Source organism: Dermacentor variabilis, chromosome 4 (assembly GCF_050947875.1).
Source record: "Dermacentor variabilis isolate Ectoservices chromosome 4, ASM5094787v1, whole genome shotgun sequence".
Classification (NCBI taxonomy): Eukaryota; Metazoa; Arthropoda; class Arachnida; order Ixodida; family Ixodidae; genus Dermacentor; species Dermacentor variabilis.
Genome location: NC_134571.1, coordinates 167,512,979 through 167,800,089, shown reverse-complemented (window position 1 = coordinate 167,800,089; position 287,111 = coordinate 167,512,979). Strand labels below are relative to the sequence as shown.

Sequence of the window (287,111 nt, the reverse complement as noted above, 5' to 3'; positions counted from 1 at the left end):
CACTGAGCCTAGTCCTGGAAGCTCGACCGGAAGCTCTTCAGGAACGTTTACCATCATGCACACCACTGCTTCCCTTTGTCTATAAGGTTTGAGCAGATTACAGTGGTAAACTTGCTGTGCTTTCCGCTTTCCTGGCAGACTTACCACGTAGTTAACGTCCGACAGTTTCTGAACAATTCGTGCTGGGCCCTCCCACTGCACGTCTAGTTTGTTGTTTAGCGATGTGCGCAATATCATGACCTCATCGCCAACCTCAAAACGACGGGCCCTGGCTGTCCGATCATAATAAACCTTGGCCCTCTGCTGGGCCTTTGCCATTGCTTCACCTGACAACTCCTGTGCCCTTCTTAAGCGTTCGAGGAGCTTAGGCACGTACTCCACCACGACTGGGTCGTCGCCCCTACCTTCCCACGATTCTCGAAGCATGCGAAGCGGAGATCGAAGCGAGCGACCGTACACCAGTTCAGCTGGCGAAAACCCCGTAGCTGCATGCGGCGCGGTTCTTAAAGCAAACATCACCCCAGGCAGACACAGCTCCCAGTCAGTTCGATGTTCAAAACACAACGCTCTCAACACGCGCTTCATGACGGAGTGGAGCTTCTCAACGGAATTCGACTGTGGGTGGTACACTGAGCTGTGTAACAGCTTTACCCCACACCTTTCGAGAAAAGTTGTCGTCAAAGCGCTAGTAAACACTGTGCCCTGATCTGATTGGATTTCCGCAGGAAAACCAACTCGCGCAAATATGGACAGTAGTGCATTAACTATCTCAACTGAGCTGAGTTCTTTAAGCGGCACTGCTTCAGGGAACTTTGTCGCTGGGCAGATCACAGTCAAAATGTGTCTGTACCCCGTGGCTGTTACCGGCAGAGGTCCCACAGTATCAATAACGAGCCGTCTAAAAGGCTCCGTAATGATAGGTACCAATTTCAACGGCGCCCTCGATTTGTCCCCTGGTTTGCCCACCCGCTGACAAGTGTCACATGTCCTCACGAAATGGTCTGCGTCCCGAAAACACCCTGGCCAATAGTACTCTTGCAAGAGACGGTCCTTAGTTTTCTTAACTCCTAGGTGTCCGGACCACGAACCCCCATGCGACAAGCGCAACAGATCCTGACGATAGCATTGAGGAACGATCAGCTGATCGAACTCCACTCCTCTGCGGTCTAGATACTTCCGGTACAGGACTCCACCTCTTTCCACAAAACGCGCAGTTTTCCTGGCGATACCTTCTTTGACATTGCAGCGCACGTTTTCCAGGCTGCCATCCTTTTTTTGCTCGGCTATCAAAGCCGACCGGCTGACTTTTAGCAACCTATCAAGTCCGTCTGACGTAGGCGCGATGAGCAAATCAGTAGATAGCTCTTCTAACTTTCCCGTGTCGGGCGTTTCCTCTCCAGTATCTGGCGCCTTTAACGTTACAGACTCAAGTTTATTCAGTTCGGGCGTGCTCGGAATATCAGCTTGCTGCGCCTCTGACCCTTTTTCGTTGTTTGATAACGTCGGCCCCGCAACTACCGCCTTTGCAGCGAGCTCCCGAACCTTCGATCTGGTTAAGGCCTGAACACTAGCTTCACCAAACAAAAGCCCCTTCTCGCGCAGGAGGTGATCGGACCTGTTTGAAAATAGGTACGGGTACTGGGGTGGCAGCATAGATGACACTGCCGCCTCTGTCTCAAGCGCTCCGAAAGGTCCTTCAATAAGCACCTTTGCTACTGGCAGACACACGCTATGAGCTTCCACGGCTTGCTTGATCCACGCGCACTCGCCCGTGAACATATGGGGTTCTACGTAAGATGGGTGAACTACATCCATCGTAGCTGCGGAATCGCGAAGCACTCGGCACTCTTTCCCGTTCACGAGGAGGTCTCGCATGTAAGGCTCGAGAAGCTTCATGTTCTCGTCAGTGCTGCCTATTGAAAAAAACACAACTTTTGGTGTTGTTTCCGGACACTGCGCCGAAAAGTGACCCGGCTTCTGGCACGTATAACAAACGCCCGCTCGCCTCATCTCGAACCGCTTTCTGCGTTTGGCTGCCGCCGTCTCTTTACGTGTGGTCGGACTGCTTTCACTCGCATCCTCACTACGCGTGTCCCCCTTTAATCTCATGGGCGTGAACCTCGGCCTCTCAAACTTCGAGCCAAATTCACCCTTTTGACCGTCCTTAGCTCCGCGAGCTCGACGCGTCACAAACTCCTCGGCTAGCTCAGCGGCTCTAGCCACCGTACAAACGTCTGGCCTATCCAAGACCCAGTATCGCACGTTCTCCGGTAACCGACTATAAAACTGTTCTAGCCCGAAACACTGCAGAACTTTATCGTGGTCACCAAACGCTTTCTCTTCTTTGAGCCACTCCTGCATGTTCGACATAAGCCTATACGCAAACTCTGTATATGACTCACTTCTGCCTTTCTCATTTTCCCGAAACTTCCGACGGAACGCCTCCGCAGACAGCCGGTACTTTTTTAGCAGACTCGATTTTACTTTGTCGAAATCCTCTGCTTCCTCTCTATCCAAGCGAGCGACTACGTCGGCCGCCTCGCCGGGTAACAAAGTGAGCAAGCGCTGTGGCCACGTTTCCCGAGAGAACCCCTGCTTCTCGCACGTTCGCTCAAAGTTAACCAGGAACAAACCAATGTCCTCTCCAAGCTTAAACGGCCGCATCAGGTCAGTCATTTTGAACAATACGCGTTCTCCTGCACCGTGTGCCTGACTTCCATTACGAGCGCGTTCCATCTCTACCTCAAGACGCTTCATTTCCAAAGCGTGTTGACGGTCACGCTCTTGTTGCTCTCGCTCTTTCTGTTCTTTACGTTCACGCTCTTCTTTTTCTTTCTGTTCTTTAAGTTCGCGCTCCTGTTTCTCTTTTTGCTCTTTAAGTTCGCGCTCCTGTTTCTCTTTTTGCTCTTTAAGTTCGCGCTCCTGTCTTTTTGACCTCTCCTCAATAGTCTCAAGGCATTCCGACAGCTCGTCATCCTCAGCCTCTAACTCAAGAATAGTCCTTAGCAGTTCAGGTTTTCTGAGTTTGTCTGAGACATCCAGACCCAACTCTCTTGCAAGCTCCAACAATTTCGGTTTGCGCAACGACTTCAAATCCATGGCTGCTCTGAATGCTGCTTTCTCTACTGCTTACTATTGTCTTGCCGCAAACTAACCCGGCAGCAACGACAACCACAATTACCAGCTCTGTTTCTGACACTAACAAAAGCCTGGCAAAGCTCAGAAGAAGAAAGTCCCGCACTCACCAAACCTCGCAGGCAGGAATTCCGCGCAGTCGTTCCGCTGCAGGCAACCAGTCGTCACACAGGGCTCGTTGCACTGCTCCCGGATCGTCGATGAGCTGCTCAGCATACAGTCAACTGCATCTCTTCGCTGCTGGCCTCCGTTGTCGCGATCTCACCGCTGGCAGACAGTTGTTTGAAGTCGGAGGCGATCTCACCGCTGCCAACCAGATGTTTGGGATCGCACCGCTGGTACGATCAGTTGGGAACTCGGCGCTGACGCCCGTGGTTGTACCTGGGTCGCAAGCCCCAAGGGTAGCGTTGGCCTGGCGGCCTGGGGTACAACTGGAAGCATCCGAAGGTCCCGGCAAAGCATGAGTCGACTGGTAACAACGAAACAACTTGTTTATTTTAACATCGCAAAGAGTTGGCGGTCAGGTTGACCGAAGTAGAGAGACGGGAGAGCACTTTACTCAACAGAAGAAATCGGAGCCCTCCTTTTGGCGTCCGGGGGCAGCTGTTTTTATACTCTCGCAGTTGAGGGCAAGAAGGAACCCCTCAAAAGACGAGCACGTGAATGTACAATGGGCTAATGGTGACGCACACTGTCGTAGCGATGCCGTAGCACCATGTCGAGCACGATCTCGTAGCACCCTGTTGTAGCGCTGCCGTAGCACCATGTCGAGCACGATCTCGTAGCACCCTATTGTAGCGCTGCCGGTCGGGCACAAAGACTGTAATGAGAGGATGATCCCTGCTTTGGCATCGCCTGTTTCGGGCACAATGACTGGAATGAGAGGATGATCCCTGCTTTGGCATCGCCTGTTTCGGGCACAATGACTGGAATGAGAGGATGATCCCTGCTTTGGCATCGCCTGTTTCGGGCACAATGACTGGAATGAGAGGGTGATCCTTTGCGGTCGCATCGCCGCAGTCGCGCCTGGAAACACCTGCCGATGAGTGTTGCGGCGACGACGATCGGGCCAAAATGTCTGCCGCCCCGCCGCAGTCGCGCCGGCAAAACCACGTGTCGCAGGCGAAACGCAACAGTGGTGTGCTTACAGCGACAATTTTTGCTATTCAGTGAAGATAAATGGCGACGCTGTCCTTCACACGCAGGAAGTGAAGTCAGTCGTAAACGTGAGGTCTGACGATGGTGAGAGCCCCAAATTCTAAAAGAGGAATCGCGGCTCTTGCTGCAGTACGACCATCACGTGCGCCCAGTCGTCAAATAGCGATTAGAAGAGGTTATTTTTGAACCACTTCGAGAAAACCAACACACGCCGGAAAAGAGGCCACGGGATCCCACATATTGCCTGCTTTGAAAGTTAAATTGTAAGCGCGCGAAACACAATTATCAAGACATCTATTCGCGTGCTTGATATATTTCGCAGCACACGTTAACAAGTCTCGTCATGCCTTTTCTACGGTCATGAATGACGTCGAGCGCATCTTGAGGGGCCTACCGACACGTTGTGTTTGCGTGAAGATGCGCAGAAGCTCGTCAGGGAGTACAGAAACAGCCCTGTAAACGGAGCTGTTGCGAAACTGAAGCTGAATGCGCAGCAATAGCACGCCTAAAGTAATGCTTGGCAAATATTCGAAATATACGTTTCGTACTTGATTTACTACTTGAAGTCGTCGGATATCCGTCTATGTACGGATATATGGGATAGCAACACTTATTGGAGCCTCGCGGGAGGGGAACCCACCAAAGTGAGGGCAGAATTCCGGATTATTCTACAGCAACCTACAAGCGGTTGTTGCACTCAAATACCAGTGCCTGAGCAAACGCACGGGGACGATGCCTTGTCCGAGTCAATGAGTTCGAGTCATTGAAAAAGAGTTCCTTGTTTTTAGGCAGCCTCTATACAAATTCGTTGTCTCAATTTAGGCAGTACAACTTCTAGTTGTGGTCAGTCGCCGCACCTTTTCTTAAAACACTTTACAATTGTGCGCGACGCTGCAGTGTCACAATGTTCTCATCCAAAGAACACATCACTATACTTACATCTGTTTGCAGGCTGTTTTCTTCTTTCTTTGCTATCATTGTCATATGGTGGCGCAGATAAGCGAGCGAAAACAGTTGGCTCTTATTTAGCTCCGCACGGTAGTACATACAATAACTATAATCTTAATAACTCTGCACCTCTTTACGCAATTGGTTCTGCGCAAACTTCATAATTCAGTCGGTAAGAATTGAGGAAGTAATCACTATCCTATTCAATATTGCGAAGTCGTTTTCTCGAATGCTGGCATTCGATTTGGTTCGAAAATTTCGCTATTTCACCACCTCTCATTCAAAGCAACAACTGCAAGCGATGCGGTCCCTTGTGCCTTGCGATTACTCGATGCCCTGAATATGTGTCTTCCCACTTTTATTCACAACGCGGAACTTTGCGTGTGCGTTGAGCTTGCGGAGCTTTAACTTGATCGCATTTATTCGTGGTCGCTTGCACGCTTTGCTTTCTGGTAAGTATTTTCATACTTCGAAGACAAAAATACTCACCAAAAAAAGCTGACCAGGCAAGGAAACGCAATCTGTCTAATGCTATTCACTGCGTGCCTTGAAGGAAAATTCAAATTGTTAGTCTGGGTAGTACTAGAGCTGATGATCTACAAGGAGCACCTCAACAAGTTACGGCTTGCAGATGGCATTGTACGGTTCAGCAATGATTGAGGTGACTTGCAAGAAATTGTTGATGACTTTAGCCGACAAACTGTAAGAGTAGTTCTGAAAATTAACATGCGGGAGACTAAGGCATAAAGTTCGACAGCATGGCGAGAGAACAAGAATTGGTGACTGGTAGTCAGCCCCTAGAATCGGTGCCACAATATGTTTGCCTAGACAAATTACTCACAGGAGGCCCTCACCATGAGAAGGACGTTTACAGAAGAAAAAAAGAATGGATTGGAGTACATATGGTAGGCACGTCCAAGCCATGACCGGCAGCTTAGTGCTATTCTTAAAAAGAAGAATGTACAATTATTACTTTCTACCGGCACTGACACATAACGTGGAGGTTAACAAAGAAGCTCGACAGCCCATGTAATGCGTAAGGTGGTCTATTAAAGCTACAGAAGGAGTGCCTAGACAAGGGAGCGGTAGTCAGGGACGGCAGAGAACTAACTTGAGCATTGGAATTAGGAAATTAAGGAAATATAGAGTAAGCTGGCACAAGGCAGTCGTAATTGGAGATTGCTGGGAGAGGCCTTTGTCTGCATTGGACATAAGTTTATGATAATGATGACGAAATACGTTCGTGGGTTCGCACCTGCGAGAGTTGCACGTTTCGCAGCTGAGCGTTGGTAAAACGAGCCTGTTTTCGCATATGCTTTTATCATTTCAATTTCGCTGCGATTGTCGTCAGCATTCATCTGGTGGCGCCCAGCAAGTAGGCGTCTTTTTCTCTGCGGTTAGTGTTTCGCATTACTGCTTCGCGTAGGCAACCACAGACATTGAACTTACGCGTGAGGCAGCCGCAAGCTGCTCTTTAAGGGAACGGTTGAGCTAAGGTATTCAGTGGTTCATTTCACCTTCCCGTGGTGGGTGATCTCCGCATTGTTCTGAAAATGCTTTGTGACAGAAAAACAGAAGATAGACGTCGCAGGATATGGCACTAAAATATGTTTCAAAATAGAAGCTACATCCCTTCTCTGTTGACTCATTTTGTTTGTTGTAGACGCAGAGGTGATTCAAGTCCTATAGTTGTGCCTTTTACCGTGCCATGCACGCTGCTGATGGACGCCCACGAAGTGGAGAAATTAAATAAAGCGTGCGTTCCGTAGCACCAGCTTCGTTCGCGTGCGTCCAGGAAGAAAAATGCCGCTCGCACGTTGTCTCGCGCCCCTCCGTAACGGAAGTTTCGTGACACCAGAGAAAGGTGAGAGAGAGAGAGAGAGAGATAGCGAAGCGTCTCTTCCCTCCTTCAGCGGCTTCGTCCTTTCGCTTACTGACCTAGTGACTGCGGCTGCTCTTGCCTCCCTCTCCTCTCCAACTGAGCGCTGTCAGTACCCTGCCGACTACCGTGTTGGTAGCCTTCTCGCCGCTGGAAGAGACCTGGCACTTACTAAAGGTCAAGGTCCTTTTCGGATGCTGCTTTGTTCCCGGCACTCAAAGGATATGGCAGAGTTGTCAATTATCGTGCAAGCCTCTCAACGTTTACCTATGTTCTCGGGATGGAAGTTTTATTCATATTATCATATTTGTATGTCCCGTAGCTTTCTTCAATCTTTTGCGGTTAATTAGCCATGCATTGTTCTGTATATTCTGCAAAGTTGTCTTGTTGCATCCAGTCATTTGTGTCTTTGCTTTTTAATAGCAAGTGACTGCCCGGCCTATGGTTGCAAGAGAGAGAGAGAGCAAGGGCAGGAAAGGCAGGGAGGTCAACCAGACGACCACCCGGTTTGCTACCCTACACTGGGGGGTGGGAAAGGGAAATAGAAAGAGGGAGAAAGGGAGAGAGTAACCACTGAGTCAGTGTGGGAAGATGCACAGGGACACTATATACGCTCTCTTAAGCCGGTGCACTTCAAGTATTGTACTAGCGCATGAATCGCTTTTCGTGCGTGTCCAGTCGGTTTAAAGTTGCCCGCAGAGAGAGGCGTTGTGCATCGATTATATATATATATATATATATATATATATATATATATATATGTATATATATATATATATATATATATATATATATATATATATATATATATATATATATATATATATATATATATATATATATATATATATATATATATATATAGAAAAGACGGGTGGCCTTTTTTGTATGTTCTCAATCTTCGTTATATTATTCAACGTGAATGAATGTCAAATGGTGACTCCGTAACCAAGTATTGGTAGTACTCTGGATCTGTACGCCAACAAGAGAACACTAAGAGTGGAGCGCTTGAAAGCCCTCCTGAGAAAGTCTAGTGCTAACACAGGCTGCAATATCGATGTGTTTATTCCAGGAGAGATTGTTAGTAATCCAGACCCCCAGATAGTTGTAGTGCTGCCCCTCACTGATAAATCTATGGTTTGAATGATATTGCAAATAAGGGGCTCCTTCTCATTTGAAATGCGCACAAATACGGTTTTCTCATAGTTGATAAGCATCTGCCGAGTGTCACACCAAGCGATTACTTTTTGAAATGCGGCGTTTAACGTTATTTGATCATTACAGCCTTTTACCTCAGAATAAATAACGCAGTCACCTGCATAGAGTTTTATGTTAACAGAGACGTCACTGAAGATGTCATTTATAAACAAAAAGAAAATAAGCGGCCAAAGCACCCATACCCGGGGGACACCAGATTCTACGGAAAGATTTTAAGAGCATTTAACCTTAAATATAGCAAATTGCTGCAACTAATTCAGGTAAGCTGATATCCAATTATTTAAATGCGAGTATTTAAGGATGTTCTCTAGTTTGGAAATAAATTTTTTGTGTTACACTTTATCGAGCGCGTTAGAAAAACCCATTAACATTGCATCGGTCTCGACACTATCGTTAACTGCTAATTCGAAATCTTGAACAATCCATACTAATTGTGTACAAGTCAAAGAGCCTTTTCTGAATCCGTGATCATACTCGATAGTGTAACATTGGCAAATAAAAATTCAGGAATATGACCAGGAATTACATGCTCGAGTAAGTTACAAACCACTGAAATTAGAGATATTGGACAATTATTATTGATTGCATCTTTCTTATTTTTCCCTCCGGTCAGTCGGCACTTGTCCTGCAGTCAACGATCTTCTGGAAAACAAAATTTGCAAGTAGTATTTAGAAACCCATCCTGCATATCTTTTGAGAATGGTATTGGGTGTTTCATCAGCCCCACCGGACTTTTTTACATCGTTTCAAGAGCAAATTGAAGATTCCCTTCTTGCTTACGGCAATGTGAGATATCGGTGGTAATCTTGACACAAAATTGGGCTACTTACCATTGTCGTTAGTAAAAAAAGGTCAGAAATTGTCTACTAAATGCATTGACGATCCTTGTGCCATTGGAAACCTGAACACCATATATTATAAAAGCGTCTACATCGGTTGAAGATGGCGAAATTGTTGGCCAAGATTTCTGTGGTGAAATTGTAATGAAACTAGGCCATGAAATTCCAAAATATTTATACCTGTCGCGGGCTAGTTGAGTTCTAAGTTGAATAACAAATCAGAAATTTTTTGCTCTATGTCCATGAGGTCGGCCACCAAACGTCGATTTTTTATAAATCTTTTTAACTTTTTCTGCATTTGTATAGTAGGTAGGCTTACCAAAACATTTACACGATTCTTTTTCTTACGTATCAGTGGCACATATCGATCAATGCATTCATGTACAAGTTTCCTGAATGAAGCTCAAAGGTCGCGAACATTAGGTGTACTGCACGAGAAATCGTGCAGATGTATGCATATATGTATGCATATCAATAAAGCATTCGTCATCGGCATGTGAAAAGTTAAGAAAATGTGGTTTGCTTAATTTTGGTAACATTAACATTATGTAGGCTGAAGAAAACGGCTTAATGATCAGAAATTCCTGGAATAATCTGGCACCTAACACTGTTAGTAACAGTTCCGCCTACGAAAAAAAAAAAAAAAGAAACCGAGAAGGGATTTACTGTTTTCTTGAATTCTCGTGCAACCTTCGACGACGTGAGGAGAAGTAAAATGTGGCTGCAATATCCACAATTGCCACTCCTACCTTATTATTCTGATTGTTTAAGGACATTGGTAACCAGTCTAGAGAAGGCAAATTAAAATCTTCAGATGAGATTATCCGATCATTAAGTTTGCCTTGTTCATTTAAATACTTGTTCAATGCATTCATAGTACTGGCAGTAGAGTTACGGTCCTATACATGCCCCCTATGATATACCGAACATTACAAACACAAGCTTTACAGAACATAAACTCAATGTCGGTACGTCATGAATCAGGAATACATTAAGAGGAATCTTTAGTTCCTGCCAAACACCAATGCGGCCTACTCAAATACATGTAAAAAGCAAAAACGCTTTTCTAAGATAGTGACTGTTGGAATAATAATAATAGTGACTGTTGGAAGAGGAATTTTGATTCAGTGCCTGAGTTCTTAAAAAAAGAATTTAAGGAATTCGCAAGTTATAAAAAAATAGATGCACGAAGTTTATAGATTAATAGCTCTGGATCAAGAACATATATCGCAGTTTTCTAAGCGGCATCCAATAGATAACTCAAATTTCGCAGTTCCTTCGGGCACCTGCATAAAGGGCATGTAAATGTTAATGCTACATTCGTGTAACATACGTGCAGTGCCAAAAGTAACGATAAAAACCATATTACAGGCGCGTTTATTAAGATTTATTACTGGCCTTATTTAAAAGGTGGCTCCTATATTTTACGCAGTACAACCGCAGTACTAAAGTGTTCCCACGAGGGCACAGATGGCTAAGACTCTAAGGAAATGAGACTCAACCATATTACAGGCGCGTTTATTAAGATTTATTACTGGCCTTATTTAAAAGGTGGCTCCTATATTTTACGCAGTACAACCGTAGTACTAAAATGTTCCCACGAGGGCACAGATGCCTAAGACTCTAAGGCAATGAGACTCAAAAGCGATTTACAAATATATACTGATTCTAACGCATTCATGCAATATACAGTGCAAATAATCCAATATACAACAAGGTTACCAAAAATAAGTAGTGACTGTCTATGAAAGGTATAATACATGGCAAGATGAGAACAGAACGATTTAAGCAACATGACCCTCTGAATTAAGACGCAAATAATAGATAACCATCCATTTTTTTACAAGGAGCACACACAAGCGAACGCTTGCCTGTGAAAGTGACCGTTTGCCAGCGCATTGAAATAATAAAAAAAAATGTATGTAAAGCCTGGCCAAGCCTGCTGCTCGCGATATTAGACCAATTGGCATTTATATAACGCAGAAAGCGGAGTGCAGATTAAGAGAACATGTTGCTGGGCTAGTTGGTTCCTAGTTTCAGGTTTAACAAACGCGCACCTTATACGGATGAAAATAAAGTAGACACAATGATAGCAGTTATCTTGTGTCTGTATGCCTTTCTCATGTTAAGGTGTGCGCTGGTTAAATCATCAAGATGGATTTTTTGGGAGGATGAGGGTTGTTTCTCGCATTACGTGTTTGGGCTGTGCGATACTTCGGGCAAACACGTCGGTGGCCCTGAAGCCCGCCGGGGATGTGTCATGTTATTTTGGTTTATGTGTGTGTCTGATTTGTTTTTAAAATTGATATATGCCTTTTTTTACTTTTGCAATTTAAATATTTGGGTGTACTCTGCGTTTACGAAATTTTGTTCTTTTCTTTTCGTTCCCTTTGTGATGACCACAAACGTGAGGAGCCTGATGTATTGCATGCCTCGAGATCTCGCAGCTTTTCGCATGGTAAAAGTTCTTTGCTGATGGCTTCGAGGCAAACATTTATCGCTTATAATGACTGCAACCTACTGAAAATCTGTATAACATATACATAGCAAGGAAAAGACGGTGAAGGCGGGAGAAGGAAATTCAAGACGATTAGCAAAGCGAGAACAAGGTAAAGGCGGGAGCCAATGCTTCTACAAATGGACTTGTCTTTTTCAAGGCTACATACGCTTTCCTCGGCAGAGTATATATACATATATATGTAGGGTTCTTCTCAAGGAGAGAGGGGGTAAGGCGGGTAGGTGAGGATTCCATTTTAGTAATTTTTTTATCACGAGCACCATTTTCTGCCGCTTCTTTTATTATCTCTTTCAGACAGACAATAGCCCACTGACCTCAAGCGAAACAGATAATAAAGGGGTGCTATGCACACGGCCATTGACACGCCTGCTGACACGCAGCCGTGTCACCAGGCGTGTGTATAGCACCCCTTTATTTTCATTTCCAGTTCTACACCCTCGTCACCAACACACCTTCTGTCGTTGCCTCAACCACACGCCTTACCCCCTCTCCCCTTTAGAAGAACCCTACCTATATATTCTGTGCCGAGTAAAGCATATGTCGCCTTGACAAGGACAAGCCCATTTGTCGAAACATTGGCTGCCGCTCTTACATTGTTCTCATTTTGCTTATCATATATAGCATATTGTTAGGATCGGCCTGCAGGGATACTGCTCTGCAAAGCTATTTCAGCCCGTTGCACGTGTTTCGATTGACCCGCGGTGGGGGCGCCCTTCAGAGAACCAGCGAGGACAGCGCTAACCAACCATGAACTTACTTCAGAGAACTGCGGACTAGGGCAGCAAGAAGAGTCCCCCCCCCCCCCAAAAAAAAAACAAAAGAAAGAGTGATTTGCGTTGCGGGGGCCCCAGGATTCGTCACAATCTGCTGACACACGTGGCGACTACAGGAGAAAGGCAGCTCTCGAATTTAGAGGCGCCGGCTGGGGTCGGGCGTGACCCCCTGGCTACGGGGACGCAGGACAATGGACACCACAACGGCCGCGTTGCGAAGATCAGATCCGAGTGCTGCGAAGGTCGTCTGCCCTCGGAGGGGGGAGTGAAAGTGCGTACGTGTGTGTGTGAGCCCTCCTCCGCCAAAAAAAAACGGGTAGTCTACGATGACGTCGAACGATGCCGTTGGACGGTGTGCTTATAAGCAGCTGTTTGTCGCTGCTACAGTGTGCTCGTCGTCGTGCTCTGTGCACGTCAGTGTACTCGTGAGCTGTGTGCGCGTATGCTGTATGCTTCGTTTTGCTGGCTCCATTTGGGAGCCGCGCTTAGACTGTCGAGTGTGTCTCTTGTTCAAATGTAAATAACTGTAAATAAACCCTGTACGCCTAAGTGCCGACGAAGATTCAAGGTCCTCCCTACAGCTACGACCGCCAAATCTGACAATATAGCATATAACAAGTGATCGCTCATAGACAACGAAATTTCTGTATAACCCATACACATTTGAATTGTCTGATATAACAGCAACTCCATCGTTTAGTTAGGCCTTTTATGACTTTGTCACAATGAGATTTTTGCTAGGGTGGGTGCTTGGGCTAGTTGGTAATTAATGATAAAAAATGACGTACAGCGCGAAGGACAAGGACTGCGAGAGACGACATACACTGCGCTGACTTCCAACAATATTTATTGCGTTGCCACATCATGTGTATATATACAAGATTTTTGCCCCTTTATACAGCACACTTCAACATCCTTATCATTTTTGTCCGGCTATTGTATATATATTATGAATTATCGAATGTGTCCGCAGACTTGGCGGGATTTGGCCAAAGCTGCTCTTGCGCCATTAAAACCCATCAATCATGGCCTTTGTGATGATCTGCAACTTTCTTGGTGTTTCCGGATGGATGGATGGATGCTATGAGCGTCCCCCTTGAAACGCGACGGTGGGTTTCACCACCAAGCTCTTGTTCTTATTTTGATGCGAAAGCATCAGGCTGCCAATTGAGCGAAAAAGCCGGCATCTGTCGTCTGCAGCAGCGAAACAGCAGGTAAATTCCCATTGGCTGCGACGGCTGGTAACCAGCGCGCCTCGGCGGAGCAAAGCGGGCGAAAGGGGACGCCTGCTGCCGCGATAGCGCGCCAGCTTTTGCCTGAGGGGCGAGGGCATCGCCGCGGCGCCACGTCACTCTCGCTTTCGGAAGCCTGCGTTTTCCGCGCGTTCTTTCTCTGCGAAAGCCCTCGCCTGCGTTCTAACTGTGCCTCGGTACGGTCAAATCGAAAACGCGCCGAGCGTCTCAGCGCGCTCGCTTGCCTCTGAGTTCATAACTCGAAAGACCGCGCAGCGCGGTTCACGTGGGCATTAATGCTTTCGTATTCACAACCCGTAAGAAGTGCTTAGGTGTCTTCGGATTTTACCTAATGTCCTGCGTGTATGTATATATATATATATATATATATACATATATACCACAACGAATTCCCAGCATCAAACATTCTGCACCACTATAGGGAACTTGGTTTTTGCATCCCTCCGTTGTTTCTGGTCTGCTTACTTTTCTTACACCGTCTCTTTGTTGGTACGCCACACCTTTCGAAGCTAGAGAAATGGCTTTTTTATAACAAAAAAATTGAACCTATAAAGCGTACCATGGCTTTTACATGCACAGGTAGAATCAGATTTTTACGCAATAATGGCGATAATAAACAATAAACCCCATTAAAGAAGCAAATATAGCCTTAAGGCACGGTGTGGCCTCAGTTACGAGGTGCGACCCCGAGGCAAGCCGACGGCAACGCAGGAACGGGCGCCTAAGAGTTGCGCTTTAGGAACGCAAGGATAAACCACACACCATTAAGCAACGGAACAAAAGAAACACATAGACCTTTTCATCTGGCGAGGAGGAACCTGTGCGCGGCGAGCCTTTCCTCCTCTCTTGCTTGTGCGAGCCAGTGTGGCGCTGCTTGAATTTGTTGCTGTTGACTACTGCGGAAGGATATGGAGATGTCTTATCTTGTTATTCACGAAATTTATGTGATGTCAGTTCTCACAAGGTCATCGGGGAACCACTGTGTAGTCTTTCAGTGCATCAGGGACTATGATATGCGAAACTACCTCTTGGGTACGCAAACAAGCGGCGGGGTTCATCTTCCGCGGTGTGCGTACATGTTGTGAACTACTCTAGCTGTATCGGTTTTCCTTCGACGAAGAGAACCGGCGCCTGGGAATTTCGAGTGTGAATTGGAAAATATTCTCACTATCTGAGCGCTTGGCGCGGGAACTGAAACATAAAAGTGGACGCTGGTTATGGCAAACCTAAGGCAAGCCCGAATCAAAGCGCCAATCGTTTTAAAATATTTGTATCAACCACGGGCAGCGTTATCAGGCATTTTAAGTCTAGTGGACTTGAAATCATTATGCTATGTCTATGCTAGCCGCATGTGTGAGGCCGGTGGCGTTACTTAACACAGCGATCACTGCGGTTGGTTAACTAGTATGATACATATGAGCTTTCTCTTCCGGCAATTCGTTTTTACCCTCCATAGCAGTAATATCCCAAACAAATCGCATAAAATGCACCCGGCAGCTATTCGTGGGGACAAAATTTGCGTAAGACGGGTGAGTGCGTCGTAGAGGATGGGACAAACGAGTAAAAAGAAAAAAAAAGGCGAAGTCGTATCGTGTCGCGAGTAAAAAAAAAATGAAAACGTGCTAACGCTACAGCAAGACCTCACGTAGTCATGCCGCATGATTGGAAAATGCGCTATATAGAACAAACAGATCTATAACCCAGCATCTACCACTGCTTCGGACGCTCGTGAAGTCTGCAGACGGTCACTCCACCACTCGGCAAGTGCAATTGACACTGTACGGTATGCTGTTATTACTAATCAAAACTATTTTATTTCCTGCGCGCGAACCTCATCCCACAAACGAGATAGTCGCGCCATATCAAAAGATAACGATTTAAACGCCTGTCAAAGCAAACAGCTTTACTTGTTCCGTAGCAGAACCGTAGCCACGCTTTTGGGGTCGTCATATGTTTCGAAAATACTCCTTGCTGCTAAACCATAGCTTAACTACAGTGTGAAGGATGCAATAAGGTGAAACTAGTGAAGCGAATTTCCAGAAATACGAAACTGATCTCCGAGGCTCATTGTAGGCTCAAGCACGCGCGCACACATCGCGTTTGTACTCCGTTCACCTCAACGCCAGCGGAAGCTGCAACCACGCCGACTTAAATCATTTCAGCATGTCTCACAAAACCGTCTATCATGTAGAAGAGGACAGAGGCCACATCATACTTAATTGACCACGCGACGCAAAAACAACCACCAGAAACTGTCGCTCAGCATACACCTGGCATACAACACGGAGTGCTCGCCCAAGCCAGCATTCCGACTGTCCATAGATGGCGCCACTGCGTACGCAAGAAACCAGCGCCAATGGATAAAATGGCCTATACATTCGTGAATAAAAACTAGAATAAAGGCGGAACAAAACCAATAAATATCTGAACGAAAACAAGAACGATGTGGAGCGATGCATTTAGAACATAGGTCCATACAAAAGGCTCAAATATTCGCGCAGATAAATCTGTAAGGATTTGCTGCAGCCTTAAGAAAAAGGCCAACAGCTAATGAACTAGTAGCACCAATTTAACTAAAAAACTTTTATTTGTACAACGAAATCAAGTGAATTTAGGGGTGCTAGCACGTGAGCTATAAGTTATGATGTTAGGGTCGCGGTGACTGTATGTGGAAGTCAAAGCGGCGAACATTATCATTTCTCTAAATACGACATGAAAACAGTGTGTGACAAAACGCAGAAATCTCATTGAATCGACATCGGTGCACGCTGAAAGATACTGCAGATTTAATGAAGGCAAGGCTAATGAAAGTGAAAAGTCGAGTTTAAAGCATAGGTAAACAAAACGACTGATCTCCTTTTGTACCGCTTCCATGATGTAACCAGGCTTGGATTGCACACAACTGCGCCGTTATCTAAAACGTTAGGTATTACCTATTTATGCATCAGCCGTCCAACGTCCTAATTTAGCGGTTTACCCACTGCGTATTTAGACACTATATTTGCGGGCAAGAAAGGTCATGCGCGAAAAGTCATTTTGAGATAGAATGATCATGATGATAATCAGCCTATTTTATGTCCACTGCAGGATGAAGGCTTCCTGCGATCTCCAATTACTTCTGTCCTGCGCCAACCTATTTAAACTAGCACCCGCAAATTTCCTAACTTCGTTGCACCACCTAGTCTTCTGCCGTCCTCGACTGCGCTTCCATTATCTTGGTACTCATTCTGTCACCCTAATGGTCCAATGGTTATCTAATGTGCACATTACATGAGCTGCCCAGCGCCTTTTTTATGCGATAGACTAACCGTTGTATTAACAGAGGGGCCTCCTCTGCTGCAGGGCTCGGAAAAGATACTTTTCAATTCTATCATGATACGATACAAGATACTAGGGCAAAAAGTAATACAGAAACAAGATACCACGACAATTATTGTGTTCGATTCGATACTTTCCACTTTTTGCCTTAAGATACTTCAGTACATTCGCAATTTTTGATTATGGATATCTATGTAATGTAGCAGCAAACGCGTATGCAGAAAAATGTTTGCTTCGAAGTCTCTTAACTCCGACCAACCTTGTTTCGTTTGAATGAAATGTCTATCAGTCTCTCAACAATTTTGTGTTTCTTGCTAAGGTATAATAGTTTCATTCTAAAACCACGTGAGAAAGCCACTGGACGCAAGGCAAGCACATTCTTGCATTCTTCAGACATTGTAATAAAGCACCACACGGGAGAAACTTCGATAACACTATAGCGGCATCAGAACTTGAGCGAAAGATGCCGCAAGCATTGGCATACACAGCACAGTATGGTGGTTACGAGCAAGTGTCCTGACACCGAGGCCACTAAAAACAGGAAATCAAGAAAACATCGGCTGCACGAAGACGTTTGCGCGCTTGTTCTCGTCAAGACGGTGCCACCGCCTCCACGTGACTCTGCTCCGCCAATAGGGAGGCGCAGACCTAATGACCTGCCCTCACTGGAGGGCTCTGGCGGAAACATAACAGGATGTCGGCGCCTTAAGTTTTATTGAGGTGGCTTAATGACAGCAGTAGCAGCTTGAGAAGCGGGGTTCAACCAGCCTTTATAGTTTCCCGCAGTTATGTTGCGATAGCAGTATCTTGTATTTCAAAATGCCCGGTACAATCTTTCTTTATTGGAAGTACAGATACTGGTACACGTCTTGCCAGTCGTATCATGATACAGATACAAGATACGCCAACTGTATCTAAGATAGTATCTAAGATACATGCATCTTCGATACTGCCCAGCACAACTCTGTTGGCTTCTCATTTGACTTCGCCCTGAGGAATGTAACATCTCTCCTTAAGTGGCACTGCATTTTAACAGCGCTACTCGCTGACTCTCAGGAAGAAGAGCTTATTAAGGAAGACATGCCCCCTTTAGTACCTTTGAATACTCTGCAAGAGCATTAATGTGCGCTGGTTGGTTGCTTGAACTAGCGTTCATATTCGCGGGTACTAAATTCGAGAAGGCTCGCAGGGAGAGAAGGAAAGGAAGCAGACGGGGGCGAGTGCTGGTCCCGTCCCATGCCGTCAATACAGTTACAGTCTGATTTTCCGTGGTAAATTTTGTGCTGCGAATACTAACACAAGCTTTGAAGAGGCGCTGAGAGTATCTTGTTTAGAAATTCTAGCTCAATAGTCATAGAGACCCGCTTATACGGCAGTGCAATTACCTCTGCACCCAAATTATGGTATTGACCTACAATGCCTGCAGTCAGGGAGGAGTTTCGACTCCAGAAACACTTTAGAAAACGGAGGATAATTTATTTTCAATAAAGACCAAAGTGCCCCTTGGGCCATGGTCGCACTTGCAAAGAAAACACGTGCCGCCCCGTGGCATTTCTTCTCTAATGAGCTTAATAAGCACGCAAGTGGTGGTACCTGCTGTAGCGCCGATATGAAATTTCCCCCATTCCATCGGGCCGATTATCGTGGTCATGCATATATATATATATATATATATATATATATATATATATATATATATATATATATATATATATATATATATATATATTAGTCATGGCCCGTGACAACGTAAGCGCAGACGACGCATGGCTGATCCCTGCGCGAGCTTCGATCTGGGTCACCTAATGAGGCCTGTACCTCCAGCCGCGATGACCTCCTAATTCGGGGATGGGTCGCAGTGGGCGCCGCGCACAATTACTCTACCCGCCACCCTCTCGTATATCATCACGAGCGCGCCTGTTTCGATGACGGACAGCTCCTCGAGGATGGCTCTCCATGACGCTCGGGCAGGGGAGTGCTCGCCGGTTCAAGGAAAATGCTGCCCCTCTGTCGCTGATTACACGCTACAGGACCGATACCATCGTGTGGAGACACCCCCGTCTGCGCCTCTTTTTCAAAAATAATAAATAAAAATAACATACTTTTTGCTTTAAAATGAGACATAAAGAAACCTTCCGAAGCTTCATCAGAGCTTTTGTAAGGAACGGGTACTTAATGTCAAGAAAGCTAACTTTTTCTCTGATGCGTAGAGTGCGGCAACTTCCTGCCGAGTGCCTTTATATGATACCATACCTTCAAAAACCAAGAATATTCGTGTACTGTCTTTCTGAGTTTTGCAGTTTGGTGGAGTTGCGCACCAAAGCTATAGGCCCCGTAGAGTCGGGTTTGGCACAACCATTCAGCGTACAAAGGATATTCAAAATTCTTGTGCCGTTTCCTTTGCATGGAGCAAAACCTTCGAGAAAGGGTCTGGCATCTTAGGGTACGAAGTTTTCTTGAATGCAGAATCACATGCTCTGAACGGGGCTGGGATGATAAGGACGAAGGTACGGCTTCGTTAGCAGAGGACATGCACGAAAAGTCTCATGAACTAGAAGCAATATCGACGAAACTTGCAATCTGAGCTCATTCGCATGGCACTGTAAGGTATTCGTTAAGTGCCTTTTCGGGACCTTTGATTGTAGCACTAGCCTATCTTGTCGTCACCATACATAAACATGCCATCAAGAAATCTGGTGATTGTATTTCAAGTGATAATCCGAAGGTAAGTCCAACAAGGGTTACTTTGGAAGTACCAATATAAATAATAATCAGATTGCTTGACGTTAGGTTTTCTGTTCAGAGCTTATAAATTAAAGTGTCGGCTTTCTTGCTTATAAAGTTGCAGCTCCAGCACCTCTGGGCATAATTCAACATAAATCTGGCATCAAGAAATCAGGTTATTTTTAAAACTGGTAATTTGAAAGACCACCATAAGTCACTTTCGAAGTAGCAATTGAAATGATAATCAGACTTTTTAATGTCAAACTTATTTTCTGTAATGCCAAGACGTGCTGGTGCTCCAACCATATAGGCAAGAAACCTGCTACATTTATTAAATTCATATCATAATAATAATAATAATATTGATCATCATTATAATTTATTATACCCTAAAGACCCTTACGGGTATTACATAAGGGGTGGGGATGCGGACTACGTTCGAAAAAATGTTGGCGTACATCAGTCATGTGAGCTGTCACAGAAATTACACATAAATAAAAAATCCCTGACCTAGTAAATCATTCAAATAACAATAAAGAAAATAAAGAGAATACATATAAGAAGCTCTGACATGTTGGATAGCCATAATGGGTCGACAATGTTTGCTAAATGTTGGCGTACATAATACATGTTGAGTGTTACAAAAAATTCATTTAAAAGCGGTAAAAAGAGAAGCCGCAAGCAATGTACTTCACTATTTGGCTGAAAAAATTTGCCGGTTCTCCCGCAATCTAGAGTAGATGTAAGCATGAAATGACAACCGGCAAAGCAGATTGGTTGGATACGACACTAGCCATAATCCTAAAATGTGTGCAATGCACCTTCGCAACGGCACACCCCACCGCACCACACCGCACCACGCCAGACTGTTCCCCATATGGACACCCATAGCTGGGCAGCTCCAATATGGATGCTGTCCAGCTAAAAGTAGAAAAATTGGCTGCAACTTAGCTCAGATAACCCTGGATATGAAAAGCGAAAGCTTGGTTTAGCCTGGTTAAGAGGAAGCTTTAGCTCGGGTGCTCTTATATAAATCTATGTAAATGGAGAATTCGTTTTTCTCGGCAACTACTGCACCAAATTTGACGAAGTTTTCTGCATTTAAAAGAAAAAAAACTTAATGTCTAGTTACTGTTAGTTGCGAATTGTTGATTTAGGTTGTCAATTTGTTATTAAAAATTAACAAAAATCGAAAATATTCAAAAAACTATACTATCAGGTTTACAACTCTGTAAGTCAGCAATAAAAAACGATATCACAATTTTGTGAATTACATCCAATAGTACATGTAAAGCGGACGAAATTGATATGTTACAGAGGAACCGAAAAAAATTTAGTAATATGAAAATGCAGCTTTTGCAGAACGCCTTTACACAGCGTAACAAATTCACGTGAGATATAAACTGACACATCGAATTTGTCCGCATTCAATGATCTAATGGGTGCCATTTACAGAACCGCGATACCTGATCTGGATGCAGACCTATTAATTTGCAAACTTCGCGCTTCTATATATTTCAAACTTCCGAATTTTTGAAAATCTGTTTAACAAAATTTTTAACAACCTTCATTAGAATTTTAACGTTCCACCTCAAATGCAACAAACTTCATTAAATCGGTCCAGGGGTTATCCCAGAAAAGCGTTTTTGCGTTTTACATGTATTTGCATAGGCCGCGTCGGAGTTGGGCCCGAGCTAAAGCTTCCTCTTGTCTTGATTTCACTTGATTAACCTTTGATTTAGCTGTAATTGTTATACTCAGGTATACAATCACCGTGAAGCCAGGTATGACGGCTGTGCCTAGGTCGGTGGCTAGACATGAGTGTGATTAGGCTTGGGTAAACAGGCATCGTTCTACGGTGAGACGCCTGTTGTGCCACAGTGAAAGCGCAAGTGCTAGACATGCAAAGAGACACCGCGAACATGCTCAGCGTCGAAGCACAAACGGACAGGGTGCGAACGCGGTCGCTACATTGATCTAGACGGTGCGACGCCTGTTGAATTCCGGACCCTCTCCAGTGAAGCAGCTCGCCGTGCGATATCCGCGGGGAGCTGAGACGCCGCTTGGCGACGACGGCTGAAAGCCTCCCGCTCGCGCGCAGCACCCAGAGAAGAGCCCGGCCTCGCTCTTATCCATGGCCAAGCTCCAACTGACTAGGTGAGCGTGGCGCTCCTGTTAGCCAGGCGTGCGGCGAGTCACGTGGTCAGGCGGCGAACCAGCGGAGGAAAGCGCATGCTCCAAGCCGGCGACGATGGTCGAGGAGCTCGGCACGTCGAGTCGCGTGATGCTTGCCAAAGCTGTGGCACAGCTGCGGTCAAATGAAGGTCAAATTTGCGGCGACTGTGAAACTCATTGTAAAGCGTGATCTGAAGTGGAGGCGCGACAAAAACGGTGGATGAAGAGGGAACACACACGCACACGGCGCCCTGTGTGTGTGTGTTCCCTGTTCGTCCATCGTCGTTCTCGCGCCTTCACTTCAGATCACGCTTAACCAACACGCCCAATTATCCACCCTAACTTCGTATATTTCTTGTACATCGGGCTCTTCACTGTGTGTCTCTTCTGAGGCGCCCTGTGTGTGTGTTGCCTCTTCGTCCACCGTCGTTGTCGCGCCTTCACTTTAGATCATGCTTAACTAACACACCCAACTATCGATCCTATGTAGTAAAGCTTTCGCTTTAGAACCAGCTGAAGGTTGCACGACAGGCAGTGAAAGACGCCATGGAGACAGAGCGCACTGCCTAGCTAGAAGAAGAATCAATTGAATTCGGTGGTTTTAGGTGCCAAAACCATGATTCGATTATGAGGCACGCAGTAGTGGGGTACTCAGGATTAAGTTTGACTACCAGTGTATCTTTAACGTGCTCTCAATGCACGGGCCCACAGGCGTTTTTGCATTTCGCCTCTATCGAAATGCGGCCGCCGCGGTCGGGATTTGATCCCGCGACCTCGTGTTTAGCAACGCAACACCCTAACCGCTAAGTTACAACACCCTAACCGCTAAGCGCCCGAAGGAGGCGCCACGCCGCCGATGCGACGAAAAACCCAGGCCGGGGAACGCACGGACCGCTGGCGTTCAGCGCTTCTCGCCAAAAGATGAAATGAAGTGCATGGTGCCGTGTGTCTGCATAACGTCGCACCCCCCCCCCCCCCTTTGCAAGTAAGAGACAAAACTTCAGCGTACTAGAAATTACAGCTTGAGAGACATTGTGAACCAACAGCAGCAAGAACTCAGAATCAATATTTTTGGTCACTTGTATGGGCAGTAAATAGCCTATATAATGCGGTCCTGTACAAATGGTCGAGGGACAGAGACCACATTTTTAGTTTGGCTGGTTCCACGGATGATCTCGTTTTGTTCTCGCAACTTGCCAGGATGTTTTCATTTGAGTGCCCAGATGGCCTCGTTTGAGCGCCCGGATAACGGCTCTGGCTTTTGGCTAAAGGTCACTTGAAGTCGCTGAAAACGGGAGCTAAAAGCATTCCATGCTTAAAATGGCGCCAGCGATACTTTGTCAGCGGGTTCAGACTACAGGTCATGCGCCTGGTGAGGCACAGTTCTCTGGTTAATTTTGAATGTCATTTGCAGAAAGGCTGATCAGGTAACTGAAACAAACAGGGAGCAGGAACTCTACCCATGGATACGTCCTTCATGACAAAACAACCGATCGCTCACATTCCTCATTCATCATTTGTCGCACAACATTAAAAACATTGCTGCCCATAGCTAGGCATACCTAGTGAGCTAGGCACCATGTACGGAAAGACAGGACCGGAAAGGAAAGACGATGTTCTGGCCTACTAAATAGAGCAAAGAAGTAGGTTTCATGGTCGCAGAACTTGGGCGGTCTACCGCATTTCTAGAACATGTAGCATAGGTTACATCAGTCAGACATGCGTGTGCATTATTGATACGTCATAATTATTACTATTATCAGTATTCGTGTAGACATATACAAACAGCTCAAAGGGAGATAAAAGCAGCCTAGCAATTGCCTCTTTTTTATTTATTTTATTTACAGATACTGTCGGTCCACAACAGGGCCAAGACAGAAGTGGTAACAATATATCAACATACAGCAACCAGTGAACGGAACAATATAATACTGTGATACAGCAATATATGCGCTATTGTTGAAAATATTCGGACAAAAGTTCGGAAAACTGCTCGCGGGTCCCTGCGTTTACAATGTTTGCAGGGAGACAATTCCAGTCACGTGCTGTCGAAAGGAAGAATGAGTATTTGTAGCAATGCTTGTGAAATCGATTTTCCTTAACGTGTCTGCTATGTTTATTTCGCACTATGCGGGTCTTAGATTCGTTTATGTAGCGAGACTTATCAATGAGCAGCAGCTCATTAATGATCAAATAGAAAAGGCTAAGTCATTTTTCCTTCCTCCTGACAGTAAGAAGGGGCAGATTTGCTCTCGCGTAAAGTGGTGTTACGGCGTCTTGCCGGCGGTATCGGGAATAAATAAACCGCAATGCACGTCTTTGAACTTGCTCCAATTTTGCCAGTGAATCTTTCAAATACGGATCCCACACCTCACATGCATATTCTAATATTGGGCGCACGAGCACTTTATAAGCAGTCAGTTTCGTGGCTGGAGATGCTAGCTTAAGGACACGTCGAATATAACCTAATCTCTGGTTGGCTTTCCCTACTAATTTTTTATGTGTGGTGTCCAACTAAGGTCAGAAGTTATTAAAATTACGAGATATTTGTACTCGGTTACGCGATGAAGTGGTTCACCTTGTAGAGTGTATGTGAAGGACAGAGGGTCATGTTTGTGTGTGATGGTCAAACATACAGTCTTTGCTGGGTTAAGAGACATCTGCCACGTGTCGCACCATTGGTGCACTTTTCCTAAGAAATTCTTTAAACGTATCTGGTCACTAATAGATTTCACTTCCGTATATATGACACAGTCATCTGCGAATAACCTCGCTGTAACTGTGGCCGATTCTTCGATAAGGTCGTTTATATATACCAGAAACAGCACAGGCCCAAGAACTGAACCTTGAGGCACGCCTGATTTGACCTCACAGACTTCGGACCTATTTTCATCAATACTGACGAACTGTCGGTGATCAGTAAGAAAGTCTTCCACCCATCTGACTACACCTGTATCTCCTAAAATAGCCTTTAGTTTAATTAAAACTTTTCTATGATTAACCTTATCAAATGCCTTTTTGAAATCGAGAAAGATCAGATCTCTTTGTCCCTTGCCATCGATAACTTTGCTGAAATCGTGAACACGTTCTAGTAACTGTGTTACGGTTGACAAGTCCTCGCGGAACCCATGTTGATAGTTACTAAGAATTTTGTTCTGTGACAAAAACAGCCGAATGCCCTTAGAAACAATATGTTCTAACACTTTAGAACAGCCAGACGTTAGTGCAATGGGCCTGTAATTGGCAGTAGACGTGGTGTCACCGTCTTTACGGGTATAACTTTACTAATTTTCCATTCTGCCGGAAGTGTGCCTGACCGTAGTGACTTCGTGAAGATAATGAAGAGGTACTTTGCACTCCACTCAGCATACCTCTTTAAAAACAGATTTGGTATCTCATCAGGACCTGCCGATTTCTTTGTATTTAGGTTAAGCAGCAAGTTCAATATTCCTTCATACGTTACCTGCAGTTCCTCTGCAACAGGTAGCTGTTGGTGTACCTCAAATTTTGACTGTTTTCCGTCATCCCTGGTGAACACACTAGCAAAAAAAGTTATTGAAGGCGTCCGCTATATGACCTTTATTCTCAATAAGTCCCTCTTCTGTGCTTATTTTAGTGACTACCTTCTTAGTTGACGCCAGGTGCCTCCAAAACTTTTGGGGTGATTCACGTAGAAAAGTATCCATAGTGACACCACAGTACTTGTCCCTGGATTCCTTCATCATTAACTTTAGCTGTTTACTTAAGTTTGACATATCATCACGAACAGCGGAATCATGTGTACGCTTATAAGGGGCCCTACGCCTTGCCACTTTTCTTTTCAGTTATATGATCTCTCTCGTAATCCATGGGCTGTGCACTCGTTTTGTTTTACATTTGGGAGGTACATAGCGGCATATACATTTGTGAACCATTCGCTTAAAGTTTAACCACAACTCATCGATATGCGCAGATTCATTTTGACTTAATTTTTCAAACTTCTCAAAAGAGAAGGCTAGTTCATCTATTATTGCAGTATCATCAGCTTCATCAAACTGTCTGTAATATGAAACAAGCCTACGGACCATTGAAAAGGAATTTATATTTAAGGACAATCTTACAATCGAGTGATCCGAGATCCCGGGCAGAATGTAAATTCTATAGTATCTCGATAGAATGCTATGACTTAAAAAAAAAGAGGTCAAGAACAGATTTGCTATTACCGCAGACCCTAGTAAAGTCACGTACTACTTGTGTAAGTCCATGTGAGAAGCACATATCTATAATTGCCGAGCCTGCGTCGCGGTCTTGCGTACCCGTTTCCATTTCGTCCCATTCAACGTCTGGAACATTGAAATCCCCCGCTACGATAAAGTTTTTGTTCTGAACGCGTAAGTCATGCAGTTTCTTATTCAGTGCATTAGTACTAGCGGCAGTACTTCCCGGAGCGCGATATAAGCATCCCACAATCGAGTGAGGGCGTCCAAGAATTTCGCAACATATTGCTTCAATGTCGGACAGTTTGTAAAGGACCGTGTATCTAAGGCTGCATTCCAGAAAGATGGCAACGCCCCCACCCCTGCTACTGCGGTCATTTCTGATAACGTTATATCCCGTAGGGCATATTTCACAATCTCGGACACCCTCATGTAGCCACGTTTCTGTTGCAAATACTATATCTGGGTGATGCTCAAGCAAAACGTGCTCCAGGTTTACAGCCTTATTAACAAGGCTACGGGCATTGACGTTCAGTAGCGGAAGCTTGCTCGGATGCGTATGTCAGTCATTTAAGGAAGCAGTGGTTCTTGCACCAGTATTAGACGGGCTGTCAGTCGCCCGATAGCGTTGGTTTAAGGCTTCATCCCATACGTACATCACTCCGTTTATCTTCATTTTATCATACACAAGTGCGACTTTCTCTTTTCTTTTTTCTAATGCGCTGTTCCAAAGGCATTTTCTTTTGCTTCTTACATCATACGAGAAGTCCTCATTGATGAAAATATTTGTGCCCCTGAGCTTATTGCGATTGCGTAGTACGTAATTTTTTTCTGTGAGGCTTCCCAGGCGCATAGTGATGGGTCTTGGTCCGTTTGAAGAAGGTTTTCCAAATCGATGTATACGTTCGACACTTGTAACTGACAGATTCAGTTTCCCCTGCATAATTCCCACTACAACCTCCTGCTTCAAAGTTTGTTCCGTCTCATTCTGCGCATGTGGAATGCCTCTGATCACAATGTTATTACTTCTGCTGTGATTCTCCATTTGGTCAACCTTTTTTATCAGTTTCGCCACAGTTCACCGCAGAATTAACAGTTCTGTTTCAGTCACTTCTACCCTTTTTACCAGTGTAGGAATCTGGGCCAAAGCCATTTCGGCACTAACAATTTTTTGTTTCATTTCCGTTATTTCTGCTTTGATTTCCCTTTGCCCTTCTATCAGCTGCAAGAGCAGTTCCTGCGTTTGAGGGCCAGGGTTTGTTTCCACGTCTCCACTACACGCTAGTAGCAATACAATGACCTCCCAACAGTCGGCAACAAGTACACTGACTGCCTGTGGGCTCTGCAGCACTACAAGACAACGACAATCATCTCGAATAGAGTCAGAGTAACGTTTGGGACCAACCTGTGCAAACAGCAAGACAGGGTTTAACATTCTTGTCTTTCCGGTGCTGCCAAGCCCACTGACGGCACAGATAGCTTCCCGGCTCGAAGAAACCGCCCCCAGGGTTGGTGTCGATGATCCTAGTGCCTTCGCTGTCCATGCAGCTTCAGCGACAAATGCCCGTTTCGTAGTTCCAAAGATATCGTGAAGCTTGCGCACGTCTAAGCACGAAGCAACTTGTTCCGACGGAGTAAAATCGTTATCGGCCTGTCCTGTAGCCGAACGAAGCAGCAGCAGCACCTGTGCAAACAGCAAGACAGGGTTTAACATTCTTGTCTCTCCGGTGCTGCCAAGCCCAAAAAAGGACGCCACGCCCACCGCCTTGAAGAGGAAAGAAAGAAAAGAGAAAGAGAAGAAGGAGGAGATAAAGGAAGGAAAAAGGGAGAGGAAAGCACATCACAGATCATACACTCATACGCTGAGTACGAGCATCACAGATGACAGTCTAGTCCACTGACTGACAAACCTATTTCTATGGTTGGCACATCTGTGTCAGCCTCATATCGAGTTGAGGCACGAATATTCAGAAAGAAAATATCATAAGGCTATGTTCGAGCAAGAATAATTTGTTGGGATTTGCTCAACCGTACGCAGCGACAACTTTGGAATGTTGGACATTCTAACAGCAAATCATCAAGCGCTTCTCAGTGTCCGCCAGCAACGAACGAATGGCTTGCTTGTGGACATTGCGAAACGTGAACTTGATCAGTGAAGACCTGCTGCGGTGATTAGGCCAGAAATTGCTGAAGGGAAAGGTCCCTCGGGCGACATGTTGATCCAGATGTGAGGGCTATAGGTGGTGAAGCATAATCATTCTGGCGTCGTCGAATTTGCGTAAAGTATCATCAGTAAAGCATAGGTAGTTCGCTTTCGCTGCGACAGCATCAGCTGCCCCGTTTCCAGAGATGCCACTGTGTGATAGAAAAACATCCTTGAGATGTGATTTTGATGCCACACCCCCACCCCCATCTTAAGCACATCACGTAAAAAAAAAAAAAGGTGAGTCAGTGTTGCTGCTGTACAATGGGCTTAGAGCTCCATGGCAGTCGCCTAAAATAACAGCCTTTCACAACTTCTAATTTTGGATAAAGATAGGTCCCGAAAGGGAGCAACAAAGCAAATAAAGATATAGTAATTTCTTCCCCCATAATTCAGTGCGACCAATACAAACGAACCCTCCTGTTCAATGTTACTGTCAATGCGGGGGAAAATGCAGCATAAAATATACCAGTAAATCAACACAGTTTGAATAATTGAGGCTGAGCAGATTGCCCGCTTTCATGTAGCATAAATAAGCAAAGCTTCAGTAGCTGAGCCAGAGAAGCAGTGCTGATCTAATTTCTTAATAGCAATTGTTTTTAATGGCTTTTCTCGTGTGTCGTATCTTTGTGAACGCGGTTGGCACGTGGTTAAGCGATGGTACAAGCGCAGCTGGTTTTCAGAAAGACGCCGCTGTTGAAATTTTCTGCTACTAGAACACCTGGCGGTGCGCGAAGAACGAACGTGGCGGCAAAAATATAGAAAGCTTCGCTGTATTTCTCGACATTGAGATAGGATTTGACAGCGTCAGCCAATTTCATATATGGATTTGTCTGTCAGAAATCGGCGTGCACGGAAGGTCAGTCCGATGAACTGCGAAGTTTCTAAGAGGTATGAAACCATTCACGCTGTCTATGAAGCGGGGTTCTGGAGAGCATGAGGTAGCACAGGGAGCTTGACCAGATATTTCCTAAGGTCATTTCTAATGCGTGTGCCACATACCTCCATACACATGCATAATGAATGGAATATAACCAGTGACCTCAGTTGGACATAACCTGTGGCCCCAGGGGCACATACACCCACAGGGGCTTACACGCAGTTGGCCAATGACTGATGATGATAATTTATTGGAATTCCCTTTGAAAAGGCGCGGTGACAAACACTCACCTAGCCTGCCTGAGTCGCTGAGGTTCGCTACACATGATTTTCATTTCTAGCATTTTTGTATACACCTTACTCATGTTCTTTTTCTCTTCCTCAAAACTTCGCTATCTACTTTGTACCGCTACCTATGCCTGCAACAGATCTGGTCATATCAATCTCTTTCCTGCTTTTTTTCTACCAATGCTCTAAACGTCTCTAGCTTATCTCGGCAGCTGACCGGTTGATGCTTCCGTCCACTATACATCCACGCTCTTCTGGGACGTGTACGTTACCTACGGGTCTCACTGAGTGAATTACTTTGCATTAGGTAAGGATGTGCTGAGTGGTCTCGGAATTTTTGCTGCAGCATACATATGCCGCATCTTGGAGAAGAAGAAGAAGCTCGAGGCATGCAGACATGCTTTGCATCGGTTCCTTGATTTCAAATTTTCCAGGCGCCCAAAATTTCCTGGTACCACTTGGATCAGCGGAATATCTTTGTAAACATCAAGGAGACTCAGCGGAACCAAACATCGGTGAGCCGCAGTTTTTAAGACCAACAAGAGCCCTATTCGTTCGGCCCCGCCGACGGTAGGGTTAGCGCTTACGCCGAACGCTGGCGCGCGGGAGCTCGGAGGCCGGAAAGCAGCCACCCTATCGACGGTGAGCTGTTAGGGCGACCCAGAGTGGAACGCTACGATCGCGGGAAACCCAGGTGCCATTGCCCATCAATCCACCGACACCAAAACCATGGAAGTTGTACCTGAGAGTCACCCGAAACCCCTGCCTGACGAGGCCTTGTCTGTGCCGTCTCCCGTCCTCTCGGAGCAGCTCCACAATCAAGAATCTCAGTGGCAAACTGTCGTTTCCCTTCATTGGAAACGCAGGCTGCAAAAACAACAATCCACTGGTGAGCAAGACCGAGTCGGGCAAACTCCGGCATTGAACACCAAGCCGTTAGCTAGTTCTAACCCAGGCGCCAGCCGCCGCCGCCGCGAAAGCTATGTCGCGACCTACCTGCGAGGAGCGCGGAGCCGGAACACCTATTTCTCAAGACGTGGCTGCAAGGAGCAGGCTTCGCCGACGCGCGCCTCCGCTCCCACGCACTGACATGAAAATGACCATCAGCCTCACCCCGGGCCTCATCGCTCAAAAATTACAGACCCACCAAGGGGCCAAAGCGATCGTCCAAGCCACAGGAGGGGCGCCGACCTGAAAGGACGATGACTTCATCGTCCGCTTGCGACACGACTCGAACATCATCATCGCGAGCACCCCTCACGAGAACACGGCGGCCACCCTCATGAAAATTATGAGCCTCACCTTCCACGGACGATCACACCCTGTAAAGGTGTATCTATCAACACCCGAGGACCTGCTTAAAGGTATCGTACACGGCATCGACGCAGGCACGGGCGAAGAAGTGCTTATGGCGAATCTTCGGGTCCGCACACGCGCAGTCCGCATCGTGCGGGCCCGTATGCTCGGACAATCCACACAGCCCTACTCCACTTCAAGGGCCCCAGGTGCCTAGATTTCTGTACTTCTAGGGAGGGAAGATGCCTTGCCGAGACTACGAGCCGACAAGGCAGTTCTTCTCCATCTGCAGAAACACCGGGCCCCGACCAGAAGTCTGCCCAACACAACGGTTCGTGCGTGCAACGTTTGCAACTACCTTCACCCAGATGCCAGACACACTTGTGTTCCGAAGTGCGCCCTGTGCGTAGAGGCCATGTAACGGCCTCAACAGAGTGCAACAACAAGCTCAAGCGCATTACCCCCAGATGGAAGCCTGCCTACACCACCACACCCAAAAGCCAACGACAGCCCCGCCAGTCACTCAGTCGACCAAGGTGGCCGACCTTCGCCTGCGGTGGTTCAGCTCCGAGGGGGAAGGCTCCGACTTCGACTACTCGGAGACTTCGACCATCTAGGATCCCGGTCCCATTCCAACGCGAGGTCCAGATCTCGCTTCTGTTCTCGTCCACGGCCTCCGTTTCGGTCGCCCAGACCGCGATCTCGGTCGCCGCCCAAGCAAGAACAGCAGGCAGCACCAACCACCGCGGCACTCAAAGACAAGGGGCTCCAGCAGCACCAACGAAAGACCAAGGAAGCCTCACTCAAGAGGACTACCGCCAAAGAACACGAGGTAAGCTGGCTAGCAGTAGCCTCCCCCTCGTATAAAACACCACAGACGCCACCATCTATGAAATTGGAACAGGAACTCGCGACCATGCTCGCACAGATACAAACACTCACACAAGAAAACAGACAACTCAAACAACAAGTGAGACAGCTCACACAAATACCAGAAGAAATGGCTCCACACAAGGCCATCATTGACCTACAAACCCATGTCGATGCCATCCGCACCCAGATGCAAGCCTTCATGGACGCTACACGCGTCCGATTGGAACAAATAACACAGACTGCAATACAACGCACAGAGGCAGCAATGAAACACATGGAGGCCACTGTAGACAACAAGCTTAAGAACTACAAAAGACACTACGACAGAACCTTTACAAGGCCACGTCTATGGCAGCACCGAACCAGATCATAACATCACCGACCACAATATCCAACAATGCCTAGGCCATACAGGCAAGTCATAGAAAACTTAGAAATTTGGCAATGGAACTGCCATGGATACCGAAGGAAGAAAGGGCTGCTGACACAATTGATCGCTCATTCCTCAAAGCCACCGGGGGTCATAGCCCTACAAGAGCCCGGTACCCGACCAACACTACATAGCTACGAAGAATACCACACAAGTCAAGACGACAAGTGGAAGGTAGCCACACTAGTAGACAGAAACATCACAACCATACAACACAAGCCCATAGACGACGTGGACGTGCTACATCTACTTCTCGAAATAGTATGCAAAGGCAACCAGAAACAGACCGCCTTCGTCCTCAACATTTACCGCACCCCCCCTCTCAGCCAAAGGCGGGAAAACATAGGCAAACTCTTTACGGACACCCTCCACCTCGCTAGAGACCGCCCCTGGCAATCATAGGCCATTTCAACGCTCAGAACACGCTGTGGGGATAACAGAGGCAGGACTGGAAGGGTCTCCAGCTAGAAACACTAATTGAACAGTGTCATCTCACACTCATCACTGACCCGAACATACCAACGAAGGAAGGGAACAGCCGTAACCCGCAACACCACTCCTGGGACTTCAGCTTCATCCTTCAAGCCACGCGAGCCGAATTTCTCAACACACTGGAAAAGTTAGGCAGCGATCACTACGTATTAAATATAACACTACAGACTGGACGCCTACGCAGGCAGATCGACACAGCTAAGCTCACTGAATGGCGAAAAATCAGGGAAGCCCAAGGACAGGACGGCGACACTATCACTAACCTGGAAGACTGGTGTGACAACCATCCGTGTACATAAACAACACCACACAAAGGAAATAACCAGAACGGAAGAGATCCCTGAGGTCAATCCCCACTTACTGCACCTCTGGGATACAAGCGGGGCCTCACCCGCCGCTGGAAAAAACAGGAAAAACAACAGGAAACTGAATACCGGACTAGCAAAAATAACAGCGGAAGCAGGAGAATATGCCATGCAACTCACCTTGACGAACTGGTATAGACTGTGCGACTCCTTCGATGGCACCTTGGATACAGCCAAGACGTCGCACATCCTCAAAGCCATCCTGGACGCCATCAAAACCAAAGGAAAAAGACAGAAAGCTCTGGGGCGGTTACTACACACCTGCCCAGGTAGCCAACGAGACCTCATCGACGCCATCAAGACCAAGGGCTATAAAGATCCCGCTCCCACACAACCATGTACAACACCCTACCAAGGACAACCCCACCACCTAATGGATAAACCTATCACAGGAAACCAAATGGGAGCGGTCATTGCAGCCACCACATGTAACACAGTGGCGGGCACGGACCACGTCACGAACTCCATGATCAGAAACCTGAGCGATAAGTCCATGTCCGCGCTCCCGACTTTTCTCAACCAATATTGGGAACAAAGCACGGCGCCGGCGATGTGGAAATATGCACAAATAATCATGATCCCCAAACCGGGCAAGAAATTAGGGATTGAAAACCTCAGACCCATCTCGCTCACGTCCTGCCTCGGCAAGGTTTACGAGAAAATTATAAACACGAGACTACAGAGACACTTAGAAGATAACAAACGCCTGCTGGACACCATGTTCAGTTTTCGCACAGGCCTGTCTCCAAAAGTTGTGCTACTTTAACTCAAGAAATAAGTCCTCAGCAACGTTTCTCGCAGCGGCAAACACTTCCTCCAAGCAATCGACATCAAAGGGGCTTTCGACAACGTCAGCCACCAAGGAATCCTAGAAGGGCTGACCAACACCAACTGCTGCGAGCGGACCTACAAGTGTGCTCAGAGCTTCCTGAGTCACCACAAGGCGGAGCTGAAGATGGGCGAGATCCAGATGCCAGTGTACCGCCCTCCCAACAAGGGCCCACCACAAGGCGCTGTCATCTCATCCACGCTGTTCAACGTCGCCATGATTGGTCTCGCAAGCAAACTGCAGGACGTAGCAGGTCTTCGGCACGCAATCTACGCAGACGATATAACACTCTGGACCATAACAGGGTCCCTCGTTGAAAAAGAAGAACGGCTGCAAACTGCAGCAAATCTCATCCAAGATTACGTCAGCCAACGGAGACTACAATGCTCCCCCGAGAAATCTGAGCTCCTACGAATCTGGCGAGGCCGGAGTAGCCACAGAGTCCCGATAGACCCAACAAGAAAACTCGAGGTACGCCTCGATGGGGGCCTCATACCAGAGAAGCCATTGCTCAGGGTACTGGGCATGTGACTGTAGTCCAACCACCGGGCCACAGGCACCCTTACACTTCTTAGAACCAGTGTCAAGGCGATATAACGCATGATCTCGCGCGTAACATCGAAGAACAGAGGCATGAAGGAAAGGGAAACCTTTCGACTGGTCAGAAGCCTGGTGGTGAGCAGATTAACATACAGCCTGCCCTAATACCATCTCACACGGTCCGAGACGAAGCAGACCGACACACTTTTGAGGATGGCTTTCAACATCGCTCTCCGCCTACCGATGAGTACATCGACTGAAACATTCTTGGCGCTGGGGTTGCACAACACCCTCAACGAACTGAAGAAGCCCTTTACGACTCGCAACAACAGAGACTTGCGCGGACTCGCACGGGCCGGCAGGTCCTACTAGCCCTGGGGTTCCAAGGTATAACAACACGAACACAAGAAACCTGCTCGATACCTCGTCACGTCCAGGACAGGTATCAAGTTTCCTCGACACCACGCAACATGGACCCTAACCTACCCTCCGGCAGGAGGAGAGCAAGGGCCCAGTACATGGAGAAAGCATTCAGGTTCAATACAGCGGCCCGTTTTACCGACGCCGCTATGTATGGAACGAACGACATGGGCGCAGTGGCAGTGGTATGCGACCACTGAGGCCACGCTCCCTTCGCTGCATCAACACGCCCCTGCACGATCACGGAAGCCGAAGAGCTGGCCATCGCGTTAGCCATCCGCGAAGGCCAATACGCAAACAAACCACTGACGATCCTCACGGATCAGGCCTGCCGCAACTTGCTACAGGGAAGAATTGGAAGACCTGCTGCCCAAGTCCTAGCACAAATACCCAAGAAGGACCCTGAGGTCATCACCACAAAAACCATCATCTGGATACTGGGCCCCACTGGCATCACGTGCAACCTGCAGGCCGACAGAGCAGCTCAAGAATTCGTGCATAACCAAGCACTCATCATGACGGCTGCAGAAGGCCCGGACACTGTCGACCTCGAAAATTCAGCCATCGTGAAGTACCACAGAGGGAGTCGCTTGCGATTTACACCACCCCATCGAAATCTAAAGACAAAGAATGCCGCTGCCTGGCGTAGGCTCCAGACAGGCACTTACACGAACCTATACATATTACATCGCATACACCCCACTACCTACAGCGAAAATGCCCGTTGTGCGGGGCAACACCAATCATATACCACAATACGTGGGAGCGCACACTACACAACATAGAACACCCCGACACGAACACCAAGAGGGAGCAACGGGAGCACTGCTGTCCAGCTCGGCCCTGGACGACCAGCTCAAGCTTATACAGAGCTGAGATGATGGCAAGAACCAGCGGAGCCCTGGACTAGGGGTCCCGACCATTAGCGATTCTTCTGATTATTCTTTTAATAAAGTTTATCTATCTATCTATGCCTCATCTTGTTGCTAAAATTTGCTCAAGGACGTTTTTGTCATTGGGCAGCCCAGCTCGAACTACAAATATCAATTCCTTGGAGTTATCGTACAGAATTTCCCTTCTAATTTCTGCCTTCTCATTCTAGTAAACCTCCATGGTTCATTTTGCTTCCATTCTTAGCATTTAATTTACTGTCTCTGTTTCTCTAACTTTCTTTCTGATGACGCCAGGTTGTCATTTTACACTTTCAATTATCCTATACTTGGTTGCCGACTAGCTCGACCTTTTCCTCCATTCTGTGTACACGCTTTCTAGATACAGATACTTGTGCACTTTAGACACCCATTTATTTTGATCCATGTTCCTGAGTCTTTCCCCAAACAAATTTTGCTATGCGCTTCACTGACTTCCAATGAGGCCCTACCCATGCCATTCTGCACTGCCTCGTTTGTGGTTTCGCCGTGGGCTCCCAAAGCCAACCGGCCTACCAATCTTTGGGTAACTTCCAACCCCGACAAGATATCCCATTTTAAGCATAAAATGCATACCGCCGGCAGCATTACTCCTTTCCAGATTCCACGCACCACCTCATATTTATTGTCGCCCCAAAGTGCTCCATGTTTCACTATTGTTGCATGCCGATTCCCCTTTACTGTCAGATTACCTTGGAGGATGCTTGAGTAAGTTTTTCCTTACTCATCCAGAGACCCTGGCGCTACATATTTTTAGACTGCCCTTTCTTCGGGATCGGCCCACAAGAACGGACAAATACATGATAGAAACGGAGTTGACTCGGACAGAAATACTTTGCATTAGAAAACAGAATTACAGGTGTCTTACGACGCACACTGCACAGTTCAAAGCAAGTATGCAATGCAGTCAGCGTTTTGTAAAACAAGTACTTCCATCATAACGCTCTTTTTTTCTAACACGGACTGGAGAATTACAGTCGTTACGTACATGAGCTTTAAGAGCTAATTTTTGAAAGGCGTATTGGTGAAAGATTTTTTTGCATTTATTTCAGCAGTACGAGTTTATAAGGTGTGCGGATACACTTTGCTTGTCTTAGGCTTATAGTACGTAAACACCCGTTGCTTTTAAATAATTTTAAGACTGACTCTTTGAACGTTACTCCTTCGAATATGGCTCGTACAATGAAGGTTGGTACGAAAGTATGATGCATATACCAACAAGTGACAGCAAGTGTCAAGCAGTATGAATACGCGGGTCATGAACAATGCGCAGAACCCCTCATAAAAGCAACCTCTGTTACGCGATAATGTGACATTATAAAGCAGTACGTTGTGCTTAGCTGGGCTCAGCGGCAGCCAAACAAACCTGTTCTTTCCATCGCGAGCGCGCGCGCGCGTGCGTACTTGCATCAATATTTTAGTTGCCAACAAACGGTGAAGGCCTCTTGCAAAACTGCTCTTGTATTGAACCCAATTCCTCGTAATTGGCAATGAAGCAATTGCTGGGGATCCAAACTCTACGCACACAACGTTTACTCTGGGGACAGGCTACAAATGTTTTCACATTTAACATTTCTCACTCGCGCCGAAACCTGCTTTGAACGGTTATGCAGGCAATGCAAGGCCAGCGCATGCATGAAAGTACGTAGAGGGCACAAAGAATCAGAAACTATGGCACTTGTATTAGAACACTGAAAATATTCCACTGAACTTTAATTCCTTGAACACCCGTGTGGACAACAGTGTGTGAGTGTGAAATGGTGACCTTCGTGCAACCTGGGAGAGCGCTACACCTGTGCGGCATTTCTCAGCGATCCTGAACTCTTCAGTTCGAAATGTCAACTATGGGGTGCCTGACATTGGGAACCGGGTTCAACCTGGTTCCCTCGCGTAAGGCGGTGCCTTCAGGACACGATTAATGCAATACTGTGCGGCTTCAGCGCATTCACCAACCCTGCAACCAGGCTTGTCTATCGGACGCAGTGAAAGAATGCCATGCCACAACTCCGCTTCTAGCGTTGCTCGGGCTGGCGCTCATGCATCAACCGCTCGTGCGTGGCGATGAGCGCATACGCGCGTCCTTCTGCACTGCCCCGTGCACCGTGACGTGTGCGCTGCGTCCCGTACATCTATGTTGTTACTCGTGTACAACAACTGGAGATGTTGAGTCAAGCACGGGTGTGAGCTGTTTTGCGGCTCTTCTTTCAGGCTCCTTTGACGTGCTGTGCTTCAGGTGGAAAAGGACCCGACAAAAGAAAAAAAAAATAACGTGCCCCAAAAGGAGTTCTCCATTCCCCTTTTCCTTTATCACCCCTTTTCTTCTGTTACATTCGGTAGCGCTTTTGTGTTTTCGGTTTTGCCACACACCTCCATACACACTTCGTCGCGTGACTCGACGTTAAAAAGACGTGGGAGAAGCATATATGAAAAACAAAAATGCACTTCGAAAACTCACAAAAGAACAGCACGAAGACAGTAAAAGAGGCGGGCAGTGGCACAGCCGAGAACCGCGAGGCTAGCAAGCGCGCTCGTCCTGCCGAAACGACAACAGGCGGAGCTAACGAAGCGCGCGCGTGCGCGCGTGCTTCGGCCAATGCCGGTGTGTGGATCCGGAGCAGCGCGCCCGCGAGCAAATTCCCATGGCTGCGCGCGAGCGAGTGAGCTCCGCGCTGCTTCACGGCCGTTGGAGCAAGGGAGAGAGTGCGGCCCGCTCAGTCTTTCAAGCACCCAGCTTGACCGAGAACTTTCTTCGACCGAGCAGTACCCCTAGCATTGCTACGGGGTATCATTACAGGAATGTGAATGTGGGCGTGCAATGGAATTCTCATTGAGACCTCACATTTTGGACCGTTTAATTGACTAGGTAAACATTATCGCCTGAGCAATATCTTTTTTGTGCGAATAGCATTGTTTGCCTGCTTCAGCCGTTTTGAGCGTATCTATCTATCTATCTATCTATCTATCTATCTATCTATCTATCTATCTATCTATCTATCTATCTATCTATCTATCTATCTATCTATCTATCTATCTATCTATCTATCTATCTATCTATCTTAACGCAAACGACCGACGATGTATAGTGAAAACCCGTTAAATAGCAGTCGGGCAATGTAGTGGCAGACGCCATTCGCGAAGCACCTGCTTGTTCGACATGTGCAGTGCTATTTCTGATACTTTCGTTCCTTTGGCCTTATGCCACATACTCCTATATTGTACCACTATGCTATGACACTCGGTTGCAAAGGTTGTCCATGAACATGGAAGCATGACGATGATTTTACCACGGTAACGCAATAACGATGAAATGACGAAGAAGGAATGATATTGCCACGTAGTAGTGACGGTGAAGGAGGCCGCCAAACTGTGATTACAGAAACTGGCGTTTTATTGGGCGAACTTGTGCCCTCAAAAGCAGGCTACACTCAAAGAACAACGATAGCGGTGAACACACGGCGTCGTCAAAAATCTCCTCTGCGGGTCAAGCGCGTCGGCTTTTATACATCAGTCGTGAAATGTTCCAGAGTAATGGCTGGGACTCGCGTGCCTTCCACAAAGTTCTACACCATTCGCGTCGCGCATACATGCAATCAGATTACGCAAGGTTCGGCGACAACAGACAGCGGACTGAACCATCGATAACGTTCCAGAAACTTACGAAACATGCAGGCGCGTCCTGCGCTGTGCGATAACATTTGTTAGGCGGTGAAACTTGTCGCCCGGTGAAGACAAATACACGTGTCACTATCAATTAAGCGACAAAGGCGTATAATGACGACGGAACGACGGTAATCAGGTGTCGAGTCTTAAAATATGGTGGTGGTTTAACGATGACAACGCGACGACCACGGCGTGAAGACAATGATACTACAACGACGGTGTGATGACGATAGTATGACGACAACCGGATGAAGAAGCGGGAATGACGGGGATGGCATCGCCAAGATGGCATGACGGCGACGGTATAACAACGGATGCATCATAGCGTCTGTGTGACGACGAGTCGATGATGATGACGAAATGACAAGGGCGGAATAATCACAATTTAATGGCGTACAAGGATTACGTCGATTAATTGAAGAAGATGGTATGACGACGATGAAATCACGAGAGTCGAATGTCAATTATATAAAGATTACTATTACACACAACGCGCACAAAAACAAGGACGAAAAAGAGGTATGAAACACGATGCGCGGTGTACATGGTGCATAAGTGTACGCATGTGTGAGTTTTCCTATTTATATGGCCGTTTAAATGCAATAAACCTTTAGTTGTGAGTTAGTGCTCGTGTTTCCCCTCTCATCGTCGTCCTTGTTTTTAGTGCGCGCTGTAAGTAATAATAATGCAGGTGTACCGACTCGCCCGGCTAGCTACTGTGCTAAAGATCATACAAAGATGACAATGGAACGACCGTGCCATTGATAGACTGATGTTGATCGAACGACGAAAGTGGTATGGCAAAGATGGCAGGGCGACAATGAGGTGACGTTACTGAAGGGATGACAATGATACGATAGATAAACCCGCAGCGTGACGACGACGAAATGACGATGACCTCGACAATTGGAGGACACAGGTGGAGTGAGGACGACGAAACGACATCGTTATCATCACGACCCCGAACGCAAATCTAGTGGCCCAAGCCATTAGGAAACTTGGACCCCTGGTCGGAGTAGAAGAGGTGACAACGGCACCAAGGCGAGAGTCAGATCTCGAAGCTGGGATGACGACGAGTGAACGACCCCGACGACATCATTCTGGCGGTGTGACGACGAAAGCATGGCGACTGTATGACGATGATGGCCTGACGACGACGGCATGACGTGTGTCGGATAGCAAATCTAAAATGACGGCGATACAACAGCCATGACGGCATCCCTTTCCGGAACCCATGCCCAGTGGCCTAAGCTATTAGACAACTTCGACCACTGGGTGGAATAGAAGGCATGACGACGACTGCACGACGAGAGTAAGATAACGAAGCTGGAATGACGACAGTGGAAAGACTACGATGGTATCAAGACCAGGAGCACATACCTAGTGAGCCAAGCAGGGAGTCTGCTTTGTTCCCACGCCTGGACCCTACTGCGAACACTGTACTGGCAGCATCAGACTCAGACTACCTTGTCACACGGATCACCTAACTGGAAAGAGAAAGTTGCAGCCTGACTCACAAACGGAAGTATCGTTTGCTTTTACAAAAAAAAAAAACACTGACCAAGTAACTTTACAGTTTTTTATCCTCATTCTATCAGTGAACAATATGCGTATTTACCTTCTAAAAGGACACCAGGCGTTAATGATTATAAATAGCGGGGCGCTATGGAATACTGCTAAAGGAGTCGCAGCGTGGAGTTCGAAAAGCCCTTGAAGGTCGAAAACAGTAAAGTAGCTTGCCTGTAGCAATGGAGCGACACCGCGCGCAAGTGCTTGCACTTTCCGGAGGGTCCTGCTACGCTCAAACACTTGCCTTCTTCAACCTACAGCTCACTTGAAAGCTTCTTCATGATAAAAGAAATGACATGGCTCACCGAGCAAGCAGGACACATACCGTCCAACCATCTGTACAGTTTCGTTGCCCAAATTCGTGAGGTCAATCAAAAGGATGTGATCGGCAGCGAGGACCTTTTCGACTTCGACAAAACGCCTTGGTTAGATGAGACAACTGAAAAACTCGAGCACAGAACCAAGCGAAGGAGCCAACGTGACCCTGGATATCGTAGCTATCTTTGTGTATCTGCACAGTCTTGACATCACAAGTGACGTATTCTGGAGTTGCCTTGGTACTTTTATGTCTGCAACCGTTCTTGTGGCCTCGAGCGTTCGCGGAGTGATGTCAAAATAAATGAATCCTTTGAATATCATAGCATATGAACTCACGGCAAGAGGTAATAATTCGTTTCCCTGTAAGAACCCTTACGATCACAAAGCTTTGTGAATTGGACCCCTGCGCCTATATTTACAAAAAAGCTCCTAAGTTAGGATTCTTCGTGAGAACAAATGCTATCCAACCCTGATGCTGTATATATTATTAGCTATAATTGTTTGCCAATTGCAACAACCACTCATTAAGAGAAAGAAATCGGGTAGGCTGCGTCAGGGCGGTAGCCACAGCGGGCTACGTGAAACGCCTTGTGCGTGCCGGTGAGAGCGTGCGGTCAGTATGGTGCAGAAATGGCATAAAGAAACACACAATCTTGCAATCGCGCTTAATCCCTATTCCTAGTGGGCCCGCCGTGGAGAAAGGCGGCGGTAGCGGACTGGCATCCCTCTCTCTCTCTGGCCGTTTCTCTTCACGCTATTTCTGGATACCCACGTGTCGAACACGGGGTCGCCACAGTCAAATAACCGTCAACTTTTTGCAACAAATTGCCCCCTTGTACGTTTTATAACTCCAGATGAGCGCAGGCTTGATTTCGACTGATTATATATGTACCTACTATGATTGAATTGAGCTTTCGCAACCAATCCCACTTGGATCGACAAAGTGCTGCCGAGCAATGCCTCTGTGACCGCCAAGCGAAAAGCTAACTTTAGCCTCGTTATCGACATGCCTGTTGTGACAACAGCGCCACCTATGCATTATTGAGCAAAGATTTCTTTTTTCTTCACAACGATACCAAAGTAAGGCATGTGGTATAATACGGTTGGAAAGATATAAGCGATAATAGTTTTACATGTTTTCGTTATGTGCAGCAAGCTACGCCCTATGCTGATGGAACCGACAGACCTTTCACGTCGAATGATTTGTTAATTCGGCCTCTAATTTTTCTCCGTTTCCGTCTCGTTATTTTTTTTTCACTGTTCGAAAGGAGTACGTTTCACACCTCTCACATATTCTTTCATTATGCATCTCCTGCACATTTATCACACATCTGGCGCACTGTCTGACACAATTTTCACTGAGTGTTTTTGTTTCCTATTACGCAACTCAGGCCAAATTCGCAAAGCATTTCATTTGTAAGTGCTGTTTTCATTAGTCGACCACCTTTGCTAATGATGTGACCGATGTGTATTTCTCAGTACGCTTAAGAGCGGTTTTCGCGTGAGAAACCTTTCTGGAAAACAAACTCTATGCCACATTTCATAACAGATTTGAAGCGCTTTCGAACACAATTATTCTGTAAAAATTTAGAACGAAAATTCCTATAGCAAAGTAAGCGCCAACCAACGCTCTTTCAGGAAAGTTCAAAGACTCGCGGTAACGTGTATTTTTTGCCTACAACTAAAACAATAACAGCCTCATCTCCTGAGCGTTGGCAAACTGGCACACTGCCCTGGTGCGGCGATAGCCTCCCTGGCGTGTTGTACCGTCTATCACGGACTTGCCGAGCTGTCGAAGTGACTTTCCCGGTGACATTTGTCTTGTCCAAGGCGTCGGAGCGCCCACGCCACGAGCCATGTATCTTCTAGTCTCCGCGAAGCCTATGTTTGCAGCCTGTAGCAATGACAATTTTTTTTCTTTTTCCCTTCTCGAGGCAGGAGCCCAACATACCCAAATGTCTCTAGGTTCTACGAAATTGGCTTTTTTGTGCATAAAAGAATATATACCATGTTGCTAGGCTAGTTAGGCCAGTTGATTCATGATTCAAGCTTAATAGTAGCGCAAAATAGGGACTGGGACAGGAAAGGCGTCATTACAAAACCCCTCCTGTTTCGATTTAGGAGCCTGTTAAACAAAACCGTGTGGAGGTATTTAACCAGAACTGCACACTACGAGCTCGACCATTGCCTGTGGGTAATTAAGCCCTTTAAGTTGGCTTAATTGGACAACAAAAAAATTACCGACGATTACGTTACTTCCTAATGCGAAATTTGAGCGCAGCAAATAAGCTGTTTCACCTTTTCGATAGATTGAGGTAAAGAAATCGAGCAACACATGTATGCGCTATCACAGAATTTTTTTTTATTTTTCACACGTATTCCTTTAACAAAGACTCCACTAATAGTTCTTGACAGTCATGAAGGAAGCTTTGTGGGCGGAGAAATAGACTGATATATGTTCGACTTGGTACACCAATTCTTGATTCTCAAAGACGAGATCTATACAAGTGCCTCGCGAGGTTGTCACAGCCGTGGGACGCGTTACGAGCGAGAGGAACGGGATGTTCTCCCGCATAAGTGTTAGGAAATTGCTGTTTGTCTTTATGTCAAGCCGCCACCGATCTGGCTCTCTGATTGCCACCGCACAGGGCGAACGGCAGCGGCAATTTCGGCTCGGGCGGTGCACATATACAGATCCGCCGCCACCGATCTGGCTCTCTGATTGCCACCGCACAGGGGTTGCATTGGAGGAGGAGCGAAGAAAGGAATTAAGTTCGAGCCGGCGCTTTGACAACCGGAGACTCGCAGGAAGAGGGGGGAGGGGGGCGGCGTGTACACCCAGCGGCAAACGATGGGGGCAGAAGCGCGCGCAGCAAGCGGACAACACGATAAAGGGAGGAGGGAAGAGATAGCAGCGACTGACTGATGCCGCTGACGCCGATAGTGAGTCAACCCCAGCTGCGGAGTTGGTTTCAGGGACAACGAATAACCGGCGCGTCGGCAACTGAAGAGCACCCTATCCGCCACACAAGAACAGGGGGGGGGGGCCCTTTCCTCCTCTTTCTGCATGGCGGCGACGGTGTTCTATGCAGTCAAGTTATCTTGACTCTCTAGCGGCGTCAGCGGCATCCAGCGGTATCAGTCGGTCGCTGCTAGCGCTGGGGGGATGAAAGGGGGGCGGAGCTGGTTACGAGGCCGACGACAACGCCGACGACGACGCGAAACCCAGGAACGGACGCCAAAGAGCTGCGCTCTAAAAAAAAAGAAAGAACGAAGGACGGAAGGAGAATTAGAGACGCATCGCATCGCTGCCATAGGAGCTTGCGTGTCTGTTTTTAACGCGATAGCGTTAAGGAGCTCGTGTCGCAGAAAAGCCGGTGTCGTCGGCGTCGGTGTCGGCGTCGGCGTCCGCGGCGTTGGCCGTGAGCGATAAATCACGGCAGGCACTTCATAAATAAAAACGAACTTCCAAGATGGGCTGGGTGGGAATCGAACCAGGGTCTCCGGAGTGTGAGACGGAGACGTTACCACTGAGCCACGAGTTCGACGCTTCAAAGCGGTACAAAAGCGCCTCTAGTGAACGCGGTGTTGCCTTAGATACGAGCTGTTTCTAAGGCTCAGGCGTCCGTCGCTTGCTCAGGCCCACATTTCGTTGTCGCGCCGAACGCTGCGTTGCTCGACGCTCACCGCGTCCGATGCGGGGCGCGTAGTCGGGGCGCCGTAGCCCATTGTCTTACACCCCTTGGCGGGTCGACGGGAACGCTGTCGCGTTCCACTCTTGAAGGCGAAGCTTAAGCGTCCTCCAATTTTTGTGTGGCAGTGATGAGCGACGTCTGCCACCCTGGTGTACGCACAGCGTAAGCTCACGCACAGCGTGAGTTTTCTAGACGTATCAACTTGAAATGAATATCCAGGATGACACCAGTTTTTCCAGTCGTAATATTAAGCACAGCCTGAAAAGTGCCGCGGCTTCTGCCGGCTATATCTTTGTTCATTTCGGCGTTTAGAAGGTCTAATATTGTGCACATTAAGCATATTTCGCTCTAACCTCTGCAGCTTGACGGCATTACTGCCGTCAAGCTGCAGTAATGGAGCTTTTTTCCGCCACCCCCGTCTTTCTTTGTTGAGAAATGAAATAAAACTTCGATTTGATTTCATTTGATTTGATCTTTACCCTATATACCTACTAGAGCCTTTTATAAACGCCTCTTTCATTGGAATAGTTAGCCCTCCGCCTCATTAGCTCCGATTTCCGCTTCGTCCGCTAGTTAGCCCAGGATTACGCCTAGCGTATCTGATGACGGGAACGTACGCGTGTATGGCAAGCAGCTCTGTACTTATTTTAACTAGTTGCTCTGAATACAGCGCGAAGCTTCGCGGAATGCATTTGTGGAAGAGGTTTCTGCGTATGGAATCAGCCGTAGCTCTAGGGGGACAAATTGGATTGTTCGCACGTGCATCAGACGTTGCTAGGCAGACTTCGTTTAAACTAACTTGTAACTTTTTTAAATCTTGAAACGCCGAGATTCATGCTTCTACTTGGTTAGACGATATCAGAGTAGTTACGCGTCAAAGGCAGTTGTCTTCGCCTTCTCCCCAGTTTAGGCACTTGTCGGTGGCAGCCCCAACCTGCCAGCTGGCTCGCATGCCAAAAAAGCGCAGCCTACAAGGCTGGTCGCGCTTGATATTCAACGCCACTTGCGTCGTGATTTTGCATAAAAGGCACTATAGAAATTGCATGATTAAATAATTTCGATGACGTATGTCCGCATTGTATATCAGCTTGGTAAATTGAAATTGAAGGTCAAGTAACGTTGTCATTCCGTTGACCACACTCAGCATAACACGCTGCGGCGTTGGCTACCTAACCGCACATTCGTTTTACTTTTCTTACGACACTTTCGTAATTACCACTTCTGACCACCGTAAGTTCGTTATCACCGAACGGAGCGTGAGATAAGACCATCAGTGACCGCAGTACGCCACGGCAGAAGCTCGGCACAAATTGGAACAGGTTCAAAAACCAAATTTCCGGCTACGCTACTTCCTCAATCACTGGTGCGGGTAGCGAATTCGTTTGCATCGCTGAGTGACATAGAGAATACGTGCTTATTAGTTAAAATGTCCGCTTCTGCTGCGACAAGCACGGAATCCGCGGTAGGCATCGCGGTTCCTCGTTTCACGTCAGTAATTAGCGGTGGCGAAAGAGCCTGCGTACGCTTCCCGAGCAGTAAGCTAATCGTTAGGGGAAGGCGGCCTTGTCCTTGACAGGTGACGTGGCGCCTACCTGATACGTGAGTCCCGGCTGCTGGTGCTATGTCGCTAGCAGAGCCCGAGTACAGCTATGGGGAGCATTCGTTGGCACTCCACAGCGTAGTGACCAAGTGGCGAAGGCCTGCCAACATTTCGGCGCGGGTACTGTGGTGGACGCCTTAGCATGATTAGGCGGCCGTTTAGCTGATCGCGTGAGCGGCCAGCAACCCAGGAAGGCCTCCTGCAGCGGCGTCATATAGTGTAGGATATGCTATCATGATGAAGCCAGTGGAGAGCGATGATGGTGAAATAAAATTTACTCGAGCGCAGCGACGACGGCAGTGAAAAACGTTCTGGTGAGACTTAAAATGAAGTTGAGGACCAAATCCTGGCCTTCCAGCGCGCCCGCGATCGGGCCGGCAGGCTAGATCTGTCTGTCCCGTCGTGGGATTAGCCGAGTGCGCGTTTTATCGCGTTTTGCGGGACCCAATAAAAGCTCACTCACTCACTCACTCACTCACTCACTCACTCACTCACTCACACACTCACTCACTCACTCACTCACTCACTCACTCACTCACTCACTCACTCACTCACTCACTCACTCACTCACTCACTCACTCACTCACTCACTCACTTGAGTCACGAGGTCACGTATAGCGTAGTTGAAACAACTATAAAATCTGTCAGCGGAAGGTATATGTACTCAAGGGAGGCGCTCCACAAGTAAATATCTGATCTAGGAAATCCCCACGTAAAGAACGCCAGATAGCTATACTGAAGTTCACTGAGAGAGGCCTTCTAGCTTGGGGCTTTCATGTAGAGAGTGCTATATTGATGATGGCGGTTACAAATATCGCACCGGAATGTAAACAGGATTTAAAGCTAGCCTTGCAACCTGAGCAGCAGCCGATATCGATGTCTACTGAGAGATTGAGAAACAAGAACGTAGTTTCTACAGCCGACTCTTGCCATATATAGGGTTATTAGTGCGGCTATTTCGTACGCTTAGTCGGAGCTAGCCCTGATGCGTCTGAGCATTTTTTTCTTTTTGCTTTAGTTTGAATATATTAAAAAAACTTTGATCGAAATGTATTGTTCTATTTTCTTCCTTGTAATCTTGCCCACTGCACAATTGTTTCTCGCAACCTGTAATGAGAATCGCCAAAAAAAAAAAATTGCAAGAACACTCACATGGCAAGCGCCACATAAATGATCCAATTTGTTTTTGTTTAATTATCTCTGTGCAAAAAATCTTAGTGCTCGTTAGATGGCGCCGGAAACTCCTTTTCTCTTAATTCGCAGACGTGCTCTGAACGATTTAAAAGTTTCCATAAATTAACGGTTACCTTTTTTCTCAACACTAGGACTGAGAAGCAATTTTCGAAAAAGAAGTCAATGTTACATATGACGTATTTACTGCTGCTTGGCCCTGAAATGACGCACCTTCCCCGAGCTCACATTCTAAAGAACCGTGTACAAGTCGGTGAATACATGCTGCTTTGACGCAACTCTCGTTGAAGACAGCACGAAATGCAACAAAGATATCGAGCGCTTCTGCGACGGGCAGCAAAACAGGGTGCGCGGCCGTCCTCGTGATACTCCGCCGGTCACACGTCCACGTGCTTGCCGTTCGCTTCCGCCTGCCGGAAGTCGCATGCTGCCGTTTTCCGTCGCGATCGTTCCCGGGCTCTATCCATTCGTCCAGCGCACAAAGAAGGTCCTTGTCGACGACCGAGAAAGTGTGGGCACGGGGTACAATGTGAACGCGAAGCAAAAACTTTTTTGAAAACTAGCGTGAAACATTCTTTTCGAAGCGACGTTTGTCCTGACGGATCCAGTGTGCGAGTATTCATTGTTTGTTTTGCGTTCTGTTTCTATGGCAACGTGACCATCGTGGTCGTAATCGAACCTATGACATCAGGCTTAGCAGACGAGCGCCGTTTATCTACACATCCACCGCGGCTGGTCAAAGGCAAAACTATCGCTCGTTTAGAGCATCAGATTCAGTAACTTGATTTCCGTGTTCGTTTGTTTTTTTCTCAGTTCTCTCTTAGAATGCTGCCTTTATTAACAAATTTATGAAGACGCCAAAGTTCACGCACTTACATATGCTTACGGGCTGAAGTGGGCATGGCGTTTTGCGGGATAGCAGAATGTCGTGGTTAAGATTCTAAGTCATGGCGGGTGTGTTCCGATGTTGCAAAGTTGAAAAAAAAACGTCTACTAAGCATTATATGGTCCATTATATGGTCTGTTTTATGGACCTCAGGTGGTCGAAGTTATTCCAGGACCCTCCAATAACGCGACCTTCAATGTGTGTGTCTTCGTTTGGGACCACAGCTTGGCAACATAAAATATTTCTCAGTAGGAGATTCATATTGCGATTTCTTTGTTTCCCTGTGGTGCTGTTATCGGCTCGAATTATTCTTAATGTTGTCGCAGTTGTTGCTCTATGGAATATTTGCCAGGTACTCAAAAACGTTTCGGCCAGGTGATCATATTTTTTCCCTTCGGTAACTTTCATTACCGATTCACACGAAGGTATTTCATGTTCTGTCGTCAGTAGCAGTAGTCTTTAGCGCAGCTTCGCTAGTGTCATCTTAAACCACCACTCTTTTCTGCTTCTTCCCCGGGGTTTGCCAACCGTCGTCGTTTCGTCGCCAGATGCATTTGTGGACATACGTATATTGACAATTTAAGTAACTGGGCTGGCTGCTGTCTGAGCACGTGACATTAACACTCAATATGTCACATTAGGTATGTGCCACTGTGTCACGACCGGGTATGTACCAGAGTATGTGCTAATGTGGATATGTACATTCTTGGCCAATCCTCCCGAATGACACTGTGACACAAGAGGAATAAGGCCATAGACGTACATGAATATATGTCGCCCTTCTTTGTGCGTAAACATCTCGTCAACCTTCTGCCCTCGACAAGCATCGTACATAAGTTCGTACTCGTGACTCAAAAAGCTACAGACGACGCAGCTGTCACTGTCGTCGCTGCTACCTGCATAACTAAAACATCCATAGCACGATTTGTATTGAAAGAGTGCGCTGGATATCCTTTCCTTTTTTGCTTGGCTTGGGCGTAGCTGAGGGCGCAAAGGTGGCATGACGAAGACGATTCGATGACATCGTAATACAAAAGACGGGCAGATGCTGCAAACGTTGTGTCCGGCTATTTGGCTGCTCTCGCGTTAAAACTGCGGCTCCGGAACTTCTCCGTTCGCCTCGACTTATACAAGGCTCTGTTAGACTAGATCTGAAAGCGAAGGCAGCGACAAGCTAGTATTACACCATTCTCTATTCGTTATCGGCCTCACGACAGCTTTGCGGCCTCAGCGGGCTCCTTGCCTATGAAACTGACGGAGTTGCGCGTACCTTTACTTTGCTCGGATATCCTCGACGTTGCATGAACAACAAACACCCTTTGCCTCCCTCCTTGGGAGCTAGGTTTATCTTAAGATACTCCTAGTACTGATGTAAGCGCCACCATGTGGCAAACGCTGGTCTTCAGAAATGCTCTTCGGCGCTTTCGCCACTCAAGAGCCGTCTTAAATACAAGCCTGCGTTTGAATGCATTAGGATATAGACTTAGCGTGGAAGCTTGGGCTTGTTGGTGATTCATAGGTGTTCGTCTCCTTTTTGCGGTGCGCCCGTTTTTCCGAAGATGTAGACGCTGAGAACCTCTGATACAAAATTTTCTTTGAGGAATTTTTAGCAAGAGTTAATCAAGCCCAGTGAGCAGCTGTATTGAAGACGCACATTCGCCCCCGTTTCTGTAGTTGAGCTTTATTTGAGCTTAACGAACGTAAAGGCGCTGACGTAGTCCGTCATTTTCAGTCTGCCAAGCAGTGACCGGCGAAATCGGATACGTCACGCTTGTGATGCCATGGTTGCCGAAAATTTACCCCCTGTAAAATTCGGCGCGTTGAACGTGGCCCATAGCAACGCGGCGATCAGCTTTTACCGCTACGTGTCTGTACAAGTATCCGGCGAGTAAGCATTTTTTCTTTTGGCGAAGGCACACGACAGAGGCACACGACACTGTGCCCGTATGCTTCTTTTCTGTGTCCCCGTTATTCGCGCTGTTTGCTTAAGAATGTGCTCGTACAAACAAGCCCGGCTAGCCACTATTCTGAAGCGCATACTCAGCAGGCTCCCTTGACCCGAATTAGTAGGCCACTTTAATTGAACTGTACGCCTGCAGTACAGCATTGCCAGCATGCTGCCGGTTAGCCAAGATGGCGTGCAGTGCACTCTGGTCTAGTGGCGCCGGCGTGAAATAGCGCAGGTTCTGTTTCGGTGGCAAAGCACGCTGATCACCGTTGGTCACATTGGCTGCGCCATGGCGCTATACCGCATCCATTTTTCGCCGGCGTAGCGTAACTGCGTCACGCGTGACGCGCGTGCACATTATGCTGGGGGCGGAATCTTGTAACGGCTCTGAAATCGAACGGTTCACTTCACCTCATGGGATTGTTCGGAATTTCGCTTGCGTCACCAGCCGTCCGAGACAGCGGGGCGGCACCGCAAATTATGAACACGCCAAGCACGTGTAAATCATTTTCAAAGCGAACCGTCCTCTACTACAAGATGAACCGACGAAGAGGCAGTTCGCTTTGGGTTTGGGTTGGCTGTTGGCTTGCGACCCTGGCCGCGCATGCCGGCCGCGCTGCCCTGGAGACCCGCGGGCATCGCGTGCGCGTCCGTAAGTTTAAGCCGCCTTACGTTGGTGGCATCGGAGGCTATTACTTGCGCTTGTCTACATGGCGTTGTTCTTTTGCCAACGACGGAAGGGGGTCCGATGCGCGTTTGATGAGATGAAAGAAAATTGGTTTCAGCGTCCCTGTCGGCCTTCTAAGCAGACCTTCAGCTGGCTACGCTACAAACTGGAGGAGACTCGGGTACATTTACGCGTCTTACTGATAATTACACTGAGAGGAACAAATGACATCCTGCGGCTCTTCGCCACCGGCCTGCAGAGTCAGGATGTCTGTCGGGAAGCGGAGCATTAATCGAAATGGCCTAGATCTCTGTTGCCGACACGGTCCACGATGTAGCTCTCGCAAAACTGTCGTTGGGCGGTAGAAGTGCAGGGTAATTCTTCTTGTGTATCCGGCTGCGCATGCAGCCGGGTTCACAAAACGCGAATTTTGAGCGCAGCTGTTTATGTGTATTGAATTCGCAATATATTGTGGCAAAGAACTTGACTCTGAATGACAGCGTCCTCTCGGCGGCAATGCTGAGGCTCTGCTTGGGCAACTCGTTTAGCAACGGCGGTAGGCGAAGCATTTCCACCGATTGCGCTGCTCATTATTCATAGAGAAAGCGTGAACACTGGAACGCGTGGCTCGCGCGGAGCGTATCCTGTACCGGCGACGGCGTAGGTGAAGTAGCGCATGCGCAGTGGGTGTGAAGCCCACGACAGTGCTTTGTTTCCATATATCGTATCAGTTGACGAGCTTTCCGCATACCTGCTCGTCACCGTAAAACACGTCTCGTGCGGCATGCCGCTTACCTCCTCACCCGTTCGACATACTCTCCTCCTCCGCTTTCCTCATGTTTCCGCTGCACACTCCTGAACTTTACCCCTCACGCTCTCTTCTCCCTCGTCGTTTTTCATGTGCCGTTGCGGTGCGCGTTCGCTCACTTATACTTCACTGAGCTCATAGTAAAATATTTTTGCGCGCACAATTGACAAGGACACAGTGAACGGGGGACACACGAGCGCTTACTCACCACTATTTTATTTTCGGAAAGATATAGAACATCTATACCCCAGCTATCAGCGCTGAGCATGTGCTGAGCGTTTCAGTAAAACAGAAACAGATTAAAAAACAAATTAGGAAGGCTCAACCAGTATTTAAAAAAGCGAATTCATTTTCAGTGATTACAACCGATGGTTGGCTTATGCATCTTTCAGCACACTTTTTTATATGAAATGCTTCTGTGATTTCACGTGTTAGTTTATTTTTATCTGAAAACAAAATGTCAGTGTTAAAAAATATCGGATCACAGTGGCATAGATCGCAATGGTTTGACAAGTGCGAATGATTTTCTTTACCAAGAGAACGTTCATGTTCTTTTAGACGGGTGTTTATGCACCGACCGGTTTGCCCTATGTACATGTTGCCACAGGTCAATGGAAGCCGGTGCACTATGAATTCGTACCAACTCGCCCAACTATCAGTTCTGCTGCAGTTCACTGAGCTCGTTGGCTCAGTTACGCCGAGGGACGACGACGACGACGTTCATACATTTTGAAAACTCCCGAGTGAGCACACTGTGGATCGGCGTGGAAAGCTGCGTAAATCTCGGAACACAGACTGCGAGGTACTACTAACAACCACTGGCGCCCGTCGGGGTCATAATTAAGTCGATGAAGCAGGTTGTCGCGAATCGCGAAATGGTGAGCTTGACAATGAAACGTGCGAGTGGTTGGTTGTGCTGGTGAATCAGAAAGCGAGTCTATAAGGGAGGCGATCCAATGGTCATTGCGCTGCTCAGATATGATGGTGGTAAGGTCGAGCGAAGAAACGTAAACTTGGATAGTGAGCAACAAGCATTGTCGTCAGGTAAGGGAGAGCGCGAGAGGGCGTCGGCATCAGAATGCTCGCGTCCGCTACGGTACAGCACGCGGATATTGTAGTCCTCCAGGCGAAGAGCAAATCGAGCATGGCGGCCTGAGGGATCCTTTAAGGATGACTGCCATCATAGTGCATGGTGGTCCGTGACTATATCAAATGGACGGCCATACAAATAAGGCCGGAACTTAAGAAGAGTCGAGATGATGGCCAGGCATTCTTTTCCTGTCACAGTGTAATTGGTTTCAGCTTTCGTAAGCGTACGACTTGCATTAGCCATGGCATATTCAGGAAACTCCTGTTTGCGCTGGGAAGGAACAGTGCCGAGGCCAACACCGCTGGCATCCATGTGCACCTCGGTAGGAACTATCAGGTCTTAATGTCGCAAAATTGCTGGAGACATTAGCAAATGACAGACCTTTGTGAAGGCCTCGTCGCACTAGGACGACCACGAAGTGAGGGGCCCGTTGCTTCTAAGTAGCTTGTCAGGGGCGATAAGATGGTGGGGAAGTTGCGAATGAAGCGTCTGAACTAGGAACACAGACTGTTGAAACTGCGCAATTCTTTAACGTACGTTGGCTTAGGGAATTCGGCGATGGCACGAAGTTTCGCTGGATCAGGAAGAATTGCAGAATTGGATACGACGTAACCTAAATATGTCAGCTGCCGAGCTGCGACCCGGCACTTCTTTAGGTTTAGTTATTGGTCAGCCTTTGTTAAGCACGTCAAAACACACCGGAGCCGTTTAAAGTGCGTGGTGAAGTCAGGAGAAAAAACTACAACGTCGTCAAGATAGCACGAGCACGTGGGCCACTTCAATCCACGTAGACCTGTGTCCATCATGCCCTCGAAAGTAGCCGGTGCATTACAAAGTCCCAAATGTATTCGTCAAATTTGTTTAAGCTGTCTGGTGTGACAAAAGCTGTCTTCGGCCGATTGGCGTCTGCCATTGGTACTTGCCAGTACCCTGAGCGCAAATCTGGAGATGAAAAGAATTCTGCGCTTTGTAGATGGTCAATCGCGTCGTCTATGCGCGGGAAAAGGTAGACGTCCTTGCGGGTGATCTTCTTGGGGCGCCGGTAGTCCACACAGAACAGCCCAGAACCATCTTCCTTCGTTACAAGGACGACAGGGGATGCCCACGGACTTTTGGAAGGTCGTATCACCTGGTGGCGAAGCATGTCGTCGTGTTGTTCGTTGATTACACGACGTTCTGCAGGAGATACATGATAGGGACGTTGACGCAATGGCTGTTGCTAGCCAGTGTCAATCCGATATGCAATATTTGACGTCCGACCCAGGGAACGTTGTCCTACATTGTAAAAAGAAGGAAATTGCTCTAAGAGGCACAAAAGCTGAGATCGCTGGTCCGGTATAATGTCATCGGCTATAGAAGAACAGAATAGATCACTGGGCAATAGGTCACGCGTAGAAACAGCACTGAGCGCACTGGAACTAGTACAGTAACGGTTATCGGGCCGTCCATAACTTGCACATCCCCGATCGCCTCTACATTGCCAAGACATTGCCCTCGGAGCAGCATCACAGGGCATGGGAACGGGTTGCAAACGAAAATGGTGCTGTAGTCCTGTGTGATGTCCACTGTCGCAATAGGTAGGAACAGACCTCCCCGAGTGAGAAAGCGGTCAGATGGAGACAGCAGTGGAACAGCGTCTCAGATTCCACTGCACGACCGTTGGCGTGTTCGGAGGAAAGTGGGAGCCGGCTTGGACAAGTAGTTTCCCCGAAAGCAAAGCGATGTTGGTGAGTGGAAAATCTAACAGCGGCGAGAGTTCTAATTCGGCCCGTGCGCAATGGATAACGGCATTGCGGCGCGAAAGAAAATCCCAGCCGAGGATAACGTCATGAGAGCACGAGGAAGGGATTATGAATTCTATGGAGTACAGAACGTCGGCAATGACAACACGAGCAGTGCAAGCAGCTAGAGGTGAATATTCTGAGCACTGGCTGTGCGGAGGGACAGCCCAGAAAGGGCGTCGCGACTTTCCGAAATGTACGGCAAAGCTTAGCGTCCATAACACTCACGGCGGCTCCTGTGTCCACGAGCGCAGATGTGCGAACACCTTCAACAAAGACGTCGATAATGTTCGAGGGAGTGGGTTGAGGTCTTTCACATTTCAAAGGTGTCACAGCCCTTGCCTCTTAGACTGCGACGATTAGTTTTCCTCGTCGCGAGTGACGAGGCGAGGTCGAATCGACGACAGAGAGCGACGGCAAGGAGACGGCGAACCGCGGGTATTTGGCGTCGGGCGCAAAGTAAGCGACGTAGTGGACGAATTGTCGTTATATCGGTGGTTGGGCTGACTGATCACTGGTGGTGCAGCGTTGCACACGATTACAAAAACGTTCGACGTGACCGGCGTAGCCGCACGCAGAGCATATTGGACGGTTGTCAGGAGTACGCCACCAGTTCGCTAGAGCAGGTCCCATGAATGTCACAGGACGCGTAGTAAGGGCCGGCTGCTGATGTGACTGCATGGCGGGCTGCAGTTGGGGGTTGGCGACGACGTCGGCATAACGGAGAGACATACTTGGAGAGAGTGGTTGTGTGCACGCGACGACTTCAGCGTAGCTTAGTGGGGCAGCCGTAGGAAAATGTTGGCGCTGGTCTAGTAAGACCTCGGCGATCCCCGGCGCGATCGCGCGAAGGAGCGGTGGCATCAAATTCCAGGCAGGCTGTCCTATACGCGGGAGCTGAGCAAAGGTCATAAAGGAGAGCTGGCGTGCAACTTCCTCTCGGATGAACGCTTTCATTTCTGAAATCAAAACTGACTGGTCCGCGATGAAGGACAAACCAGCAATGTGTTCGTCGAGCGATGAAGGGTGACGTTTCAACGAGCGCTGCTTGCGTAGCTCATCGTAGCTTTGGCATAGAGTGTCAATGTCGGTCACGGACTGGTTCTTTGCAAGTAGCATGTCTAAAGCATCGTCCTCTATCCTTTCATGACATTCCGAATTCGTCGGACTCCAACATCGTCGCGTTGACTCTCTTACACAAGTCCAGAACGTCCTCAATGTAACTGGTAAATGGTTCACCTGGTTGTTGTGCACATTCTCGGAAACGTGATTCCGCACACAAATTGCGCACAGCTGCGCGATCAAGCACAGCCACTAAAGAGGTTTTGAACCAGGACCACGTCAGAAAGTCGGACTCATTGTTGTACCATAGACTGGCCGCACCCGCGAGATAGAAGAGCACGTTGCTCAGTTTTGTGGGATTGTCCCATTTGTTGTGGGCGCTGACCCTCTCATATGTCATCAGCCAGTTCTCCACGTCGGGGTCGTCCGCGCCGTGGAAAATGACAGGGTCCCTGTGGCGAAGTACAACAGAGCACATGATGGACGGAGGAAACACTTGCTGGGATGGAGTAGGAGGGAATTGTTTGGATGTGTCGTCAGGCATGGTTGAACGTACCGTACGGGATCGAAGTTTAAGGGTGGACGGTGTAGGCCGAAACACCCTCCACCACTTGTAAAGACGTTTATTAATCACTGGCGTTTGGGACCGACCATTAGAGCAGGGCACAGACTCCCGGCACGAGCAGCGTTTCCTCGAGCAACAACGCTGAATAGAACTACTCACTAGGAATCCCTGGAGAGGGCAACCCACTATACCGTTCCAATCCTCCTCTACAATATTCCCTTTGAGTTATCATAAATTGTTTCTTTCCTGATATTGTTTTATGATCTTGCGTAGTTCCTCATAGCAGGTTCCTTTCCATTGCCGCCACCCATGAGATTATCTCAGCCTCTTTGAATTTCCGCTTGACGTTCTTTGTTGCTGTGTTGCTCACTCTACAGGCGGCATACTTGCTGGTAAGCTTCGTAGTTCTTTTCTTCCACTGTGATTAAAAGTTTTTTCCTGTACAAATACCTCAACACTCTCCCAGCCCATTTAAATTCTTCCATAATCCTCAGTCGTTCTCCATAATCAATGTTACCGTGAGCTTCCCTTACTTCAAAACTTGTCCAGCCCGTATCACCCTGCACAGCTTCATTTGTAGTCTTCCCATGAGCGCTCAATGGGAGGCTTCCCACTGACCTTTGGTTGCCATCGAGTCCTAATTGTACCCCTGATTTCAAGCAAACAACCGCATTTCCAAATGTAAGTCCTGGAACCATTGCACCTTTGCCCACATCCCAGTGCAGCTTGTACGTACTGTAACACCATAGCGCTCTGTGCTTCATTAGGGCCGCATTTCTCTTCCCCATCACTGTTATTGTTTTTCCCGGTGTTTCCACATATATATTGCCTTCGTTTATCCATATACCAAATAATTTATATTCTTTTACGCGAAGTATTTCCTGGCCCTGTATTGTCACTGTCTGTTCGCTGTTTTAATTCGCAGCATGATGCACTGGTATAGTCGTACACCCTAGCTAAAGCAACACCGTAAAGAAGCAACAAACTGTAGAAGCCCACATTTTTAACTGTGGGGAAAACTGAACCCAAACTCTAGTAGGCCGGGATCAACCTGAACACTTAGCCCTGTAAGCATAATCGAATAAAACAAGCACCTAGATGACAAAAGAAAGCTTGAGAACAAGACATGTCGCGCCGAACGGCGGTGATCCATGGCTGCCATTGCTTCCAACCAAAAGGCCTCCCCGGAAATGATTAGAACCAAGTCGCCAGGAAGTTTGTGCCGGTATTTAAACACCCTACTGCGCAAAAATTGTTTTCCGGCGTGCCTTGAAGTTCCGGCATACACACACATGCGACAGGTGTTACTTACTTCGCCCACAAAAGGGGAATCGAACAGGGAAGCACCAGCAACGGCTTCAATCTGCGTCAGACGGCTGCCTCCTTTCCCGTGTGCACTTAGCAAGCCTGCCACGAGTCGCGCGTCCGTCGGGGCGAACTACGCGTATAAGCGCACTTTAGGGAAGTTAGGAAACGTCAAGTTAATAAAGGTGGGCAGCTCGCTGCCCTATGAGATCAATACGGCTCTGTATAGACGGCAAGTAGCAATTGTTTATGAGGCACTTTATTGCTCATGTCTTTATACAGTTAAGAACAGCAAAAGTTACACACATTTTAAGCGTTGCTCACGAGCAAAACAAGTCATCGCAACAACCAAAATAAGGCCATTGGTCTTGTAATACGTTATGGTAACAAAAGATTACTTCATAAACAAAGATGTTCGTGCAAGACTGGTGATCACAGCCACACTAAAGCGTAAGATCACAGAGCAGTATTGTAGATGTCATTATAGAGTAAGAACTCATCGGTGAAGACTTGTCATTTGGCATATAATACACTGAAGAAAAGTCGCACTTTCGCCCGAAAGGCGAAGCACCGATAGTAAGAATAGTAGTATTATTGGCCGTATAAACTTGTAAACATTCACGTACTAACTAAAGTGTCAATGATAGAATGTGGAAACGCGACTGAACGAGGGCGTAGAAAGAAACAGACACCCAAAGACAGGGCTGTCTCCGTGTGTCTGCTTCTTTGTGCGTCCTCGTTCAGACGCGCTTGCACATTCTATTATGGATTCAAGCAAACTTGCTCGCCAACGTGTTTTAACCAAATTAACAAACACGATGTCACGCGCGCACAGGTAAACATGAATATATCAAACTCGCTGTCGAAATGCTGGAGTGAGAAATCGCGGCAGCCGCTGCCAGCGCACTGACCTTCATGCATCTCTCGCTTCAACGCGAACGAGACGTCGAAGCACAGTGCATACGACGCTACCCGCACTATGTGCACTCTGCAAACATCGTAGATCGCTTTCAAGATACGGCGCCCGCACGGCCGCGCCGTAAGCAGCCGCCGCCGGGAAATAACGCCGCCCCCCCCCTCCCTCCCTCCCTCGCTTCACCCCCGTGCCTCGTGGGCGACAGGAGAGGACGCGCTTCTGCCCGCCTTCTTCGCTCGCGCACGCGAGATTGAGCCGCGTTCGCCGGCTCACCCTCACCGCTTTCACTCCCACATGCAGCATACGCTGCGAGGCGACGGTTTTATCGCCTTTGGACTTTATATGGAACATCACGGCGACGGCGACAGTAGAAATGTCCCTGTAGTGTCCACATAATTGCTATCGCAATAATGCAAATGCTCAATCTTTTCCCCATGCTATTAACTTCAGGGCACGTATACACAGAAAAACACTTAGGCTACAACTCTCCGTAAGGATAGATACCAGCCATTCGCGATGTTGGACATTTAATCGGAGCAAGCGCCGGCAAATTGAAAACAACCCCTACGAACGAAGAGCTGTATGGCTTCGGCCCCAGAATTTCACTAGTGGTTTTGGTTTGGCGACGAGCTGCCCAGATACCCATAATTCAAGCGCACGACCTGGAGTTTTATCACCAAAAAAACCTGTTTTGTAATTTCGTGTTGGTGAAGGCGCAAAAACTCTCTCTCTCTCTTATAGGGCATGCGTCTCCCTGTCTAGAAATATCCTGGCCGCGTCACTCGTTTCGTAAAAGCGCATGGTCGGGTTACCCGACGTCATTGTCTAGCTAAATTGCTGTCCTTCAAGAAGTCATCTGGGATCGTTTTCTGATGTTCTTGGCGCAGAAAAGAAAAAAGAAATGTGAAGGCAGAAAACAGTTTGAAACCTCGGAATTCCAGACAGAATGGGAAACCCCATTCTCATTTGGCTGTGTGGCGCGTTTTACGTGAAACCACGCGATGTCGTCCGACCAACCTTGACATCGCCTTCATAAGCAGCATCGTTAGGGCCCCTGCGTTTTTCTAGTTCATTTATCATTCGCATTGTGCGCTTCTGTGGTATATTATCAAAATGAAATTATTGTGAACAACACGCGTGTTCTAAAAACTACACTTACGCTTCTTGAAAGTATATAACAACATTGCTTATACTGGGAATGCTCCGAGGCGCATTTGAATCGCTTGGTTTAGTTCACATTGGTAATCTGTGCGGCATCTCTTGTAACAGTTTAATTCATGTAGTACGCTTCTGTAATAATACGCTATAGCGCAGACAGCAAAAGAACTTAAGAAAATGAATTAGTACAATTGGTGAATATAGTAACAGTTAACGCAATGCTTACGAGTCATTAACAAATATTTACGCAAGCACGATTATTGAAATAAGCCTGTGACTAGAGAAAGTTGGCTATATTTAATTTCATACACAAATGAACGAACGGAAAAAAAATGTGAAACGCTTAAGCTTCGTCTTTAAAAGCGGAGTGCGATAGCATCCAAAAATCCCTGACTGCATCTCACGCTTCCGGGCAACTGCAGCTTACGTAACCATAATGGTTACCGGGAAACGCTATAGCGGCGAAATCTATGCACGAAGGCATGGTGTACGAAATTTCTTGTACAAATGTGGCCTCCTGCGTGGGCCGATTGCCTCTTATTGTTTCGCACTTTTGATATTTCAGTCTGAGAAGGGGGGGGGGGGGGGGATTTCACAAAAGGCGTACGCTGTCGGTTTGACATTTGTTTGTGGGCTGCCATTACCGAAATTCCGAGAGATAACTTTGTAGAGAACGCAAGGTAAGGTACGACCAACTTTAGTGGTAGAAGAACAACTTTAGAGCCAGATAGAATATGCGTAGTCCGGAATGACTTTTCGCGATGCTGGACGCAGGACGCCGACGCTGGATTTTCCGGGACACGGGGCCCTTAATACTATCTCGTTAAAAAAGGATGAAAGGCTACGACACACAACAAGGCCTCAACTCGTACGTAAAGAATTTACAAATGATCAACGAATGTTAACATATGTATTTTTTACCTTATCGTTTCAGCTATTGTATATTTTTTTACGTTTTATTTGGCATAGCATAGTTCTACTGTTTGAGCAGGATTACATTAAGACGTAGACAACATATGCGCGAGAAAAACTAATGAAAAAAGTAGTGAATGATAGAAAAATCAGCAACTTTCGCTAAATATGATTTCTAGACTAATTGCTTCACGGTACGTGTTTACTTACTAATTGTAGCCGGTGAGTACAACAAAATACATGGCAACAAAATAAATACGCCTAATTGGAGAAAAGGGTGTTCTTACAAAGTAAGCGAACAACTAGTGACTTTTTACCGCAGCTTGGACGGCGTTTATCTGAAAACTATTTCAAAATTTATTCCAAGTAGATGCCCGTCGAAAATTAATTCACTTCAACTCGTAAATTGTAGAAGTGAGCTAAAGCTCACTTCTACAGAAGTGAGCTAAAGTATTTACCTCAGTTGGCGCTGACTAAAGTACAAACTTTAGAGTGGCGCTGACTAATACTTACAGGACTTATTGCGCGCACATGCACAAATACCCAAGAGACCGCATACGGTGGGCGCCGCGGTGACGTCACGGGGAAGCACCGTGCACCTAATGCAGAAGGTGTGAGTTTGGCTTCCATCTACGAGAAGTTATTCGTGCACTTTGATTTCGCTTTTACAAATATTTCGGCACTTCAATTAAACATTACAATTAACTTCCTTTATGCTTTCACTGGCTTCACTGTCTGTTTTGTTCATATGATTGTAAATCACAAAAACATTGTGCTCATCGGCTCGCATTATGCTGCTCGCCCGAACTCTAGATTTGAGGGGATTTTTACGTAGAGTGCAGACAAATATATAAAGTGGATGCATTGGTTACTGCGACGGGTGTTCCATTTTTCAGAAAAATTACTTATTGACACTATTGTAAGCTCTGTTTTCATACTAATGATCAGATATGATTATCGGTTTATAGTGGGGCTTGATTTTTGCTCCTCTATTCATGAGCTTCATCCCTCACTGTGACACTCGGACCCCCTGCAAACCACCTCATACGGACGCACCATTTTATGTGCGCACCTCGTCATCGGGGAAGCAAGCATGCTGCGAGGACGTAGTCTGGTGACGTGGGTTCTCCGCCTACCTGAAAAATAAGTTGTTGCGCAGGTGCGTACAAAGGTAACTGGGACATGGGAGCCGAACTGCATCCCAGTGACCTCTAGCAGCCCTGTGGGGAAGCTAAGCATCGGCTCACGCATGCACATTGGCCGGAGCTCGTAGCCAGTTACGCTCTATATACGCTTCGGTGGCTGAAAGACGGCAGAACATTCGCGAGCGTGATGCCACTGATGGCACAGCTACACTCGCCTGTGTCGCGGGAGCGTTTCGCGCGTGTGCGAACTACGTAAACAGTTACGCTATCGGCGTCATCATGCTTTAGCGAGTGTTCGATCGAAGGATGTTATGATGCACTCGATAGAGGGACAGGTGTGAACTAGCTATGAGCACCAGCCTGTGCGCATGCGCGATCCGATTATTTGCTTCTCCACGAGGCTGCTAGGAGTCACCGGGGGGCCGTATAGCCACAGCTCCCGCGTTCCATTAACTTGTGTACGCACGTGCACAGACATGTCGAACGACGATGGTATTTATGTTTTTCTCTTTTTATTTAAATTTAGCGTAACAATTATTTCAAAAATATTTCTAAGGAATTATACCTGTTCTACTTCCAGTAAGAACAACAGTTATAGACTGATTTATCACAATCAATAATACCGCTAGTCTCATATTGAATACGACAATGAAGCTTAAAACCAGCAGAAATTAGCAGATCTCCCACCGTAAACAAAGAGTTAGAAGCCCAATATTTTGGTAAGGCTCAGTAACGGCATACTAGGGAAAGTGAAACGTTTATATAACCGTCTATGCTTATCCAGTTTACTGCTATAGATCACAAAAGACAACACCCCTATTTTTTGTTCAACAGTGGTACCACATTCTGGAGCGACTCGTGCAAGTCTCATCTGCTGAAAGGGAACATACACTTTCTTTCGAGATCGAGATGAAAAAGAAGCTATAATAATCACCCTCAAATAATAATATGCCCAATAGCCCGTTTCGAAACGATAACTAAGTGTACTATAGAAAACGATCTAATGGCATAATTTTCTCAAATACATAGGATATTGGAAATAACGATTTATGAACAAACGAAGGCTCGAACTTCTATGTCCAGGCTTTTTAATAATGGTCGTGGCAGTGAGGCCGGTCATCTCACCTCCTTAGCCTCGCTTGCTTTGATAATAAAGCACATCCCCAGAGGTCCAAAAAACCTGTATCTGGGAGGAAAACAAGCAGCAAGCATATTCCTCATTACACTTATTCATCACGCACGAAGAAAACCTTAACGGAAGACAAAGAACGCCGTGGTTTCCCCGCCGGCTTTGTTTCCACCTTGTACGTGATTTAATTAACACGACGTAACGCAAATATTCTCGTTGCATCCTGCTCCCGAAGGCTCTTTGAGCATTACTTCAATAGTGCCGACATCCTCGCGTTGGTATGCACACCTGACGAGCCGGTGAGGACTACTGCGGCTGCCAGACGCTACCGATAATGCATGCGTTACTTCCGCACTTGCTGGGAGGGATGTGGTCATCCGGGAAATGCAACGCGTGGACGTACTGTGTCCAGCCGAATGACCCGATAAAGTTCAGGGCTCATCACGCTTCCGGAAGCGCGTGACGCTAATGGCTGCTAATACGTCACGACTTGGGGAATTACCGTGGGAACTCGGAATGTCAGTATGTAAACGAGCGACGGAAGAGCGGTAGTTGTTCAGTGTCCCAGCGTGGGCCTTCACCCTTCACCCGTTGTATTCTTTTGCGAGTGCGTGGCTTTGCAGTCACTACAATGTTACATCTCCCTTCAGTGCAATGCTACACCCCGTCCCAGAGATCGAGAGATGGTCATTGGAATAGTACAAGGCACGCTTTTGCCCCTGCGATACTCGCTTCGCAGGCCTTGCGATGTTTGTAGTGTGGCTTCATCCACGTATTCTGCCATTTATGTTGAAAGGGGAATGATATTCTTGGGCCTGTTTTGCGAGAGAGAATAGGCCATGTTCGGTTCTTGAATTGCGCGTTACTCTACGGTTGAAAGCCGCTCCTAAAAAACTTCCGGCTTGAAGCAGCGATGAAGGCGCTGTCTGCAACGGACGTTAAAATGCGGTACACGAGGGACGCTAGCATAATAACCTTGGCAAGAAAGAAAGCGTACCCGAGGCTCAAGCAGTTCCAGCAACAGAGAAACCTGAGTTAAAAGGTATACGTAGAAAACTTTAAACTGAAAATCAGCGCGAGAAAATGTCCCTGATAACATGGCAGCAAGAGCCGCTTAAATCCCAATACAGTTAATTAAACAGCTGGGTTCAAAGAGCAATGCCAAGCTGACTAGTGCCATAGAGCAATTGATTAAATCAAAAACGATTCCGATTGAACGGCGAGAAACCGTATCTACGTCGATGAGCCTTATCTATAAAGGCAAAGGTGATAAGAATGTGGTTCCCGTCATTCCGGTGTTTTGTGGCGCTTTAAGCTACAGGACTAAGACTGGCGTGCACTGTTAGGTAGAGTATTCATCAATGAGCGTCTCTCTACCACACACTATAGCGGATATTCACTCACTGTCTTCACGTATCCAGTGTCAGCTGATGGCTCCCTATTATTTTTCAGCATTGATCACATCTCACTGCGAAGCACGAACGACAACACGAGGATATGATCGAACCACTTCGTTAACGCAGAGCAGAGCAGGATCTAGTTTCCTCCGGGCTATATGTTTGCTTTCAATATTTTCATCCGTGTACAAGAAGCGGTCGACGGCTCCTGCGTTTTCAGTGGCACATCGTTGTCATGGTCCAGGTTTGCCGATTTCCCCACGGCGGCGCGCTTCTTGTAGACGACACAGCCTCGTGTCGGTTGATTTAATTCGTGAGAGCTGCGGAATGTTTACATTCACGGCGGACACCCTAGCTACATGTGTCTCGCCCATTCGGGATTTTTTTGAAGTGTGATTGCAAGTTGTGAATGAAAACCAAGAATGAATCGAAAGAGATGAAATGAGTAGAAAGAGCCGACTTACTTAATTCCCTAGCGAACTTCCGGCGCAGAAGAAAGCTTGGGAAGTGCCTGCCGTTTATCGGCCCGGATGACGGGCATGGGGACGATCTTCTTTTTTATATGTTCTCGTTTATCGAGGGCTACGCATATGAAGTAAAGATGTGCCAACTCGCCTTAACCGCCACACTGGCGAGCTGCAAGTCTCACTCCGAGTAATCAAGCTACAGACGAAACTTGAAAAGCATTCAGGAACGCACTCGTACGTTAAATGGATAGAATTGTTTCTTAACTCCCTTGGAGTTCGACGTCGTAAACATGCTGGTTTTGTTCTGGCAAGCAGTTCGATGTGATCACCCTGCTCATTTTTCTTTAACACCGGCAATACACATGGTTGTTATCGCACACCGCAGCTTGGGCCTCGATGTATAAGGAGCCTGTCTTGCGGCTACCTTTGAGTTGGACACTCGATCGGTTGGAAGTAGCCAGTGTAGCCTCGTATGCTCGTAGACTGGCCTCGCGTTTCCTGCAGCAGGACCTGTGGGCAGCCCGTCTGTGGAAAAAAAAAAGTTCAGCTCCATCTTGCACGTCCCGAGTCCGCGACAGGTCCGTTACAAAACTGCCGGGGACTCGGGGGGGGCAGGGAAGCCGGGCCGTCAAACGATGAGAATCTTCGTTGCTTTGTGGTAGCCATGGTGGCGATAACAGGCTTACGGACGAACGACAGCACCCAAGAGAGATGTCGTCATGCGTTGTTGCTAGCCGATCAGAGCTGCGATTACCGCTTCAGTAACCATCTTAACCAGGAATTCCTTGGTAAAATTCTGTAGGCCCTGTTATGGCTGCTGCTCTTTTAATTTTTGTGCAAGCGGCGTGTTGCACTTCTGCCCCTGCCGTTGGTTCGAGACCGAGTGGTTGGGCTCTCGCTGCAGGTGTTGTTTAGGCGCGCCATGCTGTTGCGCGTGCTTCTGTTAAAATTTACCTTCGTCTGGAGTGGTTGTTTGCCTTTCACTGCCAACCTGAAATCGCTTCGTTTCCACATCGTACGCATTTTTCGCTATAGCTAGCTGTGATGCTAAGTCTTTCATGACTGCTTCAATCCTGCTAATTTATGCTTGCAATCTTGCTAGCTGTGACGATTCCGCGTCTACAGCGTGGGCGACAGGGCCGCGAACGCACTTTTCAAAACGTCAGCTGGGAGCGACGCCACTCGCTCAGCGGAGCGCACTGTGAGCATCGCCCTTGCTGAAGCCTGCCTCTCTTGATGAGCTGCGGTCTTGGATGCGCGAGAACGGCGTCCTTTATATGGCACGACAAACCACGGAGCATTCTTGTCTGCTGCATCTGGTGTCTGGTCCCGTAGTGATAATTTCGCCTGGTAGTTCAAAATCACCTGCTGAATGAGTCGCGAAGTCGTCCTTCGTTCACGGACATTTCCTTTCGCGTGACTCTGCTTGAACAAGAGCTGTGAGCTGATCAGCGGTCACGTTCTTCACAGTGGGTTCTTTTGTTGCTCTTCTTGATGTGGGCAACTGGTTCTCCACTAAAGCGTCCACTTCCGTTCTGACAGTCTCGGAGGTTATTCAGTTTTCAGAATTGGCGCTCATGGCGTCGGCTAGGCTTAACCTCGCCGGCAGCGGCGATCAGCGTGGCTGCCGAGTGGCCCAAGGCAGGGCAAAGTTCAAGAAAATTTTGGCACACTGACGGGATGGTTAGATGTCTTGTGAGATAGAAACACTGTAGACGTCCAGTAGCTGGAGCCAGAGAAAGGTCTACCCGAGTGCGGAGCGCATTGTGCATGCAGCATTCGTCGACATGGCGTGGCTTAAGCGAACATCAAAGGGCGATAAAGTGGGCACATGTGTGTCACTTGTAGCGTTCACCTGACCATCTGGAGAAGCCAGTGGCACGCGTCTTTCTTTCGCATTCGGCCGCTGCGTTTGTGTTCAGTGAGTTTTCTGGGATTCATACTGAAAACGTATACTGAAAACGTGAATAAAGCAGGCCAAGAGAATACGCAGTCGTTGTGATGCTTAATAAATTAGTTAAATAAAAAAAAATTCGCAGTTCCGCCGGAAAGGCGAAGCACCGATTGCGATAGCAAATTAGTAGATAGCCGTACGAAGTAAGGATAGCAGTTTTATCGGCCGTATAAACGTGTAAACATTCGCTCACTAACTAAGTTAACAATGATAGAATATGTAAGCGTGACTCAACGAGGACGTAGAAAGACACAGACACACGGAGACAGCACTGTCTTCGTGTATTCCTTCTTTCTATGTCCTTCTTCAGTCGCACTTACACATTCTATCATGGATTCAAACCAATTAGCCCGTTAACATGTTTCATCTAAATTGTCGTGAAGTATAGCGCCAACGGGACGGCACAACAGAAAAGAACACGAACACACGAATGTGCCTGCGTTCGTATTCCTTTCTGTTGTGTCGTTCCGTTGCGATGTTTGAAGATAGTTCTCATGTTAAAATACCAACTAGCCCAACATTCAACTCTTTTGAAATAAGATAACTATATTAACCAGCACGGTGTCACGCGCGCACAGCTAAACATGAACACACATCGCTCGATGACTGCGGAAACTGTCTGTGAAAGCTCTGGAGTTAGAAATTGCGGCAGAGCCGCGATCCAATTGACCTTCGTGCATATATCGCTTCAACGCGTACGAAACGTCCAAAGCACAGCGCATACGAAGCTACCGGCACTACGCGTGCTCTGCAAACATCGCAGAAAGCTTTGAAGATGAGGCCGGCGCGGGCGCGCACTTTAGCAGACGGCTTTCAAGACACGCGAGCATCGACAACGCTTCCCCTGCGGCGTCCACCAAAGGCGTCTATTTCGGCGTCCGCGATTCGCGTGGCCAACGCGTTAGTAGACGCCGCGGTTGTCTCCACTCTGTATGGAGCGGGGAGCGAGGATAACAACGAGACACCGTAGCAGCCGCCGGAGAAGAACGTCGCTCCTCCCTCGTCTCACTTCCCTGCGTCACCCAACGTTACTAGACTAGGTTCAGTTGTCAAACTCCCGTGACTGCGTGGACCCGCCACCGATCCTCGCATCTCGTGGCGCTGCTGTCGCACTTGGCTCGGTCAGCATGGCACGGATGGGGCGACGAAGCACTGTCCGTTGTTTATCTGTTTTGGCGCGTTGTATACATGCATGTTTTGCTGCAGTCTCCGTGCATTTTTGCGTCACTCTTGTGCGTTTTAAATGCCGTGTGCGTTTTGAAGAGTTTACGGGCCGTATCATCCAATTTTATTTGGTGACCCGAATGCATATTTATGCTCCGTTCCTGCAGCGAGAACCTACTTTGAATGTGCAAGTCTGCTCGCAAGGGAGCAAAGCTCACGTAGGTTTCATCATTGCACTTGTGAATGCGGTGCTCTGATGAAAGAAATAGTGCTAGCTTCATTTTTTTTTATGCCGAAGTGAAGAGCTGAGAGTGTGTTTATACCGTGTGTCCCAGCTAACTTCAGCCAGCTTTAACATATGCGAATGCCGCGTAGCTGGTCACAACCAAGGCGATGTTGTTTGTCGTAGCTTGGAGATAATGACATTATTTTAAATCCGCCTATTTAGGTAATGCGTAGGTAATTCATTAATAAATAATTAATAATTAATTATTTGTCGAAATGAATACTTAATCATTAATTATTTATTTATTGTTAGTATATTACTTAACCCCCTAATTACTCAATTAATTAAGTAATTTTCTTATCCCCATCTCATTCACCACCAATGAATAATTAATCACCAACGATCGTGGGTTCGAGCGTCTTAATTAATTATATATTAATTACCATCACCTTAATTATCACGAAAGTAAGTGGGTTCGACTCCTACCAATGCTCGTGGGTTCGATTGTCGTAATGAACTCAATCGTAATTAAACCTGCGCTTTAATTAGCTCTACCTTGGTTAACTTCATCTTACTGAACACCAAAGGTCGTGTGTTGGACTCCCACTAAAGGTCGTGGGTTAGAGCACCTTAACTATATCTTACAAACGGGGCCTTAATTAACATCGTCCTAATTGACACAAGCGGTCGCGGCTTCGAAAGGTTTCCCCAATGGTCGTTGGTTCGAGTGCGCTTTAAATTCGCCTAATTCACCCTGCCTTAATCCACGCTGCCTTAACTGGCGTCGTGAACTGCCTCGATTGGTTCGCTTGGGCTCCCGTGACTTATTTGGACCATCGTGTGGTCGCGCTAACATCGCCTCATGAGTGATACCATGCGTTCGCATTATTAATTAATTAGTATTAAGCAGCAACAGCTGATTACAACTACTAATCAGCTACTTGCAGCTACTCATCAGCAACAGCTGATTAATAGAGCACAGTGGACGGCCCGGGGCTGCGGCGGCCCTGGGCGAAGGACTCCACAGCGCACTCTGGGGCAGCGCACCAGTATTTTCACAGCTACGTAAAGTTTTTTAGTCAATCTCCTAAACGCGAGACTATACAAACATTTAAAGACGCATCGGTGAAAACACTTGCTGAGTACGTACGTAGCGAAGTCGAAGCACCCGAACCCCTTCGCGAACGCAGAGCTGCGCCCGCGTAGAGCTAGCTGCGGTGCTTCCGCCCTCTGGCGGGAAACCAAGCCACGGGGGCACCCGCGATGTACGGCGTCTACGAAGAGTTTGACAACTGAACCTAGTCTAGTAACGTTGACCTCACCCGCCACAGGGAAGGGCAAGCATCTGGGCCGCGTTCATCGCTCGCGCACTCGAGATTGAACCGGGTACGCCTAAAGCATCTTAAGCTTCGTAAAGTTGCGCCACGCTTTGAAGAATGCGGCCCTCTCTTCGCGCGCTCTGATCGAGGCCGACGCCGCGTCGCCATTGGCCTAATGGCATCACGTGGGCCCTCGCCCCGGCTTCGTTTGTTTACATTCGCGCTTCAGCGCCATTTTTGCTTTAAAAGCGTCTACGGAGTGGCAAGGAGCGCATGTTGGCGCCGTTACTCTTCTGTGTTGTTTTAGTTTGCGAACGCCTTGAACTTTTTTGGCATGTGCGACGTCGCTTCACGGCATTTTCTATCACCATAACCTGCTGCGCCTTCGTATGCCAAAATAGTTTCAGCAAAGACAAGTAGCTCTTCTCGATACCGTCCGGTAAGTGCTACGGGTTAGGAAGAGAGACATGGTTTCATCGAATAGGGAGGGAGAACTTCAGGCCAACATTCTCCACTCGACTATACGAGGTAGTTGCGAGTCTCTCATAGTATAGTCCTACGCGACGTGTACTTTGTTTATATAAGTAGTACGGTCGTATTTGCGGCGCTTAGTCATAGTGTAAGCCAACAGGCTTGAATTCGCGGGCACGCGAGGCTGCGTGCGAAAACGTGATTACAAAACCTGTAGGATTCAGCGCATTCTTTCTGACAAAATTTGAGGGCTTCAGTGTGAAAACTCATCTTAGGAAAGCAACTCTCTGCATTTTGTGGTTAGTAACTAGCCTTCTTTAGAGCGAATAGCTTCGTTTGCCTGTTTTGTTCGTGTTCGTCATTGGCGGTCGCCCGGTAGGTTTGCGATACAAAGGAAAAGTATGCGTGTTCTCCCGAAACCGCGGTCGTAGCCGAACGACAGCGTCATAAGACTTTGAGATGTATGTGTTAATTCGTGCCAGCTTTAAAGTGTCTGTAGGTTAAGATGCGGCGGTGGAGCACTCGCAAAGAAAATGTGAGGTCGCCCGCTCATTCACTGGCTGGTTTAGACGTCGTGCTCTCGTTCGTTTAGTCGTTCGTTTACCATTCGTTAACTGTTAGCTCGTTCGACCACTATGTCTTTGAGACACACGTAATGAGACAACAAATGGTGCCTCAATTGAACGACTGCATCATTTCACTTACCACAATTTCGGCCGCGTCATAGCACGGCGATTCTCTGCGCGGTCATCCCTTCACTTAAGTTATATCTAGCAAATGTTATTTCGGAGTGAGCGCAACCGCAGCGCGTAGTGCCGGTAGCTTCGCATGCGCTCTGCTTTCGACGTTTCGTACGCTATCAAGCGACATATGCACGGAGGTCAATTGACTGGCGGCTGCTGCCGTGATTCCTAACTCTAGCGTTTTCACAGACCATATCCGCTGTCATCGAGCGATGTGTGTTCATGTTTACCTGTGCGCATGTGACACCGTGTTGGTTAATTTAGTTAAAACACGTTTACAGTTTAGTAGGTCTCAATCCATGATATAATGCGCAAGCGTGACTGAACAAGGATGTAGAAAGAAGCAGACACACAAAGACAGCGTTGTCTCCGTGTGTCTATCTCTTTCTACGTCCTCGTTGTCACGTCACGCATTCTATCATTGTTGATTTAGTTAGTACGCGAATGTTTACTAGTTTATACGGCTGATAAAACTACTATCCTTACTTCGTACAGCTATCTACAAATTTACTATTGCAATCGGTGCTTCGCCTTTCTGGCGGAACTACGACTATTTTTTTTCCACTCGACGTTGTTAGGATCTCTGTTTCTCACCTCTAGGGTGACGAACAGAATAAAATCCCGGTTAAGCTATGTTTATCACGTCTTCACAGTTCTGATCGGTTCTTTCGCCTTCATTTTCGCAGTACCGCCGTGATTATTTACGTGCTTATGCTTTCCACAAGAATATAAGGGACGCCATCTCTGATGCAAAAGCAAATACTGGAGGGATAAATACACTCTAAAAACTAGGAAGGGTATCGCAGGAGTGAAGCTGCCGGTTCACTCTTCAAAGCGTCGTTTTACTCTCGCAAAATGTCGAGGAGAGTGAAATGCATTGTTCACTCTGTCACCAAGGAGAGAGTGAAATGTGCTTTTCACTCTCCCCGTCAGAGCTAGAGAGTGAAAAGACTCTTGCGACAATAGAAAAGAGAGACTCTTGCGGCAATAGAAAACAAAACGTAGCGTAATCTTCAGCTTCAACTGTAGGTGGCTGGCCCCGAACATGGCAATGTATCATTCATGCACGCTGAGCAAAGAACACATCGTTTTGCTTCTAAGAGAACAGGCCGCCGCAGTTCAAAGGAACGCGTAGCGAGCGCTCTACTTTTTCACTCGGAGTGGCTCCACCCCGCGAGCGCGCGCTCAAGATCGCGGAACAACACAGCACCGGAGAAAGGTGACCCGTCCAGCGAGCAAAGGCCAGCCGAGGGAGATCGTGTGTTAGCCATCTCGCGTCGCCACGAAAACACGACAGTCGTTCGTCATGCCTTGGATATAACAACAAATCCTCCACGGTAAGTGAATTCTAACTTAGGTGCACATTCTCCGTATATGTCATGCTATCGCCAGGAAGTCGTCGCTGCGCTTAGCCGACGCGATTGACAAAGGACTAGGCGTACGCGCTGTCTCTCGATGTCAATCTAAAAAGCCAGTCGTCGCGATAACTGCATGTGATTTTATCACTTTGCCGTTGTCCGTAAGAGCTTTAAAAATCGCAAACGCTGCCAGAACTATGGGATGTTCAATAAGACGCCAGGCGAGAGGACGCTTAAAATGGTTGGTTCACCAGCCCGTGATTCCGAGCCTATGCGGAGCGTGATTAGCGTGCGTTTTGTGTGTTTGAATTTATTCAGTTTGGCAGTCTACTGTGTACGGAACGCTGTTGAACTAAAGAATCACATAACAGAAGGCGTCATTTTGCTGGCAGCATGCTTTTTTTTTTTATAAATAAACCGCGCGCTTGACGGTGTCTCGCGCAGGGGGAATCTGCGACCACTGAAGTTATGTGCAGCACCAGTGCTAGTTAGAAACTTTGCCGCAGGCATTCAGCTGCATGCTGCAAGAGGTCAGTTGGGCGCGTTATCTTGAACTTACTGAAAACGCATGAGCAATCCATGTTTTATGCTGAAAAAAGTATAAACCCCATATAAGCGATCTTGCGCGCGGCAGCTACAAGCGACGCGACGGAGATGGCTGTCGCGTTCGCTCGTCGCCTACAAGTCGTACTCCGTGCGAGCGACGATTTTGAGCGACGCCTCCCCGGTGTTGCCGGCATGAGGGCTGCAGTCACGCGTGACGCGTGCTTTAGTAATTTACGTTGATGTATTTTACTATAAAAAGTAGCATAAAATATTTGCGGAGGTCTTGCAGTACGTTCTTATCCTTGCACGTATAAAAATTGAATCATTTGCTCGTTCCGCGCGACAATCGGTAGTATTTGAGCGATGTATGTACATCCAGTTCCGGCTTCGCGCTATTGGCTAGTCGCTCATAGCACTTCTGGGCGACGAGCGACGATTTCTAGATTTCCAGAACCGAGCCATCTGTTCAAGCGACGGCCCGTTTTGTCGCTTGAAGCCGTCGCTCGTCGCCGTCGCGCACTAAATCGCTCTCACAGTGTTTATCCCTAAGACTGAACTGTTTTTGCTCATGTTGAAATGGTGTGATTATAGGTCTGGTTTTGTCTCCTGTTGCGGTTTTCGTGCACGGTGCGAAACTGAAAGGATGCTTATGTCTACGAACTCGGTGAATTGTCAAGCAGCTAGTTACGCATCGGCATCGAATATAACGGCTGCTGTGTGGAATTACAATTGCAGGGGCGCTTTGCATACGCTTATTGTTTCGGACATGCCTGTGCATTTGCTAATATGAGTTGGCGTGTCAGAGTTATGTCATATGAACAGCTAAATCAGCCTTCCTCTGGGGGTTACAAGCGTAATGTGTGCATTTTGCTATAGCATGGCAGATCAAGATGTGTTTATCGCTTGAATATTTTTAGTAGAGAAATAAAATATCAAAATAAAATGTTGCTTTAATTCCGTGTTACCAGTCTGTCGTACACAGAACAATAGGTTGGTGTAATAAACTAATAACTGCGGTTTAACTGCAACGTTTACATGCCTACAAGAATCTAAAATGCTAGATTTCAAACTGCAGCAGTAGTCGGGTCTGTCAAAAATGAACTCCACTGCGCACCTCATGCATGAAAATAAGTTCACGCCTTTTAGTAAGCTTAGATGCAGGCCGCAATGAACTTGTTAGTATTGAAATGTGGGTAAGCTTGCCATAACAAGCCTTGTTGCCCTTTTTTATAGGCACATCCATATATCCATTGAGCTGAAGGACAATATTTTCATCCCTACTGAGCATCATGTTTGCAGCTATGATCCTCAAATTATGGCTTCAGCAGTGGCACAACCAGGGATGGTGCGGGGGAGGGGGGGCACACTGGGCACTTGCTTAGGATGTGTCACAAGTGGTGTTTGCGATACACCAGACTCATGACAGACCTATGACGTCTGAAAATGACCAATATTCTATTCATTAGCAGGAGTATTCTAACATTCATGAAAAACAAGGATGAACTGTGGTTTATTTGTTTTTTTGCTTAAATCTAAAAATTGAAGTTAGTTTAGCAGTTGACTGTTGCAGTCATTTGGATGTTTTGCATGCATTTCACTAGGAAGACTAAGAGCTAAGACTTTTTATTGCCATGGCCTTGACTGTCTTGATGTTGTTTTGCACCATGCCCTTGTGTTGACTTTTGCATACGATATTTTTCAGGCACCCGCTTTATATAACGCAAGAAGGCAGCTGCAAGGACACGAGGATGTAAAAGAGCCAGTGCAGCGCGACTTCACGTAGTGCAGAGGAGCCAATGCCAAAAAATCAAAATACATTGGCATGTTATTTGGACAAGAAAACTAGTATGTGGGTATATCGGGTGTACCATTTGACCAAATGTCAACAAAATGAAGATACAGTATGTTACACGAAGATGAAAATTCTCACGTGCTCCAGGCAGTCATCTTAACATGGTATATTTATGTAATGTCTCTGATTGGAAAGTCAAATCAAGTATGCTCTCTGGAGACAAACACATAGCAGCAAGTGTCATTGAAAAGTTAAAAATGTGTTTTAAGAAAGCTGATTAGTTCTGAGAAGTGACTGCTTTTTCTCTTGCCTCTCAACAAATATATCCATGTGATAAAAAAATAGTGATACAATGAAATTGCATATTTGCTTAGCGACATGATACATACTCGCAATGAGCACAATGCCTGTGTTTACTATAAAAAGCAACAGCCCATGCTTGGTTAGGTTAGGCCCACTACAACATGCAGGCATGGGTGATTGGTGCTTTTTTTTATTTCTGTGTCGTGAGGTTTATTGACGTGCGTATAGGTGCAGTGGCACGCAGTATGGCTAGTACAAAAAGGGGGGGGGCAGATATATGTAGCTCACTGTACACGACACAGGGCAAAGGAAATCCGTGTTCAGCAACTATGTTAAATGCCATGTACGTAAATTTTACAACGCTACTCGTTCGAAGCGCGCACAGGTGCATATTGAAGAAAAGTTTCCAGGGTAGATAATTTAGTTCGTAATTTACACTAATTTTGCTCTAACCACGAGACATAATAATTTGAATATACTGCACGGAAAAACCTAGAGCGAATTAAATTGTGTCAGCTTCGTGTGTATACATATAGTCTTTCCTATGCATTAGGTTTTTTGCGTAATGCATTAACACTTGACAGCCTATTTTATGATGTGTACTCTGTTTACATTACAGTTCTTTATTAGTTTACTCGTTTGTTTTGCGACTGATGAAATGTCGGCATATATATATTTTCAACATTTGACATAACCCTGTATGTTTTGCAGGGACAACCCAGGATGTGCATTTCTCAGCACCCAGTCAACTGCCAAAAGTGACTCAAACACAGGCCACCAGTAAGTCGACATCAGTTGCAATTTCACATTATGTAGTTGGCGGCTGCCTTGTACGGAGGCTTCTTTTTTTTAATGAGATGGTGATGTCGTTCTAATGTACATTTTGACCACAAAGGTGCGATCATGTCTCACAGAGGCATATATGGTTGCTATTCTCTGCGAGGGACGTGTTCTCGTGTTTGTGAAGCATTTGTGTTTGGCAGTATTGTCGCCCAATGAGTCGGATATAAACACTAACTCGCCACTGTCGGCAAGTAGTTGTGAGAAACGCATTATGACGCTGTAAAGTTATTTCATTAATTCGAAGGAAAGTTTTGCAGCAGGAAAAAAGGTTGCTATTCCAGGTAAACATGTCTTTTTCTCACAGGTTATTTAGCCAAACTGTGGATGCATGAAATTCGTGACTTATGAATAGATTTTAATTTATTCTTTAGTAATGCTTCTAAAAGAGACTAGAAATAGCATGTGACTACCTCTGCAATCAGCAGACCATACATTTACAGTCATAAGTGGCAGTTCCATGCAGTCTCGCATTTTATATAAGCTTTCCTTTCAGCAACATTGGAACTGGTGGCTGCGTTTTCAGAAGAAGTGTACTTGACACTGTATGTGTATGTGTGAATTCGGTTTTCTTTGTATGTGTCGGCTCACTGACAAACGGTGCAAAAATCTGTTGTACCATGAGCCTGACGACACCTTCTGCTGGTAGAAATGCGGCACTTCGTATTTTATAGTACTGCATGACATTTAAATCAAAGCTACCACATAAAATGATCAAGAAAACTAACCGCTGTTATAGCTGTTTTCCTCAAAGAACGCTTGTCCTTTATGGGCTGTGTTGATCTGAGCTCTCCACCGATGTTTCAGTAGTATTATCCCTTAGTGAGTGAGAGATTGGGGGCAATTAATCGTGTTAGTGTTTAAGTGGTGTCCTAATTATGTGCATTTGTTCCAACAAAGTTGTCTAGATTACTTTATTGTGTAGTGTAAAGCTTATGAAACCATCAGCAACTACTGAGTTGCTAACACGCATATGGATTTGTCACTATACAGGTGGAACTCGGCTGTACCACTGCAGTGCTGCGGAAATTGCCTTCACCAGCGGCTTTGCAACAGCTGTTTCGCAGCATGTCGGTATGTGTTAATTTATAATTATGTTGGATTGGCTAGTATTATGGACCACTGCTACTCTGTATTGTGACAGATCCATATGATAAGGGATGTAATGGGCACAGCGAAAGCCTTTGAATTTTTTACTATGGTACATAAACAGGCTCTCCTTTTCGTCACTGGAGCAGGAGAGAAGGGCATGCAGGCACTCCTGAATGTACATATATTTCAAAACATGAGAGAGACATATATACACACACACACACAATTAAACTAAAGGCAGGGACGTTCCATCTTTCATCTTGAATTGAATTGTGCAGCGCAAAAATACAACACAGACCACAGAGAAGCACACATGTTAACAGGTTTGATACACACGTTAGTTCAACAGATTTGATACTTCAAGTGTGCTATTTTACACAAGGGGGAAGGGAAAGGGGAGATAATCTGAAAAAAAAAGTGGAGTGGAAAAAAAGGAATCGTGCCAAAAAGCATGAGAAGCATCGCGCAGCCAGGATCACCAGCAGGACATCTAAAAAGCACTCTGATAAAATTACATACAGGACAACCTTACGTATAGTTTGTTTCAATCAACTCAGATCACATGCAGCCATTACTGCAATCATGTTGTTTCCTTATGTCATATGGGGGAATGATGTGGGCCCAAAAAACTGTTTAGAGCTGAAGGATTATGTTCCATTCTACCCTCATTGCCTGCTTTTTTATCATATTGTTATCAGCTGCTTATGTTAGGGACAAAAAGTAAGAGTACGAACTGTTTCCCGATTCGCCATTCCACACAACATGTCTTTGTGACTATATGTACATGCAGATGATCCATAGTTGAAAAATATTCAGTACAGAAGAATCTCATTACAAGATGCACTTGGTTGTAAGAGACATCTGAAAATGGTTTGGTTGGTTTTCCGATGTTTGCCACGTTAACAATACTGTATACAAGAGACACCTTTGTTACTAAGGATGACTTTTTAAGTATTCACTACTTCGAAGGGACACAACCCAGACACATTCACTTTGTGCACCTTGTGTGCTCCGAAGGGCGTAAAGATCACGCAATCCTTACACAAGTCAATCGCGCATGTCTCTTTTAGCATGAACCAGAAAAGGAGGGCAACGAGGACAGTGCAGGGCAGAAAGTGTCGGCAGTTGAAGCTGACGAGCGTCTAAGAGCACCTCAAAGGTACTGCGAGCAACAAGGCTTGCAAAGTGAAGCGTTTAAAATCCAGAAGTTGGGAAGGAAGCTAACACAATCTACAGTCACTAAAAAGCTGTGAATGTCTTCTTTAAAGGGCCCCTAAACCACCGAGGTTGAAATTTAGTTCCAGTGTTGCAGTTCTACACAATAAGGCAATGAACAGGTAGCCACGAGAATTTTTCGAAACGGTGCAGTAATAGTGGAGCTACGTGTGTTTGATTATCGAAATGTAGTCCCCACTCATTTTACTCTTTCATCTGGTACACGCCATATGGACAGTATCGTCTTTTCCTTGCCTAGTACACCTCCAAATGTTACGGGACAGGCCAACACCAACGAGCTCTGTTGCTGCCGCGCTGGCCCGTTGTCCTGCGAGGGGTGGCGCTAATACAACGGAACTGTATGGTGACTCGTGTTGAAGAGCCTCATAGGGAGAGCCTTCTGTTGGCATTTCTGTTCTTTGCCCCCATTGGCTGCCCACAATAGCATCGTGCGCAACGCGACGAGGAAGAAGGAGTGTGTGTATTTGCTTGCAGGCCTTGCCGGCAGTCGTACACTTTCGTTCGACCAATCGACAGCACCGGAAACTGGTGACATCATCAGAGACAGCCTGGTGACGTCAGGACAAACTGGGGGGTGCAGGATAGGTCCAGAGAGGCGCACAGGGTCATTTTCTTCATATTGTGGTGCTCCGGCAGTGCTACGCACTCTGGCATTTGGCTTCGTCGATCGTGACGGCATTCTGATTTCGATACGCGTGTTTACTTGAAATGTTCAAAAAATGTCGAGAAGTGGTTTAGGGGCCCTTTAAGCCACCCTGAGCATTTATTCCTTCAGATATATCAAAACATACTTTAGTGATGATGCATAATAAAGTGATCTAGTCTGGCTCCTCAGTGTCTCAAAATTTTTGGTTTCGAGAGACATGTTTCCCGTGCCTCTTGAATATCTTCTGATGAGGCTTGACTGTAATATACACAAACAATTGTGTAACTCCTCCTGCAAGTATTATTCATTAAGCCCGGTCACTTATGTGCAAAGCTTGTGGTTAAGTCTTGATGTCCGTACTTTTTAGAGCTATGTTTATTCATGCTGTTCTTATTGGTTCTTCAATGCAGGAGACAATGCCTAGGAAATTATTGGCCCTGATCATGAGAGCCCTCAAGGGGCAAACATCATCTCTGTTGCAGAAGTGAGCCCGATACCACTTGGAAGTTACCATGACAGATGACACGGCAGCAATAGATACCGAGACTGCCATGTCTACTGCAGCTGCAACAGTGTACGAGGCAAGCAGCAGCGCGTCAGCATCAGCAGCAGTGTCAGAAGGAACCACACCAGGCCTGGTAGAGCAACATGTGTGCTATCACTGACTTTTTTTGTAGTGGATACAACTCATTTGCTCAACATACAAAAGCTTTTCACCACGACTGTGAGCCAGTGTTATTGTGGAGCAAGTACAAGACTATGTTAGGTGTTATAACACAGTACAAGCATCACTTTAATATATGCAAATGCAAACATATTACAGTTGTTGCCTCCCCAGCCAGCCCACATAGTGACAACAATGTGGAACACATGGTGGGACACACCTCTCCCCCATTACAAGATAGTAGAGACTGTCAGTGTTGTTGCTAGATTGACTGGTCTTTGTAGGCAACTAGAAGGACAACACAGGTGTCATAAGATTGTTGTTGATGTTGTTGTTGAAGAGGTAAAAAAGAAGTTTGATGGGAGCTGAAGTGCCAACTGATATTGAGCAAATCAAAAGCAACCACCTGAGAAAGCAACACTATCGAAATTTGGGTATCTATGTGCCGCCAACTCTGGTAAGAATGGCATAGGACTGAAGTGTGATGAAAATCACACAGACACTGCTGTTGCATCACTGGCCACAGTGAGCAGCGACTTGTAGGGCAAGAGAGTCAACTGAAACTAACATTATGATATAGTGTCATGATCCCATGTGACCACTTTTCAAGTTATTTTGCAAGATACAGCTCAACCTCCAGAAACGAGACTGCAACTTGTCTGTAAAAAAGCTTTCACAAAAAATTATTCATAACACTATTAACATAGCAGTATCTTTTTTTTTTGTGTCGGTTCGAGGTTCCCGGCTGTCCATTAATGCAAAAATTGAGGAAAAAAAGAACATGTCGTACTTGCACCTTTTTAACAAATACGAGGGGGACAGAACTTTTCTAGTCATGCTTCTTCATCATACTATCAAGTTTTTAAATGCCTTTTATAATTATTATTACCAGTTATATCTGAGTGCATTGTATGCATGTAGCAGGTGTAAAATCAGGTCAGTTGGATCAGATGCCTTATCTGCAAGCGAGCCCTATATTCAAGAAATTTGAATTAAGATAGTTACGTTAGAGACGCAGTCTTTCAGCACTTTATTGCCTGTGGTTTAAGCATTGCTCAATACTTTTGTGGGTGGCAATTTCAACCGGCACAGCACTGCGCTTTGCCACAGTCACATTTGTCTTCAAAGCGGTTTTTACCATTTGTGTTGATCTGTTTGTGTATGCATAGAGCAAGTTTTTAATTTATATTTTTCTGCATTCTTGTGCTTGCACTAAGCTTGTATAAGGCAGTTACAAAATGTGCGTCACTATAACGAACTGTTCTGTTGAGCTTACACTTGCAAATAATCGTGTTCAGATGGCCGCACTTCTATGCGGGTGCACCGCTAGCTTTGTGTATGTTCTCATGTTTGTATAAAGCTTATATAAGCTAGTTAGAAAATGTATGTCACTAAGCATTGTGATATTCTTTAAAGAACTGCTTGGTTGGTTTTACACTTGTGAATTAGTATTGAGGCGGTGGTATTCCCATGTATGCCCACTGCTAGCTTTCTGTGTCCTCACGTGTTTGTATTAAGTTTCTACAAGGGAGTTACAGCATGTACGTCACTAAGCGCTGTGATATTTTTTAAAGAACTGCTTTGTTGGTTTTACACCTGTGAGTAATAGTACTCGGGTGGCACTAGTCATGTGTAGGTACACAGGGACCATTTGTATACATTATGCTCATGTAAAGCAGTTACAAAGTGTATGTCACTAATTACTGTGATATTTGTTGAATTGCTGTGATGGTTTTACACATGTGAATAATAGTGGTCAGGACACAGTACTTGCGGTGTATAGTTGAATTTCTACACTGCCAAGACATGGGCTGTATACGTACCAAAAGAAATGTATGTCATTATATTGTTGTGATTATTACTGTTTGGATTTTATTAAACTGTAATAAAATTGTTTCTTGTATCTATTGAGGTATGGCAATTTGTCATGCAACCAAACTGAGGACCTGAACTTGTGCATACAAATAAACAGCTAATTTAAGAGTATACTGCTCATATTCTGCTAAACCAGTTTAACAAATCTTGTACTACAATGCTGGAAAAATGACAGAGCTGACTCGGATGTACAGAAAAAGTTCTGCACTGGCTGAAGGACTGCCCCACACTGGAGTTCGTAATGTTGCGTTTATTGGAGTAGAACAGAAAGTGCACTTCTAATAAAAATGCGACAGTCGGTGCAGAAACATAAGGCAGACGAGCGGATGTGGCACATCTTTTTCAGGGCCCTCCATGCCTACTACTGCATTTCTAGTCTTCCTGTGCTCTGCATATAAGCCCCTGTTCAGCCAAGGTTTTTACTCCATGACAGTTGTTCTACTGGGTTCGTAGCAATATTGAAGAAAAAAATTCAATGGTTTTCAAGGACTTTCGAGGCCCCGACACAGTAACTTCAAGGACCTCGTGCAATGTGTGTAGTAGTTTGGACAGGCAATAACTTGTTCAAGAACACCGTTAACTTTAATGCAAACAAAAGAAAACAAAACAAATCGCACTTCAGTGATTTCAAACATTTGAAAGACTGCTAATTTGCCTTTCACCGCCCACCACTAAACGCACACAAGGAAGCATTTCAAGAAAGCGCTCAAAGTTTTTTGCAATAGCACAATTAACTACTTGGACCTGCAACATTTGCAGTTTTTGAATACTGTTTGGTTTGACAGTGTATGTGATGTCATCTGTTGCCTCAGCTTTTTTCACCATCAAATAAGCAATAGTCATTTCTAATTTCTTTTTATTGTGTCTGTCGCTCTCAATTTACTCTTCACGGCTTCTCTTCGAATGCCTCAACTGTTGAGCTTCCTGCTTCTGCTCCTCCAAGCACATTTGTCGACGGTTCCATGTGCTTAAAACTGGTATCTGCAGCTCCTTTGTAATTTCAACTTTAAGGATGTCGCTTTCCTTCTATTACCTCCAGAGACAATTTTCTGTGACATGCGAAAGAGTGTCACAGAAGGGAAAAAAAGCGCTTGGCAATGTCTGCTAAGTCTAGCCAAGTGTAGAAGTTTAAGGACTTTCCAATACTTCTAAAAATTCAAGGGTTTTCAATGCCTTGAAAAATGGCATTTTAGAAATAAAGGATTTTCAAGGATCGCTACAAACCCTGGATTCTAGCACCTAAATAATTTTACAAGCTTATTTTGGCATGGAGTTAGGAAATTCATGCTTTCTAGCTAACGCTGCACTATCTCTGTACAGTGAAGCCACGAGAGCGCAACTATATTGGAGTAAAGAAAAATACTGAAAGCTTTTAATACCACTCTTCTTTTTTTCTATGGAGCTTCGTAATGCCTAGTTAAGTTTACGAATGTGCCTGGTTTTGGCGGGCGTTTCTTCGACATTTTCTGGAAGAAGCAGATGTCTAGCCCCCGTATTCAGAAATGTATCTTAATACAAAGCTCATGCTTGACTTGATATAAACGACGCCTGGTGCGAACGTCCCCGAAGACGCTCACTGCCTTTCTTTTGGTGCGTTCACGACTTGCGTCGTTTAGATCAAGTCAAGCATGGGCTTCAAGTTATGATGCATTTCTGCATATGGGGGTAAGCGTGCACAATTCCGGGCAACGCACTGTGACATTGACACTGAGAGAAAACGGGGAAAACAGAGTTAACCGCTTATGCTCCTAAACTTTACCTGTGGTGTGCGTGTATCGTGGAAGAAGAAACAGCGCAAACACAAGGACGAAAAAAAGCATCAACCACACCAGCGCTTCGTGGTGTGGCATGTTTTTGCGTCGTCCTTGTGTTGCGCTGTTTCTTCTAAAATGCTCAACCAACTAGCCGGCAAGTCCATCCTGTGCATATATAAATTGAACACACGCATGAGTGTAGATGGTCTTCGAAGCTTTTAGAACGAGCACTGCCACAGGATACGAGCAGTGCACGCGTAACAAGTGGACACATTAGTCATTTAAACATGCGTGCCAATGCATTTGACGCGGCTATCGGCATAAGCAGTCTCCAAATGCTGGAATGCATGCGCTTCAAAACGCTAACGATCCGCTGCTAATGCAGGACAACAGCTCACAGCGGACTGAACCAAACTCCAAACTAATGCACTTGAAAAGAACGCCTACACGGCAGCGTGAGGCACGTCGAAATGCCTGGTACTGGCGTCGCAGTTGCTCACCAGTATACGCGCGAATTAAATTCACATACGTGGATGGTTGGCGCAATACTTTGTATCCGCGTATTTTGGAGAACATGGACTGGAGAAGCACTCGATCATGAGCTGAACGGCACATTTGTTATTTTCCTGCGGGGACGACAAGCCGTGAATAGTTCTCACGTTGTCGTCTACGTTGTCGTCTACGTTGTCTTCCTTCGTTAGTCGTAGCAAGGAATGGAAATGATGCAAACGCACACGTATTCCAGTACACAACAGCACAGCACACTGCAGAGAAACCCCACCCACCGCAGCCGATTCATCAAATACGTTTGGTATATATATAACCTCTAAAGGAACACGACTGGGTGTAGCGGCGCTGTGGTGTAATGGTTATGACGTGTGCTTTGAATTGTACAAATGCGAGTGTACGCGGGTTCGAATTCACATGATCTATAGAGCATTGTGATTCTTGATAAGTATGTGATTCCCTTGACAATTGTATTCTAATTAGATTGTGTGACTCCTGATTGTGAAATTTGCGAAGATATTTGCAGATTAAGTGTTAATTCGCTTTTTTTTCTCCTCAGTGGCGTTCGTGACGCATACGCATAGGCCGCTTCAGAGCAGTCACGCCTTACGGTAGGCAGCAAATAGCCAGGAAAAAATGACTTTAAAATCCTGCATAACTTTGCTCACGCCTATTCTGAAGGCCGCTTGGAATCGGGCCAGTGTCTCTGAGGAGCCGCCTACGGAACAGTATATCAGCGGCCCTAATTTGATCTGATTTCCTGCCTGCATGCGTGACCAGGGCTTGGCCAAGAGGGTATTGGGAAGAGTACTAGCACTCTGTTCTGAAGGAGTACAAGCACTCTGTTTGGGGGAGTAGAAGTACTCGGTCTGGCGGTGTACTATCAAACCTGCGGGGAGAGTATTAGCACTCTGCGGAAGAGTACTAGCACTCCCTGTGGGAAGAGTATTGTCACTCTGCGGAAGAGTACTAGCAATCCCTTGCGGTGGAGTAACAAAACTCTGTCAGGAGGAGTTGACCTACTCTCTCTCAAAGAGGGTCGATCTACTCTCGAAAAGAGAGTGAAATATGGGACAAGCAGCTACTCCCTCAAAGAGAGTGCCCGGCACTCCCTTACTTTTTAGAGTGTATACGTAAAAAATGAATGAAAGATACAGAAGAGACTCGCCTTTAAAACATATCGAGGCCACGGGATAAAAATTTATTTTAGCATGGTAAATTACGTCTGATCATGTCCTGGCTGCGTACCTGATACTCCCTTTACTGCAGGCACTTGCGAAAAGATGTGTCTTCCTGACAAAAGGAAGACACATAGAAGACAGCACGGGCGGCACTTCCAACTGATTTAGTTTGGGCGGTGATTCATGAGTATATACACACATACACGAATGCGCAGGCTGTTCACCAACCTATGTAATCTAGCGGTCAAACAATCTCGTTTCCGATTTGCAGAGCAATCACGAAGGCGGAAATCCCGGTGTACGGCGATGCGCAAGTGCGAACTGGTTGCGGACAAACATACATGATGGAAACAGAATGGTAGTTTTAATTATCAAATGCTTTTAGCTTCCTTTGTCGGTGACCTTCAAGTGACCGTGAGCCAAGAGCCGGAACCGGGAACTCAAACAAGAACATCCGGGCATATCTAATTAGTAAATCTACGAACACTCAGTCGCTGTGCAATAATCTGCGCAATATTGAAGGGAGCTTCCTTGCAGAGCATTGCAGAGACTGCACTAATTGCCGCCCTCAGTTCAACAAAACTAAATTTTTGAAGTTTGGAAAAGACAGGTTCGAGCGGGAGATTGTGGAAGTCTATTTCATCAAGAAAGAGGGAAACAAACGCGTCAGCAGGCCGTTCATTGTGCTTAGCGACAAGGAGACTACTTTTTAGAAGGTTTCATTTAGGCCTCATGTTAGACTGATTTCATTTAGGTTTTTTCCGTCTTTCTTCCTTTTATTTATCTAGTTTTTATTTTGTTGACGATTTTCTATGGCTCTAAGCTTTTGTTGCGTTTTTTTTCGTTCTGACGCAGACACTGTTCTTTAGGCCCTTTATCGTTCAACTGTTCTGTCCATTTCATTGTTTGTCACATGGTTCATTTTTCGCGCAGTCACACGTTTTATCAATTTCTTAGGTGAGTGACTATTAGAGATGTTAGTCTTTACGCAGAAGCTGTACTTAGACGCCTTTATTCACACTTTTTCCGTGTTATTCGTTGGTCAATATTCCCATAGTCGTGCGGGTTTTATCCCTGACTGGGCCTTAGGCGTTTGAAGTGTGTCATGTTGTGGATAGTTTGATAATGAAGCGTAGACGGTACTTCTTATGCCTCGTTTTTTTCTCCCCGTTGGCTTGGAAAAGACTATGCTCGATTAATTGCTTGCCATGCTGCTCCACGTGTGGTTCTTGTTTGCTCATGTGATATTTTGCGCAAGATATGATTCCTGAGTGGTCGACAGATTGCTGTACTTTGCTTCTAAAGTTTCGTGTGTAATTCAGCTCGATTAACCTATATAAGGCAGGCTTGTTGCGGAAATAAACTTAGTTCTGAGTGGTGTCGGTCCTGTCGTTTGTGTTCTTCTTGAGTACTGGTCTTCTGCACCTTGCCTTTACTGATTCTTCATAATTAAATTTGCTTTGAACATACTTCACTTCAACAATAGTCCCGCCCACATCACCTTGCACAGCTTCATTTGTAGTTTTGCCGTGAGCGCGCAATGCGAAGCGTCCCACTGATTTTTGGTTGCCATCGAGTACTAATTGTACCCTTGACTTCATTCAAGAAGACAACAGCATTTTCAAATGTAAGTGCTGGGACTATTACACCTTTCGACATACCTCGGAGCCCCTTGTACCTATTGTATCCCCATAGCGCTCTCTGTTTCGCTGTGGCCACATTTCTCTTCCCCTTTGCTTTTGATTGCGTTTCCATATATCTATTGTCTTCGTTTATCCTTATACCAAGGCATTTCTGATCTTTTACCCGAGGCATTTCCTGGTCCTGTATTGATACTGTTGACTGTTTTGATTGAATACCACACCTGATTTTCGGGCGCTAAATTCTAGAGAATCTTTCTCGACTTCTTGTTCACGGCAGGAGAAAATACAGTGCCTCGGTGTCATCCTCGCCCGCTGCGGGTGAGGAGGACATCGAGGCACCCTAGGAGGAAACATGGCACAGCGCCCCCATCTATCGACTACAGCAACTAAACCTGTAGACCAAGCGGGGCTTCCGAGATCTCAACGGCACTCGTGCGATAGCAGAAGCTATTATCGACCAAGTTTAAGATGCTACAAAGCTACTGCGCGTGAGCACGTGCGTCTCATTGATCGCATGAGTCAACATGGATGTGCGAGGTTACATGCCGTTAACGAAGAAAGTCTGAGGGCGGAAAAGGATGAAGGTGTCAAGGAACATTATCAGCGTTAAAACAGCATCAAGAGTGAAATAAGTTAACATAGTTTATCAAAGCAACGGCACTCTTGACAACGTGTATTTGTGGCAGTCATGATGTTTAGGTACCGCTGTAGTTTTTTTGTGTAATTTCGTAGCGAACAGAATCGGTGACAGGCGTATCGCTAGTTACATAGTACAGGTTGCTGCGTATGCGCCGACTCGTTATATTTGCAGTAACGTCTGGTGTCGGGCTGGTTGGTACATGGCTTTTAATTTTGGGCAACAGAACAACAGGCACGGACAGGCGCCCACTCGCTACTGATTTTTATTTTTCCCGATGCTGCACTTATATACCCTCAGGCGTGCGAACAGGAACATACACAGGTGAGTTCACATGGGATAAAAAACAAACCTAATCATATCCCATCAGGCAGGAAACTAAACTCGTTCTCGTGAAGAGACAGCAACGGAACGCTGTTACACTAGTCACCAGAAACTAAACTCATTCTCGTGAAGAGACAGCAACGGAACGCTGATACACTAGTCACCAAACTTTCTGATATACAGCGCATCCGCTACTTCCCGTGCCACCGTATCCTTACTTGTCCATGGTATGTATGTGTTTTCCCGCAAAGTTTCACACGTGCACACTTTGCAGTGACGCAACAAACGCGAGTCTGTCCCGTTCTTGATTGATAGAGGGTGCTCTCACAGGCGATAATTTGTGTACAACGCCCAGTTTGGCCGATGCACAGCTTGCCGTAGTTTAAAGGAATCTTATACACAACGCCAACGGAACATTTTCCCAAAAAACACTTTACGTTGTTCTTTATGCACTCGGCGCTCTTTTACGGAAGACAGGGGCGCACAAATGCGAGAACGCTCCTGAGGAGCCGAAAACACTACCGGTGCATCGCAACTAAAAACAACCTTCTTCAACGAATGAGCAAATCGACGTATATACGGAATGAAAACAGGAAGTGTTTTCGGTTTCTTTTCGCATTCTTCCGAAGCATTGTTAGGCTCACGCCGAAGTTTCTTCAACAAAGCTTCACTCACTGAAATTAACAAAACGAAAAAGTATATTCACAAAGCTAAAACGGTTGCGAAGATCAGCAAGCTTGTGATGCCAGCCGCGGTATAGGCGAGCGCTGTAGTAAAAAAAAAAGAAGTGTATGTAATAGTAGCCCAAGTGTGAACTTCTGCACTTGCCAATAGTGAGCGTAAGTCAATTCACAATACTTCAACAGCAGTTGCAACTGCTGACATAAGAAGCAATTTCTACGATAGGAGTAGCAGTCTTACGAACATAATTATGTCTATTTGAGCCGGTCCAGCTCATGTGGGTCAGCATTGGAGCGCGCTGTTCCGGCCGATTGGCCCGAGACCAAAATGATAGCAGAGGATGGCGGGTGCTTGTGTATTTGTAATGCACTCTCTGATTTGTCATCCAAAGGGCATTGAGCAATTTGAATGCACAGTTGTAATTAAAATGCGCTGCTATGAAAGGCAGTAACATTAAAACTGTGCTACGAACTTCTGCTTATTGTCTGTTAGGCTGTGTTGCATTTATGAGCGCAAAGCTTGACTTTTCGCACTCGTCATGGAACTCTTTTCGGTGGTAGCAAATAGTGTGGCGTCCGTCGCTGACAACTGTCATGTTTGTCAGTGATGTGCTTTGAGCACTTCTCTAGCCTCTTTTCTAGTTTTCGAATAATAAAATTCCCCACAAAATACCCCAATGACCAGATTTATGCATATTCATACGTAAATGTAGCCATATGACTCCATAGAGTATGCACGGAGAAGCCTATATAGTAGGGGTGGGTCAACTGAAATTTGTGGGTGAACCAACTTAAAATTTAGGGTTAGCTCAATTGAAATTTGAGGAGGGTCAACTTGAAGTTTAGGACTGGGCAAATTGAAATTTGGGAGCAACTTAATTATGGGGTGGGCCAACTATAATTTTAGGGTAGGTCAATTTAAAAATTGGGCTTGGGTCAAGTTGAAATTGGAGTGTGAGCCAACTTAAATTTAGGGGTGGGCAAACTTGAAATTTGGGCATGAGCCATCTGAACTTATTTTTTAAAATTATGGGGTTTTACGTGCCAAAACCACTTTCTGATTATGAGGCCTGCCGTAGTGGGGGACTCCGGAAATTTCGACCACCTAGGGTTCTTTAACGTGCACCTAAATCTAAGTACACGGGTGTTTTCGCATTTCGCCTGAACTTTTGAGATGGCCCAACAAGAAATTTGGTGTTTGGCCAACTGGAAGTCTGGGGTGGAGAAACTGAAATATGATAGTGGGGCAACTTGAAATTTGGACGTGGGCCTACTTAAATTTGGGGTACAATTGAAATTTGGGCATTGTCCAAGCTGAAGTATGGGGGTGGGCAAACTTGAAATTTGGGCATGGGCCATCTGAAATTTGGGGATGGGCGAACTTGAAATTTGGTGTTTGGCCAACTTGAAGTTTGGGGTGGGTAGACCGAATTATGGTGGTAGGGCAACAGAAATTCGCAATTTGGGCAGCTTGAAATTTGGGACAGGGCCAACTTAAATATAGGCATGGGCCAACTGAAATTTGGAGGTGGGCTAACTTAAAATTTAGGAGTGAGTGAACTGAAATTTGTTCATAGGCCAAATTGAAATTTGTGGGTAGACAAACTTGAAATTTGGGCATGGGCCAACTTGAAGTTTGGGGTGGGCCAATAGAAATTTATGGGCAAACAAACTTGAAATTTCGACATAGGCTAACTTAAATTTAGGGGTGGGCCAACTTGAAATTCGGGGGAAGGCCAACTGAAGTTTTGGGCTGGGCCAACTGGATATTAATGATAGACCAACAGAAATTTGGGTTGGGGGTTCGGCGGCATAAGTTTAGCATTCGGCCAAATAGAAATTTAAAGCTAGGTGAAATGAAATTCGGGGCTGGACCAACTGGAAGTTTGGGAGTGTGCCAAATTAAATTTCGGATGGGCCAATTAAAAATTTAGGGATCGCCCAACTGAAACTTTGGGACGTAAATTTAGGGGTGGGTCAATTAAAATTTGGCGTGGCCAACTTGAAACTAAAGGGTGAGCCAACAGAAACTTGGGGGCGGACCAACTTGAAATTTGAGCTTGGCCTAACTTGACTTTAGGCGTGGGGAACTTGAAATTTGGGGAGGCCAACTTAAATTTAGGGTTGGGCCAACTTTAAATTTAGGGGTAGCAACAGAAATTTGGTGGTTAGCTACTTAAATTTAGCAATAGGCCAACTTGAAATTTGCGTGTGGGATAACTTAAATTTAGGGGTGGGCCAAGTTAAATATGGGGTAGACCCTTTTAAAGTTTAGGGGTAGCCCAACTGAAATTTGCAGGTGGGCCAACTTGAACTTTTGGCATGCACTAACCTGAAATGTACAGGTGGGCCAAATGAATTTGGGGGGGGGGGCATGCTTATGCATACAGTGGAGTTTCTGCATATTTTTTTCTCTGCTGCAAACTTCACTGCTCTTCAGACTTCATAGCCCCATATGTTACTGCTCGCGACCTGTGCCAATGCTAGAAGCCCTATTCCGTGCTTCCAGCAGGGCTTATACAACCCACCGACGTTACCACCGAACCTTTCTTTCGTGTGGGTCTCAACCTACTTGGACCATCCCCGATGTCAACTTTCGGCAGCAATATGAAGCGGTATATTAATACGATGATATATAAACAATAAGAAACCGCGAATAAAATCACGGACCACCTTTGATACGACTGCTCGAACAAGCGCGACGCTCTGAAATAGGATACCTCATGGACGAACTAAACTCGCATGAGTACCCTCACACACACGCGCGCACATTTTTTCATACATAACCACACAGACACGTACCAGTGGAGACACTTCGTTTTTGGTAAAACAGCTTATGCACATGCTATACCTCGGACTAACATCAGTCTTGGGCGAAACGACGCCACTCAAGCCTTACAGTCGCTTCGTGCGATGTTCTTTCTTTCTTTCCCTCCTCTCACTTAAACCCTTCATAGGCGTTTTTGAATTGAGCGGAAGAATTTTTTTTCCGCCCACGGAGGTCTTATGGCACTCCGCGCTTGCTGCGCAGTAGTCAGTTAAACATGATATCATGAAAAACCTGTCCACAGTGGCGTAGTATCGGGAAGTAAACAATGTGAAGCGTGCACGGCTATGCGCGGTCACTAACAAGCGTCATATCAGCAAGTTGAGCATTTATGTCACTCTAATTATGCTGTCTTTTGCACTTCACCGGTGGCGTACAGTGCTATCATTTCATTCAGTGCGTTTGGACGAAGCTAAGAGATATGTGTTTATTGAGTTGCGTAAGTGCAAATCGCAATGATTCTGCTGAATAGCTGAAAATATTTGACATCAAGGCCGTGGTGCTTGCAGAATTTAGCTGACAACTAAAAAATTATTACCTTGATCTGTAACTGCCATCTTTCGTTCAGCCACAGCTCACGTATCCGCAGTTCCCCCGACTCGCTTTAATTCTGCCTCAGTGATAGTTCTGGCTTCATATGTTTTGACCATCCACAAGAAAAGTGTTATATTTATCGAAACAAGGTCAGGAAGGAGACAAAATCTTTCCAATAATGTTCACTGCATGCTTACAAATATTCAAGCTGTTAGATTGGGAAGGATTAGGAGCGACCAATCAACGGCGAATATCTCAACAACTTTCAGCTTTCCGATGATGTTTTGTTCAGCAACTGTGGCGCCGCATTGCAGCAATTGATGGAGGGCCGAGAATGTGTGACAGTAGGTTAAAGGTTGAAAGTTTGCAATTTAGCCCACACTAAAGAGAATGAAAGTAAAAGCCTGCCCATTTATGAAGGGCGCGTTACACTACTTGACATTTTCATTGTAATGCCTTGTTGCTTTCTATTACTTGTTCTCTCCTACCAAAGGTCGCAGGTTCGAGTGCCTTAATTAACTTTATCCTAATTAACTCCGCCTTAATTAACGTCGTATTCACCAAATGTAGAGCGTTTTACTGCAACCTGAGGTCGTGGGTTCCATTGCATAATTAACTTTATCTCAGTTAAGTGCCTTAATTACCTTCACTTTTACACCAAAGATCAAGGGTTCGACTCCAACCAAATGTTATTGGTTATAGTGGCTTATTAAACGCCAAACGCCGCGATTTCGACTCTCACAAATGGCTGTGGGTTTCACTCTCATAAAAGGCGGTGGCTTTGAGTCCCACCAGTGGTCATGAGTGGCACCATCAGATTTAGTGTCATTGTATTTCGGTCCCTCGACCTTTGACCAAAGGTCTAGGGTTCGACCCCCACCGAAGGTAGTGGGTTCGAGTGCCCTAATTAACTCTATCTTAAAGAGCTGTGTCTTATTTCACTTTGCCGTAACTAACACCAAAAGTCGTGGATTCGGCCCCCCACCGAAGGTAGTGGGTTCGAGTTCCCTAATTAACTCTATCTTAGAGAGCTGTATCTTATTTCACTTTGCCGTAACTAACACCGAAAGTCGTGGATTCGGCCCCCAATATATTGTGCCACAACACCGGACGGCCAAATTTTCATCCCAGGAGCCGTCTAAGGCTTTCGCCTTAATATGCACTACTCAAAGGTAATGAAAGCATGTCAACAAAAGTACAATTCATGATCGGTGGTCAGCTTCCAGAGTGTGCGCAGGTGTAAGTTGATATCAGTTACCGGCAGGGAACACTGATCATCAGAGGGAGATTTACAGAAGAACGAAAATAGGTCGGAGCGCATACGGCCGCCATTGCCAAATCATGAGCGGGATCATGCCGCTTTCGTTTAAAAGAAAACTGTACTATCAATGCATTCTTCGAAAGTTCTCATATGGAGCAGAAACTTAGGATAACAATGAAGCTTGAGAACAAGTTAAGGATTGCTTTAATAAGCGATAGAACGAGAAATGCTACGGATAAACAGGGAAGAGCGGTGTGGATCAGAGAGGGAAATGGGCTTAGTGGTAGTTGAAGTTAAGAGGAAAAATCGCAGCTGTACAGACCTCGTAATTCGTAAGACAGATAATCGTAGGACAGATAAGAATCGTTTTGCCGCTACATGCGTGCACAAAGTGAGGATACAAAGTGCTTTGGTAGTGCATCACGTAGGCGCACTTACATGACCGTACATAGAAAGCCGTCACTTTGATCACGCAAGAAAAAATATCGCGAAACAACTTGCTTAACAGACAAGTGCGAAAGGCCAAGGCCACCTTTCTTGACAGAATGAAACATACTTATTCTGCCAGTCCTCTCCCAAGTGGACCTCCAGATAAAGATAGCAAAAATTCTATAGAACTTTTGCACACACGTTCGCGGCATGCATAGCACCTGTAGCATATAACGCATATAAAAAACTTTCGCCACGAGAAACATATTGCAAACTGTTGCGTGCGTAAATAACGACAGGTTGCATCCGCCCCACTTTGTTGTCTGTGTCCTAACGTGTTCCACATGATGAGTCCACTGTTCGGTATTTTCCTGATAACACTCTAAAGGTACGCCAAGATACTTGGACGGAGAAGTGGTAAAATTTATCCCCTCAAGCTGTTCTGGCCAAGAATCCCACTCCACATATCGAAACCCTAGACACTTTTTCCAACTTATGGCACTTCGAGTGACTCCACAGAAGGCTCTTGCGTCACTGACTGCCTCCTGTATGCTCTCTTTATTTAAAAAAAATCGTGATGCCATCTGCATAGACCAAAACTTTTATTTCATGTGATAGAAACTGGTAACCCGTCATTTTTTCATTGCTCAACACTCTTTAAAAAAGGGCTCTAAGTAAATTGCAAACAAGACTTAGGCGGGGCATCCTTGATGGACACTAGAACGCACGGCTATATCTTCGCTGAGTTTCCTGGTAATTACGAGTTTAGCCTGGCAATTATTGTATGCCATTTTTACACCTTCTCTGGTTTCCTCTCCTACACTGACGTAATCCTGCAACGCAAAAAGTACGTTATTGCACACCCTGTCAAATGCTTTTTCCAAATCTAACTGAATCATGGCTATAGAGCCACATGACGCACCAAGGCACTCTGAAATTGTTCTTGCATTATGAATATTGTTAAAGATACTTCTCCCTCTTATTCCACACGTTTGGTGTGCACCAACAATATCGGTAATTACTGTTTGAAGTCGTTTTGCAATAACCTTCACATAACCTTTGTAATCTAGATTTGTGAGACTTATCGGCCTATAACTTTCTACCGACTGCAATTTTTCAGGGTCTTCAGTTTTCGGTATAAGTATAATACAGCTTTTCCTAAAAGTCCTGGGCATTTGTTTAACGTCATATGCCTCCATTATATTACGGTTAAGCATTTCTGAAATTTCTGTTTTGAAGAACTCATAAAAGGCCGCCCCGATGCCATCTGGTCCAGGTGTCTTGCCGTTGCTAAGGTCATCAATCGCTTTCTGAACTTCTTCTATTGCTATTGGCCTTTCAAGACAGACTTTAACGTCCTCATCAAGTTTGGACATAAGTGACAGAAAATCTTGTACAAAAGGATCTTGCACTTCTGCTTGGCTGTCCAACAAGCTCCTATACCGTCCAAGGAGTGCTATTTCGATAACCTTCTGGTCCGACGAAACCATGCCTCGATACCGTATTTCTTTTATCTCCTTTTTGGTAGCATACCTCTTTTCTTCAGCTAGCGCGCATTTGGTGGGTGTTTCTCTCACCAAGAGCCGTTCTGCACGTGCCCTTACCACGGCGCATTTATATCTTTCCTCAGCAATGCATTCCATCTGTCTTTCCACTACTTTAATTTCTTTTCTGAACAATCCGGGTATCGTGCTATCGGCATTTAAAAGATAGTCAAACGTGACTAGTAGCTCGTTTTCTTTTTGTGTTTCTTTGTATCGTAGAATGTTTAACCTCTCAATTGCGCACATTTTTACGTCAGTTTTAAAATCTTCCCATACCGCGGTAAAGCTTGTGGTATCATTAATGAGAGCTTCTTAGCACTTTTGGCTCACCAGTTTAACAAACGCTTCGTCTTTCAAAAGGTTATCATTTAATTTCCACAGGTCCTAATTGAATGCACTTCTTTTTCTTTTATTACCTATTTGTAACATTACAAGACTATGGTCGCTGAAGCTAACGTGTTTCACTATGTAGTTGCTACAAAAAGCCAAGATACTTTGGGAAATGTACACGCGATCTAATCTAGCGTGGCTTTGAAGCTGATAATGTGTGAACTGCGCATAATTTCCGCGAAGACCATCACCAACGTCCACAAGGTCAAAGTCCTCTGTTAAAGCTCGAAGCTGCAGCGCACTTTTGCCACGAGCTGGATTATTACTAACCGTGTCTTCAGGCATGCAAACACAATTGAAGTCACCAAGTAACGCGACAATTCTGTCACACTTTAAAAAATTAGCTACGTAATCAAAAAACATTTTCTGTCAGAACATGTATTAGGCGCATATACACAAATAATTCGCCATTTTTTTCATGAAAAGAAAAATCACAAAGTGCTAATCTGCCATCTTGAGAAGTTGTGACACTTTCTTCAATAATACCAATATACCGTTTTAAAAAGATGACACATCCTCCCGACTTTCCAATGGCATGGCATACACAGACATCAAAATTTGCTTTATAATTATCAACCATGCGGTCAGCCTGCTCCTCGCTCTCAATTTTTGATTCTTGTAACGCTAAGATGTCGATATCATTTTCACTTAACAGACGCTTTAACTGTACTTGTCGCATTCTTGCCGTTAACCCTCTTACATTCAGAGTACCTATCCGAAGCACTGACGGTAATTTAAAAAGACATTGAATGTGAGGGGTCAAGCCGACCGCAGTGCGATAGATTCATGATTCTGGGACTCAGGCTCACAGTGTCACGCCGCTCTGTAAGAAGTGGCCTCGCTGTGTGAAACGAGGCCGAAGCGTGTTCCTTGGCGGCACACATTGCCGACACACAGCGCTGCTCGTCTGACCCCAGTTCAACAGCAAAGGGGTATTCCGGTTAGCAATCTCGCTAACGCGGGGTCAATGTCGGTGTGGTCCTTTTGTCTGGCGGCACATTGGGTTTTACTTTAAGCGAACTTCTTATGATGACTGGCGTCTTTAGGACTGGCTCACCAGTGCAGTCTTCGCCTCGCTTTCCGACGTCTTCATTCCGTTCACGCGGCCTCTTTGAGGCAGCTGAAGTGCCGCTTTTGCCTCCGTCTTTCTCGGCGTCTTCCTTGTTAGGTTCGAACTCATGGGTTTCCATGGCGGTCGCAGGAACGCTTGTGTTATCCGAGACTTTATCATCTTCTGCTGTTTCTTGTAGCTCGTTGGCTTTGCTGACCTGGCTGTCGTACTTTCCTTCAGCGTTTTTAAAGGAGGGTTGCGTTAATGGCTTGCCGCCAGAGCTTGATGCATCCGCACCCCCGCTGGTGGTTTCCTCCGCATCGACCTGGTCCATGAGGTGCTCGTTCACGGTGTCATTTCTGCCGGACCCTGTTACGTTGGCCTAGCTACCCACACACTGGGTCTCGTCGTGGCCATAACGAAGACAGAGCCCGCAGGATGGAACACGGCACTCGCACTGTATGTGACCCGTGCCGTGGCACCGGAGGCAGAGCGGCGGTCTTCCTGGTACATGCACTAGCGCTTGGTCTTCACCGACGCGGCGCTGGTGTGGCACGTCTTCCACGGTGTAGCCAGCCTTCAGGCGCAGCGACACTAGACGCGTGGGAGAACCACTGTCATTACAGTGTGCCACACGCCACTTCTCCCTCGATATATCGTTAATAGTGCCGTAGTGCGCCAGGGAAGTTCTCACGTCTTCGTCGGGTGTGGTGTGCAGAAGCCAATACAGCTTCATCCTGATGTCTTGGTTGCAGGGGTCTATCACAACAGACCACTGCTCCTTAACACTGAAGGCTGGGGCTGTCAAAATCTTCTGTTTGGGTTTTCCGTCTCTGAATGTTATCGCCCAGACGTGATTCATTTGACACGCCCCTAGGGCCACAACTTCCGGCGTGAGCTGCAGACGGTCTAATACCCGTGTCACACGGGCAACTCGGATCTCCTTCAAACTCCCTTCCCTTAAAGGACCACAAGGGAGTTTCACCTCAAAGAAGTTAGCTCCATGTCACACGGCCTATAAGCGAGCTTTTGAAAGCTGCCGCTGGGGGCCCATTAGGCGCTGCTCACCTCGTACGCAGTCATGAAAGGAACACGTTTTGTATTGCTAAAAAGTCTTGGAAAAGACGTGAGTCACTCATTCCGCATGCGCGAGACGTCCGATCGCGTGGACCAAAACAACAAAAAATGCCGAAGTCAGGGCAAACGCAGCAGCCATCCCGAGAACGCCCGGTTCGAGAGTCGAATGTAGCTGCTCGACTCAAATATCTTTGTCAGTGCTGAAATACTATATTATATGCAATAAAAATAGTTATAATTGCTGGTAAAAGTGAAATAAATAAAAAGGAGAGGGATTTCTTGACTCGAAATTCAAGCACGCTGGGAACAAGAGTACTCCCTTCAGTCTGCAAGGGAGATCTTCTATCTCCTTTCGCTAGGAACTTCCTTAAACTTCCTTTGCTAAAGGACTGCCATGTGACACGGCGCGCATCTCCCTCGAGATAAAGACGTCCTTGGTTGGAGGGAGTTAAAAGGACTTTAGCCGCGTCCGTGTGACAGGGGTATAAAGCATCTCGGAAATTTTCGACACGGTATGGCCTTGTCTTTACATCAGCGTGCAAAAAAAAACAGTCGTCGTAACGGTCGTACCTGAAGGCAACTGAGGTAAAATGATCTGTTATTCCTGCGATGTCGTATCGTTGAACCTGATGTCGCGACCCAGCTGGGCCGCTGAAAGCGCCTCCGAGGAGCATGACATTCTGCGTCCACACCGTGCGGTAGCCGGAAGTAGAATGTGAACCACCGAAGCCCTGTGGCAGGTTCCTATACAGTGTTTGGATCATTCCGTTTTATCTCACACCTTCTTTCAAAAAAAAAAAAAAGGAAGCTGCGTCGGCCGGGAATCGAACCCGGGCCACCCGCGTGGCAGGCGACTATTCTACCACTGAAACACCGACGCTTTTTTTTTTCATTCAAGAAATGACATACATACATAAAACACGTTGGCCTACTTGGACCAACGTGAGAAGCTAAAATTTCTTGAAATTCACCAATTCATCAAGAATACCCAACCAGTCCGGCGGATCTGCCTGTACCCGATATATCTCACGTATAAAAATAATGCTCTCAACAAAATTTTCTCGTGCTGAGTGCACATTCACATCAGCGTATGTTACCGCCATCCGTGTCTTCCGAAAACTATGGAGGCCCAGGAGCATTATCATGTCGTACGGTAAGCCCTGATCGCTGTCTACCGGCAGGAAACGTATACCCGGTGCTGTTATCGGCAGTTCCTTTTTAAGAGTTCGTTGCAAAACGTCCCAATAAAAAAATTGCATCCCAGCCCTCAGTGAAGGCGTGCTCAATGGTCTCAGGCTTGTTACATAGCGCACACTTTGTCGTCCATGGTACAAATATTGCTTTGCCGGCTATCCATGTTTTGACCGGAAGGGTAGATGTATGCAATTTAAAGAAGAACGACTTTACGCTTGCTCTCACTGGCATCCTTTTAACTCTTTTTAAAACATCTTGTCCTGGGCCTCCATAGTATTTCATTCGGTACAATGGCACTGGCATCATAACTTCAACTAAATCCTTGTAAAGTTTCTTTCTTGTTACTGTGCCCAGGTACTGAAGGGAAAACCTAGCTTTTAGTACTCAATGGGAGTCGACTACCTCCCGCAAGTAGCCTTTAGGCCAATAGTTTACAGGCTGTGCACTAGACACAATAAATTCAGGAAAAACGCTTTTCAAACGGGCCTAGATCATTGTACGCAAGAATGAATCACTTTGATCTCGTAAGAAGACAAAACGAGAAACAACCTGTCGTAAGAATAAATGCGACAATCCAAGACCACCATCTCCAACAGGACGAAACAAGTTGGTTCGGCTGACCCTTTCCTATGCGGAACCCCAGATAAAGACAGCAAATACTCTGTGCATTTTCTGTACATTCACACGGGTCATCGACAAAAATTGGAGGGCATACCATAGTTTGGCAATTAAATATAAATTACAAACAGTTGCCTTTGCAAACATTGATAACTCGCGACCTTTCCATCCTCCGGTTTTCTCTCTTACACGCGACATCTCATCCTCCAAGTATTGCACGCTACTCTCGTAGTGCTCAAGCGGCACCGCCAAATATTTCGAAGGAGGCACGGTCCATGGTAATTTGCAAAGACAGAAGGCGTGATGTCCGAGCTTCCATGCCAAAAGCCGATGTTCTTGTCCCAATTGATCTCGCAACCGGTTTGGCTGCAATATATTTTAGCATCGCTCTTTGGCGCTCATTTCGGCCATTAGAGAAATACACAAATTTCGATTCGGAAATACAGAGCCTCCGTGCAATCCGCCGGCGAGCGGAGCGACGGTACAAACGGACGAAATCGCTCTACCACCTTAGAGAGGCCAGATGCATTCAAAAGAAAATTCAGCGTCGCCTTGCTGTACTGCAAAATCAACGTTGGAAATCGTTTTGTGAGTCTCTCGACTCGCGTATACCTCTGTCGGTTGTCTGGAGTACAATCCGTGGAGTTCGAACAGATCCTCAACAGCGTCGTCCATTTAAGTCTGTAGCCCTACATCAAGGACGCCGAGAATTTGAGGCAGCCGAAGATTACTGCGCAAGGATCGCGGGTCCGGCGCTCACGCATTCACCTTTCGCACCTATTCCCATTGTGCCCCCTTGTTCCCGAGATCCTAGTATCGACGCTGCTTCCTCCATCGAAGAACTGGAGGCCGCACTTGCTGGGTGCAGGCAATCTTCGTCACCAGGACACGATGGCATCACATACTCTGCGCTTGCAAACCTTGGTCAAGAGGCCAGAGATGCCCTTCTTGGCCTACACAACGCATCATGGCGTGACGGCCTGGTCCCTACAACGAGGAAATCCAGTCGGCTTGTTCCAGTCCGCAAGGCTGGCAACTCCCCGTTGGAATTGTCATCTTACCGTCCAATAGCACTGGCCAGCTGTGTCGTCAAGGTAATGTAGAGAATGATCCTTACATGGTTAGAATGGGACTTGGAATTTTACAACGTTTATCCAGAGGTGATGGCTGGTTTTCGACGCGGCCGCTCGTCAATAGACAGCATTATAGACCTGGTAACATACGTACAACACCAGAAACATCTGAAACGAATCACTGCGGCCCTATTCCTTGATGTTAAAGGAGCGTGCGACAATGTAGATCGTCATGCAATTCTGGACGCCTTAGAAGTCGTAGGTATTGGTGGACGCACCTTTCGCTCGATAAGCAACTATTTGAATGGAATATCTTTATTTTGACTGAAGACGGACCAATGCCATCTAGCTATACCAGTCGTGGTGTACCGCAAGGCGGACTACTCAGCCCTACCCTTTTCAACCAGGTGCTCATTGGTCTCGCTGATTCGTTACCGCAAACCGTTCAGCTCTCCGTATATGCAGACGACATTTGCATATGGGCTTCAGGCGTGACACGTGTACAAGGCCGCGCACGACTTCAGAAAGCGGCGACGGCTGTGTCAACATACCTAAGGAGACAAGGCGTGGAGCTTTCCGCTGAGGAATGTGCACACGTTGCTTTTACTCGCAAAGCGATGGCCCCGTATGCTTTGCGGATTAATGACCAAATTATACGATCTAGACGAACGCACCGATTTCTTGGCGTCATCATTGAAAGAGACTTGTCCTGGAGCCCTCACATCTCGTACATGACAAAGCGTTTGGCCGCCATTGTGGACCTTCTCGCGTTTCTCGGCGGGAAGTCCTGGGGCGCAACAGTACCGTCAATGTTGCAACTATATAAAGCACTGTTTTTGGGCTTCCTGCGGCACAGCTTAACTGTACTAGGAAATACTTGCACTACGAATATTCGCAAACTCCAGAGCGTGCAAGTCCAAGCACTCAGGACTTGTCTCGGTCTTCCCAAAACTACATCATTGATTGCGACAGCGGTCATAGCCAGATACGCTGCTTTGACAGGCTAAATTGATACAGATGTCCTGAGAGCACACATCCGACACCTTACTCGGATTCGCTCACGCCATCTTGCTTGCTTGCCAGCAAAAAGGCCACTTTCAACTTTTGCTAAAACTATTGTAAGACATCATTCCTACTTGCCATCAGAATTTACGCCCGCTACACAATTGTCAGATCCATTGTCGTGTCTGCACCGGCCACAAGTGCAACTGACAATTCCAGGAATCAGAAAGAAAGCGGGAGCGCCACTGCAAGCTTTGAAACAAGCAACTTTGGGGCACATTCACAACGTGCACAGATTCCGGCAACATGTATACACACGTGGTTCAGTAAAACTCAACAGCTCTGCTGCTGCAGTCATCATCACGGCAAAATCTGAGGAAATCAATTTAAGAACTTCATGTGTGACCACATCCACAGGTGCAGAACTCGCGGCGCTCTGTGCTGCACTTGATTTCATTAAGCAGAAGCCACCGTAACAATGGACAGTCTTTAGTGACTCCAAGGCAGCCCTACTGTGAATACGAAGCCCAATGCGCCACGGACCCAATGAACAACTGACCTCAGAGATTCGGCACATATATCATCAAAGCCATGACAAGGGACGCAACATAATCTTTCAGTGGCTTCCAGGACATTGTAACATCCGCGGGAATGACCACGCCGACGAAGCCGCTCGATCTGCACATGAAAGTGTTCAACGAGTCTTCATTTCGCTTTCGCGAACAGACGCTGCGGCTGAGCTGCGATTGATGTCCCGTGAGTGTACTTTGCCCCTGTGGGACTCAAATGTTTTCACCATGTGTCGGTTGCATTCGTTGTCTCAGGACATACGGATGCACCTCCCACCTGGATTACCACGACGTGAACAGACCATGCTCTACCGTCTGTGGCTAGGCGTTGCCTTTACGAACTCATGCTTTCCTCATTGGAATGGCCAACAGCCCCACGTGCGACACATGTAGCATCGACGAGACGCTCGCACATATTATCTGTGTCTGCCCGCGATACAGTGCTCAGAGACAAGTAATGTGCAGAGTACTGGACCAGTTGGACAATCGTCCACTTTCAGAATCAAAAGCTTTATGCCAATGCTCCGAAAGAACATCTGCGTTGAAGTCCTATTAAGGTTCTTGCGGTCTACGAGGCTTCACGACAGCCTCTAAGAATGCCGCCCCCTACCGCTCTGTAGTCTACGCGCTTTGTTCGTGCTTGTCTCCCTTTCTTTCTATCTCCCCCTTCCACTCTGTTTCTCTTTTTATCCCCCTTAACCCTTCCCCCTGCGCAGGGTAGCCAACCGGAACTACCTCTGGTTAACCTCCCTGCCTTTCTCTGCATTATTTTCTCTCTCTCTCTCTCGTGGCGATCTGTACAAAAGATTGCGACGTCATCAGCATATGCAAGCACTTTAACATGCGAAGATTGAAGCTTATAACCATTGAGTTTTCCATTGCTTATTAGAGATAAACACAAAGGCTCTAAATAAATTGCAAGGAGCAGCGGTGACAATGGACAACCTTGCTTCACTGATGATCTGAGTTTAATGTTCTCAATTAGTGTCTTATTCAGCACGATGTTTACCATGCAGTCGTTGTATATCATTTTTAGGCCATAGCGTATAACTGTGCCTATGTTAACATGTTCAAGGATACAAAAAAGAGTTTCATGCGACACACGATCAAATGCCTTTGCTAAGTCCAGCTGCAACATAGCGACCTGCCCGCCAAAAATGTCACAGCACTCAAGAATACTACGGGCTACATGCACATTTGTAGAGGTAGAGCGACCTGTTATGCCGCATGTTTGTTGTGGTCCGACAAGAAATTTGATGGCGCTCTGCAGTCGTTTTGCCAACACATTCGTATAAACTTTGTAGTTGGTGTTCCTGAGCGTTATCGGACGGTACGCACCCACATATAGCAGCGTAGCATGGTCGTCAGTTTTAGGAATCAGCACTACGTGAGCAGCACGGAAAGAGAGCGGCATTTCTTTCGTTTCGTACGCCTCCGTGATGACTGCATGCAAAATGGGCGCCAGTTCATCGGCATAAGCTTTGTAGAATGCGGTACCTAGGCCGTATGTCCCAGGTGTCTTCCCCAGCGTTAGTTCAGTTATCGCCTGTTTTATTTCGTCTACGCTAATGGGTTTCTCCAAAAGTGCTCGAGTATCGCCATCTAACCTTGGCATAAAATCAAGGGTATCCTGTGCCAGCGGAATGCTCCCACTTCTTTTTGTACCTATTAAGTTCTCATAGTGCTCGACAAATCCACGTTCAATTTCTATAATGTAGCTGGTAATAGTGTTCTGATACGTAATTTCTCTGATTTCATTTTGTGTTGCGCATCTCCTTTCGTCACACAATGCGCGCTTATTAGGAGTTTCCCCCATCCAGATCTTCTCGGCTTGCGCCCTTATTACTACTGATCGATTCTCTTCGACGTCCATAGCCTCGAGCTCACGCTTAACTTCACGGATGTCTTTACCGTATATCCCGGGATTTGAGGCTTCCATGGTGATCATAAAATCAAGCTGGCATTGAAATTCCTTGGTTTTTTCCATTCTTTATGACTGAGCAGTGTTCCCCTTTCGATAGCTATCAGTTTGACATCGTTCTTGAATTGGTCCCATTCAGCCACACGTGACTTTTCTGCAGTGCCGGCCATGCTTTCTATCTTTTTTTTTCTTTACTTTTTCGTTAAATATATCGTCACCCAGTAGCTTAGCATTAAACTTCCATAACTGCCAGCTCAATTGAGTTTTATTTTTCTTGCCACCAAATGCCACCATTACAAGACTGTGATCAGTAAATGAGACATGCTTTACTTCATACTTAGTGTACATGCTCACAAAGTCAACCGTGGCGTACACTCTATCGAGCCGCGCACTGCTTCCACGCTGGAAGTGCGTGAACACGGGCCGATTTCCATTCGAAAGCAGCCAGCCCAGGTCCTCCAAATCATTCTCGTGGATTAGTGCATCCAGTACCTTTGCACTTTTGTCGCGGCTAGGTACAACTTTAGCTCTGTTCTCTGCCATCAGCACACAATTGAAATCACCAAGCATAACAATACGTTTGGAACACTGCAAATAACACTCGATTCTTTCGAAGAAGGCTACGCGCTCAGTCTCGCTATTCGGTGCATAAACACAGATCACTCTCCAAGGCCGACCAGAAAATAGAAAGTCTATTATAAGCAAGCGTCCTGCTTCCGAGACAACAATGCTAACATCCGAGATGCCTATTTTATTACGAATGAATATCGCGCAACCACCAGATGTGCTCACAGCATGACAAATACAAACATTGTAGCGTGTTCGAAAGGTTTCCACCATACGAGCCGTCTGATTTTCACTTATGATTTTAGTTTCTTGCACTGTGACAAAATCTAAGTCATTTTCCAAAAACAGGCGGCTCACTTGGTACTGCCTTCTCCGGGCCGCTAAGCCCTTGACATTCAGTGTGGCTACTCGCATTGGCTTTTCAGTTTTACCGTGCATAGTATGTGAGGAGCAAAGGGGCGCTCACCTCTGTACATGACCGCACAGCATTCGTTTCACTGCAGTCGGCCATTCCTTGCAGTGTTCCGTCTGGCACATGTGCACCTTCTTCGACGGACGATTGCCGACGCGGCAATCCATTGCCGTCCATGCGCTAGAAAGTCTTGCGCGACAAGTTGTACAGGCACCCGTGAAGTGCAGACCCCAGTGCCTACTTCGGCGCCATGTCCGCATCGCGTTTATCTAGGGGAACAATGGGCTTCGGCCTGAATGGCGCACGTCGTACCGGTGCCGATTTCGCAGGCCGCTCCTCGGCATTCAGGCCACCACTCCGCTCGTCGACTTTCACCGTCTCGATGTGCGCCCGCTTATTCGACGATGTAGTCACGTCGGTCTCCATTGCGCTCGGCGCGTTGGGGTCCGTCGTTGTTGCTGAGCCTTCCTTGGCTTCTTTCGATCGGTGCAGTGCGTCCTTTGACAGGTCAGGGTGCCTTTCTTGCCGTGGCAACGAAGTAACGGTCCGCTGCAAGGGGGCGGCGACCGTGGCCGGGGGCATTGGTGGTGGTTTCAACTAGGCGCTTTTTACAGCCGCCGCTTCCTCAGCTGCTGCCTCGTCGAAGACGAGCTCAGAAGAGTCAGTACTCTTTATGGGCCCTGTGACGTTCGCGTATGTAGGCGCACACTGACTTTCGTCATGACCGAAACGTTTGCAGCGCGAGCATCGTGGCAACCGGCACTCTCTGCGAACGTGGCCTTTTCCCTGGCAGCGCAAACAAAGCGGTGGCCTTCCAGGCACCACTAATAAAGCAGGCTCTCCGGCGACACGTAGCTGGTGCGGGATATCATCACTTTTAACACCAGGCTTCAACTTGAGGTTCACCAGACGCGTAGTGGAGCCCTTGTCTGTCACGCCCTGTGCGCGCCAGCGCTCTCGTGAAACTTCCGTAACTTCGCCGTACGCGCTAAGGCCTCGCGTACATTTTCATCGCTGACGTTATGGAGGACTCAGTCCATTTTAAGGCGTAGGTCTTCGTTGTTGGGATCAACCACCAAGCATCGCTGACCATTGACAGTAATTGTTGCAGCTGTTAGCAGTTTGTTGACGGCTTCCGAGCTCTTCAATGTTACGGCCCCCACGTGGTTCACTTGGAAGGCAGCCAAGGCTACAACCTCGGAGAGCACTTTCAAGCTCGCCAGGGCGTCACGGTAGTCCTTAACTCTGTACGGCCGAGCACGGATATCGCTATGCAAAAAAACAGTATTAAAAACAATCCGAACTTTCGGCAGTTGGGGCAGCATCACTAGATAATCGTGGTGGTCTTCATCAACATTCCTGTTTCCCCGGCCAAGATGGACCGCTGATACCGCTCATTCGGAGCACACGATAGCACGTCCGTTCGCCTCCGCTCCCGGAAGTGTAATCACCACTGAACCACCGACGCCCTGTGGCAGGTTCCTGTACAGTGTTTGGATCATTCCGTTTTATCTCACAGCTTCTTTCAAAAAAAAAAAGAGAAGCTGCGTCGGCCGGGAATGGAACCCGAGCCACCCGCGTGCCAGGCGAGTATTCTACCACTGATCCACCGACATTTTTTTTTTCTTTATTGCCTGGCTGTGGTACATAGTTTCACAAGAGGCAACGCTCACCAAAACGAATACAAAAGTAGAATATACATTTTCTGTATGTGCACATATTCAACCAGCATTGTGCTGGCACAGTCTAATCAAAATTCGCGCAATGCAACCAACGGTTCTACTCTTGGGAGCCAGTCGGGTGGTTCCCCTGCCGCTTTATGGATAGCGACAAACCAGTGCATGTTTTCCCTGAAATATATACGTGCACGCTGCGCATCTTTATCGACATGGTATCCTGCCATTCTCGCGCGCCAAATACAATGGAGGCCCAAGAGCATAATTAAATCAAAAGGCACCCCACCTCATTATCTATGCTTAAGTAACGGATGCCATACGAGTCCAGTGGAAATTCTTTCTTTAGTGTCCTCTGCAATACATCCCAGAAGAACACACCTTCCCAACAGTTTAAAAAAACATGATCTATTGTCTCTGGCTGCTTGCAAATTAAACAGTGCGTTCCCCACGGTAAATATACTCCTTTTCTCTCCAAAAACTTCTTAACTGGTAACGTTTCTGTCTGTAATTTGAAAAAGAAGCTTTTGGTTCCTGGCGGGACCTGCATTTTCTTTACTCTCTTTAAAACATCACTGCTTGGGCCTCCACCGTACAAGGACCTGTACAATGGCACTGGAAAAAGAACATCGCACAAAGCACTTTACAGTTTCTTTTTGTTCACACCGGACAGGTAATCATTCGAGAAGCGCACTGAAAGAAATCGGACACTCGATACAACTTCACTGTAAAACCCTCGAATCCCTCCCGAAAACTCTTCGGTTGAAACCACATACTCTGGCAGCCGTCTACTCAGCCTCATTTGACATACCGTGCGCAAGAAAGGCTTGGTTGCCTCCCTAAAGAACAAGAACCGGTTTACCAACTACCGTACAAAGAGATGGCCCAATCCCAGCCTCCCGTCTTTTACCCGCCGGAACAAGTTGGTCCGGCTACAGCGCTCCCATTCCGACGCCCAGACAAAGACGGCGAAAATCCTGTGTAGCTTCTGAACATTTGACCGTGAACAGTGCAATACTTGCATTACGTACCAAATCTTGCTGATAAAGAAAAGGTTACAGATGGTGGCTCTGGCAAAAATAGAAAGGTTAGTGCCTTTCCACTTCTCAGCTCTCTCCCGTGTGTCTTTGACCCGCCCTTTCCAGTACTGTTCGCTATCACGATAGGCATCGAGCGGGACGCCCAAGTACTTGCCCGGGGTCGTCACCCAATGCACGTTGGCAAAATGATCTGGCTTCGTTGGCCACAATCCATGCCAGAGGCCGAGGCACTTCGACCAGTTAACTCCACTACCAGTGACATGGCTAAATTTACGGACACATTTGCATAGACGCTCTTCAATGTGGTGAAAAAACTGAGCCCTTTCATCCACCTTATTGAGCGCGTGCAAGCACAGAATTCGCCACTCGTTGTTGTTGAACGAAAAATCGACGACAACACACCGGCCCGACACACACGAATAAATTGCATGCACCTCTAGCTGTGGCAGGCTCCTATACAGTGTTTGGATCATCCCGTTTTATTTCACAGCTTCTTTAAAAAAAAAAAAAGCAGAAGCTGCGTCAGCCGGGAATCGAACCCGGGCCACCCGCGTGGCAGGCGAGTATTCTACCACTGAACCACCGACACTTTCTTTTTCTTTATTACCTTGATTTAAACACCACTCAAACGCCTACAAAGTAGGCGACTTGGTGCAGAAAAATAATATTACATCACTTCGAGAGACTGTACGTATTTAAAAGGCACTCAAAGAGGATATCACCGACAGCAAAGTGTCAAGCCCCTGAAACCACTCTGGCGGTTCACTCATGTGCTTGAGGGCATCACGCGTGTACCTAAGACTTTCACTTAGGTGTTCCCTCGCAGACCTTTCATCTACGCGGGCATTCCTGACATCCATACGCGTTTTCCACACGCTGCTCATACACAAAAGCATTATCAAGTCAGCCGGCACTCCCCCTGTGTCTGCACACGGTAAGAACCTAATACCGAAAGGACTTAACGGCAGTTCTTTCTTCAGAGTTCGTTTGAGAACATCCCACAAGAAAACTGAGTCATGGCAATCCAAGAAGATACGCTCAATAGTTTCAGGTTTCTTACATATGATGCAGTTAACAGACCATGGAACAAAGAAGCCCTTGCTTTGCAGCCATGGCTTCACAAGGAGAGTGCCGAATGCAATTGAGGAAAGAAGGTTTTCGCTGAAGATCTAACCGGCATTTTTCTAACGCGTTTCAGCACATTGCGTTCAGGTCCTAAGTTATACATCATACGGTAAACAGGATGCGGCAAGAAAACATCAACCAGACCACTATAAAGTTTCTTACGCGTGAATGAAGTCAAAAATTCATTCGAAAAAGGCGCTTTCAGTAAAGAAAATGACATAACAACTTCCCTCAGAAAGCCAATTGGTGTTCGGGTATGTTCATTTCTTGATGAAACAACCAACTCAGGCAAGGAACAACTCAATCTCACTTGAATAACAGTACGCAGAAATATATCACTTTGGTTCCTTAAGAAAAAGAACCTACTAACAATCTGTTTCAAAAACAAATGTGTTAATCTTAGTCCTCCATTCTTCACCGAATGAAACAAGTTACACCGGCCAGTTCTCTCCCAAGTGGATCCCCGTATATATACCGCAAACACTATGTGAAGTTTCCGCACCGAAATCCTTGCCATGCATAACACTTGTAGTACATAATACGCCTTTGTAACTAAATACAAATTGCAAACACTAGCTCTTGAAAACATCGAAAAATTATGCCCGCCCCACTTTTCTGTCTAATCTTTAACTCTTCTTACTGCTTCGAATCAATACGCGGCACTGTCGCGATAATGTTGTAAAGGCACCCCAAGATATTTTCCAGAGGTAATGCTCCAGTTCATATTGCAAAAATACTCGGGTACCTGTGGCCAGCTGCCGTGCCATAAACCTAGGCACTTAGTCCAGCTGACAACACTTCCAATTGCGACGCAAGAAGAAACAACCTCTTTCATAGTGTTATTCACGCTTTCTGTATCACGGCAAAAAATTGCCACGTGATCTGCATAAGCCAGAACTCTAGTCTCAATTCCTGCGTAGGTAAACCCACGAATAGCTTGGCTTTTAATTATTTTTCAACAGAAAGGCTCTAAACACAAGGCAAATAAAAGAGGCGACAAACAGCATCCTTGTTTTACTCATGATTCCACTTTTATACTGGTGCCTAATTTCCTATTAATTACTAACTTTGTAGTGCAATCTTTGTACACCATTCCTACTCCATCTGTTATCACTGCACCGGCTTTAGCATGTTCTAAGAGCAAAAATATGACATCGTGGACGACTCTGTCAAAAGCCTTTTCAAGGTCAATTTGTATCATAGCGACTCTGTCCTCTCTTTCATCGCAGCATTCCAGTATGGTCCTTGCAGTATGTATATTCAAAAATATCGGTGTGCCTTTGATACCGCATGTCTGATGGGTGCCCACAAGTTCTTTTATAATGGTCTGCAATCGTCGCACCAGTACGTTAGTGTAAACTTCATAGTCCGTATTTTTCAAGCTTATTGGTCTGTAGGCTTCAACCACCAAAAGTCGCGCGCCCTGTGGCAGGTTCCTATGCAGTGTTTGGATCATTCCGTTTTATCTCACAGCTCCTATTAAAGAAAAGGAAGCTGTGTCGGCCGGGAACCGAACCGGGGCCAACCGCGTGGCAAGCGAGTATGCTACCACTGAACCACCGACGCTTTTTTTTTCTTTATTGCCGGCTTTGACATACAGAAACAATACAGAAAAAGGAAAAACATGTCAAGGATTTTGCTGGCACGGCATATCAAAATTTTTTTAATGCTGCTAGTTAATCTAGCATGTCAATCCATGTTGGTTGTTCAGGGAGTGCCCGATGGACATCCCTGAACAGTACTACAGATTCAATGAAGTGATCACGTGTAGGTCGCGAATTGACATCAGCATTGTTGAACTGCGTTCTAGCTTTCCACAAACTGTGGAGGCACAGGAGCATTATAGCGTCATACGGAAAAGCCTCCGTTTCTACCGGTAAGAATCCTATTCCATGTGGATCTAAAGGTAACTTTCTTTAAAGTCCTTTGTAGCACATCCCAGAAAAAGATGGGATCCCAGCCATCTAGAAACGCATGCTCTATCGTTTCAGCTTTCCTGCATAAGAAGCAGTTAATGGACCACGGGACACAAATACCCCTGTTATGCATCCATGTTTTAACTGATAATGTGTTAGTGTGTAGTTTAAAGAAAAAAGTTTTTACCGAAGGGGGTACTGGCATTCTTTTAACCCTTTTGAGGACATCTCCTCGGCCTCCACGGTTTGACATACGGTAAATCGGTACAGGGAGCATAGTGTCAATTAGGTCCTTATACAGTTTTTTCCTAGTAATATTGGCGAGATACTGCACAGAGAACCGTACATGCAACATACTGTACGCAAGCACGACTTCTCGCAGGTAACCTTTAACGGAATCTTGCATTTCTTCACACGAGCATACAACAAATCCTGGAAGGTGACGACATAAAAGCACTTGCATGACTGTGCGAAGGAACACATCATTCTGATCGCGAAGGTACATAATGCGCGACACAACTTGTCGCACAAATAAATGTGCCAACCCAAGGCCCCCTTTCTTTACTGGCAAGAACAAGTTTGTGCGGCTGGTCCTTTCCCAAGTCGATGCCCATATGAAAACGGCAAAGATACGGTGGATTTTTTGGATGTTGATCCGCGAAGCCCACAGCACATTCATGACATACCATATCTTGGACGTAAGAAATAGGTTACAGACCGTGGTGCGCGAGAACATTTACAGCTGTCGCCCTTGTCACGCGTTAGTCTTTTCCTTTGCTCTCACCACTTGTTCATTCCAGTACGGCTCAGGGTCGCGATAAGAGTCGAGAGGCACGCCTAGGTAAGTTGTTGCAGTGGTTGACCACCGAAGTCGAGCGAAGCAGTCTGGCGTTTCTTCCCATTCACCATGCCAAAACCCATAACTCTTCTCCGAGTTTATTTGCGCCCCGGTGAACTTGCAGAAGGATTCAACTACCGCCACGGCCTCACAAATACTATTTCTATTTGAACAGAATATGGCGATGTCATCGGCATACGCCAATATTTTCACCTGTGTGGACTGTAACCTGAAGCCAGTTATCGGACGCTCTTTTTTTTAATTGCCGGTCTTTGGCCAGTATAAAAAATACACATTCACAAATAATCACAAGGCACACTCACAATATGTTAAAAACGACCTTAGAACTTGCGCGGCTGTGCATGTGCTAAAATTATCTTATGGCCAATAATAATTCCACACGTGGCAACCACTCTTGGATGCACTGCAGCAATTTTTTTTCGTCTACAAAGTTCCGTATGCTTTCTTTAAAATACTGGCGAGCCGCTCTTGCATCGAGATCGGTGTGCCTTTCTGCCATTCTGCATTTCGAAATGCTATGCAGGGCCGTAAGCATGATCATATCGAATGGGGTACCAGCATCACTTTCTATTGCCAAGTAGCGAATCCCATACGCATCTAGGGTAAATATTTTTTGATTGTGCGCTGGAGCACATCCCAGAGGAAAACAGCATCCCAACAATGCAGAAAAACATGTTTAATTGTCTCCCCCCGCTTGCAAATTGTGCAATGAGTGCCCCAGGGAACAAAGAAACATCTTTCAGCCAGCCACGGTTTGATTGTCAGCGTTCCAGTGTGCAATTTAAAGAAGAACGTCTTAGCACCTGAGGGTACCAGCTTTGCCTTAACGCACTATAGAAAATTCTGCCCATGGCCAGCTCTGTAGAGAGAGCGATATGAAGGCACGGGAAGAAACACGTCACACAGGTCCTTGTACAGTTTTTTCCGGCTGACTTCACTCATATATTCAAGCGAAAAACGCGCTGACAAAAACCTGCATGAAACCACAACTTCACGTCGAAAACCATAAACACCACCTGGCAAACTGCCCGCTGAGACAACCATATCGGGTAAGTGTTTGCCCAGGCGAAGTTGGCAGACAGTGTATAAGAACGGGTTTTTTGCGTCCCTGAAGAAAAAACAGCCCTTGACTACATGTCTCAAAAACAAATGTGACAATCCAAGTCCTTCATTTCGAACTCGAAGAAACAAATTGGTTCGACTTGATCTCTCCCAAGACGATGCCCACACGAACACTGCGAACACTCGGTGAATTTTTTGGATGTTTACCCTTGAGCAATGCAAAACTTGGAGGATATACCAAAGTTTGCTCACTAAAATTATGTTGCAAATTGTGACTCTGGAAAACATGGACCAATTCCAGCCATTCCATTTGTTTTCACTGTCCCACAGCTTATCCACTTCACTCCTCCAGTACGACTCGCTGTCTCTATAGCACTGAAAAGGAACACCCAAGTATTTCACCGGAGTCGTAACGAAACTCATGTTGGCAAAAGTGTCTGGGGTCCCCCGCCAATCCCCGTGCCACAATCCCAGGTACTTACCCCAGTTTACCGCGCTGCCGCGCACAGCACAAAAACATTTAACACATTTGACAGCCTGTGTTATGCTGTCCGAATCAGTGCAAAACACAGCAATATCGTCCGGATAAGCCAACAGGTGGACTTCAACCTCGTGTAATTTAAACCCTCAGACACAATAATTTTCTACGACACTCAAGCAAAACGATTCTATATTTAAGCAAAACAACAGCGGCGAGAGAGGGCAACCCTGACGCACCGAACGCTTCACTTGGATTCGCGCTCCCAGCACTTTGTTGACAATTAGCCGCGTTGAGCAGTCCCGGTACGCCATGGCAACCCCCTCTCTAATAATTCTACCCAAATTCACATGGTCTAGAATGCACAAAAGAATGTCATGAGGCACCCGGTCGAACGCTTTCTCGAGATCAATTTGGAGCATTGCCACTCGTGCACCAATTGCATCGCAACATTCGAGGATACTGTGTGCTACGTGTATATTAAAGATAGTTCGGCCTTTAATGCCACACGTTTGATGCGGCCCCACAAGCTTCGCATTGACAGTCTGCAACCTCTTTGCTAAGATTTTCATCATGATCTTAAAGTCTCCATTAGACAAATTGGGCGGTAAAAAGTTACTCTTCGCAGTGCAACGGGTTCTTCTGACTTGTGTATAAGAACAGTGTGGGAAGATGAGAAGGAGGGGGTAATACTCTGAGCTCGAATGCTTCGTTGTATGCATCTGCTAAGGCTGGTGAGATCGCCCCTTTGAAACATTTATAAAAGGCCGACGTTAGACCATCAGGGCCAGGGGACTTCCCCGGATGCATACTTTCAATGAATGAATGAATGAATGAATGTGTGGTTTTTACTGGCGCAAGGGTCAGGTATGGCCAAAGAGCGCCAAGACAGTGTTAGTGATTTCGTGGTGGAATGATGAGTTCTGTGAAGATGTCACATGGCTCTAAAGGGGCCTAAAATCTTCGCTTAAAGTGCGTGAAATCTACGTGCTATAAAATTATGGCGATGTCTAATGACGAGTACTATGAGCCTGACACTGCAATGCGGGAGAATGATACGATATAAGGAACATGTCATATGCAAAAATTAACTACAGCACAACTGCCTCACCAGAGCCCTTGAAACACAAGGGCCTGGAAGCATGTGCTATTCAGTACTACTATCCCAGCGGCATCCTCTAAAGAGAGGAAGCGCTACGAATGTATGGGACTAATAACATATAAGACCACATCTCTGAGGAAACCTAGGACTGTGTCTATTAAAAAGCGGTTCTGGACCGAGGAACGTTGCAGGATGAAGAGGAATGTGCTGCTGGTATGCTAAAGTAAAATGCCTCTTTCTCTCAGATTCGGCTTCCCGACACTCCAGGAGGACGTGGAGTACGGTCAGCCTCTCCCCGCATCTACCACAGGTTGGTGGCTCTCTTCCAGTAAGCAGAAAATTATGTGTGCCAAATGTGTGTCCTATTCTGAGACGACAGAATAGGACATCTGTTCGGCGCGATCTTGTAGTAGAGGGCCAGAGTCCTAACTGTGGCTTTATTAGGTGGAGCTTATTATTCGTTTCCGCGTCCCACATGCGTTGCCAGTGGTCCCGCAGCCTCCTTCGCAAGAAAGACCTCAGATCTGTGAAAGGCACCTCAGCGGTAGGGTTAACGGCTTGCGATGCGATAGACGTGGCCATCTCATCCGCCAGAACGTTGCCCTCAATGCTCCTATGGCCAGGCGCCCAGCATATAATGATATGCTGGTTAGATATGTACGCGTTACACAAGACGGTGTAGAGTTCACTAAGTACTGGATTTTTGTGTCTATAGCGTGACATCAAGGCCTTCACGACGCTTAGGGAGTCTGTATATATCGCTAATTTTTGAAGTTTTGATTTTCTTATATGATTTACAGAATACAGTACTGCGTAGGCCTCGGCCGTGAAGTTCCTTGTTTCCGGATGCAGTACACCAGATTCTGAGAAGGATGGGCCGAAGGCAGCATAGGACACCCCGACATTGGCTTCGAAGCGTCTGTGTAGAACTGTGCGCACGAGTGCTTGTGCTGGAGTTCTAGAAACTGCATTCGGATTTCTATCTCTGGTGCGTGTTTTGTTACTTCTAAAAAGGATATGTCACATTCTATCAGCTGCCACTCCCAAGGTGGTAACGGCTTGGTTGGATGCATTAGGCGATCGAAGCTCGAGGAGTGGGACACGCATTTCATCACTAAGCTCCCTCACACGAAGCGAGAAAGGCTGTCTTACAGAGGGACGGTTATGGAAAAGTGTAGTACATGTCATATCGTTAACAGTGTTAAAACATGGGTGTTGATGATTGGAATGTATTTTCAGGAAATATGTTTGGCTCATGTATGTTCTCTGGAGATGGAGTGACCACTCATTTGATTCTACATACAAACTTTCAATGGGACTTGTTCTGAAGGCGCCAGTCGCCAGTCGGATTCCTAAATGGTGAACCGGATCTAGCATCTTTAGTGCGCTCGGGGCTGCAGAATGATAAATGACGGCACCGTAGTCCAATCGTGATCGAACGAGGCTTTTGTGAAGATTCATCAAACATTTTCTGTCGCTGCCCCATGTTGTATGGGATAAAATTTTCAGTAAGTTCATTGTTTTTAGGCATTTCACCTTGAGATACTTTATGTGTGGAACAAATGTTAGTTTAGAGTCAAGTATGATACCTAAGAACTTGTGCTCTTTGTTCACGGGGATTTGCTGGCCATACATTTCGATATTGGGATCTGCAACGAGCCCGCTCTTTCTTGTGAAAAACACACAAGAACTTTTGTTCGGGTTAACTTTAAATACGTTTTCGTCTGCCCATTTAGATACTTTGTTCAAGCCCTGTTGTACTTGCCTCTCACACACTGCAAGGTTGCAGAATTTGAAACCTATTTGTATGTCATCTACGTAAACAGAATAGAAAATGGCTGGCGGTAATGAAGCGCGGAGCGTGTTCATCTTAATGATAAAGAGAGTGCAATTGAGTACGCCTCCCTGGGGTACACCAGTTTCCTGTGTGAATGTACGCGACAGTGCATTACCTATTTTCACCCGAAATGTATGGTTTTGTAGGTAGCTTTCGATAATGTTTAACATATTGCCGCGGATGCCCAGCGCCGACAGCTCGCGCAATATTCCGTACCGCCAAGTTGTATCGTACGCCTTATCCATGTCAAAAAATACGTATAGCAAGGATTGTTTATGTACAAAAGCATCGCGAATGTTTGATTCGATGCGCATGAGATGGTCGGTTGTAGATCGCCCTTCCCTGAAGCCACATTGAAGTGGGTCAAGCATATTGCTGGACTCTAGAAAATGTACGAGAATGCGATTGATCATTTTTTCAGAAAGCTTGCAAGGACAGCTCGTAAGCGCTATAGGACGGTAGCTGGTCAGCAGTGACGTATCTTTACCGTTCTTCAAAACAGGGATAACAATAGCTTCTTTCCATTTAGATGGGAGGTACCCGGCAGCCCATAGAGCATTGAAAAGAGCGAGTAGCGTTATTTGAGTATCGTTGTGGAGATGTTTAAGCATATCGTACATGATCCTGTCAGGTCCAGGTGCAGAGCTCTGACATGCAGCCAAAGCAGCTGTCAATTCGGCAATGTTAAAAGGCTGGTTATATAATTCGTTCTGTCTGCATTTGCGGTTGATGGCCTCACGTTCTGCTATTTGTTTGTGCTTTAGGAATGCTTTTAATAATGATTTGAGCTGGAAATCCGCTAAAAATGTTCCCCGAGTGTGTCAGCTTGATCTTCTAAGCTATTGCCTTCATGGTTTACTAGGGGCAACGGAGGAATTTCTTGTCCCTTTAGCCTTCTAAGCCCGTCCCACACTTTAGCCTCTTGAGTATATGAATTTATAACTGAAAGGAACCTCTGCCAGCTTGCCCTCTTTGCCTGCCATCGCATTCGTCTTCCCTGGGATTTAATCTGTTTAAATTCTACTAAATTTTGGGTGGTAGGGCATTCACGTAGTTTGCCCCAATCTTTATTTTGTTTCCTCCGTGCCTCTCTGCAATCGTTATTCCACCAGGTGACCCGTCTTTTCAATGAAGTGCCGTTTGCCTGAGGGATGAATTTCTCTGCTGCATCAATGATAAGAGCGGTAAAATATGATACGGCATCATCTATGCTAAAATCAGTTATAAAATCTGGTAATCTGTAGGTGGATTCTTTAAAGCATTCCCAATTAGCCTCGGCTCGTTTCCAGTGAGGAACAGGCGGAGGGGAGTCATGTTGTGTTACTAGGTTTAGAGTTAATGGGAAGTGATCACTTCCAAATGGATTTTTAATTACAGACCACTCTAAATCAGGGAAGATAGAACCAGAACCGATATATAGGTCTATTGAGGAGTATGAATTATGCTGTGGATTATAGTAGGTCGGTTCTTTCTTATTAAAGAGGCACGCACTGGAGTTTAAAAGGAAATTTTCAATGAGTCGACCACTCGCGTCGCATCGTGAGTCTCCCCACATCGGGTTATGGGCGTTAAAATCTCCCACGAGTATGTAAGGCTCGGGGAGCTGGTCAATGAGGTTATAAAAGTCTGTTTTTTCGAGCCGCTGCTTTGGCGGTATATAAATGGAACACACTGTTACTAATTTGTAAAAACGCATGGCCCGAACTGACACTGCCTCGAGGGGCGTGTTAAGGGCGACGGGTCGGCAAGCGACAAATCTGTGGGCTACTATTGCTACACCGCCAGAGGCGGTAGCCTCGTCGCGGTCATTCCGAAAGATAGAGTAATTACGAAGGAAATTAGTGTTTGTAGGTTTCAGATGTGTCTCTTGAACACACAGCAACCTTGGATTATGTTTGTGTAACAGTTCGTTAATGTCGTCGAGGTTACGCAAAAGTCCTCGTACATTCCACGGTAGTATTTGTGTTTCCATTTTGAGAAATGTCTTGGGTGCTGTGTATTTAAGAGAGAAGGATTAGCTCACGGGCCTTTTTCAGGTGCCGTGGCGGGAGTTTTGTCTCTTTTGGAGCGATCGACAGTGCCTCGCCGCTCCTTAGGCGCTGGTGGCGCCGTCTTGCTGGTGGTTGTGTCCATCGCCTCTTGCGAGGCGCTGGACGGGCGCTCTTCCGAGCGCTTTGCTTGGCGTGAAGGCCTCAGCACGTTGGACGAGGCCTTTGAGGTCACCTGCTCGGAGGAGGATGGCCCCTACTGCTGGGTTGGCGTCGCAGCGCTAGCTGCTGCCGCCGGGGGGGGGGGGGCGGATGGCATTTCTGCCGCCTCACTGAGTGTGAGACGGACAGCCGCCAGAGACCGTTGTGGCGCTGCCCCCTGACGCGCCACTTCGGCAAATGTGTTTTAGGGCAGGTAGGATACCCGCCTGCGTGCCTCCTTGAAACTAATATTTTCTTTTACTTTTATCCTCACAATTTCTTTTTCTTTTTTCCAGGATGGGCACGACCGCGAGTATGCGGCGTGCTCCCCTTCACAGTTTACACAATGGAGAGTGTTCTTGCAAGCTTCAGAAGTATGTCCATGGGCACTGCACTTGGCACAGGTTTGACGGCCTCGGCAGCTCTGCGAACTGTGGCCGTATCGTTGGCATTTGAAACATCTGAGCGGATTTGGCACATATGGCCTAACACGGTGCTTGATGTACCCTGCCTCGATTGACTCGGGCAAGACACTTGATCTGAAGGTGATTATCACGTGCTTGGTTCGGATTTCTTTGCCATCTCGCCTCATCTTAATTCTTTTGACATTGATTACATTCTGTTCACTGAAGCCCTCCAAGAGTTCAGCCTCAGTGAGCTCCAGCAAGTCATCGTCCGACACAACGCCGCGGGTGGTGTTCATAGTACGGTGCGGGGTTACTGTTAGTTGGTTATCCCCAAATGACACTAGCTTAGGCAGTTTCTCGTATTGCTTCTTATCGCGGAGCTCCAGGAGGAGATCACCGCTTGTCATCCTGGTCGCCTTAGAACCGGCTCCAAAAACATCAGTCAAAGTCTTCGATACAAGGAAAGGTGAAATGGTGCGCACTGGTTTGCCTGGTTTTTCCGAGTGAACTACATGGAAACGTGGGAAGTTGTGGACTTGGCGTGCGAAAAACTGAAAAACTTCATTGTTGTGCCCTCTTTTCTGAGGGCGATCAGGTAGTTGAGGAAAGCAGCTATCCATAAATATATGTTATATTTCGGCAGTAACACCAGCCACCCACCATGGAGTCCTACAAGGGGACGCTGCAGGACCTGTGAAACACGGCCTGCAAACGCCAGCTGTACATTACCACTATAACCAAATATGAAATAACCTAGGTTGACTATTCACACAAGGTTAACCCTTCCTGCCTGGAAAAATTGGAATAAAAGGAAGCCAGAAGAAGACAGGAAAGGTGGAAAGTAAGGAAAAGACGAAGGTTGTAGGGAGAGAGAGACAGGAAAAGGCAACTACGGATTTCCCCCGGGTGGGTCAGTCCGGGGGTGCAGTCTATGTGAAGCAGAGGCCAAAGAGGTGCTTTGCCTCCGCCGGGGGGCCTTAAAGGTCCAAACATCCAGCATCGGCTCAACCTCCAGGATCCCCCTTTCCCCAGACACGGCTAAGCCGCGCACGGCTACACGAGGGAGGGTCCAACCATCGTGTGCTCAGGTACGTGGTGTCGGAACACACCAAACGCCTGCTGACGCAGACGCCCCTGCGGGGCGCATATTTTCAATAGCACTTTTCACTTCCTCTTCCGAAATTGGTTCTTCCAATATTTCTTTCGTACTTTCATCTAGCCTTGGCATCAACGACAAAAAGTCCTTTTTAAAACGATCAATGTCGACTGCGAAGTCGGTGACTAAACCACTGTAGTGCTCAAAAAAAGCACGCTCGATATCTTCTTCTGCGTCGCTGACTTCTCCACAATGTTCGATTTCCGCTATCTTCTTGCGGCGCGCATACCACTTTTCTGAGCCTAACGCTCTTTTTGACGGTGCTTCTCCCATTATCAGCCTTTCAGCCCTTGCCCGCACCAAAGCACCGCGGTATCTTTCGATATCAAACTTCTATTTTATGCTTCAGTACGGGAATATCGTCCATGAACATGCCGGGCATCCTACCTTCCTCACTGATCAGTTTTTCTAGATTCCTGCGAATCTGTTTTTTTTTCTGCTCACTTTTCTCTACATATAGCACTCGCGTGCTCTAAAGCCTAGATTTTATCTGCCTGCTTGAAAGTCTCCCATTTTCCCTCACATCTCGTGTTACCAACAGCATTCATTTCTTCAACTTGCTCCATTATGTCCGCTATAAACATTTCATCGCTTAGTAATTTCGAATTCAATTTACATAGTTCCCACTCGGAGCCCTTCTTCTTTTCTTTCGTGCTTGCTACTAAAAGGCTGACCAAACGGTGATCACTGAATGAAAGTGCGCTCACATGGTACCCCTTCCGAAGGGTTATCAAATGAAGGCTCACATACACTCTGTCAAGACGGGCGTGGCTGGCTGCCTGAAAGTGGGTGTACTGTGTAGTCCTCCCACCACCGAGACATTCAGCCACGTCTTCCAAACCATCGTCCCTTATATCACTTAGGGCAATGGTGCTTGCATCCTTATACGGTCGAGTGCTAGTTTTATCAGGGGCTGAAAGAACACAGTTAAAATCAACGGCAATAATGAGGAGCCTATTTCACTGGGTATAATGTTTTGGCTGATCGAAAAATCTGTGTCTTTCCTCAGCGACAGTCGGCGCGTACAAACAAATAACACGCTATTCCAATGACGATAATAAAAAAATCACTGACAATAGGCTGACCTGACTTGCATGACGTCACGGCTTCTATTTTTGCTCCAAGACTATGTCGGATGAACAAAGCGCACCCGGAAGAAGTTCCCACAGCATGGATCACTATAGCACAGTATCGAGCTAAGAATTGACGCACCATGCCCCCGGTTTCGTCGTCGCCCTTGACTTTTGTCTCCTGCACTGCTAGAATGTCCAGGTCATATTCGCTTACTAGTCGGTACAGCTGACTTTGCTTCCTCCTTGAGGCAAGCCCACGTACGTTTAAAGTGGCCACACGAATTGACCTATCCATTGACATCATTGCTAGGCGGTGAAAACCCGGGGCCGTTACGCTCACCTCACTACTGCGCCTTTTTCCTGGGTGCCTTGTCACGGTGCAGTTCTCAGGGCGCAAAGGCGGCGTTTCCGCCGTCTTGCGCTCCGTCGAAGTGCTCGGCCGTAGCTGAAGGGGAAGACGCCGCACGGGAGTCGTTTTCGCAGGCGGCTCGTCCGTTGCGACGGCGCTGGGCCCCTTCTCCTTTTCACCTGCTTCGTGGGGTCGCTTTCCGGTCGCACTGGCACTGTCGCTATTGATGCCTGTCATCGGCACTTCCTCGGTGGGAGTCTCTACAGCTCCGCCAGAAAAAGTGTTGCCGGTTCTACTTGGAGCAGCCTTTTTGCTCCGGTCTTCCACGACTTCATGCAGAAGCCCGGCTTCGGGATTACCTGGTGCTTCAAGGAGGGTGTCCTGTGGAGTGTTCGGCGTACCATCTTGGGTAGTCGGGATTTGGCCCACTCCTGCTGTTTCCTCTGAGTCTACCTCATCCATGAGGTGGTCCAATCCGTCGTTTGCCTGGACTGGTCCGGTCACGCTGGCGTACGTCTTCGGGCAATCCGCGTCCTCATGGCCGAAGCGGTGACAACGATCGCAGCGCGGCACTTTGCAGTCCCGACGTATGTGCCCGGCGCTCTTACAGCGCACACACAGCGGAGCGCGGCCTGGAAGAACAACGAGAGTCAGTTCTCTGGCTATCTTGAGCAGGTGTGGAATGTCGTCTACTTTGACGTCGGCATGCAATTGCAGTCCCACTGAGCGAGTCGTCGAGGCGTTCTCAGTGACGCCTTGCACCCGCCACTTCTCCCGCGTCACCTCCAACACTTTCCCGTAGGGTGTCAGGGCCACACGAATGTCTTCGTCGATCACGCCGTGCAGCAACCAGTGTAGATTTAAGCGAACCTCCCGGTTATTTGGATCGATGAGCAAACATGGCCGATCCTTTACCTTCACGTTGACGGCGGAGGGCAATTTCTGAGCAGCGTCAGCACTCGTCATTGTTACAGCCCACACGTGGTTCACCTGATACGCCCCCAACGCCAAAACGTTGGGCAGCGCACCTAGATGGGCGAAAGTGTCCCGATAGTCTTCGACACGGTTGGGCCGGGCTCTTGGGTCGCCGTGCATGAAAACGGTGTTCGCTACGATGCGTCCGAATGGCAGATTGGGCAGAATAACCTGATAATCTTCGGCAGTAGAGGCAAGAAGACTGTTACCGCGGCCCGCACGGGCCGCCGAAACCGCTCCGTGGGCGCAAGCCATACCGCGACCGCTTCGCTTTAAAGCCGGAAGTGGTACGACTGAACCACCGAAGTCCTGTGGTAGGCTCCTATGGAGTGTTTGGATCATTCCGTTTTATCTCACAGCTCCTTTTTAAAAGAAGGAAGCTGCGTCGGCCGGGAATCGAACCCGGGACACCAGCGTCGTAGGCGAGTATTCTACCACTGAACCAACGACGCTTTTCTTTATTGCCTCTTAGCGATACAATACAAAAAATCATGGAATGGCTCAATTCACAATTTTGAATTCAGTAGAAAACCACACTCACAATAAAAAAAAAGGTGATAAAAACACCGGCTGTATTATATAATATACAGCTTGGTTAAAGGTATTTTGTTGTCGTGAGGTAGTCAAAGATCCATAGCCATTCTGGGGGCTCGCATAAAGACCTATATGCGTCACGTACATGTACAATATTTTCAACAAACTACTCTTTTGCTGGTCGTGCAACTTGGTCTGCATTTCTGGCCACCATTCGCGTCCTCCAAAGACTTTGCATGCACAACATTATTAGGCCATACGGCACCATCTCTGTTTGCTCAACAGGCAGAAACCTTATCCCCAAAGGCGTTAATGGGAAATCTTTTTTGAGAGTTCTCTGGAGGATTTTTGAGAGTTCTCTGAAGAAAATGGAATCCCAGCAATTTAGGAAAATGTAGCGGAATTCACGAAAATTCATAGAGCTTGCCCTCTCTGGTTTTTGTGGGTCGTTTTTCTGCGCGCTATGCTTCCAGTGTAACCAGAAAAATGTTCTCTATTGTCTCTGGCTTCTTACAAATGATGCAGTTGACGCTCCAAACACAAAGATACCTTTTCCTGGAGCCAAGGTTTGACAGGGAGTGTGCCGCAATGTAACATAAAGAAGAAAGTTTTGGTAGAAGCCTTCACAGGGAAACCTTTTACACGTTTCAGCACATTCTGCTCTTGACCTAAATGATACGCTGAACGATAAATCGGTGTAGGGCACATGACATAAATAAGGTCCTTGTAAAGCTTCTTTCTGGAAACATCTCAAAGATAATCTACTGAAAAATGCGCTCTGAGAAAACGGACACTATCCACAACTTCACGCATAAATCCTTTCACAGCTACATTACGAGGCGTGTGTGACGTAACAATAAAATCAGGCCATGCATCACACAATCGCACTTGAATAACAATGCGCAAAAACGCGTCACTTTGGTCGCGGAAAAACACAAATCTCGACACGACCTGTTTCAAGAACAAATGAGATAAACCTACACCTCCATTCCCCACCGCATGAAACAAGTTTACACTACTCATCCTTTCCCTACCAGATGCCCACAAAAAAACAGCAAATATTCTGTGCAATTTCTACACACAGATCCTTGACATACACAACACTTGTAACACATAAAACACTTTCGCTACCAAAAACAATTTACAAACCGTCGCACGGGTGAAAGTAGACATACTTCGTTCGCCCCACTTTGATGTCAGTGCTTCCATTTTTTCAGTTGGCTCTGCCCACTGGCTCGTTGCATGTTTATAATATTGAAGCGGAACACCAAGCTAGCTGGATGACACAGTTGTGAACTTTATGCTTTCATAGCATTCTGGCTTATCTTCCCATTCTCCGTGCCAGAAACCTAAACACTTCTGCCAGTTTATGGCACTGCCAGTAAAGCTACAAAATTATTTCGTATCTTTAACGGCTTCTTTAATGCTTGTTTTGTCTCCACAAAAAATTGCAATGTCATCTGCGTATGACAAAGTTTTAATTTCATGTGTGAAGAAACGGAAACCTCGTATATTCTGGTTGTTTTGCACTTTAAGACAAAAACGTTCCAAGAACATTGCAAATAATAATGCTCAAAGCGGATCTCCCTGTTTCACACCAGTTACAACTGATATTCAATCACTTAATGTCTTATTAATTATTGGATTGGTAGTACAATCAGCGTAAGCCATTTTTACCCCATCTAGGACCACCTTGCCAACGTTAGTATATTCCAGTAATTTAAGACCGCCTCGTGTGCTACCCTATCAAAGGCTTTCTCAAGGTCCCGCTGTACCATCGCCACGTGCCCGCATACCATATCACAGCACTCCAGTACACTTCGAGCTGTATGAACATTCGTAAAAATTGTCCTCCCCTTTATGCCACATGTTTGGTCTTTACCAACTACCAATGTTATTACATTCTGCAGTCTTTTAGCTAACACTTTCACGAATATCCTGTAATCAACATATGCAAGACTTATCGGTCGATATGCTACCACTGAAAGTAATTTAGAGGGGTCATCTGTTTTAGGTATTAGTACAATATAGCTTGTTTTAAAAAATGGAGGCATTCCATGGCTGTCATACGCTTCATTAATAACATGGTAGAGTATCTCAGCCAATTCCTGTTTAAAAGCTTCGTAGAATGACGCGCCAAGGCCATCAGGCCCAGGCGACTTTCATACACTTAACTCCTTTATTGCTGTTTCGATTTCATTAACACTAATGGGAGCTTCCAGTCTCTTTTTCACATCGTTGTCCAACCTCGGCATTAGTGGCATAAATTCTGTAAAGAAGCCTTCGTGTACAGGTGCCTTACACCCCAGCAAACGCGTGTATCTTTCAACAAATGCTTTCTGGATCACATTTTGATCAGTAGTGACTTCATCACGATAGCAAATTCTTTTGATTTCGTTCTTTGCGCCGTAGCATCTTTCGCCTCCCAGTGCACGTTTGGTTGGGATTTCCCCCAGCCAGAGCCGTTTAGCTCGCGCTCTTATCACCGCCCCTCTCTATTTTTCAGCTTCCATGGCTTCCATCTTTCTTTTAACTTCTTTAATCTCTTTTGAGAACAGTCCAGGTATTATGGTTTCAGCATTTAAATGATAGTCCAGAGTATTTCGCAGTTCTTTTTCTTCTTGTTTAGATTTGTGCCGCAGTGCGCATGTTCTATCAATTGCGGTAATCTTAACGTCGATTTTAAATTGTTCCCACAACGCACCAGAACTGTCAGACTTATCAGAGTTAACAGCTTCAATTTTTTCGGTCACTGCCGGCATAAAAGTTTCATCCTGTAGCAACTTTTCGTTAAGCTTCCAAAGATTCCAATTAAACTGTTAAATTTTTCGTTTTGTGCCTATTTCAAACATCACCAGGCTATTTACATGCTTTACAATGTATTTGAAGCTTAATGGCATAAGGCTTGCTGAAATGTATGCGCGATCTAACCGGGCATGACTCGCACCTTGGAAATGCGTATACTGCACACAATTACCACGGAGTACATCCCACACATCAAAAATATATTTTTCTTGTGTAATTGTGTTCAATAGATCAGCGCTCGCATCACGAATAGGCACATTTTTCACTGTGTCTTCAAGCAAGCAAATACAATTAAAATCACCAAGAAGCGCAACTTTCCTTTCACAAGACAAAAACGGTTCAACATACTCGAAGAAAACCTTGCGCTCCCTCTCTCTATTCGGGTCGTAGATGCACAAAAGGCCCCACTCAGCTTCATTAAAAGAAAAATCACACAGGACTAGCCAACCATTTTCACTGGTGAGGACTGCTTCCTCTAATATTTCTATACTTTTGCGCAAAAAAAGGGCACATCCTCCAGACTTGCCAGCAGCATGACACACACAAACGTTATATCTTGCTTTAAAAGTCTCGACCATCCGGTCTGTTGCATCCTGGCTCTCGATTTTCGTCTCCTGAATGGCCAAAATATCTATGTCATTATCGAGCATTCGGCGACTAACTTGCACTTGCCATCGTCTTGCTGTCAATCTCCGTACATTCAACGTTGCAATACGAAGTGCAGAAAAATTTGGGTCCATTGTCTTAATTTTTTTTCACAATACCTAATATGCTACGCAAATACAGATAGAGCACTTACATCACTGGTCAGTGTGCACAGCAGGCGGATTCGTCCACACTGATAATTAGCCCGGTTTCTACCTTGAAGGCACTCAGCTCAACCAAAGTCTCTACATGATTGTCCCCGTACATACAGTTGAACACGAAGACAAGAAAGTGCCTCCGCGCTAGCGGGGGCGTGAGCGTAGCGGGGGACATGAGCATAAGGTGCTCATGCCACGTTCTCTGAGTGATTCTGCGAAGTCGATGCACCACCTCGCGGCCATTGCAACCGGTCTGGTGGGACCGTCGGCTTGGGCTTGAAGCTGCTCCTACGAGTGGCCGTCGACTTCAGCGGCGGCGGTCCCACAGCGCTAGTTGGGTGGGAGCAATCCTCATCGCTAGCCATCTTCTCATGAGGTCTCTTAGTAACAGCCGTTGTAAGTTGACTTTCTTTTTCACTTTTCGGGAGTGCCTTGTCTCTGAACCATTCTGCGAAGTCGATGCGCCACCTCCAAGATTTATTTCCATCTCGGGAGTACTTTCGTGTGTGCTTGGGTGGGCCGGTTGTTCTCTTTCGTCCTCAGTTCTTAATTCAGTGTCCTTTACAGAAGACGCTACAGGCGGGTTCTCTTGCCTGCTCGCCTGATGCCCACTTCCCACAGAAGCTTCTTCGGCGTCGGCCTGGTCCATAAGGTGCTCTTGCACAATGTCGCTTCCGACTGTTGCGGTTACATTGGCCTAGCTGCGTACACACTGGCTCTCCTCGTGGCCATAGCGGCGGCAGGCACCGCAGCGCCGTACCCGGCACTCGCGCCGTATGTGACCGGTGCCGTGGCACCGGAGGCAGAGCGGTGCTCTGCCATATAAGAACACAAGTGCGATGTCTTCGCCTATGCGCAAATCTTGCGGCAGGTCTTCGACCGTCAAACCGGACTTCAGGCGCAAAGGACACCAAACATCTGTGAGAGCCCTTCTCGTAACAGCCTGAGACACGCCACTTCTCTTTGGAAATTTCAGTAACTTTGCCAAAAAAGTGCCAAAGCTCTCCGAACTTCGTCGTCGGGCGTGGTGTGCAGGAACCAGTGAAGCTTCATCCGCAAATGCTGCTTGCACGGGTCAATAACTACACACCGGTGCTCCTTGACGCTGAACGCCTCGAGTGAAAGTATCTTTTTCCAATCAACGACGCCCTGTGGTAGGTTCCTATACAGTGTTTGAATCATTCCGTTTTATCTCACAGCTCCTTTCAAAAAAGGAAGCTGCGTCGACCGGGAATCGAACCCGGGCCAACCACATGGCATCCGAGTATTTTACTACTGAACCACCGACGCCCTGCGGCAGGTTGCTACACAGTGTTTGGATCATTCTGCTTTATCTCACAGCTCCTTTAGAAAAAGTAAGCTGCGTCGGCCGGGAATCGAACCCGGGCCACCCGCGTGGCAGGCGAGTATTCTACCACTGAACCACCGACGCCCTGTGGCAGGTTCCTATGCAGTGTTCGGATCATTCTGCTTTATCGCACAGCTCCTTTAAAACAAAGGAAGCTGCGCCGGCCGGGAATCGAACCCGGGCCACCCGCGTGGCAGGCCACTATTTTACTACTGAACCACCGACGACCTGTGGCAGGTTGCTCTACAGTGTTTGGATCATTCTGCTTTATCTCACAGCTCCTTTAGAAAAAATAAGCTGCGTCGGCCGGGAATCGAACCCGGGCCACCCGCGTGGCAGGCGAGTATTCTACCACTGAACCACCGACGCCCTGTGGCAGGTTCCGATGCAGTGTTCGGATCATTCTGCTTTATCGCACAGCTCCTTTAAAACAAAGGAAGCTGCGCCGGCCCGGAATCGAACCCGGGCCACCCGCGTGGCAGGCGAGTATTCTACCACTGAACCACCGACGCCCTGTGGCAGGTTCCTATGCAGTGTTCGGATCATTCTGCTTTATCGCACAGCTCCTTTAAAACAAAGGAAGCTGCGCCGGCCGGGAATCGAACCCGGGCCACCCGCGTGGCAGGCCACTATTTTACTACTGAACCACCGACGACCTGTGGCAGGTTGCTCTACAGCGTTTGGATCATTCTGCTTTATCTCACAGCTCCTTTAGAAAAAATAACCTGCGTCGGCCGGGAATCGAACCCGGGCCACCCGCGTGGCAGGCGAGTATTCTACCACTGAAACACCGACGCCCTGTGGCAGGTTCCTATGCAGTGTTCGGATCATTCTGCTTTATCGCACAGCTCCTTTAAAACAAAGGAAGCTGCGCCTGCCGGGAATCGAACCCGGGCCACCCGCGTGGCAGGCCAGTATTTTACTACTGAACCACCGACGACCTGTGGCAGGTTGCTCTACAGTGTTTGGATCATTCTGCTTTATCTCACAGCTCCTTTAGAAAAAATAAGCTGCGTCGGCCGGGAATCGAACCCGGGCCACCCGCGTGGCAGGCGAGTATTCTACCACTGAACCACCGACGCCCTGTGGCAGGTTCCGATGCAGTGTTCGGATCATTCTGCTTTATCGCACAGCTCCTTTAAAACAAAGGAAGCTGCGCCGGCCCGGAATCGAACCCGGGCCACCCGCGTGGCAGGCGAGTATTCTACCACTGAACCACCGACGCCCTGTGGCAGGTTCCTATGCAGTGTTCGGATCATTCTGCTTTATCGCACAGCTCCTTTAAAACAAAGGAAGCTGCGCCGGCCGGGAATCGAACCCGGGCCACCCGCGTGGCAGGCCAGTATTTTACTACTGAACAACTGACGCCCTGTGGCAGGTTGCTCTACAGTGTTTGGATCATTCTGATTTATCTCACAGCTCCTTTAGAAAAAATAAGCTGCGTCGGCCCGGAATCGAACCCGGGCCACCCGCGTGGCAGGCGAGTATTCTACCACTGAACCACCGACGCTTTTTTTTTTCTTTATTGCCTGCTTAGACATTAACACACAAAAAAAACAAATCCATATACACAGTGCACCCACATCACATCAGGTGGGATGGTCGCTAAAATTTCTTGAGGCACACCAGCTCATCAAGGATGCTAACCCAGTCTGGGGTTTCGCTTTGTGCACGATACACTTCTCGTAATAGTGACATACTTTCAATGAAGTTCTCTCGCGCAGAGCACACATTCACATCAGCATGACGTACAGCCATTCTTGTTTTCCACAAACTGAGGAGACCCAGCAACATGAACATGTCGAACGGTGGCCCGTCATCGCTTTCAACTGGAAGGAACCGAATTCCATAGGGGTTTATGGGGAGTTCTTTTTTAAAAGTGCGCTCCAAGATGTCCCAGTGAAAGACAGCGTCCCAACACTCAATGAAGGCGTGTTCAATTGTTTCAGGCTTTTTACACAGCCGGCAATCGGTAGTCCAGGGTACGAATATTCCTTTCTGTTCTAGCCATACTTTAACGGGGAGGGTGTTCGTGTGTAGGTGGAAAAAGAAAGTTTTCGCAGCAGGTCTTACAGGCATCCTTTTGACTCGTTTCAGCACATCTTTTCCTGGGCCTCCACAGTAAACACTCCTATACAGTGGGATAGGTAACATACTGTCAACTAAATCTGCGTACAGTTTCTTTCTTCTCACTGAGCACAAGTACTCCAGCGAAAAACGTGCGCAGAGTATTCTAAAAGATGCAACGACTTCACGATAGTACCCAGTCGCTCTAGTGATAGCACTAGATGTGGACACAACAAATTCAGGCAGTTCTGTTGCCATTTTCGCCTGAATGACCGTACGGAGGAAAACATTTCTTTCATCTCGCAGGAAGATGAACCGCGATACGATTTGTCTAATGAACAAGTGTGAGAGCCCAAGGCCCCCATTTCGAACTGTGCGAAAAAGATTTGTTCGACTGGATCGCTCCCAAGTGGAGTTCCAGATGAAGGTAGCAAACACTCGATGCATTTTTTGAACGTTTACACGGGACATGAACATTACTTGCAGTATGTACCAAACTTTGGCAATTAAAAATATATTGCAAGCTGAAGCACGTGCAAACACTGACAATCCCCGGCCCTGCCATCCTTTTATCTTTTCTTTCATTGATTCTATTTGGCCGGTCCACAACTGTGTCGAGTCCCGATAGTGCTCAAGGGGCACTCCTAGATACAGTGGAGGCACTGTAGTCCACTGCATACCGGCGAATTTTGTGGGTGTCGCGTCCCAGCTTCCATGCCATATCCCAACACTTTTTTCGAAGTTTATCTGGGCACCAGTGTACCTACAAAAGGATCTTGCAAGGCGGACAGCCTCGACCACGCTTTCCCTGTCTTCACAAAAGACGGCGACGTCATCTGCATAAGCTAGCATTTTAACTTCTGCGGCGTGCAGCCTAAAACCACGAATGTTTTCATTCCGTATGACTGCCATACAAAAGGGTTCGAGGTACAGGGCAAAAAGCAAGGGAGACAAGGGACAGCCTTGCCGTACAGACGAGCGGAGTGGCACCCGCGAACTAAGACACTTATTAACTATAAGCTGCATGTAACAGTCTTCATAAGCCATTTTAACGCCATCTACAATGACGCTCCCAACATTACAGTACTGCAGTATAGCGAAAAGCACCTCATGTGACACCCGGTCGAACGCCTTCGCAAGGTCTAGCTGCAACATGGCCACCCGACCCCCAATGGCATCGCAACATTCAAGCACATTCCTTGCAATGTGGGTGTTCGTGAAAATGGTGCGGCCTTTAATGCCACACGTCTGGTGTGGCCCTACAAGCTGCTGAATCACGCTTTGAAATCGTCGAGCCAGTACTTTCATAAATATTTTGTAATCTGTGTTGGTCAGACTTATCGGTCTGTATGAACTTACTGAAAGGAGCTTTTCCCGTTCATCGGTTTTCGGAATTAATACTATGTGCGAAGTCTGGAATGAGGGTGGTACTTTTTTAAATTCATACGCCTCTGAGAGTAGTCGGTGCAATATACACGCAAACTCCTGACTGAATGCCTTGTAAAAAGCGGCGCCTAGGCCGTCCGGCCCTGGCGATTTGCCTGATGGCAGTTCTTCTATCGCCCTTTCAATCTCGGACACAGCTATCGGTCTCTCAAGACTTTCTCTAACGTCGTCATCCAACCTTGGCATCTCGCTCATGAATTCACTCTCGAAGGCCAGTCCAGAAGGAGTCACATTGCCGAACAATTCGCGATAGTGTTCCACAAAAGCTTTCTCAATCGACGAAGCGTCTGACGTCACCTCGTTTTGAAGACGTATCTGTTGGATCTCATTTCTTGACGCGTGACGCTTTTCATCGCTCATTGCCCGTTTGTTTGGTATCTCACCCATCCATAGGCGTTCGCTTCTAGCGCGTATAACTGCTGCTTTGTATCGCTCGGCGTCGATAACTTCAAGCTCGTGTCTTACTTTCTTTACGTTTTCAGCTAATAGATCGTGACCCGCATTTTGTGCGCTTGACAGATATTCTAGCTGTCTTTGCAGCTCTCTTTGTTTCTGTAATTTATCGTGCTGAAGGCTGCTTCCTCTTTCTATTGCAATGAACTTAACTTGAATCTTAAATTCCTCCCATGTGGCAGTAAAATATTCACCCTCATTTGTCATCAACTCTGTTATCTTTTCCTTAACTCTGCGCACAAATGGTTCATCATCAAGCAGCTTTTCGTTGAATTTCCACATGTTCCAGTTGAATCGTGTTCTTTTAACTTTTTCCCCAATCGAGAAGCTTACCAGGCTATGGTCCGTGAACGATTGCGGTGCGACGTTATAACTATTACAAAGGGTGATCAAGTCGTCAGAAACATACACTCTGTCCAGCCTTGCTCGGCTATTTCGCTGAATGTGCGTGTACAGCGGAATCATACCATCAGTGAGGACTAGGCCCACATCTTCTAAGTTGTGGTCTTCAATTAGTCTGCTCAAAAGGAGAGCACTTTTATCGCGAACCCTTTCCCTTTTTAGTCGGTCTTCCGGAGAACACACACAGTTAAAATCACCAAGTAATATGACAAAGCGATCACATTTTAGATATTGCTCGATACATTCAAAAAACAAAAATCGATCATTCACATTGTTTGGCGCATAAACGCATACGAGCCGCCACAAATCGTGGGAAAAAGAAAAATCTACAATAAGCAAGCGGCCAGTTTCAGAAACAGTTACACTTTCTTCAATAATACCAGCACTCTTCCGTATTAACAACGCACATCCGCCTGATGTGCCATTCGCATGGCACACGCACACATTGTAATGCGCCGTGAAAGGCGTCACCATGCGATCGGTCTGCTCTTGGGTTTCGACCTTAGTTTCTTGTAAGGCAACTACATCGAGTTCCTTCTCCATACACAAGCGGCTAAGTTGATACTGCCTCCTTCGCGCTCCAAGGCCACGGACATTTAACGTGGCAACTCTCAGTGCTCTCTCTAGTTTCACCGCCATTTATCTGCAAAAGCAAGCCGATCGCACGGTGTCGCTGAAGAACAAGCGATCCAGACACACTGTAGAAAAATTTGCATGCATAACTTTTGCACTGAAAACCGCTCGATCCACACGCGTACCTTTAGAGCGTACGCGAAGCCCGATTCCAAAAAGGACGCCATCTCTTCACGACGTTAGTCCGGGCGTCCCAGTAGGCGCCGAGTCCTACTTAGGCGGTTTTGCCGCCGGCCGTCTGTCCGGCGGGATGTTTGGCTTCGGGCGCACGGGCACACGACGACCCGCCTGCGCTTTTGGCGGCGGCTCGTCTTTGGCCCCGTTGTCAAGGTTGCCGTCCAGGCTGCCGTCCATGTTGCCGGTCGAGTCCCTCGCTCTTTTCATAGCCACATTGCTTGCACTCGATTCTTCGACGTCCATCAAGGGAGTTGCCGGTCCGTGCTCCGTGGCGGCCTCCTCGGCAGTGGCGGATTTTGCGGCCGATTCTTCTTTGGCTCCTTCGTCGCATGGCCTTTGCACTGCATCTTTCGGGCTCGTAGGCAGCACATTTACCACCTTCGTGGCTTTAGCAGCCGGCACATAAGGTGTTGCAACTATGTCCGCCGGTGGTACTAGCACGCGGGAAGCCTCATCAACGTCAGCCTCATCCATTAACAGGTCAGCCACGTCCTCTCGAAGCGCAGGTCCTGCGACGGATGCGTAAGTCTTAACACATTCCGTATCCTGGTGGCCGTAGCGACGGCATACTGCACATTTCGGGACGCGGCAGTCACGTCGGACATGTCCGGTGTTTCGGCACTTCAGGCAAAGGGGTGCTCTGCCCGGTACCACAACTAGGGTCTGCTCACCAGCTACACGAAGTTGATGGGGCAGGTTTTATACGGTCATACCCGTCTTCAGAACCAGGGACACCGCCCGTGTCGACGATGCTTTATCTTGAACTCCTTGAACACGCCACTTTTCATGGAAAACGTCCGTGACCTTTCCGAACGGTAACAGGGCTGTCCGTATATCCTCGTCCGACACGTTATGAAGCATCCAATGCAACTTCAGCCGCACGGCCTGATTGGCAGGATCAACGACAATGCACCGATGTTCATTCACCTTGAGGTTCTTGGCGCTTGAAAGCTTTTTCACGCCTTCGTCGCTCTTGAAAGTAACCGCCCAAACGTGGCTCATCTGATACGCCCCTAGGGCGATGACATCGGCAAGTAGGCCTAAGCTAGCCAACGCATCTGGGAAATGTTCCACACGATACGGCCTGGCACGCACATCCGCATGCAGAAAAACTGTATTTAAAACTATCCGACCTGTCGGCAATTGAGGCAGCAAAACTTGGTATTCCGGGTCTTCTGAGGCAAAACTCCTGGTACCGCGGCCCTGCTGGGCCGCTGAAGCCGCTCCTACGGAGCTCATGATCGGCACGTCCGCTCGCTAGCGCGGCAGAAAGCCGAATCCCCACTGAACCACCGACGCCCTGTGGCAGGTTCCTATGCAGTGTTCGGATCATTCTGCTTTATCGCACAGCTCCTTTAAAACAAAGGAAGCTGCGCCGGCCGGGAATCGAACCCGGGGCACCCGCGTGGCAGGCCAGTATTTTACTACTGAACCACCGACGACCTGTGGCAGGTTGCTCTACAGTGTTTGGATCATTCTGCTTTATCTCACAGCTCCTTTAGAAAAAATAAGCTGCGTCGGCCGGGAATCGAACCCGGGCCACCCGCGTGGCAGGCGAGTATTCTACCACTGAACCACCGACTTTTTTCTTTTTCTTTATTGCCAGTACTCGACATAACACAACACAAATTCCTAAATGATATAAACAAAGACCAAAGAAGCAAAAAGGGATGAATACACAAACGGAACAAGGAACAGTAATATTTACATTCGCTGCCGTCCGCTACTGTGGCACGACGTTGTCGGATTAAAATTCCTTTAGTGCTGTAAGGGGTTCAACCCTCGACAGCCACTCAGGAACAGGCTGTTGCATCTTCATCACTTCCACATACCGTTGCATGGATTCACAAAAGTACAGACGCGCCGGTGGGGCATCCGGGTCACAATGGTAACCCGCCATTCTTGCGCGCCATAAACAGTGGAGGCCCGTAAGCATGATCAGGTCGTACGGGAAACCTTCGTCGTCATATACTGGCAGAAACCTGATTCCGTGGGGATCTATAGGTAGCTCCTTTTTTAGAGTCCTTTGTAACACGTCCCAGAAAAAGACCCCTTCCCAACTGTGGATGAAGACATGATCTATGCTTTCTGTTTTTTTACATATAAGGCAGTGGGTTCCCCATGGCATGTAGAACCCACGTTGTTCAAGGAAGAATTTAACAGGTACAGTACCACTGTGTAATTTAAAAAAGAACGATTTAGTGGCTGGTTGAACTGGCATCTTCTTCACCCTTTTCAATACATCTAGGCCTGGGCCTCCACTGTACGGGGCTCTGTACATAGGTACCAGCAAAACACTGTCACATAAATCACGATATAACTTTTTCCGTTTTACACTCCACAAATACGCACTTGAAAAACGAACACGCAAAAAGGAAACACTCTGAACTATTTCCCGAAAGAAACTACGGACTGGTCCTGGCATTATTTCCGTACCTACAACGAATTCGGGAAGTGATCTTGACAGCCTCATTTGGATCACCGTGCGCAGAAATGGGTCGTTTGTATCTCGAAAGAAGGAGAATCTATTCACCAGTTGACGCAAGAAGAGGTGCGCCAACCCCAGACCACCATCCTTCACGCGCCGGAAGAGATTATCTCGGCTACATCGCTCCCAGCTTGATGCCCACACGAATACAGCGAACACGCGGTGCAGTTTCTGCACATTAATACGAGAGCACTGTAGTACCTGCATTACGTACCAGATCTTTGTCACGAGAAACATGTTGCACGCTGTAGCTCTCGCGAATATTGACAAGTAACAGGCGTTCCATCGGTCGGCTTTTTCTTTTAGTTGTTTTGTCCGCTCCTTCCAGTACTCGCTACTGTCCTTGTAGGCATCAAGGGGTGCTCCAAGGTACTTCACTGGCGTCGTGACCCAGTTTACGTTCGAAAAGTGGTCTGGTGTAGACGCCCATCTTCCATGCCAAAACCCCCAACATTTCTGCCAGTTAACGTAGCTGTTAGTGACGTTACCAAACTTTTTGACGATATTCACAGTATTCAATACACTTTGTTTGTCCTTACAGCACACAGCCACATCGTCAGCGTATGCCAGTAGCTTCACTTCTGCTGATTGAAGACTAAACCCCTTAATACATTCATTTTCAATGATGGCCAGACATAGCGTTTCTATGTAGACACAAAACAGGAGTGGACTAAGTGGACAACCCTGGCGAACGGAGCGCTTCACGTTAATGGGGGCCCCCAACATCTGATTAACTATAAGTCTGGTATAGCAGCTCCGGTACGCCATGGTCACCCCTTCAGTGATTATGTGGCCAAAATTAACGTGTTCAAGGATGGTAAGCAATATGTCGTGAGAAACACAGTCAAACGCCTTCTCCAAGTCTAGCTGGAGGATGGCTACTGCATCGCACATGGCGTCACAACACTCCAGCACACACTTCATTTTATGGATGTTAGTGAAAATGGTTCTTCCACGAATACCACACGTCTGGTGTGGGCCGACTACTTCCTGAATAACTGACTGGACCCGTCGTGCCAACACCTTCATCAATATTTTGTAGTCGCAGTTAGTAAGCGCTATGGGTCTGTAGGAGGAAAGTTGCTTGAGCTTTTCGGTCTCTTCTGTTTTCGGTATTAGTACTGTATGGGACTGGCCAAAGGATGGTGGAAGTATTTTCAGTTCATATGCTTCCTTGAAACCTGCTGTTAAGATAGGAGCTAGGTGGCTTTTGAACGATTTGTACCATGCGGCACAAAGACCGTCTGGACCTGGCGACTTCCCAGGATTCAGGTCTTCGATGGCTTTCATCACTTCATGTTCTGTTAATGGTCGTTCTAAGGTTTCTTTAACCTCACTCGACAGCTGTGGGATTCGTTGCAAAAATAATTTCTTGAAATCGTGCATGTTGACAGGCCTGAATGTAAAAAGTTCTTTGTAATGCTCAAAGAAAGCACGCCCTATATTATTGTTATCCGTTAATACCACCCCTTCATATTCGATAGCCTCAATCTGCTTACGTCTGGAGTGCTTTTTTTCTAACCCCAGTGCTCTTTTCGTTGGCGTTTCCCCGCATGATAGCCTTTCTGCTCTGGCGCGCACTAGCGCACCTCGGAAGCGATCTTCGTCGAATACCTCGAGCTTCTTCTTAACGGCGCGCATATCTTGTTGATAGGCGCCAGGTTGCATGCATTCAAGCTTCGCAAATTTTTCTAGCAATGTTGTTAAATCCTTCTCTCTGGCCTTTTGTTCATATCGCAGTACGCTACTTCTTTCGATTGCCTTCAATTTAATGCTTTGCTTCAGCAACTCCCATTCCTCACCAAATTTCGTAGAACTGTCTGTTCCAAAAGAATTCAGAGTAGCCACTACATTTTCGTTAAAAGTTTCATCCCGTAACAGCTCTGCATTCAATTTCCACAGTTCCCAGACGAACTTGTTTCGTTCTTTCTTCCTGCCCACCGTGCATTTTACCAGGCAGTGGTCAGAATATGATATGGCCGTAACTGTGTAGCACTGGCATTTTTCAACTAAATCATATGAAAGATAGATACGGTCTAAGCGTGCGTGACTTGTGCCCTGAAAGTGAGTGTAGCTTACGTCTCCGTGACCGCGAAAACATTCTGCGATATCTTCTAATTCGAATTCGTGTGTGATCTGCGCCAGGATATCACTACTTTTGTCACAAACCACGCGACGCGTAGACCTATCCTCAGCTTTCAATACGCAGTTGAAGTCGCCTACACAGGCTATCATTTTTTGCACATGTAAATGATGCTTTAAACTCAAAAAGAAATTTGCCCTCTCTTGCACAGTATTAGGCGCATAAATGCAAAACACGCGCCATTGGACATTACAATAGCTGAAGTCACAAAAGACAAGTCGACCAGAAGTACAGGAGAAGTAACCATCTATAACAAGACCAGGGAGCTTCCTCACGAACAGCACACACCCTGCCGAAGTCCCTAAGGCGTGGCTCACTACCGTATAGTAGTTATACGTGAACCTTTGCACCATGCTCCCGGTCTCCTCCTCGCCGTCTACCTTGGTTTCTTGCACGGCTAAAACGTCGAGGTCGTGGTCCACTAGTAGTCTGTAAACCTGACTCTGTTTCTTTTTGGCGGCCAGACCTCGAACGTTTAGCGTGCCGAGGCTAAGCGACGGGTTGGTAGCCATTATTGGTGAAAACCGGAGGGGAGAAGGCCCGGAGCATGGTGCTCACCTTAACGTCTAGCTGACCGCTAGACGCCTCCGTGGCCATCCGGCGGCCGTCGCCCGGGTTCCTCTTTGGTCGGCTTCGGGGTAAGCCTACGGTCAGTCTCCAAGTTCGGCTTAGGCTTGAGGGTGGAGCGCCTTCCAGGTAGCGTCTTAGCGGGTGGTGCCTCGGAGTCACCGCCAGCCTTTCCGTCGACTTTCTCCTCGTGCTGCAGGGATCTCTTGACCGGTGCCGAGACGGATTCGACGCGGGCGCTAGCAGGGGTCGCGTTGTCGTCCGCCTCTGCCTGCGTTGCATCCGTAGCTGGCTGGTGGCTCTCATTTTCTTGCGGGGCCGTCTTCACGCTCTCGACTGTAGCTGCTGGTTCTTTGGGGGGAGGGATATTCCTTCCTCCTTCGGCTTGCTTGGTCGTCGTGCCGGTTTCTGCCGCCACTTTGCCGTTTCCAGCTCCCGTGGCCGCTTCCTCCGCCTCGGTCACGTCCATTACATGGTCTAACGTCGACGGCTCGCTCTCCGCCGAACCCGCGGCTACTGCGTATGAACGCACACAGTCCGCGTCGTTGTGTCCAAAAAGCCTGCACCGCGAGCAACGGGGAACCTTGCATTCACGACGAACGTGGCCAGAGCCCCGGCAGCGCAGGCACTGCATGGGACGTCCTGGGGCTACCACCAGCGCAAGCTCGCCGGCGACGCGGATCTGGTGGGGCAGGTCGTCGACTTTCATTCCTGCCTTCAGCTGCAGCAGCACTGCTCGGGTCGTCGAGCCCTTGTCGGAAACGCCATCCACTCGCCAGCGCTCCCGGGTCACTTCCGTCACCTTGCCGAAGGAGGCCAGCGCGGTCTTGACGTCTTCGTCGTCCACCCCATGCAGAAGCCAGTGGATACGAAGCTTCACCTGTTGTTCCTTGGGGTCGATGACCAGGCAGCGACGCCCCTTCACCTGCAGCTCCTTCAGGGCCGCCAGCTTTTCGGCAGCCTCGGCTGTCTTCATCGTCACCGCCCATACATGGTTGATTTGGTATGCTCCAAGGGCGACGACGCCAGAGAGCATAATAATAATAATAATATTTGGGGTTTTACGTGCCAAAACCACTTTCTGATTATGAGGCACGCCGTAGTGGAGGACTCCGGAAATTTTGACCACCTGGGGTTCTTTAACGTGCACCTAAATCTAAGCACACGGGTGTTTTCGCATTTTCGCCCCCATCGAAATGCGGCCGCCGTGGCCGGGAGCCAGAGAGCATACCAACAGCTTGAAGCGCGTCTCGAAAATCTTCTACACGAAACGGGCGAACACGAGCGTCGCCGTGCAAAAAAAAAACTGTGTTCAAAACAATACGTCCTGTAGGTAGGCGAGGCAAAATTATCTGGTAATCTTTATCTTCTTCTATCGAAAGCCTGTTGCCGCGGCTAACAGCCGCATATGCCGCTCCATTGGAGCCCATGATCCCGCGATCCGTTCAGCTCGGGAGCCGGAAGCAGAATCTCTGAACCACCGACTTTCTTTTTTTTTTATTTACTGCCGGTTTTCGACATAACACTGAATATACAAATACTACACACATGTCAGGAATACAAGCTTGCGGGGAAGAAAAAAAAAGAAAAAAAAAAAAAAATTACAATAATGCCGACTGTCCGTATGGGACCGGCATCGTCAAATTAAAATTCCTTCATGGCTGTCAGAGCTTCTAGCCTCGACAGCCAATCCGGTGCACATTCTTGCAATTTCTGTACATCAACGAACCGCGACATACATTCTCTAAAATATATGTGAACCGGGCGGGCGTCGGCATCGCAATGGTACCCTGCCATGCGAGCCTGCCATATACAGTGGAGTGCATTCAACATAATAAAGTCGTATGGAACTCCCTCTTCATCCTTAATTGGCAGATACCGGATCCCTTGGGGGTCTACAGGTAATTCTTTCTTCAGTGTTCGCTTCAAGACGTCCCAGAAGAACACAGCCGCCCAGCAGTGCAAGAACACGTGATCGATGGTTTCGGGCTTCTTGCAGATCAAGCAGAGTGAACCCCACGGCACAAGACAGCCTCGCTCTTCCATAAATGTCTTCACGGAAAGTGTTCCAGTGTGGAGCTTAAAAAAGAAGGTTTTAACCCCTGGTGGCACCTGCATGCGTTTCACCCGTTTAAGGACGTCTTGTCCTCGCCCTCCACTGTATATGGCTCTGTATAAGGGCACTGGGAACACAATGTCGCACACATCATTATACAGTGTTTTCCTTTTCACTTGACATAGATAATCTTTTGAAAAACGAACTGAAAGGAAGCGCACACTGTCGACCACTTCCTTAAGATAACCCCGAAGTTTTCCGGTCATGCTTGCCGTACTAACAACATACGCCGGCAATGCGTCGCTCAACCTGAGTTGACATACGGTGCGCAGAAAAGGATCGCGCACATCTCGAAAAAACAAAAAGCGGTTGACAAGTTGTCGAACAAAAAGATGTGCCAAGCCAACACCCCCGTCCTTCACTCTTCTAAACAAATTGGTTCGGCTAGCTCTCTCCCATGCTGATCCCCAGATGAAGACCGCGAACACTCTGTGCAGCCTTTGCACATTTGCCCTGGAACAATGCAACACTTGCATAACATAATATAACTTCGCTATAAAAAACATATTACAAATTGTCGCCCTTGAAAAAATAGACTGGTTAGTGCTTGTCCATCTGTCCACTTTTTCTTTCGTTTCATTAGTTCGGTTCCTCCAGTACTCATCGCTGCTCTTGAACCTGTCGAGGGGAACACCCAGATACTTCGTCGGAGTTTTCACCCAGTTGACATTGGCGAAGTATTCCGGTGCCGAAGACCACTCCCCGTGCCACAGCCCGAGGGATTTGCCCCAATTGACTTTGCTGCCCGTGACGTCACAGAAAAGTTTTACTACAGCAATTGTTTCAGTCACACTTGGTTCGTCTGTGCAACACACTGCAACGTCATCAGCATACGCTAGCAGCTTCACTTCGGATTCTGCCAATCTAAAACCACGTATATTGTTATTTGCGGTAATGGCCACACACATTGCTTCTATGTATATAGCAAATAACAGAGGACTGAGGGGACAGCCTTGGCGCACTGAACGCATGATGTTAATGGGGGCCCCCAGCGACTTATTAACAATTAACCTTGTAGTGCAGTTCTGGTACGCCAAGGCCACACCCTCAGTGATGATGGTACCGACATTAACATGATCCAATATGGAGAACAAAATAACGTGAGCGACGCAATCGAACGCTTTCTCAAGATCAAGCTGAAGAACTGCAACGCCGCCACCGGTGACGTCACAGCACTCGAGCACACACCGCATCTTATGGATGTTAGAAAAAATGGTTCGCCCTTTGATTCCACAAGTTTGATGGTCTGTGACGATTTCCTTTATGACACTTTGAAGTCTGGTCGCTAAAATCTTCATAAATATCTTGTAATCCACATTTGTTAGTGATATGGGCCTATAGGATGATACGAATCTCAGTTTATCTAATTTATCGTTCTTCGGAATTAGAATGGTGTGCGCTTTCCCAAAAGAAGGTGGCAATGATTTCTGCTCGTACGCTTCATTAAATACTTCTACTAATAAAGGGGCCAGTTCTCTTTTCAATGCCTTATACAAGGCGGCGCTGAGTCCATCTGGTCCCGGTGACTTGCCCAAGTTTAAATCGTCGATTGCCTTTTCGACTTCCCTCTCCGTTATTTTCCCTTCTAATCGCTCCTTAGCTTCATCACTCAAACGCGGCATGCGGTGCAGAAAGTCCGCTTTGAAACCCTCTAAATTCGCTTCCTGAAACGCAAAGAGCGACTGATAGTATTGGAAGAAGGCGTGTGCTATGCTCTCGTTGTCGTCAACAACAGCTCCATTCATTAAAAGTTGATCGACATGGTTTCGTCTTCCGTGTGCCTTCTCTAAACCGAGCGCCCTTTTAGTGGGCGTCTCCCCTGCCGCCAGTGCATCTGCTCTTGCTCGCACGATGGCACCTTGATAACGTTCTTTGTCGAACTGTTCAAGCTTTTCCTTGACGCTCCGCACATCGTCTTTGTACAGACCAGGCTCTCTGCACTCAAGCGTTATCAGCTGCTGAAGTAGTGTTCGCAAACCCTTTTCTTTATATTCCCTCTCAAATTTGAGGCAGCTTGACCTTTCTAAGGCTTTCATTTTAACTTTTTGTTTAACACATTCCCACTTTTCTGCTATTGTATCAGCCGCATCTTCGCGTATTTCATTAACCGCATCCCGCACTGCCTTTACAAAAGATGCGTTATTTAATAACAAGTCATTGAGTTTCCATAGATGCCAATTAAACGCATGTTCCCTTTTCCTTATACCTATGTTACATTTTACCAGGCAGAGATCCGGAAATGACACGGGTACAACGCAATAACCGTGGCATCTTGGAATCGTGTCCAACGAAATGTACATGCGATCCAGTCGCGCATGACTACTGCCTTGAAAACGCGTAAATGTCACTTGACGCTCCCCTTCCAGACATTGAAAAACATCATCAAGTTCATTTTCATTAATTAATTTTGACAAAACGTCACTACTTCTATCACGCACGCCGGCATTGTTGGCTCGGTCTCTAGCACTCAACACACAATTGAAGTCCCCTAATAACACAACGCGCTTATTACAGCAAACATATTGTGAGAGGTTCGAAAAAAAGAGGGCACGCTCGTCTACAGAATTCGGCGCATAAACGCATATGACGCGAAACTCAAAGTCAGAGATCGTAAAGTCACATAAAACAATCCTTCCATCCAGACAGGACCACACACTTTGAATATGTAAACCCGGCAGCTTCTTCACAAAAAGAATGCACCCCCCGGAGGTGCCTACCGCATGACTCACCACCACAAAGTACCTAGTCGTGAATCGTCGCACCATGCTCCCGGTCTCCTCCTCTCCGTCAACCTTGGTTTCCTGGACGGCTAGTACGTCTATGTCATGGTCCGTTACCAACCGTAGGACCTGACATTGCCTACGACTAGCCGCCAACCCTCGCACATTTAGTGTGGCAATACTAAGTGACGGTATTTCATCCATCTTCATCTAGCGAGAAAAGTAGGCCCGGAGCATGGTGCTTACCCTTCACGACCAGCCCTTGGCTAGCCGCCTCCGGGGCCATCCGGCTTCCCGGCATTGTTTGTCGTCGACACTTTGATCACAGGCTTTCTTTCAGGCGGCACATTCGGCTTTGGTTTGAAGCCCACCCGCCTCCCCTGGGGCGTCTTTGTCGGTGGTCCCTCGGTGGTGCTGGTCGCACCCTCGCCTTGGTCCTTGGTCTGGTCGTGGGGGCGTTTGACGGGGCCGCCAAGAGTCTCAGTCCGGTCGCCGTCTTTCACAGCCTCGTCCTGCTGCATTGCCGTCATACCGTTGTCGGGCGGGTCTTCACTAATGGTTCCCGTCGCGGGGCCCACAGCAGTCGCGCCCTGCGCCTTCCCACTCCGCTTCTCAGTACCTTGAGCAACCGTGCCTTCTGCGCCGACGGTCGACGTCTCGCCGACTGCCGCTGTCGGTACCAGGTCTCCGATGCCTGTAGCGGCGTCCTCCGTCTCGACCACGTCCATGACGTGCTCTGCGGCCACGTCGTTCACTGCTGGGCTTGTCACGGCGGAGTAGGATTTGACGCAGTCGGCGTCAACATGACCGAACCGTCTGCAGCGAGAACAGCGCGGAACTTTACACTCCCGGCGGACGTGCCCCGTGCCTTGGCAGCGCAGGCACTGCATGGGTCGACCAGGGACGACCACCAATGCCAGCTCTCCGCCGACGCGGACCTGATGAGGAAGGTCTTCCATTTTCACGCCGCTTTTCAGCTTTAGAAGCACAGTCCTGGTTGTCGACGTCTTGTCGCCCAGGCCATGGACGCGCCACCTTTCCCGGCTTACCTCCTCCACCTTGCCGAAAGCCATGAACGCCGTCCGTATGTCCTCGTCTGCAACGCCATAGAGCAGCCAGTGAAGCCTAAGCTTCACCTGCTGGTCTTGCGGGTCCACGATGACACACCGTCTTCCCTTCACTTGCAGTTCCTTAAGGGCCATGAGGCGCTTCGTCGCAGTGGCGTCAGACAGGGTCACCGCCCAGACGTGGTTTATCTGGTACGCCCCTATGCATACCACGTCCGGCAGCAGTCCCGTCGGCAGAAGGGCGTCTCTAAAATCTTCGACCTTGTAAGGTCTGGCGCGTACATCACCGTGTAAAAACACGGTGTTAAAGGCAACTCGTCCTTTCGGCAGCTGAGGCAAAATAAACGGATAATCCTTATCGTCGTCGGTGATCCTGTTTCCGCGACCAAAAGTGGTCGCTGTCGCTGCCCCGGAAGAGGCCATGACCCTACGATCCGAACAGCTCGGCTGGCGGATGCAGAATGAATGAACAACTGACGCCCTGTGGCAGGCTGCTCTACAGCGTTTGGATCATTCTGCTTTATCTCACAGCTCCTTTAGAAAAAATAAGCTGCGTCGGCCGGGAATCGAACCCGGGCCACCCGCGTGGCAGGCGAGTATTCTACCACTGAACCACCGACGCCTTGTGGCAGGTTCCTATGCAGTTTTCGGATCATTCTGCTTTATCGCACAGCTCCTTTAAAACAAAGGAAGCTGCGCCGGCCGGGAATCGAACCCGGGCCACCCGCGTGGCAGGCCAGTATTTTACTACTGAACAACTGACGCCCTGTGGCAGGCTGCTCTACAGCGTTTGGATCATTCGCTTTATCTCACAGCTCCTTTAGAAAAAATAAGCTGCGTCGGCCGGGAATCGAACCCGGGCCACCCGCGTGGCAGGCGAGTATTCTACCACTGAACCACCGACGCCCTGTGGCAGGTTCCTATGCAGTGTTCGGATCATTCTGCTTTATCGCACAGCTCCTTTAAAACAAAGGAAGCTGGGCCGGCCGGGAATCGAACCCGGGCCACCCGCGTGGCAGGCCAGTATTTTACTACTGAACCACCAACGCTTTTTTTTCTTTATTTCCTCGTTACAGAAATGCCATGCGAATACATTGTGAAAAGAGAATCAGCTTAGCTTATGCTGACTCTCTAAAATTAAAATCGCTTGAATTTAGCCAACTCATCGAACAGCGGCAACCAATCGGGCGGTTCTTTCTGGGCTTTGTACACTTCACGCATGTAGACGACACTTTCAATAAAGTTTTCTCGCGCACAATGGGCATTCACATCAGCATGACATACCGACATTCTTGTGGACCATATACTATGGAGGCTCAGCAGCATAATAAGGTCATATGGAATATCGTTATTGCCTGTGTCTAAGTATCTGATACCACGTGGGGTTATTGGTAATGCTTTCTTTATTGTTTGTTGTAAGATGTCCCAATGAAAAAAGGGATCCCAACAATCAATGAAGACGTGATCGACAGTCTCTGGTTTTTTACACAATATACAATCGGTGGTCCCCGGCACATATATTCCCTTGTCTGCCAGCCAAGTCTTTACAGGCAAGGTATTTGTGTGGAGTTTGAAGAAGAATGATTTTACCGATGGTTTCACAGGCATTCTTTTGACCCTTTTGAGGACATCATCGCCTGAACCTCCATAGTATGCTAACCTATATATTGGAACTGGCATTAATGAGTCTATCATATCATGGTACAATTTCTTTCTTTTGACGGAACTTAAATATTCTAGCGAGAATCGAACACTAAGCATACGGAAAGATAACACTACTTCCTGAAGGAAACCTTTCACTGGAGGGGATTCAACATTCGAACACGAAACAATGAAGTCAGGTAACAGATTACCTAATCGCACTTGTGTCATGGTGCGCAAAAATGGATCACTGTGGTTCCGCAAGAACATAAACCGCGATACAATCTGGCGCACAAATAGGTGTGACAGTCCAAGACTACCGCTGCGAACTGATCTGAACAGATTAGAGCGGCTGCAGCGTTCCCAAGTTGAGTTCCAAATGAACACAGCAAACACTCGATGCAGTTTCTGTACATTCACTCGCGAAATGAATAGCGCTTGTAGTATGTACCATATTTTTGCAACCAGAAAAATGTTGCACACAGTGGAGCGCGCGAACATTGAGAGATTGCGCCCTTGCCATGCCAGCGCTTTTTCCTTCGCCGTCTGTGTTTCCTGTTCCCAGAACTGCTTACTGTCTCTGTAATGCTCAAGCGGCACGCCAAGATATTTCACAGGCATGGTCACCCACTGTATGTTTGCGAAACTGCGTGGTTTGCTTTGCCACGCGCCATGCCAAAACCCGATGCACTTATCCCAGTTTATGGCAGTACCTGTTTTTTCACAATAAGTTTTCGCCAGAGTTACCACTTCGCTGACACTGTCATAGTCATCGCAAAACACTGCTAGATCGTCTGCGTAGGAAAGCACTTTCACCTCACTTTGCTGTAATTTGAAACCTCTTATTTTCTCGTTCTCTTTAATGGCTAAGCAAAAAGGCTCCAGGTATATTGCGAAAGGCAAAGACGAAATTGGGCACCCCTGTTTCAGAGATGAGCAGACATTGACACTTCTCGTGAGACTCTTGTTAATAATCAGCCGTGTGCTGCAGTCTGTGTACACCATTTTTAAGCCATCTATAATCACTGATCCTATGTTCGTGTATTCTAAAATCTCGAAGAGAATATCATGAGCCACACGGTCAAATGCCTTCTCCAGGTCTAGCTGCAACATTGCAACTTTACCCTCGAAAGCATCGACGCATTCTAGAATGCTCCTGGCGACGTGTACATTGGTAGTTATTGTGCGCCCTTTAATCCCACACGTTTGGTGGGTGCCAACTAAAAGTTTTATTACGCTCTGTAACCTTTTCGCCAGTATTTTCATAAAAATATTATAGTCAGTGTTCGCAAGGCTAATGGGACGGTACGATGCAACAGACAAGCGCTTTACAGGATCGTCAGATTTTGGGATCAGGACCATCTGAGCTGTTCGGAATGACGCGGGTATTCGGTTGTTTTTGTAGGACTGCACTAAAAATTTCTTCATAATTAGTGCTATTTCTGCTTTAAATGTTTTGTAGAAAGCTGCGCTTAATCCGTCCGGCCCAGGTGCCTTTCCTGAGCCTAGTTCTTCTATAGCAGCTTCAACTTCACGCACAGTTATAGTCGCTTCGATCACAGTGTTCCGCGTTTTACTCATTTTCAAGGACTAAGCCATGCTCGGCTAGATAGAGCTTATGTGTCATTGGAACTGGTGCCGTTATGCAAAACGTACGAGAACAGGCAAGTCTCTTTTAGTGACCACAGTTTGGTTGCCTTCAAAATAGGAACAAAAGAACGAAAAAGAAACTTCTCATGGGATTTGTGGAAATTTAACGATAAGCTACTCAACGATGACTGTTTCGTAAATGACATTAAAGAAAAACTTGGACGATTGATTGTAGCTGAAGAGAAATATGTAGTCACCATGTGGGAAGATGTTAAAAATGAATTGAAGATGTGTGCAACAGAAAGGGCAACTAAACTGAAACAAGAAGAAAAACGGAAAGAAAAAGCCCTGAGGAATAAACTCGACTTTCTACTTAATGTAGAAAGCACAGAACCTGGCCAAGTCATGAAGGAAATCAAGGAAGTTAAAAACCAGTTAGAAATCATCGACACAGAGAAGTACCGTGGTGCCATGATAAGATCCCGTGCAGAAAGATTGTGGCAAGGGGAAACACCGAATAAACGTGCGCTAGGTGACGAGAAAGCTTACGCTCGTCGCAGTGATATAAAACAGATAAGCTACAATGACGAAGTAACGAGTGACCGCAGGACCATTGTACGCGCCTTTGTTGAACACTGAACCACCGACGCCCTGTGGCAGGTTCCTATGCAGTGTTCGGATCATTCTGCTTTATCGCACAGCTCCTTCAGAAAAAATAAGCTGCGTCGGCAGGGAATCGAACCCGGGCCACCCGCGTGGCAGGCGAGTATTCTACCACTGAACCACCGACGCCCTGTGGCAGGTTCCTATGCAGTGTTCGGATCATTCTGCTTTATCGCACAGCTCCTTTAAAACAAAGGAAGCTGCGCCGTCCGGGAATCGAACCGGGGCCACCCGCGTGGCAGGCCAGTATTTTCCTACTGAACAACCGACGCCCTGTGGCAGGTTACTCTACAGTGTTTGGATCATTCTGATTTATCTCACAGCTCCTTTAGAAAAAATAAGCTGCGTCGGCCGGGAATCGAACCCGGGCCACCCGCGTGGCAGGCGAGTATTCTACCACTGAACCACCGACGCCCTGTGGCAGGTTCCTATGCAGTGTTCGGATCATTCTGCTTTATCGCACAGCTCCTTTAAAACAAAGGAAGGTGCGCCGGCCGGGAATCGAACCCGGGCCACCCGCGTGGCAGGCCAGTATTTTACTACTGAACAACTGACGCCCTGTGGCAGGCTGCTCTACAGCGTTTGGATCATTCGCTTTATCTCACAGCTCCTTTAGAAAAAATAAGCTGCGTCGGCCGGGAATCGAACCCTGGCCACCCGCGTGGCAGGCGAGTATTCTACCACTGAACCACCGACGCCCTGTGGCAGGTTCCTATGCAGTGTTCGGATCATTCTGCTTTATCGCACAGCTCCTTTAAAACAAAGGAAGCTGGGCCGGCCGGGAATCGAACCCGGGCCACCCGCGTGGCAGGCCAGTATTTTACTACTGAACCACCGACGACCTGTGGCAGGTTGCTCTACAGTGTTTGGATCATTCTGCTTTATCTCACAGCTCCTTTAGAAAAAATAAGCTGCGTCGGCCGGGAATCGAACCCGGGCCACCCGCGTGGCAGGCGAGTATTCTACCACTGAACCACCGACGCCTTGTGGCAGGTTCCTATGCAGTTTTCGGATCATTCTGCTTTATCGCACAGCTCCTTTAAAACAAAGGAAGCTGCGCCGGCCGGGAATCGAACCCGGGCCACCCGCGTGGCAGGCCAGTATTTTACTACTGAACAACTGACGCCCTGTGGCAGGCTGCTCTACAGCGTTTGGATCATTCGCTTTATCTCACAGCTCCTTTAGAAAAAATAAGCTGCGTCGGCCGGGAATCGAACCCGGGCCACCCGCGTGGCAGGCGAGTATTCTACCACTGAACCACCGACGCCCTGTGGCAGGTTCCTATGCAGTGTTCGGATCATTCTGCTTTATCGCACAGCTCCTTTAAAACAAAGGAAGCTGGGCCGGCCGGGAATCGAACCCGGGCCACCCGCGTGGCAGGCCAGTATTTTACTACTGAACCACCGACGACCTGTGGCAGGTTGCTCTACAGTGTTTGGATCATTCTGCTTTATCTCACAGCTCCTTTAGAAAAAATAAGCTGCGTCGGCCGGGAATCGAACAAGGGCCACCCGCGTGGCAGGCGAGTATTCTACCACGGAACCACCGACGCCTTGTGGCAGGTTCCTATGCAGTTTTCGGATCATTCTGCTTTATCGCACAGCTCCTTTAAAACAAAGGAAGCTGCGCCGGCCGGGAATAGAACCCGGGCCTCCCGCGTGGCAGGCGAGTATTCTACCACTGAACCACCAACGCTTTTTTTTCTTTATTTCCTCGTTACAGAAATGCCATGCGAATACATTGTGAAAAGAGAATCAGCTTAGCTTATGCTGACTCTCTAAAATTAAAATCGCTTGAATTTAGCCAACTCATCGAACAGCGGCAACCAATCGGGCGGTTCTTTCTGGGCTTTGTACACTTCACGCATGTAGACGACACTTTCAATAAAGTTTTCTCGCGCACAATGGGCATTCACATCAGCATGACATACCGACATTCTTGTGGACCATATACTATGGAGGCTCAGCAGCATAATAAGGTCATATGGAATATCGTTATTGCCTGTGTCTAAGTATCTGATACCACGTGGGGTTATTGGTAATGCTTTCTTTATTGTTTGTTGTAAGATGTCCCAATGAAAAAAGGGATCCCAACAATCAATGAAGACGTGATCGACAGTCTCTGGTTTTTTACACAATATACAATCGGTGGTCCCCGGCACATATATTCCCTTGTCTGCCAGCCAAGTCTTTACAGGCAAGGTATTTGTGTGGAGTTTGAAGAAGAATGATTTTACCGATGGTTTCACAGGCATTCTTTTGACCCTTTTGAGGACATCATCGCCTGAACCTCCATAGTATGCTAACCTATATATTGGAACTGGCATTAATGAGTCTATCATATCATGGTACAATTTCTTTCTTTTGACGGAACTTAAATATTCTAGCGAGAATCGAACACTAAGCATACGGAAAGATAACACTACTTCCTGAAGGAAACCTTTCACTGGAGGGGATTCAACATTCGAACACGAAACAATGAAGTCAGGTAACAGATTACCTAATCGCACTTGTGTCATGGTGCGCAAAAATGGATCACTGTGGTTCCGCAAGAACATAAACCGCGATACAATCTGGCGCACAAATAGGTGTGACAGTCCAAGACCACGGCTGCGAACTGATCTGAACAGATTAGAGCGGCTGCAGCGTTCCCAAGTTGAGTTCCAAATGAACACAGCAAACACTCGATGCAGTTTCTGTACATTCACTCGCGAAATGAATAGCGCTTGTAGTATGTACCATATTTTTGCAACCAGAAAAATGTTGCACACAGTGGAGCGCGCGAACATTGAGAGATTGCGCCCTTGCCATGCCAGCGCTTTTTCCTTCGCCGTCTGTGTTTCCTGTTCCCAGAACTGCTTACTGTCTCTGTAATGCTCAAGCGGCACGCCAAGATATTTCACAGGCATGGTCACCCACTGTATGTTTGCGAAACTGCGTGGTTTGCTTTGCCACGCGCCATGCCAAAACCCGATGCACTTATCCCAGTTTATGGCAGTACCTGTTTTTTCACAATAAGTTTTCGCCAGAGTTACCACTTCGCTGACACTGTCATAGTCATCGCAAAACACTGCTAGATCGTCTGCGTAGGAAAGCACTTTCACCTCACTTTGCTGTAATTTGAAACCTCTTATTTTCTCGTTCTCTTTAATGGCTAAGCAAAAAGGCTCCAGGTATATTGCGAAAGGCAAAGACGAAATTGGGCACCCCTGTTTCAGAGATGAGCAGACATTGACACTTCTCGTGAGACTCTTGTTAATAATCAGCCGTGTGCTGCAGTCTGTGTACACCATTTTTAAGCCATCTATAATCACTGATCCTATGTTCGTGTATTCTAAAATCTCGAAGAGAATATCATGAGCCACACGGTCAAATGCCTTCTCCAGGTCTAGCTGCAACATTGCAACTTTACCCTCGAAAGCATCGACGCATTCTAGAATGCTCCTGGCGACGTGTACATTGGTAGTTATTGTGCGCCCTTTAATCCCACACGTTTGGTGGGTGCCAACTAAAAGTTTTATTACGCTCTGTAACCTTTTCGCCAGTATTTTCATAAAAATATTATAGTCAGTGTTCGCAAGGCTAATGGGACGGTACGATGCAACAGACAAGCGCTTTACAGGATCGTCAGATTTTGGTATCAGGACCATCTGAGCTGTTCGGAATGACGCGGGTATTCGGTTGTTTTTGTAGGACTGCACTAAAAATTTCTTCATAATTAGTGCTATTTCTGCTTTAAATGTTTTGTAGAAAGCTGCGCTTAATCCGTCCGGCCCAGGTGCCTTTCCTGAGCCTAGTTCTTCTATAGCAGCTTCAACTTCACGCACAGTTATAGTCGCTTCGATCACAGTGTTCCGCGTTTTACTCATTTTCAAGGACTAAGCCATGCTCGGCTAGATAGAGCTTATGTGTCATTGGAACTGGTGCCGTTATGCAAAACGTACGAGAACAGGCAAGTCTCTTTTAGTGACCACAGTTTGGTTGCCTTCAAAATAGGAACAAAAGAACGAAAAAGAAACTTCTCATGGGATTTGTGGAAATTTAACGATAAGCTACTCAACGATGACTGTTTCGTAAATGACATTAAAGAAAAACTTGGACGATTGATTGTAGCTGAAGAGAAATATGTAGTCACCATGTGGGAAGATGTTAAAAATGAATTGAAGATGTGTGCAACAGAAAGGGCAACTAAACTGAAACAAGAAGAAAAACGGAAAGAAAAAGCCCTGAGGAATAAACTCGACTTTCTACTTAATGTAGAAAGCACAGAACCTGGCCAAGTCATGAAGGAAATCAAGGAAGTTAAAAACCAGTTAGAAATCATCGACACAGAGAAGTACCGTGGTGCCATGATAAGATCCCGTGCAGAAAGATTGTGGCAAGGGGAAACACCGAATAAACGTGCGCTAGGTGACGAGAAAGCTTACGCTCGTCGCAGTGATATAAAACAGATAAGCTACAATGACGAAGTAACGAGTGACCGCAGGACCATTGTACGCGCCTTTGTTGAACACTGAACCACCGACGCCCTGTGGCAGGTTCCTATGCAGTGTTCGGATCATTCTGCTTTATCGCACAGCTCCTTCAGAAAAAATAAGCTGCGTCGGCAGGGAATCGAACCCGGGCCACCCGCGTGGCAGGCGAGTATTCTACCACTGAACCACCGACGCCCTGTGGCAGGTTCCTATGCAGTGTTCGGATCATTCTGCTTTATCGCACAGCTCCTTTAAAACAAAGGAAGCTGCGCCGGCCGGGAATCGAACCCGGGCCACCCGCGTGGCAGGCCAGTATTTTACTACTGAACCACCGACGCCCTGTGGCAGGTTGCTCTACAGTGTTTGGATCATTCTGCTTTATCTCACAGCTCCTTTCAAAAAAAAAAAAAAGAAGCTGCGTCGGCCGGGAATCGAACCTGGGCCACCCGTGTGGCAAGCGAGTATTCTACCACTGAACCACCGACGCGTTTTCTTTTTTACTTCCAGCTTGGCTACAAGCCTCAAAAGTGTTTTTGATCATAGATCACACTCGTTTTATATGTGTCAAAGTATCAAGCATTGACACCACAGCTTCATCACAGTCATTTATCTTGTACAAGTCACGTACCTTCACAACCATTTCCACAAAATATTCATACACAGTTCGGCCTTTAACATCACAATGTCTATATGCCAACAGACTACGCCAGACTGCGCGCAGTCCAAGTAAAAAGATGACATCCATCTGTTTAAAATCGCGTTCAGGGGGTAAAAAACGAATGCCATGTGGATTTAAGGGGTAGGTCTATCTTTAACGTTCTCTGTAATATATCTCAAAAGAATATGGCATTATTACAATCAAGGAAAACATGTTCAATCGTTTCAGCTTTGTTGCATAGAAAGCATCTGCTTCCCCATGGCACATAAATCCCTCTTTCCTCTAGCCACGTTTTAACAGGCAAGGTTCCCGTGTGCAGCTTAAAGAAGAATGTTTTAACGTTTGCCAGTATACACATATTTTTAACCCTTTTAAGTACGTCTTTCCCAGGCCCTTCTTGAAGAATTAACCGATACAATGGAACAGGGAATACACTTTCAATGAAATCCTTCATAAGACGCTTTCTTTTTACATTGGAGAGGCACTCAAGGAAAAATCGTGCCCTAAGGAAATGATAGGACGTTAGAACTTCACGCAAGAACCTCGCAATTGTGTAGTGAGGGCCAATGGCTGAAGAAACAAAAGATCAGGCATAGAAACTGTTAACATGGTTTGAAAAAAACAACACAGAAACGGGTCTCTTTCGTCCGTTATCAATATGAAACGTGATACAACTTGCTGAAGAAACAAGTGGCACTCCGACAAACCACCTTTCTTTACTCGACGAAACAAATTTGTCCTTGATGTTCGCTCCTACGTAGAACACCAGATAAACGTGGCAAAGATTCGGTGAGATTTTTGAATGTGCTTACGTGTACAATGCAGTACCTGCAGAAGATACATAATTTTCGCAACTAGAAAAACATTACTAATAGTGGCACGTGCAAAAATCTACTATTCATGGCCACCCCATGCTTCAGCCATCGCACGCATTTCATCCGTTTTTTCGAGCCAGAGTGACTCGTTCTCACGATACCCATCCAAAGGTACCCCCAGGTAAGTGCTAGGTGTCGTGAGCCACCGAATATTTTCAAATACACCGGGCGTGGCATTCAAAAGCCATGCCAGAGACCAATACTCTTTTGCTTATTGATTTCACTGCCGCTTTTCTCGCAAAACCTTTCATTAATTCTTAATAATGAGCTAACACTCTCCCTATCTGCAGCAGATAGGGCAACGTCATCGGCATAAGCTAGAACACGTACTTCACAGGACTCTATCTTAAACCCCCTGATTTCTGTACTCTTAACTATTTTTCTACAGAGGGGCTCCAAAAATAAAGCACAAAGTAAACGACTTAACGGACAACCCTGTCGAACGGAAGAAAGTACCTGTATGCGTTGTGATAGTTCACCATTAACAATTAAATTGGTACATGAGCTTTGATATGCCATTTTGATGTCTTTACACATGACAGAACCAACCTACAGTGTTTGGATCATTCTGCTTTATCTCACAGCTCCTTTCAACAAAGGAAGCTGCGACGGCCGGGAAACGAACCCGGGCAACCCGCGTGGCAGGCGAGTATTCTACCACTGAACCACCGACACTTTTTTTTCTTCTTCGTTGCCTGTTTACATAATAATGAAAACAACATCAAAAATGATATCAAAACTTTCTGAAATTGGTCAAATCATCAAACAGCGTTACCCAATCAGGAGGTTCTGGCTGTGCACGGTAAACCTCTCGCATATACGCTACGTGTTCAATAATATTTTCCCTTATAGGCTGAGCGTTAGTGTCGGCATGTCTTACCGACATTCTAGTTTTCCATATACTATGGAGTCTGAGTACCATTATCAAGTCGTAGGGAATGTCGCCGTGATTCTCAACTGGTAAATATCGAATTCTATGTGGTGTAATCGGCAAGTCCTTTTTGATAGTTCGCTGAAGGATGTCCCAGTGAAATATGGGATCCCAGCATTCAATAAATACATGGTTTATTGTCTGTGGTTTCTTGTATAATGGGCAGTTTAATGTCCACGGCAAAATGATTCCTTTGTCTTATAGTCATGTTTTTGCGGGTAAAGTATATTTGTATGGAGCTTGAAGAAGGATTTTACATGCGGCCGTATCGGACTTTAACCCGTTTTAAGACGTCATGTCCACAGCCTCCAGTGTATAGGGTTCTGTACATTGGCAGAGGTAACATCACATCCAGTAAATCTTTGTAGAGCTTTTTCTTTTTTACCGTACTCAAGTATTCTGAAGAAAATATAACCTTAAGCATGCGAAAGGCAACAACACCTTCGCACCAATAACCTTTTATAGAATGCATCGCAATCTTATTTGTAGAAACGATGAATTCAGGTAGGGCATTGTGTAAGCAAACTTGCGTAACTGGGCGCAAAAATCGGTCACACTGATCTCTTAAAAATATAAAACGTGACACAATTTGTCTGATAAAGAGGTGCGACAGACCAAGCCCTCCTTTTCTGACGGACAAAAACAGATTAGTTCGACTGGTTCGCTCCCAACTTCCTCCCCAAATAAACGCTGCAAACATTCGATTAATCATTTGTAGGTTAGTACCCGACATGAACAATACTTGCATTACATACCGTAACTTGGCAACTAAGAATAGATTACAAGTAGTTCCACAGGCAAACATTGACAGATTTCTACCTTGCCATCCCTGTATCTTCTCTTTCACGCGTTCCGTTTCCTCGTTCCAGTATAGCTCGGTGTCATCATAACATTGTAATGGGACACCTAAGTACGTTGTTGCCATTGCTGTCCATTGGATTCCAGCGAATAATTCAGGCTTTTCGCTCCACTCTCCATGCCAGAAACCTACGGTCTTCTCCAAATTGATCTTACAGCCAGATTCACCAGTCAAGCTAACCTCCACTTTGATGCTTTCTTGATCTTCGCAAAAGACAGCAATGTCATCAGCGTATGCAAGCACCTTGACTTCTGTCGTTTCAATCATAAAATCACGTACACTTTGACTATTAATTAAACTCAAGCAGAAAGGTTCTAGGTAAATATCAAATAGTAATTGAGAAATTGCACATCCCTGCCTCACACTGGAGAGAAGCTGGATAGGTTCACTTTTTGTTTATAGTGATGCGTGTGCTTCACTCTGAGTAGGCCACATTTACCCATTCTAATATCACTACGCCTACATTAACATATTCTAATATTGAAAATATTACTTCATGTGACACCCCCCCATTGTCAAACGCTTTCTCCAAATCCAGTTGCAACACTGCAACCTGATATGAGAGATCATCACAGCACTCAAGAACACAACGAGCTACAGGTGTATGGGTGGAAATTGTTCTGCCTTTGATTCCACATGTTTGATGCTGTCCCACTAGTCTTGTTACAACACTTTGAAGTCTCTTTGCTGAAACTTTCGTGATTATTTTGTAATCACAGTTTGTGAGGCTTATTGGTCGATAAGACTTTACTGAGAACACTTTAACCGGATCCTCGCACTTAGGGATGAGCACTATATGAGCGGTTCGAAACGATGGTGGCATTCGCTGTGTTGCATACATTTCCTTGGAGACATTATGCAATAATTGGCTGAGCTGAAATTTGAAAGCCTTGTAAAAGGGCGCACTTAAACCATCAGGCCCAGGAGCTTTTCCTGCACCAAGTCCATCTATAGCGTCTTCAATTTCTCGCAATGTGATTGGAAATTCCAGGCTTGCTTTAATGTCGTCTTCTAAACGTGGCATACGATGAAGAAAATCTCGCTCAAACCCGTCTATTTTTTTCTTGTTCGCAAGCAGTTCACAATAATAATCTATGAATGCTCACTCTATCATTGTGGGTTCGGACGTTTCCTCGTTTTGATATATTATTGCTTGTATTTCATTTTTTGTGGCGTATCTCTTTTTGTCACTTAGCTCCCGTTTAGTGGACGTTTTCCCATTCCACAATCGTCCCGATCGCGCTCATACCATGGCTCCCTTGTATCGTTCTTGGTCGATAAGTTCGAGCTTATTTTTTGTTTCTTTTATCTGCTTCATGCCAGATCCAGCGTTCTCACACTCTGTAGCCATGCGAAATTCTAGTTCGCTAGTTAATTCTTTTTCTTCTTGTTTTTCCTTGCGGCCCAGAGCAGTGGCTTTTTCTGTCGCTTTCATCTGAACATCAGTTTTGAGAGTTTCCCATGTTTCAATACAGTGATGAGTTAGCGCTGTCATAGAGGGAATTGATCATTTCACTTAAATCGCTCATAAAACTTTCGTCATCAAGCAGTTTGGTATTAAATTTCCAAAGTTCCCAATTAAATTTCATTTCTTTTTGCTTTTGCCCTAAATCAAACGTCCCTAGACTATAATCAGAAAACGATACATGTTTAATCTCGTAACTTTGACACAATGGCACTGGCTGCATGCAATATAAGATAGGTCTAATCCCGCATGACTTTCACCTTGATAGTGCGTATAAACGGTAGCTTTCCCCGTCGTTAACAGAATACCCACACCTTCCAATTCATAATCATTCACAAGCGCATTCAAAAACTGTGCGCTTGTATCCCTTCGTTTCATTTGTTTAGCTGGGTCTAGTGCTCTGCACACACAATTAAAATTCCCCATCAATATTAGGTATCGCTCGCACTTCAGGTATTCTTCTAACTGTCGAAAAAAATTCTACGTGCACATTCGTCATTTGGAGCATACACGCACAAAATGCGCCACTTATAGCTAGCAAAAGAACAATCAAGTATCACAAATCCGCCAGTTCCCCATATCATAACTTGTTCCTCTATAGTGCTAGTACTGTTACGAACAAATAGCGCGCAGCCTCCAGAGGTGCCAACCGCATGACACATGCAGGCGTTATACAGTGCTCTAAATGGCTGCACCATGCGGTCCGCCTGTTCCTGCCCTTCCACCTTTGTCTCTTGTACGGCGACAATATCTAAATAATTTTCATGAAAAAGCCGGCTTAACTGGTACTGGCGTCTCCTGCTCGCCAAACGGCGAACGTTTAAAGTGCCTAGACGAAGAGGCTTCTTAAGGTTAAGTGACATGGTTAAACCGAAACAGGTGGACCGCACGGAGTTTACCTTAATCTTTTATGTTGCCACATGGTCGATTATTTCCTGCGACGGGCAACATCGCGTCCAGCCAGCAGTTCTCGGGTCGATGCAACTGTGGCTCTGTTACTAGCCGACTTGACGCCATGGTAGGTGCTCGGTGATCGTTAGTGGTGGAATCGTTGTGCTGTGCGTTGACCCTCGTTGTTACGAGGGCTTATTTTCCTCAGTTTTCCGGTCAGGAGGGAGGCTGGTTTTCGGTTTGAAGCTGGCTCGTCTGCCCACTTGAAGGCCGGCCTTCATGACTGTCTTGGTGGGCCGTTCTTCTCCGCTACTTGCACTGCGCTTGTTCATTTCATTGCCTGCATCGTCGCGCGGTCTCTTGGTAGAAGCACCAGGCTCAAATTCCATGGCCTGCGCGTCGGCTTTTGCTTCCTGACCCAACACTGCTTCTACCAGTTTGACTTTTTCCCCCTTTTGTGTTTCTCCCGTCACAGGGACTCCGTTTGTCTGCGGTGTGGTGTTATAAGCAAAAACACCTTTCCACGCGTCGGTAAGGGCAACTTCTTGTTTTTCAGCCTTTGTGTCGGCCTGCTTTCGCCCACCAGCGGCTTTTTAGGAGTCTGCTTCATCCATTATGAGCTGTAGGTCCGCGTCCTTCGTTGCTTTTCCGGTGATGCTTGCATATGTGGTCACGCAGTCCAGGTCGTTGTGGCCGAAGCGCCTACACTGGGAACAGCGAGGCACACGACAGTCACGTCGAATGTGGCCGGTGGTGTTGCAGCGGAGGCATACTGGTGCTCGGTTTGGCACAGCAACTAGGCCGAGTTCGCTTCCTACATGCTACTGGTGAGGTAGGTCGTCGATAGTGACGCCGGCTCCCAATTTCATGGCGACTAGGTGGGTTGTAGATGCTCTTTCCGTGATACCACGTACGCGCCGTTTTTCCTTCGTTACTTCCGTAACCTTTCCATGCGGGGTCAAGGCAGCTCGCACTTCATAATCATTGACCCCCTAAAGAAGCCAGTGCAGCTTCATTCTTAAGCCTTGGTCGTTGGGGTTAACTACCAGGCACCGGCGACTCTTGACTTGGAATTCTCCTTTTGACAACATTTTCTTCGTTGCATCAGCGCTCTTGAATGTCACGGCCCAAACGTGATTCATCCTGTACGCCCCCAAAGCGATAACGTCGGGAAGCGCTCCAAGATTTTCCAAGGCTACGCGAAAACCTTCCACTCGGTATGGGCGCACCCGTAAATCCGCATGAAGAAAAACGGTATCCATAACAACCTGACCAGTTGGCAGTTGAGGCTATACAACTTGGTAGTCTTGGTAGACCGAAGCAAAAGACCTGTTACCGCGGCTTGAAAGGGCCGGTGAATCCACTCCTTGGGAGTCCATGTTACCCACGTCCGAACACAACGGTGGCGGGAAGTGGAATCCCACTGAACCACCAACGCCCGGTAACAGGCTCCTTATACAGCGTTTGGATCATTCTGCTTTATCTCGCAGCTCCTTTCCAAAACGGAAGCTGCGTCGGCCAGGAATCGAACCCGGGCCACCCACGTGGCAGGCGAGTATTCTACCACTGAACCACCAACGCCCTGTGGCAGGTTTCTATAGAGTGTTTGGATCATTCCGCTTTGTTACACAGCTCCTTTTAAAAGGAAAGTACGTCAGCCGGGAACAGAACCCGGGCCACCTGGGTGGCAGGTGACTATTCTACCCCTGAACCACCCACGCCCTGTGGCAGGTACCTATACAGTGTTTGGGTCATTCTCCTTTATCTCACGGCACCTTTCAAAAAAGGAAGCCGCGTCGGCCGGGAATCGAACCCGGGCCACCCGCGTGGCAGGCTAGTATTCTACCGCTGAACCACCGATGCTTTCTCTGTTTCCTTTATTGCCTTTTTATGGTACAAGTGGAACACACATTCAAACGCTAAAACATGCCAACCACACTTTGGTTAGCATTACATATTAAGATCACTTCAGCTTGATCAAATCATCGAGAATAGCCACCCACTAGGGAGGCTCACTCTGGGCACGATATATTTACCGAATATATGCGACACTTTGAATGAAATTTATTCTCACTGGTCGGGCATCGACATCCGCATGTCGCACGGCCATTTTACTTTTCCGCAGACCGTGGAGACCAAGGAGCATGAACATGTCGTACGGAACTCCTCCTTCGTTATCTGTTGGCAAATATCGAATACCAAGAGGTGTAATCGGTAGTTCTTATTTAGGTGTACGTTGCAAGACATTCCAATCAGGGGCGTAGCCAGGGGAGGGGGGGCTTATGGGGCTCCCAGCCCCCCCTCCCCCTCGAAATTTTTTCGTGCTTTCCATGCACCGCCGACCAAAGCAACCACCGGCGCCGGAAATCAATCTGGATTTTGTCTAGAATGTCTTTTTCACCCTCGAAAAGACATTTCAGCGCGAGCATTGCGAACTCAGGCTGCATTTCGCGCCAAGGCCCATGTACCGGGAGTCATATAATTCATGAACATTGCGGTTATCGGCTCTTGTGCGCGCAATAAATGCCCAAGATTTTGAACCACCACCAGAAGGCGGAGCAGTTCGGCACTGCCTTGACTCATCTCATCCGGTAACACAATGACGGTGACGACTTCTTGTCTGCAATTGTGATTGAGGACGAATCATGGTGCCACTACTATGAGCCTGAAACACGACGGCGAAGCTTACAGTGGAAACATTCGAATTCACCACGCCCAAAGAAAGCAAAGGCCGTCATTTCCGCCGGAAAGGTGTTTACTTTTCTTTTTCGATCGTCAGGGACCATTACTGATAGAATTTGCTAAATCTTGAGAGGCTAACAATTGTTTCCGACATTATGAAACGCCGGAATGGCGGCGTGTCGCAATCAAGAACAAACGCCGCGGAAAATTGACGAAGGAGATCATCTTGCTCCACGACAATGGCCGTCCCCACGTCGCTGATATGGTTAATACAAAACTGGCAAAATTGAAGTGGGAAACGCTGCAGCATCCGCCATACAGCGCAGACCTGTCGCCTTGCGACTTCCACATTATGGGGGCAACCGAAAAATAAGCTCAAGGGAACCAGATTGGTGTCGGACGATGACGTGAAAGAGTCAGTTGCAGACTTTTTGAAGCAGGAACCCAAGGAGTTTTATGAGACGGGAACCACGCGACTCGTTAGTCAATGGGACAAATGTCTAAGTTCTCATGGAGACTACTTTTAAATGAAGTACCCCGCTAGTCATATATTCGCATTGGCTCAATTTCATTTCACTCACCCTCGTATATTTTGCAGAACTGCGTTTTATACGTGCTCTCCGTTGCGACTATAATTTCGGTGCAATTACTCATGATACCCGACCGGTGACAGCTACTCCTGCGTAATACATTGGAACAAACGACAACGTCATTGAGATTTTTCACTGGTCGTTGCATATGTACAAGAATGTAAACACGCGGTTCTGAACGACAGTTTCATTAACAGATTTGTACTCAACTTGTTCATTTCATGACCTTTACATTTTTCATATCAGCTGCATGCACTGCTTTGCTGGTTTCGAACTGATATAGTTCTATAGTTCGTGTGATATTTTCCTTACTTATTAAGTAGACAGAAAAAATGGAAGAATTGATATCAGTTATCTTGGGCGCAATTTTTGGCACATACGAGTATATTCTTCTATAAAAAAATGTATGTTTTACTTTTTTGGACATTGCGTAGCGTTCAAGAATTCGTTTGCAGCATCTTTGGCAATGGCAGTGCCGTTATTCATGCATTTTATCCCTTGACAAATTGTTTAAGAGGAGGCTTTAGCTCGGGCCCAACTCAGACGCGGCCTATTAAAATGTATGAAAAACGCAGAAGCGCTTTTCTGAGATAACCCCTGGATCGCTTTTAATGAAATTTGTTGCATTTGAAAGAGTTAAATTCTAGTGTCTCTTGGAAGCGGAATTTCGATTTAGGGCCTGAATATTGTTTTAAATATGTTGAAGAAATCGAAAGTTCCAAAAAAAGAATGGAAGCACGACGTTTACAAACTAATAGCTCTGGATCAAGAACAGATATCGCGGCTCTGTCAACGGCATATAATGTAACAGTCAAAGCGGACAAACTTGGTGTGTAAATTTGTATATTACATGAATTGGTTGCGTTGCGTACAAGTGTTCTGCAAAAGCCGTATTTCCATATTACTAAATTTTTTTGAGATTCAAGTGTAACAAATCAATTTTGACTGCTGTAGATGTGCTATTAGGTGCTATTCACAGAATTGTGATATGATTTTTTAATGTTGAGTTAGAGTTTTAAACTTGATTGTTTCGTTTGCTGAAAATGTGCTATAATGGCCAATTTTCAATAAAGAATTGACAACCTAAGTGAAAAATTCGAAACCAGCCCTTACTAGAACTCAAGTTTTCTTTTTTTTTTAAATGCAACAAACCTCGTCAAATTTGGTGCACTGGTTGCCGAGAAAAACGAATTCCCCTTTGACATGTATTTAGATAGGAGCACCCGAGCTAAGGCTTCCTCTTAAGGAGGAGGCCGAGCGGCAACTTGAGCCTCCCCCCCCCCCCCCCTCGAAAGAAATTTCTGGCTACGCCACTGATCCCAATTAAATATTGTATCCCAGAAATCGATGAAAACATGTTCGATGGGCTCCGGTTTATTGCAAAGTATGCAGTTTACTGTCCATGGCGCATAAATTCCTTTTTCGTCTAGCCATGTTCTTACGGGCAGCGGGTTTGTGTGTAGCTTAAAAAAACTTCCTTAGGGCGGGTCTAATCGGCATTTTTTTAACTCGTTTTAGTACATCACCTCCTTGGCCTCTCCAGTTTAGAGACTTGTACAGAGGTACTGGCAACATTGTGTCGATTAAATCTCTATACAACGTTTTTCTTGTCACAGAGCAAAGATAATCCATGGAAAACTGAGGACACAATATACAAAGTGAATCGACCACTTCGCGTAAATATTCCATAATACTTTCTCCCTTCACAACACTAGTCGTTACAACATATTGCGGCAATGCTTTCCCCAACCTGACTTGAATCACTGTGCGCAGAAAATCATTTGTCTAATCATGAAGAAAAGTAAAACGAGACACAGTTTGAGCGGAGGGGGGGGGGTCTAATAAACAAATGCGACAGGCCTAGCCCACCACTGCGGGCTGAAGGAAACAAACTGGTTCTGCCTACCCTCTCCCAACTAGATGCCCATATGAATACGGCAAAAACACGGTGCGTTTTTGAACATTTGAACGACACATTGATAATACTTGCAAAACATACCACAGTTTCGCTACTATGAAAAGGTTGCACACAGAATCGCGTCCAAACATTGACAAATCTTGGCCAAGCCAACCCTTTGATTTTTCACTCATTCTATCAGCTTTATCGGACCAGTACTGTGCAGTATCTTTATAGTGCGCGAGTGGCACTCCCAAGTACTTAGATGGCGTTGCTGACCCCCGGATATTTGTGAAGTGAGCTGGTATAATGCCCCAGTGACCGTGCCATATACCGATGCTCTTCTCCCAATCGATCCGAGATCCAGATTGTTCGTATTATTTCTTTACATGACGTAAAGCTTCAAGAACGCTGTCATGATCCTCGCAGAAGACTGCGATGTCATCAGCGTATGCCAGCACTTTGACTTCAGAAAGCTGTATCTTAAATCCTCGGATGTTGTTATTGCGTAGCACTGCTAAACAGAAAGGCTCGAGGTACAATGCAAAAAGCAATGGGCTTAGAGGACACAATTGTCTGAGGGAAGATCTCAGTGAAAGCTTTGCGCCGAGGGATTTGTTCATTATAATCTGTGTCGTGCATTGGTCGTACGCCATTTTTACACCATATAAAATAACTTTTCCGAGATTAACATATTCCAAAACAAGAAAATGAGCATCGTGGGACACACGGTCGAAGGCTTTCGCCAAGTCGAGTTGCAACAAAGCAACCTGTCTAGCGAAAGCGTTGCAACACTCTAGAACGCTTCGCGCTACGTGGCTGTTTGTAGTAATAGTGCGGCCTTTTATGCCGCAAGTCTAATGCGGACCGACCAGGTATGTAATGACTGTTTGAAGTCTCTTTGCCAACACCTTCATGAGTATGTTATAATCGGTATTTGTAAGGCTAATTGGCCTGTATTGCCCAAACGATAAAGGCGCCTTGTGATCGTCTATTTTCGCTATTAAACCCATTTGTGCACTTATGAAAGAGAGTGACAGTCACATAGTTTCATATGCCTGAGTGTATACATGTTTCAACATTTCAGCAAGCGTAGGTGCAATGAAACGCGGCTCCTAAACCATCAGGACCTGGTGATTTGCCTGCAGGGGGTTCGTTGATGGCGTGTTCTATTTCTCGTGCGCTTATCGGTACCTCGAGACTGGCTTTTACCTCGTCATCAACACACGGCATAAAATTTACGAAGCTCGCTTGGAACTCGGTTCCCACGTGGATTGGGACACCGAACAGTTTGCGGTAATGCTCGGTAAAGGCCTGTTTAATCATATTCGAGTCGGAAGTAACCTGATCATAATAATTTGTATTATTTCATTTTTCCTTGCGGACTTCTTTTCATCGCCAATAGCGCGTTTGTTCGGCTTTCCATCAACCCACAGTCTTTCCGTCCGTGTCCGAATGACAGCTGCTCTATATTTTTCCTTGTCGATAGCTTCCATCGCGCTTTTAACTGTTCTGATATCTTCACGAAATTTTCCACATTCCGCACTGTCCATGAAAATCAGAAAATTGAGTTCCTTCTGGAGCTCATTTTCTTCCATTTTTTCATTGTGTCGTCTAACAGTTCCTATTTCAATTCCGACCATTTTCACGCGAACCTTGAAGTCCTCCCATACTTCTGCCCAAGGTACACTCTCATTACTCAAGAAGTTTTTAATCTCGCGCTTTACATCATTTACAAATATGTCATCACTGAGGTGTTTTTCGTTAAATTTCCAAAGTGCCCAATCAAACCGCGACTTCTTTGACTTGGCACCAAGTGAAAACCACAGTATACTGTGATCGCTAAAGGACACGGGCTTCATAAGATAGTTATCACACGGAGGCACAAGATCCAACGAGATATAAGCTCTGTCAAGACGTGCCTGGCTATCTCGCTGATAGTGTGTAAATTGCTGCTGCAAAGTGCTGGCCAAAAGGGGACCAACGTCTTCTAGGTTGTAATCGTTTACTAAAGTGTTCAAAATCACTGCACTCTTGTCCCGCGGGAATTTACGTTTGGCACGATCTTCTGCATAACACACACAGGTAAAGTCGCCAAGAAAGATGATGGGCTTCTCATAGCCAAAGTACTCCTCTAGATTCGAGAAAAACGACATCTTTCATTGACATCATTTGGCGCACACAAATAGTCCTCCATTGTGATTCGCTAAAAGAAAAGTCAAGAATTATAAATCGCCCGCTTACGCTCACAGTAACAATCTCTTCGCTTATACCAATACTCCTTCGAACCAAGACGGCGCAACCACCAGACGTGCCGACAGTGTGACATGTGCATATGTTATAATACGTTCTGAAAGGTATTAACAATTTGTTTGTTCCTCACTTTCAACTTTCGTCTCTTGTACGACTATAATATCTAGTTCATTTTCAACGCACAGTCGGCTGAGCTGGTACTTCCTCCGCCTTGCTGCGAGGCAGCGTACATTAATTGTAGCAACTCGTATTCCCCACTCCAAATCCATAGTTAATAAGCGGAAAAGGTTATCAGAAAAGAAAAGCGTATATAATCACATGTAGCATTACTCATTCCACTTAGAGTTATGTCTACGAGTGCTAACGGACAGAACCGCTGGTTCGCGACACATTTAAATGCAGTCCACAAAAATACCTTGCTTGAGCAGCAGCTGACCTCCCCGGCCCTTCGGTAGCGATGGGCCCTCGCAAGCTCGCGTCCGAGTGACTTCGCAGGCAGAAGTCCCTACGGCTACTTAGGCGTCGGCGCCGCTGGTCTTTTGTCCGGCGGGATATTCGGCGTCGGCCGTATTGACGGCCGGCGCATTACCACCGACTCTGGAGGTGGTTCCTCACTGTTCGGTGCGCCAGTTTTCCCGCCGTCGTTTGCTCACTCCTCGGGTGTTCTCTTCCCTGCCAACAAACCAGCATTGGTAACGTCCATTGCTTCGATAGCAGCTGCTGCCATAGTCGAGACGACCGGCGTCTCTTTAGTCGCGGTGGCCTGCTTATGTACACCATTGCAATTTTTTAACAATAGCACGCGAGCGTCGACTGCACGACGTGTCACTGCCCTTGCAGCGGTCAGGTGCACTCCTGAAGCGAACAGAGTAACAGTACACATTCGAACTAGAATTCGCCTTGCACGACCGCACATAAAGTTGCCAATCCCGCCGTCAGTCACCACTTCAAGGCCGCTGGCAGGCCTTACGGTCGACGCTCGCGTGCTATTGTTAAAAAATTGCAAGGGTGTACATCGACGGCCGAGTCCTTGCTTACAGGTCGCGTAGGCGTTCCTGGCACACCCACCTCTCCGGCAGTCGTTTGCTTCTGCGGTTTCGGTGGTTGTGTCGCTGCCGCCTTTGCCTCGTTGGTGCTTTCGGCAGAAGCTTCCTCGGCATCCACTTCATCCATAAGCTGTTCACCGCTTTCATGCGCAGTCGTCGGCCCCGTCACGTTTGCGTATGTCCGCACGCACTACGACTCGTCACGGCCGTGACGACGACAGCGTGCGCAACGCGGGACGCGGCAGTCACGCCGGATGTGTCCTGTGTTGCGGCAACGAAGGCACAGCGGTGCTCTTCTAGGAATAACCATGAAAGCTTCCTCACCGGCTATCCGTAACAGATGAGGCACGTTGTCCGCCCCCAGGCCCTTGCTCGGCATCACGGTGACCAGGCGCGTTGAAGAACCTTTATCATGCAGGCCATGCACCCGCCACCGCTCTCTCGCTAGGTCCGTGACTCGGCCGTAAGCCGCCAGGCCTTCACGAATGTCCTCGTCCAGCACGTTATGTAGCATCCAATGTAGCCTGGGGTGCATTGCTTGATATCCAGGGTCGATGACGATGCATAGTCTGTCCCTCACCTTCAAACCTCCTGCCCGTAGCAATTCTTTCACTCCATCGCCACTTTCGAAAGTCACGGCCCACACGTGGCTCATTCGATACGCCCCTAGGGCGACAATGTCAGGCCGCAGCTTCAAGCTTTACAGCATGTCACGAAAGTTTTCTGCCCGGTAGGGCCTTGCACGCACATCAGCATGCAAAACCAAAGTATTCGTAACAAGTCGCCCTGTTGGTAGTTGAGGCAGTAGCACCTGATGATAAGAATCTTAACTGGCAAAGAATCTAGAACCGCGGCCCTGCTGGACCACTGATGACGCTCCTACGGAGCTCATGACAGCCACGTCTGTGCACTACAATGCCCGGAAGTCTGAACCACCGACACCCTGCGGCTGATTCCTATACAGTGTTTGAATCATTCTGCTTTATCTCACAGCTGCTTTCCAAAAAATGAAGCTGCGTCGGCCGGGAATCCAACCCGGGCCACCCGCGTGGTAGGCGAGTATTCTACCACTGAACCAGCGACGCTTTTTTTTCTTCATTGCTAGTCCTCGACATGTCACCACAACACACATTCCTTAAATGATATACACAAAAACGAAAGAAATAGTGAATACAAAAACCGAACAAGAAACAGTAATATACACATTCGTTGCCCTCCGCTACTGTGGCCTGACATTGTCGCATTAAAATTCCTTGAGCGCTGTCAGAGGTCCAGCCCTCGACAGCCACTCAGGAACAGGCTGTTGCAACTTCTGCACCTCTACATATCGCTGCATACATTCTCGGAAGTATGCACGCGCCGGTCGGGCATCCGGGTCACAATGATAGCCCGCCATTCTTGCGTGCCATAACAGTGGAGGCCCGTAAGCATGATAAGGTCGTACGGGAATCCTTCGTCATCATTTACTGCCAGAAACCTGCCAGAAAGCCCTTTGCAACACGTCCCAGCATAAAACCCTCCCAACAGTGGATGAAGACATGATGTATGCTTTGAGGGCTCCTCATGGCATGTAGAACCCACGTTGTTCCAGGAAGATTTTAACAGGTAAGGTACCGGTATGTAATTTAAAGAAGAAAGATTTCGTGGCTGGTTGAACTGGCATCATCTTCACGCTTCTCAGTACGTCTAGGCCTGGGCCTCCACTGTACACGGCTCTGTACATGGGTACAAGCAAAACACTGTCACACAAATCACGGTATGACTTTTTCCGTTTTGCACTCAACAAATATTCACTTGAAAAACGAATACGCAAAAAGGAAACACAATCAACTATTTCCAAAGAGAAAGCACGGGCAGATCCTGGCATTATTTCGGTACCTACTACAAATTCGGGAAGTGCTCTTGACAGCCTAATTTGAATCACGGTGCGCAGAAATGGGTCATTTGTGTCTCGAAAAAAGAAGAGCCTGTTCACCAGTTGACACAAGAAGAGGTGCACCAACCCCAGACCGCCATCCTTCACACGTCGGAAGAGATTATCTCGGCTGCATCGCTCCCAGCGCGATGCCCACACGAAAACAGCGAACACGTGGTGCAGTTTCTGCACATTAATCCGGGAGCACTGTAGGATCTGCATTACTTACCAGATCTTTGTCACGAAAAACATGTTGCACGCTGTAGCTCTCGCGACTATTGACAAGTGACAGGCGTTCCATCGGTCGGCTTTTCCTTTTAGTTCTTTTGTCCACTCCTTCCAGTACTCGCTACTGTCCTTGTAGGCATCAAGGGGTGCGCCAAGGTACTTAACTGGCGTCGTGACCCAGGTTACGTTCGAAAAGCGGTCTGGTGTGGACGCCCATCTTCCATACCAAAACCCCAAACATTTCTGCTAGTTAACGAAGCTGTTAGTGACGTTACCAAACTTTCTGACGATACCAACGGTATTCAATACACTTTGCTTATTTTTACAGCACACAGCCACATTGTCAGCGTATGCCAATAGCTTCACCTCTGCTGATTGAAGAAAAAAGCCCTTAATATGTTCATTTTCGATGAAGGCCTGACATAGCGTTTCTATACAGACACAAAACAGGAGTGGACTGAGTGGGCAACCCTGGCGAACGGAGCGCTTCACGTTAATGGATACCCCCAACGTCTGATTAATTTAAGTCTGGTATAGCAGCTCCGCTACGCCATGGTCACCCCCTCAGTGATTATGTGGCCAAAATTAACGTGTTCAAGAATGGTAAGCAATTTCTCGTGAAAAACACAATCAAATGCTTTCTCCGAGTCTAGCTGGAGGATCGCTACTGCATCGCACATGGAGTCACAACACTCCAGCACACACTTCATCTCATGGATGTTAGTGAAAATGGTTCTTCCACGATTACCGCACGTCTGGTGTGCGCCGACTACTTCCTCAATACCTGACTGGACCCGTCGTGCCAACACCTCCATCAATATTCTGTAGTCGCAGTTAGCAAGCGCTATGGGTCCGTAGGAGGAAAGTTCCTTGAGCTTTTCGGTCTCTTCTGTTTTCCGTATTAATACTGTATGGGACTGGCCAAAGGATGGTGGAAGTATTTTCAGTTCGTATGCTTCATTGAAAACAGCGGTTAAGATAGGACCTAGGTGGCCTTTAAACGATTTGTACCAAGCGTCACAAAGACCGTCAGGTCCTGGCGACTTGCCAGGATTCAGGTCTTCGATGGCCTTCATCACTTCAAGTTCTGTTAGTGATCGTTCTAAGGTTTCTTTAACTTCGCTCGACAGCTGTGGCATTCGTTGCAAAAATGAATTCTTGAAATCTTGCATGTTGACAGGCCTGAATGCAAAAAGCTTTCGGTAGTGTTCAAAGAAAGCACGCCTTATATTATTGTTATAGGCTAATACCACCCCTTCATATTCGATGGCCTCAATCTGCTTACGTCTGGAGAGATCTTTTTCTAGTCCCATTGCTCTTTTCGTTGGCGGTTCCCCACATGATAGCCTTTCTGCTCTCGCGCGCACGAGCGCACCTCGGAAACGCTCTTCGTCGAACCACCTCAAGCTTCTTCTTAACAGCGCGCATATCTTCTTTATAGGCGCCCGGTTGCATGCATTCGAGCTTCCCAAACTTTTTCAATATTGATTTTAAATCCTTTTCTCTGACCTTAGCTTCATATCGGAGTACGGCACTCCTTTCAATTGCCTTCATTTTAATGGTTTGTTTCAATAACTCCCATTCCTCACCAAGCTTCATAGAACAGTCTGTTCCAAAAAAATTCAGAGCAGCAACTACCTTTTCGTTAAAAGTTTCATGCCGTAGCAGTTCTGTATTCATTTTCCAGAGTTCCCAGGCGAACTTGTTTCGTTCTTTCTTGCTACCCACCCTGCATTTTACTAGGCAGAGGTGAGATTACGATATGGTTGTACTGCATAGCACTGGCATTTTGTTACTAAATCACATGAGAGATACATACGATCTAATCGTGCGTGACTTGTGCCCTGAAAGTGAGTGTACATCACGTCTCGGTCAGCCCTAAAACAGTCAGCGATATCTTCTAATTCGAATTCGTGCATTATCTGCGCCAGGATGTCGCTGCTTTTGTCATTAACTTCGCGTCGCATAGACCTATCCTCGGCGTTCAATCCGCAATTGAAATCCCCAACACAGGCTATCTTTCTTTTGCACAGAGAAGTGATGCTTAAGCTTCAAAAAGAAAGTTGCCCTCTCTTGCACTGTATTAGGTGCATAAATGCACAACACGCGCCATTGGACATCGCAATAACTGAAATCACCAACGACAACTCGACCGGAAGTGCACGAGAAGTAACCGGCTATAACCAGCTTCGTCACGAACAACACACACCCCGCCGATGTCCCTAAGGCGTGGCTCACTACCGTATGGTAGTTGTACGTGAACCTTTGCACCATGCGCCCGGTCTCCTCCTCGCCGTCTACCTTGGTTTCTTGCACTGCTAAAACTTCGAGGTGGTGGTCCACTAGCAGTCTATAAACCTGACTGTTTCCTATTGGCGGCCAGACCTCGAACGTTTAGCGTGCCGAGGCTAAGCGACGGGTTGGTAGCCATTATTAATGAAAACCGGAGGTGAGAAGGCCCGGAGCATGGTGCTCACCTTAACGTCTAGCTGACCGGTAGACGCCTCCGCGGCCATCCGGTGGCCGTCGCCCGAGTTCGTCTTTGGTCGGCTTCGGGGTAAGCCTACGGTCAGTCTCCAGGTTCGGCTTAGGCTTGAGTATGGAGCGCCTTCCGAGTAGCGTCTTAGCGGGCGGTGCCTCGGAGTCGCCGCCGGCCTTTCCGTCGACTTTCTCCTCCTACTGCAGGGACCTCTTGAATGGTGCCGAGATGCATTCTACGCGGGCGCCAATTGGAGCCGTGTTGTCTTCCTCTGCCTGAGTAGCATCCGTAGCTGGCTGGCGGCTCTCATTTTCTTGCGGGGCCGTCCTCACGCTCTCGAGTTTAGCTGCTGGCTCCTTGGGGGAGGTACATTGTTCCACCCTCCTTCAGTAGGCGTGGTCGTGCCGCTCGTTTCAGCCACCACGTTGCTGTTTCCAGCACCCTTGGCCGCTTCCTCCGCCTCGGTCACGTCCATCACGTGGTGTAACGTCGACGGCTCGCTCTCCGCCGAACCCGCGGCTACTGCTTTATTCTGCTTTGTCTCGCAGTTCCTTTAAAGAAAAAGGAAGCTGCGTCAGCCGGGAATCGAACCCGGGCCACCCGCGTGGCAGGCGAGTATTCTACCACTGAACCACCGACGCCCTGTGGCGGATTCCAATACATTGTTTGGATCATTCCGTTTTATCTCACAGCTCCTTTCAAAAAGGGAAGCTGCGTCGGCCGGAAATTGAACCCGGGCCACCCGCGTGGCAGGCGAGTATTCTACCACTGAACCACCGACGCTTTTTTTTCTTTATTACCTTGATTTAAACACCACTCAAACGCCTACAAAGTAGGCGACTTGGTGCAGAAAAATAATATTACATCACTTCGAGAGACTGTACGTATTTAAAAGGCGCTGAAAGAGGATATCACCGACACCAAAGTGTCAAGCCCCTGAAACCACTCTGGCGGTTCACTCATGTGCTTGAGGGCACCACGCGTGTACCTAAGACTTTCATTTAGCTTGTCCCTCTCAGACCTTTCATCTACGCGGTCATTCCTGATATTCATGCGCGTTTTCCACACGCTGCTCATACACAAAAGCATTATCAAGTCAGCCGGCACTCCCCCTGTGTCTGCACACGGTAAGAACCTAATACCGAAAGGACTTAACGGCAGTTCTTTCTTCAGAGTTCGTTTCAGAACATCCCACAAGAAAACTGAGTCATGGTAATCCAAGAAGATATGCTCAATAGTTCCAGGTTTCTTACATATGATGCAGTTAACAGACCATGGAACAAAGAAGCCCTTGCTTTGCAGCCATGGCTTCACAAGGAGAGTGCCGAATGCAATTGAAGAAAGAAGGTTTTCGCTCTAGATCTAACCGGCATTTTTCTAACGCGTTTCAGCACATTGCGTTCAGGTCCTAAGTTATACATCATACGGTAAACAGGATGCGGCAAGAAAACATCAACCAGATCACTATAAAGTTTCTTACGCGTGAATGAAGTCAAAAAATTCATTCGAAAAATACGCTTTCAGTAATGAAAAGGACATAACAACTTCCCTCAGAAAGCCAATTGGTGTTCGGGTATGTTCATTTCTTGAGGAAACAACCAACTCAGGCAAGGAACAACTCAATCTCACTTGAATAACAGTACGCAGAAATATATCACATCGGTTCCTTAAGAAAAAGAACCTACTAGCAATCTGTTTCAAAAAAAAATGTGTTAATCCTAGTCCTCCATTCTTTACCGAATGAAACAAGTTACACCGGCTAGTTCTCTCCCAAGTGGATCCCCATATATATACCGCAAACACTCTGTGAAGTTTCCGCACCGAAATCCTTGCCATGCATAACACTTGTAGTACATAATACGCCTTTGTAACTAAATACAAATTGCAAACACTAGCTCTTGAAAACATCGAAAAATTATGCTCGCCCCACTTTTCTGTCTAATCTTGAACTCTTTCTACTTCTTCGAATCAATACGCGGCACTGTCACGATAATGTCGGAATGGCACCCCAAGATATTTTCCAGAGGCAACGCTCCAGTTCATATTGCAAAAATACTCGGGTACCTGTGGCCAGCTGCCGTGCCATAAACCTAGGCACTTAGTCCAGCTGACAACACTTCCAGTTGCGGCGCAAAAAGAAACAACCTCTTTCATAGTGTTATTCACGCTTTCTGTATCACGGCAAAAAATTGCCACGTCATCTGCATAAGCCAGAACTCTAGTCTCAATTCCTGCGTAGGTAAACCCACGAATAGCTTGGCTTTTAATTATTTTTCTACAGAAAGGCTCTAAATACAAGGCAAATAAAAGAGGCGACAAACAGCATCCTTGTTTTACTCATGATTCCACTTCTATACTAACGCCTATTTCCTATTAATTACTAACTTTGCAGTGCAATCTTTGTACACCATTCCTACTCCATCTGTTATCACTGCACCGGCTTTAACATGTTCTAAGAGCAAAAATATGACATCGTGGACGACTCTGTCAAAAGCCTTTTCAAGGTCAATTTGTATCATAGCGACTCTGTCCTCTCTCTCATCGCAGCATTCCAGTATGGTCCTTGCAGTATGTGTATTCGAAAAGATCGATCTGCCTTTGATACCGCATGTCTGATGGGGGCCCACAAGTTCTTCTATAACGGTCTGCAATCGTCGCACCAGTACTTTAGTGTAAACTTTATAGTCCGTATTTGTCAAGCTTATTGGTCTGTAGGCTTCAACCGCCAAAAGCCGTGCACGATCTTTTACTTTAGGAATTAAAATAACGTGCGATGTCCGACAAGAAGGAGGTGCTTCCTTATTCTCGTACATCTCCCTTATCACGCGATGTAGTGCTACAGCTATTCCACTTTTAAAGCTCTTATAGAAAGCCCCTCCCAGACCATCAGGCCCCGGCGACTTGCCGGGATTCAGGTCTTCGATGGCCTTCATCACTTCAAGTTCAGTTAGTGATCGTTCTAAGGTTTCTTTAACTTCGCTCGACAGCTGTGGCATTCGTTGCAAAAATGAATTCTTGAAATCTTGCATGTTGACAGACCTGAATGCAAAAAGCTTTCGGTAATGTTCAAAGAAAGCACGCCTTACGTTATTGTTATAGGCTAATACCAACCCTTCATATTCGATAGCCTCAATCTGCTTACGTCTGGAGAGATTTTTTTCTAGTCCCATTGCTCTTTTCGGTGGCGGTTCCCCACATGATAGCCTTTCTGCTCTCGCGCGCACGAGCGCACCTCGGAAGCGCTCTTCGTCGAACCACCTCAAGCTTCTTCTTAACAGCGCGCATATCTTCTTTATAGGCGCCCGGTTGCATGCATTCGAGCTTCGCAAACTTTTTCGATAATGATTTTAAATCCTTTTCTCTGACCTTGGCTTCATATCGGTGTACGGCACTCCTTTCAATTGCCTTCATTTTAATGGTTTGTTTCAATAACTCCCATTCCTCACCAAGCTTCATAGAACTGTCTGTTCCAAAAAAATTCAGAGCAGCAACTACCTTTTCGTTAAAAGTTTCATGCCGTAGCAGTTCTGCATTCATTTTCCAGGGTTCCCAGGCGAACTTGTTTCGTTCTTTCTTGCTACCCACCCTGCATTTTACTAGGCAGAGGTGAGAATACGATATGGTGGTACTGCATAGCACTGGCATTTTGTTACTAAATCACATGAGAGATACATACGATCTAATCGTGCGTGACTTGTGCCCTGAAAGTGAGTGTACATCACGTCTCGGTCAGCCCTAAAACAGTCAGCGATATCTTCTAATTCGAATTCGTGCATTATCTGCGCCAGGATGTCGCTGCTTTTGTCATTAACTTCGCGTCGCACCCGCCGTGGTTGCTCAGTGGCTATGGTGTTGGGCTGCTGAGCACGAGGTCGCGGGATCGAATCCCGGCCACGGCGGCCGCATTTCGATGGGGGCGAAATGCGAAAACACCCGTGTGCTTAGATTTAGGTGCACGTTAAAGAACCCCAGGTGGTCAAAATTTCCGGAGTCCTCCACTACGGCGTGCCTCATAATCAGAAAGTGGTTTTGGCACGTAAAACCCCAAATATTATTATTAACTTCGCGTCGCATAGACCTATCCTCGGCGTTCAATCCGCAATTGAAATCCCCAACACAGGCTATCTTTTTTTGCACAGAGAAGTGATGCTTAAGCTTCAAAAAGAAAGTTGCCCTCTCTTGCACTGTATTAGGTGCATAAATGCACAACACGCGCCATTGGACATCGCAATAACTGAAATCACCAACGACAATTCGACCGGAAGTGCACGTGAAGTAACCGGCTATAACCAGCTTCGTCACGAACAACACACACCCCACCGATGTACCTAAGGCGTGGCTCACTACCGTTTGGTAGTTGTACGTGAACCTTTGCACCATGCTCCCGGTCTCCTCCTCGCCGTCTACATTGGTTTCTTGCACTGCTAAAGCTTCGAGGTGGTGGTCCACTAGCAGTCTATAAACCTGACTGTTTCCTATTGGCGGCCAGACCTCGAACGTTTAGCGTGCCGAGGCTAAGCGACGGGTTGGTAGCCATTGTTAATGAAAACCGGAGGTGAGAAGGCCCGGAGCATGGTGCTCACCTTAACGTCTAGCTGACCTCTAGACGCCTCCTTGGCCATCCGGTGGCCGTCGCCCGAGTTCGTCTTTGGTCGGCTTCGGGGTAAGCCTACGGTCAGTCTCCAGGTTCGGCTTAGGCTTGAGTATGGAGCGCCTTCCGAGTAGCGTCTTAGCGGGCGGTGCCTCGGAGTCGCCGCCGGCCTTTCCGTCGACTTTCTCCTCCTGCTGCAGGGACCTCTTTACTGGTGTCGACATGCATTCTACGCGGGCGCCAGTTGGAGTCCCGTTGTCTTCCTCTGCCTGAGTAGCATCCGTAGCTGGCTGGCGGCTCTCATTTTCTTGCGGGGCCGTCCTCACGCTCTCGAGTTTAGCTGCTGGCTCCTTGGGGGAGGTACATTGTTCCACCCTCCTTCAGTAGGCGTGGTCGTGCCGCTCGTTTCAGCCACCACGTTGCTGTTTCCAGCTCCCTTGGCCGCTTCCTCCGCCTCGGTCACGTCCATCAAGTGGTCTAACTTCGATGGCTCGCTCACCGCCGAACCCGCGGCTACTGCTTTATTCTGCTTTATCTCGCAGCTCCTTTAAAGAAAAAGGAAGCTGCGTCGGCCGGGAATCGAACCCGGGCCACCCGCGTGGCAGGCGAGTATTCTACCACTGAACCACCGACGCCCTGTGGCAGATTCCAATACATTGTTTGGATCATTCCGTTTTATCTCACAGCTCCTTTCAAAAAGGGAAGCTGCACCGGCCGGGAATTGAACCCGGGCCACCCGCGTGGCAGGCGAGTGTTCTACCACTGAACCACCGACGCCCTGTGGCAGATTCCAATACATTGTTTGGATCATTCCGTTTTATCTCACAGCTCCTTTCAAAAAGGGAAGCTGCGTCGGCCGGGAATTGAACCCGGGCTACCCGCGTGGCAGGCGAGTATTCTACCACTGAACCACCGACGCTTTTTTTTCTTTATTACCTTGATTTAAACACCACTCAAACGCCTACAAAGTAGGCGACTTGGTGCAGAAAAATAATATTACATCACTTCGAGAGACTGTACGTATTTAAAAGGCGCTGAAAGAGGATATCACCGACACCAAAGTGTCAAGCCCCTGAAACCACTCTGGCGGTTCACTCATGTGCTTGAGGGCACCACGCGTGTACCTAAGACTTTCACTTAGCTGTTCCCTTTCAGACCTTTCATCTACGCGGTCATTCCTGATATTCATGCGCGTTTTCCACAGGCTGCTCATACACAAAAGCATTATCAAGTCAGCCGGCACTCCCCCTGTGTCTGCACACGGTAAGAACCTGATACCGAAAGGACTTAATGGCAGTTCTTTCTTCAGAGTTCGTTTGAGAACTTCCCACAAGAAAACTGAGTCATGGCAATCCAAGAAGATATGCTCAATAGTTCCAGGTTTCTTACATATGATGCAGTTAACAGACCATGGAACAAAGAAGCCCTTGCTTTGCAGCCATGGCTTCACAAGGAGAGTGCCGAATGCAATTGAAGAAAGAAGGTTTTCGCTCTAGATCTAACCGGCATTTTTCTAACGCGTTTCAGCACATTGCGTTCAGGTCCTAAGTTATTCATCATACGGTAAACAGGATGCGGCAAGAAAACATCAACCAGATCACTATAAAGTTCCTTACGCGTGAATGAAGTCAAACATTCATTCGAAAAATACGCTTTCAGTAATGAAAAGGACATAACAACTTCCCTCAGAAAGCCAATTGGTGTTCGGGTATGTTCATTTCTTGAGGAAACAACCAACTCAGGCAAGGAACAACTCAATCTCACTTGAATAACAGTACGCAGAAATATATCACTTTGGTTCCTTAAGAAAAAGAACCTACTAGCAATCTGTTTCAAAAACAAATGTGTTAATCCTAGTCCTCCATTTTTACCGAATGAAACAAGTTACACCGGCTAGTTCTCTCCCAAGTGGATCCCCATATATATACCGCAAACACTCCGTGAAGTTTCCGCACCGAAATCCTTGCCATGCATAACACTTGTAGTACATAATACGCCTTTTTAACTAAATACAAATTGCAAACACTAGCTCTTGAAAACATCGAAAAATTATGCCCGCCCCACTTTGCTGTCTAATCGTTAACTCTTTTTACTGCTTCGAATCAATACGCGGCACTGTCACGATAATGTTGTAATGGCACCCCAAGATATTTTCCAGAGGTAATGCTCCAGTTCATATTGCAAAAATACTCGGGTACCTGTGGCCAGCTGCCGTGCCATAAACCTAGGCACTTAGTCCAGCTGACAACACTTCCAGTTGCGGCGCAAAAAGAAACAACCTCTTTCATAGTGTTATTCACGATTTCTGTATCACGGCAGAAAATTGCCACGTCATCGGCATAAGCCAGAAGTCTAGTCTCAATTCCTGCGTAGGTAAACCCACGAATAGCTTGGCTTTTAATTATTTTTCAACAGAAAGGCTCTAAATACAAGGCAAATAAAAGAGGCGACAAGCAGCGTCCTTGTTTGACTGATGATCCTACTTTTATACTGGCGCCTAATTTCCTATTAATTACTAACTGCGCAGTGCAATCTTTGCACACCATTCTTACTCCATCTGTTATCACTGCACCGGCTTTAACATGTTCTAAGATCAAAAATATGACATCATGGACGACTCTGTCAAAAGCCTTTTCAAGGTCAATTTGTATCATAGCGACTTTGTCCTCTCTCTCATCGCAGCATTCCAGTATGGTCCTTGCAGTATGTGTATTCGAAAAGATCGATCTGTCTTTGATACCGCATGTCTGATGGGGGCCCACAAGTTCTTCTATAACGGTCTGCAATCGTCGCACCAGTACTTTAGTGTAAACTTTATAGTCCGTATTTGTCAAGCTTATTGGTCTGTAGGCTTCAACTGCCAAAAGTCGCGCACGATCTTTTACTTTAGGAATTAAAATAACGTGCGATGTCCGAAAAGAAGGAGGTGCTTCCTTATTCTCGTACATCTCCCTTATCACGCGATGTAGTGCTACAGCTATTCCACTTTAAAGCTCTTATAGAAAGCCCCTCCCAGACCATCAGGCCCCGGCGACTTGCCGTGAGTAAGTTCGTCAATCGCATCCTCAACTTCTGAAAGGCTTATTGGTCTGTCGAGCGCTTCACAGACCTCGTCTGATAATGTTGGCATTAATGGCAAGAAGTCAGTTCTAAACCTTTCGATATCACATGTCTTTTTCCCCATCAAACTTTCATAATAAGACTCAAATGCATGCTCAATCATTCTAACATCACTAGTGACTTCCCCTTGATAACTTCTTTCCGTTATTTCTTTGGAAACCGCGTGTTTCTTCTCGTCACTTTTTGCTCGCTTGGTAGGCGTCTCCCCCATCCATAAACTCTCCGCCCTTGCCCTTAATACCGCACCCCTGTACTTTTCTTCATCGTTAACTTCTTTGATTTCTTTCGAAAATAAGCCAGGCGAAGAGCTTTCTGCGCTGAGCATATATTTTAGCCTAAGGTGTAATTCCTTCTAACGCTATTTTTCTTTGTGATAGACTACACATGCTCTTTCTATCGCGGTGAATTTAACGTCTCTTTTGAAGAGTTCCCATTCTGCAATGAAGAACGCTGACATAGTTATGCTGAGCAAATTTTCGAGCTTTTCTTGAACTGCCTTTTGAAAGACGTCGTCTTGCAAAAGCTTATCATTTAGCTTCCATAAGTTCCAGCTGAATTTATATGGTTTTTGTTTCTTTCCTATGGTTGACATAACGAGGCAATGATCGCTAAAACTAACATGTAACACTTGATAACTTGAAAATAACGGTACAAAGGTTAACGGAGCATAAATTCTGTCTAGCCTGCCATGACACTGACTTTGTTAGTGCGTATACACGGTATGGTTTCCACTTGACAACACGTAACCAATGTCTTCAAGCTCTTGTTGCCTTACAATAGAACTTAAAAGCAACGCACTTTTATCACAAACACTAGTCAACTTAGATTTATCTTCTGGAAAGCAAACGCAATTAAAATCACCCAGTAATATGACATGTCTTTCACAATTCAAGTACTGCTGAATATCACCAAAAAAGACTTCCCGCTCCCGTGCTACGTTCGGAGCATAAACACATATAGTCCTCCAAGGCATCTCTGAAAAAAGTAAATTCACAGACGACCATTCTCCCATCCTCAGATGATGTGACGGCTTGAACTACAGCAATACTGCTACTCAAAAGAATAAGGCAGCCCCCAGACCTACCCGCCGCATGACATACACTTACGGTATATCTAGGACGGAAAACGTTAACCATTTGCTCCGTGCATTCATCAGTTGCAATTTTTGTTTCTTGAATGGCCAATAAGTCAATATTATTTTCAATAAGAATACGCTTAACTTGGCATTGCCTTCTGCGCCCGCTAAGTCCACGCACGTTCAACGTTGCGACACAAAGACCAGTCGAAAAATTAGCTGCCATTTAACGGGAGGAGAATCCAAACCAATTACCGCACATCGTCCGTCTCACATCTGCTACGATGACTCGGCGGTCTAGGGAGGCGGGCCATGGTTTTCTGGACATCAAAGCCCAATGACGACGGCCGACGCACATCCTGCCCACAAACCCCAGTCCCCAGACCCCAACAACAATTTTTCCTAACCCAGGCACGCCTCCGCGTCAGCGGAGGCGTCCGGGTTGAAGAACGGCGTTTGGCAGGAACGCCGGGCTTGGGCTTGAACGCCGGTCGGCGTCCCGGGGTAGCTTTCGGAGGAGGCTCGTCATTCCCAGTCTCTTGATCCTTTTCCTCTTGCTCATCCGCCTCTTCGTGAAGCCTCTTAGCAGGTGCACTACTTGACGTTGGCATCACGGTGTCGTCAGTTTCGTAGTGTTCACCGGTCATCACTTCTGCTGATGTGCACGTTTCTTTATTCTCTTTTAACACGACCTCTATTGAGTTAGTTGGTTCCACCGTGTCATCCGATGGGTCTTTCCAGCCGTCCGATGACTTTTCTTCATTAACAGTCGTTGCCTTCTTCAGGGGCGTTAACACCAAGGGCTGGGTCTCTTTCCCTTCGCGTGCGGCTTCCACTGCGTTGACCACGTCCATCAAGTGATCTGTGACATCTTCCTTCAATGCCGAGCCTGTCACTGTGGCATAGGTTCGGACGCACTGGGTCTCGTCGTGGCCGAAACGACGACAAAGCCTTCGAAAGGAGATGCCGCGAAAGGAGATGCCGCGAGATGCCGCGGCATCGGAGGAAGAGGGGAGCTCTGCCAGGAACATGCACGAGCGCAACATCTTCCGCCACTCGAGGCTGGTGGGGCAAGTCTTCAGCGGTGACGCCTACCTTCAGCTTGATAGTGACAGTACGGGTGGTTGACCTTTTGTCAACGCATCCTTGTACCCGCCACCTGTCCCTGGTGATCTCAGTCACCTTTCCAAAAGACGACAAGGCAGTGCGAATGTCGTCGTCAGGTATAGCATGAAGGAGCCAGTAGAGCTTGATACGGACGCCTCTGTCACACGGGTCGACGACCACACAGCGGTGGTCTTTGACATCAAACGCGTCTGCAGCGATAATCCTCTTTTTCCCTTCTTCGTCCTTCAAAGTCACCGCCCACAGATGGTTCATTTGATGTGCACCCAGTGCAACCACTTCCGGCACGAGAGACAGCCGTGTAAGAGCGTCTCGAAAATGTTCCACTCTGTAAGGCCTCGCCTTAACGTCACCATGTCAAAATACAGTATGCAGAACGGACGCACCTGTTGGCAGCGTTGGTAAAATCATTTGGTAGTCCTTACCTGGTTTTTCAGTTGACCTGATACCGCGGCCCAAAAGGGTCGCTGAAGCCGCTCGTGAAGAGCCCGACATACCGCGTTTCGGCCGCCACGTTGCTGTTTCCAGCTGCCTTGGCCGCTTCCTCCGCCTCGGTGACGTCCATCACGTGGTCTAACGTCGACGGTCCGCTCTCCGCGGAACCCGCGGCTACTGCTTTATGCTGCTTTATCTCGCAGCTCCTTTCAAAGGAACGAAGCTGCGTCGGCCGGGAATCGAACCCGGGCCACCCGCGTGGCAGGCGAGTATTCTACCACTGAACCACCGACGCCCTATGGCGGATTCCAATACATTGTTTGGATCATTCCGTTTTATCTCACAGCTCCTTTCAAAAAAAAAAAGGAAGCTGCGTCGGCCGGGAATCGAACCCGGGCCACCCGCGTGGCAGGCGAGTATTCTACCACTGAACCACCGACGCCCTGTGGCAGATTCCAATACATTGTTTGGATCATTCCGTTTTATCTCACAGCTCCTTTCAAAATAGGAAGCTGCGTCGGCCGGGAATCGAACCCAGGCCACCCGCGTGGCAGGCGAGTATTCTACCACTGAACCACCGACGCCCTGTGGCAGATTCCAATACATTGTTTGGATCATTCCGTTTTATCTCACAGCTCCTTTCAAAATAGGAAGCTGCGTCGGCCGGGAATCGAACCCGGGCCACCCGCGTGGCAGGCGAGTATTCTACCACTGAACCACCGACGCTTTTTTTTTTCTTTATTGCCTGTTTGCAGCACAAACCAAGAACAAATTCAAATGCTAAAACATGTCAACCACACTTTGGCTAACATTATACATTAAAATCGCTTCACCTTGATCAGTTCATCAAGAATAGCCACCCACTCGGGAGGCTCACTCTGGGCACGATATATTTCCCGAATATACGCGACACTTTCGATGAAGTTTATTCTCGCCGGACGGGTATCGACATCCGAGTGTCGCACTGCCATTCTCGTTTTCCACAGACTGTGGAGGCCAAGGAGCATAAACAGATCGTACGGAACTCCTCCTTCGTTATCGGTTGGCAAATATCGAATACCAAGAGGTGTAATCGGTAGTTCTTTTTTAAGTGTACGTTGTAAGATATCCCAATGAAATGTTGGGTCCCAGCAATCGATGAAAACGTGTTCAATGGTCTCTGGCTTTTTACAAAGTAAGCAGTTTACTGTCCATGGCACATATATTCCTTTTTCGTCTAACCATGTTTTTACGGGTAGCGTGTTTGTGTGTAGCTTAAAGAAAAACGTTTTTTGAGAGGGTCTAACTGGCATTTTTTTCACCCGTTTAAGTACATCATCTCCTTGGCCTCCCCAGTTTACAGACCTGTACAATGGTATTGGCAACATTGTATCAACTAAGTCTTTATACAGTGTTTTTCTTGTCACAGAGCACAGATATTCCATGGAAAACCGCACACGCAACATACGAAGTGAATCAACCACTTCGCGCAGATATCCCCTAATACTTCCTCCCTTCACATCACTGGTCGTTACAACATATTGCGGCAGTGCTTTTCCCAAACGAACTTGAATTACTGTGCGTAGAAAATCATTTCTCTGATCCCGAAAAAAAAGAAAACGCGACACAATTTGTCTGATAAACAAATGCGACAGACCTAGCCCACCACTTCGAGCTGAACGAAACAAATTGGTTCTGCTTATCCTCTCCCAACTGGAAGCCCATATGAATACGGCAAATACACGATGCATTTTTTGCACACTTGAGCGACACATTGACAACACTTGCATAATATACCACACTTTCGCTACTAAAAAGAGATTGCACACAGATGCACGTCCAAACATTGACAAATCTTGGCCAAGCCAACCCTTTGATTTTTCACTCATTCTATCAGCTTCATCGGACCAGTACTGTGCGGTATCATTATAGTGCTCGAGCGGCACACCCAAGTACTTAGTTGGCGTTGTTGACCACCGGATGTTTGCAAAGTGAGCTGGTATAATGTCCCAATGACCGTGCCATATACCGATGCTTTTTTGCCAATTGATCTGGGACCCAGATTGTTCACCGACGCCCTATGGCGGATTCCAATACATTGTTTGCATCATTCTGTTCTATCTCACAGCTCCTTTCAAAAAAAGGAAGCTGCGTCGGCCGGGAATCGAACCCGGGCCACCCGCGTGGCAGGCGAGTATTCTACCACTGAACCACCGACGCCCTGTGGCAGATTCCAATACATTGTTTGGATCATTCCGTTTTATCTCACAGCTCCTTTCAAAATAGGAAGCTGCGTCGGCCGGGAATCGAACCCGGGCCACCCGCGTGGCAGGCGAGTATTCTACCACTGAACCACCGACGCCCTGTGGCAGATTCCAATACATTGTTTGGATCATTCCGTTTTATCTCACAGCTCCTTTCAAAATAGGAAGCTGCGTCGGCCGGGAATCGAACCCGGGCCACCCGCGTGGCAGGCGAGTATTCTACCACTGAACCACCGACGCCCTGTGGCAGATTCCAATACATTGTTTGGATCATTCCGTTTTATCTCACAGCTCCTTTCAAAATAGGAAGCTGCGTCGGCCGGGAATCGAACCCGGGCCACCCGCGTGGCAGGCGAGTATTCTACCACTGAACCACCGACGCCCTGTGGCAGATTCCAATACATTGTTTGGATCATTCCGTTTTATCTCACAGCTCCTTTCAAAAAACGGAAGCTGCGTCGGCCGGGAATCGAACCCGGGCCACCCGCGTGGCAGGCGAGTATTCTACCACTGAACCACCGACGCCCTGTGGCAGATTCCAATACATTGTTTGGATCATTCCGTTTTATCTCACAGCTCCTTTCAAAATAGGAAGCTGCGTCGGCCGGGAATCGAACCCGGGCCACCCGCGTGGCAGGCGAGTATTCTACCACTGAACCACCGACGCCCTGTGGCAGATTCCAATACATTGTTTGGATCATTCCGTTTTATCTCACAGCTCCTTTCAAAATAGTAAGCTGCTTCGGCCGGGAATCGAACCCGGGCCACCCGCGTGGCAGGCGAGTATTCTACCACTGAACCACCGACGCCCTATGGCGGATTCCAATACATTGTTTGCATCATTCTGTTTTATCTCACAGCTCCTTTCAAAAAACGGAAGCTGCGTCGGCCGGGAATCGAACCCGGGCCACCCGCGTGGCAGGCGAGTATTCTACCACTGAACCACCGACGCCCTGTGGCAGATTCCAATACATTGTTTGGATCATTCCGTTTTATCTCACAGCTCCTTTCAAAATAGGAAGCTGCGTCGGCCGGGAATCGAACCCGGGCCACCCGCGTGGCAGGCGAGTATTCTACCACTGAACCACCGACGCCCTGTGGCAGATTCCAATACATTGTTAGGATCATTCCGTTTTATCTCACAGCTCCTTTCAAAATAGGAAGCTGCGTCGGCCGGGAATCGAACCCGGGCCACCCGCGTGGCAGGCGAGTATTCTACCACTGAACCACCGACGCCCTGTGGCAGATTCCAATACATTGTTTGGATCATTCCGTTATATCTCACAGCTCCTTTCAAAATAGGAAGCTGCGTCGGTCGGGAATCGAACCCGGGCCACCGGCGTGGCAGGCGAGTATTCTACCACTGAACCACCGACGCTTTTTTTTTTCTTTATTACCGGTTTGGCACTTCCAAACACAGAACTCTTAAATACAATTTTACAAGTACAATAAAAGACGCGTGAGCCTTTTCATGGCTGGAGTGTGAAGCTAAAATGGCTTCAGAGAAGCCAGCTTATCGAGCACAGGTATCCAATCCGGTGGGTTCCTCTGGATTTTGAGAACATCTCGTATGTACACACAGTTCTCACTGAAGTTTTGCATGGCCGATCTTGCGTTGACATCCGCATTTCTGACCGCCATCCTCGTTTTCCACACACTATGCAAACACAGTAACATGAACATGTCACATGGCATTTCATCTGGATCTTCACATGGCAAGAATCGGATACCAAAGGGTGTTACTGGCAAATCTTTCTGAAGTGTCCGTTTAAGGATGTCCCACAAGAAAAAAGCATCGTGACAGTCCAAAAAGATGTGTTCTATCGTTTCCTCCTTTCGACATATCAGGCAGTGTAGTCCCCATGGGACAAAGATACCTTTGCTTTGAAGCCACGGTTTTACAGCGAGCGTGCCCGTGTGCAGTTGGAAAAAGAATGATTTAGATGACGCTCTTACTGGCATTTTTCGAACTCGTTTTAATACGTCTCGTTCTGGTCCTAGTTGATAGATGGAGCGGTACAACGGTATTGGTAAAAACACATCAATTAGATCTTTGTACAATCGTTTACGTGCCACTGCGCTCAAATATTCTAAGGAAAACCGTGGCTTCAGTACTTGATATGCAGACACTATTTCGCGCCAAAAACTGCTCAGTGTTCCACGCGTATCTGCATTTGATGAGACAATATAATCCGGGATATGATTACACAACCTCATGTGTATAACAGTACGCAAGAAAACATCTCTCTGGTCTCTCAGAAAGAAAAACCTTGAAACTATTTGTTTCAAAAATAAATGACACAGACCAAGCCCTCCGTGTCGCACCGAAAGGAACAAGTTTAACCGACTGGTGCGTTCCCAGGTAGAATTCCATATATAGGTGGCAAACACTCTGTGTAATTTTTGGACACAAGTTCTGCTCATACTGAACACTTGAAGTACGTAAAACACTTTTGCAACAAAAAACACATTACAGACTGTAGCGCGGGAAAACATAGAAAAGTTATGCCCTCCCCATTTTTCAGACTGATCCTTGAGCCTTTCTGTCTCTCCTGCCCAGTATTCTGCAGTATTTCCATAATGTTGGAGAGGAACCCCCAAGTATCTGGCAGGAATACTTGTCCATCTCATGTTTGCATACGCCTTCGGCTTTTTCCCCCAATTTCCATGCCAAATGCCCAGAGATTTATCCCAGCTAATGGCACTTCCGGTAGCACTACAGAATGATGTAGCTTCCTTAACAGCTTCTTTAATACTGTCTTTGTCTTTGCAGAATATAGCTATATCATCGGCATATGCCAGTATTTTTACTTCAGTAGCATAAAAGGAGTAACCATGCACCATTTTATTTATGCGAATTTTTAAACATAAGGGTTCCAAATAAAGTGCAAAAAGAAGAGACGAACAGGCACACCCTTGTTTTATACCTGACAGTACTGGAATGTTTTCACTTACGGTGTTGTTAATTATAAGGTTTACTGCACACTCTTCATACACCATCTTGATGCCCTCCTTGATAACGCTACCTACATTACAATGTTCTAGTAATAACTGTAGTATGTCATGATTAAATCTATCAAATGCTTTCTGAAGATCCAGTTGTATCATAGCTATGTTATCTTGAGTCATGTCACAGCATTCTAGGATAGTTCTAGCGGTGTGTATATTTGTGTAGATTGTCCTTCCTTTGATGCCACATGTCTGGTGAGGTAATACGAGGTGTGTGATAACGCTCTGCAATCTTTTGGCTAGCACCTTTGTAAATATTTTATAGTCTACATTCGTAAGACTTATAGGTCGATAGGCCTCAACATCCAACAATTTCCTGGGATCATCCGATTTTGGAATGAGTACTACATGACATTTTCTAAAAGATAAAGGTGCTCTTTTTTGTTCATAGCACTCATTTATCACGCGATGTAACGCTTGTGCCAGTTCTTCCTTGAAGCATTTGTAAATGGCAGCCCCTAGTCCATCAGGCCCAGGTGCTTTGCCAGTGCTTAGTTCATCAATGGCCTGTTTTACTTCATTCAGACTAATTGGCCGTTCAAGCGTTTGTCTTACTTCATCGCCTAGCCTTGGCATGAGCGACAAAAATTCGTTTCGAAAGGCTTCTGTATCTTTTATTTTTGGGCTTAGCAGTTTTCGATAGCATTCAACAAACGCTTTCTCTATCAGTTCCTTGTCGCGCGTCACATCGTTTTTATATCTTATTTCTTTTATCTCTTTTTTTACCGCTTGCCTTTTTTCTTCCCCGAGTGCCCGCTTAGTAGGCGTTTCCCCTAGCCATAGTCTTTCAGCCCGTGCTCTGACGATCGCTCCACGATATTTCTTTTCATCTATCACTTCGAGCTTACTTTTAAGGTCACGTAGTTCCTTGCTAAAGTGTCCAGGGTTAGCACTCTCAACCGCAATCATATAATCTAACGTGCTCCTAAGTTCTTTCTCTTGTTGTTTTTCAATGCTGCGCCGCACGGAAGCTCGTTCAATCGCCGCAATCTTTACTTCATTTTTAAATTGCTCCCAAAGCGCTGTGAAATTGGAAGATTCAACCGAACATATTTCCTCTATCCTTTCCTTAACTTCTTTAACAAAAATTTCATCATCCAACAGTGTATCATTTAATTTCCACAAGTTCCAACTAAACTTTGACGCTTTTGTCTTGGTTCCTAGTGTCGCTATCACCAAGCAGTGATCGCTAAATGTGACGTTCTTTACTTTGTATGTAGTAATGTGTGGTATCGCAGCTGCCGGAACATATATGCGATCTAGTCTAGCATGACTTACACCTTGGTAGTGCGTATACTGTACGTGCTCGTCACCGTCAAAAATACAACCAACGTCGTCCAGTTCAAGCTCGTTTACAAGCGCGTTTAATAGTGTCGCACTTCTATCGCGGTAAGTCAATCTGTTGATTCTGTCTTGCGGCCTGCACACACAATTAAAGTCTCCAAATAAAATTATGTTCCTTTCGTACGTCATGCATGTTCTCAGGTTATCTATGTATTCTACACGTTCGTTAATGTTATTCGGAGCATACACACATATTGCACGCCAAAGGAGGCCACAAATGCCAAAGTCGATGAATAGTAGCCTGCCATCATCACTGGACTCTACAGATTGCGCTACAATATCGGTGCATTTTCGAACGAGTATCATGCAACCCGCTGAAGTGCCTCTAGCATGAGACACACATACATTATACCTATCCCTGAAAGGTTCGACCATTCTGTGCGTTTGCTCTTCGCTTTCTACTTTGGTTTCCTGCACTGCCATTATGTCAATGTCATTTTCCAACAAGAGGCGGCTTAACTGGCACTGCCTCCTGCGGGATGCCAAACCCCTCACATTCAACGTAGCTACACAAAGGGGAAATGTCAGATTAACAGCCATTTTTTGGATTAGCAAACAGACGGAACGGTACTCACATCTGGACAGGCAGTGATAGCAAAAACCAGCACAGGTCACATTCTACTTGTCCGCTATGTAACGTCTTATACTTAGGACAGGCTGGCTGAACACACTTCGCGCCCCTAAGTCGGGGTCAATGTTGAAGCCGACCGCCTATCAGGCGGTATCTTCGGCTTCGGTTTGAGGCCCATTCGTCTCGTTATAGCGGTCTTCGGCGACGGCTCGCCGCTGCTCGATGGTTCGGGTGAGGCTTGAGATCCGTCAGTGGCCTCACGAGGCCTCTTTGCAGCTGCTTTAGCGGCTGCTGTCATTTCAACATCCTCAATGCCTTCGGTCTCGTCTTTCGTGGTAGTCACTGATGCGCTTACTGAAATCGCGTCCTTTCTCTCATTGACGTTTTGGTCGTTAGTCGGCTTCCCAACCAGCACGCTCTTTGCCTCGCCAGATTGGCTGTCGCCGGGCCCAGTGGAGTTTTCCTGAAGTGGAGACGCGTCAGAGGGTGTGCTGTCTGCCGCCGGTTCTTCGGTCGTTGCTCGGGATGCTGCATCGGCATCAGCATGGTCCATTATGTGTTCAGCCATCTCGTCGCCTTTAACTGGACTTGTTACCGCTGCATAGGATCGCACGCAGTCTTGTTCTTCGTGGCCGAATCGTCGGCAGAGTGCACAGCGTGGTATGCGACACTCGCGCCTGATATGTCCAGTTCCATTGCACCGGAGGCATAACGGGGGCCTTCCTGGTACATGCACGAGCGCTAAGTTTTCCGCGACGCGCACCTGATGAGGCAAGTCTTCAACTGTAATTCCAGGCTTTGGCAAGAGTGTCACCAAACGGGTGGTGGACCCTTTATCATTACATCCCTGTACCCGCCACTTTTCGCGGGCGATATCTGTAACCCTTCCGTAAGGGGCTAACGCTGCTCGAACCTCGTCGTCGTGAACGAAATGCAACAGCCAATAAAGCTTCAGTCTGATGCCTTGGTTGCAGGGATCATAAACGACACAGGGCTGGTCTTTCACGTTGAATGTTTCTGCCGCAAGCATCTTTTTCTTCGAAGCTTCATCACGGAAGGTCACCGCCCACACATGGTTCATTTGGAAGGCGCCAAGGGCCACCACTTCCGGCAGCAGTGCAAGACGCGCGAGCGCATCTCGAAAGTGCTCGACACGATACGGCCTGGTTTTAACATCCGCGTGCAAAAATACTGTATACAAAACTGATGTACCTGAAGGCAGATGAGGCAAAACAACTTGATAATCCGGGTAAGGCTTATCCGTACACCTGGTGCCACGGCCGAGGGCCGCTGTATCCGCCCCTACGGAGCAAGGCATTCCGCGTCCGTTCACTGCGGTGGCCGGAAGTGGAATCTATACGTAGCTTCTACGTAGATAGCAAATAATAGCGGACTGAGGGGGCAGCCTTGGCGCACTGAACGCCTGATGTTAATGGGGGCCCCCAGACACTTGTTAACAATTAATCTTGTTGTGCAGTTCTGGTACGCCAAGGCCACGCCCTCAGTGATGATGGAACCGACATTAACATGATCTAAGATGGCAAACAAAATAACGTGAGCGACACAATCGAACGCTTTCTCTAGGTCGAGCTGAAGTACTGCAACACGGCCACCGATGACGTCACAGCACTCGAGCACACATCGCATCTTATGGATGTTTGAAAAAATAGATCGCCCTTTGATGCCACAAGTTTGATGGTCTGCGACTATTTCCTTGATGACGCCTTGAAGCCTGCTAGCTAAAACCTTCATAAATATTTTATAATCGACGTTTGTTAGTGAAATCGGTCTGTAGGATGACACAAATCTGAGTGTCTATTTGATCGCTCTTCGGTATTAGAATGGTGTGCGTTTTTCCAAAGGAAGGTGGTAATGATTTCTTTTCGTATGCGTCATTAAATACATGCGCAAGCAAAGGCGCCAGCTCTCTTTTAAAAGCTTTATATAGACCCGCGCTGAGTCCATCAGGTCCCGGTGATTTACCCAAGTTCAAATCGTCGATTGCCTTTTCGACTTCTCTCTCCCTTATTTTTTCCTCTAATCGCTTTTTTACGTCATCGCTCAAACGTGGCATGCGATGCAGAAAACCTGCTTTAAAACCCTCAACATTCGCATCCTGAAATGCGAAGAGCGAGTGATAGTACTCAAAGAAGGCGCGCTGAATGCTATCACTGTCTTCAACGACATTCCCATTCACTAAAATCTGCTCGACATGGTTTCTTCGTCCATACGCCTTCTCAAGACCCAGCGCCCTTTTAGTGGGCGTCTCCCCTGCCGCTAGTGCATCCGCTCGTGCTCGCACGATGGCTCCTTGATAGCGTTCCTTGTCAAACAGTTCAAGTTTTTCTTTGACGTTTCGCACATCGTCTTTGTACGCACCAGGCTCTTTGCACTCAAGCGTTAGCAGCTGCCCAAGCAGTGTTCTGAAACCCTTTTCTTTCATTTCCTTCTCGAATTTTTTACAACTGGATCTTTCTATTGCTTTCCTTTTAATCTTTTCTTTAAAACATTCCCACTTCTCGACGATTGTTCCCGCAGCATCACATTGAACTTCATTAATCGCATCCCGTACTACCTGTAAAAAGGGCTGGTCATTTAGTAACAAGGCATTCAGTTTCCACATATCCCACTTAAATACATGTCGCTTTTTCATTATACCTACGTTACATTTCACAAGGCAGTGATCTGAAAACGACACTGGTACTACACAGTAACCGTGGCATCTTGGAATCATATCCAATGAAATGTACATTCGGTCCAAACGCGCATGGCTGCTGCCCTGAAAACGTGTAAAAGTCACTTGACGCCCCCCTTCCAGACATTCATAAACATCATCGAGTTCATTTTCATTAATTAAATTTGATAACACTTCACTGCTTCGGTCACGCACACCTGCATTATTGACCCTGTCTCCAGCACTCAACACACAATTAAAGTCCCCTAACATCATCACGCGCATATTACAACAAACATATCGTGAAAGGTTCGAAAAAAAATGGGCGCGCTCATCTACTGAATTCGGCGCATATACGCATATGATGCGGAACTCTGAATCACCCATAACAATATCACAAAGAACAATCCTTCCTGACTGACACGAAAAAATGCTCTGAATCTGCAGTCCAGGCAGCTTCTTCACAAGAAGAACGCACCCTCCAGCCGTGCCTACAGCATGGCTAACCACCGCAAAATACCTAGTCGTGAAACGTCGCACCATGCTCCCGGTCTCCTCCTCTCCTTCAACCTTAGTTTCCTGGACGGCTAGTACGTCTATGTCGTGGTCAGTGACCAAACGTAGGACCTGACTTTGCCTACGACTAGCCGCCAGCCCTCTCACGTTTAATGTGGCAATCCTCAGGGACGGTATTTGAGCCATCTTGATCTAAAAGAAAAGTAAAGTAGGCCCGGAGCATGGTGCTTACCGCTCACGACTAGCCCTCGGCTAGCCGCCTCCGGGACCTCCCGGTTTGTTGGTGTCCTTAGACGTGGCCGCTTTGTCGGCAGGCTTCCTTTCAGGCGGTACATTGGGCTTTGGCTTGTAGCCCATCCGCCTCCCATGAGGCGTCTTCGTCGGTGGTCCCTCACTGGTGCTGGGTGCCCAATCCTCGCGGTCCTTCGTCTGGTCGTGGGTGCGCTTGACGGAGGCAGCAAGAGCCCCAGTACGGTCGTCGTCGGTGACGCCCTCGTCCTGCTGCATTGCGGTCGCGTCGTCAGTTGCGTCTTCACTGACGTTTCCCGTCGCCTGCCCCTGGGTCGTAGCATCCCGTTCCGTCCTACTCGGCTTCTGAGTAGCCTCAGCCGCGTTGCCGTCTACCTCCAGAATCGTCGTCCCACTACTTGTCTCTGTCGACACCATGTCACCGGTTCCTTTAGCCGCGTCCTCCGCCTCGGGCACATCCATGAGGTGCTCTGCCGCAACATCATTCACTGGTGGGCCTGTCACAGCGGCATAGGACTTCACGCATTCAGCGTCGACGTGGCCGAAACGTCTGCACCGGGTACAACGCGGTACTCTGTACTCACGGCGGACGTGTCCCGTGCCGTGGCAGCGCAGGCACTGCATCGGTCGACCGGGAACGACGACCAAGGCTAACTCTCCACCGACGCGGATCTGATGGGGGAGGTCTTCCACCTTCATGCTGGCCTTCAGCTTGAGAAGGACGGTCCTGGTGGTTGAGGTCTTGGTTCCCATGCCTTCAACGCGCCACCGTTCCCGGCTCACCTCCTCCACCTTGCCGAAAGCCGCGAAAGCCGTCCGGACGTCCTCGTCGGCAACGCCGTAGAGCAGCCAGTGAAGCCTAAGCTTCACCTGTTGGTCCTGCGGGTCAATGATGAGGCACCGTCGTCCCTTCACTTGAAGTTCCTTCAGGGCAAGCAGCCTTTTCGTTGCAGTTGCATCGCAGAGGGTCACTGCCCAGACGTGGTTGATTTGGTACGCCCCTATGCATACCACATCCGGCAGCAGGCCCGTCGGCAGAAGGGCATCCCTGAAATCCTCCACCTTGTACGGCCTCGCACGTACATCACCGTGCAAAAAGACGGTGTTAATCACCAGTTGTCCTTTAGGCAGCTGCGGCAAAATGAAAGCATAATCCTTATCATCGTTGAGCCTATTTCCGCGGCCAAAAGTGGCCGCTGTTGCTGCTCCACTGGAGCCCATGATCCTGCTGACCGCTCAGCTCGGCTGCCGGAAGCACAATGACTGAACCACCGACGCCCTATGGCGGATTCCAATACATTGTTTGCATCATTCCGTTTTATCTCACAGCTCCTTTCAAAATAGGAAGCTGCGTCGGCCGGGAATCAAACCCGGGCCACCCGCGTGGCAGGCGAGTATTCTACCACTGACCCACCGACGCCCTATGGCGGATTCCAATACATTGTTTGCATCATTCTGTTTTATCTCACAGCTCCTTTCAAAAAAAGGAAGCTGCGTCGGCCGGGAATCGAACCCGGGCCACCCGCGTGGCAGGCGAGTATTCTACCACTGAACCACCGACGCCCTATTTTTTTTTTATTTAATGCCGGTTTTCGACATAACACTGAATATACAAATACTACACACATGTCAGGAATACAAGCTTGCGGGGAAGAAAAAAAAGAAAAAAATTACAATAATGCCGACTGTCCGTATGGGACCGGCGTCGTCAAATTAAAATTCCTTCATGGCTGTCAGAGCTTCTAGCCTCGACAGCCAATCCGGTGCACATTCTTGCAATTTCTGTACATCAACGAACCGCGACATACATTCTCTAAAATATATGTGAACCGGGCGGGCGTCGGCATCGCAATGGTACCCTGCCATGCGAGCCCGCCATATACAGTGGAGTGCATTCAACATAATAAAGTCGTATGGAACTCCCTCTTCATCCTTAATTGGCAGATACCGGATCCCTTGGGGGTCTACAGGTAATTCTTTCTTCAGTGTTCGCTTCAAGACGTCCCAGAAGAACACAGCCGCCCAGCAGTGCAAGAACACGTGATCGATGGTTTCGGGCTTCTTGCAGATCAAGCAGTGTGAACCCCACGGCACAAGACAGCCTCGCTCTTCCATAAATGTATTCACGGAAAGTGTTCCAGTGTGGAGCTTAAAAAAGAAGGTTTTAACCCCTGGTGGCACCTGCATGCGTTTCACCCGTTTAAGGACGTCTTGTCCTGGCCCTCCACTGTATATGGCTCTGTATAAGGGCTCTGGGAACACAATGTCGCACACATCATTATACAGTGTTTTCCTTTTCACTTGACATAGATAATCTTTTGAAAAACGAACTGAAAGGAAGCGCACACTGTCGACCACTTCCTTAAGATAACCCCGAAGTTTTCCGGTCATGCTTGCTGTACTAACTACATACGCCGGCAATGCGTCGCTCAACCTGAGTTGACATACGGTGCGCAGAAAAGCATCGCGCACATCTCGAAAAAACAAAAAGCGGTTGACAAGTTGTCGAACAAAAAGATGTGCCAAGCCAACACCCCCGTCCTTCACTCTTCTAAACAAATTGGTTCGGCTAGCTCTCTCCCATGCTGATCCCCAGATGAAGACCGCGAACACTCTGTGCAGCCTTTGCACATTTGCCCTGGAACAATGCAACACTTGCATAACATAATATAACTTCGCTATAAAAAACATATTACAAATTGTCGCCCTTGAAAAAATAGACTGGTTAGTGCTTGTCCATCTGTCCACTTTTTCTTTCGTTTCATTAGTTCGGTTCCTCCAGTACTCATCGCTGCTCTTGTACCTGTCGAGGGGAACACCCAGATACTTCGTCGGAGTTTTCACCCAGTTGACATTGGCGAAGTATTCCGGTGCCGAAGACCACTCCCCGTGCCACAGCCCGAGGGATTTGCCCCAATTGACTTTGCTGCCCGTGACGTCACAGAAATGTTTTACTACAGCAATTGTTTCAGTCACACTTGGTTCGTCTGTGCAACACACTGCAACGTCATCAGCATACGCTAGCAGCTTCACTTCGGATTCTGCCAATCTAAAACCACGTATATTGTTATTTGCGGTAATGGCCACACACATTGCTTCTATGTATATAGCAAATAACAGAGGACTGAGGGGACAGCCTTGGCGCACTGAAGGCATGATGTTAATGGGGGCCCCCAGCGACTTATTAACAATTAACCTTGTAGTGCAGTTCTGGTACGCCAAGGCCACACCCTCAGTGATGATGGTACCGACATTAACATGATCCAATATGGAGAACAAAATAACGTGAGCGACGCAATCGAACGCTTTCTCAAGATCAAGCTGAAGAACTGCAACGCCGCCACCGGTGACGTCACAGCACTCGAGCACACACCGCATCTTATGGATGTTAGAAAAAATTGTTCGCCCTTTGATTCCACAAGTTTGATGGTCTGTGACGATTTCCTTTATGACACTTTGAAGTCTGGTCGCTAAAATCTTCATAAATATCTTGTAATCCACTTTTGTTAGTGATATGGGCCTATAGGATGATACGAATCTCAGTTTATCTAATTTATCGTTCTTCGGAATTAGAATGGTGTGCGCTTTCCCAAAAGAAGGTGGCAATGATTTCTGCTCGTACGCTTCATTAAACACTTCTACTAATAAAGGGGCCAGTTCTCTTTTCAATGTCTTATATAAGGCGGCGCTGAGTCCATCTGGTCCCGGTGACTTGCCCAAGTTTAAATCGTCGATTGCCTTTTCGACTTCCCTCTCCGTTATTTTCCCTTCTAATCGCTCCTTAGCTTCATCACTCAAACGCGGCATGCGGTGCAGAAAGTCCGCTTTGAAACCCTCTAAATTCGCTTCCTGAAATGCAAAGAGCGACTGATAGTATTGGAAGAAGGCGTGTGCTATGCTCTCGTTGTCGTCAACAACAGCTCCATTCATTAAAAGTTGATCGACATGGTTTCGTCTTCCGTGTGCCTTCTCTAAACCGAGCGCCCTTTTAGTGGGCGTCTCCCCTGCCGCCAGTGCATCTGCTCTTGCTCGCACGATGGCACCTTGATAACGTTCTTTGTCGAACTGTTCAAGCTTTTCCTTGACGCTCCGCACATCGTCTTTGTACAGACCAGGCTCTCTGCACTCAAGCGTTATCAGCTGCTGAAGTAGTGTTCGCAAACCCTTTTCTTTATATTCCCTCTCAAATTTGAGGCAGCTTGACCTTTCTAAGGCTTTCATTTTAACTTTTTGTTTAACACATTCCCACTTTTCTGCTATTGTATCAGCCGCATCTTCGCGTATTTCATTAACCGCATCCCGCACTGCCTTTACAAAAGATGCATCATTTAATAACAAGTCATTGAGTTTCCATAGATGCCAATTAAATGCATGTTCCCTTTTCCTTATACCTATGTTACATTTTACCAGGCAGTGATCCGAAAATGACACGGGTACAACGCAATAACCGTGGCATCTTGGAATCGTGTCCAACGAAATGTACATGCGATCCAGTCGCGCATGACTACTGCCTTGAAAACGCGTAAATGTCACTTGACGCTCCCCTTCCAGACATTGAAAAACATCATCAAGTTCATTTTCATTAATTAATTTTGACAAAACGTCACTACTTCTGTCACGCACGCCGGCATTGTTGGCTCGGTCTCTAGCACTCAACACACAATTGAAGTCCCCTAATAACACAACGCGCTTATTACAGCAAACATATTGTGAGAGGTTCGAAAAAAAGAGGACACGCTCGTCTACAGAATTCGGCGCATAAACGCATATGACGCGAAACTCAAAGTCAGAGATCGTAAAGTCACATAAAACAATCCTTCCATCCAGACAGGACCACACACTTTGAATATGTAAACCCGGCAGCTTCTTCACAAAAAGAATGCACGCCCCGGAGGTGCCTACCGCATGACTCACCACCACAAAGTACCTAGTCGTGAATCGTCGCACCATGCTCCCGGTCTCCTCCTCCCCGTCAACCTTGGTTTCCTGGACGGCTAGTACGTCTATGTCATGGTCCGTTACCAACCGTAGGACCTGACATTGCCTACGACTAGCCGCCAACCCTCGCACATTTAGTGTGGCAATACTAAGTGACGGTATTTCATCCATCTTCATCTAGCGAGAAAAGTAGGCCCGGAGCATGGTGCTTACCCTTCCCGACCAGCCCTTGGCTAGCCGCCTCCGGGGCCATCCGGCTTCCCGGCATTGTTTGTCGTCGACACTTTGATCACAGGCTTTCTTTCAGGCGGCACATTCGGCTTTGGTTTGAAGCCCACCCGCCTCCCCTGGTGCGTCTTTGTCGGTGGTCCCTCGGTGGTGCTGGTCGCACCCTCGCCTTGGTCCTTGGTCTGGTCGTGGGGGCGTTTGACGGGGCCGCCAAGAGTCTCAGTCCGGTCGCCGTCTTTCACAGCCTCGTCCTGCTGCATTGCCGTCATACCGTTGTCGGGCGGGTCTTCACTAATGGTTCCCGTCGCGGGGCCCACAGCAGTCGCGCCCTGCGCCTTCCCACTCCGCTTCTCAGTACCTTGAGCAACCGTGCCTTCTGCGCCGACGGTCGACGTCTCGCCGACTGCCGCTGTTGGTACCAGGTCTCCGATGCCTGTAGCGGCGTCCTCCGTCTCGACCACGTCCATGACGTGCTCTGCGGCCACGTCGTTCACTGCTGGGCTTGTCACGGCGGCGTAGGATTTGACGCAGTCGGCGTCAACATGACCGAACCGTCTGCAGCGAGAACAGCGCGGAACTTTACACTCCCGGCGGACGTGCCCCGTGCCTTGGCAGCGCAGGCACTGCATGGGTCGACCAGGGACGACCACCAATGCCAGCTCTCCGCCGACGCGGACCTGATGAGGAAGGTCTTCCATTTTCACGCCGCTTTTCAGCGTTAGAAGCACAGTCCTGGTTGTCGACGTCTTGTCGCCCAGGCCATGGACGCGCCACCTTTCCCGGCTTACCTCCTCCACCTTGCCGAAAGCCATGAACGCCGTCCGTATGTCCTCGTCTGCAACGCCATAGAGCAGCCAGTGAAGCCTAAGCTTCACCTGCTGGTCTTGCGGGTCCACGATGACACACCGTCTTCCCTTCACTTGCAGTTCCTTAAGGGCCATGAGGCGCTTCGTCGCAGTGGCGTCAGACAGGGTCACCGCCCAGACGTGGTTTATCTGGTACGCCCCTATGCATACCACGTCCGGCAGCAGTCCCGTCGGCAGAAGGGCGTCTCTAAAATCTTCGACCTTGTAAGGTCTGGCGCGTACATCACCGTGTAAAAACACGGTGTTAAAGGCAACTCGTCCTTTCGGCAGCTGAGGCAAAATAAACGGATAATCCTTATCGTCGTCGGTGATCCTGTTTCCGCGACCGAAAGTGGTCGCTGTCGCTGCCCCGGAAGAGGCCATGACCCTACGATCCGAACAGCTCGGCTGCCGGATGCAGAATGTACCACCGACGCCCTATGGCGGATTCCAATACATTGTTTGGATCATTCCGTTTTATCTCACAGCTCCTTTCAAAAAAAGGAAGCTGCGTCTGCCGGGAATCAAACCCGGGCCACCCGCGTGGCAGGCGAGTATTCTACCACTGAACCACCGACGCCCTGTGGCAGATTCCAATACGTTGTTTGGATCATTCCGTTTTATCTCACAGCTCCTTTCAAAATCGGAAGCTGCGTCGGCCGGGAATCGAACCCGGGCCACCCGCGTGGCAGGCGAGTATTCTACCACTGAACCAACGACGCCCTGTGGCACGTTGCAATACATTGTTTGGATCATTCCGTTTTATCTCACAGCTCCTTTCAAAATAGGAAGCTGCGTCGGCCGGGAATCGAACCCGGGCCACCCGCGTGGCAGGCGAGTATTCTACCACTGAACCACCGACGCCCTATGGCGGATTCCAATACATTGTTTGGATCATTCCGTTTTATCTCACAGCTCCTTTCAAAAAAAGGAAGCTGCGTCGGCCGGGAATCAAACCCGGGCCACCCGCGTGGCAGGCGAGTATTCTACCACTGAACCACCGACGCTTTTTTTTTTTTATTTACTACCGGTTTTCAATATAACATCGTACATATGAATTTCACACTCATGACACAAATGCAAGCCTCTTGCAAGAGAAAACGAAGGCGAGAAACAAAAAAGCGCTACAAAGCCGTCTATCCGCATAGGACTGACGTTGTCAAATTAAAATTCCTTCATGACTGTCAGAGGTTCGAGCCTCGACAGCCAATCCGGTACACACTTTTGCATTTCCTGCATTTCAATAAATAAGGACATACACTCTCTGAAATACATACGCGCTGGCCGAGCGTCGCCGTCGCAATGGTACCCGGCCATGCGAGCTCGCCATATAGAGTGGAGGGCGTTCAGCATAATAAGATCATACGGTACTCCGTCTTCATCTTTAATTGGCAGATACCTGATCCCTCGGGGATCCACCGGTAACTCCTTTTTCAGCGTTCGCTTTAGCACGTCCCAAAGGAAAACAGCCGCCCAGCAATGCAAGAAAACGTGATCAATGGTCTCCGGCTTCTGACAGATCAAGCAGTGGGATCCCCACGGCACAAGACAGCCTCGTTCTTCCACAAACGTTTTCACAGAGAGCGTTCCTGTGTGGAGCTTAAAAAAGAAGGTTTTAACCCCCGGTGGCACCTGCATTCGTTTCACCCGTTTAAGGACGTCTTGTCCTGGCCCTCCACTGTATATGGTTCTGTATAACGGCACTGGGAACACAATGTCGCACACATCATTATACAGTTTTTTCCTTTTAACTTCAAACAGATAATCATTTGAAAAACGAACTGACAGGAAACGCACGCTGTCGACCACTTCCTTAAAATAACCTCGAAGTTTTCCGGTCATGCTTGCCCTACTAACAACATGTGTCGGCAATGCGTCGCTCAACCTGATCTGACATACGGTGCGCAGAAACGGATCTCGCACATCTCGAAAAAACAAAAAGCGGTTGACAAGTTGTCGAACAAAAAGATGCATCAAGCCCACACCCCCGTCCTTCACCCTTCTGAACAAATTTGTTCGGCTACATCTCTCCCATGATGAACTCCAGATGAAGACCGCAAACACTCTGTGCAGCCTTTGCACATTTGCTCTAGAACAATGCAGCACTTGCATAACATAATATAACTTCGCTATAAAAAACATATTACAAATTGTTGCCCTTGAAAAAATAGACTGGTTAGTGCTTGTCCATTTGTCCACTTTTTGTTTCGTTTCATTAGTTTGGTTCCTCCAGTACTCATCGCTGCTCTTGTACCTATCGAGGGGAACACCAAGATACTTCGTCGGAGTTTTCACCCACTTGACATTAGCGAAGTACTCCGGTGCTGAAAACCACTCCCCGCGCCACAGCCCGAGGGATTTGCCCCAATTGACTCTGCTGCCCGTGACATCACAGAAATGTTTTACTACAGCAATTGTTTCAGTCACACTTGCTTCGTCTGTGCAACACACTGCAACGTCGTCAGCATACGCTAGCAGCTTCACTTCGGTTTCTGCTAATCTAAAACCACGTATATTGTTGTTTGCGGTGATCGCTACACACATTGCTTCTATGTAGATAGCAAATAACAGAGTACTGAGGGGACAGCCTTGGCGCACTGAACGCATGATGTTAATGGGGGCCCCCAGAGACTTGTTAACAATTAGCCTTGTAGTGCAGTTCTGGTACGCCAAGGCCACGCCCTCAGTGATGATGGTACCGACATTAACATGATCCAGTATGGCGAACAAAATAACGTGAGCAACACAATCGAACGCTTTCTCAAGATCAAGCTGAAGAACTGCAACGCCGCCACCAGTGACGTCACAGCACTCGAGCACACACCGCATCTTATGGATGTTCGAAAAAATTGACCGCCCTTTGATTCCACATGTTTGATGGTCTGCGACTATTTCCTTTATTACGCCTTGAAGTCTAGTCGCTAAGATCTTCATAAATATCTTATAATCAATGTTTGTTAGTGATATGGGCCTGTAGGATGATACTAATCTCAGTTTATCTAATTTATCATTCTTCGGAATTAGAATGGTGTGCGCTTTCCCAAAAGAAGGTGGCAATGATTTCTGCACGTACGCATCATTAAATACTCCTACTAATATAGGGGCCAGTTCTCTTTTAAATGTCTTATATAACGCCGCACTGAGTCCGTCTGGTCCCGGTGACTTGCCCAAGTTTAAATCGTCGATTGCCTTTTCGACTTCCCTCTCCATTATTTTCCCTTCTAATCGCTCCTTAGTTTCATCACTCAAACGCGGCATGCGATGCAGAAAGTCTGCTTTGAAACCCTCTAGATTCGCTTCCTGAAATGCAAAGAGCGACTGGTAGTACTGGAAGAAGGCGTGGGCTATGCTCTCGTTATCGTCAAAAACGGCTCCATTGATTAGAAGGTTATCGACATGGTTTTGTCGTCCGTGAGCCTTCTCTAACCCGAGCGCCCTTTTAGTGGGCGTCTCCCCTGCCGCTAGTGAATCTGCTCTTGCTCGCACGATGGCACCTTGGTAACGTTCTTTGTCGATCTGTTCAAGCTTTTCCTTGACGCTCCGCACATCGTCTTTGTACAGACCAGGCTCTCTGCACTCAAGCGTTATCAGCTGCTGAAGTAGTGTTCGCAAACCCTTTTCTTTATATTCCCTCTCAAATTTAAGACAACTTGACCTTTCTATGGCTTTCATTTTAACCTTTTGTTTAAAACATTCCCACTTTTCTGCTATTGTTTCAGCTGCATCTTCGCGTATTTCATTAACAGCATCCCGTACTCCCTTTACGAAAGATTCATCATTTAATAACAACGTATTCATTTTCCAGATCTCCCAATTAAACGCATGTTTGCTTTTCCCTATACCGACATTACATTTTACGAGACAATGATCTGAGAACGATATGGGTACTACACAATAACCGTGGCATCTTGGAATTGTATCCAGCGAAATGTAGATTCGGTCCAACCGCGCATGGCTACTGCCCTGAAAACGTGTAAAAGTCACATCACGCCCCCCTTCCAGACACTCAAAAACGTCTTCGAGTTTATTTTCACTAATTAGTTTTGATAAGATTTCACTGCTTCTGTCCCGCACACCAGCATTATTGGCTCTATCTCTAGCGCTCATTACACAATTAGTCTCCTAGCAGTATAACGCGCTCATCACATCGAACATACTGCGAAAGGTTCGAAAAGAAAAGGGCGCGCTCGTCTACTGAATTCGGCGCATATACACATATGACGCGGAACTGAACATCACACAAAATAATATCACAAAAAACAAGCCTTCCAGACTGACAAGAAAAAATACTTTGAATGTGCAGTCCAGGCAGTTTCTTCACAAAAAGAATGCACCCCCCAGCGGTGCCTAAGGCATGGCTTACCACCGCAAAATACCTGGTCGTGAAACGGCGCACCATGCTCCCGGTCTCCTCCTCCCCGTCAACCTTAGTCTCCTGGACGGCTAGTACGTCTATATCGTGGTCAGTGACCAACCGTAGCACCTGACTTCGCCTACGACTAGCCGCCAACCCTCTCACGTTTAAAGTGGCAATATTAAGGGACGGTATCTGTGCCATGTTGAGCTAAAGAAAAAAGTAGGCCCGGAGCATGGTGCTTACCGTTCACGACCAGCCCTCGGCTAGCCGCCTCCGGGACCTCCCGGCTTCCCGGCGTTGTTTGTGGGCGCCACTTTGTCCGCAGGCTTTCTCTCAGGTGGGACGTTCGGCTTTGGTTTCAAGCTCGTGCGCCTCCCAAGAGGTGTCTTTGTCGGCGGCCCTTCGCTGGTGCCGGTCGCACCGTCGTTGCGGTCCTTAGTCTGGTCATGGGGGCGCTTGACTGGCGCTCCAAGAGTCGAAGTCCGGTCGCAGTCGAGGACGGCCTCCTCCGGCTGCATTGCCGTCGCATCGTTGTCGGGCGGGTCCTCACTACTGCTCCGCGTAGACTGGACCTCAGCGGTCGCGACCTGCAGCATCCCACTCGGCTTCACGGTAGTATCAGCCACCTTGCTGACCACGCCCAAAGGCGTCGTCCCACTGGCTGTCGCTGTCGAGACCTTGTCTAGCGTTCCTTTAGCAGCGTCCTCCGCTTCGGCCACGTCCATGACGTGCTCTGCCGCAACGTCACTAGCTACTGGACCTGTTACGGTGGCATAAGATCTTACGCAGTCATCGTCGACGTGGCCGAAACGTCTACATAAGGTACATCGGGGGACTCTGCACTCACGGCGGACGTGTCCCGTGCCGTGGCAGCGCAGGCACTGCATCGCTCGACCGGGCACGACGACCAAGGCCAACTCTCCGCCGACGCGTATCTGATGTGGCAGGTCCTCCACTTTCATGCCGCTTTTCAATTTGAGAATGACGGTCCTGGTGGTTGAGGTCTTCGTTGCCATGCCTTCGACGCGCCATCGCTCCCGGCTCACCTCCTCCACCTTGCCGAACGCCGCCAATGCCGTCCGAACGTCCTCGTCGGCAACGCCGTACAGCAGCCAGTGAAGCCTTAGCTTCACCTGCTGATCCTGCGGGTCAACGATGACGCATCGTCGTCCCTTAACTTGAAGTTCCTTAAGGTCCAGCATTCTTCTTGTGGCAGTCGCATCGTTGAAGGTCACTGCCCAGACGTGGTTGATCTGGTACGCCCCTATGCATACCACATTAGGCAGCAGGCCCGTCGACAGAAGGGCGTCCCTGAAATCTTCCACCTTGTACGGTCTCGCACGTACATCACCGTGCAAAAAGACGGTATTAATCCCTACTTGACCTTTAGGCAGTTGCGGCAAAATAAAGGCATAATCTTTATCGTCGTTTAGCCTGGTTCCGCGGCCAGAAGTGGCCGCTGTCGCTGCTCCACTGGAGCCCATGATTCTGCTGACCGCTCAGCTCGGCTGCCGCATGCAGAATGTACCACCGACGCCCTATGGCGGATTCCAATACATTGTTTGCATCATTCTGTTTTATCTCACAGCTCCTTTCAAAAAAAGGAAGCTGCGTCGGCCGGGAATCGAACCCGGGCCACCCGCGTGGCAGGCGAGTATTCTACCACTGAACCACCGACGCCCTATGGCGGATTCCAATACATTGTTTGCATCATTCCGTTTTATCTCACAGCTCCTTTCAAAATAGGAAGCTGCGTCGGCCGGGAATCAAACCCGGGCCACCCGCGTGGCAGGCGAGTATTCTACCACTGAACCACCGACGCCCTGTGGCAGATCCCAATACATTGTTTGGATCATTCCGTTTTATCTCACAGCTCCTTTCAAAATAGGAAGCTGCGTCGGCCGGGAATCGAACCAGGGCCACCCGCGTGGCAGGCGAGTATTCTACCACTGAACCACCGACGCCCTATGGCGGATTCCAATACATTGTTTGGATCATTCCGTTTTATCTCACAGCTCCTTTCAAAAAAAGGAAGCTGCGTCTGCCGGGAATCAAACCCGGGCCACCCGCGTGGCAGGCAAATATTCTACCACTGAACCACCGACGCCCTGTGGCAGATTCCAATACATTGTTTGGATCATTCCGTTTTATCTCACAGCTCCTTTCAAAATAGGAAGCTGCGTCGGCCGGGAATCGAACCCGGGCCACCCGCGTGGCAGGCGAGTATTCTACCACTGAACCACCGACGCCCTATGGCGGATTCCAATACATTGTTTGGATCATTCCGTTTTATCTCACAGCTCCTTTCAAAATAGGAAGCTGCGTCGGCCGGGAATCGAACCCGGGCCACCCGCGTGGCAGGCGAGTATTCTACCACTGAACCACCGACGCCCTGTGGCACGTTGCAATACATTGTTTGGATCATTCCGTTTTATCTCACAGCTCCTTTCAAAATAGGAAGCTGCGTCGGCCGGGAATCGAACCCGGGCCACCCGCGTGGCAGGCGAGTATTCTACCACTGAACCACCGACGCCCTGTGGCAGATTCCAATACATTGTTTGGATCATTCCGTTTTATCTCACAGCTCCTTTCAAAATAGGAAGCTGCGTCGGCCGGGAATCGAACCCGGGCCACCCGCGTGGCAGGCGAGTATTCTACCACTGAACCACCGACTCCCTGTAGCAGATTCCAATACATTGTTTGGATCATTCCGTTTTATCTCACAGCTCCTTTCAAAAAAAGGAAGCTGCGTCCGCCGGGAATCAAACCCGGGCCACCCGCGTGGCAGGCGAGTATTCTGCCACTGAACCACCGACGCCCTATGGCGGATTCCAATACATTGTTTGCATCATTATGTTTTATCTCACAGCTCCTTTCAAAAAAAGGAAGCTGCGTCGGCCGGGAATCAAACCCGGGCCACCCGCGTGGCAGGCAAATATTCTACCACTGAACCACCGACGCCCTGTGGCAGATTCCAATACATTGTTTGGATCATTCCGTTTTATCTCACAGCTCCTTTCAAAATAGGAAGCTGCGTCGGCCGGGAATCGAACCCGGGCCACCCGCGTGGCAGGCGAGTATTCTACCACTGAACCACCGACTCCCTGTGGCAGATTCCAATACATTGTTTGGATCATTCCGTTTTATCTCACAGCTCCTTTCAAAGAAAGGAAGCGGCGTCCGCCGGGAATCAAACCCGGGCCACCCGCGTGGCAGGCGAGTATTCTACCACTGAACCACCTACGCCCTATGGCGGATTCCAATACATTGTTTGCATCATTCCGTTTTATCTCACAGCTCCTTTCAAAATAGGAAGCTGCGTCGGCCGGGAATCGAACCCGGGCCACCCGCGTGGCAGGCGAGTATTCTACCACTGAACCACCGACGCTTTTTTTTTTCTTTATTGCCAGTCCTCGACATAACACAACACAAATTCCTAAATGATATAAACAAAGACCAAAGAAGCAAAAAGGGATGAATACACAAACGGAACAAGGAACAGTAATATTTACATTCGCTGCCGTCCGCTACTGTGGCACGACGTTGTCGGATTAAAATTCCTTTAGTGCTGTAAGGGGTTCAACCCTCGACAGCCACTCAGGAACAGGCTGTTGCATCTTGATCACTTCCACATACCGTTGCATGGATTCACAAAAGTACAGACGCGCCGGTCGGGCATCCGGGTCACAATGGTAACCCGCCATTCTTGCGCGCCATAAACTGTGGAGGCCCGTAAGCATGATCAGGTCGTACGGGAAACCTTCGTCGTCATATACTGGCAGAATCCTGATTCCGTGGGGATCTATAGGTAGCTCCTTTTTTAGAGTCCTTTGTAGCACGTCCCAGAAAAAGACCCCTTCCCAACAGTGGATGAAGACGTGATCTATGCTTTCTGTTTTTTTACATATAAGGCAGTGGGTTCCCCAAGGCATGTAGAACCCACGTTGTTCAAGGAAGAGTTTAACAGGTACAGTACCAGTGTGTAATTTAAAAAAGAACGATTTAGTGGCTGGTTGAACTGGCATCTTCTTCACCCTTTTCAACACATCTAGGCCTGGGCCTCCACTGTACGGGGCTCTGTACATAGGTACCAGCAAAACACTGTCACATAAATCACGATATAACTTTTTCCGTTTTACACTCCACAAATATGCACTTGAAAAACGAACACGCAAAAAGGAAACACTCTGAACTATTTCCCGAAAGAAACCACGGACTGGTCCTGGCATTATTTCCGTACCTACAACGAATTCGGGAAGTGATCTTGACAGCCTCATTTGGATCACCGTGCGCAGAAATGGGTCGTTTGTATCTCGAAAGAAGGAGAATCTATTCACCAGTTGACGCAAGAAGAGGTGCGCCAACCCCAGACCACCATCCTTCACGCGCCGGAAGAGATTATCTCGGCTACATCGCTCCCAGCTTGATGCCCACACGAATACAGCGAACACGCGGTGCAGTTTCTGCATATTAATACGAGAGCACTGTAGTACCTGCATTACGTACCAGATCTTTGCCACGAGAAACATGTTGCACGCTGTAGCTCTCGCGAATATTGATAGGTAACAGGCGTTCCATCGGTCGGCTTTTTCTTTTAGTTGTTTTGTCCGCTCCTTCCAGTACTCGCTACTGTCCTTGTAGGCATCAAGGGGTGCTCCAAGGTACTTAACTGGCGTCGTGACCCAGTTTACGTTCGAAAAGTGGTCTGGTGTAGACGCCCATCTTCCATGCCAAAACCCCAAACATTTCTGCCAGTTAACGTAGCTGTTAGTGACGTTACCAAACTTTTTGACGATATTAACAGTATTCAATACACTTTGTTTGTCCTTACAGCACGCAGCCACATCGTCAGCGTATGCCAGTAGCTTCACTTCTGCTGATTGAAGACTAAACCCCTTAATACGTTCATTTTCAATGATGGCCAGACATAGCGTTTCTATGTAGACACAAAACAGGAGTGGACTGAGTGGACAACCCTGGCGAACGGAGCGCTTCACGTTAATGGGGGCCCCCAACATCTGATTAATTATAAGTCTGGTATAGCAGCTCCGGTACGCCATGGTCACCCCTTCAGTGATTATGTGGCCAAAATTAACGTGTTCAAGGATGGTAAGCAATATGTCGTGAGAAACACAATCAAACGCCTTCTCCAAGTCTAGCTGGAGGATGGCTACTGCATCGCACATGGCGTCACAACACTCCAGCACACACTTCATTTTATGGATGTTAGTGAAAATGGTTCTTCCACGAATACCACACGTCTGGTGTGGGCCGACTACTTCCTGAATAACTGACTGGACCCGTCGTGCCAACACCTTCATCAATATTTTGTAGTCACAGTTAGTAAGCGCTATGGGTCTGTAGGAGGAAAGTTGCTTGAGCTTTTCGGTCTCTTCTGTTTTCGGTATTAGTACTGTATGGGACTGGCCAAAGGATGGTGGAAGTATTTTCAGTTCATATGCTTCATTGAAGACTGCTGTTAAGATAGGAGCTAGGTGGCTTTTGAACGATTTGTACCATGCGGCACAAAGACCGTCTGGACCTGGCGACTTCCCAGGATTCAGGTCTTCGATGGCTTTCATCACTTCATGTTCTGTTAATGGTCGTTCTAAGGTTTCTTTAACCTCACTCGACAGCTGTGGGATTCGTTGCAAAAATAATTTCTTGAAATCGTGCATGTTGACAGGCCTGAATGTAAAAAGTTCTTTGTAATGCTCAAAGAAAGCACGCCCTATATTATTGTTATCCGTTAATACCACCCCTTCATATTCGATAGCCTCAATCTGCTTACGTCTCGAGTGCTTTTTTTCTAACCCCAGTGCTCTTTTCGTTGGCGTTTCCCCGCATGATAGCCTTTCTGCTCTGGCGCGCACTAGCGCACCTCGGAAGCGATCTTCGTCGAATACCTCGAGCTTCTTCTTAACGGCGCGCATATCTTGTTGATAGGCGCCAGGTTGCATGCATTCAAGCTTCGCAAATTTTTCTAGCAATGTTGTTAAATCCTTTTCTCTGGCCTTTTGTTCATATCGCAGTACGCTACTTCTTTCGATTGCCTTCAATTTAATGCTTTGCTTCAGCAACTCCCATTCCTCACCAAATTTCGTAGAACTGTCTGTTCCAAAAGAATTCAGAGCAGCCACTACATTTTCGTTAAAAGTTTCATCCCGTAACAGCTCTGCATTCAATTTCCACAGTTCCCAGACGAACTTGTTTCGTTCTTTCTTCCTGCCCACCGTGCATTTTACCAGGCAGTGGTCAGAATATGATATGGCCGTAACTGTGTAGCACTGGCATTTTTGAACTAAATCATATGAAAGATAGATACGGTCTAAGCGTGCGTGACTTGTGCCCTGAAAGTGAGTGTAGCTTACGTCTCCGTGACCGCGAAAACATTCTGCGATATCTTCTAATTCGAATTCGTGTGTGATCTGCGCCAGGATATCACTACTTTTGTCACAAACCACGCGACGCGTAGACCTATCCTCAGCTTTCAATACGCAGTTGAAGTCGCCTACACAGGCTATCATTTTTTGCACATGTAAATGATGCTTTAAACTCAAAAAGAAATTTGCCCTCTCTTGCACAGTATTAGGCGCATAAATGCAAAACACGCGCCATTGGACATTACAATAGCTGAAGTCACAAAAGACAAGTCGACCAGAAGTACAGGAGAAGTAACCATCTATAACAAGACCAGGGAGCTTCCTCACGAACAGCACACACCCTGCCGAAGTCCCTAAGGCGTGGCTCACTACCGTATAGTAGTTATACGTGAACCTTTGCACCATGCTCCCGGTCTCCTCCTCGCCGTCTACCTTGGTTTCTTGCACTGCTAAAACGTCGAGGTCGTGGTCCACTAGTAGTCTGTAAACCTGACTCTGTTTCCTTTTGGCGGCCAGACCTCGAACGTTTAGCGTGCCGAGGCTAAGCGACGGGTTGGTAGCCATTATTGGTGAAAACCGGAAGGGGAGAAGGCCCGGAGCATGGTGCTCACCTTAACGTCTAGCTGACCGCTAGACGCCTCCGTGGCCATCCGGCGGCCGTCGCCCGGGTTCCTCTTTGGTCGGCTTCGGGGTAAGCCTACGGTCAGTCTCCAGGTTCGGCTTAGGCTTGAGGGTGGAGCGCCTTCCAGGTAGCGTCTTAGCGGGTGGTGCCTCGGAGTCACCGCCGGCCTTTCCGTCGACTTTCTCCTCGTGCTGCAGGGATCTCTTGACCGGTGCCGAGACGGATTCGACGCGGGCGCTAGCAGGGGTCGCGTTGTCGTCCGCCTCTGCCTGCGTTGCATCCGTAGCTGGCTGGTGGCTCTCATTTTCTTGTGGGGCCGTCTTCACGCTCTCGACTGTAGCTGCTGGTTCTTTGGGGGGAGGGATATTCCTTCCTCCTTCGGCTTGCTTGGTCGTCGCGCCGGTTTCTGCCGCCACTTTGCCGTTTCCAGCTCCCGTGGCCGCTTCCTCCGCCTCGGTCACGTCCATTACATGGTCTAACGTCGACGGCTCGCACTCCGCCGAACCCGCGGCTACTGCGTATGAACGCACACAGTCCGCGTCGTTGTGTCCAAAACGCCTGCACCGCGAGCAACGGGGAACCTTGCATTCACGACGAACGTGGCCAGAGCCCCGGCAGCGCAGGCACTGCATGGGACGTCCTGGGGCTACCACCAGCGCAAGCTCGCCGGCGACGCGGATCTGGTGGGGCAGGTCGTCGACTTTCATTCCTGCCTTCAGCTGCAGCAGCACTGCTCGGGTCGTCGAGCCCTTGTCGGAAACGCCATCCACTCGCCAGCGCTCCCGGGTCACTTCCGTCACCTTGCCGAAGGAGGCCAGCGCGGTCTTGACGTCTTCGTCGTCCACCCCATGCAGAAGCCAGTGGATACGAAGCTTCACCTGTTGTTCCTTGGGGTCGATGACCAGGCAGGGACGCCCCTTCACCTGCAGCTCCTTTAGGGCCGCCACCTTTTCGGCAGCCTCGGCTGTCTTCATCGTCACCGCCCATACATGGTTTATTTGGTATGCTCCAAGGGCGACGACGCCAGAGAGCATACCAACAGCTTGAAGCGCGTCTCGAAAATCTTCTACACGAAACGGGCGAACACGAGCGTCGCCGTGCAAAAAAACTGTGTTCAAAACAATACATCCTGTAGGTAGGCAAGGCAAAATTATTTGGTAATCTTTATCTTCTTCCGTCGAAAGCCTGTTGCCGCGGCTAACAGCCGCATATGCCGCTCCATTGGAGCCCATGATCCCGCGATCCGTTCAGCTCGGGAGCCGGAAGCAGAATGACTGAACCACCGACGCCCTATGGCGGATTCCAATACATTGTTTGCATCATTCCGTTTTATCTCACAGCTCCTTTCAAAATAGGAAGCTGCGTCGGCCGGGAATCAAACCCGGGCCACCCGCGTGGCAGGGGAGTATTCTACCACTGAACCACCGACGCCCTGTGGCACGTTGCAATACATTGTTTGGATCATTCCGTTTTATCTCACAGCTCCTTTCAAAAAAAGGAAGCTGCGTCTGCCGGGAATCAAACCTGGGCCACCCGCGTGGCAGGCGAGTATTCTACCACTGAACCACCGACGCCCTGTGGCAGATCCCAATACATTGTTTGGATCATTCCGTTTTATCTCACAGCTCCTTTCAAAATAGGAAGCTGCGTCGCCCGGGAATCGAACCCGGGCCACCCGCGTGGCAGGCGAGTATTCTACCACTGAACCACCGACGCCCTGTGGCAGATTCCAATACATTGTTTGGATCATTCCGTTTTATCTCACAGCTCCTTTCAAAATAGGAAGCTGCGTCGGCCGGGAATCGAACCCGGGCCACCCGCGTGGCAGGCGAGTATTCTACCACTGAACCACCGACGCCCTGTGGCACGTTGCAATACATTGTTTGGATCATTCCGTTTTATCTCACAGCTCCTTTCAAAAAAAGGAAGCTGCGTCTGCCGGGAATCAAACCTGGGCCACCCGCGTGGCAGGCGAGTATTCTACCACTGAACCACCGACTTTTCTTTCTTTATTGCCTGGCTGTGGTACATAATTTCACAAGAGGCAACGCTCACCAAAACGAATACAAAAGTAGAATATACATTTTCTCTATGTGCACATATTACAAAGCATTGTGCTGGCTCAGTCCAATCAAAATTCGCGCAATGCTACCAACGGTTCTACTCTTGGGAGCCACTCCGGCGGTTCCGCTTCCGCTTTATGGATAGCGACAAACCAGTGCATGTTTTCCCTGAAGTACATACGTGCAGGCTGCGCATCTTTATCGACATGGTATCCTGCCATTCTCGCGCGCCAAATACAATGGAGGCCCAAGAGCATAATTAAATCAAAAGGCACCCCATCCTCATTATATATGCTTAAGTAGCGGATGCCATACGGGTCCAGTGGAAATTCTTTCTTTAGTGTCCTCTGCAAAACATCCCAGAAGAACACGCCTTCCCAACAGTGTAAGAAAACATGATCTATTGTCTGTGGCTGCTTGCAAATTAAACAGTGCGTTCCCCACGGTAAATACACCCCTTTTCTCTCCAAAAACTTCTTAACTGGTAACGTTCCCGTGTGTAATTTGAAAAAAGAAGGTTTTGGTTCCTGGCGGGACCTGCATTTTCTTTACTCTCGTTAAAACATCGCTGCTTGGGCCTCCACCGTACTAAGACCTGTACAGTGGCACTCGGAAAAGAACGTCGCACAAAGCACAGTACAGTTTCTTTTTGGTCACACCGGACAGGTAATCATTCGAGAAGCGCATTGAAAGAAATCGGACACTCGATACAACTTCTTTGTAAAACCCTCGAATCCCTCCCGAAAACTCTTCGGTTACTCAGCCTCATTTGACATACCGTGCGCAAGAAAGGGTCGGTTGCCTCCCTAAAGAACAAGAACCGGTTTACCAACTGCCGTACAAAGAGATGGCCCAATTCCAGCCCCCCGTCTTTTACCCGCCGGAACAAGTTGGTGCGGCTGCAGCGCTCCCATTGCGACGCCCAGACAAAGACGGCGAAAATCCTGTGTAGCTTCTGAACATTTGACCGTGAAGAGTGCAATACTTGCATTACGTACCAAAGCTTGCTGATAAAGAAAAGGTTACAAACGGTGGCTCTGGCAAAAATAGAGAGATTAGTGCCTTTCCACTTCTCAGCTCTCTCCCGTGTGTCTTTGACCTGCCCTTTCCAGTACTGCTCGCTATCGCGATAGGCATCTAGCGGGACGCCCAAGTACTTGCCTGGGGTCGTCACCCAATGCACGTTGGCAAAATGATCTGGCTTCGTTGGCCACGATCCATGCCAGAGCCCGAGGCACTTCGACCAGTTAACTACACTACCAGTGACATGGCTAAATTTACGGACACATTTGACAGCCTCAATTATGCTCCCCTGATCTTCCGCAAAAACAGCGACATCATCTGCATAAGCCAGCAGCTTCACTTTAACTGCTTGGAGCTTAAATCCTCTAATTCTACTGTTTTCAATCAATCTCATACACAGGGTTTCAATGTAGATACAAAGCAACAGAGGGCTGAGGGGGCAGCCCTGACGCACAGAACGTTGCAGCCTAATGGGAGCCCCCAAACTCTTCACTATCAATCTGGTCGTGCAGTTACGGTACGCCAGGGCCACCCCCTCGCAAATTACAGATCCGAGATTGGCATAGTCTAAAACGGCAAACAAGATTTCATGAGCCACTCAATCAAAAAGCCTTCTCGAGGTCAATCTGTAAAATGGCAATCCGACTATTACAATCATCACAGCACTCAAGTACACTGCGCGCTGTGTGAATATTAGTTACAATAGTCCGGCCTTTAATCCCACATGTCTGGTGAGGCCCGACGATGTCCTGTATCACTGACTGCAATCTCCGCGCCAATATCTTCATAAAGATTTTATACACGATATTAGTGAGTGCTATGGGACGATACGCCGTGACATATCTTAATTTCGCTGCATCATCAGTCTTAGGAATGAGTACTGTGTGTGACATCCCATAAGACGGAGGCAATGTGTTCCATTTGTAAGCTTCGTTAAAGATTACATTCAATACAGGGCTAATTTCGTGTTTAAATTTCTTATAAAAACCGGCGCTAAAGCCGTCTGGTCCAGGCGATTTTCCGGGGTTTAAGTTGTCTATGGCCTGTTCAACTTCGGATTCTGTTATCTCTAGTTCCAATCTTTGTTTTCTGTCGTCGTCCAGTCGGGGTATAGCACGCAGAAACTCATTCCCAAATGTGGTAGCGTCTACTTTGTGGTACGAGAATAGCGCCTGGTAATGCTCATGAAAAGCTGCTTTGATGTCGTCTGTGTCTGTTGATAAAGTCCCGCCCCATTCTATTCCGTTGATGGGATTCCTTTCAGCGCGTGCTTTTTCTAAGCCTAGCGCTCGTTTCGCCGGCGCTTCGCCAGCAGCTATGTCCTCAGCCCTTGCCCTCACCAGTGCTCCCCGATAGCGTTGCTCTATAAGTTGCTGTAACTGTTGTGGCATTTTTTTTTGTCTTCTATTGATTTGCCCGGTGCCTGAGATTCCTGCCTGAGCAGTTTATGAAGAAGCGTCTTTAACTCGGTCTCTTTTTGTTTCTCCGCGTAACGAATACAGGTAGCCCTCTCTATTGCCTTTATTTTTAGGGTTTCCTTACTCAGCTCCCAGTGTTGCCATACGTGAAGATTTTTACTGGGGTCTATTTTCCTTATTTCTTCTCTTACTGCTCGGGTAAAAGGTTCATCCTCAAGAAGCTTGTTATTTAATTTCCACATTTCCCATGAGAAAGCGTTACATCGTTTTGGAATTCCTATGCAGCATTGAACCAAGCAATGGTCAGAAAAAGACACTGGCACTACCCCGTAACTTTTACACTGCGGAACGATGTCAACAGACGCATAAATGCGGTCGAGCCGTGCATGACTAGAGCCCTCAAATCGTGTGTACTTTACAGCACGCGCTCCTTCGAGGCACTCTGCCACATCCTCTAGGTCCCAGTTCTCAACGATTCGCGACCACACTTCAGTGCTTTTGCCTCTAAACGCACGAACGCTTGTTTTATCACGCGCACTAAGGACACAGTTGAAATCGCCCATTACTATGAGCTGTCTTCCCTTGCATAGACGCTCTTCAACGTGGTGAAAAAACTGAGCCCTTTCATCCACCTTATTGGGCGCGTACAAGCACACAATACGCCACTCGTTGTTGTTGAACGAAAAATCGACGACAATACACCGTCCCGACACACACGAAAAAATTGCATGCACCTCTAGCCCCGGCAACAAAAAGGACACAGCCAGCGGATGTGCCCACCGCATGACTTACTACGGCAGAAAACCTAGACGTGAAACGCCGCACCATAACGCCGGTCTCGTCTTCGCCATCGACTTTCGTCTCCTGCAGGGCTACCACATCAATGTCGTGCTCCGTTATTATCCGGTAAAGCTGACCTTGCTTTCTTTTCCCTGCTAGCCCTCGAAGATATAGAGTGGCGACTTTCAACGCACACGTTGGAGCCATTTCAACAAAAGGGGAAGAGACCGGCAATATGGTGCTTACCTCTCGCGGCCAGCACGAGGCTAGGCGTCGCCATCGCCGCCAGTGCTGTCCGGCGGAAGAACGTGAGCGTGTCCTACGGACTCCGAATTTCCGGCACGCTTGTCTACCGGAACGTTAGGGCGCGGCCGAAACGATGAACGCCGGCCTTGCGGCGCCTTTGCCGGGGGCTCCTCGGCTCCAGGCGTCGCCGTCCGGTCACCGTCGGCGCTGGTTTCGGCGTGGGAGCGCTTCGACGCAGCGGAGACGCTGGTCGGCGAGCGGGCACCACTCTTGTCCGGTTGCAGCTCATTCGGACCCTTGGGCTCTGTGGCACGTTTCAAATACATTGTTTGGATCATTCCGTTTTATCTCACAGCTCCTTTCAAAAAAGGAAGCTGCGTCGGCCGGGAATCGAACCCGGGCCACCCGCGTGGCAGGTGACTATTCTACCACTGAACCACCGACGCTTTCTTTTTTCTTTATTGCCAGTGCTCCAGATATCACAACACAAATTCCTAAATGATATAAACAAAGACCAAAGTAGCAAAAAGGAATGAATACACAAACGAAACAAAGAACAGTAATATTTACATTCGTTGCCGTCCGCTACTGTGGCACGACGTTGTCGGATTAAAATTCCTTTAGTGCTGTCAGGGGCTCAACCCTCGACAGCGACTCAGAAACAGGCTGTTGCAACTTCTGCACTTCCACATACCATTGCATGGATTCACAAAAGTACAGACGCGCCGGTCGGGCATCCGGGTCACAATGGTAACCCGACATTCTTGCCCGCCATAAACAGTGGAGGCCCGTAAGCATGATCAAGTCGTACGGGAAACCTTCGTCGTCGTATACTGGCAGAAACCTGATTCCGTGGGGATCTATAGGTAGCATCTTTTTTAGAGTCCTGTGTAACACGTCCCAGAAAAAGACCCCTTCCCAAAAGTGGATGAAGACATGATCTATGCTTTCTGTTTTTTTACATATAAGGCAGTGGGTTCACCATGGCATGTAGAACCCACATTGTTCAAGGAAGATTTTAACAGGTAGAGTACCGGTGTGTGATTTAGTGGCTGGTTGAACTGGCATCTTCTTCACCCTTTCCAATACATCTAGGCCTGGGCCTCCACTGTACGGGGCTCTGTACATGGATTTCCAGCAAAACACTGTCACATAAATCACGATATAACTTTTTTCCGTTTTACACTCCACAAATATGCACTAGAAAACGAACACGCAGAAAGGAAACACCCTGAATTATTTCCCTAAAGAAACCACGAACTGGTCCTGGCATTATTTCGGTGCCTACAACGAATTCGGGAAGTGATCTTGACAACCTCATTTGGATAACGGTGCGTAGAAATGGGTCTTTGTGTTTCGTAAAAAGAAGAACCTGTTTACTAGTTGACGCAAGAAGAGGTGCGCCAACTCCAGACCACCATACTTCACGCGCCGGAAGAGATTATCTCGGCTACATCGCTCCCAGCTCGATGCCCACACGAAAACAGCGAACACGCGGTGCAGTTTCTGCACATTAATCCGAGAGCACTGTAGTACCAGCATTACGTACCAGATCTTTGTTACGAGAAACATGTTGCAGGCTGTTGCTTTCGCGAACATTGACAGGTGGCCAGCGTTCCATCGGTCGGCTTTTTCTTTTATTTCTTTTGTCCGCTCCTTCCAGTACTCGCTACTGTCCTTGTAGGCATCAAGGGGTGCGCCAAGGTACTTAACTGGCGTCGTGATCCAGGGGACGTTCGAAAAGTGGTCTGGTGTTGACGCCCATCGCCCGTGCCAGAACCCCAAACATTTCTGCCAGTTCACGAAGCTATTAGTGGCATTACCAAACTGTCTGACGATACTCACGGCGTTCAATACACTTTGCGTATCTTTACAACATACAGCCACATCGTCAGCATATGCCAATAACTTCACCTCTGCTGCTTGGAGGCAAAATCCCTTAATGTATTCATTTTCAATGATGGCCTGACATAGCGTTACTATGTAAACACAAAACAGGAGTGGGCTAAGTGGACAACCCTGGCCTACGGAGCGCTTCACGTTAATGGGGGCCCCCAGCATTTGACTAATTTGATTAAGTCTCGTATAGCAACTCCGGTACGCCATGGTCACCCCCTCAGTGATTATGTGCCAAAATTTACATGTTCTAGGATGGTGAGCAATATCTCGTGAGGAACGCAATGAAATGCTTTCTCCAAGTCAAGCTGGAGGATCGCAACTGCATCACACATGGCATCACAACACTCCAGCACACACTTCGACTTATGGATGTTACTGAAGATGGTTCTTCCGCGAATGCCACACGTCTGGTGTGGGCCGACTACTACTTCCTTAATGACTGACTGCATACGCCGTGCCAGCACCTTCATCAGTATTTTGTAGTCGCAGTTAGTAAGCGCTATGGGTCTATAGGAGGAAAGTTGCTTGAGCTTCTCGGTCTCTTCTGTTTTAGGTATTAGTACTGTATGGTACTGGCTGAAAGATGGTGGAAATATTTTCATTTTGTATGCTTCATTGAAAACTGCGGTCAAGATAGGAGCTAGGTGGCTTTTGAACAATTTGTACCAAGCGGCGCAAAGACCGTCTGGACCTGGTGACTTGCCAGGGTTCAGGTCTTCGATGGCCTTTATCACTTCCTGTTCAGTTATTCGTCCTTCCAACGTTTCTTTAACGTCACTCGACAGCTGTGGCATTCGCAGCAAAAATAAGTGCTTGAAACTTTGCATGTTGACGGGCCTGAATGCTAAAAGCTTTTGGAAATGTTCAAAGAAGGCGCGCCCTATATTCTTCATATCAGTTACTACCACCCCGTTATATTCGATGGCCTCAATCTGTTTGCGTCTGGAGTGCTTTTTTTCTAATCCCAGTGCTCCTTTCGAAGGCATTTCCCCGCATGCTAGTCTTTCTGCTCTCGCACGCACGAGCGCGCCTCGATAACGCTCTTCATCGAAAACCTCGAGCTTTTTCTTAATAGCACGCATATCTTCATGATAAGCGCCGGGTTGCATGCATTCTAGCGTCACAAATTTTTCCAATAATGTTTTTAAATCCCTTTCTCTTGCCTTCTCTTCATGTCGTAGTACGCTGCTTCTTTCAATTGCCTTGATTTTAATAGTTTGTTTCAACAGCTCCTCGCCCAACTTCACAGAACTGTCTTTTCCAAAAGAATTCAGAGCATTCACTACCGTTTCGTTAAAAGTATCATCCCGTAGAAGCTCAGCATTCATCGTCCACAGTTCCCAGACGAATTCTTTTCGTTCTTTTTTGCGGCCCACCCTGCATTTTACCAGGCAGTGGTCAGAAAAGGATACGGCAGAAACTGCATAGCACTGGCATTTTTCTACTGATTGATATGATAGATAGATACGGTCTGATCGTGCATGACTTATTCCCTCGAAGTGGGTGTACCTCACTTCTCGGTCAGCCCCGAAACACTGAGCGATATCCTCTAATTCAAATTCGTGTACGATCTGCGCCATGATATCGCTGCTTTTGTCATAAATTACGCGTCGCGTAGACCTATCCTCGATGTTCAATACACAATTGAAGTCTCCAACACAGACTATCCTTTTGTGCACAGAGAAGTGGTGCTTCAAGTTCAAAAAGAAATTTACTCTTTCTTGCACTGTATTACCCGCATAAATGCACAGCACGCGCCATTGGACATCGCAATAGCTCAAATCACAAACGACAAGTCGACCGGAAGAGCACGAGAAGTAACCGTCTATAACCAGGCCTGGAAGCTTCCTCACGAACAAGACACACCCCGCCGAAGTCCGTAAGGCGTGGCTCACTACCGTATAGTAGTTGTACGTTTTTAATTCTTAATTCTATTCTTAATATATATTAACGACTTGCCCCTGCATGTTTCCTGTAATATTCGAATTTTCGCAGATGATTGTGTTATTTACCGCACCATTAATAACTGTCACGATCAATACTCTCCTCAGACAGAGCTTAACTACGTACTAAATTGGTGTAATAACTGGCTAATGTCCCTCAATCCTAGTAAATGTAAACTCATGTCCTTCACTCGTCGTCACAATCCATATCTCTTTCAATATTTAATTTCTAACACACAGATTGAGCAAGTACAATCATATAAATATCTAGGAGTCACCCTCTCTTCTAATCTATCATGGCAGGTTCATATCGGTAACATCATTTCAGCATCAAACAAAACACTCGGTTTTCTAAAACGTCACCTTCGTCTTGCCCCACCACGTGTTAAATTGCTCGCGTATAAATCACTTATAAGACCCAAATTAGAATATGCATCCCCCATCTGGAGCCCACATCAAGCATATCTAATCACCGCGTTGGAAGCTGTGCAGAATCGTAATGCCCGATTCATTCATTCCTCATACTCATATGACGTCAGTGTTTCATCCTTGAAAGCTACATCCGCACTGTCACCCCTCTCTTTTCGTCGTCGCATTGCTAGCCTCACCCTTTATCACAAATTCTTCTATTCTCCTCTCAATCAAGCACCGTATATCACCGCCGCATCACGCATATCTCACCGCACCAGTCATCCCCTTCAAGTTGCCCGCCCACTATCACGTACTACTACGTTTTCAGCTTCGTTATTTCTTCGAGCAGCCACGGACTGGAACGGCCTACCCCATGACATCGTCGCCATCGCTTCAACACCTGCTTATCAAGAACGCGTAAGAGATCACCTTCAATGTTAAATCACCATCGCTGTTTTGTTTTCCTCACTACAAATGTAATCCCACCCCTTATGTAACACCCCCTGAAATGGGGGCCTTTAAGGAATAAAACTGAACTGAACTGAACGTGAACCTTTGCACCATGCCCCCGGTCTCCTCCTCGCCGTCTACCTTGGTTTCTTGCACTGCTAAAACGTCGAGGTCGTGGTCCACTAGCAGTCTATACACATGACTCTGTTTCGTTTTGGCGGCCAGACCTCGAACGTTTAGCGTGCCGAGGCTAAGCGACGGGTTGGTAGCCATTACTGATTTAAACGGGAGGGGAGAAGGCCCGGAGCATGGTGCTCAGCTTAACGTCTAGCTGACCTCTAGACGCCTCCGTGGCCATCCGGTGGCCGTCGTCCGAGCTCGTCTTTTGTCGGCTTCGGGGTGAGCCTACGGTCAGCCTCCAGGTTAGGCTTAGGCTTGAGGGTGGAGCGCCTGCCGGGTAGCGTCTTAGCGGGCGGCGCCTCGGAGTCACCGCTGGCCTTTCCGTCGACTTTCTCCTCCTGCTGCAGGGACCTCTTCACCGGTGCCGAGACGCTTTCGACGCGGGCGCTAGCAGGGGTCGCGTTGTCGTTTTCCGCTGCCTCCGTAGTATCAGTAGCCGGCTGGCGGCTCTCATTTCCTTTCTGGGCCACCCTGACGCTGATTAGTGCGGTGTCTGGCTCGTCGGGAGGAGGGACATTATTCGCTCCTCCTTTAGTCGGCGTCGTCGTCCCGCTCGCTTATGCCACCGCATTGCCGCTTCCAGCTCCCTTGGCCGCTTCCTCGGCCTCGGCCACCTCTATCATGTGGTCTGATGTCAACGGCTCGCTCTCCGCCGACCGCGCGGCTACTGCGTATGAACGTACACAGTCCGTGTCGTTGTGTCCGAAAAGCCTGCACCGGGAGCAACGGGGAACCTTACATTGTCGACGAACGTGACCAGAGCCCCGGCAGCGCAGACACTGCATGGGGCGACCTGGGGCTACGACCAGCGCAAGCTCGCCGGCGACGTGGATCTGCTGGGGCAGGTCGTCGACTTTCAGTCCAGGCTTCAGCTGCAGCAGCACAGCTCGGGTCGTCGAGCCCTTGTCGGAAACGCCATCCACTCGCCAGCGCTCCCGGGTTACTTCCGTGACTTTGCCAAAGGAAGTCAGCGCAGTCTTTACGTCTTCATCATCCACACCATGAAGAAGCCAGTGAAGACGAAACTTCACCTGCTGTTCTTTAGGGTCGATGACCAGGCAGCGACGCCCCTTGACCTGAAGCTCTTTCAGTGCAGCCAGCTTTTGGGCCGCCTCGGCTGTCTTCATCGTCACCGCCCATACGTGGTTGATTTCGTACAGTCGCGATCAATTTGAAGGTGATCGCGCGAGCATCGACCGGCGGGCCTTCCAAGCAGCATAGCGGCCAATTTCAGAACTGCGAAGTTAAAAATTGCGTTGCCTTCTTCCCCTATTATGCTCTTCCAGGCTGCAGCCATCACCCCCAAGACCAACTCGCCACATTTTTGCGTTTGTTTCCCTTTCATGGCAATGATCTGTGTGCGTCGCTTCCTCATGCATATCTTGGCTAACAATGACGCATCCGTGCTAAGGCTCATAACGCAACCGAAATGAATTCACAGGTTATGCCGTGAACGGTGACGGGAGTGACAGCTTTTGAGGGAACACCAAAAGAGAGAGAGGGGAGCTATCTGATGTTTCCCTCTTGACCGACGGTGATGACGTAACGTGGCGCTGCTCCTAGTTTTGGTCGCCGCTCGAGCGATCACCTTAAAATTGACCGCGACTGTACGCTCCAAGGGCGACGCCGCCAGAGAGCATACCAACAGCTTGAAGCGCGTCCCGAAAATCCTCTGCGCGAAACGGGCGAACACGAGTGTCGCCGTGCAAAAAAACTGTGTTCAACACGATGCGTCCTGTAGGTAGCAGAGGCAAAATAATCTGGAAATCCTTATCTTCCTCCGTCGAAAGCCTGTTGCCGCGGCTAACAGCCGCATATGCCGCTCCATTGGAGCCCATGATTCCGCGATCCGTGTAGCTCGGGAGCCGGAAGCAGAATGTGAACCACCGACGCCCTGTGGCACGTTTCAATACAGTGTTTGGATCATTCCGTTTCATCTCACAGCTCCTTTCAAAAAAGGAAGCTGCGTCGGCCGGGAAACGAACCCGGGCCACCCGCGTGGCAGGCGAGTATTCTACCACTGAACCACCGACGCTTTTTTTTCTTTATTTCTGAAGTTCACATGAGGAACAATAAGTCACAAACGATAAAGCACTTCAGCTACGCTTGAGCTGAGGCGAGCAAAGTTAAAATTTCTTCAAACTCACTAAATTATCCAGAAGTTTTACCCACTGAGGTGGGTCATGCTGTGCCCGGATACATTCGCGAAGGTAAGCAGCGCTTTCAATAAAGTTTTCACGTGCACTGCGCGTATTAACATGTGCATGCCTTACTTGCATTGGTGTTTTCCACAAGCTGTGGAGGCCAAGAAGCATGAACAAATCATACGGTACATCTTCGTGATCAACCGGTAAAAACCTGATACCATAAGGGTCTAGTGGTAACTCTTTCTTTATAGTTCTCTGTAGGACGTCCCAGTGGAATATCGCGTCCCAGCAGTTCAGAAAAACATGTTCGACTGTCTCTGGCCTCTTACATAACAGACAGTTCGTTGTCCAAGGGACAAAGAATCCCTTTTCATGAAGCCATGTTTTGACAGGTAATGTATTAGAGTGTAACTTGAAAAAGAATGTTTTCACGCCTGGCCTAACTGGCATCTTCTTCACTCACTTTAATATATTCTGCCCTGGGCCTCCATGGTAAGGCGCACGGTACAATGGCACCGGCAGCATCCTATCCACAAGATCTTTGTACATCTTTTTCTTGGAAACACTGTACAAATAGTCTGGGGAAAAACGCGCTTCTAACAACTTACATGAAGGCACAACCTCGCGAAAAAATCCGGTTACTGCACCGCACATGTTTTTACCAGAGGACACTATGTTTCTTGGGAGTAGCCTCTGCAATCGGACTTGTATAACCGTTCTTAAGAAGATGTCATTTTGATCACGAAAGAAAAAAAAAAGCGTGATACCAATTGACGCAAAAACAAATGAACCATTCCAAGGCCTCCACCCTTCAGTGAAAGAAACAGGTTCGTCCGCCTCGTTTTTTCCCAGGTCGAAGTCCAAAGAAAGACGGCAAATATACGATGCAATTTTTTAATAGAGGTCCGCGAAGCACACAGCACATTCATGAGGTACCATATTTTTGAAATGAGAAAAACATTGCAGACAAAGGCACGTGAGAAAATTGATAGATTCCTTCTTTGCCACGCTCCCCCTTTCTCTCTCGCCCTTAACATCTCTTCGTTTCAAAGTGGGCTGGGATCGCGATAACATTCTAGGGGCACACCAAGGTATCGCGTTGGCATGGGACACCATTGCAGCCGTGAGAAAAATTGCGGTGTAATATCCCATTCCCCGTGCCAAAATCCAGAGCTTTTTTCCCAGTTTACTTGACATCCAGTCTGGTTACAAAACCTTTCCAGAATGTTTGTAACTTCACAAATGCTTTCTCTGTTTGTGCGAAATACCGCTATGTCATCCGCATACGCAAGAAGTTTCACCTGAGCAGATTGCTGCTTGAAACCCGTGACATAATCACTGTTGATAATGGCCAGACATAAAGGCTCTAGATATGCTGCAAAAAGCAGGGGAGAGAGCGGACAACCTTGCCTCACCGAAGAACGCACTGTGACGCGCTCAGTAAGGTCACCATTAACTATAATGCGTGTCATACAGTTTGCGTACGCCATTTTTACTCCTTCTACCATTACGCTACCCAGGTTAGCATGCTCTAGAATGGAGAAAAGAATGTCATGTGAAACGCGGTCGAACGCTTTGGCCAAGTCCAGCTGTATCATAGCTACCTGGCTTCCAAGCGCGTCAACACATTCCAATACGGTTCTGGCCACATGAATATTTGTTGCAATGCTGCGACCTTTGATGCCACAGGTTTGGTGCGGCCCTACTAATTTGTCGATTGCACTCTAAACTCGTCTGGCTAGTACCTTCATGTACACCTTGTAGTCGACATTAGTGAGGCTGATAGGTCTGTAGGAACCAGCTAACATTCGTTTCTCCGGATGATCAGACTTGGGAATGAGTACAATGTGTGAGGTACCAAAGGACAATGATACTTTTTTACGTTCATATGCTTCTGTTATCACTTGTAACAAGAACTGAGAAACATAATGTTTAAAGGTTTTATAGAAGGCAGCGTTCAGCCCATCTGCTCCCCGGAGCTTTTCCAGACGGAAGATTATCTATTGCTTTCTCGATCTCTTCCAAAGTAATAGGCAATTCAAGACGCTCTCTTACATCATCGCCGAGTGTTGGCATTAGTCGTAGGAAATCACCTTCAAACCCTTGCGCATGCTCGCGCCTATTGCTAAAAAGTTCAGCAAAGTATTCCATAACAGCGTGCTGAAGCTCACTAGGGTCGCTTGTAATGTGCCCCTCGTATCTTAATTGCCTGATTTCCTTCTGGCAAGCGTACCGCTTTTCATCTGATAGCGCCCGCTTTGTAGGCGCTTCGCCTGCCCATAAGTTATCGCTCCTTGAGCGTATTATTGCTGCTCTGTACCTGTCAGTGTCAATTTTTTCGATCTGACACTTCACGTCTTTTATTTCTTTACTAAAATTTCCTGGCTGATTTGTTTCCATGCTAACCAAGCACTCGAGTTGTTCGCGAAGTTCCTTTTCTTTTTCTTTCTGTTTATACCGAATCGCGCTACTTTTTTCTATAGCTTTAAGTTTCACTCGTTCTTTGAAACTTTCCCATTCAACGGTAAAGCAGTCCGCTTGCTCAGCTAGTACACCATCGAGATCGCTTTTAATTTCCTTTACGAATCCTTCATCGTCTAAAATTTTCTCACTTAGTTTCCAAAAGTACCAATTAAAGCGTGATTTCCTTCCCTTCGTTCCAAAAGTCGCGCTCACAAGGCAATGATCGCTAAACGACACAGGTTTTACATCATAGGCTGTGCATAGTGGTACGAGATCAGCAGAAACATACAGCCTATCTAATCTTGCGTGACTGTCGCGTTGAAAGTGTGTGTAATCAAGCCGTGTTCCAGCCGAAAACACACTTCCAACGTCTTCCAATAAATATTCGCGCACAAGTTCAATCAAGAGTTCCGCGCTCTTATCCCTCACTGGTCTACACTTCACTCGGTCAGTAGCAGCACAGACGCAGTTAAAGTCTCCCGATAGCAGCAGCACCTTGTCACAATTCAAGTACGGCTCAATGGAATAAAAAAACATTTACGTTCACTTTCAACATTAGGGGCATAAACACATACAAAGCGCCAGTGTAAGCTTGAAAAAGAAAAATCAACAACCAAGAGGCGGCCACTTTCACATGCAAATACAGACTCCACCCTTATACCTAGTGTGTTGCGAATGAAGGGAAGGCATCCACCCGATGTCCCAACGGAGTGACACACACACACTTCAAAGTTGGCGCGGAAAGTGGGCACCATGCGGTCAGCGTGTTCTTGCGACTCTATCTTTGATTCTTGCACAGCTATTAGGTCAAGGTCATTATCAATGAGCAGGCGATTAAGCTGACATTGCCGCCTTCGTGCTCCCAGCCCTCTAACGTTCAAAGTTGCTACACGCAATGGGGCTCTATGCACAACTACCATACGTTTGCGTAATAAAAAGGGGCGCGCTCCGCATGATGCCTACCTCTGTCGACCATGTGATTCTCCCTACTGATGTTCCGCAATCACGTTCGGGGGGTCTCTCTGGCCACTCAAAGGGTTGTCTGTTGTTTGTCTCGAAGTGGTCTGAGGCACTCCCTCGTCGCATCCTCCACTTTGCATGCGCGCAAACTCGAAATGTCAGCCAAAAACACTGTGTCGGTCGACACACAACCGACGCTGACATTCCACAGAACACAGAAAAAAAAATTACGGAGGCGGTTTACCCGCCTTCCGTGACTCGGCCAAGAGGTTTGGCTGCGGCTTCAACGACGAACGTCGACTTCCTGTCGTTTTTGGAGGCGGCTCCCCACTGCTACTACCACCAGGCTGCAGGTTGTCTCCGGCGTTTTCTTCGCGGGACCGTTTTCCAGCGGTTAGGGCAGCCCCTTCATCGTCGGCGTCCATGGCGTCGGCAATGCGAGGCTCCACGCAGTCCGGGGTTTTCAGCGAAACTTTCGTAGCGGCCACCGCACTGTGACCGCTGTCGCTTTGGGGGCCACGCTGCGCTAGCTGAGATGCCACCACTGCAGGAGGCGTCAATGTTGTTGTCTTCTGCTTAACCAGAGGCGTAAAAGAAGGCCCATCTTTCGTCCCCGTTTTCCCAGTTGTCCTCGCTGCCTCTTCTGCGTCCGCCTCATCCATCAAATGCTCCGAGGCATCTTCACTGGTTCCAGGGCCGGCGATGCTCGCATAAGTACGGGGGCACTCACCGTCTTCGTGACCGAAACGTCGACAAGATCCGCATCGCGGGACCTTACACTCCCGACGAATGTGTCCCGTACCTTGGCAGCGAAGACATAACGGAGGCCTTCCAGGCACAACGACGAGTGCCAACTCACCCCCAACGTTAAGCTGGTGCGGCAAGTCGTCCAGTTTAACGCCAGCTTTCAATTTCAGCATGACCATCCTGCTCGTTGAGCCTTTCTCTAACACGCCGTGCACACGCCAGCGCTCCCGGGCCACCTCGGAGACCTTTCCGTACGGTGCAAGCGCGACACGCACGTCCTCGTCCAGCACGGTGTGAAGCAGCCAATGGAGCTTGAGAAGTACGTCCTGGTTCGCTGGGTCAATAACCCAGCAGCGGCGTTCTTTCACGCGCAGCTCACCGACGCCTCCAATCTTCTTAACGGCATCCGCATCCTTCAGCGTGATGGCCCAGACATGGCTCATCCGATACGCCCCCAGGGCGATAACATCCGAGAGCAGCGATTGCCTAGCCAACGCGTCTCGAAAATCTTCCACCCGGTACGGGCGGGCCCTGATGTCCGCGTGCAAAAAAAAAACAGTATTTAAATCTAAACGCCCGGTTGGGAGACTTGGCAGAACAACCTAGTAGTCGGTTTCCTGTTCAATAGCCCTGTTACCGCGGCCAGAACTGGCCGCTGAAGCCGCTCCAACGGAGCCCGTCATCATACGTCCGTCACGCTTGGTGGCCGGAAGCAAAATCCTGGTGAACCACCGACGCCCTGTGGCAGATTCCAATACATTGTTTGGATCATTCCGTTTTATCTCACAGCTCCTTTCAAAAAAGGAAGCTGCGTCGGCCGGGAATCGAACCTGGGCCACCCGCGTGGCAGGCGAGTATTCAACCACTGAAGCACCGACGCCCTGTGGCAGATCCCAATACATTGTTTGGATCATTCCGTTTTATCTCACAGCCCCTTTCAAAAAAGGAAGCTGCGTCGGCCGGGAATCGAACCCGGGCCACCCGCGTGGCAGGCGAGTATTCTACCACTGAACCACCGACGCCCTGTGGCAGATTCCGATACATTGTTTGGATCATTCCGTTTTTATCTCACAGCTCCTTTCAAAAAAGGAAGCTGCGTCGGCCGGGAACCGAACCCGGGCCACCCGCGTGGCAGGCGAGTATTCACTGAACCACCGACGCCCTGTGGCAGATTGCAATACATTGTTTGGATCATTCCGTTTTATCTCACAGCTCCTTTCAAAAATTGAAGCTGCGTCGGCCGGGAATCGAACCCGGGCCACCCGCGTGGCAGGCGAGTATTCTACCTCTGAACCACCGACGCCCTGTGGCAGATTGCAATACATTGTTTGGATGAGTGAGTGAAGTAACTTTATTTTGGTCCAGAGAAGACGCAGGGGAGATCCCGCGCCACCCGGCTAGTCCCACGTAGGGACCGCCAAGCCGAGCTTGACGGCCCGATCGCGGGCACTCTGGACGGCCAGGGTTTGGATCATTCCGTTTTATCTCACAGCTCCTTTCAAAAATTGAAGCTGCGTCGGCCGGGAATCGAACCCGGGCCACCCGCGTGGCAGGCGAGAATTCTACCACTGAACCACCGACGCCTTTTTTTTAATATTTATTGCCGGTCTTCGACATTGTACAGAGCACATAATACAGAACAAAATTACAATGCACAATTAACAAATACAAAACATTTTGAAAGAACATACATGCCATCAGTCCTATAAGGACTGGCGTTGTCTAATTAAAATTCTTTCAGTGCTGTCAGAGGTTCTATCCTCGACAGCCATTCGGGTACACATTCTTGTATTTTCTTTATTTCAATGCAACGAGACATGCTTTCGCGGAAATACGTACGCGCAGGCCTAGCGTCCGGGTCGCAGTAGTACCCAGACATCCTTGCACGCCATAAACTATGAAGGCCCTTGAGCATTATTAGGTCGAAGGGAACCCCGTCGTCATTCGTTACCACTAAGTACCTGATGCCATGCGGATTTAACGGTAACTCCTTCTTCATTGTTCTTTGTAGGACATCCCAGAAGAACACGCCGGCCCAGCAATGCAGAAAGACATGGTCTATTGTTTCTGGTTGCTTGCAAATCAAGCAGTGCGAGCCCCAGGGTACAAGAAAGCCACGTTCTTCCATGAATGTCTTCACTGAGAGTGTTCCTGTGTGTAATTTAAAAAAGAATGTCTTTACCCCAGTAGGCACCTCCATATTTTTCACTCGCTTAAGGACATCCAGTCCTGATCTTCCACTGTATAGCGCTCTGTACAATGGCACTGGAAATACAATATCGCAAATATCTTCATAGAATGTTTTCCTTTTAACGCTACATAAATACTCAAAAGAAAAAACGCACAGAAAGAAAGCGCACACTATCTGCAACTTCTTTAAGATAGCCACGAAGCGTTCCGGGCTTACTATCTGTACTAACAATAAGTGCCGGCAAAGCACCTCTCAACCTGAGTTGGCATACAGTGCGCAGAAACGGATCACGCACATCCCGAAAAAACAAAAACCTGTTCATAAGCTGGCGTACAAAAAGATGCGCCGAGCCCAGCCCCCCTTTCTTCACGTGCCGGAACAGATTGGTTCGGCTACTCCTTTCCCAGGTAGAGCCCCCGATAAAAACCGCGAACACTCTGTGCAACCTTTGCACGTTTACACTTGAACAGTACAACGTTTGCATGACGTACCACAACTTCGTAATGAAAAACATGTTACACACAGTTGCTTTTGCGAAAATCGACAGGTTGATGCCTTTCCACCTGTCTGCTTTTTCTCTTGTTTCTTTTGCTTGGTTCGTCCAGTATTCGTCGCCATTTTTGTAACTGCCCATGGGGACACCTAAGTACTTGGTCGGGGTTTTTATCCAGCTCACATTTGCAAAATGGTCCGGGGCCGAAGACCACTCTCCGTGCCACAAACCGAGGGACTTTCCCCAGTTCACTCTACTGCCCGTCACATCACAAAAAATTTTTCACTACCCTTATTGTTTCCGTCACACTTTCTTTGCTTGTACAACACACCGCGATGTCATCTGCATATGCCAAGAGCTTGATTTGTGTGGCTGCCAAGCTATACCCGCGTATTTGCTCATTCTTAGTTATTGCCAAACACATAGTTTCTATGTAAATGTCAAACAAAAGAGGACTGAGAGGGCAGCCCTGACGCACAGAACGCATGACGTTAATGGGGGCCCCCAATGATTTATTCACAATTAAGCGTGTTGTGCAGTTCTGGTACGCCAACGCCACTGCCTCAGTGATGATGGAACCAACATTAACGTAATCCAAAATGGCAAACAAAATATCATGAGAGACACAATCAAACGCTTTATCGAGGTCCAGCTGGAGCACCGCGACTCCACCCGAGGTGGCGTCACAGCACTCCAGCACGCACCGCATCGTGTGAATATTCGAAAAAATGGACCTTCCTTTGATACCACACGTTTGATGATCTGCCACTATGTCATTTATGACGCTTTGAAGTCTGGCAGCCAAAACTTTCATAAAAACCTTCTAATCAACATTGGTTAAAGATATTGGCCTGTAAGATGTTACTAGCCTAATTTTCTCCATTTGGTCACTCTTAGGGATGAGTATGGTATGGGCTTTTCCAAAAGAAGGCGGCAAAGTTTTGTTATCATACGCATCATTAAACAGCTCTGTTAGTAACGGCGACAGTTCTTTCTTAAAAGCTTTATATAAACACGCGCCCAGACCGTCCGGTCCAGGTGATTTGCCTTGCTTCAAATCATCAATCGCTTTTTCAACTTCACGTTCTGTTATTTTCCATTCCAATCGTTGTTTTGTATCGTCACTCACTCGCGGCATCCGAGATAGAAAGGCCCTTCTGAACTCGTCTATATTCACTTCTTGAAACGCAAAGAGTGGCTGATAATACTCTAGAAACGCTCGGCCTATGCTCTTACTATCGTCGGCAACTGTGCCGTTCCACAAAATTCTGTCGACATGATTCCGTCGAGCTTGCGCTTTTTCGAGTCTCAGCGCCCGTTTAGTGGGCGTCTCTCCAGCTACTAATGCATTTGCTCTTGCTCGCACAATCGCACCTTGATACCGTTCCTTGTCAAGCTGCTCGATTTTTTCTTTAATGGCTCCTACATCTTGCTTATACGTCCCAGGCTCTTCGCACTCCAGCGCTATCAGCTGCTTAAGTGTCTTTCGTAAGCCCCTTTCTTTCATTTCCTTCTCAAATCGTAAGCAGCTCGATCTTTCTAAAGCTTTCATTCTGACGTTTTGTTTGAAGTATTCCCATTTCTCTGCTATTGTTTCACTGTTTTCTTCACCTACTTTCCTGACGGCCTCACGTACTGCCTCTACAAATGGCTCGTCTTTTAGTAGTAAGGCATTCATTTTCCATAGTTCCCAATTAAAATCTAGTTTCTTCCTCTCCGTGCCTATATGACATTTCACAATGCAGTGATCTGAAAACGATACTGGTGCCACCGAATAACTATGGCACTTTGGAATTATGTCTTGCGATACGTATATGCGGTCTAACCGCACATGACTACTACCTTGGAATCGTGTGTACATGACTTCCCGCTCCCCCTCCAGGCACTCACAGACATCGTCCCGTTCATTATCACTAATTACCTTAGTCAACACACTACTGCTTTTATCGCGAATACCAGCATTATTGACTCTATCCCGAGCCCTCAAAACACAATTGAAATCCCCCAACAAAACCATGCACTTATCAGTGCTAATATACTGAAAAAGGTTCGCAAAAAATGAAGCGCGTTCTTCCACAGCATTCGGTGCATATATGCACATGACTCTGAATTCCAATTCACGAAAAACAAAATCACAAAAAACAATCCTTCCGGTTTGACATGAAAATACATTTTTAACAACAAGGCCAGGCAACTTCTTAACAAACAGGACACAACCGGCGGACGTCCCTACCGCATGGCACACGACCGCATAATACCTAGTCATGAAACGCCGCACCATGCTCCCGGTCTCCTCCTCTCCGTCAACCTCTGTCTCCAGGACAGCTAGAACGTCTAGGTCTTGGTCAGCGGCCAACCGTAGGACTTGGCTTTGCCTACGCTTGGCCGCCAACCCTCTCACGTTTAGTGTGGCAATAGTGAGCGACGGATTAGGAGCCATTATGAACTAAAGTATGAGATAGACCCGGAGCATGGTGCTTACCTTTCACGACCAGCACTCGGCTAGCCGCCTCCGGGATTACCCGTCTTCCCGGCGTTATTCTTTTGCTGTGCTTTGTCACCAGGCTTTCTCTCGGGCGGAACATTTGGCTTCGGCTTGAAGACCGACCGCCTCCTAAGAGGCGTCTTCGCTGGTGGCCCGTCACTTGTGCTGGATACCGCGCTGTCCTTGTCTCCGCCCTCGTCACGGGGGCGCTTGGAGGTGGCACCGAGACTAGGCGCCCGGTCCCCGTCGTTTGCATCCTCGCCCTGTTGCATCGCTGACTCAGTCTCCTCGCGTTCGCCTTCATTAGCACCTGCCTTCACAGGGTCTTCGTCCCTCTCGACACGTGCAGGCCCAGTCACCTGCTCACCACCCTCGACTACCTTGGCTTGAGCGACCTCCGGTACCGTCGTGGCATTTGTCGTCAATGAAGGCACTTGCACACCGGCTCCCTTAGCAGCTTCTTCTGTCTCGACTGCGTCCATGACGTGCTCTGCAGCAACATCACTCGCTGCTGGTCCTGTCAAGGCCGCGTAAGATTTAACGCAGTCAGCGTCGACGTGGCCGAACCGTCTGCATCTCGAACAGCGGGGGACTTTGCAATCACGGCGTACGTGTCCTGTCCCTTGGCAGCGCAGGCACTGCATGGGCCGCCCAGGTACGACCACCAATGCCAGCTCTCCGCCGACGCGGACCTGGTGAGGCAGGTCTTCCACTTTAATGCCGCTTCTCAGCTTCAGTAGCACGGTCCGGGTGGTCGAGGTCTTGTCTCCCATGCCTTGGACGCGCCAACGCTCCCTGCTCACCTCTTCTACCTTGCCGAAGGTTGTGAATGCCGCCCGGACGTCCTCGTCGGAAACGCCGTACAGCAGCCAGTGAAGCCGCAGTTTCACCTGCTGGTCCTGCGGGTCGACGACGACACATCGACGCCCTTTCACCTGAAGCTCTTTCAGGGCCAGCAGGCGTTTTGTTGCAGCTGCGTCACTGAGCGTCACGGCCCAGACGTGATTGACCTGGTAGGCCCCGAGGCACACAACTTCCGGCAGCAGGCTTTCGGGCGCAAGCGCATCCCGAAAATCCTCGACCTTGTACGGCCTCGCTCTTACATCACCGTGTAAAAAGGCGGTGTTGAGAACAATTCGTCCTTTTGGCAGTTGGGGCAAAATAAACTGGTAGTCCCTTTCGTCGTCGTTGCTGAACCTGTGTTTCCGCGGCCTAAAGTGACCGCTGTCGCCGCCCCGCTTGAGGCCATGATTCAACGATCCGATCAGCTCGGCTGCCGGAAGCAGAATCGTGAACCACCGACGCCCTGTGGCAGATTCCAATCATTGTTTGGATCATTCCGTTTTATCTCACAGCTCCTTTCAAAAACAGAAGCTGCGTCGGCCGGGAATTGAACCCGGGCCACCCGCGTGGCAGGCGAGTATTCTACCACTGAACCACCGACGCTCTGCGGCAGATTGCAATACATTGTTTGGATCACTCCGTTTTATCTCACAGCTCCTTTCAAAAACAGAAGCTGCGTCGGCCGGGAATCGAACCCGGGCCACCCGCGTGGCAGGCGAGCATTCTACCACTGAACCACCGACTTTTTTTTTTTCTTTATTGCCAGACCTCGACATATCACAACACAAATTCCTAAATGATATAAACAAAGACCAAAGAAGCAAAAAGGGATGAATACACAAACGGAACAAGGAACAGTAATGTTTACATTCGCTGCCGTCCGCTACTGTGGCACGACGTTGTCGGATTAAAATTCCTTTAGTGCTGTAAGGGGTTCAACCCTCGACAGCCACTCAGGAACAGGCTGTTGCATCTTGATCACTTCCACATACCGTTGCATGGATTCACAAAAGTACAGACGCGCCGGTCGGGCATCCGGGTCACAATGGTAACCCGCCATTCTTGCGCGCCATAAACAGTGGAGGCCCGTCAGCATGATCAGGTCGTACGGGAAACCTTCGTCGTCATATACTGGCAGAAACCTGATTCCGTGGGGATCTATAGGTAGCTCCTTTTTTAGAGTCCTTTGTAACACGTCCCAGAAAAAGACCCCTTCCCAACAGTGGATGAAGACGTGATCTATGCTTTCTGTTTTTTTACATATAAGGCAGTTGGTTCCCCATGGCATGTAGAACCCACGTTGTTCAAGGAAGATTTTAACAGGTACAGTACCAGTGTGTAATTTAAAAAAGAACGATTTAGTGGCTGGTTGAACTGGCATCTTCTTCACCCTTTTCAATACATCTAGGCCTGGGCCTCCACTGTACGGGGCTCTGTACATCGGTACCAGCAAAACACTGTCACATAAATCACGATATAACTTTTTCCGTTTTACACTCCACAAATATGCACTTGAAAAACGAACACGCAAAAAGGAAACACTCTGAACTATTTCCCGAAAGAAACCACGGACTGGTCCTGGCATTATTTCCGTACCTACAATGAATTCGGGAAGTGATCTTGACAGCCTCATTTGGATCACCGTGCGCAGAAATGGGTCGTTTGTATCTCGAAAGAAGGAGAATCTATTCACCAGTTGACGCAAGAAGAGGTGCGCCAACCCCAGACCACCATCCTTCACGCGCCGGAAGAGATTATCTCGGCTACATCGCTCCCAGCTCGATGCCCACACGAATACAGCGAACACGCGGTGCAGTTTCTGCACATTAATACGAGAGCACTGTAGTACCTGCATTACGTACCAGATCTTTGTCACGAGAAACATGTTGCACGCTGTAGCTCTCGCGAATATTGACAAGTAACAGGCGTTCCATCGGTCGGCTTTTTCTTTTAGTTGTTTTGTCCGCTCCTTCCAGTACTCGCTACTGTCCTTGTAGGCATCAAGGGGTGCTCCAAGGTACTTAACTGGCGTCGTGACCCAGTTTACGTTCGAAAAGTGGTCTGGTGTAGACGCCCATCTTCCATGCCAAAACCCCAAACATTTCTGCCAGTTAACGTAGCTGTTAGTGACGTTACCAAACTTTTTGACGATGTTAACAGTATTCAATACACTTTGTTTGTCCTTACAGCACACAGCCACATCGTCAGCGTATGCCAGTAGCTTCACTTCTGCTGATTGAAGACTAAACCCCTTAATACATTCATTTTCAATGATGGCCAGACATAGCGTTTCTATGTAGACACAAAACAGGAGTGGACTGAGTGGACAACCCTGGCGAACGGAGCGCTTCACGTTAATGGGGGCCCCCAACATCTGATTAATTATAAGTCTGGTATAGCAGCTCCGGTACGCCATGGTCACCCCTTCAGCGATTATGTGGCCAAAATTAACGTGTTCAAGGATGGTAAGCAATATGTCGTGAGAAACACAATCAAACGCCTTCTCCAAGTCTAGCTGGAGGATGGAGGATGGATACCACCGACGCCCTGTGGTAGATTGAATATATTGTTTGGATCATTCCGTTTTATCTCACAGCTCCTTTCAAAAATTGAAGCTGCGTCGGCCGGGAATCGAACCCGGGCTACCCGCGTGGCAGGCGAGTATTCTACCACTGAACCACCGACTTTTTTTTTTTTATTTATTGCCAGTCTTCGACATTACTCAGACGGTACAGTTAGCACACACTTGTGTATCACAAATTCCAACCGTTGGAGGAGGCAAAAAGAAAACGGAAGGTGCGTAAGGAAAGAAACCGCACAATAAAGCCGTCTGTCCATATTGGACTGGCTTTGTCATACTAAAATTCCTTCATGGCTGTCAGGGGTTCTAGCCTCGACAGCCAATCCGGTACACATTCTTGTATTTTATGGATTTCAATAAATCGCGACATACATTCCTTGAAGTAAGCACGAGCTGGCCTAGCATCAGGATCGCAATGGTACCCTGCCATACGAGCCCGCCATATACAGTGTAGAGCATTTAACATAACAAAGTCATAGGGAACCCCGTCGACATCTTTAATGGCCAGATACCTGATACCTCGGGGGTCCACCGGCAGCTCTTTCTTCAGGGTTCGCTTTAAGACGTCCCAGAAGAAAACTGCCGCTCAGCAATGTAGGAAAACGTGATCTATATTTTCGGGCTTCTTGCATATCAAGCAGTGCGACCCCCAAGGTAAGAGACAACCCCGTTCCTCCAGAAACGTCTTCACGGAGAGCGTTCCTGTGTGTAGCTTAAAGAAGAAGGTCTTTACCCCTGGTGGCACCTGCATCTGTTTTACTCTTTTAAGTACATCCTGTCCTGGCCCTCCACTGTATATGGCTCTGTATAAGGGCACTGGGAAAACAATATCGCATACATCTCTATACAATGTTTTCCTTTTCACATCACAAAGGTAATCATTTGTAAAACGAACAGAAAGGAAGCGTACACTGTCAACAACTTCCTTGAAATAACCACGCAGAGTTCCAGTCAAATTTGCCGTGCTAACAACATGTTACTCAACGTTACTCAGCGTTACTCAACCTTAGCTGACATACGGCGCGCAGAAAAGGATCGCGAACATCGCGAAAAAACAAAAATCGGTTTACAACTTGACGAACAAAAAGATCCGCCAGGCCCACACCCCCCATCCTTCACTCTTCTGAACAAATTTGTTCGGCTGCATCTTTCCCATGTTGATCCCCAGATGAAAACTGCGAACACTCTGTGCAGCCTTTGCACATTTACTCTAGAACAATACAGCGTTTGCAAGACGTAATATAACTTAGTAATAAAAAACACGTTACAAATTGTCGCTCTTGCAAAAATGGACAGGTTAGTACTTTTCCATTTGTCTACTTTTTCTTTCAGTTCCTTGGTTTGGTTCCTCCAGTATTCGTCGCTGCTATTATACCTGTCGAGGGGAACACCCAGATACCTGGTCGGAGTTTTCACCCAGTTCACGTTCGCGAAATAGTCGGGTGCAGAAAACCAGTCCCCGTGCCACAGGCCTAGCGATTTGCCCCAGTTTACTCTGCTACCCGTTACGGCGCAGAAATGTTGTACTACAGATATGGTTTCCGTTACACTTGGTTTGTCAGTGCAACACACTGCAATGTCATCTGCATATGCGAGCAACTTCACTTCGGTCGCTGCCAATCTGAAACCACGTATTCCGTCATTTTCATTAATTGCTACACACATTGCTTCTACGTAGATAGCAAATAATAGCGGACTGAGGGGGCAGCCTTGGCGCACTGAACGCCTGATGTTAATGGGGGCCCCCAGAGACTTGTTAACAATTAATCTTGTTGTGCAGTTCTTGTACGCCAAGGCCACGCCCTCAGTGATGATGGAACCGACATTAACATGATCTAAGATGGCAAACAAAATAACGTGAGCGACACAATCGAACGCTTTCTCTAGGTCGAGCTGAAGTACTGCAACACGGCCACCTATGACGTCACAGCACTCGAGCACACATCGCATCTTATGGATGTTTGAAAAAATAGATCGCCCTTTGATGCCACAAGTTTGATGGTCTGCGACTATTTCCTTGATGACGCCTTGAAGCCTGCTAGCTAAAACCTTCATAAATATTTTATAATCGACGTTTGTTAGTGAAATCGGTCTGTAGGATGACACAAATCTGAGTTTGTCTATTTGATCGCTCTTCGGTATTAGAATGGTGTGCGTTTTTCCAAAGGAAGGTGGTAATGATTTCTTTTCGTATGCGTCATTAAATACATGCGCAAGCAAAGGCGCCAGCTCTCTTTTAAAAGCTTTATATAGACCCGCGCTGAGTCCATCAGGTCCCGGTGATTTACCCAAGTTCAAATCGTCGATTGCCTTTTCGACTTCTCTCTCCCTTATTTTTTCCTCTAATCGCTTTTTTACGTCATCGCTCAAACGTGGCATGCGATGCAGAAAACCTGCTTTAAACCCCTCAACATTCGCTTCCTGAAATGCGAAGAGCGAGTGATAGTACTCAAAGAAGGCGCGCTGAATGCTGTCACTGTCTTCAACGACATTCCCATTCACTAAAATCTGCTCGACATGGTTTCTTCGTCCATACGCCTTCTCAAGACCCAGCGCCCTTTTAGTGGGCGTCTCCCCTGCCGCTAGTGCATCCGCTCGTGCTCGCACGATGGCTCCTTGATAGCGTTCCTTGTCAAACAATTCAAGTTTTTCTTTGACGTTTCGCACATCGTCTTTGTACGCACCAGGCTCTTTGCACTCAAGCGTTAGCAGCTGCCCAAGCAGTGTTCTGAAACCCTTTTCTTTCATTTCCTTCTCGAATTTTTTACAACTGGATCTTTCTATTGCTTTCATTTTAATCTTTTCTTTAAAACATTCCCACTTCTCGACGATTGTTCCCGCAGCATCACATTGAACTTCATTAATCGCATCCCGTACTACCTGTAAAAAGGGCTGGTCATTTAGTAACAAGGCATTCAGTTTCCACATATCCCACTTAAATACATGTCGCTTTTTCATTATACCTACGTTACATTTCACAAGGCAGTGATCTGAAAATGACACTGGTACTACACAGTAACCGTGGCATCTTGGAATCATATCCAATGAAATGTACATTCGGTCCAAACGCGCATGGCTGCTGCCCTGAAAACGTGTAAAAGTCACTTGACGCCCCCCTTCCAGACATTCATAAACATCATCGAGTTCATTTTCATTAATTAAATTTGATAACACTTCACTGCTTCGGTCACGCACACCTGCATTATTGACTCTGTCTCCAGCACTCAACACACAATTAAAGTCCCCTAACATCATCACGCGCATATTACAACAAACATATCGTGAAAGGTTCGAAAAAAAACGGACGCGCTCATTTACTGAATTCGGCGCATATACGCATATGATGCGGAACTCTGAATCACCCATAACAATATCACAAAGAACAATCCTTCCTGACTGACACGAAAAAATGCTCTGAATCTGCAGTCCAGGCAGCTTCTTCACAAGAAGAACGCACCCTCCAGCCGTGCCTACAGCATGGCTAACCACCGCAAAATACCTAGTCGTGAAACGTCGCACCATGCTCCCGGTCTCCTCCTCTCCTTCAACCTTAGTTTCCTGGACGGCTAGTACGTTTATGTCGTGGTCAGTGACCAAACGTAGGACCTGACTTTGCCTACGACTAGCCGCCAGCCCTCTCACGTTTAATGTGGCAATCCTCAGGGACGGTATTTGAGCCATCTTGATCTAAAAGAAAAGTAAAGTAGGCCCGGAGCATGGTGCTTACCGCTCACGACTAGCCCTCGGCTAGCCGCCTCCGGGACCTCCCGGTTTGTTGGTGTCCTTAGACGTGGCCGCTTTGTCGGCAGGCTTCCTTTCAGGCGGTACATTGGGCTTTGGCTTGTAGCCCATCCGCCTCCCATGAGGCGTCTTCGTCGGTGGTCCCTCACTGGTGCTGGGTGCCCGATCCTCGCGGTCCTTCTTCTGGTCGTGGGTGCGCTTGACGGAGGCAGCAAGAGCCCCAGTACGGTCGTCGTCGGTGACGCCCTCGTCCTGCTGCATTGCGGTCGCGTCGTCAGTTGCGTCTTCACTGACGTTTCCCGTCACCTGCCCCTGGGTCGTAGCATCCTGTTCCGTCCTACTCGGCTTCTGAGTAGCCTCAGCCGCGTTGCCGTCTACCTCCAGAATCGTCGTCCCACTACTTGTCTCTGTCGACACCATGTCACCGGTTCCTTTAGCCGCGTCCTCCGCCTCGGCCACATCCATGAGGTGCTCTGCCGCAACATCATTCACTGGTGGGCCTGTCACAGCGGCATAGGACTTCACGCATTCAGCGTCGACGTGGCCGAAACGTCTGCACCGGGTACAACGCGGTACTCTGCACTCACGGCGGACGTGTCCCGTGCCGTGGCAGCGCAGGCACTGCATCGGTCGACCGGGAACGACGACCAAGGCTAACTCTCCACCGACGCGGATCTGATGGGGGAGGTCTTCCACCTTCATGCTGGCCTTCAGCTTGAGAAGGACGGTCCTGGTGGTTGAGGTCTTGGTTCCCATGCCTTCAACGCGCCACCGTTCCCGGCTCACCTCCTCCACCTTGCCGAAAGCCGCGAAAGCCGTCCGGACGTCCTCGTCGGCAACGCCGTAGAGCAGCCAGTGAAGCCTAAGCTTCACCTGTTGGTCCTGCGGGTCAATGATGAGGCACCGTCGTCCCTTCACTTGAAGTTCCTTCAGGGCAAGCAGCCTTTTCGTTGCAGTTGCATCGCAGAGGGTCACTGCCCAGACGTGGTTGATTTGGTACGCCCCTATGCATACCACATCCGGCAGCAGGCCCGTCGGCAGAAGGGCATCCCTGAAATCCTCCACCTTGTACGGCCTCGCACGTACATCACCGTGCAAAAAGACAGTGTTAATCACCAGTTGTCCTTTAGGCAGCTGCGGCAAAATAAAAGCATAATCCTTATCATCGTTGAGCCTGTTTCCGCGGCCAAAAGTGGCCGCTGTCGCTGCTCCACTGGAGCCCATGATCCTGCTGACCGCTCAGCTCGGCTGCCGGAAGCAGAATGACCACTGAACCACCGACGCCCTGTGGCAGATTCCAATACATTGTTTGGATCATTCCGTTTTATCTCACAGCTCCTTTCAAAAATTGAAGCTGCGTCGGCCGGGAATCGAACCCGGGCCACCCGCGTGGCAGGCGAGTATTCTACCACTGAACCACCTACCCCCTGTGGCAGATTCCGATACATTGTTTGGATCATTCCGTTTTATCTCACAGCTCCATTCAAAAACAGAAGCTGCATCGGCCGGGAATCGAACCCGGGCCACCCGCGTGGCAGGTGAGTATTCTACCACTGAACCACCGACGCCCTGTGGCAGACTCCAATACATTGTTTGGATCATTCCGTTTTATCTCACAGCTCCTTTCAAAAACTGAAGCTGCGTAGGCCGGGAATCGAACCCGGGCCACCCGCGTGGCAGGCGAGTATTCTACCACTGAACCACCGAGGCCCTGTGGCAGATTCCAATACATTGTTTGGATCATTCCGTTTTATCTCACAGCTCCTTTAAAAAATTGAAGCTGCGTCTGCCGGGAATCGAACCCGGGCCACACGCGTGGCAGGCGAGTATTCTACCACTGAACCACCGACGCCCTGTGGCAGATTCCAATACATTGTTTGGATCATTCCGTTTTATCTCACAGCTCCTTTCAAAAACAGAAGCTGCGTCGGCCGGGAATCGAACCCGGGCCACCCGCGTGGCAGGCGAGTATTCTACCACTGAACCACCGACGCCCTGTGGGAGATTCCAATACATTGTTTGGATCATTCCGTTTTATCTCACAGCTCCTTTCAAAAATTGAAGCTGCGTCTGCCGGGAATCGAACCCGGGCCACACGCGTGGCAGGCGAGTATTCTACCACTGAACCACCGACGCCCTGTGGCAGATTCCAATACATTGTTTGGATCATTCCGTTTTATCTCACAGCTCCTTTCAAAAACTGAAGCTGCGTAGGCCGGGAATCGAACCCGGGCCACCCGCGTGGCAGGCGAGTATTCTACCACTGAACCACCGACGCCCTGTGGGAGATTCCAATACATTGTTTGGATCATTCCGTTTTATCTCACAGCTCCTTTCAAAAATTGAAGCTGCGTCGGCCGGGAATCGAACCCGGGCCACCCGCGTGGCAGGCGAGTATTCTACCACAACTGCCGTCATTCAAGCGTGATTACGGCATTCTTGTCATACCTTCATCGTCAGTCGCTATCACGCCTCCTTTGTCAGACCATCGTTATGCCGTCCTGGTCATGCCATCATCTTCAGTGCAGCTACGACATCGGACTCTCATCATGCCGCTGTTGTCATACAGGTTTCGTTATATATTCATCGTCACGCCACAGCCATCGTACACTCATCGTCATACCATTATCTTCATGCCGTTGTCATGTCAATGTCCGTTTATAAAACATAATTATTAGATGAGAGTTGAACAAGTTCTTTACAACTAGGATGTTATTTTCACGAAGTAGAGAAGTAGCACTCGTGAAAAACCCACTGTTAGTGATAATGCGTATATCTTGGTTTTGTAAGTGCTGAATAGACGAGATATGCCAGTTATATGTGTTTCCCCAGGAAACAATTCCTGTGACTGTGGATTAAGGCAAAGTATAATGCCAATAATGCGTCTTTAGAGAAGTATGGTCTTGATTTGATTATTGCTCTAATAACGAAGGCGCACTTTTATTTAATGAAGGCTATGTGTTGAGAAAACTTAAGGTTAGAATCTAATTTGATGCCCAAAAATGACATCGTCGGCCCACAAATGACATCGTCGTTATAGAGTCGTCTTCGCGCACTCGCCGCCCACCGTTGTCCTCATGTCATCGTCATCACGCGGTCATTTCACCATTGCGATCGCTTCAACATCGTCATTCCAGTGCTGCGATAACGTCGTCTTCGTACCACCTTCGTAGAATTACCGAGGTCTTTCCTTGTTTGTCATTCTATTCTAATTATGCTGTGGTTTTTAACCGTGATTATGGCGTCATTTTCTAGCCATTGCAGTCACTGCGCCGTCGTCACACAGAGGCTATCGTGCATCCGTTGTCATACCGTCGTCATCATGCGAACTTGGTCGCGCGGTAGTCGTCATTCTCGCGTCTTCATCTGGTTGTTGTCATACCGTCATCGTCACACCATCGCCATCGAGTTGTGGTTGTTATACCATATAGGCATAATTTAAGAATAGACATCTCATTGTCGTCAAGCCGTCGTCGTTATACGCCTTTGTCGTTCGGTCGATAGATTCCTTCTTTAGAGGGATTTACAGATTTGGGAATATAAGTGGCAATGCAGCGACGAATCTAAGCTTAAAATTTAGCACAGAGAAATTCGGAAGTGTGCTATTGAATGAAGAGACAAGTAATGGTGTGGCATGAATCCAACGGGATGCCATACTCATTGTCAAGCATACAGAACACATAAGCGTACATAAGTGGGTGTATACATAACATAAATAAAGGCAAGACCCACCCACACGCCCACCAAGATAATCTAACGGTGAAAGGGAGGCGGAATGCAGCAATAATGAAACAGAGACAACTTGGGTCTACAATAAATTGCGAGGTGGTGCGAGGAACTTCATAAATTGTAATAGTACCAGCGCTAACACTCGCAAATGCAATTCTGTGCTGTAAATCAGAAATCTTCTCGGGGTTGGAGATTAACCAGAGGGTGGCTGGCCGACAGGCTTTGGGGCCCCACGCTAAAACCACAAATTAGGCAGGCAAGATGAGCTGAGTTGGGCTTCATTTGAAGCCAGAGAAGTGCAAAACAATATTAGTTTTGAAGGATGGCTAAAGAATATCAAATGAAAAAAAATTGGGCGCCTAAAATACGCAGATATTTGTACCCCAAAAACGTGGACACCGAATTGAGAAAGAGTTTAAGAAAGTTGGCCACCAAGTACAGGGTAATTGAACATGTAGACAACTAGGAGTCATAAAAAAAGTGAGGGAAACAGAGACCGCCAAAGACCATGGAGGTTTACAAAAACTGCAAGAAATCAGCTTCAAAAATCTGTATGATAAAGCAAAAGATAGTGCCTTGTTATTTGAGGCCTGAGCTGGCTGCCTGAAGTCAAAAACACACCGCAGCAAGTAAGCGCCATAGATGAAAAAAACAACAACACGTAAGCGACTCGGTACATCGTAATGGATGCCAAGATATTGACTCACTAAGACCATTAGGGAGTGTCCACCTTCCAGAAGCGTTGGGATACAAAGAAGATGGAAGGATTAACTGGTCAGCAGTCGAAATAAATAAGAGACGATTACAGTATTGGTGGAAGACAAGCAGGGACATGATTGACAGCACCACAGTCATTCCAAACGTAGGTATAGTATAGTGACAGTAGCTTTAAGTACGAAAGTTAAGATCGATATCAGATAGACAAAAGGCTGGATAGCGATAGATGCAGTAAAACCTGGTGGAATCAAGCAGGCTAGAAGACTAGTTGTCCCCACCCCGTTTCAAAAGAGATTTCAATAGACATCGTCAGCGACATCATCATTATAATCCATCATGCTTTCTACCCTAAGCTGTGCAGCGGGATATCACGGATTTGGTATATATGGTATATGGGTAATTTGGACGACCTCAGGTTCTTCAACGATGCCATCAAGTATTTTTCATATCGACCTTACCATAACGCGGCAACCACAGCTGGACAGCCAACTGTGAGAAAATGCATCGTTTGATCCTGAGCATAAATGCCTAGTTGCTCCGTAGAGAAATGACTCTGAAAAGCTCAGCTCTAGTTTCAGGGTTCGCTTCGCAGCCATGGTGGCCGAGTTGGAGGGGAATGAAAAGCAAAAACAGCCCTGTGCTGGCACTTTGGTTCATGATAAAGAATCATCACTGGTGATAATGAAGGAAGAGATGTGTTTCTTGCTGCAGGCGGACCTAGTCTTGCAGAAGCTGGCAGCGATTTCTCTGTCTGAACGCCACCTATCAAATGCGATAGTAAGAAACACTTCGCAGTTAAATGAAGTAATACCGAAGCGTCTCAAAACACCACACGTAGGTTTGGAAATCACGCTTCCAGTGTTTGTACTCAATAGAATTATAGTTAACCATATCTAATGCGAAAAGTTCGGTCACTCTTGAAAATGATCAGGAACTGCCTTGAAAGATTTTGTAAGCATGTTATTCCCGCGAATGTTTTAGCGTTTTTAATTAACTTACGCGGCGTCTGTTGCTACGCAGGAAAACGCCTTTATTCGCCATTACTAAAACCGAGTGACAGCCCAAAACATCACGCAAGTTGGTTAAAAGTATTCCACCGTGTAAAAAATACATCCGTCTAGACACTTATGAACGTTTTAGTTTATAGTGCACTGACTTTTGCTAAGTTCCAGCTTCGTGTAGCAGCAGTACTATGGCTTCATTACCGCCATGTTGCTCGTAAAAGCGGTCTGGATAGAGTGTACGATAAATTTTGGGACAGTAGCCAAAGCGGCAGCCTCCGGCGTGAGGCATTGTAGTTCACTACGGCTCTGTTGTTAATCCGTGCGGGGCCGGCAGCACGCGGGAACTGACAGGCGTCTCGTACGCGCTGCAATATTTTGGTTTTCACTGCCTACAGAAGCCACTTAGATGCTATTTACCTTTGATGGTGCAGCACGACGAGGTATCTACACACTTTTCACGTATCTGTAAGCGCTATAGGGCAGCAATATAGTGAAGGAACGATTTGCCAAGCGGCGGCGTGCGCGGGAACGTTTTATTACAATAGCAATCATATGGGCATCCAGGCACATTTCTGCCGTCATTGTAGCCGTCGCCGTGAGGGTTCGATTAAAATCACGACGTGATTACATAGTCGCCGCTCACCATATGTTCCGTGTGCAAGTGTAAGCACGCGAGGGTGAGCCGACGATGGCGGTTGAATCTCGAGCGTGCAAAGAATCAAAGCGGGGAGGAGGCGCACCGTCTTCCGTCGCGCGCAAGGCACCGGGAGGACGGGAGGGAGGGGACGTTCTACTCCGGTGGCAGCTGCGCATAACGCGGCCACGCTGACCCTTTCTTGAAAGCGATCTGCAATTGGAAACAGAGTGCGCCGAGTGCAGATAGCATCGGGTGTACTGTGTTCTCGCAAATTCGCATTGAAGCGAGAGTCAGCACGAAGGTCAATTCGTTCGCTGCTGCTGCCGCGCTTTCTCTTTCCGGCCTTTTGACTGCGGGTGCCCGCAGTCATCGAGTGAGATGCGTTCACGTTTGCTTGTGCGCTTGACACTATGCTTGTTAATTTAGTTAGTAAGCGAATGTTTGCAAGTCTATACGGCAAATAAAATACTTCCCTTACTTCGCATAGCTGTCTCCTAATTTGCTATCGGAATCGTGCAAGGTACGCACTTATTGTTGGCAGAGTCTAAGTCGGCTCCCTCCCTCCCGCACAGCCTCCTCGCTTTCCTCCATATATGACGCGCGAGATTGAGCCGCGATCGTTAGTTCCTCAAGCGCCCGGTCGCGAAATCTGCATTGCTGCCGCAGCCTTTCTGATACTCAATGCTAAGAACATTTAAGATAAAAGGCAGGCGCCAATTGCCTTGTGCTGGCGTCTTTCTTGTGTCCGTTGTCTTGCGCTAAACAAAGTAATTATGGAATTAGAGAGGCTTATTGATGTCGGGAACGCGAAATAAAATGCTTACACGGTTCCACCGGGAAAGAAGCTCAATCATTTGTTAGCGAAGAAAACCAAGTTGTGACAAAATCAACGAGCGCTAAAACAAACAGCGGAAATAAAAGGTAGCGGAAAAGGACTGCGTTTATTTTTATTGATCATTTATTACGTCACTAACGCGCCAAATGGGCCACCAGCAAGTCCTTTCAAGCTTGTGTTGATTTGTCGAAGTCAATAAATACTAAATAATATTGCACACCACATTTCACTAGGTAATAAACCACATTATTTGGCTTTCGGACGATAAACCACATAATAAATTGCTTTGCATGTCCTTAGAAATCGGATATCTATTCAACCTTCATTTCAAACAGGGCGTGCATTAAGGCATGAAATTTTGCCTCAAGTACCAAGACAGATGAAAGCGAAATGGGTCAGCTAAGCATCGGCAAATTGTTTCCTCCGGCTTATTGCAATGAGTTGCCTCTGTTCAGGTTTTTACGAAAAACGATGTTTCAGTGGGTGTTTCCAGTACAGGAGCGCTAGACGCTCTGGCTTATTATGCAAGTAATTCCTGAACCCCCCCCCCCCCCCCAGTGAAACACACATTGTGCCATTTCCTTTTAGCGGCTGCCCGTGAAAAAAAACAAAAACATTATCAGTGCCGACACACATAAAGCTAGTCGGTATACAGTCAGTGACACAGATTGCGCGCACACTAAACGCGCTTCGATTATTTCCTCCGCTGCGCCAACTGCGCCACGTGCGTGCCTATTCCGCAAAGCCGATTTCTCGTAGCCTCCAGAAAAAGTGCACACGTGCGGCGGTCGCAGGGAGCTGTGGCAGTGCAATGCGCGTGTCATTCTCGTGCGCCCGCCGCGTCGCGTCCTTATCGCGTGTCCGACTGGGCCTGCGGCAGCTGTCTAGATTGCGCACGCGCGCGCGCGTATCAATTAGCCGGCAAATTGACAGCGCTCGCGGAGACGGTCGGATATTCTTGGCCGCCGCGTCTCGAAAATCAATTAGGCAACCTTGGGCACGAAAGCGCGCGGCCTGCAGCGCCGAAGCGCACGCGCGCGCTCTATGGCTGCGCAGATCGTGTAGCGCGGGCTCTCCTCTCCGACGAGGCTCCCTCGATGACGGTTGGCGCGCGCAGGCCCCGGGCCTTTTTTTTGTTTTGTTTTGTTTTTTTGTTTCCTCGTTCGCCGGTGGACGTCAACCGTGCCCGCATGGCAGCGGGCTGCTTGGTGCCCACCGGGCGAGAGATGAACGCGCGAGCACTTGTCCGTACCTCATTGTGCCTGCCCTTCCAAATACACTTTCCTCTTTCCAGTTCTCCTTCGAGCAGCAAGATCCAAGGCAAGGAATAATACCTGGACGGCACCCATAGCTGTGTATGGGACTGACATGTGTCGCTCATAAACTCGGCACTTTGCTATCGCGGCGGCCATTCGGGCTGTAAATGCCCGCGGTACTTGGCGCGGTTTCTCCTTATTGATCAAGTTATGGCTGTGGGCTCATTGCGACCGTGAATCATCGCGTCCTCCCTTTCTTTCGAAAATAGGAAAGGCACCTTGGTCTTATTTCCAGCGGTTTCGCAAGAAAATGAATGATCTAACGACTGTTGCTATTTAGTTGTTGCAGCTCAGTTTTTATCAAGTTGTGGTCAGCTCATGGATATGAAATATCCACGAACACAAAAGACAACCCTTCTCACTTCGTATGATCGTCTGACTGGTTGCGAGAACAAGTAAGAGTCCAAAAAGGTGCGAGAACAAGTAAGAGTCCGAAAAGGTGGCCTGCGGAAGCTCTAAGACTAACGCGGTAAACACATGAGCTTCCTGAATCTGCAAATCTAACTCAACAGCCCCCTCCCTCCTCCCCCCCCCCCCCTGCATGTCTTGGCCCACAAACTTCTACAACGCAGTTGAAAACAAAGAGGCGTGAACGTAAACATTTCAAGGAGATTGAACACGTAACTATCAGAAAGCACAGTACACATGAGGCAATGGTAATAATCATGCAAATATTTACTTTATTGTTAAATCTTCAACTAGAATACCTACCGGAAACCTTGCAGCGTAACATATGAAGACAGCGTCAAAGATTAACACAGCATAACTATTTAATCAATGTGATCATACTTAAACAATAAAAAACAACGAAAACAACAAAACACACGAAAAGAAAGGCGATATGTGTAGTAATCCTAATGTAGCCGTCTGTGCGGTTACCATGGCACAAAGTCTACCGTAATTGGGATAGAGCGATGAATGGTCTTTCTTTTTTTCCTCTCTACCCCATTTAGGCGCCTTTCACGCACATTGCACCGAGTTATGACACTGCTTGTGAGCAACTACAGGGATTAGACTAATCCAACGCTGCTGACGTTGTAGTAGTGCTCTGGCACCCGACCTGACGCTCATGTCGTAGACCTCTAACAACGTCAACCTAGCCATTTTCAGTCATTTGGGCATGCATTGGAGACATTGTGGGTGCGTGCCATGTTCCGACAATACAGTTGTACTTAGGGGCTTCTTTTACAATATCAATATTATAGATTAATAATCACTGCAGCGGATATATCTACACTGAAAGGCGAATGTGTAAGCATGACCTCCCTGAAGCTGACAGAAAAGGAATAGCGATTGATTGGCCTTCATGTCTAGTGCAAAAAAAAAAATCGATTCTTCTGTAACGGTGACCACGTGCCTGTAATTGTCGCATCTTTTTTTCTTTTTTCTATTCGACTGTACGGTCTATTGTGCACATTTTGTGCACTTCCTGAAATAACAGTTGCTGAATTTGAGCACCCGTGTGGGTCACCCGCTCGTCTTGTCCTTCGCCTGTTCGCCCTGTTAAACGTTCACGATGGTCCACAATCAACTAGCCCACAAACAAGCCAAAACAATGGTTATCGCACATAATGCGTATGTTTATGAGCTAACATTATGGAGAAGTTCACTTGTGCAGAATAGTTTGCACTCCTCAAGTATTCAATCTCCGCCTTAGACCACCTACGAATTTGTTGTCTTGATTTAGGTAAGGCAGTGATTTATTTGTCCAATAGTTACTATGTTTGGATTCTCCTAAAACAATGTGAGGTGTGGTAGTATTACACTTAGCCCCTCTCTCTGTCGTACTGCAGTATTACGGTTAGCAAACACAACGCACTACTAGGCGCATGCGGTGACGTGTTGTTTTTGTTTCAGTACTGTCATCGTCATCGCACACCCATGGCGATCCGCTTTCACCCGTTTCTCATTTGCAATACTTCTCGGGGGAATTTGGATCCAGTTGATCGGGACATTTAGATGTGTAACGTACGTTAAAGAAGGAAACGGAACCTTCGTATTTCTCGTTGTTTCAAAAGTGAAAATATTTGTTGTTCGATTCTGTGTTCAACTGTCTGTCTACTCAAACAATATTAGTATTCTGTTCGATTAGGAATCTTTCCTATTCCAGCGCCGTCCTATTTTTATTTTCTGGCACCTTTCTCCTAAGGATCACGTGGTTATGGTGCGCTGGCTCCCACACCTTTCGGTTCTCAGTCGTCATCGCTCTAGCTTGGCCTACGCAGGAAGTTATCTGCGCCTAGCGCCGGTATGAGCGCGGAGGGAATGTGCGCGCGTCGTGACGTAGGTGGACCTCATTCTGGGCTGGGACTATGGACGCTGGCGGAAAAACAGCCGCGCTAAGTGCAATTATATATGGCATTTGCCGCACTAAATCGCGTCACTGCCGCAAACACGTATTACAGCTCGGCCAGCGGCAATCGATTATCTGCAGCACGCAGCACGACCACGTGCTTATCCTGTCCATTTGGCGATGATGACTTCTGTCCGCATTATTCGGCCCGAGGAAGTGACGAGGTCCGTTTGGCGCCTCTCAAACGTCTTCATGACAATTATTTCTTCTCGCCGAGGCTTTCATTCTGCCCATGTTCTCGGCGATACGTTACCCTCATTGCGTAACAAGCTAGAGTGGGCGAAAAAAACACAGCATCAGTTCTGATAGCAGCGCACTGTGACAAATATAATGCGCTGGTCATGTGATGAAATCCGCTTCCTTGCGGACCCGCCTCCTCTCAGCTTGCTCTCCAGTGAATGAATTTTTTTCATTCGATTTTCATTAGCAAGATAATATTCTTTAGAACAGAGAGATAAAGACGACATATAGGTAATGAATGAAACCTTAACTAGGCTGACTTCAGAGGGAGCAATTGAAGTGGGAAGTAAGACACCAAGGTAAGCTCTCCCAAGTATCAAAGTACTTAATAAAGAAACGACAAAGAATGAGAGTGTCCAACTGAAGAGATAAGATAGAATTCGCGAAAACTAATCAACAAGGAGAAATTAAGGGATATTCGAAATTATAACGTGAGAAAGACTGAGGAAGCAGCAAAAAATGAGCACAGCCTGAAATCAATGGGAAAAAGACTTGGCATCATACAAACCAAGGGGCGCTATAACGTAAAACTATTACAAACCTTTTGATTCCAATTCTCCTATCAGCCATCCGCGATTGGTCAAAAACTCTTTTGGACCACCCCCACTTCACCTGTCTGTCACGCGACGTCACGAAAACCGCGATAACTCCCCATCTGATATGATGTGCATACACTGATTATGTATGATTTGACCGAAAAAAGAAAACAGTTCCTTCTGATTCGACGCCTTATCGCCATTAGCCCCCGGCTATTGGTCAAACGTTTTCGGGCTGCACCCACTTCACCTGCCTGTCGCGCGACGTCACAAAACCGCGAAAACTCACCGCGTCAAAGTGACGCACACGCATTAAAGATGCATTAATATGCCGAACAACATTGAATTTTCTTCTGAATAGCCGCAGGCTGCCCCGTTCCGAAAGGAATAAAATATGGCTGCCGCGAATCGTTCAGGCGCTGGCTACTCGCACCTGCCAGAGAGCATGGGTTTATTTGCGTATAATAAAGCGTCTTGCGTGGCGGTGTAACGTTTTCGAGCACTTTCGGCACGTTTACGACCTCGTTCTGCCAACTCTTCTTTGCTGAGGATCAGTTTTAGTGCCATTCTTCAGCTTCCGTTGCATGCCGCCGCGATTTTCGACTAGCCACCGCAAGCTAAGTAAGCGAAAGCGGACCAATCGCAGACGCCGGCACAACCCTCTTCATCCGGTTATCGATTTTCAGTGCACGGGCTCTGCGCCATCGAATCCCTCTCCACTTGAGCCTTCTCTTCGCCTCTTGTCAGCCAATTAGATACGACAAGCCGCTCAGTGTAGGCAATCTTGTTCGTTTTTCAAGCAAACAAAAGTGACCTCGTATGAACGAGGAGAGCATTTGATTGGTCTGTTGAGACAACCCTGTGGGTGACCGCCCGGTGCTTGCGTCGGTGGTTACGCATATTTGACGTCAGGAGATTGGAATAAAAACATATTAAAATAGTTTTACGTTATAGGGCCCAAGATGTATGAACTGTAAGATAAGCAGGGTAATATCAGCAATATCGAAGATATAGTAGAAGCAGCGGAAGAAGTCTGTACGGACCTGTACAGCACCGAAAGCAGCCATGATACCTCTATTCGAAGTAGTAATGAACAAAAAAAATAAAATATGGTGTTTTACGCGCCAAAACCACTTTTTGATTATGCGGCACGCCGTAGTAGGGGACTTCGGAAATTTTGACCACCTGGGGTTCTTTAACGTGCACCTAAATCTAAGCACACGGGTGTTTTCGCATTTCGCCCCCATCGAAATGCGGCCGCCGTTGTCGGGATTCAGCCCCGCGACCTCGTGCTCAGCAGCCTAACACCATAGCCGCTCAGCAACCACGGCTGGTTTAGTAATGAACAGGTTGTAGAGACTCCTTTTATAACTATAGCGATGAGGCAAGAAGGGCCTTGCAAGACATGAAACGGGGAAAAGCGGCAGGAGAAGGTGGAATCACAGTTGATTTAATCAAAGATAAAGGGGACATAATGCTTGAAAACTGGTGGTTCTCCATACGAAGCGTCTATCGACTTCGAGGGTCCCAGAAAACTGGAAGAACGCAAACATAATTCTACTCCAAAAAAGGGAGTCGTTAAAGAACTGAATAATTATAGGCCCATTAGCTTACTCCCAGTATTATGCAAGATATTCACCAAGAGAATTTGCAATAGAATAATGGCAACACTGGACAATAGTGAACTAAGGGAACAGGCTGGCTTCAGGAAACGACACTCTACAATGGATCACATTTATGTCATTAATCAGGTAGTCGAGAAGTCCGAAGAGTTCAAACAGCCTCTTTATATGGCTTTCATAGATCATGGATCATAGACCAGCAGTCATGGCGGCATTACGTAATCAAGGAGCATAGGCCGCTTACGTGAGCATCTTGGAAAATGTCTACAGAGATTTCACAGATATACCTTAATTCTACACACGAAAAGTGGGCCCATTAAAGGTGGGCCCACGTATAAAGAAAGGGCTCAGACAAGGACACACAATCTCTCCAATGCTATTGACTGAGTGCCTGGAAGAAGTATTCAATCAATTAAACTGAGAAGGCTTAGGAGTAAGTATTGACGGCGAATATCCCAGCAGCCTTCGGTTTGTAGGTGGCATTGTCCTGTACAGCAACACTGGAGACGAGTTAAAATTATTATACATAGATGATATAACCAACCAAGTCGACGTCACCATTCGCCTCTTTGCAGATGACTGCATTCTTTATCATACTGTGCGTAACCACGAAGATCAAGCAAAACTGAACAAATCCCTAAATAAGGTAGTGCAGTGGTGTGCAGACTGGCAAATGGTGATAAATTCTGATAAAACTGTCTGCATGTCGGTCACAAACAAAAAATCAAGTCTGCAGTTCCCGTACGGTTTCAACGGCACTATTCTACAAAGCGTCACCCAGTATAAATACTTAGGCGTAATCATCTCATCCGACCTCACCTGGAATGCACACATACAGTACGTAGCTAAAAAAGCCTTGAACAAACTGTTCTACCTCAAACGCACCTTATCGCATTCCACTAGCCAGACAAAACAGCTTGCTTACGTCAGCCTCATCAGACCGGCACTCGAATACGCCAACATAGTATGGTTTCCACATTCCAAAAACCAAATTCATACGCTGGAACGCATACAAAGAAAAGCTGCCCGATTTATCTATAACCGTTTCAAACGCACAGATTCACCAACCGAACTTCTTTCTCGCGCAGGCCTCGCTACCCTAGAAATTCGAGCCAAGGTTCAACGATTGAAGTTCCTATACTTGGTATTACACAGTGCACTGAAATTGGATCCCGCCACTTTTCTAAAGTACAAGCTCACTAGACCGACTCGGCATAAACACGCTTTCACGCTAGAGGAATTTCTGTGTAACAACAATACTTATTTCTTTTCATTCTTTCCGCGAGCTGTGCGAGAGTGGAACTGCTTAAACCCTGCTATTACTGCCCAGCCCACACTAGAAACATTTACCAATCATCTAGAAGAAGCAATCGCAATCACTACTTAGTCTTTTAGTTATTTTTCTTCTCTTCTGCAAGAGCAACTGTGTGAAGACCAGTGTGTTACTCAATAAATGAAAGCGTGCATGTTTTTCTATGCTAACTCCTTGTTTGCTCAGTGTTTGCTCAAATTGTACTTTTTTGATGACCATATGCCCACTCCTGTAATAATCCCAATTGGGATTGACAGTATTGTGAAATAAATAAATAAATAAATAAATAAATAAATGATTGAGGACTTTACTAGAAAGAGTCTAAGAGTGGGGGTGAAGATTAATCTGCAGAAGACATAGATAATCATGAATAACCGGGCAAGAGAACAAGAGTTCAGGATCGCCAGTCAGCCTCTGGAATCTGTGAAGGAGTAAGTTTACCTAGGTCAATTACTCACAGCGGACCCTAATCGTGAGAAGCAAATTCACAGAATAAAAATGTGTTAGAACGCATACGGTAGACATTGTCAGCGCCTGACTGGAAGCTTACCATTATCATTGAAAAGGAAGGTTAACAATCAGTGCATTTTACCGGGCTGACATATGAGGCAGGAACTTGGAGACCGACAGAGAAGCTTGAGAACAAGTTAAGGACCGCGCAAAGAGTGATGCAACGAAGAATGCTAGGCGTAAGGTTAAGAGGCAGAAAGAGTGAGGTTTGGATCAGAGGGCAAACAGGTATACCCGATATTCTAATTGACATAAAGAAAAAAACTATAGCTGGGCAGGTCATGTAATGCGCAGGTTAGATAACCGGTGGACCATTAGGGTTACAGTATGGGTTCCAAGAGAACGGAAGTGCAGTGGGACACGGCAGAAGACTAGGTGGAGCGATGAAAGGTGGAAATTCACGGGCGCTAGTTGGACTGCAGTAAAACAAGCTGTGGGGCTAGTTGGTGCATAGCTTTCGATAGATTAAGCGCCAAAAATTACAGCACACAAGAAGAAATACAGACAGGACAAGGCGCCTTGTCCTGTCTGTATTTCTTCGTGTGTGCTGTCATTTTTGGCGCTTAATCTATTGAACGCTAGTTGGAATCGCCTGGCACGGGACAGGGGTAATTGGAGATCGCAGCGAGAGGCCTTCGTCCTACAGTGGACATAAAAATAGGTCTACGACGATGATGATGATGATTTTTTTCAGAGATCAGGTGAAATAAGTTGTCAAATGATTTTTCTTGATATTTCTTCTCACGAAAGTGTAGTGGCCTTTAATTAGTAGGCATTTATTTTCTTATACAAGCAACTACAGCGCCCAAATCGACCCAGGACTAACACGCAAAGGGACAGACAGAAGCGCTGACAAACCCACTAACGATTGTGTCATTTCCTCGTTATTCGTTATTCATCGGTTTCAGCGCTGTACTAACTTCATTACGGATTACAAACTAGCGCATTCTTGCAGACTGTTTATTTGCTGATTTAAAATTAACTGAGTTTTATGCATGAGCTAATCGTAACATGTTAGGCACGCTTATATGTCAAGTCTGTTAAGGAAAGAAGGTAGGGACTGTCACGAAGGGATATGGTGCCTCTTGTGTTTACCGAAGATGTGTGGCAAACAGCGGACTCCGGCTGGCATGCTGCCAAATACCGCCCGCGCGATATTATTAATTATGCCTCTCTTAGAAACAGGTGATTTTTCCGGGATACAAGAAATTGCTTAAAGAGCATTTCGAAGGCGGAGTTGGTTACCGGTAGGTTGTGCTTTATTTTCTGATCAAGTGGCAGCTATGTTTCCCTAGGCGTATTCTCAGATCACTACACTTGTCTGTCCCACAGCGCTGTCCCCGTCGTTTGTAAACGTGTGCTGCGTATTAGTGCCAGAACGCGTGGCTTCTCAGAAGTAGGCAGTTACTTTCGAGATGTGCCTCGCATCGAAAACACGCGCCCTTTTCTTTGGCGCCGCAGGCAGGTTTTTAGCGAATCCTGGGAGCATGTGAATGCGATATATTTTAACGACCCTGTGCGTGACTGCTCTGACGTGCGCCGAACCAAGACCGCTCCGATACATATGCAAAAGGATGCGTGTGGAGAGTAGTTAAAGTGTGTAGTCAACATGAAAGGGGGGGGTGTAAACTACTCCGCCTCTGAGACCATAGTAGTTGCGCATGTGATTATCGAACCAATGTACGATATGGCACGCTAGTCAAGGATAAACAAAGTGTCTATACTTGAGATAACAGTATTAAGGAAATGATAAAAGCAGGTAAGACGCAATAGACAGGGCCACTAAATGAGATGTGCTATGACGCCGCGTACTACAGCCTGGTACTTACAGGAAACGTTAGGAATTACTTTGAACTGACCACAATAGCAGAAAGTCAACCCATGCGTCAAGTTTTCCGAAGCGTAGCTCGTTTATTTCACAAATTTCGTCGTAGTAGGATTTCGGGAAAAGACCGCCGAAATAACTTTCGCAAAAAATTATTGGGACAGCGAAGAGATCGAAAGGAAACGAAAATAAACTTTCATTAGGACTGCGCGTTTCTGCTTCCAGTACTAATCGCTGACCCGTGTTCTTTCACGCCATCTGCAGCTATGCATTGTATTTAAAACACTGCATGCGTTCTCAAAGGCCAGAAACGAATGTGTACGGCTTGCCTACATCTTCTGCAGAAGCATTCCAGCGGAATCAAAATTTCGTAATTAGCTGTGAGAGTGCAGCGGTGTTGCCTCACCTCCTTGTGTATAAGGCAATACGGCAAAGGGTTCTCTACTGTTCAACACCCATTCTATGGGAGATCTAAGAATATATGTACACTCCGCACGTGGAGACGTTAATTTGTCTTCTAGCCTGTCATGTAGCGCTGTGCTGCCGTTTGTAATGTGATCTTAGGCTTAAAAGCAGTTCGCCCTGGCCCAAATAGGATGTCCGCACAGCACATAAAATTAATTAGTGCGACAGTCTCATACATTTTAAGCAACATACGTAACCCAACTGTCAAATCTGGTATTTTGTGACAATCTCAAGGAAGAACGATGGCAATACTTCCGTTGGCAATTATGTTCCCATTTCCGTGCTTTCTTTCCTTGACAAAGTTCTTATATATATTGCTAGAAACAAGACTGCACAAGCACTACATGAAATTTGCCGTACCAAACTTTATCAGCTGAGATTACGCCGAGGGCTGTCTACAGACGCTGTCATCAGATGTTTCATAGATAAGAGTAAGCTTTAGATTGATCATAGTGGCCATGTATGTTCTGTATATATAATTTATCTAGGGCCGTTGATTCCATAGACCAAGATATTCTTCTTTCTTAAGCTTGAATATTTTGGTATTGTTGGTTCAGTGCTATCATTGCTCAAAAGTTTCTTGTCCAATACACGGCATCTTGTTGCTGAGTGTTCTTCTAAACCCTCATATAATAATCAAGACCTTTCCCAAGGATAAACTTCATGGACTTATTGCTATCTTAAGTCTAAATGGATTTTGTATACTGATCCCGATCTTCCTTTGCAGCTCTGACCTCGATGTTCTAATTTCTCATTTACGAGGAGATTTAAATTTTCTTGTGCAGTGGTGTACTGTAAACAGGGCTATCAATTAATCCTTTTGACTCATCGGTCATGCTTTTCCATTCACCAAACACGAAAGCTATGTGTCCGTGTCTTTTATGTAAAACGAGCTCGTTTCTTTATCGATCCATGTCAATTTTCGTTGACTCATTGTTGACACTCCTATTAAATTTCATGAGCACATTTCTTCAGTCCGCATTATATTATTGTTGGCAAACATGCCCTCCTTCAAGCCACTCTAATTCCACCTCTATGTACTGACATTACATTACGCCTTAATACGCAGCCATATTAACTACAGCAACGCATCATGGTGTCAAGCATACTTCGTTAGTTATTCATACTGTAAAGGGGGTTTATTCGGGTCCTAGAGAAGCAGCGACCAACGCTGCAAGAGCAGCTAGGGCGCAGCCAGGGAACGAACTGGGTATGAGCCACGCGATGGCAGCGGGGCTTTTTAGCCTGCCGATCTTCTTCGGCACAATCACCTCCGGAATTGAAGAGTATAGCCATCCTGGCGATCTAGGAAGAGGTGAGCGCATCGTAATATGGCTTCAGCCAGTCAATGTGCACCGTCTCTCGTCCCCGACGACGCAGATTGGGAGATGGTGACACGGTCTCGACCACGTAATTAACAGGGGATGGTTGCGGAACCACGTGGTAGGGCCCTTGGTAATTGGTAAAGGCCAGGGGCAGCAACAGGCGGTACCCAAAGCCACACGAGTGAGTCGATAGGGAAGGGGTGAGGGGGTTGGCTGAGGTCATGGCGCTCTTTTTGGCGGCACTGTTGAACAGACGTCAAAGAACGGGCCAGTTGTCGGCATTTCTCGGCGTACTGAGCGACCGTAGAAACAGGTGAGCACTCAGCAGGGTCCGGCCGGTACGGGAGAACCGTATCAATGGTGCTGAGGGATGGCGGCCGTAAATCAGAAAGAATGGTGAGAATCCGGTAGTGGCTGGAGAGGCAGTGTTATAGGCGTATGTGATGAATGGAAGTACAAGATCCTAGTTGGAGTGGTCAGACTCAACATACATTGATAGCATGTCACCAAGAGTTCTGTTTAATTGTTCGGTTAAGCCATTTGTTTGTGGATGATAAGCAGTAGTAGTGCGGTGAATAATTTGGCATTCAGATAGGAGTGACTGCCGGACGTCCGAGACGAATACGCGACCCCGATCGCTCAGCAGTTCACGGGGTGCGCCATGGCGGAGAACAAAGTTGTTCAGAATGAATGAGGCGACGTCTTTTGCTGATGCGGCAGGCAAGGCGGCGGTTTCGGTATATCGTGTCAAATGATCTACGGCGACAACAATCCATCGGTTGCCAGGGCCAGTAGATGGAAGAGGCCCGTATAAATCAATGCCGACATGGTCGAATGGCTGGGCAGGGAAGCGGCTGGAGAGGTGCGGAGGAGAAATGCGGGACACATTTGCGGCGTTGGCAGGCAATGCAGGAGCGTACGTATTTGTGGACAAAGTTGTACATCCATCGCCAATAATATCGTAGGCGAAGTCGTGTGTAGGTTTTCGACACTCTGCCATGACAACATTGCGGGTCAGAGTGAAAAGCGGAGCATAAATCTTGTCGAAGGTGGCGGGGCACCACTAAGAGCCATGTGCGGCCGTCATTTTGGTAATTGCGGCGGTACAAAAATCCGTCGCGGATGGTGAAATGCTGCGCCTGTCGGCGTAACGCTCGCGGTGCCGAAGCTGCCGGAGGATTTGACAAAAAGTCGGATATCATGACCATCCATGTGTCTTTACGTTGCTCCGAGGCCATGTCCAGGATGTCAAGTGGTGAGATATCATGTCCGTAGGTAGAAGTACTGCTGTCGGAAGTTAATGGAAAGCGCGAGAGGGCATCGGCGTCAGAGTGTCTGCGTCCAGAGCGATAGACGACACGCATATCATAGTCATGAATTCGGAGGGCCCACCGAGCGAGGCGGCCCGACGGGTCTTTGAGGTCGTGCATACTGCAACAGTGGCCGGACTGGAGCGGATACGGGTGGGCGCAAAGGCGGGCGAAAGGGACCGTAGGTCTGTGGTGCAGGCCTCGAAGCGACTTCGGCATACGTCAGGGGAGCGGCAACCGGAGCCTGCTCGAGAGAAGGTGGAATGGTCGGCTACCTGCTCCTTGATGACAAATTGGAGAGACGGCGCCAACGGAGAATTCGACTGGCCGTGTTTAAGGAGAATCAGAGAAAGCTGACGAACCACCTCTTCACGGAACAACTCCTTGATCTGCAGCAGCAGCGACGTGTTATCCGGGGAAACAGCCAAGCTCGACATTCAAGTCGCCTGAGGAGGAGATTGGCGGGTGGCTATGCGTTGTTTGCGGAGTTCGTCGAAGCTTTGACAGAGACTAACGAGTTCAGAGGCTGTCGCCGGATTTTTCGCCCACAGCATCTGGAAGGCGTCGTCTTCAATGCCTTTTATACATATATATTCCCAATCCTTTGCCCGTTTGTAGCATTGAATAATTCATCAAAACTGCAGAAACAAGCCATTCACATTATTTTAATTTCGCTACACTGTTGTGACCTTTTCTCCCAATTTCGCTCGATTCTAATATCTTGCCTTGTGGGACCTTTATTTGACTGTGGCAGCCGTTAAGTGCTCGAAATTGAATTTGCCCTTGTGCGCCCATCCTATTCGTCCAACCATTCTGATACGCTGAGGACGACCGCTGTCGTCATCGACGGCGAACAGCAATGTCTTTTTGTCATCGTCAGGCCACCTCATCATCGCCAGCTTCGGCACCGCCACATCATGAAGAAAACTCCACAACCACTTCGGCTCAGATTTGAATCAATGCCAGTCAAGCGATGTGTATTTGGGGGTCGAGGGCGCTAACCACTGAGCTATCGCGCAAGAACTGTGTTGAGCAATAAGTACAACGCTTCGCAATCGGCGCAGACTCTGGGAGCCGTGGCGTGTGCGCACGTATTTTGCAGGCTGGAACGACCAATACTGCAGCGCAAGTGCATCATATTACGTGTATCGCATATAAATTATTCTTGACATGATAGCGGTACGTTTCTGCGCAATTATTTCTGGTCATGCTCGTGAAAATCGTGTAAGCGGCACTAACGAGGCCTACCTTATAACGATGATGATAATGCTCAAACATGACACGTACCGAATGTGAAAAGTTGGCGAGTCGGAATGGAAGCAAGGCTAAATACAGAGCTGCAATTATACTGGGACACAGGCTAAGGCACAAGAAAAGACGTGTCCTGTCTTTTGTTGCGCCTTCTCCTGTGTCCTAGAGTTCGCGCTCCGAATTTGGCCACGTACCCGCAATATAGACTTGAAGAAAAAACAGCGCTACAAAGACGTAAAAGACGAACATGTACGACGAACAGGCGCTAACTTCCAACTAAATTTTATCTGAAGAAACAGGGTTTATATAGAGGGAAACACGATTAGTACCACCGTGACATCAAGACCTCTCTATCGTATCAGAAAAGCAATCTCTTTTTTGGCAAGTGCCAGTGACGCGCAGCTAATGCACATGGACTCGGCCCTTGCAACATAACCGTATATAAACCCTGGGAACACACGGGGAAGGCGGGAGATGGAAATTCAAGACGATGAGCAAAATGAGTACAAACTGAAAGCAGGCGCCAACGTTTCGACAAGTTAACTTGTCTTCTTGAAGGCGACATATGCTTTCACCTTGTTCTCGTTTTGATGATCCTATATAAACCGTTTCTTCAAATAAAATTTAGTTGGAAATTAGCGCCTGTCCGTCGTAGATGTTCTCCTTTTAGTCAGCGTCTTTGTAGCGCTGCTTTTTTCTTCAATTATGTTAAACCAACTCGCCCACATCAAACTTCTGCTGCCGCAATATAGAGGATGCGCCGAGTAAGGTTGTTGGTGCAAAACAAATTCCAAAGGATTGACGACGTCAATGCCAGTTGCGAGGACGCAACTAGAACGCAGCTGCGACTCAACGACAATGCCACATTGTTTACGCACGTCTCAGAGGATTCAAAGCCGCTAAGTGCCCTGTATAGCAGTGCTGTAAACGCGCACAAAGAAAGAAATCGCTGCAATATCGCAGGTGGCTCTACCTCATTTCGCTTGTGGCATCATTTGTAGTAGAAGTTCTGGCCTCAGAGTTTAATAATCCCCAGGCGCGGCATTCAAGATGACTCATCAAATCTGTAAAGCATGGATATTTTAACACAGCAACTACCTCTTCACCAGCCGCCTAAACATTCATTTATAAAAAAAATGAAATAAGAAAAATGGTGCAAGGAGCCTTCATATTTGAAGGTAATCCGAAATGCCACACTGCAGTCACGTGGGGCGGGTAGGTGCTTAGATGTATAACGATAGAAAGGAAGAACAGTTCATTTTTTTACACAAAACCAGCGAAAATAAACAAGAGGCAGCTAGAAAAGGGGAAGCAAATATATTTCAACAATAAAATGTAGAACCCCCTCGACCAAAAAATATATATAGCAGTAGCCTTTGACGAAACAACTGGAAATAAAGTCTTGCATAAAGGTATCCAAAGTAACTAAATAAATAGAGTTCAATTACACAGGGGAGTGTGAAAATGTCAAAATCTTTCCATGTGCGTTCTTTGAATTCCACAACATGAATTATTACTATCTTATGCAAAAAGGAAGGTGTGTACGTCACAAAGAAGATAAAGAACACCACTTATTTATCTAATCCAAACGTTTACTTCTGTGCTATCCAACAACTACATCCAGCTTTAAATATTATAATAATATTTTTAGATACTTCGAAATATTTCAGTCCCTTTTTTTATGACCTCACCCCTTCTTTACAAAACTTATAACCGCTGGGTTCTTGTCCAATGGACGTAGTGGGCGAGAGCAATTATTTAGGCAAAAAGCAGGCAAGCGAAATTAGGATGGTGGTCGTCACTGTAACAGAACACTGCTGTCGCAGTAAAGCAGTTCAAAGCCGAATGAATTGCTGAACTCTGATGTTTTTATTTTTTATAATACAGGCATAATGTTTTTTTAACATTTTTAATCATGTCCTAACGTTTGACATCTCCCCACAAGATGAGCTCTCTAATCCTAATTCTAATCGCTTCAACTTGCTCCTACCTATTATCCGCCCTAATTATGGCAGATCCAAATAGGATGTTTTAAATAAATATCATATTGTAATGGTGTATTTAGCATACGAAATTTGTTACCTTCTTGCAAGTGTTAAAATAGAGGTAAAATATTCTTTAATCACGATTATTCACGTCTACCTGTGAGCATTTCGTTGTGTTATCTGATTAAAGAATTGTGTTTCATGCGGTTACATGTGCATTCTTTTGCGATGTAACTTTTATTTCGTTTGCTTTGTTTATTTACTGTGCATTTTGCTCATCTTACTTTCGTAGAGGATCCCACCAACGGTGATTAATCCTTGAAACCACGTTCTCTACATACAGAACTCTGTACTATTTCTATTATGTGCAATAAATTTGAATTTGAAATTTCAATATGCATTTATATATTGCATTTTACTTAACCGTCTATACATGTTTTTTACCGATGGGTGAGCATTAGGAACAATATGAACAAATAGAATACGTATGTTTTTTATATGCTTAGTTCATTGCCTTGGTCATATTTGGTTCATTGCTGTTGCAATGATGAAGCATTGGTTTTAGAAGTAGTGCTGTGTTTTTCTACGAAACGCTTCCAGTAAGCTACTAATTATGTAGAGTGTTTCCGAGTCGCCTATTTGCATTTTAGTGGGGAGAAAGTGTTCCTTTAGTAGCGCAGTAAATATTTCCATCTACTAGTGCAGACAAGTCGGTTAGGTAAGCCTAATTGTCGAGGTTAATACGTACGTAAGTGGCCCTAACTATCTATATTTGGCGAAGGACCAATTCGAGTTCACTCAAGCAAATAAATGTAAGCTAAACTGGAAGGTTATAATCGAAGGATTATGGAGTCTTGCCTTCAAATTGCTTTTCTCAGCGTGCGCAGAAAGCCGACGGAAGGAACATGTACCTCCTCCTTGGCATGCTTGTTGGAAACGAGACAAAATGGGAGGGCAGGCTGTGCTTCGACTAGATCAGTCAGCCGGTTTGTTTACACCACTTACAGGCTGACCGAAGGCTACAGGCCCGACTTCTACTCACGCATAAGTATGTCACCGCTATGTGGACTTATACGTAGTAAATCAGATCCAATTAATTACCTGTAATCAACTAAGTTTTTCGTAATTTTGTAATTTAACACTTGTTTTTTAACTCGGTAGTGCTGAGTGTAATCAAGTAATTTTTTCAGTCACCAATTACATGTACCCAGTTACATTTTTCTCGGAAGAAGCTATGGCTGGCGACACAGCTTTTGAGCATTTCAATTTGGCCGTAACTGCGAAGTCCGAAGATTTGGAAACATATACTTCAGTTACCTCCTATGAGAAACGTCTTGTAAATACACCTCGATCACTTGAACAAGGAAGGCTGGCAGTTTAGCACAATTCTGTTGGAGTGTAGTTGGATCTGTGAGCTTTTCTCTTCTGATAAATTTCTTGAGAATAAATTGTTCACTGCTTAGGGACTTCTCGGAAGTAGACAGAATTTTGTGGCAGTTAAACGCATATTTCTATGAGTTTGATATTACCTGACGCATGAACGCCCATTTCTGTGATTGTAACAAATGAACAGTGGAAGGAATTCACCAAGCTTTTTGTTCTTAAGTGTTGTTTTTCATTGGGTGATCGCCTTCGCTAATATCATGTCCTGCGTCACTAATGGCTGGCAAGAACGCTTTGTGAATATGAGCCAGTGTTTCTAGCGATGAATATTGTGCAGCTTTACAACTTACATTCATTGCAGATTTGGCCAACTTTTCAAAGAACGTAAGCGTTTGCAGGCGTCCGTTACAATTAGTCATTTAGGCCTAAGTGGCTAGCGAGTGAAGGACGCAGACAGGAGGTCCACCAGGTGTCGGCCGACAAATGGAAACGGCAGTTCTGTGGCTCGATGGCCATTGTCACTTTGGGCGTTGTTGCCAGAAAATTGCCTGGTATGGTTTTTCACTTCTTCGCAGGCCCTGTCGACGAGCGCTTTCCCCCAAGCCACATCAACCACGAAGCTCAGAATCCAGGCCCGCGCATCGTGGCACCACCCCATGAGCAAGCTGCTCCTACGTTATTACGCAGCCCGTCCTCAAGCGCGCTCTTTCAACGAGTTTTCATTGTAGCAGTCACACGTCTTCACACGAAAACGAGGGACGTTTACCGAATAAAATTCTGAAAATCAACTCTTGTCACACAAAAATAACGAGTAATGGGCTGCATAGGACGCATTCTAATATCCTGGCCAGCTCGCTCTGTTTACTCTATTTGTGCAACGTTAATAAATGTAGGGACGAAAGTCACGATAAAGTAATCGACTACATTTTAGTCATCGCTCAATTTCCTTTTGGGTGCACTAATTGGCAATTCTAATTGTAAATGTGATCGATAATTTTCCTTATAATGTACCCAAGTCTGCCGCTGCCGACGCGCATATTTACTCTTCTTGTCAAAAAAGAAACACTCTTGCCTGTTCTTAGCCAGAGTGTCTATCGCGTTTATAAAGCTCGCTGGTATTTGCTGGTAATCGGGGTCACGTCATGCTGGTCCCCCGATTTCAGCTTTAAGAGGAAGCTTTAGCTCGGGTGCTCCTTTCTAAATACATGTAAAAGGAGAATTTGGTTGTCTCAGCAACCACTGCACCAAATTTGGCGAGGTTTGTTGCATTAAAAAAACGTAACATCTAATGAGTGCTGGTTTCGAATTTTCGATTTAAGTCGGAATCTTTTTTTAAATTGACAAAACTTGGTAATTTTCCGGATACGAAACTATCAAGTTTACAACTCTAACTCAGCAACGAAAAACGATACCACAATTCTGTCAATTGCATATATAGTAGTACATCTAAAACAGAAAAAGTTGATATGTTGTGGAGGAATATTAAAAAATTCAGTAATATGGAAATACAGCTTTTGGAGAACCCGTGTAAACAACGTAACAAATTTACGTAAGATATAACTCGACAAATCGAATTTGTCCGCTTTGCACGATCTAACGGACGCCGTTTACAGAACCGCGATATCTTTTTTTGATGCAGAGCTATTAATTCGTAAACTTCGTGCTTCTATTCTTTTCAAAGCTTCGAATTTTTGAAAATCTTTTTAAGAAAATTCAGACCCTACGTAGAAATTCAGCTACCAACAGTCACAAGAATTCAACTTTGTCACTCAAATGCAACAAGTTTCATTAAAATCGGTGCAGTGGTTATCTCAGAAAAACTCGAGCTAAAGCTTCCTCTTAAGAGGAAGCTTTAGCTCGAGTGCTCCTATCTAAATACATGTAAAAGGAGAATTCGTATTTCTCGGCAACCACTGCACCAAATGTGACGAGGTTTGTTCCATTTAAAAGCAAAACTTAAAATCTAGTGACTGTTGGTTTCGAATTTTTGAATTATGTCGTCAATATTTTATTAAAAATTGGCAAAAATCGAAAATTTTCAGAAAACGAGACTATCAAGTTTACAACTCTGTAACTCAACAACTAAAAATGATAATACAATTCTGTGAATTGCATCTAATATTACATCTAAAGCGGCCAAACTGATATGTTACACATGAATATAAAAAAATTTACTAATAGGGAAATGCAACATTTGCAAAACCCTTGTAACCAACGTAACAAATTAACCTAAGATGTAACATGACATATTGAATTTGTCCGCTTTGAATGATCTAATGGATGCCGTTTACAGAACCGCGATATCAGTTTTTGATGCAGAGCTATGAATTTGTAAACTTCGGGCTTCTATTTTCTTCAAACGGTCAAATATTTGAAAATCGTTTAAAGAAAATTCAAGCCCTAAATCGAAATTCCGCTTTCAACAGTCACTAGAATTTAACTTTCTTTTTCAAATGCAATAAATCTCATTAAAATCGGTCCAGGGGTTATCTCAGAAAAACGTTTTTGCGTTTTACACATATTTGAATAGGCCGCGTCGGAGTACGGCCCGAGCTAAAGTTTCCTCTTAAGCAGGCGCTTGCTCTTCGTGAGCAGGCCAACTCTCTGCTTCAACAATGCCTTAATTGAAGCAGGCGTCTTGAACGCACATCTTAGCCTATTATTAAGCGCAATCAACCAAAGAATCGAAGTGTTACGCTTCGGAATATGTCGCAAACATTGTTTGCATGTCGCAGGGCGTACTGGCGCAATAAAATGGTATGCTGGACGCCGCTCATGTGCCGTCAACTGCCTTCCTAGGCATTTTGGTGATTAGAACGGTAGGAACGCAACTCTCACGACTTAAATCAATTTGTCAGTTACCCGAGAGTACAGAGAATTCTTACATAGCGCAGGCATTCTTTAGAGCAAGGGCTTGAAATACCTTATTCTTCGTGCTGCCCACATGCATCTTTATTCGTCACCTCAAGAGCACTTAGTATAATCCTAGTAAAAACTGTATTCTCTAATTGAGATATCTGATCCCATTACGTTCACAATCGCAGCAACAAAATTCTGATTTTCCCTGAGTAGGCATCAGATCTGTGTTTAGCTCCCTAAGCATCGAAGTGTACAATGATTGCTGGTTTCATAAGGAAGGCGCAAATAAGAACAGCGCAGAGAAGACGTTCACCTAGTACATTGCTGAAACAGGTTGAAATAAGTTTATAGTAAGCATGCGTGCCTTAACGTATGGCTATTCCAAACTTTTCCAATTCTTTAAAAACCCCTTCACAATTGATAAAAAAATAAATTGCGGGCCATCCCCCCCCCCCACTAGGCCTGTCTTTCCCGCTACGTCACCAAAACCGAGAAAGCTCCTCATATAACATGATATGTGCACACTGATCATGCATGATTAGGCCGAACGAAAACAAATTTGTGATCCGACGCATTTTTCGTAAGTTGCGCAAAAGACGTCCTATGACCAAGTGCCAAAGTCAAACGTTTTCAGGCTGCGCCCACATCGTCTCTGTCACGCGACGTCACAAAACAGTGAGAACTCACCGCGTCAAAGTGCCGTGTACGGGTTAGAGACGCATATATATGTCAAGCAAAATTGATTTTTTTTAATCGCCGGAGACTTTGCCGTTCCGACATCAACAGAAAATAGCTGCGCGCCGATCGCACTGACACTGGCTGCTTGGATCTACCGGGGTGCATGCTTTTATTAGAGTATAATAAAAACGTTGGCTAGCAGTACAACGTTAGTTAGACCTTGCTGCACGTATATGACATCGCTCTGCCAACGCTTCTTTGTTGAGGGTCCGTTTTAGCAGCACTTTTAGCCTTTCGCTAGACGCCCCCGCGATTTCTGACCAGCCACTGCAAGCTAAGTAAGGGCAAGAGGACATATCGCAGACGCCAGCGCCACCCTCCTCATACGGTTATATACTTTCACAGAACATGCCCTATAACGTAAAACTATTCCAATATGTTCTTATTCCAACCACCTAATGTCAAATTTACGTAACCGCTGACGCAAGCATCGGGCGGTGACCCGCAGCGTTGCCTGAACAGCCCAATCAAGCTCTCTCCTCGTTTATAGACGTCACTTATGTTTGCCGTCAAAACGAATAACATTGCCTACATTGAGCGGTTTCTATTACCTAATTGGCTGACAAGAGGCGAGAAGCATGCTCAAGTGGAGAGGGTGTCGATTGGGCTGAGCCAGCGCTATGAAAATAGATAACCGGATGAAGAGGGAGGTGCCGGCATCTGCGATTGGTCCGCTTCCCCTTACTTAGCTTGCGCTGCCTGGTCGAAACTCGCGGCAGCGTGCAACGGAAGGTTAAGAATGCCGCTAAAATGGATCCTCAGCAAAGAAGAGTTGGCAGAGCGATGTCATATACGTGCCGAAAGGGCTCGGTAATGTTATATGGCCACGCAAAAAGTTTTGTTATACGCAAATAAACCTATACTCCACGGCAGCTGCGAGTAGCCAGCGCCTGAGCGATAGGTGGGGCAGCCATCTCCTACCCCTTTCCGGACGGGGCCGTCTCCGGCTATTCAGAAAATAATCCAGTTTTGTTCGGCCTATTTAATGAATCTTTAATGCGTGCAAGTCACTTTGACGCAATGATATTATGCGGTTTTGTGACATCGCGTGACAGAGAGGTAAAGTGGGCGCAGCCTGAAACCTTTCGACCAATAGGAGAGGGCTAATGGCGAAAAGGCGTCGATAAGAAACAGTTATTTTTCTTTTGTTCGGTCCAATCTTCCATAATCAGTGTCTACATGTCATGTAAGATTCGGAGCTATCGCGGTTTTCGTGGCGCAGCATGACAGACAAGCGAAGGGGGGGTTGCCCAAAAAAGTTTTTGATCAACCGCGGAAGGGTAATTGGTGAATTGGAAAAGAAAAGTTTGGAATAGCTTTACGTTATAGCGCCCCTGGCTCGGCCCCGTCCAAACTCTTTCCAGTTGTGTGAGCTCCTAGCCTCTTGTGAGCCAATTAATGAAAAAACTGCTCAATGTAGGCAATGCTATTCGCTTTGAAAGCAAAAAAAAGTTTACATCCTATAAACGAGAAACGCGTTTGATTGGGCGTTTCAAACACCGCTGCGGGTTAACTCCCGATGTTTGTGTAAATTATGCTTTCGACGGTTACTTGAATTTGGCGTCAGGAGCTTGGCATAAAAACAGATCGGAATAGTTCTGCGTTAGAGGGCCCCGCGTCTCTATGTAGGTTTCAGCATTAAACAGTGTAATTAAGAAACAGAAAACGAAGCTCCTCGCCAACCTGTAGCTGAGCGTCTATGCATGCAAAAATTACAAAAAACGTTGGCTACTGCCCAAACCCTGCTCTTTTCATACGCGGCTCGAGGTCCTTCGGAAACGGCACAGCGATAGTCGGCAAACATTATATGTCGAAGCGGCTAATTTGGGCAATCGCAACAAAAAACCCAAGCTGAGATGTAAATAAACCAAGTGTAAGAACCCTATGTCACGAAAAAACAGAACAAAAAATACAGCCGTATACCATGCCCGAAGCAGGTGGAAAGATCTACCGGCCCCGAAATGTGCAGATTTGCGATTGCTGGACGCCTACAACAACGCGGCTCGTGATACGCAGGCAAATATGCTTGTTCACTCCGCGATGTGAATGAAACTTAGCCCAGAAACCATCGAACATGATTGTCAAAATAAGGGAAGCTCGGGCGTTTTTTTTTTTCATCATACAGCTCTCGTCATACTTTTTTCTTATTTTCTGTATTTCCGCTCATACTTAGCGTGCATATCTGTGGAGATTAGGAAAAAAATTCGCGCATCGAAATTTATCACTGTGTACGTTTCGTGGTCCTGTCTCGGTCACAGATGCTCGCGAGAGCCACGCCATTTTGCGTGCGAGGCTGCTTGGACCTGGTTTCTAATGAAAGCACCCCAAAAAAGAAAAAAACAACAAAATGTAGAATGAGTTAAAACAGTGCATCAACAGCACCACACCCAGTTTTTTTTTTTTTTGCTTTTCAGCAATGAAACTTTTTTTGTTACAGCGAAGCTGTATATGGCTAGCCCCCGGGAAAATCGTGGCGGCGAACAGAAAATGCCTTGCGGCAAAGCCAACTTCCTCGCGTATGATCTGTAGCTCTTGTCGCGAACCAAGGGGTTGTAGCAGAGCGCTAGACAAGAAGACCAGCGTAGCAGGCTCTTTGAACGGACTAGCGCGTGTCGTGCTTGCGCCGCGGGTACGCGCCGCCCAACTTTATTTTCGTTATCTTTCGCAGCGCCGACCGAGAGCGCCGTCCTTTAGCGCCTGCGCGTAGCGGTGGCGTGGGCTCAATCTAATGTACTCTCAATCTAATGTAAGCATTTCGGAAAAAAATCATACTGAAATTACCCATTAAAATGCCTCTTTGTTAGGCTGAGTTTCATTTACTAGTCACAATTACTTAGTTCATCGTGTAGTTGTAAACGTTACAGAGTTCTTGTCTGCTGTCAATGCACTGGCACCTACACAGGGAGGTTGGTTATAGAAAACGGCTGTAACTCTTGTTTTATCAAAACTATCCCGAAACAAATGGTATGGCAATTAGCTGCGAAGACGAGTCTAACATTACGGCGAGTTTCATTTACTTTTCTTAATTACGCAGTTCACAGTGAAATTGCAAATATTGTGTAATTCCCGTCTGCTGTCAGTACATGGGCTTCTAAGGGAAGGAAACGGACAGCCCCATGTTTGTCCCGTCGAATAAACCTCTAGTATTTCGAAGTTTCACTCAGCTACTTAACTAGCAAGTATGCTCAATCGCAAATTACAAACAAACGTGTTTTGTTTCGTGCACCCTATTGCACTGCAACCCGGTCAACGCGTATCGTCGCTCGCGTCGAGGCTCGGTTTCACGGCCACCTGCGTCTAAACGGCCATCCGTCGCAGCTGCGTCGACAACACATGCGTCTTTAGAGCCGGCGCCGTCAAGGAACCATTAGCGGTGAATCACAGCGACCAAAAGGCCATCATCCCTTGCGTGACAAGATAAATATTAAAGAAAGAGAAAAGACAGACCACAACAAATGATGGTATATTTCTTTGTAGTTCGCATAAATTACATGTATGTAATTATACCAACTGTTCAAAATTAATCTTTATGGGTTTCTTACAATAAGGCACTGGGACGTGCACGAAGACCACCTGTGCAGATAAGTTACCATGGGGACACAAAGTGTGATGATAATTATCGCTGTCGGTGGCACAATTAACTAAAATTGAATAATTAACTTTTTTAGGATTGCAGTAAGTGGGTACGTTTGAATTGAAAAGTTAGTGGCAGTCGTGTTTCTACACAGTATCAGTTGGAATAATTCTTCAAGCGTGTCTGTGCTCCGAGATTTCTCACTCCAAATTTCAATTGTCGCTCGCACGATTACGCATGCAAGAGAGTGAGAATTGGTGCAAAGTTCCTCCCGCATGTGACCTGGTTGTTTCGTGCGGCGTTTAGTATGACAATAAGACGGAGGCATAGGCAAAGATGATAAACTGTTCCCCTCCTCCTCTCGCCTGGCCAAATACAGATATGACAGCGTGGTGTGTCGTGCAGTTCTTGCTCTTTATTTCAATAAAACTTACAAAATTTGGAAATCCGCGGTCACTTTATTTGCGTAGCCCAGGTAACGACCACATCTGCTCGTCTAGTCAATTACGCACGCGCACTGCCCTCCGGCTTCTCCGCTCGTGCCATTATCTCGGCATGGCAGCTGCCGCCATCGTTACAGGCTGCGCGGTCACGTGTTACGACAACGGTGCTGGGTTCTTCGATTTTTTATTTCGCCAGCCGAGAGGGGAAGGGCAACAGTTATCGTCTTTGCCAACCCCCCCGCCCCGTTGTCAGACTAAATCCCGCACGCAACAGTCGCGTTACAACAGGGAGGAGCTTTGCGCGGATCCTAAGTCTCTTGCATGCGTAATCATGCGAACGACAATTCATATTTTGAGTCGGATATCTCGGAGCGCAGACACGCTAGAGGAATTTTTTCTAGTGATACTGTGTAGAAACACTACAGCCTCTAAATTTTCAATACATACATACCTACTTACTGCAGTCAACAAAAAGTTCATTATTCAATTTTATTTCATTGAGCCACCGACAGCGATAATTATCATGTCACTTTGTGTCCGCCTGGCCACATAACTTAATTGCACAGGTGGTCTTAGCGTGCCTCCCAGCACCTAATTTTAAGAAAACCATAAAGCTTAATTTTGAACACCCTTCATGTATAATTACATACCAACAAAATTCTATCCCAACATAATTTATACCACCATAGCAGCTTCGCTCGTCAGCTCTCTTCACAGAGTGAAATGGCTCCTCAATTTCTCATTTTTATTATGCCTTAACAAAGAACAGTTTCATATATTTTTTGGACAACGACATCAAAGTATTTTTGAAGCGAACGCAGCTACTGGAGAGAGAGAGACAGAGAGAAACTGTATTGTCCAAAAGGATTTTGATGGGATGGTCGGAGGCTCTTTAGCTCAGTGCCTCACTGGCTTCAGCTGCTCGCTTGATCTGGTTTACGAAGGACTGTTGCCCCGCCAATTTTCACCTGGTTAGCTGTAACCCCAAATGCTCCATTGTGTGGCGCCTTTTGTCAAGCGGGTGTGGTTCACATTCCCATGTAATGTGTTGCTGAATATTTCTTCCCGACCTCCACAGTGTTAATTGGATGCCATGTACGAAACGGACTGTAGTTGAAGCCCCATCGTTTCCTTCAGCTGTTGCACAACTGTGCCCAACGCCACTTAAATCAGGTCTTGAGGCCGGCCCACACCCTCAAGTTTACCACGCTACGTCACCAAGCTGAGGCGACCGAAAGAACGCGTCTCTCCCTGGTCGCCAGACTCGTCCTCGGCTGCGCTGGTCGCGAGCACAGTGCTCAAGTTCCAGATGGCCGCGATTCGTTAAACACCATGGACCATCGCTTGCGCTGAACATAGGGTGCCTTGATACGATACTAAGCTTTCAGGGTGGGGACACTGTCTCCTCCACCGCAATATTGGTACTCACCTCCGCCATGCTGCCTTGAAGCGTGTATGCGAATGTCATCATGATTTTATCCGAATCGTCCACATTGGCACTGAAAACGCGAGCCAGAAACAACAGTCTACAAAGCACCAGACTGGAAAGTCGTTCAGCTGTTTAGGGTTTCCCGTCGTTTGAGTGATAGTTACTTCTGCTGAGGGTGTGTGCGGTCAGAACCGTGGTTTATCAGTCCCCCTTAACCACCCTGTTCAGGCCACTCTGACTATCATATTTGTCTAAAAATAGCTGCGTATTAGGATCAGTGAGCAGCGCTTCACGGTAGTTACTGCATTGTAAAGCCTGCATGGCCATTTTCCCTGTATCGAAAGCAGAACATTGCCATATTAAAGGATAAAGGTCTGCGCGACAGTGCAGCTCCTAGTGGGTGCACGTCACTGTCGTAATGTCGGGTTGTGGCCATGTTGTTATAGAGTACGGTGGGTAGGCTGAATTTGCGAAAACCTTACTGACGAAGACCTCTTGAGGGCGTTCTTGCCACTTGTTCGAAAAGAGTACAAGCAGAGTAGCCTGCTCAAGACGTTGCTTACTTGTACGCAGGAACACACACACATAGCGCATGGTGGCTACCGAGAGAGACATTCGGTTTAAAAACTCATATGGGTTCACCCTGAGGGGTGCGAACCGAGAACGATTGGTCAAACCATCTGCGGAAGCAGCAATGGACCGCTGTATTGCCCCCCAGCACACCCGTATGCTCCGGCATCCAAATGATTTCTATCGGACTGTTTCATTTTTTATGCCTAGGAAGGGTGCGTTGAACAGTGAAAGCAATAGCACCCTCCGAGGCTGAACGGAGTATTCCAGAGTACGCTGTGTGCGAGTCACTGCAGACGCGGACCGGTTTTTGTGTGGTGCATGAGATGCTTGCAGTCATTCCCCAAATAGCAAGGAGTTTGGCATGCACTGGGGTACCGCATTCAAGGTGGTAGCTAAGGGCCCCTGTGTAGGCGGTGGTGTGCGTGCATACCCATGCCATATAGGCTTGGTTAACAGAGAGAGCAGTGTCAGTGCAGATGTCAGTTGTATCTAAGCTCGCTGCCTTGAGTTGTCACGTGGCAAGAAGTTGGCCGGCAGGAGCGTTAATTATTGCGAGACATGGGACGACGGAAAAGTCGAGAAGCAGTCGGGGTTTCCCATAGGAGTAAGGACACATTGAGAGGGGACGCATCGTCACGTTTCTCATTATCCCAGGCCAAAAGGCTACGGCCTTGCGGCGCGTTTGCCATGCGGATATGATGTAGAGTGCGGGCTTCCCGGATGACGTCCTGCTGTGGAGGCAAGCCGGCAGCACGTTCAAGTGTAGGTATCTTAGTGTGTTTAGGGAGCCCCATGATAGTGCGGAGGGTGACCCTATGAAGGCGTTCCAAGTTTCGAATGCCCGCAGGAGAGAATGTGTATATGGATGCGCAGTACGTAGATATTTCCAACGTCCACAGCTCTCACAAGAGTTCCACAGGCGTGTTGTCGCGCTCCCGTGTATCTGTTGGATAGTCGACGTATCGTGTGTAACATGGCCGGCCATGCGGGCCGCCGTACGCGTACCCACTTTTGTGGGATGTTGCAGCTGGCTATAGGTAGGCCTAGGACTTTGATCTGTCCGTTTTTGTTTATCGCATGGTGTGCGATCCAATGTGGAACGAGATGCACATGGTGGAGTTGGTGCGATGCTTCCCGTCTACGCTGATAAGTTCTGTTTTATGCGGAACGAGCTGCAGGCTTATTCCCTGAAGAGTGGCCTTTAAACAGAGGAGGGCTGCCTGCAGCTCAATCTACGTCATTTCCTTGTCAGTATTTTGTGCTGCTTCAGTCCATATAATAATTTATTTATTTACATTACCTCGAAGGCCCCCGTGAAGGTGTTTTAAAGGGAAGCGGAAGAGTCTGTCGAATTCAATAAGACGCTCATATACGGATGCGGGAACCTTATAAACCATGTAGGTAAAATTTGGGGGTTTTTTTCGATTAGGAGCGACGTAATCGTCGGTTAAAATTGCGCTGTAGCTCCGCCTCCCGTCGAATGCCGCGCGCTGCTGCTGACGCTGACGATGCGAGCGGAGACCGGAAACCGCGGTGTTGTGACGTCAACTCTAGTGTTTTGTTCCTTCGCAGCCTGCGCGACCGTGCCTGACCGTGCTTGTTTCTGCGTGCGTGCCATCGTAATCTGCTTCGATCGACCCTGCATTCCTTTGTTGGTGCGTCTGCGTGTATGTAGAGTGGTAGTCAACGTGCGTTTGAATGTTCTGGAAAGCCGGCGCACGCCAGGACGCTACGCTCCCCCCTTCTCTCGCGCACAGCGAGAAACCGACCGTCTCACGTAGCCGACGGAATTCGCCGCCTTTACGACTTCGGTTACGAGTAGTGTGCGGATGGCGCACAGATGAAGATCACTACACGTACTGCATGAACCGGGAAGCTTTTCACGCGTTTAAACCGTCTTTGTAGATTGCCGACAGCTTTGGACAGCGCACAAATGCCGACGATCGCATCCCCGCTTACGTTCCACGAGGAGGCATGCAGGAGCACAACACTACAGTTGTTTGACCGGAAACGAGCTCAATAGATCGGCGAAAGATCGGCGAGATGACTAGATCGCTTTGCAAAAGACATACTCACCAAAGAGCATTACCAACACGAGATCCCAAGACTTCGCTTTCGTTCGCGTCGAAAGCACTGCTCGCACCAGCATCGTTTGCTTCTTCGAGAGGCCGGCTCTTCTCAATTGGCTCGTACATGTAGGGAGTAACGCCGAACTCCTCAGAAAAACGCAGTCTCTCTAAATTTTCCATTACAGCACCAAACTACCTGGCACCACGCTTCATGTGTGGCGGCATTGGTCGGTCACCAGAGTTGATGTCACGAGGCGCCCGACCAATCAAAGGCGGAAACGAGACGCGCGAGCTGGGCGTGTCCGCTGCTGCACTTCTCGTCGAAATAAAATATATTTGCGCTTTCTTTCGCTCAATTTCTATACGATATTCGAATTCGGAGGGTTGAAAACCATTATGTACACATGTTCACCTATTTTTTCTGGAAAACCTTTCAGCTTCCCTTTATATGAAGCGTGGGCTATTTCGAGATGTGTTAAATGTTACACATTTTTTCTATCGCTGTCTTGAAGTCGGTGCTAGTGGAGAGGAGCGCAACGTCAAAGGGAAGGTCATTCCACTCTTGTAGTGTTTTGACAAAAAATAAAGAACGGTGCGCAGTGTTTGGAGCAGATTGTGGGTATAACAGCTTTTTGGTGATTGGTGCGATCTCAATGATGGTGGGCTGGCTTGATGGCAGGAGTGCAGGATCACGTGTGGTAAAATTTGAAGAATAGGCATAGACGTGCTATTCTGCCGCATGGTGAAAGACTTCTAAGGTTTGCACGAAATTATAGTTCGGTGACACTAGCGTGATATGAGTATTCTGAGAAAATGAATCGGGCGGCGCTGTTCTATATAGATTCTGGTATTTTATTAAGGTTGCTTTGGTCAAGGTCCCAAAGAACGATACGTATTCAAGTTTTGGTCTGATTCATGTCTGATAGGCGAGAAGTCGGGCAAAAGGAGGTGCTAGATAAAGGCTACGAAGTGGTTCGCTTTATAAGTAACGTGCGTTATCAGAAGGGACCATGCTAAATCTGTTGATAAATTAACACCTAAGTACTTGTATGACATGAGATTTCGGAGTTGTAGATCAAATAATACGGTAGGGGGGGGGGTAATATTGCCGGCAATGAAAAGAAGATAGTGAAGTTTTATTCGTGTTTAATGACATGAGGCACTTTTTGCACCATATTTCGATTTGATGAAGATCAGACTGAAGTTAGTGAATGTCAGGTAGGTTGCTAATTTGACGATATAGGATGCAGTGGTCTGCAAAGAGTGTGATGGTAAAATAAATGCTACTCGATGAGTCGTTGATTTATACGAAGAATTATAGCGGGCCTAGGAGTGTGCCCTAAGATGACAGGACGGTAGGGAGGACTCTGGTTGTTAGCGTGCACGGATTGTTTGCGGTTAGTTAGGAAGCCACAAATCCATTCAAAAACAAAGAATCAAGGTGAGGTATGCAACTTTTAGGAACAGGCGTTCATGAGGAACATTATCAAATGCTTTCTCGAAATCTAAGAGCGCCGACCGGTATGTTTACGTCAATACCAGACCTAATGTCATTAATAAACAGTCCAAGTTGAGTGTCGCAGGAAACACCTTTCTGGAAACCGTGTTGGTTTTTAATAAGCAGATTTAGAGATATTACAAATTTAACTACGTGAGAATAGATCACATGTTCCATTACTTTTGAGCCGACACATGTGAGGGATATGGGGCGACAATATTTAGACAAGGATGTGGCACCTTTCTCTGGATTGGAATGACCTTACCCACCATCCAGTCTTGTGGCAGCACTCCAGGTGGAAGAGGCTGCTGGAATATATGCGATAGGACAGCACTTGTTGAGGTTTCGTATTCTTCAGTATTCTAGCATTCATGCCATCTATACCAGTGGATGGGACCAGCTTCAATGAATTGATGATTCTGGCAATGCCATTGGCGCCGATCCTGATTTCAGGCATTATTGGAGGATTCACATGAAATGCATGAGGTAGCTTGTTGCAAGGTTCTACTGCAAAAACTGAACAAAAAGTCTCATTTAGTACTTGCGCGCCACAGTGTTCTGGGATCAAATTATTATGTTCGTCTCAGCACAGCAGGTGTAGAGCTTGATAGGTTAATAGTTTTCCAGAATTGTTTGGGGTTATTGCATAAGATGTCGGGTAAAGTAAATGAGCAGAATCAGCACTTGGCTTTAGCAGCAAGAGAATCGAATAACTTCTCCGTGCCCGGTATGCATTTCAAGCGCATTTTCTATTTAAGAACTTTACGGACAGGAACTGACGCTTCTTTTTGTTTTTTAAGTCGTTTCAGTGCAACGTTTAACCACTGGGATCCTGGTCGTACACTGATTGGGATGGTGGGGACATAACTTCGGATTAGTTCCTACAGCTTAGTTTTAAAGAGCTACCAGTTAGTTTCGTCAGTGCGCAGGGCAAAACCGGTGAGAAACAATTCTTGAAAATTTGATAGTTGATTATTTATAGCAGCGTAGTTACTTTTATTATATGATGTTTTCTTTATTTTATGGGGGTTAGGTAGGTAGAACTTGAATTTTGTGGGAAGGACATCGTGGTCGCCTATAGGTGATAAATGTGTAATATAAGAGAAGTTATCCGGATTGGTTGTTAGTAAAAAGACAACAATGTTAGAAGAATGATCCTTTTGTCGTATTGGCTGGGACAATCCAAACGTTAAACGTAAATTGAGGAAGCCACTTTGAGTGTAATGTTTTGGTGCTGTTTGAGCAACATCGGACCATGTTATGCCGAGAACATTGAAGTCACCAAGTAAGATTAGCTGATGGTACCTCCGCCGCCAGCTTTTGCGGACGACGGGCATGTGTGATCATCTGCGACTATTAGTGCAATTACTATTAGACCTCACGCGTCAGCGAACTAACCGCTAGTTTTCTTGTTTCCTTCCCTCCTCTCTCTCCCTGTCATTTTTATTATCCCCTTTCCCATTCCCCCGGTGTAGGATAGCCAACCGGACGTTATTCTGGTTAGCTTCCCTGCCTTCTGTTTTTCTCTTTCCTTCCTTCCTTCCTTCCTTCCTCCGTCAGCTCATAGGTCCGTCGCACACAAAAACCACTACCCGGCACCACATCATCAGGCTCATGCACGCACACATGGACAACCCGGATGTTTTCTTGTGTACACTCCGCGACACCTACACCTCGCCAGGCCTACCAACTGCTCTCCCCTCACATACAGGAAAGCCAAACCCCGAACTCGAAAGCGACATTATGGAGGCAAAAGTAAGAGCAGCCTTCTTGACTCTCCGGACCAGTTCCGCACCCGGCTCCGACCAAGACACCAACACAACGCTCCGTAATCTGGACGATCGATTGATCACGCGTAATACGAAATACTTCAACCAGTGCTCGAAAGAGGCACCCTTCCCCAGTCCTGGCGCCATGCGAAAGTAATGTTCATCCCTATGTCCAACAAGCGCCTTACACTCCAAAACCTTCATCCAATCTCGCTAACTACGTGTCTCGGAAAGCTTTCCGAGCAGGTGGTATTAGCGAGGCTCACACAGCACATGGCAGACCATGACTTATACCCACACATCATGGTGGCGTTCCGCCCCATTTGTCCACACAAGACACTGTGCTGCAAATCACCCATGACATCTGCTTGCTGATTCCGGGTCACGCCAAAGCACCCTTGGCTTTGGATTTATCCAGTGCCTTTGATCGCATTGAACATCACGCGATCGTGACTGCACTCTCCCCACTGAATGTGGGGAGAATGCATTTACGTATGCCTACATTGAGGCCTTTGTCACAACACGCGCGACTGCGCTTCACTTCGGCCAGCTCACCTACTCCACATACTCATTCAAGGGCGTCGGCAACCCCGCAAGGATCCGTCCTCTCACCTTTCTTATTTGATATCACTCTTATACCCATAGCACGACAAGTGGCAACCGTTCCTCACCTGAAACATATTCTTTATGCTAATGACATCACGCTATGGACTACCCATAGCGGTGATGGCGCCATACAAGATATCATCCAAGCAGCCGCCAGTCTAACCCCAAACTATGCAGTTAGCGCAGGACTTTCTTGCGCCCCAGAGAAGCCCGGACTGCTGTGCATCCGTCCCAAGAACCGCAACTCCCCTTGCATCCCCATCGTCATCGAACTGGAAGGTTGACCGGTACCACAGATCGAAACCCTCCGGATACTGGACATGCATATACAGAGTGGTGGGAAGAACACCGTTACACTCCGGACACCAATCATTCGGCGGAAGAAAGGGTTTAACAAGAGATAAGGAGAGACACTGAATCTTGGAGTGTTGACACAAGAAGCAGCAACAAACACAGTAGGGAAATAATCCGTTTTAGCTGAGACCAAACAAAACTCCCCTCAAGAAATTTCTGTGTGGCTCAGATGTGAACCTTCGGCAATGTGACTGGCTTTGGACTGCCTCGTAAATACGTCGAGGAAATGATGCGAGAATAAACAGCCATGGCGCACAGTAATTTGTCACAGACAACAGATGTACCAACTGAAGTCAAGACTACATTCCGCACTAGCAGCGATCTTGACGAATTTTAGAAAGCACGAAGTTGAGCGTCGTCGTGCTCATGACTGGAGAGTAGGCCGACGTCGATGACACACGGCTTTTAACAGGGGTTAGATATAGCATCTACACGACTCAGCACATCGGCTGGGACGTTGTCAGGCCCATCCACGTTACGGAATACGGTTGTGAACTCCGTGATGTATGACATGCGGCAAGTTTTGTGCTAACAGAAAGTGGAGTGGCTGATGGTCAGTGCAAGGGGCAGAGGCTTTTTTCTGTCTGTAATGACAGTAAATGGACTGCACTCGACGAAGTGTCGAAAGTGCTGCACAAAGACATTAGCGGCAATTAACTTATCGCAAACACACTGTTGCGTGCCTGTGCAGGATTCGGCAGCGTTGAAGTGTCAGTCATGATGGCAGTAGCTGTGTCAGGCTATGGATGTATGAGCAGCCTGGTCGAGGCAAGGAAAGACTCGACTCCGGTGAAAGCTTCTGAGCCGCGTCGAGTCCACTTAACCAGCACGATCCATGAGTCTTGCACAATCGAGAACAAAACATCGGTATAAATCTACTGCCCCAGGATTTCACAAAGCTAAGTCACGGTGGTCACTTGCGGAAAGTCGATGACGCGAACCTTGGACAGCAGCAGTCGGGTGCAGTCAATCTCGACTAGCCGGTTAAGAAAACTGAAGCTCCGGACGACCAAATCAGCTCCTGGCGGCATTGATAGCACCTCGACTGGCGAGATGAAAAAATAACCGCAAGATTTCAAGATCTTAAACGGAACGGCTTGCGACGAGGAGGTCGGCAATGTGTGCGGTAACGGCTGACGGAATCGATGAAGCGTTGAAAATATTGGCCAACGTTCCTTAGGCCCAACGTCTTCCGATGGAAGTTAAAAAACACCGTATGGTGGGGCGGTAGTCGTCTTGGCGGTGTCCAAATTTTTTTTATTTAACCAGCCTACTGTTGCACTGCCGTTGCACCCATTCTGTAACTCTAATGGTACGCTGGTTATCTTTCCCACCCATCGCATGACCTGGTCAGCTGCATTTTTCCCTTTATGTCACCTAGAATATCAACTACCCCAGCTCGCTCTTTCTTCCACTACACCGATCTCTTCTTGTCACTTAAGGTTACGCCTAAAGGTCGTTCGTTGCATCGCTCTTTGTGCGTTCCTTTACTTCTCAAGCTTCTTTGTTTCAGAATTCATTTATTGGTACAAATACAGAAATATTACATATGTGTAGCATACATGTTAACATCCAAATTTCTGTGCCATATGTCAGCACCGGTAGGATGCAATGTTTGTAGAGTTTTCTTTTCGACGACAGTGGTACGCTTCCAATCAGGATTTGGTAATGCCTGCCGTATGCACTCCAACCCATTTTTATTCTTCCGTAAATTTTGTTCTCACGGCGAGGGTCCCCTGTGAGTAGTTAACCTAGGCGAAGGTACTCCTGCGCGGTCTCTAGAGTCTGTCTGGCGATCATTAATTCTTGTTTATTTAATTAACTAATGATGCGGTTTTACGTGTAAAAATCAGCTTTGATTATAAGGCACGCCGTAGTGGGGGACTCTGGATTAATTTTAACTACCAGGGGATCTTTAACACTCTAACTGACAACTCAACAACGTTGCGGACCTTACAAAAATATCTGCGAACACCATGCAAAACCAAATATTATTCTGTGCCTTCCAATTTACCTTAATTGATGTACCTCCTCAACAGTGGTAGTTACAAAAATGTCGACCGTAAGTGGCGGCACATGTTTTGGTGAGAAAACTCGAAGACCTCGTTGGTATCGTCTTAGCGGACGTGGTTATCGTATTATCGCTAACACTTTTTTTTTTGCTTAGGAAAAGTATTATTTTTTTTCGTTGAAGTACAGCTCAAGAACATACAGTTGCCTTGTCAAAGCAAGTACAAAACACAAGTTATGGACCATACATTTGCCTCTAACCAGCCGTTTAACAATATTTTCCGCCCGCTGTACCTCACTTAGTTTCAGAGAAACCGTTTGATACTTCATTTGGTATGTAGTTGAACAAGATCAAGCAGAAATAACGCAATAAAAATGTTCTAAGTTAGCTCTTTCTTGTCTTGCCAGTAGAAGAGTTAACGCGCCCCTAATGCGCGGGACGCGGACGTTTTTGCATTTCGCCCCCATCGAAATGAGGCCACCGAAGCAGGCATTCGATCCCGTGACCTCGAGCTCAGCAGCACAACACTATAGCCACTAAATCACCGCGGCGGGTGAGTTCTTGTTTCCTTGCTAGGCTATTGAGCATTACCTTTGTCAACTGCATATTAATCTTCAAGCCCACTCTTGCACTTTCTCGGTTAAGGTCCTCAATTATTTGCTGCAATTCACCTCCAATGTTGCTGATTAGGTAAAGATATTCGAATGGAAAAGCTTACGAATGAGGGTCAACAGCAAGTATATCAGCAACCCTCCGTTTGCAGAAGACATTGTCCTGTTCGGCAACACTGGAGACATTCACTTATGCGGTACCAATTTTATATTTAGAACAAGTTGCTTAAAACACCCCATATAGGCTTAATGTGTTATCGAAACAAACGCTTTCGCTAGTTATGCGTATTGCATAGTGTAGTATTCTGAAAATCAATAGAGAAAGAAAATTTAAATTGCCTCTTCATATGTTAAACTACTTGCAACATGTAAGTGCGTCAAGAATTATTTAATGCATTCCGATAACTTAAACGTAATTCGCCTTGATAACTTTGCAAATAGTGTTACGCAAACAAAGCAATGTAATTTATTAGATTGACCGTAAGTTTCAGAACTAGTACGTATTCTAACAACGAAATTAATCCTTGACAAAGAAGTGGAGGAGTGAGCCGGGGCGCACACAAAACCTACAAGCAGGCTAGACGCCTCTAAGCTCTTTAACTCGCAGGTTTAACAAGCGTACACTTTAAAAAAAGATGAGTGAAAGCAGGAAGAGCACAAGCACTTGTTTTGCGTCACCATCTTGAGTATGAACTAGCACGCATGAAACAATTAGCCCAGCACTACGTTCGCAGAAGGCTTTTACTGTGGTCTAAACGAGCTGCAGAACGCAAGGAATTGTCAAGCGCGCTAAGTCGAAGTTTTAAGCCAGCACAAGACGCGTCCCTCTCGCTCGCGTCCTCTTGCCAACGGGCAACCGAGTTCCTTACATTGCAGCTCGCGCTGCTCTCCGACATCTCTTTCTTCCCTGTCTCCTTGATATTATATCGCTTCTCGTCATTCTCTGAAATATTCAGCAGGCCCTGATGCATTTCTCTTCGCAATTCTGCAGCTATTAAATTCGAAAGGTTACCCCACGCGCCCGCCTACGGCCATGCAGTTCCCGACCCGACGAGGCACCTTTATTCATTCTAAGAGGCGGCGAAAGGACGGCGAAGCAGTTAGAAGCGCGCGCGTGTAGTGCCGCTGCAGCACCTGAAATGTCCCGCAGTACTTCCGCGGTTGTGTTAACATGCTTCGACAGCATCGCCGGATAGCCTCGGCGCCTTCGATGAAGCACTTTGCGCGTCAGCATCAGGGCCGTGCCCGCCGGGTGGGCGGCCGTGCCGTGAATATGGGCAACCCAAGTTTTGCACGACCCCTATATTTACTGCCCCGCTTGGCAATGGTCGCCCAGCCATGCCTTCTTCTTGCCTGTATACGACTTCACCGCAAGGATCTTTCTGAAAGCAACACTCCCGCCGGAATATTTCTTTATTGCTACATTCGTAGTTTAGGCAAAAGCTCCTTGGTACGAGCGACCTTACAAGAACGGTCTAGCGTTGCTGCTAATGCGGGCGAGAACCATAAAGAGCTTGCCCGATAAATCGAGTGTGCAGGGTTCGTGCACCTGGACATCTTGCTCCCAAATGTTTAGACTCTTCTAGACGACGTTGCCACGCAACCAAATTGGTGCTCACCCACAATTACCAATTCCTCACGCTTCTTTAGAACTGTGATTCCGTTTTCTCTTCGTGATCACGTAGTTGCCTATTGCCTGCTAACGTGCAGCGCAGTGCTTATAGTCATGTACAATGATTACGAGGGATTCTATACGAACAGTAAAATGCGCTCTGATCAAAACTTCAATTTTAATTCTGCCGCCATAAGTTCCAAATGCTCATACACGAAACTTTAGCACGAGCTTTTGTGCCAAAAATTGCTGAGTATAACTTAGGTGAGCATTCTGCTAAATGTATGCGTTGCGTCTAGTAGGGCATGGCTGCGTCAGAGGGCTTAATCATAGCAGTAGCTCTACCCCGTCCATTAGACGGTATAAAAGCATATGTTAGAATAACCGGCTGTACTATTGATTAAAAATTTTTATATCAACCCGCAAAATGTCTCAAATCCGACTAGAAATACGCACCTGCATTGGCTTCCCACTTTCGCTAAGAAATGATCAACTCAATGACTCCAGAGAGATATCAAACTGCATAAAAGAGCTAAAGGCAAGCAACATGCTACTTCAGGTGTGCGCAGACAGACAGACAGACAGACAGACAGACAGACAGACAGACAGACAGACAGACAGACAGACAGACAGACAGACAGACAGACAGACAGACAGACAGACAGACAGACAGACAGACAGAGCTCAGAAAGTTCGTGAAGTATCCGAAGAACCCTAACAGCACAAAAAATATTTGTATTGTTATAATGTTCACCTAGGTACTTAAATAGTCTTAAATGATTGAAAATGTGGGGTATCTGTGAGAATTCCATCGCACGCCCTCATTCATATTCTTGTAATGACACCACCGTAGCAATGGTCGGGGTACTGCTCGCTCCAAGAACGTTCTCGGTCAAGCTGGGTGCTTGAAAGACTGAGCGGGCCGCTCTCCCTCCCGCTGCTCCAACGGTCGTGCGTGGTCGGAGTGAATTCACTCACTCGCGCGCCGGCATGGAAAGTTGTTCGCGGCCGCGCTGCTCGGAATACGCACACTGGCATTGTACGAAGCACGCGCGCACGCGTGCGCTTCGTTACTTCAGCCTGTTGTCGCTTCGGCGGGACGAGTGCGCTTGCTGGCCTCGCGCTACTCGACTGCGTCGCTGCGCGCCTCTTGTACTGCCTTCGTGTTGTTCTTTCGCGCGTTTTCTCAGTTGTTTTTAAATGCATAAGCATTTCTATGCTTACCGAACGAGGAAAGCCATTCGTACGTGCACCCGTCCGTCCCTCCATCTGTCCGTCAAGTAAGACGATCGCTTTCGCAGCAGCCAGCGAATTGACCTTGGTGCTGCATCTCGCATCAACGCTAACTGAGTGGCCAGAACACAGCGTACACGAAGCTATCAGCACCCGGCGCACATTGTCCCCGTCGCGGATCGCTTTTAAGATACGGCCCGCGTGGCTGCGCCATACGCAGACGCTGCCATAGTACGGTTGATTACGGCAGATAATGGCTCTGCACGAATGGATAAGGCACTAAATAGCAATAACGGCGCATAATGATCGGAACGCAATCAGCGCATCTGGTGCCTCCACCTGCAGTAATTTGCTTGCGTCATCTATTTACCTTGCGCGGCCGTCAGGAGCAGTTCGTTTCGCGAAACAGCGTTGTTGTTTGTGCTGGTCGGATCAAGTTTTATGACGTTGTTTGCCACACCGCACTGCGTGGCTTGATCAATTTCCCCAACCAGACGAACCAAAATGTTTCAGGGTTCAAGCCACAGAAGCCGTCCGTTGTTTTTTTTTTCCTTTCTGTGTCGTCTACTGACGTGGAACTCTGTGAAGCCAAAGCTTTTCTATTGAAACTGAAGGTATCGGAACCTCAGTGGCTGTTGCCAAACATAAAAGCAGCTTCAGCCCTCTATGCTTCAGCCTTCAGCCCTTTATGCGTTCATAAACAAATCCGATATTTTGTTTTCCACGCGAGTCAGCGGCCATATGAAAGGCGAACAATGTTGATGCTTCTAGCGCAGGCCAAACAAGATACGCACAACGCCTGAGTTTCTTTCCTTTATCACCAAATATCGAAGCTACCAGCGCATATTCAAATCTGCACTTCAACGCTGTCCAGTCGCTTTCTACGGACCTTCCACTCGTTTGCTCCGCTAGGCTATAACGACGCATTCGGGTGGCTTGCTGCCTTGGGGCCGTGCGGCGTCTCGGACTATTTATCTCGGCGAGACGCTGTTGATGCGGTGAGCTCCTAGGCGAGTGTGCGCGGCGGAGAATTGATGACGCTCTCACAGTCGCCGTGCGCACCCGCAGCAGCAATGGACGACCTTGCGAAATGCCTAATTAACGACCAATTAGGCGACCACGGCGCACGCAGCCGCTCTCGCTGCCACCGGGTTTACCGCCCGTCGGTAAAGCAACCCTTCCGCGTGCGCTACGGCGCTTGGGCGCGTAATCGGAAGCCCGCATCTCAATGAGCGTCACTGGCGTCGCGGGCATGTCTGCTGGGAAGCCAAGCCAGAACAGCGTGATCGGGCAAAGAAAGAAAACGCGTGGATTGCAACTGCAGGGACTTAAAGTTCGATAGCCATGGCCACGCCGCGAATAACGTGCGGTCAAGCTGGACAGCTTCGACAGCGGTACTCGCACATTGTTTTTGGCTTTTCTCCCCCGTTTATATGCGGCTGCCTTGACCGGCATCCAACCTGCGCGAACAATACCGCAAAAGCAACACGAAAGCCGAAAGCTGCACAAACGTCACACGAGGGCTACTTGAAAGAAACAGGGAAAGGTAGATGTAACTCCACGTGGACATTCATATCCAGACATCCCCGGTCCTGCGGCCTCTTGGCACAAAGCCATTTTGCCCGCGAGTAAATTCACCCAGACCAAAGAAGCTACAAAGTATGGATAGCGAATTGCAGCAGAGTAAATTGTCGAGTGGCGCTGTTTTGCCACTTGAAAAACTTTGCTGTAACTTTCTGTCACCTGGGCGAAGCTTTCGAACAGTCGGTGCAGACCTTTTCCTCTAAGGTTTGGGGTGTAGACATGATGTCCCCTGGTTTGTTGAGCACCCACGGGATAAAAAGAACATGTGTGATTTACGCGCAGATAAAGAGGAATTATCTTCTTGCCTGTACGAAAACGCATGTCGTTATTTTTTTAATCCCATGAAGCATACAACGCAATATGAATTTCTCAGGTAAATTACCTGACTACAGGTCAGTAAAACGAGAAAGGTAAACGCGGGAGCCAACGTTTCGACAAGGGAACTTGTTTTTTTCTGGGCGACGTATGCTTCCCTCGGCACAGTATGTATAGGCAGGGTTCTTCTTCTGAACAGGGTTGTGTAACTTGCGCGACAATCCACAGTGTCCATGTGACCAAATAAACGCATTCATTATGTAACTTAATAATTATTAACTTTAGGGCTCGTGTTCTAACTGCGATTTTGATGTCGAGCGGTAGTAAAATCTTTAGAATAAAAACAGGGACAGCGCAACACAGGACGAGCGAGCAAAGAGCACAGGACAGAGTGCTCTCCTGTGGTCTTGTAATCTTGTCTGCGTTGATGCGCGATAGCTCAGTGTTTAGCGTGGCCACATTTCAAGTGGGCTTTGTCGCAGTGACGTGGGCGCGAATGTGGTGGAGGCAGGGGACGATGAGGTGCCAAACTATATATATAGTAAGTTCACTACCACATTTGCGGGAATAAAAGTATGGAATTTTATTCCATTAAATCATCGCCCACAGAGCATATATTCAAGAACCAAATTAAGAAATATTTTATGCAGAAACTCTCTTCATCCTAAGAACTGACTTTCATCATTCTAATAATAATTCACTTAACTATTGTACTACGTTATGTTACTCCTATTTTTATTCTATTCTAAATTTGAATTGCTTGTTCACTACAGAAGATTTATTCGCAATTTTTTTCTTACTAAACACCTTTATATTTTCTTGTTTTTTTCGCACTGTTCCTTATTTTTATCAAATTATCAGTAAAATCACCGTAACCAACGCTTGATCTGTACCTCTTTTTTTTTATTTTGTCCGTGTGTGCGTCATACGTAAGAGACATGGGGCACAAGAAAGAAAAGAAGAGGACGATGTACGCCGACCGGTCCGAACAGCACGAGCCATCAAGGCGCGCGACACGAGTCGTGATCGGTAGAGAAGCGGCGCCGAGGTGGTATTATCGACGCGGCTCTGGGCCAAGAAGGTTGGAGCGCCAGTTTCGCACTGGCGACGGGAGTCCTGCAAGTTCGGACGGGCGCGTGGCACTGGCGACCCAGGGTGTAGCCGTCGAGCTCGGCGACGTTCGAGCGAGGCTCCCTGAACCTGCTGCAGCCTCCCACAGCGCTGCCGGACACTCCAGGAATTGGATCCCCCTTCTTCGGCAGACCAGCACGGGCGATAGTCCCCGGGGCTTCTCGTCGGCACACGCAGAGGTAGCGGCGGAGCCCGGTGTTAGGCCTAGCCAGACAGGCCTGTGTGACACGTCACCATAGTTCGGGACGCTGGCATCCACGACGGAGAAGCTGGGTGGCCGATGCCAAGGAAGCGAAACTTGCGGAGTCGGCGGGAACACCGACGGTGACCAAGAACCGAAGCACATCGGACTTGGAGATGCGTACCACGACTGAGCCTCGTAAGAGCGTTCTGTTTTGTTAGCGTGCAGCCATAGGCCAGAGTTGCCGGACTTTCGGGCG

The 287,111-nt window shown here is 47.2% G+C and overlaps 1 protein-coding gene and 57 non-coding genes across 58 annotated transcripts; all 58 read right to left on the bottom strand.

Annotated features, from left to right (window-relative positions):
* Positions 1-107,602: 107,602 nt before the first annotated feature.
* On the bottom strand, positions 107,603-107,673 carry TRNAG-GCC (transfer RNA glycine (anticodon GCC)). Its single transcript has one exon. It is a non-coding gene; the product is annotated as a tRNA-Gly (tRNA).
* A 14,320-nt stretch (positions 107,674-121,993) lies between these two features.
* On the bottom strand, positions 121,994-122,064 carry TRNAR-ACG (transfer RNA arginine (anticodon ACG)). Its single transcript has one exon. It is a non-coding gene; the product is annotated as a tRNA-Arg (tRNA).
* A 5,051-nt stretch (positions 122,065-127,115) lies between these two features.
* TRNAG-GCC (transfer RNA glycine (anticodon GCC)) lies at positions 127,116-127,186 on the bottom strand. Its single transcript has one exon. It is a non-coding gene; the product is annotated as a tRNA-Gly (tRNA).
* Positions 127,187-127,400: 214 nt separating this feature from the next.
* On the bottom strand, positions 127,401-127,471 carry TRNAG-GCC (transfer RNA glycine (anticodon GCC)). Its single transcript has one exon. It is a non-coding gene; the product is annotated as a tRNA-Gly (tRNA).
* A 357-nt stretch (positions 127,472-127,828) lies between these two features.
* TRNAG-GCC (transfer RNA glycine (anticodon GCC)) lies at positions 127,829-127,899 on the bottom strand. Its single transcript has one exon. It is a non-coding gene; the product is annotated as a tRNA-Gly (tRNA).
* A 214-nt stretch (positions 127,900-128,113) lies between these two features.
* Positions 128,114-128,184, bottom strand: TRNAG-GCC (transfer RNA glycine (anticodon GCC)). Its single transcript has one exon. It is a non-coding gene; the product is annotated as a tRNA-Gly (tRNA).
* A 15,748-nt stretch (positions 128,185-143,932) lies between these two features.
* TRNAG-GCC (transfer RNA glycine (anticodon GCC)) lies at positions 143,933-144,003 on the bottom strand. Its single transcript has one exon. It is a non-coding gene; the product is annotated as a tRNA-Gly (tRNA).
* Positions 144,004-144,216: 213 nt separating this feature from the next.
* Positions 144,217-144,287, bottom strand: TRNAG-GCC (transfer RNA glycine (anticodon GCC)). The gene has a single exon. It is a non-coding gene; the product is annotated as a tRNA-Gly (tRNA).
* Positions 144,288-147,333: 3,046 nt separating this feature from the next.
* On the bottom strand, positions 147,334-147,404 carry TRNAG-GCC (transfer RNA glycine (anticodon GCC)). Its single transcript has one exon. It is a non-coding gene; the product is annotated as a tRNA-Gly (tRNA).
* A 214-nt stretch (positions 147,405-147,618) lies between these two features.
* On the bottom strand, positions 147,619-147,689 carry TRNAG-GCC (transfer RNA glycine (anticodon GCC)). Its single transcript has one exon. It is a non-coding gene; the product is annotated as a tRNA-Gly (tRNA).
* A 213-nt stretch (positions 147,690-147,902) lies between these two features.
* TRNAG-GCC (transfer RNA glycine (anticodon GCC)) lies at positions 147,903-147,973 on the bottom strand. Its single transcript has one exon. It is a non-coding gene; the product is annotated as a tRNA-Gly (tRNA).
* Positions 147,974-148,187: 214 nt separating this feature from the next.
* On the bottom strand, positions 148,188-148,258 carry TRNAG-GCC (transfer RNA glycine (anticodon GCC)). The gene has a single exon. It is a non-coding gene; the product is annotated as a tRNA-Gly (tRNA).
* A 213-nt stretch (positions 148,259-148,471) lies between these two features.
* TRNAG-GCC (transfer RNA glycine (anticodon GCC)) lies at positions 148,472-148,542 on the bottom strand. The gene has a single exon. It is a non-coding gene; the product is annotated as a tRNA-Gly (tRNA).
* Positions 148,543-151,873: 3,331 nt separating this feature from the next.
* On the bottom strand, positions 151,874-151,944 carry TRNAG-GCC (transfer RNA glycine (anticodon GCC)). The gene has a single exon. It is a non-coding gene; the product is annotated as a tRNA-Gly (tRNA).
* A 14,966-nt stretch (positions 151,945-166,910) lies between these two features.
* On the bottom strand, positions 166,911-166,981 carry TRNAG-ACC (transfer RNA glycine (anticodon ACC)). Its single transcript has one exon. It is a non-coding gene; the product is annotated as a tRNA-Gly (tRNA).
* A 4,107-nt stretch (positions 166,982-171,088) lies between these two features.
* TRNAG-GCC (transfer RNA glycine (anticodon GCC)) lies at positions 171,089-171,159 on the bottom strand. Its single transcript has one exon. It is a non-coding gene; the product is annotated as a tRNA-Gly (tRNA).
* A 71-nt stretch (positions 171,160-171,230) lies between these two features.
* TRNAG-GCC (transfer RNA glycine (anticodon GCC)) lies at positions 171,231-171,301 on the bottom strand. Its single transcript has one exon. It is a non-coding gene; the product is annotated as a tRNA-Gly (tRNA).
* Positions 171,302-175,673: 4,372 nt separating this feature from the next.
* On the bottom strand, positions 175,674-175,744 carry TRNAG-GCC (transfer RNA glycine (anticodon GCC)). Its single transcript has one exon. It is a non-coding gene; the product is annotated as a tRNA-Gly (tRNA).
* Positions 175,745-175,815: 71 nt separating this feature from the next.
* TRNAG-GCC (transfer RNA glycine (anticodon GCC)) lies at positions 175,816-175,886 on the bottom strand. The gene has a single exon. It is a non-coding gene; the product is annotated as a tRNA-Gly (tRNA).
* Positions 175,887-175,957: 71 nt separating this feature from the next.
* On the bottom strand, positions 175,958-176,028 carry TRNAG-GCC (transfer RNA glycine (anticodon GCC)). The gene has a single exon. It is a non-coding gene; the product is annotated as a tRNA-Gly (tRNA).
* Positions 176,029-181,088: 5,060 nt separating this feature from the next.
* On the bottom strand, positions 181,089-181,159 carry TRNAG-GCC (transfer RNA glycine (anticodon GCC)). Its single transcript has one exon. It is a non-coding gene; the product is annotated as a tRNA-Gly (tRNA).
* Positions 181,160-181,235: 76 nt separating this feature from the next.
* On the bottom strand, positions 181,236-181,306 carry TRNAG-GCC (transfer RNA glycine (anticodon GCC)). The gene has a single exon. It is a non-coding gene; the product is annotated as a tRNA-Gly (tRNA).
* A 71-nt stretch (positions 181,307-181,377) lies between these two features.
* On the bottom strand, positions 181,378-181,448 carry TRNAG-GCC (transfer RNA glycine (anticodon GCC)). Its single transcript has one exon. It is a non-coding gene; the product is annotated as a tRNA-Gly (tRNA).
* Positions 181,449-181,519: 71 nt separating this feature from the next.
* Positions 181,520-181,590, bottom strand: TRNAG-GCC (transfer RNA glycine (anticodon GCC)). Its single transcript has one exon. It is a non-coding gene; the product is annotated as a tRNA-Gly (tRNA).
* A 92-nt stretch (positions 181,591-181,682) lies between these two features.
* On the bottom strand, positions 181,683-182,907 carry LOC142578408 (uncharacterized). The gene has a single exon (XM_075687798.1). The coding sequence runs from the start codon at positions 182,730-182,732 to the stop codon at positions 181,683-181,685; it is 1,050 nt and encodes a 349-aa protein (XP_075543913.1). The 5' UTR covers positions 182,733-182,907.
* An 85-nt stretch (positions 182,908-182,992) lies between these two features.
* Positions 182,993-183,063, bottom strand: TRNAG-GCC (transfer RNA glycine (anticodon GCC)). Its single transcript has one exon. It is a non-coding gene; the product is annotated as a tRNA-Gly (tRNA).
* Positions 183,064-183,134: 71 nt separating this feature from the next.
* Positions 183,135-183,205, bottom strand: TRNAG-GCC (transfer RNA glycine (anticodon GCC)). Its single transcript has one exon. It is a non-coding gene; the product is annotated as a tRNA-Gly (tRNA).
* Positions 183,206-183,276: 71 nt separating this feature from the next.
* Positions 183,277-183,347, bottom strand: TRNAG-GCC (transfer RNA glycine (anticodon GCC)). Its single transcript has one exon. It is a non-coding gene; the product is annotated as a tRNA-Gly (tRNA).
* A 71-nt stretch (positions 183,348-183,418) lies between these two features.
* TRNAG-GCC (transfer RNA glycine (anticodon GCC)) lies at positions 183,419-183,489 on the bottom strand. The gene has a single exon. It is a non-coding gene; the product is annotated as a tRNA-Gly (tRNA).
* A 72-nt stretch (positions 183,490-183,561) lies between these two features.
* Positions 183,562-183,632, bottom strand: TRNAG-GCC (transfer RNA glycine (anticodon GCC)). The gene has a single exon. It is a non-coding gene; the product is annotated as a tRNA-Gly (tRNA).
* Positions 183,633-183,703: 71 nt separating this feature from the next.
* On the bottom strand, positions 183,704-183,774 carry TRNAG-GCC (transfer RNA glycine (anticodon GCC)). Its single transcript has one exon. It is a non-coding gene; the product is annotated as a tRNA-Gly (tRNA).
* Positions 183,775-183,845: 71 nt separating this feature from the next.
* Positions 183,846-183,916, bottom strand: TRNAG-GCC (transfer RNA glycine (anticodon GCC)). Its single transcript has one exon. It is a non-coding gene; the product is annotated as a tRNA-Gly (tRNA).
* A 72-nt stretch (positions 183,917-183,988) lies between these two features.
* On the bottom strand, positions 183,989-184,059 carry TRNAG-GCC (transfer RNA glycine (anticodon GCC)). The gene has a single exon. It is a non-coding gene; the product is annotated as a tRNA-Gly (tRNA).
* A 71-nt stretch (positions 184,060-184,130) lies between these two features.
* Positions 184,131-184,201, bottom strand: TRNAG-GCC (transfer RNA glycine (anticodon GCC)). Its single transcript has one exon. It is a non-coding gene; the product is annotated as a tRNA-Gly (tRNA).
* Positions 184,202-184,272: 71 nt separating this feature from the next.
* On the bottom strand, positions 184,273-184,343 carry TRNAG-GCC (transfer RNA glycine (anticodon GCC)). Its single transcript has one exon. It is a non-coding gene; the product is annotated as a tRNA-Gly (tRNA).
* An 8,619-nt stretch (positions 184,344-192,962) lies between these two features.
* On the bottom strand, positions 192,963-193,033 carry TRNAG-GCC (transfer RNA glycine (anticodon GCC)). The gene has a single exon. It is a non-coding gene; the product is annotated as a tRNA-Gly (tRNA).
* Positions 193,034-198,132: 5,099 nt separating this feature from the next.
* On the bottom strand, positions 198,133-198,203 carry TRNAG-GCC (transfer RNA glycine (anticodon GCC)). Its single transcript has one exon. It is a non-coding gene; the product is annotated as a tRNA-Gly (tRNA).
* Positions 198,204-198,274: 71 nt separating this feature from the next.
* On the bottom strand, positions 198,275-198,345 carry TRNAG-GCC (transfer RNA glycine (anticodon GCC)). The gene has a single exon. It is a non-coding gene; the product is annotated as a tRNA-Gly (tRNA).
* A 72-nt stretch (positions 198,346-198,417) lies between these two features.
* On the bottom strand, positions 198,418-198,488 carry TRNAG-GCC (transfer RNA glycine (anticodon GCC)). Its single transcript has one exon. It is a non-coding gene; the product is annotated as a tRNA-Gly (tRNA).
* A 4,959-nt stretch (positions 198,489-203,447) lies between these two features.
* Positions 203,448-203,518, bottom strand: TRNAG-GCC (transfer RNA glycine (anticodon GCC)). The gene has a single exon. It is a non-coding gene; the product is annotated as a tRNA-Gly (tRNA).
* Positions 203,519-203,589: 71 nt separating this feature from the next.
* On the bottom strand, positions 203,590-203,660 carry TRNAG-GCC (transfer RNA glycine (anticodon GCC)). Its single transcript has one exon. It is a non-coding gene; the product is annotated as a tRNA-Gly (tRNA).
* A 71-nt stretch (positions 203,661-203,731) lies between these two features.
* Positions 203,732-203,802, bottom strand: TRNAG-GCC (transfer RNA glycine (anticodon GCC)). Its single transcript has one exon. It is a non-coding gene; the product is annotated as a tRNA-Gly (tRNA).
* Positions 203,803-204,016: 214 nt separating this feature from the next.
* TRNAG-GCC (transfer RNA glycine (anticodon GCC)) lies at positions 204,017-204,087 on the bottom strand. The gene has a single exon. It is a non-coding gene; the product is annotated as a tRNA-Gly (tRNA).
* Positions 204,088-204,158: 71 nt separating this feature from the next.
* TRNAG-GCC (transfer RNA glycine (anticodon GCC)) lies at positions 204,159-204,229 on the bottom strand. The gene has a single exon. It is a non-coding gene; the product is annotated as a tRNA-Gly (tRNA).
* A 71-nt stretch (positions 204,230-204,300) lies between these two features.
* Positions 204,301-204,371, bottom strand: TRNAG-GCC (transfer RNA glycine (anticodon GCC)). The gene has a single exon. It is a non-coding gene; the product is annotated as a tRNA-Gly (tRNA).
* Positions 204,372-204,442: 71 nt separating this feature from the next.
* TRNAG-GCC (transfer RNA glycine (anticodon GCC)) lies at positions 204,443-204,513 on the bottom strand. Its single transcript has one exon. It is a non-coding gene; the product is annotated as a tRNA-Gly (tRNA).
* Positions 204,514-204,870: 357 nt separating this feature from the next.
* TRNAG-GCC (transfer RNA glycine (anticodon GCC)) lies at positions 204,871-204,941 on the bottom strand. The gene has a single exon. It is a non-coding gene; the product is annotated as a tRNA-Gly (tRNA).
* Positions 204,942-205,155: 214 nt separating this feature from the next.
* Positions 205,156-205,226, bottom strand: TRNAG-GCC (transfer RNA glycine (anticodon GCC)). Its single transcript has one exon. It is a non-coding gene; the product is annotated as a tRNA-Gly (tRNA).
* Positions 205,227-210,488: 5,262 nt separating this feature from the next.
* Positions 210,489-210,559, bottom strand: TRNAG-GCC (transfer RNA glycine (anticodon GCC)). Its single transcript has one exon. It is a non-coding gene; the product is annotated as a tRNA-Gly (tRNA).
* Positions 210,560-210,630: 71 nt separating this feature from the next.
* TRNAG-GCC (transfer RNA glycine (anticodon GCC)) lies at positions 210,631-210,701 on the bottom strand. Its single transcript has one exon. It is a non-coding gene; the product is annotated as a tRNA-Gly (tRNA).
* A 10,519-nt stretch (positions 210,702-221,220) lies between these two features.
* TRNAG-GCC (transfer RNA glycine (anticodon GCC)) lies at positions 221,221-221,291 on the bottom strand. Its single transcript has one exon. It is a non-coding gene; the product is annotated as a tRNA-Gly (tRNA).
* Positions 221,292-226,524: 5,233 nt separating this feature from the next.
* Positions 226,525-226,595, bottom strand: TRNAG-GCC (transfer RNA glycine (anticodon GCC)). Its single transcript has one exon. It is a non-coding gene; the product is annotated as a tRNA-Gly (tRNA).
* Positions 226,596-226,805: 210 nt separating this feature from the next.
* Positions 226,806-226,876, bottom strand: TRNAG-GCC (transfer RNA glycine (anticodon GCC)). The gene has a single exon. It is a non-coding gene; the product is annotated as a tRNA-Gly (tRNA).
* A 209-nt stretch (positions 226,877-227,085) lies between these two features.
* Positions 227,086-227,156, bottom strand: TRNAG-GCC (transfer RNA glycine (anticodon GCC)). The gene has a single exon. It is a non-coding gene; the product is annotated as a tRNA-Gly (tRNA).
* Positions 227,157-232,117: 4,961 nt separating this feature from the next.
* On the bottom strand, positions 232,118-232,188 carry TRNAG-GCC (transfer RNA glycine (anticodon GCC)). The gene has a single exon. It is a non-coding gene; the product is annotated as a tRNA-Gly (tRNA).
* Positions 232,189-239,404: 7,216 nt separating this feature from the next.
* On the bottom strand, positions 239,405-239,475 carry TRNAG-GCC (transfer RNA glycine (anticodon GCC)). The gene has a single exon. It is a non-coding gene; the product is annotated as a tRNA-Gly (tRNA).
* Positions 239,476-239,830: 355 nt separating this feature from the next.
* TRNAG-GCC (transfer RNA glycine (anticodon GCC)) lies at positions 239,831-239,901 on the bottom strand. Its single transcript has one exon. It is a non-coding gene; the product is annotated as a tRNA-Gly (tRNA).
* Positions 239,902-240,114: 213 nt separating this feature from the next.
* On the bottom strand, positions 240,115-240,185 carry TRNAG-GCC (transfer RNA glycine (anticodon GCC)). Its single transcript has one exon. It is a non-coding gene; the product is annotated as a tRNA-Gly (tRNA).
* Between the last annotated feature and the right edge of the window lie 46,926 nt (positions 240,186-287,111).

Excerpts from the sequence above, each read along its gene's own strand:
- LOC142578408 (XM_075687798.1), bottom strand. The coding sequence starts at position 182,732 with ATGAGTGAAAAATCAAAGGGTTGGCTTGGCCAAGATTTGTCAATGTTT.